The sequence below is a fragment of the Balaenoptera acutorostrata genome, chromosome 1 (genome assembly GCF_949987535.1).
Source record: "Balaenoptera acutorostrata chromosome 1, mBalAcu1.1, whole genome shotgun sequence".
In the NCBI taxonomy this organism is placed as follows: Eukaryota; Metazoa; Chordata; class Mammalia; order Artiodactyla; family Balaenopteridae; genus Balaenoptera; species Balaenoptera acutorostrata.
Genome location: NC_080064.1, coordinates 141,305,281 through 141,530,465, shown reverse-complemented (window position 1 = coordinate 141,530,465; position 225,185 = coordinate 141,305,281). Strand labels below are relative to the sequence as shown.

General features: G+C 36.5%; 1 protein-coding gene across 1 annotated transcript; it reads right to left on the bottom strand.

Moving 5' to 3' along the window:
- Positions 1 to 24,816: 24,816 nt before the first annotated feature.
- XPR1 (xenotropic and polytropic retrovirus receptor 1) lies at positions 24,817 to 224,589 on the bottom strand. The gene is made up of 15 exons (XM_028168027.2): positions 224,327 to 224,589; positions 197,069 to 197,120; positions 103,048 to 103,149; positions 90,542 to 90,765; positions 88,075 to 88,224; positions 87,722 to 87,805; positions 82,763 to 82,844; positions 73,551 to 73,741; positions 73,160 to 73,339; positions 67,085 to 67,256; positions 65,754 to 65,948; positions 37,688 to 37,854; positions 34,373 to 34,512; positions 28,084 to 28,305; positions 24,817 to 25,442 (listed from the first exon to the last, which is right to left on the bottom strand). The coding sequence occupies exons 1-15, from the start codon at positions 224,393 to 224,395 to the stop codon at positions 25,382 to 25,384; spliced, it is 2,091 nt and encodes a 696-aa protein (XP_028023828.2). The 5' UTR covers positions 224,396 to 224,589; the 3' UTR covers positions 24,817 to 25,381.
- Positions 224,590 to 225,185: the final 596 nt, after the last annotated feature.

Below are 225,185 nucleotides of genomic sequence, written 5' to 3'. Positions count from 1 at the left end.
AGTACTGATCACTTCATAATACAGTAACTGGTACCATTTATGGAGGGTGCCCTGTGCACCTGGCATTGGGTTAAGCGCCTTACATTCCTTGTCTCATACTGCAGCCTTAAGAGATGGGTACTGTTTACTGTCTCCTTTCTACAGATGAGGAAACTGAGTTAGGTGATCTGCTCAAGGTCACAGAGCTAATAAGTCCAAGACGCTCACATTAACCACACAGTACAGTGCTGTTGCCAGCATTCTGCGTGTTCAACATGGAAAGATTCCGTTTAAAGAAGTAAAAATAATTGTGAAGTGCTGTGATAGTCAAATTATGTTGCCATGATGGTCTGGCCCTTACATTTCTGGATCCTTTCTGCCTTCCTATTCTGCCAGCCCAGGTAAAATCCTGTAAACCTCAAAAGACTCCTTCTTCCCCTCCATGTGCCATGTCAACCCTACCAACAACGATACTATTACTATTATTGGGGACCCCCTGTGAGGGAAGGCATTCTACGTAGGACCTTTTAGATCTTTACAACAACCCTGCAAAGTAGGTATGGTGTATCCCCACTTTAGGAATATGGAAATCGGGGTACAGAGAGGTTAAGGGACTTGCCCAAGGCCACACAGTTAGTATAGCCAGAGTCAACCCAGTTCTGTCTGGGTCCAAGACCTTCTGCCTTGCTTCCTCCTTTCAGAGGCACAACTTTGGAGCTCAGCCCCTTAGAGGTTCCAGCTCCATGACTCCTGCTCCCACCCCTCCCCCAGACGTTAATGATCTGTAAGGCAAGTTTCTGGAAGTTCTAGCAAGGGCTTAATATTTAAAGGAGACCTGCCCTCAACCTTTTAAGATGCAAATAATCACCTTCAATTTACTCATTAAGTTTGTTATTTTGCACTTAACAGGGGGATGGGGTGTCATAGCTATACAGAGGCACCTGTCCTAAAAACACCAATAAGCAAATCCTTAGAATGCTCTTAAATTATCATGGCATTCACATGTCTGAGGGCACTTCTCATTCATCTGGATTCTATTTGGTTCACCAAATATCTCTTGAGCTCCTACTATGTGCCAGGCACTGGGGAGACAAAATGTAGTACCACAGACCCTGCCCTTGAGGAATTTCCGGTCAAGGTGGAGTGGGGGAGGGGCAGGTGCTTAAACTTGCCGTGTAAGTGGTCCCATCAAGGTTAGCATAGCGTAGAGGTGTGGGTCGTTCACAGGAATAGCAAGATTGAGATGCGTGTTGGGTGGGAGGGGTGTATCACGGAGAGCTGGGTCTTGCAGCATGAGCAGGAATTAGCCAGACGGAGGGGGAGGGGTGGGAGAGGCCCGTCAGAGGGGGGGATTAGCATAAACACAGGCACTGAGGTGTGAAACTCCCTGGTTTAAGCGTTAAGTGTAAAAGTTAATCTGGGAAAGCCTGGGGGCCGGGGTGAGGCTGCAGTGCAGGGCTTGCGCTGGCCCCTGGTTGAGGGCTTCTAGGCCCGGGGTGAGGAGTTTGGACCCCGTCCTTTGAGGTGGGAGGCCCTAGAGGGTGGTCTGCATCAGGCCTTAGCCTTGAGCATGGCGCGCTTCTGGGCTGGGGAACTGCCTTATTTCCTTGTGTATCAGACACTTTCATTACCAACCTTTGGAGAGAAATCTAGGAGGAACACGAATATATAGTAAATAGCCATCACGTAGTCCCCTTGCTGCATTGGAATCACCTAGGGAAACCCACCATGCCAGGAAGCCTCCTTCCCCTTAGCCTGGCTGAAAACACAAGCCTCACTCCTCCTCCCCACCCTCCCCCAGTGTGCTCTGAGCACTCAGCTTGAATAAGGAGCCTTGTGGGATATGGAAATAGGGTTTCACTTAGGATGGAGGAAAGGGTGAAATAGTCCTTCGAGGTCACTGCGTTAGAGCAGGTGGGGTGGGAATGGGTGGGAGGGATGCCTCTGCCATCCCTCCACTGTACTGCCTGAAGGAGCTCGTCCAGCTGGAAAGCAGAATTTCCTGGTCACTCCCGTCCTGGTCATGGGGCACGTGGTCGGAGGAGCACTCAGGCAACTGATCCTGGCAGCAACTCCTGGGGACGCTGTTCACCGCCCAGGGCCTCCCCTCGGGCCCTCATCATGTCCTTCCAGCAGAGGCTCAAGAGAGTGTCGGGACTGGTCTCCCATGTGCCTGCCTCTCCCCTGCTTGGAACCCTCCCACCATTTCCCAAGGTTTAATCTGACCGGTGCCTGTGTAGACTCTCCTGGGACTCTGCTCGAAAAGCTGTTGCTCAGGTCTGACCCTTGAAGATTCTGATTCCTCAGCTGGAGTTAGGCCAGCAATCTGTTTCCTAATAAGCTTCCCAGGTGATTTTGAGGCCCAGTTTCAAGAAGCCCAGGTTCTCAGGTTAAAAGTCAAACTCCTTCTTGTGGCACAGGGGTCCCTCCAGCCTCGCTCTCACTACCCCGACAGCCTGTCCTGCACACCCACCATATTGAATTGTTTCTAGTTCCCCAGACTGGCCACAATGGTTCACATCTCCTCGCCTTTGCCCATCTTTCCTTCAGCCGGAAACACACTGCTTCACTCCACACACATATACATCCCATCCCAACCTGGATGTCTCCTCCTAGACCTTCCACACTCAGCTCAAATGTCCTCTTCAGGGACACCTTCCCAACATCCTCTGCAGTCCTCTCAACCTGGGTTAGGGCATCCTGGGCTCGCTTCTGCCAAAGCACTTATCACACTGAGTTGTCAACATCTGACACGTCACAGAGTGCTTCCTGATCCACATGCGCGTTCCTGGCCCCAACACATGCCCGGCACATAAAAGCTATTGACTAGATGCCACATGGTGAAATGAAAGAAAAAGTCCCTATCAGGTAAGGATGCCTAAGAGGAGAAGAGGGGGCCACTGCTGCTAAGAGGATCAAGGTCATTTCAGAGGATTTGGTTCATTCCCTCAGTATGGCCCGTCCTGCCCCAGGGTCTGTGAGAAAATCGGTCACCGGCAGGGCAAGGACAGGCATCTGGGCTTCCTGATGACTGCCATTTACACCTGATGCTCAGGCCTCCTTGCACCTGCCCCTCCTCTCTTTCCCCAAAATGGCCATTGATCACAGACAGTGGTGTGGACCTTACACTTCAATTCTGAATGAGCCTGGAAACTTGGAGATAAAATAGCTCTCAGAAGAAGAAATAGATGGGGAAGGGGAGAGGAGAAAATAACAAGAGAGAAGCATGCAAAAATATGTTGAGAGAAGACACCAGGTACATAACAGGCGACATGACAACTGGGCACCTCCAGAGAGCAGCCGCTCTGCACACACCAACACACAAGTGTGAATACACGTATGCCATGCTGTCCTTTGCCACGCGTGCCTGAATTGACTAAGACCCAAGAAGGACAAAGGCGTGGTTCCTACCTGGTCAGGGTCAGCCTCCACTGCTCCCCCAAGCGGGCAGGCAGGGAGCTGCTGGGATGGGACAGGACCTTCCCTGGAGAGACGGACTCCAGACTTCACTGCCCTTGAGGGCCACTCACCCTGTACCCACCCTGACTCTGCTGGGCATCCGTTCCCGTGTGAGCCCGAACTGTAGCTTTTCATTTCATAATCCTAATCACAAGGAAATGACTGGGCTTAGGCAAATATTTTAACACTCTTTCTCCCACTCTCCCATGCCTGGCCTGTGGGAGGCCGTCATCAATATAAGGAGAGGACACCTAGCTCTCACCTGTCTGTCAGTAGCCACGGTCATCTTGACCAAGTCAATTTTCTCATTAACAAAATGAGAGCAGATGCAGGGAGAAAGGTGTCGGAGGTTGACTGAGAGCTGGAGTCATGTTTGTGACAGTTTTTGATCTTGAGAAAAGACAGAAAGTGCTCAGTACTATTGAATAACTGGATTAAGACATATGAGAGTCTATGAAAGCCTCGGGGAGCCCTTTCTAGCCCCAGGCTGTGCAGCACCTCGTCCTGCAGGGGTTCTTGCCTCGCCATTCCCTCCTGCCCCCACGAGCCTGGCAGGTTTTGCTCCAGACACAAACGAGCCAAAGAAGCAGCCTCTCTCTGAGCAAATTCCCTCCACTTCCGGGGACCATTGGAAAGTTTTTTTCCTGGGTTAAATATGTGGTGGGTGAGGTATAGAGGAAAAGACCCCAATTTGAAAAGTTCAGGATTAGACTCTGGCAACCTGGGTTCAGCTCTGGCAGGACCACATCTACATGTGGGTCCAAGGACTGGTCACTCCGAGGAGTTCAGTTTCTTCATCGGGAAGTGCTGGGCTGGACTAACAGGTCCCAAACTAAGCTTCTCAGAACCCCAGGGCCCTGTGGGGTATGAGTAGGTCTCCTGTGAAAAAGAGATTTCAAGTCCGATAAATTTGGGCGATAATACATGCCATCTCACCCTCCTGGCAGGTCATTAGGCCCAAAGGCGTTTCAAAGGCTCGGCCAAGTCCTGAAGTGAAAACAAAACAAAACTAAACCAGTTTACCTTTGCTTAACTTTGCCTTTCTCAAAAGTAATTGACCACGGAAACTGCTTCCCCCCAAATAGCAATTAACATCTTAAGGAACACACTTTGGGACAACCTGGACCAGACAATCTCTCAGGTTCCTTCTTGTCGGGGTGGTCTAGGTCTCTTGACCCAGAGGGGAGGAGCAGGCAGCTGCTGTGCAGCAAATTCTAGGATCCCACAGAGAGGGCCAGGCTGCAAGCAGAAAAGGCTCCCTTGGGGGCAAGTGGCAGCCCATCCCAGCTAAATTTTATTTTATTTTTTAAGGAAATCTAATGCTAAGAGGAGTTAGAGACCAAAAAAGGTAAGACTTTAAAAAAAAAAAACCCTCAATTTCCATTCTGATTCTTTGTCAATTTGACTAAGTCAATTCACCTTAATACTAACAGCCTCACTTTGCCCATCTGAGAAAAGGGAGAGCAAGGGAGGCTTGGTTGCACTCACTCAACATTAATCCTCAGAGCGGGGTTTCCCAACCTGGGGTCCCTAGACACCTGATGGGGAAGGGAGCGTAAGCTATATCCCATATTTAAAGAAGTCTAAAGGAAATTATACATTTACCATGAGAAGTGTCTTTGCTTTTGACGGGTATTGTATCAACTCAGTATGACAACGTGGGTTGTCATGGGGACAAGGATTATTATACAATAAATATGGTTGGCTTGTTGGACAAAATCTGTACAGACTTAAGGGCCATAGAAGTAATAAAAGGATCAGCTGGTAACAAAAAGGTAAGAAGAGGTTGGGTCCAAAACCAGTTTTAAGAGCTATGGTGGAGAGTGAAGGGGTGGATGGGGTCTGGAGGAGGTTAGGGTGTTCAAAGAGAAGATGCCGCCCCAAGGAGAATCTGGGGTTGCCTGCAGAGGTATGTTTAGTGTGTAGAGGGCTGTGACACGGTGGCCCTTTTCAGAGCTTGCTGGGGAAGGGTGTGAAGTGCTACCTTTACTGGGCTGAGGAGAGAAGAGTCCCCATATGGCCAGTGGGCTCAGGGGTCAGGCTAAAGTGGATTCTCTATAACTTCTTAGAAAGCCTTCTGGGAGTGCCAGTGTCTGAGGGTTTGCCATCCCTTGAAAGCTCTGATTTTGTACGTGCAAAGTCCTGCCCCACTGAGCCCCACATAACCCCTTCATAAGCAGCCACATTTGGAAAGGTTCTCTGGCATGGTCCATGGCTGTTTTCTTTTCCCCCCAAGATGCTGTTCACCCAGAATCACCTCTCTACTCTCCTCCTCCCCTTTCTCTCTCTTGGGCCTCTTCACCAACATCTCCCCAGCAACGTCCGGCTCCATTTCTGCAGCAGTCTTAGGAGCTGGGCCCTGGGGACTTGTTTCTGTCCCCAGGAGAGCAGCGGTGAAAATCATGGTTGGTACATCCCTCTAAGTCACCAAAAAGGTGCTTAGCTTTTAAAACTTCTTCAGTATGGAGCATCTAAGACAAAAACAATCTTTCTCTTGCTAATGTTGATACTGCTAATAATATCTCTTACTGAGTTTGGGCCATTTCTGTGAAGATTTAGAGGAAATAAGAGGAGAACTGAGGCGGATTCCATCTGCCCCAGGGCCTGAGCCAGGCTTCTGGCTTTAGCTAACTGGCGAAAGCTGAAAAGGATTTTTCTCTAGGGTGTTGAGAACAAACAATTTTGGGGTGTGTGTGTGTGTGTTTAATCATGTCAAATGACCTGACAAATAACTGCATAATTTGGGCTGGAGGAGTTAAAGTATAGGGGAAAATGCGAAAAACTTTGAAATGGTCCAAAAAACATTATTGGATGTACTGTCTACTGCATCCTTTCAGGTTATCTGAGTTATTTTACAATTCTATAAATTGTAGAAAAACTGACAGTAATGCAAATTATTTTCGTCCATACAAATGCCAATTATAGTTGGTGGAAATGACCCATGAATATTGACCAGTTTTGCTGATTTTGCATTTATTTGTAAATTTTTCTCACCATTCCAGACGCCTATATATTTGCCTGCGTTTCAGATTCTCTTCCGAACAGGTTGTAACACTGTATGGGTTCTCTTATTAATTAATGACAAATAAAATCTATAATTCTATAAAAAAAAAAAATTACCTTTCGATGTGTCCACAGAGAAGGGGCCATGTGAGGACAGCGAGAAGGCAGCCATCTGCAAGACCAAGCAGTTAGGCTTCCAGAGAAACCAAATCCGCTAACACCTTGATCTCTACTACCAGCCTTCAGGACAACGAGAAATATATTTCTGTTATTTAAGCTACCCAGTGTGTGGTATTTTGTTATGGTAGCCCTAGCAGGCCAAGACAATTTACCCAAGTTGTTTACCCATTCACCTGTTGATGGACATTTGGTTGTTTCCAGTTTTTTTGCATTGTGAATAAAGCTGCTATTAACATTCATATACACAAGTTATCTTTGGCCAAATTTATTCAACTCATGTTTTCAATTACGCTGATACTTCTTAGCGTAAACCAGGCATTATGGTTGGGCACTGAGGAGAGAAAATTAGATAGCACCCTTGCCCTCAAGAACAGTCTAGAATGGGGGGAAAATTTGGGGTGGTGGGTAGAGACTGACAAATGACCAGACTTGATAGAGATAAGGAGTGCTCTAAAGGGGGCACTGGTGGAATGTAAGAACAGGGGCATGTTAGTTTTCCGGAAGGAAAGTGATAGTGCTTGCTGGCTTTTCCTGGGCAGGTGAAGGGCAGGAGGGGAAATGCTCTGGAGAATCAGCCTCACGCATGGAGGCAGGGAGACAGGCCTTCCTGAAGCTTCCATTCCAAGGATGGGTAGAAATGAAGGGGGAATAGCAGATGGAGGTCGGATTCTTAAGAGCCTCGTGTCCTACAATATATAGGACAGACTGTAGGTAGCATTTAAAATTTCAGAAGAGTAAAATTTTTGGCTTCTCATATCTCCTGGCATGTCTAAGGGAACAAATACCGTAGTCTAAGTCATTGATGATTTTGAGTCACTGATGAAATGACATGGCTGGATGTGTGTTTACAAAAACAAAACAAAGTTCCGGATTGCAGAGGGAAGATAGATTAGAAGCAAGGGGACTAGTGCCCCAGAGTAGGCTCTCCAGTAGAAGGTGCTGAGAGGAACCATGGGGTATACCATATTTGTTAGAGAGCTACACCTGTAGAAATTAAAGGGAGAAGCAGGATGGGTGGAGGAAGAAGTTGAACCACATTGGGGGGCCGACAAACCCTTGGCCAATCCAGCATGAGACTCTGGGGTGAATATTGCCCCTCAGAGTTGTAATGTGCTGGGACAAGATGGCTGAGCATTTATATGCCCGGCATAAAGAACAGTCACTCCACGTGGATTCGTCTAGTCATTGGACGTTGATTGCCCCAGAAAGGGCATGGTTTGGAGCGAGGTAGCTGTCTGCCACTGAGGCAGACCCTGGAGGAGCTGTCAACCAGAGACACTGCTCACAGCAGCCCCCGTACCTGTGCCCCGACACCTGTAAAGCAAGTCCTTCCTTGGACAGAGATCTGGGCGGGGCTCTTCTGTGTCCACCTTAGTCCACCCTTTGTGTCATTCGGCTCACTTTTCCACACATGTCCAGATAGCAGTTCTTCCAGGATTGTGGTGAGCTTTTCTGCCCGAGGGAGGTTAGTAGGACAAGCCAGCCCCCCACTGATGCAGTGGGTCTCTGGGCCACAGTCGACGCTCCTTCACTCTAGATGCCTCTCCTCGTCAGTTATCAGCTCTCCCAGATTCAGAGGCTACTCTGATGATATGACCCAGACCTTACCCGCAACAGGCCTGGGCCCTGGTCACTGTGTCCTTGGGCTGAGGTTTCTGTATCTCTCCGTTTACAGGCACAATTGGGAGTATCAAGGGTGTCCAGGTCACCTGTGTTAAAAAATAATTTTCTTTCCAGAAAAAAGACAAAAGCATGACTCTTCAACAGATCCAAAGATGAATGAGATATGTGTATATATACAAAAGTTCAGGGAAGCCAAAAAGCACAGACATTTATGGCATAAATGAAAGTTGGGATGAATTGCAGGTAGAGACAAAGTTTTTCTCTACAGTGGAAGAAAGTCCATTCAAATCACTACCAGACAAGACAGAATTTACATTTCCTACAACTTAACAAAGAATTGCAAAACAGCTTGAGTTGAGAAATAAGACTAGAATCCGATAATCCTGAAGGGTAGGCTATAAACGATATACCGTGTTCTTTGAAACATCTGTTTTCTACACCTGGGTGCCAAAGATACTCCTCCCCGTCCCCACTGCTAATAATAGCAGCCCTTCCTCTTCCTGATGATCGGGATCAATTACTCTACCAAACCGTGACTCCTCTTTTGGCCTGCTGCTGCCTGGACAGAGGAAGCCCGAAGTGCCCTAGCTCATAATTCAGTGGGACCAGGACTTCCAGTCCTGCAGAGCTCAGAGTCAGGGGACACAAAGCAGAAAGTGGATTAATGAGCTTGATGCTAAGTGAAGCTATTCCTGCTTCCACACCTTGGTACTCAGACTCTGTGTCCTTCCCTTTGGGGGCCCAGTACCATGTACAGGGTTTTGAGTTAATGCATGTATGGAATCCTGGAGGGTGACACCCATGCTCACAGAGTACTACCTCTGCTATGGCACTTTAGCTATGCTTTCAGTATACCATTCCACAGCTCTTTCAGGCTGGCAGCTTCTAGGTGGTGAATTCCATGGTCATGAGCTGACTCTCACACCCCCCATGCTATAGTTAGCCCCCTGGTCTGAGGTGATATTATATGGAATCCCATACCAGTGGATAAAGTACTCTGAAAGGTTTCAGATGATCGTGCTAATTGAGACCCTCTGTGGTCAGGAAAAGGCAAACCCATAACCTGAATATGTATCTATTCCTCTGAGGGTAAAGAACAAACTTCTGGACCTTCCAGGATGGAAAGGGCCTAATGTAGTCAACTTGTTACCAACTGGCTGGTTTTGTCTCTTGAGGAAGAGCAACTAATACAGTGCCATAATGGGGACTCCGTTTTGGTCTCTGTTGCAGGCAGGATGACTTTGGTGGCAGCAGAAGCCAAATTATCTTTGGTGAGTAATAATCTACATTTGTGGCCATGAATAGCCTCCATCTTTGCCCCCACAGCCACTTTGTTCACGTTTCCATCATGCCAACATGGGAGCTGTTGATGACAGAGGCTGGCTGAGGTCAGTGGGCTGAGTCATCTGTCTGCTTGGTCGTTTAGTTCTTCATCAATGGTGGATGCTCTCTGAGGATGTTAACATGTGATTCAAAGATTTTCCCATTTCACCCCCATTTCCATAAGTCCATCCACATACCTCTACCCCAGACCCGTTATCCCTGATCCTCCTGTTTTTCCTAATCAGCTAGCCAGGCCACTTGCCACGATATAGTCTAACCTTGGGTCACTTCTCCTTTCTACACCAAGTGGATGACCAGTACACTGCTCAAAGCTCTGACAGTTGGGAGGATTTTCCTTCATTACTGTCTTTCAAGGCTACCCCTGTGTGAGGCTGCAGTGCACCTACTGTCCAGTTGCAGCTTGCACCCACATATGGAGCTGACCCATCCATGAAACGAGCTCAGGCTTTTTTCTCCTCTTTCAGTTGGTCTTACAGGGTGTCCCATACAGCCATAGGTGTGCCGTGAGGGAGGAGCTCTCAGGCAATCATGGTAGGTGACGGGGGTCTGGGTTACCTGTTCATGCAGCCTGCTTGTGCCCTCTGACCCTCCTTATGCTCAGTCCTGGAGGTACCACTTCCACCCAATCTGACTCATTGGCTCTGATAGGACCCAGCATTTGATGGGCAGTTCTAGCCACAAGGTTGGTTGGTGACCCATGGTTAGACATTCTTTCTCTATCAGGGCCCACTAGCAGGTTAGAACTTGTTTTTCAAAGGCATATAATTCCTCACTGCAGAAGGTATGGTCTTACTCCAGAGCCTGGGGCTCGCATTGGAGTTTGCCATTAACTCCACATGGTATCTTTCCTCACCACTGATATCTCCAACAACACCATAGGGTCTATCAGGTCATAAGGCCCAAGCAGCAGGATTGCTTGCATGGCATCCTGGGCTGGCTGCGGAGCGCTTTGCTGCTCCGGGACTCATTCAAAGTTCGCAGCCTTTCACATCACCTGGTACATGAGTCAGAGCAGTATCTCTGGGTGTAGAATATGCTGACTCAAGAACTTGAAGAGGTTTACCTGGAATGTTTCCTTCTTCATGGTAGGAGGTACAAGATGCAATAATTTGTCTTTTACTTTGGAGAATAGGTCCTGGTTACTGGACCTGATGACTGGACTCCTAAAAATGTTACAGATGTGGCAGGCTCCTGAACCTTCTCAGGGTTTGGCTCCAACCCTCTGGAACACACGTCTTACAAAGGTCTCCAGTGTGCTAGCCACCTCTTGCTCATCTGACCCAATCAATATAATGTAATCGATGCAGTGGATCAATGTGATGTACTGTGGTTGTCCAGCACATCTGGATCTCTTTGGACTTTATATGGCCTTGGAAAAAAACTGTTAATGTATACTGTCATTTTCTCAGAAATGTGAATTGTTTTGATCCTCTGTTTTTATTGGAAGAGAAAAGAATGCCTTCACCAAGTCACTAGCTATATACCATATACTTGAGGTGGTATTGAGTTGATCTAATGAAGATACCACATCTGGCACTGTGCCTGTGTCTGTCGTTATATTTGATTGAGCTGGTGATGGTCTACAATGACCCTTCCTAATTCATCCAGTTTCTTCAGGGACCAGCTTGGTCAAACAAACAAGGATGGAGAGGAAGAGCAGAGGGATAGAATGTGGCAATAATCTCCATTCCCCTGTCTCCCACAATATGACTTTACACTTATCTATTTATTTATGCCTGGGGAGAGGGTTAATTTGAGACTTCATTTGGCCTTTCCCCATATGATAGCTCTTATTCTGCAGACCAACCATGCAATGTGGGTGTTGGCCCAGCTGCTATATAGGTCACCCCAATTATATATTTGAGGACTGGGTAATGGACCACTGGGTGGGCCCAGGGATGCTGTGGATCTCTGTAAGCTGGACATCGGTCAGGACTACAGTTACTATCTGGCCCCCACCCATAGGACCCACGCTAACGTGGGGGCCATGATGAATCAGGTCTTTGCGCATCAGTGATAACTCAGGTCCTATGTCCAACAGTCTTCAGAATGTCTGGGTATTATTCCCTTTTCCCTAGTGCACAGTTACCCGAGTAAATAGCCATAGGTGCCTGTGGGGAAGACCTAGGGGAATCAGTGCTATGTGCCATGATATTGCAGTGTTTTTCCTCCTGTGGACCCAGCCACTTCTGTCAATAGTTCTGGGTTTGAAAACTGGCTCAGGTTCAGAAATTGGGCAAGCGATGTGTCTTTTTATCAGGCAACTGCCCTCAGCTTCCCGGTCGTCCATCTTTCATTTCTTCCACTAGTGAGCTGAGTAGTACAATTTGGGTAACTGCCCATCTATTTCTTCTCTAGGGACACTATTCTAGTAACCATTCTTATAACTTTCCGTGGTTCTGACCTTCTTGGCTGCCACTCTGTCTGATCTTGCCAGTCATTACAGTAATCATGACCGACTTTGGATGGTTTTTGTGCTGCCACCTGGCCTCTGTTGTTTCAGAGTCCTATCATCCCTATTGCTATCAGTTTACACAGCTCTGTAATGGTGTCTTCATAGCACAGAGTCACCTTGAACTTTTAGTGAGGCTGGTGTAGCTCTGACCAGTACATTCTTCATGACCTTTGTCCATGGTATGTCCTCTTGGCCTTCCAGCCATTGTGTATCCAGCATGCCCACTTCCCTGAGCCTTGTAGCCACTGCCTTCACTGTCCACTGTAGCAATTCTGGAATTTTAACTTTGCTCAACATGGACTATCACTTTTTCCATGTTTCTAGGAGCCATGCTAGTAGCAAGTTTGTACTGACTCCTGGAATTCTTGCTAGCGAATTAAATTCTGTATCCTGGGGAGCACTTCCAAGTCAAAAATTCTTCTCTATTCAATCTTATATTTGGTCCCTTTCTTCCAGCACCCTCAGGATCTCCTCCAGCTCCTATGGAATCATGGAATGGGGATGGGGAGGGTGAGTGAGGATTATGGGGAGGTATGTCTATAGGCTCAGACTGTTCTCAGGGGTTTGAGGAGTCAAAATAACCAGACGTTGCATCTGATGTGTCAGGTTTTCCCAATAGGGGCCCTGACCTAGCGTAACAGACCTGCCTTTGTTGGATGTTTAACTGTCTTTGAAGGTCTGCTACTCTATTAAGTCCTGGGCTTGGACCTTCCTCTTCCCTCTTACTGTAGGAGATGAGAGCTTCTTTGTATGCAAACAAAGAGGCCCTCTGGTTCCACATCTGGCTTTCAATTGCCTGGTACTTGTCCTCAGCTGTTCATGATCCTTCTGTAGACATCAATGGCACTTAGCAATAGCCATCCAATCTCATTGTGCTATAGCTACTCTCTCTACATCTCCAGTACCTCATACATTGCAAGTTCATGCCTTCTGCAGTGTACCATCCCAATTCACCATGGATAAAACTTTTAAAAATTGGAAGGAAGGGAAGGGAGGGAAGGGAGGGAAGGAAGGCGGCTGGCTCAAGGGAGAGGACTCCTGTGAAAAGCAGTCGATTAGGGAGCTCATTTGTTGTTACTATTTAGTTAAAAAACAGTCCCAAGAGTTGTCGTCCCTGGAGGGGCAGAGGACAAATTCTCAGCAACAACCAGGGGAACCCAGCTTGTTGAAGAACCTATAGTTGTGTGTGTGTGCTTTGTGGGAGGGAGGATAGTGTTCTCTGATCTTCTTTAAAATGGTTATGTTGTTGTCTGATCAGGCAGAGCTTTGCAAAGAAGCAGTAATTCACAAGCCACTTCCTAGTTCCTGCCAAGCAGGAAAGTTTTTTTTCTTCTTCTTTCTTTTCCTCTGAGAAACAGAGAGAATGTGGGTTATCGAGCCAGTCAGATCGGAGACCTAATCCCAGGTTCAGTAATTACTGCAGTGTCCACAGCCAGTCACTGAACACTTTCTCCTCTATAAATGGTGCTAACACTACTCGATGTACACTGATGTGAGATGGGCCTTTCCTGTGGTGGGCAATGAGGGTCAGCAGTGACTACTCTGCCCTTAAGGGACCTGCTCTGTTCTCTGTGGGGTGGAATAGAAAGTCCAGAGGATGAAGAAGCATCTGCTAATTATCAGTGAGAGAGCATCGGGATCAAGTTTTCACACAACTTCTCAGCACAGGATCAAAGTGAGAGAGCATCGGGATCAAGTTTTCACACAACTTCTCAGCACAGGATCAAAGTGAGAACACTGACCAGTTTGCCAGTAAGCAAGCATTCCTAAGAGGCACAGCCTCTGTAGCAATTGATTAAAAAAAAGCCAGTTACCTCCTAAACGTACTCACTAGCTTATCTACTAATAGGCTGTAGAAGTTACCTTTCAGTTTTTGGTGTTTTTTTTTTAATTTAATTTTTTTTTATACAGCAGATTCTTATTAGTCATCAATTTTATACACATCAGTGTATATATGTCAATCCCAATCGCCCAATTCATCACACCCCCCCACCCCCCCTGCCGCTTTCCCCCTTGGTGTCCATACGTTTGTTCTCTACATCTGTGTCTCTATTTCTGCCTTGCAAACCTGTTCATCTGTACCATTTTTCTAGATTCCACATATATGCGTTAATATACGATATTTGTTTTTCTCTTTCTGACTTACTTCACTCTGTATAACAGTCTCTAGATCCATCCGGGTCTCTACAAATGACCCAATTTCGGTCCCTTTTATGGCTGAGTAATATTCCATTGTATATATGTACCACATCTTCTTTATCCATTCATCTGTCGATGGGCATTTAGGGTGCTTCCATCACCTGGCTACTGTAAATAGTGCTGCAATGAACATTGGGGTGCATGTGCCTTTTTGAATTATGGTTTTCTCTGGGTATATGGCCAGTAGTGGGATTGCTGGGTCATATGGTAATTCTATTTTTAGTTTTTTAAGGAACCTCCATACTGTTCTCCATAGTGGCTGTATCAATTTACATTCCCACCAACAGTGCAAGAGGGTTCCCTTTTCTCCACACCCTCTCCAGCATTTGTTGTTTGTAGATTTTCTGATGATGCCCATTTTAACTGGTGTGAGGTGATACCTCATTGTAGTTTTGATTTGCATTTCTCTAATAATTAGTGATGTTGAGCAGCTTTTCATGTGCCTCTTGGCCATCTGTATGTCTTCTTTGGAGAAACGTCTATTTAGGTCTTCTGCCCATTTTTGGATTGGGTTGTTTGTTTTTTTAATATTGAGCTGCATGAGCTGTTTATATATTTTGGAGATAAATCCTTTGTACATTGATTTGTTTGCAAATATTTTCTCCCGTTCTGAGGGTTGTCTTTTCGTCTTGTTTATAATTTCCTTTGCTGTGCAAAAGCTTTGAAGTTTCATTAGGTCCCACTTGTTTATTTTTGTTTTTATTTCCATTACTCTAGGAGGTGGGTCAAAAAAGATTTTGCCATGATTTACGTCAAAGAGTATTCTTCCTATGTTTTCTTCTAAGAGTTTTATAGTGTCTGGTCTTGTATTTAGGTCTTTAATCCATTTTGAGTTTATTTTTGTGTATGGTGTTAGGGAGTGTTCTAATTTCATTCTTTTACATGTAGCTGCCCAGTTTTCCCAGCACCACTTATTGACGAGACTGTCTTTTCTCCATTGTATATCCTTGCCTCCTTTGTTATAGATTAGTTGACTATAGGTGTGTGGGTTTATCTCTGGGCTTTCTATCCTGTTCCATGGATAAATATTTGTTTTTGTGCCAGTACCACATTGTCTTGATCACTGTAGCTTTGTAGTATAGTCTGAAGTCAGGGAGCCTGATACCTCCAGCTCCGTTTTTTTCCCCTCAAGATTGCTTTGGCTATTCAGGGTCTTTTGTGTCTCCATACAAATTTTAAGATTTTTTGTTCTAGTTCTGTAAAAAATGCCATTGGTGATTTGATAGGGATTGCATTGAATCTGTAGATTGCTTTGGGTAGTATAGTCATTTTCACAATATTGATTCTTGCAATCCAAGAACATGGTATATCTCTCCATCTGTTTGTGTCATCTCTGATTTCTTTCATCACTGTCTTATAGTTTTCTGAATACAGGTCTTTTACCTCCTTAGGTAGGTTTATTCCTAGGTATTTTATTCTTCATTGCAATGGTGAATGGGATTGTTTCCTTAATTTCTCTTTCTGGTCTTTCATTGTTAGTGTATAGGAATGCAACAGATTTCTGTGCATTGTGTATCCTGCAACTTTACCAAATTCATTGATTAGCTCTAGTAGTTTTCTGGTGGCATCTTTAGGATTCTCTATGTATAGTATCATGTCATCTGCAAAGAGTGACAGTTTTGCTTCTTCTTTTCCAATTTGGATTCCTTTTATTTCTTTTTCTTCTCTGATTGCCATGGCTAGGACTTCCAAAAGTATGTTGAATAATAGTGGACACAGTGGACATCCTTGTCTTGTTCCTGATCTTAGAGGAAATGCTTTCAGTTTCTCACCATTGACAATGATGTTTGCTGTGGGTTTGTCATACATGGCCTTTATTATGTTGAGGTAGGTTCCCTCTATGTCCACCTTCTGGAGCGTTTTTATCATAAATGGGTGTTGAATTTTGTGCATCTATTTTCTGCATCTATTGAGATGATCATATGGTTTTTATCCTTCAATTTGTTAATATGGTGTATCACATTGATTGATTTGCGTATATTGAAGAATCCTTGCATCCCTGGGATAAATCCCACTTGATCATGGTGTATGATCCTTTTAATGTGTTGTTGGATTCTGTTTGCTAGTATTTTGTTGAGGATTTTTGCATATATATTCATCAGTGGTATTGGTCTGTAATTTTCTTTTTTTGTAGTATCTTTGTCTGGTTTTGGTGTCAGAGTGATGGTGGCCTCATAGAATGAGTTTGGGAGTGTTCCTTCCTCTGCTTCTTCTGAGAAGGTTGGCTGTTAGCTCTTCTCTAAATGTTTGATAGAATTCGCCTGTGAAGCCATCTGGTCCTGGACTTTTTGTTGGAAGATTTTTAATCACAGTTTCAATTTCATTACTTGTGATTGGTCTGTTCATGTTTTCCATTTCTTCCTGGTTCAGTCTTGGAAGGTTATACCTTTCTAAGAATTTGTCTATTTCTTCCAGGTTGTCCATTTTATTGGCATAGAGTTGCTTGTAGTAGTCTCTTATGATGCTTTGTATTTCTGCAGTGTCCGTTGTAACTAGAAGTTACCTTTCAGTTTAACAAATATTTGTTAAGCCTCTACTATCTACTAGGTACTTGACACATTTCAGTAAATATGATTTTGTGTGACTTCCTGGTGACAACAGAGCACATTTGGAAAAAGAATGTCTCCTCTTCCCTGAATTGTATTACTGCTAGAGCCCCAGACTAGTCAAGATTGGGGCATGGCCATAGAAGGAAATCAGCGTATGTCCTCATGGACACTGACAATAGCTGGAAGCAGGGCACATACCCTATCCAGCAAGTCTTTTGATGAAGGCTGCCAGGGAGGGGCTTAAAGTTTTCTAAGGAATCTATGAAACTGCAGAAAAAAATGTCTAAATTCAATAATTGACAGGAACAATCTTTGGCAAACTGAAGTTTCTAAGCTATCTTTGATACTTCCTTGTAGAAGTGCTACAGGAGCCCTGATTGACTAAAATTTTAAGTTTTATTGGCTCATCAGGTCAGAGGGTAGTCTTTGAGAAACCACAAATATAGCAATTTTGAAATTTAGTAAAGTGGCAATGTATTTGGGAGTTCACATTATTAATATGCTTTTCCTTGATTCTCTTGCCTGTTTCTCTTGAGTTGCTTGGTTTTCTCCTTACCCTAGAAACTTACCTTAAGAAGAGTAGCATAGTAAATCTACTGCCAAAAATCATTTGATTTTGGTTATTCTATTCACTTATGCAGAAAAGAAGCCACAGGGCTGCCCTAGTTGGAGCAAGGCAGAATGCTTTTATCATCCTCATTCTCATTCAGCTATGCAGTCTATAAAAAATATATTAATATTTGGGGAAAAACTTCATTTCATAAATGTAAACACCGGACTTTGATGTTAATGCGTTACTTAATGGCATCACTTAAATTTGTTTCCTGTGTGGGAAGCTGCTCCCAGTTGTTAAAAAAGAACTACATCCGTTCAGATAAGACATTCCTAAGTGAATTATAAGATGAATTATAAGGACAGTTTTTTGGCAATAGAAAGTTCTGAAGAAACAAATCTTGACAGTTCTAATACTTTTATTTTTAAAAGGATGAGTTAAAAAAAACCCCAAAATAATAGGATTTGATGTCTGCCTGGGAAGCGGTAAAAAAGAATCTCTAACTTGGTGATAGAAAATTCAGCTTATCCTGGGGTGCTGATACCTAGTAACATGACAGTCTGGCTTTTTTGGCAGTGGTTTCAGATAAGTAGTTTAGAAGTAATTTTATCATCTTTCCCTGCTTGTCTCCATAAAACTATAATAGTTATTAAACCAATTTTAACTAAAATTAAGTATCAAAGTAATGCCTAGTATATGATAGGAACTCAATAAACACATACTAAATTAATTTTTTAAGAATTCAAAAATTCCTTAATTTCCTTAGGGAAATGGTGGGAAAGTAGAAAAAGAAGTGAGTCAGAAACTGTAAAATTATAGAAATTCCTCCAGTTTTTGAAAAATAACTTCATGAATATTTAATAAAATGTACGTATTTAAGTAAAAGCAAAACAAAACAAAAAAGTATAAAATTAATCATCATTATTCTCATAAACTGAGAAAAAAATCTAACCAAAATTGTCCATATACAGCTATAGGTCACTAAACAAAGTCCAAGGATTCTGGACGTGTCTAGGATGGATAGAAGAGAGCGGCCTCCTCGAATCATCTGGGATTACAGACCCAGCTGCTCTAGGTCTTTGTCTCTTCGTTTACAAACACAGATGACTTGTTAACCCACATATCTGAGATGCTACCGAATACATGTTTGGAAAATGTAAAATACTATAGTGTATTTATATGCCTATAGGCATACAAATGTTGAGCATGTATTATTATCATCAGATTATAGAAAAGGGTGTTGAGTATCCAGTGATTCATATATATTCACAGCTTACCTTTTTAAAAAAAATTTAATTATTAAAAAAAAATTTTTTTTTGTCTGCATTGGGTCTTCGTTGCTGTGTGCTGGGTTTCTCTAGTTGCAGCAAGTGGGGCTACTCTTAGTTGCGGTGCGTGGGCTTCTCATTGCGGTGGCTTCTTTTGTTGCGGAGCAGGGCTCTAGGCACGTGGGCTTCAGTAGTTGCAGCATGTGGGCTCAGTAGTTGTGGCTCGTGGGCTCTAGAGCGCAGGATCAGTAGTTGTGGCGCATGGGCTTAGTTGCTCCGCGGCATGTGGGATCTTCCCGGACCAGGGATCGAACCCATGTCCCCTGCATTGGCAGGTGTATTCTTAACCACTGCACCACCAGGGAAGTCCCTCACAGCTTATCTTGACTTTAACCTGGTAACTGCACATTATCATATTAGCCTAGATATAAACATAGTAAGAATAGAACTTGTGATATTAAAATAAAATGAAAAGGCTTTTTGACTTAGTCAGTAAAATATTTTTCTCTTTCCATTTTGAGTATACTCATCCTAGGGTCGGTTAATTTCATAACTTTTCCTAGACAGATATAAGGAGTAATAACTGATCCAGGAATTCCACAGAAGATTCTATGTTCCCATACAGGGTCTGGGTATGCAGTGATAACAGGTGTCCGGATCGCCAAGATACAACTGAACAGGTCACTTCATCTGGTATTTGAGATTCTTTGTGTGAGTTTAAAAAAAAAGACCTGTTGCATCAATCCATTGCTTTAGAGTCACACTTCATATATTACGTAAAGAAAAAAGGCCATTTAAGATTATTTTTCCATTTAGTAAAAGAGTTAAAAAAAATGTTCACCCTTGAACTCTGTTTGCCCTAAATGCTTATACAAGTTAGTCCTAAGAGGAATCATGTTCAGGATCCAAGAAACCCAGAGAGAAAAACAGACAGTCACACAAACCATTCGCCAGTGACAAAGGAGTCAGCAAACTGTTGGAAAACAGAGAAAGCTTGTAATACTGAAAAAAGGACAGAGTTTTTTAAACCAATCACTTATTTTCTTTTAAAAACACATAACCACATTAACTTTTTGTTTTATACAACCATCTACAAACTATAAAACAGTACCACATTGTGCATTTAACCTACTTTCAAGAAGGGAACTCCACACTTCGTAAGAATTCTACCCATGTAAGAAAGAAGGAAAAAGGAGACAGGTAATAGCATAGTCACAGATACAACATGAGTCCAAGCAAGCATCAATTCTTTGACGTCACCTTTTCCATTTACCAGAGTGGAGAGAGTAAGAAAGAAAGCAAGGGAGAAAAAAGAGGGAAAGCAGCACCCACAGAGGACTATTCACATTCCATAGTTACTTTTGACAACTATAGTTCAGAGTTTCATAGAATACTATCATTTGACCAACACAACATGGTGGGGGGTGGGGTGAAGGAAACATGAGTAGAGGGAGAGGATTAAAAAAGACAGGTACCTTTTACACCCTATTGCCCTCCTAAATACTCTTCATGGATACAAGCTTCTGTGTTAATCTGGAAAACAGCAAGATATTAATCTTCACAATGTGATAAAGCTTAAGAGTTCTGCTCTTTTTGCAAACGTGAGTGGCTCACAATTTCACTTTACAGTTCAAAAGAATAACAACATCATGATCATTCAGGATTCCCCACAATCTTCCTCCCTATTCCCATCATGCTGGTGTTGCTACAGGACAATCAGGGAAGTGTGGGTAGGGACTTCAGAGATAATGATAAAGGGATAGTGAGATGGAATCCTTGTTCTTTTTTAGAAGTCCACATCTTTCTGGTAGTAAGTCTTCCCTCTGATGTGTGGTGGTACAGAGGAAAGGGCATAGGAAGAACTAAGGTAATATGGTAGAAGTAACTGGTTTGAAGGTATACAAGGTATACAAGATGAGACTGTGTAATTAGCAGACACACTGAATCCAAGGCAAACAGCTGGTTATTTGATTGTCCTCCTTAGGTTGATGGCACCATAAAAAAAACAAAAACAAAAACAAACAAACAAAACTGAAGGCGGCTTTGATTTAATAATAAAATAAACCAAAGGTCTGCTACAAGGAAACATGCTTTAGATGCTTTAGATGAAAAGCAGAATAATGATTTTCTTCTCTTCAGGGGAAACTCTCATCTTGTCCCTCTGACTTCCTCTTCCACAGTAAGTAAGCAAATTCATTCTGGAAGGTTGTTTTTAAGGGGCAACTCAATATCAGAGTTTTGCTAATTCATACCAGAAAGGCATTATGAGCCATTCCCATCAGCAGGCTCCTCTCCATTCCCAGGCAAACTTCTCGTATCATTTAAACTAAGCTCTTCCAAATCTAATGAAATGCTTTTACTTTTCCATATTTGGTGAGTAGTGTGGCTTAATGCTGGTTGAATTAATGGTTTGTAGCATTGGCCAGCACAAATTTCTTATGCTCTAATATAATCAACTCTATCCCACATTACCACTGTGCTCTGACATTGTATAGACTGAAAATACAATGCAGAGTTAGCTTTTAAGATTTACTATCAAGACTGATACCTGAAATGCAGAAATGAAGTGTGTTTAAGTAATTTACAAAATCTCTTTAATTTTCCTTGCTTCAGCTAATCATCCAAAGCAAGAAATAAAAGTTAGATGCGTCATAAAATGAATTAAGCTCATAAATTTGATTTACTCCTCTTTACATAACTTTTCCTGAAGTTCTACTAGAACTTTTACTGTCTTAACCTAGTGACATTGATCTTATTTATTGTTGGCTTTTAAAATTAGATTTGTTAAAAGTATGGTGATTTTGTAGTTGAGAAAGCCTTAGATTCAACATAACCTTTTTCAATCTGAGAAGCTATCTTAATTTTAAAAATTTCAGTGTTGTATAGCAAGAAGTACTTATTTTTTTGAGCGAGCTAGAAAATTTCATGCAAACTATTACAGAAAACAATAATCTGAAATTCGTTTACCAAATAAAGTGCAATCACTTCAGAGAAACCTAAGTTTTTGAATAAAATAATGTCATGGGTAGAGTTATCCTCTAAATTACTTTTCTTAGACTAAGAAATTTTTCTAGTCATTGCTTAGAAAATTGCACTTGGGCATAAAGAACTATCTCCTGAATAAAGCAAAGTAGTGGAGAAAGATGGTATGAAAACAAAGGCAGGTCTCTTACCAGCTGTATAACCACTGAAAGGAGAGACAGCAAGGCATTGTCACCTCAAGCTCATATAATTTCCTAACTGCCCTGCTGCCAAGGTCCAACATCCTTTTGCTCTTCTTTGCTATCTCCACAATTATTTTATTTCTCTTCAACTAAATGTCTGTTAATCTGATGCCTGTATGCTCAGTAATAGGCTACTTTTTTCTATTCTTAACTTGCCTTAGTTAAGAAATGATGAACTGCTTTCTCTAGTTATCATGAATGTACTTTGGTCAAATCATGGTAGAAGGATACCATATAGCAACAAGTTACTTCTAGTGAAATCTGTTAAAATCTTAGAACTCTTATGTTGAGAATATTGGGATGTCACAAATCCTAGGGCCTGGGCTCCATTTTCCTTCTTTAAGGGTTCATACATGTTACTGCTAAGGTGATTGGCATTCTCCTCTCACATCATTGCTTCTGAATCTGAAGTTAAGCAGGTTTCTTAAGGAGAAAAATGGCTGATGCTGGAAAAGAAAGTTGCACATAGATTTTCAACTTCTTTCCAATCTTAGAAATAACTATTATAACCTAATTAATGATGACTTAATGTTTGATCATTTTATTGTCTCTCTGTATTGGTATGAAATCCTCCTCAATTACTCCATTTTAATAGTATAGGCAGCCTTAATAATAGGTGCATATTTGTGCATAGAAAATAAGCCACTTTTGTCTTTTACTTTCTCTACACAAATCAATGCTTTCCATACTTTCTTTCATAAAATGAAAAAGGAATTTTATTCTTTTTTTATACTTCCTTTTCATTCATTTGGGGAGTATTTTAACTATCAAATTGAGTGATTCTCAAATAAAATAAAACTAGAATTTCTAAACCTAAAATCAGATGAAGTTTTACCTTTGGTTAGATTGCTGCTCCTTTAAAATGACTCTGTGATATTCATTTCCTAAGAGTTCTAATGAGAGTTTCAGTGTACAAGAAGCTCCAATAAAATTTTAGGTAGGATATAGCATTCACAACGGCTAGGGCATATAGAACTTAGGAGAGAAAAATGCACAATGTCTTTTTTGGAGGAAAAAAATTAAATATACATTCTGTCTCCCAAACCATTTTCTCCTGATGAGGAAAAGCCCTCTTTTCGCTTTACAGCTTTAGGAGGAACAGAAAGCTGTTGTGTTTAAATACATATTTGAGTAACTGTCATAGTAAGCTGAAAGTTACATAAGCCTTATCATTCTTGAATAGACTATGCTGATAGGATGAACATCAGAAAAAGAATACATTCTAACATTGTATTACCTATGAAAAAATAACTGATTAGGGCCTAGAATCATAATAGCTGAAGAAAGACCAAATTGGTCATAGGATACACTGAAGTAAAAACACTGGAGAATTCAAATACCAGAAGTCAACTGTAAGATTTTATGTGTGTCACTATATAGGTTTACTAATAAGAATGAAGTTGACAACTCAAGTTGCTCTGGATACACATTAGTACCACCAATTTTATTTGTACAGGAAATGACTGGTCCACTGGACTTATCTATGTAATTCAGGAATAATTACTGCTACTTTTTGACAGACCAGTGATATTTCCCCCATAGTTTTAAAGTACAAAACCAGAATAGTTAGAAAAAAATCCGAAGTATAAATAATGCAACCTTTAAACTATTAAGGGTCACTAAATTGTTACCACTGATTATTATAAGTGATTCAATTTATTTAAACTAAAAAAAAAAAAAAAAAAACCCAAAATTAAACTTCTCTTCTTCAGTTTTGGGCCAAGGAACATGCTTGGCAAAACAAAAAAAGCAATAAAGGCCACAAAGTTTTATGATTTTTTCAGAAAAAAAAAAAAATCTCGATTCAGGAAGGGAACAGATTTTGGGAACTTGTCAGAATAAAGATGAAAAAAAAACCTCCTTTAAAAAGAAACTATTTGTCAGTTAATTGGAAGAATTTTGGTAGTAACAGGAACTTTAATTAATCTACTGGAATTACGACAGGGATGAGTAAAGACTTGTGATACATGGGAGAGAAGCTGATGACAAAAGGGTATACTAAGGGGTAGTAACCATATGTTTTTAATACTAAATAAGTGATAATACTAAATTTAATGCCAACCACATTCAAGAAAGTAAAATCCCTTATGGCTTTTGGGCTTATCTGGATGACTTAGGAAAGAGGAAAGAAATTAGACAAAGAAGTGAAAATGAGCATTATGTACAGACCATGATAGTCTGAAATTTCTAAGAAATACTTTTTGTGTATAACCAAGTTTAAGCCCCCCAAATTTTAAAAGCAGTTTTTCTATCATAGGAGGGGCATGAAATCCAATGTTCATCCTTTAAAACTGCTGGGAGAAATGGCTGCCAAGGTCTGTTTTATCACTGTAATGTAAAAGAGGAAGGATAATTTGTTCTATGCTCTCAAAAGCATGGTTTCCCCAAGACAGACTTTTAATTTGATCAAATTCTGGCTAAAGTAAGAGGGCCCAGAAGAAAAACTATCCAATGAGGGTGCAGAGAGTCTCTGAAATAGCTCTGTCTTCTAATTCTGAGTTAGTAAAGGCTGTGCTTCAATTACCCTACATGCTGAAGCTTAATAAGGCATAACTTCAATTCTTATGGTTGGAATATGGGCAAATGTATTCCACATCTGTTCCTTTAAAGAAAAAAGTATCAGAGCTCTTAAAGAAATTTCAACTGGTTGTGTGGAAGTGTGTGGATGCTTTGTTAGGAGAGACATGCTCAGGATTCTAAAGCAGCAGCAACTTAAAAAATGAGTAATAAAACTTTGGCTTAAAATTAAAAAGAAAGGAAAGAAAAAGTCAAACTGGTGCAAGTTGTCTCATGAAAGAGGTATTGTGGACTAAACCCTCATAAATGCTGTCCAACATTAGTTTCCCCTGTCTTCTTTCACTGTTATCACCTTCATTGTACAGGAGTTGTATCATTCTTTTATGGTTAAGTTTCATAAATAATGAGAAATCCATATGTAACAAATACATCATATTTCCCACCCACCCAGCAACCCTCCCAAAATAAGAAAAGTTACATCAAATTAAAAAGTAGCTTCGTGAATGAAGGTACTGCTCGAAGTTGCACTTTCCCTGCAAGTGCGGCCAGTGCTTTTGCGCTGGGTATGAAGGAAAGGAAAAAATTCTCCACATAAACAGACAAAAAATTTAAAAACCAATGTCCGGTTTCAACCAGTCAAAACCGGGCCAAGCGGAAGCCGAGATATCTCGGTACCGTCCCATCAGAGGGTCCTTGCAATGCTTGTTCTTCATCCTGACAGGTATCTGTGTCCTTGTGATTGTAAACAATCCATAAGATACTATGTTTTTGTTCCTTAAAATGTCCTCCGATTGGCAAAATGAAGTAAATATTTGTTTTAAAAGTAGAAAATGAAAATTAAACCAGAAGAAAAGAAAAGAAACACAGTGAGCTTGTTTGGAGTCCATAGGATCCGATCTGGAAGAGCTCGGAAAATGTGTTATATGTCTTCTCCTGTTTTCGGCTGGAAAGGTACTAGAGGTTGCGTTGGTCGAGGAAAGAACTGTAGAGTAGGAAAACCAAGGATGTTAATCTAGACTTCAGAGGATTCAAGTGTTAGCTTCATCATCTGTGTCTTCTATCAATACCTTAGTGTCACGAGCCTTGGATCTAGTGGTAATAAGAGGAAAAAAAATACTTAGTCTGTGACTAAAATACAAACACATCCAAAGTATTAGGTACATTTCCAATCTTACTACCATTAAAAATACCAGGCACAGGCACCATACACTGTTGGATACCAGATGGACTGTTCCTGTAGTTTCGTATTCAATTGCAGGTATTACTGGAAAAACACTAAGAAACTAGATTGCAACCAGAGGAAGGAAACAAAAACAATGCCAGGTCATGTGCAATGGAGGGACTTTGATTTTATGACGTATCTCTTTAACCTCTTTGAGTGACAATTTTCATCTCTGTAAAGCAGGAATAATAATACCTATTTTACAAAATACCGCTTTCACCTCATGGCGATAGTATGAATATCAAGTGAGAAAATGGATATAAAAAACATCAGTAAAGCATTAAACAAATATAAGGAATTACGATGAGGATGATAGAAGAATCATTTGAGGTACACATGAAAAACCAGGAGAGTTGGCCAGCAGGTGATACGACCTAAGGAGAGACATGACAGTTGTCTTCAAACAGTTAACAAAGTATACATAGAAGAGGCAAAAAACTAAGTTATGTTAGAAAGCCCAATCACGATCAACTGGTTGAAATTATAGTGAAGCATATTTCAACATAAGCTATCTACCACAATAACTATCCAACAATAAAAGCAGGTGCCTCGTATAGTTGTAAACTTCACTATCACTGATGACTGTCAATCAGCATAAGATGACCAACTATTCAGGATGTTGTAAAAGACATTCCTGCATGGGATGGAAAATGGGATTAGATAATGTCAAAACATTCTGCAACTCACAAGCCCCATGCGGTGAAGTGGATATTATTATTATTACTCGACAGAGGTGGAAACAGACATTCAAAAGGTTACGGATGTGCTAAAGGTTGCATGAGTCACAAAGTCAGTACTCAATCTCAGATCTTCTTATTTTAGTTTCCCTGCTCTCTCCGTTACATATAACCTGCTCCATTGTTCTAAATGTCTTCCTCTGGTGGCAATCTAGTATCCCAGCATTCTTCCACTGAACACCTGAAATTGAACATAAAGATCTATTGCCAAAGAGCTTCCTTGTTTCTGAAGCAAAAAGAGTGTATGTTTAGCTTGCCCTCTGCTGGTAACTAACAAGGATTAGACTTTCCAATTTAGGAGCTCAATGAGACGACCACCCACAGCACTGCCTTCTAGCCCTTTATGGCCCTTATCTTGCTGACTCCACCAGCCGCCACATCCCCTCCTCTTGCTTCTTCAAACTCTGCTTCCTGCTATATATAATAATATCATGCTTTGTTTTGATGTTCTTCCTGCTGACCTCCCTGACCATTCCTTTCCTGCCCCTTTTGTTGGTTCTTTTTTCCCCTTGCCTGTGTTTGTTCCCTAAGACTCAGTTCCTTGCTCTGCTTTTCTTTTCTCTACCTTCTCCTCTTCAGAGAACTTCTAAATTCTATCTAAAGCTCAGGCAATTTCTACTCTGCGCCCCTGTGGGTTATTACCACCTCCTATTTTTTTTTTTTACTTCCTTTAAAATGTTTCCTTATTTTCTTTTTAGTCCTATTGTAAGCATCCTAATTCAAGTCTTTAATGTTCCATACTTAAGAATACCAATGGTCTTTTAGTTGAGCTGGCCTTGAGTTTTCCCTTTCCCAATATATGTTGCACAGTGCCATTAAAACTTAGGAAAATATTACTTTCATAATGTCATTCTATGAAAAAATTCTGTGACTCCTTCCTGCTTACAAGATCAAGCTTGTACTTTTCAGCATTTTACAATCATACTTCATTTATTCAGCTAAATTTTCTTACTATTTGTTACTAGTTTTAGTCACATGGCTTTTCTTTCTGCCCCTCATTTCCACCTTCATGTTGTTACTGTGCCTCTAGCCTATTCAAACACTCCCTTATCCTTTAGAAAACTGCTCATGCTCAACCTGTCTCCTCCTTCACTCCAATCCACTGTGCTATCCACTGTCTCTAAATTTCAAATGCAGCCACAATATACCCCACATTTATTGTTACTTTTAGGAATATACAAAGTAAATGACTGATAAAAATACTGTTGTAGGTATTTAGTAAAAAAGTAAAAATAATAATAGCTTACACTTATCGAGCTCTTTCTGTGAGGAAACTGGTCTAAATCCCATGTCATAACAAATTTAATCTAACCAGCCACCCTATGAGCAGGACCATATTAATCCCAATTTAGAGATGAGGGATAATACAGAGAAATTAAGTGATTTGGCCAAGATGACATAGATGGCAAGTGGCAGAACCAGGATTCCTAAAGTTTATAACTTGGAAATGACTTTTATACAAGATACACTGAAGAGTCAAGTAAATTATTTTCCAACAAATTTTCCCCAGTGTACTTTTAATGCCAAATTAGTAAGTATTAATTAATGTATTAATTAACATATTAATGACATTTTACACTATGTGTTCATTAAGACATTCTATATATAGGTTGGATCATATGGAACTGCTGTTATTGCTGGTTTTTGTGGTGAGAGATGGTTGAACGCCAGCGATTTCACCTGGTTCAACCTGATAGCTTCTTAACTTAAACGTTATCCAGTACTAAAACCTGAAGGGAATTCATCTCACAGAAGTGGAAGCTATACATACTGAGACGCGAGGCGAGGCCGGCGCAGGGATATGCTCTGGCTGTACTTCCATGGCCGATTCTTCTGGCGGTTTCGTACCCCGTCTTCCTGGTCCATCATCTGCTCTAGAAGCGTCTGATCATCTGCATTCAGAGGGGCCACAGAGATGTCCCTCACAGCACGGAATTCACCACAGTTATTCAGATGTTCATTCTCCAGGCGGAAGAAGTTCCACACAAATCGCCTTAGCAAAATGGGGCAGAATAGGCAAATTACCTATAAAATTTGAACATACTACTACTATCACCTGTAGACCTCCCAGTATAACAAGTTTCCACTCATGGAAACAAAAAAAGGAATTAAGGACTAGAATACTAAAATAAAATAGAAAGATGGTGTGGTGGTGGGGGGGGAAGGGGACAAGAAAGGAGTAGGCAAAGGAAAGGGACTCATGGAATGTGCAGTTTCAGAGTGCTCATTCTTTCCCTTTATTGAACAAATATTTATTGAATGCCTACAATATGACAGGAGAAGGCACTGAATGAGACAAAGCCTCTGCCTGTATAAGTGTAATTTCTAATGACAGAGACAGATAATAAACAAGTAAACAATTAGCTAACGGTAAGTGCTCTGAAGAAAATAAAGCAGGGCAAGGGTATAGAATGTGTTTCTTTGAAGAGATGGCATCTAGCAAGGACGCAAGTCAGGTAAAATCCTACAGAAAAGTATCCCAGGCAGAGGAAACAGCAAGTACAAAAGCTCCCAAGCTGGACAGGACTTTGGTGTGTTAAAACAACAGCAAGGTCAGTGGGGCTGGAGAGGAACAGGAAGGTTAAAATGGCAGATGAAGATGGAGAGGTAGAAAAGAAAGGGGCCTGATCCACAGGGGGCCTTATAAGCCATAGTAAAGAGTTTAGATTTTTAAGTGTGATAGAAAACAAGGAGAGTTCTGAGCTGGAGAATGATGTGATTTGTTTTAAAAAGATCATTCTATCTGTTGAACTGTGAACAGATCAAAGGAAGATGAGAACACCTGAAGGAAGACCAATTAGAAGCTGCTGCAGTAGTCCAGGAAAGAGATGATGGAGACTTAGATACAGCTGGGGATAACAGAGGTGACGAGAAGCAGACAGACTAGGGATTTATTTATGAAGATGAAGCCGACAGGACTTACTGACATGGGATGTGAGTGGTCTCAGGTTTTTGTTCTCATTGAATGGTGACACCATTTACTAGAGATCTGGGTTGTTCCTATTAGGCCAGAGCCATTAGATACCTAAGAGGAAAATTCAGTAGCTACATGGACATGAGTTTGCAGTTCAAGAGAGTCTAGGACTATAGACAGCAAAAGAACAGTATTTCAAGTCATGGGCTTAGGAATAATATAAGTGGAGGAGAGAAGATTAAAGAGGATTAAGCCCTGGAGCACTCCAATATTTACAATTTGGGAAGAGGAAGAAGAACCAGTAAAGGAACTGAGACGGAACAGATAGTGAGACAGAAGAGTGTAGTTTCTGAGAAATCAAGTGAAGAAAGTGCTTTGCTGAGAGGTAAAGTAAGATAAGTACAGAGAACTAACCACTGGATTTAGATAAAGAGGATAAAGAGGCAGTATGATCTAAGAGCACAGATTCTGGGAGACTGTCTAGATTCAAATCATGGATGCTGCCACTTACTAGGTGTAATAACCCTGGATGATTTACTTAACCTATGCTTCATTAGTAAAATGAGACAGTAACAGTACCTACCTCACAAGACTGTTGTGAGGATTCACTAAGTTAATACATGTAAAGGGCTTAGAACAGTGCCAGGTACATAGAAAGCAATACGTAAGTGTTTGCTATTATTATTATTGATTATTAACAAAAGCAATTTAGTTTGAGTATTGGGAAAAGAAGACTTGAGTTGAATTAAAGGGAGAATGAGGGAGGAGTCAGAGAGCAGAGACAGCAAGTACAGACATCTCTTGAAGAGTTTTGCTGTAAAGGAGAGCAGAAAAATGGGCAGTAGTTGGAGGAAGGAAGATTCAAAGGAGATTTTTTGCTTTTGCTTTAAATGGGTGATAGAACATCTGATTCTATTATTAAGCAGATAATTTTTTAAAGAGAAAAAAATCAAGAATAAAAAAGTAATTGAGCTCCCTCTTTTTACTAGAAAAAAAATTTTTTTTAATGTATAAAGCAGCAATACATGAAAGAGAAAGAAGTATTTGGGGGGAGGTGTTATTGGTGATGGAGAATTTCAGGTCCCAAACCTAGACATCTGAGAAAGTGAAGAGGGGAAGGAGGGTTGACAAATGGTTTGGAGAGAGCACTGACAGCAACAAGTATACTGTTTCCAGATTCAATCTTATTTTATCAGGCCATCCTGATATATGTGCCCATCCTGACTCGGAGGAAAGCTATACACCTGTCTAAAAATATCTTTATTTCATCTTCATTTGTGAAAGATATTTTTACTGGGTAAAGAGTTCTAGGTAGGCAGTTATTTTTGTTCAGCACACTTAAGATACCATTTTAATGACTTCTGACTTTCATTGTTACTGTTGAGAAGTCAGCTGTCAATCTAACAGCCATTTCTTTAAAGATAATCCTTTCTTTTGGGCTGCCTTTTTTTTTTTTTTTTAAATAAGCATTTTAACTAAAGCACAACATCAATATATAAAAGTGTGCAAATTTTAAGTGTGCAGGTTGGTTAATTATTATAAAGTGATCACAATGTGTAATTATCACTCAGAAACAAGAAATAAAAAATTACTGTATACTTAAAGCTGCCTTTATGGCCCCCCCATGTGATCTTCTAGAGAGTTTATTGATTTACCTTTCATATTTAGCTCTGCAATCCACCTGGAATTGATTTTGCATACATTATGCAGTGGAAGTTGAGATTTATTTTTTCGCCCATATGGATATCCAGTTGACTCAATATCATTTATTAAAGAACCTTTTTTTCTCCACTGTTATATAGCCACCTTTGTCATAAATCAGGTAGTGTCAATGAATGTGTGGATCTGTTTCTGGACTCCCTATTCTATTGCAGTGGCCTATTTGTCTCTTCTTTGTCTCGTCAGACACTGTCTTAATTATGGTCATTATATAATAGGTTTTGATATTTGAGAGTATAAGTCCTTTACTTCGTTTTTTTCAGGATAGTCTTGGATATTCTTGATCCTTACTGTTACCATATAAATTCTAGAACTGGCTTGTCAATTTTCACATACATACATCTTTCATTAAATTTATTCCTTTAGGTATCTGATACATTGCAGGGCTATTCAAAACAGTATGTTTTTTTAAAATTTCATTTTCTAGTTGTTCGTGAGTTTTTTAGAACATTAATTTATGTCAACCTTATACTCAGGGACAAAGCTACATTAATTCTAATAGCTTATTTGTAAATTCTTTTGAATTTTCTGCATATACAGTCATGTCACCAATGAATGATCATAGTTTTATTTCTTCCTTTCTAATCCTTATGCTTTTTCTCTCCTTATTGCACTAGCTATACCTGCAGTATGATGTTAAACAGAAGTGGTGACAGCACGCATACTTATCTCATTCCTGATCTCAAGGGAGAACTTACAGTGTTTTACCATTAAATATGATCTTGTTTATTTTTTTTGTAGTGTTTATTTTTTTCATACACAGGTATTGACTTTTCTCAATGGCATTTTCTATATTTGTTGAGGGTTGTTTTCCCCTTTATTCATTAATGTGGTGAGTTACACAGATTGATTTTTAAATGTTAAATGATTTTTGAATATTACATCTTACATTCTGGGAATGAACCTAACTTGGTTGTGATGTATTATCCTTTTTATATATTGTTGGATTCATTACTCAATATTTTGTTTAGGATTTTTGCATCCCTGGACATGAGAAATATCCTTGTAGGTTCAGACATCAAAGTCATACTGGCTGCACAAAATGAACTGGGAGGTGTTCCTTTCATTGTCTCATTTCCCTAAAAGAGTTTTGTGTAAAACTGATAATATTTCCTCCTCATATATGTGGAAGAATTCCCTGCAGTTTTCTTTGTAGGAAGAATTTTAATATGGATTTAATTTCTTTACTACATATAAACCTATCAGATTTTTTATTTCCTCTTTATTGGTTTTGGTAAATTGTGCTTTTTTGAGGAATTTGTTCACTTCACTTAAATTTCTAAATTTATTGGCACAAAGTTGCTCATAATATTGTCATGCTCTTTTAAAAAACATCTTTAGGATTTTTGATATTTGTAATTTGTGCCTTCTTTCCTTTTTTCCTCGATCAGTACTATTTAGACATTTTAACAATTTTATTAGTCTTTTAAAAGAACTAACTAGCTTTGTTAATTTTCTCTATGTCTGTTTTCTATTCCATTAATTTCTGTTCTTTGTATTTTCTTCCTTCTACTTTTTTTGAGGTTTGATTTGCTATTTAAATCTTTTTTCTAATATCTTGAGCTGTATACTTTTCTAATATGTACATTTAAGGCTATACACTTCCCTCTAAGCATGGCTTTAGCTATATTTCACCTTTTCTTTTGTTACATTTTCAATTTCATTCTATTCAAAATATTTTAAAATTTTCATTGCAATTTCAACTTCAATCATGGGTTATTTATACATGTGCTGCTTAATTTCTAAACATTTGTGAATTTTCAGGTATCTTTTTGTGATTTTACTCCTCTGAAGTTTGTTAAGACTTCCTTTACAGCCCAGAATATGGTTAATTTTGGTAAATGTTCCATGTGTAGCATTTGTATTTAGTACTTGTTGTATGCAGTCCTCTAAATATGTCAATTAGGTCAAGTTGGTTAATTGACTACTTGTTTATTACTGAGAAAAGTATGTTAAAATCTTTCTCTAAAATTGTAAATTTATCTACTTTTACTTTTTAGCAGTGTCAACTTTTGCTTTACATATTTTTAAGCTATGTTATTAGGTGCACACAAATTTGAATTGGCTATCACAAATGAATCTCAAAGTCTCTAGGTCTGGCAAATTTCTATAGTGCAAAATTGGCTTTAGTGTTCTGCTTATTCTGGGATATCTGCCTTCACTTAGCGTTTGGGCTATCTTGTCAGATCACTAATGTTTTTAGGAAGATTAAAAAAACATTTTATCTGGTATTTTTATTGTTTCCACTGAGAAGGTTGGGCTGAATAACCCAGACTGCTAAATTGCAAAAAAATGATTCTCAAAAGATTTTAATTCTAATTCCTGTTCTGACTTTTTACCTCCTTATTTCCACTCATGACCCTTCCAATGGAGCCCAATTCTTTCTTTCCTTTTTATTTTTGATTTAAAAACCTTTTATTAAGTATAACACACATTCAGAGAAGTGAACAAATCTGATGGGCACAGCATGATGAATTTTAACAAAGTGAACCCATCATGTAACCAGCACACAGATCAAAAAACAGAACATTACTCCACCCCCACCCAAGGAGGTTCTCCTGGTGCCACTTCCAGTCACTGTCCCACAAGGGCAAATACTATTTTGACTTCTAATACCATAGATGAGTTTAGCCTGCTTTTGAACTTTATAAATTTGGAATCATATAGGGACATACTCTTGTGTCTAACTTCTTTTGCTTAATATTTTGCTTTGTGAGATTCATTCATGTTGTTATTTAGTCTTTTGTTCTCATTACTGGATAGATTTGCATGTGTGCAAATACCACAATTTATCTATCCACTCTATATTGCTGGGCACTTGGGTAGTCTCCATTTTGGTCTGTTATAAATAGTATTATTGTGAACATTCTTGTATGTGGGTCTTGGTGGCCTTAGGTTAGCACTCCTGTTTACTATATACCCAGGTGTTCATGCACAGCTTTGGTAGATACTGACAAAGAGTTTTCCAAAGTGGCTGTTGTACTAGTTTCCTCCTACCTGCAGTGTATGAGAATTCCAATTGTTCCCATTGTTCTACATGCTCATCAATACTTGGTGTGTCTGTATTTTTCATTTTAGCCCTCATAGGTGAGTAGCTATATCCCAAATGCAGGTTTAATTTGTATTTCCCTGGTGACTAAGCATGTTAAGAACCTTTTCGTATGTTCATTAGCCATTTGGATGTTCAAATGGAGCCCAATTCTAAAAAAGCTTCTAAGTCATCATCAGCAGTTACTTTCACTTTGTAAGAATTAATCTCTTAGTCCTTCAACCAGGATTTTCCAACTCTGAGGCTGATGAGAAGTCTGAGAAAAGTTGGAAAATTTAAGCTTTTCAAGTGTAAGTTTTAATAAATTCTGATTTATAAGTATTGAGCAACTTCTTAGGTAAAAACAATCTTCGATAAACTTTTCAGTGGTTTGCTTACCGGAAGACCTCAAGGGGAGCAAAGACAGTAGCAATGATGTCCCCAGAATGAGGCAACAAAGTCATGGAGGTAATTGAGATTTGGATAGTCCAAGCAAAGCGCAGGATCACATCCTCTATGATGGCACAGTAATAATAGGCCTGAGGAATAATAAGCAAATTGAGTGCACTTACCATCATGTTTCTTACAAATACGCACACCTAGCACAGTAACAAGAGTCACATATCCTACTGACAAGCACAGGTTAAAGAGTTTGATATTTTAGAAAGATTTCACCAGTTCAGTTTTTTTTTCTTAAATGGTACAATATTTAAAATGAAGTTTTACTGAATTTCAGTAATCATTTAACAAATAAACTTCATTCCCATAATGTATACCAGGCTCTCTTCTAGACCCCAGAAATACAAACCAGATGAAATCCTTGATCTGATTGAAATTATACTCTAATATGTATGTGACACACTAATGACTCAATAGTTAATATTAGAAAATACTAGCAGATTTATTAACCCTGTTATTTGCACTTTTATTCTCAAATTGCTTTACCCTCCATCTGAAAAAATTTTGCCTTGCTTTTTGATGTCAGTAAATAAAATTAAGCTTGGATTTCACATACATAGTTAAATTTAAGGAATGTTCCATTTTCACATGAGGAAGACAGCACTCAGCTAATCTTTCCAGGTACTAGTACCCAGTATTTGAGAGTCCACGCTTACCTACACAAAAGTCTTAAGTAAACAAACTGCCAATAGACCAGAACTGTAATTCACGGATTTTCTCACTATTAATCTCTGGATATCTAGCTCTTTAAAAATATGTATTTAAAGGTTATGACATCTTATGGGAACTAGAACTGATATGTATTAAGCCATAGCACTTATTTTATTTAAAAAAATTTAACAAAGGAATACTAGTCATGTCAGAAGCCTATTAAACAAAAGAAATAGCAGTCCCCTTCTTGTCCCATTCTCTAGAGACAAACATTTTCAAAATTTGTAGCTATTTCTTCTATTATTTATCTTCCACATTTCTAAATAATGTGTGTATATTGCTATATCTTGATTAATCAATTTTAGACATTATCCACTGCTTACTATGATGAATTTTATGAAGATTTTTAACACATTAACATATCTCCCTGTTCCCTCCCCCATCAATCCAATAGAGCGATAATGTTTGGATAAATCCACATGCAGTGAACTCATTATTAGGCCTCTCAGTGAAGAGCTGCAATTTCATGTGTCTTTAAGAGCCAGTCAAGTGGATCCACATTTCACTGATGTGGGAGCTGATGTTACCAAAAATTGAAGGTCTTTTGGGAGGAATACACTTAACTTGAGGTCTAGAGACGCAGAAAAGTTAAGTTTTAATATGGAGATAACAAAAATGCTTCCTGGACCTGGGTATGGTGCTCAATAGTATGCATTGTTAATGCCGAGGAACTGATTTTAAGGTACATAGAGCTGTGTTAATTTTTAAATGAAGTACCACTGGACTCAGCAAATAGCTTCTTCCCTTTTTAAGAAGAATAAATTTTATTCCAATATTTGCCTTTTTAAAATTGAAAGGGGTATGGTGATCCCCTAGAACATTTTTCTTATACATTTGCAAAGCATAATGTATAAAAGCATATACTTTATTTTCTAGGGTCATGAAAATATATAATAACAAAAAAACTGATTCTATTAACTAGTTTTATTACATAGAAATCAAAAAGTTAGAACTATTTAAAACGGAGGAATGAATATTTATATAAAGATATAAACAGTTCATCAAAGCAACCATTGTAATAAGAAATAAATGTATTCTCTCTCTCAGTAAGGCAAGAACAGTTCAAAGAGCAATAAGGCACATACATTTGGTGAACACAAAAGGCCATCTTTACTTGAATGCATGTCTGCTGTCTGACTTGTGCTTACTATTACTTTTTTTGATTTTCTTTTCAAATGAGACTTATAAAGATATATCTAGTATCTTGGTCATACATTCTAAATTCACACATTGGGATTATCGCTACAGCTTATGTTAAAAAAAAAAAATCACTGTCAGTAAACATCTCCTTTTCTGCCTTCATTTGTTTATACAAAGTTACCCTAATATACTATGCTTCATATTCACTCTCCTATCATTTATTTTTAATCCTCACACTTGAAAACAGCCTTCCCTAATCACCAATTAAATATTACACATTCACGCATTTTCAAAGTGCAATTTTGAGGTACTGGTGACATTCTGACATAGTATAAAGTATTAGTGACCCAATTTATAATCTCCTCCACACATCACAGAATTTTAGGACTGGGAAAGGATCAAGAGATAATCTAGTATAACACCCTACCTTATAGAAAAGAATACACTGTAGTCTGGTTGCCTGAAGTTATACAGCTAGTTAGTGAGACAGCTGGGATTAGAATTCACTTATAAGGATTCCCAGTTCATTGTTTAATTTCTTTCAATATCTGAGTAAAGATACTCTTGGCCTTTTGACTTTTTAACTCAGCCTCTCTCATCCTTTTATTCATATATATATATATATATGATGCTAAAATAATTCCCACGTAATTATCCATATGTTTTTGGATTAAATTGGAACTTTAGGAAAACTGATTGAAATAAATGAAAGGAGAAGCCTTCTTGATGCACCCAAGCAAAGTCAGGCACTCCCCTTTCCTTCGTGCTTTCATAGCGCTGTCATTCAGTCAAGTATTTATTCATTTATTCCACAAACATGAAGTCCCTGTATGCCAGGGACTATGCTGGAGAGTGAGGGATATAGATACCTAAACAGGTAATTAAAATACAGTGTGACAATTGCCATAATGGAAGTCTGTACAGGGTAAAACGGGATTAGTACGAATGGCTAATTATGCTTGGAGAGATAAGAAAGGCTTCTTAGAGAAAGTAAAAAACTGACTTAAAAAGAAGGAACAAGAGTTTGCAAGGTAAACAAAGGGGAAAGAGGGCATTTGAGACGGAGGGAATTGCATGGTCAAAATAAATCATAAACGATAGTAAGTTATTTATTCCTCTATTCTAGTCTTTATCACATTGTATTGTAATCTGTTTACTTATCTGTTTAGAATATAGATTAAGGCCTCCTTGAGAACCAGAATTTTACTTGGTTTTTATTTCCTATAGCATCTAGCATATAGTAAACATCTGATACATTTTTGCTGACTGAATGGATCAGTATTTTTTGGTAAGTATTTTTTCTAATTATATTAGGTTGGGATTGGGTATATATTGTAATTGGTACACCTGAGTTGTTGTTTTGATTTTCTTTTTTAAATAAACCCAAGGACTCTTTGTACATACTTTTTGGGGGTATACAATCTCTTCCCGGAGGAAAGTGTTTTCTCCTGCATTCTTATCAAAAAGACCCCAGTCCATCTTCAGATCCCAGATGAGGGTGTAACAGGAACTGATGATACAAAAGACGATCCACAGGTAAAAGAACACTATGGTGTCTGAGTGACCTCGTTCTGAAGAAAGAAAAGGGAAAGAGAAAATTACTAGATTCAGGTAAAATTCTTCATTAAATAAAACTAATTTAACAACAGATTCTTTCTCCAGCTCCATAAAGGAAATAAGATTTTAAAAGAAATCTCCTTAGTAGGATCATTGTCTAACAAAAGTTAAATAATAAATCTGATTCTTCTGAAGTTCAAATAATTATCAAACATTCATAAATTATACAAAATCTGTACAAATGTGCATTTAGAGTTTAGAGGCTTTATGCTGAAAACATAAAATTTCAAATAACTGCAATGGAGGTTTTGAATATTACAAAAGTTGTCATTTTAGTTTTTGCCATCAGGTGGCAGCTTAGGGTCAAAGATGAAAAAAATTTATGAAACACCACTAACAAGGAATGTGCTGCATTTGATTTAAGAAATTCTTGGATTGTTTTTACTTTAGAACAACATTTCCTTCATATATGTAGATCTTAATACTTATTGCAAAAGCAATTGGATAATTTTAATTCTAGGTAAAATGCCAGAAAGCAACAGATTGATGAGGAATGTATCCTTAAGAACATATATGAAAGCAAATTTCTCTCAAATCACAAAGCAAAGAATGATATGTTTGCTTCTTTTGGATGTTATTTAATGATACAAAGGCTTAATGTGACTTTATGCTGGGAACACTATAATGTAACTTCGGGTTTTATGCTGAGAACACTATAAAGTGCACTAAATCAGAATAAAAATAATTTGCAAAGGTAGTTACATAACCTAGTCTTTTTCACTCTCAAGTGCTCTGTATATTCTCTATGAAGCTTTTCTTTGACAAGTTTGAAAGTCATCGTGATGTTCTTTGTATTCTCTGGGTGTAGGATATAAGTATATAACTACTACTAACATGGTCCTCAATCATCAGGAAAAAAAGGTGTCATCTAATTCAAAAAAAGTTTAAGGGCTTCCCTGGTGGCGCAGTGGTTGAGAATCTGCCTGCCAATGCAGGGGACACGGGTTCGAGCCCTGGTCTGGGAAGATCCCATATGCCGCGGAGCAACTGGGCCCGTGAGCCACAGCTACTGAGCCTGCGCGTCTGGAGCCTGTGCTCCGCAACAAGAGAGGCCACGATGGTGAGAGGCCCGCGCACCGCGATGAAGAGTGGCCCCCGCTCTCCGCAACTGGAGAAAGCCCTCGCACAGAAACGAAGATCCAACACAGCCAAATAAATAAATAAATAAATAAATAAATATTAAAAAAAAAAAAAGTTTAAATTGTGGTTAGCTTCCCAAAGGCTTAGAAAGTAAAGGCTGTATCATGCATTATCCATAATCCGTCCTATTAAAATAAACAAGTGCTGGGAATTTCCTGGTGGTCCAGTGGTTAGAACTCGGTGCTTTCACTGCTGGGGCTTGGGTTCAACCTCTGGTCGGGGAACTAAGATCCCGTAAGCCATGCGGTGCGGCCAAACAAACAAACAAAAAAACAAGTGCTTACTAATTATTTTTAGATAGTAAAATGTTAAGTACAGTATTATTCAAAGGCACCCTTTAGACATTTATAATCTAGTAAGTTGAAACAGCCATTTGTTATTGATGATAAATTTGAGCTCAAAATAAAATAAACAAAGGACTATGAGAACATCAAGGAGAATGGAACTGTTTCCAGTAGTAGGAAATTAGAGGAAGCAGCATTTGAGTTATTTCTAGAAGGATAAATAGTGTTGCAAAAGTCAGGCAGATGAGGCAAGGCTATTCAAGGCTAAAAGAAGATAATGAAAAGGCATGAGGGTGGGAAACTGCAAGGTATTTTTGAGAAGCTGCAAGTAATCTAAGTCTAGTGTGGGTGAAACACAGAGGATGTGAGGGAGTGGGTATGATTTGAAATGAAGCTGGAGAAGACATTTTGGGTCTGACTGTGGAATGCCTTCTTGGGCCTTAGGATTAGATCTGTATTTCAGAAAAATAATGGGTTGGCAGGTTGCTTTCATCAGAATTACTTAGTTGGTTAAAAAAATACAGCTATCTCTGAGCTCCAGTGTTGTGTTAGCATCAGTCTGTACCAGCTTTATGAACCGATTGTCAAATTTTCAAAAACTTTGCAAACTCGTTGTTAAACATAGTCATTATTAAAAATTAAATTACATAAACTTATAATTAGCTATGTTAAAAACAAAGGTAATGAAAACTCAAATTCATCACTTCCTAATTACTTTACTAAATTTTGATATTATTTATTCTTTTAGGTTATATATGTTTATTGTATCTATATAATGGAAATACTATACATCTTTTTCCAGCATTCCATGTTAATCATCTTAGTAGCTTGAAATTGGCTATGGTAGCAGTCCGTATTTATACCATGGAAATCATCAAACACTGCAAATCAGTGCTCCCATCCCCACTCCCACCCGAGAGCTAGTTTTTAAATATATACCAGTACACCACTGTTCACCTTCTTCTCCTGGAAAGTCGGTGGTAGGGAACAGAAACAAAAGTTTTAAAAATGGTCCACAATTGATTCTAATGAACAGTCAAGCTTGGATATAAACACATTTTCAGGTTTAAACTATTTTCACAAAAACTTCTTCATCAAGAGCAAATTGGGTTAATATTTATACTATAATATTGTGCCATATGAATTATCATTTAAAAGGTCTAACAAAATATTTACTTATTATCTAGGTTTAGTTGGATGTGTTCTAACATACCTGTTCACTTCATTCTATACACAGATATAGAATCTAGCCGAGTTGTACTGTTCAATAATTAGCATCATGGTTGCATTCAAAAAAATTCCGTAACTCATCTACTAAGGTTTGCAAAGAATAAAGCAAATTTAGCAAAGTAATAATATTCACTCTTGTCGTATTTTCAAAACAAGATCAACACAGAGATAAAGACCTACAAGGAATTGATAATGAAACTAAAAGTAATGTGTTAATTTTGTTATTTCTTCTAGATTTTAAATACAAGTTCTATCCTCAGAATATAATTCTTAAAATGGGACAATGGGCTAAACTGCCTTCCTCTAAGCCCATATTATTTCTATGAAATTGCTATGAAACATACACAAGGACTTACTGACTTAAAAAAAATATTTTAACAGAATATTTTATAATAAGTAATTTTTATCTTACGAACTTCTTCAAACAATGTGATTAACAAGCACCTGGTCTACATATGCTACATTTTGGTATTTTTAAAATTATTACCCTACTTGATCATTTCCATCTCCCAAATGAGGAGTGCTTCTCCCTGAAATCATCCGCCTTCATTGGCATTCAGAGGTTGTATCGGGAAGATATTATCACTTTAGGCAAGCAATTACATCTAATTCTCTGTTGGCTAACTCTGGTAGCCCACTTTAGTAATGTTCAGAGTAACAGAAAATCAAGTCATTGGTATTCTACACAAAGCTTTTATTACACACCGGCCATGTTAGAAGCGTAATTAATACCAGACAAATGTATGGTAATTGGTATCTAGTGAATCTAAAACAAATAAAATAAGCTTCCTAGAGTTTTGTACACATTAACCATCATAGGAAGGATAAAGCAAAAAAATATGTTGGGAAAAGTGCTGAGAGAGAAACCAGAAAAATTACATATGTACATCATTGCAAGTCATATTTCAGGAAGGATATTTTAAATATGAAAAAGTGGCACTGTGTAAAAACAAAGCGAACAGTTTTCTTTCAACCAAAATCTTTCTACTCTGGTAAGAGTTTACCAGGTTTTAATCTGAAATTAAATAAGGAAACAAATAAAATAGACTGGGGACACTGTTTTCAAAGCCCAAACCTATATAGATAAGCTGAGTTATGAGTGAGTTTGGCTATCAATTTATCCTAGGACAGGCAAGACAGACATTATATTCCCATTTTACAGTTAAGGAAGCTGAAGTTCAGCGAGACAGTGAGTAAGTGGAAAGATAACTGGATTTGAAGTCACAAGATCTGGGTTTGAATCCAGACTCTGCCTCTTTCCAACTCTGTGATTATAGAAAATTCATAATCTTAAAATGATTGAGACAAAAATGGAAATCATTAGGCCTAAGGATAAATGAGGAAACTAGTGATAGGAATCTTTAACCAAGGAACTTTTTTTGTACTAGACAGCACTGTTTCTCTAAGTCCATCTCAACTTGAAATAATAGTTCCATAAAACTACTAAGTAACATTAAAAATATTTCTAAGGTATGTGGAAAACAGAATTTAAAAAGTATACACATATTATTGTTTCAGACTGTATATAACTTTATGTTTATAGAAATACAGAGGTAGCTAACCCTGATGAGGAAAGTAAGATTATTAAAGGGATTCATTTTAACTTTATGTATTTATGTATTATTTGAATTTTGTTTTTACAGTGATATATACATATCCATGTTTTATTTGTATAATTAAACTAAAAGAAAAAGGAAGAAAGTGGGCTAAAGAAAACAGTTACCATCAGGGTGATGATATTTTATAAATGATTTAAACAAGAGTTTAATGTTTCTATATTGTTTTTATAATAAAAAAGTACACAGGAGTTCTTTTATTCATTCAACAAATGCTTACTGAGTGTCTACTACTATAAGCTGTGTTATTTATTATATAGCTATAATACTTAAGATCAGCTGCAAAGAAAAATCTGTTTACTTCTACATTCAACAAACATGTGCTGAATGTCTACCAGGTAACCAGGTATATTTTAGAGAACAGAAAGGTACTGAAGAACTATTAAGGACTAAGTGTGAAAGAGGAGAGATGTAAAATAAACAAAAGCACAATGTGAAAGTGCAACTGTGGAACTGTGCATAGAGGAGGAATCAATACGTTAGGCTTTCAGGATGGGAACACCCAGGAAAGGCTTCCTGGAGGGGGTGCTACTTGAGCTGAGTCTTGAAAGTTAACAGTCTTGAGTTAACCAGGTTTGTGAGGCAGAGAGAGCCATATCAAAGAACAGAAACCATTCATTCAGCAAATGAACACCTACTTACTATATACCAGATATTATTCTAGATACCAGGTACACAGTAGTGAATCTTATTCACCAATGGGCAAATTTCCTACCCTAATGAAGCTTACTACTTAGTTGGGGTAAACAATTATCAGATATACAAGTAAACAAGACAATTTCAGACAGTGAAAAGTGCCAAGAAGGAAACAGAACATGGGTACTTCCCTGGTGGTGCAGTGGTTAAGAATCCACCTGCCAATGCAGGGGACATGGGTTCGAGCCCTGGTCTGGGAAGATCCCACATGCCGTGGAGCAGCTAAGCCCGTGCACCACAACTACTGAGTCTGCGCTCTAGAGCCTGCAAGCCACAACTACTGAAGCCTGTGTGCCTGTAGCCTGTGCTCTGCAACAAGAGAAGACACCGCACACCGCAATGAAAAGTAGCCCCTGCTCGCCACAACTAGAGAAAGCATGCAAGCAGCAACAAAGACCCAGTGCAGCCAAAAATAAATAAATAAATAAATTTAAAAAAGAAAAGAAAACAGGACATGGTGACATGATTGAGACTGGCAGAATTCCTGTAGATAGTGTTCAGGCAGAGAAGGTCTCTAAGTTGATATCTGAGTAATGAGAAGGAGCCAGCTACATGAAAAGCTGGAGGAAGACTTACATATATAATATTACATTTTCTAGTAACCATAATTTAAAAGGTAAAAAGAAACAGGTAAAATTAATTTTAATAATATATTTTGTTAATCTAATATATCTAAAATGTTACTTTAATGTATAATTAATGTATATAATAAATTATTATATAAAGTCATTGTGGCTATCAGAATAGAGACAGTGAGGAAAGGCAGAGTACTGTTTTGAGATACAGGAATGAGAAAAGGAAAGAGATTAGACCAGGTGGCTTACTGAGATAAGGAAAGCCTTTATAGGGTGAGAGACTGCTGAGCGTATATATAGGTTGAAGGGAAGGGGCCAGTAGTGATGAAGAGATTGAAGATTTAGGAACGAAAAGGGGTGACTGCCAGAGCAAGATCATGAAAGAGACAAGAGGAAATGAGGTCAGAGCACTAAGGTGGGAAACCTTGTTCCCAAGTCTGGGAAAAATACGGTGAGAATGGATTTGGATTAAATAAGTATGTATGTAGGTAGAAGACAGCTGCAGGAAAATGACTCCTGATAGGTTCAAGTATTTCAGGGTATAGGAGACAAAGGTAGTCTGTAAAAGTAAAGAGGGAAAGACTGAGTTGGAGGTTTTGAGAAAAGCAATGAGAGTTATCATAAAAGCCCTTTTCAAGTTAGTACCCTTTTCTGAGATGACAAAAATTTAATAATAAAAGTTAGCAAAGGACAAATTAACACATGTAAGTTTAGAAAGAGGGTAATCTCTCGTTCCTATGATATTCTTTTTATAAAACATTTTGTTTGTGCTTATACTGTCTTTTATTATGATATAAACATACTTTTTCTCTCTTTCCTACAAGACTGTACCCTATCTAGCATTTTAAAAAGACTTTAACTTTACAGTGGAGTAAACTGTATATGTGTTTGTATTTTCCATTAAATTGTAATGTCTTTTAGGGAAAGATCTCATGCCAGCATTTTTCCAAGGCCTATGTACTCCACTCCACACAGCAGGAACTTAATTAATTTTTGCCAAATTGAATTGAGGGCAAGCGCTGTGTTTCACTCATTTTTAAACTTTCTGTACAATGCTTTACATTCCAACAAATACTTGGGGAAGGCAACATGGTTTCTGGTAGCCTACACATACAATGTGTCCCTAAAAACTTGTATATAGCTGAATATGAAAAAGACAAGTAACAGATGTACATGTTATATGAGGATTTTGTTTCCTGATAACTAAAAATAAGAAAATAAAACCCATTATTATATCTTCCTTGTCTTTTAGACATAATATTTAATGACATTATTCCCAACATCTTACAGACATTTTTCGTTTTTACTCTTTACAACAGAACACAGATAATCTCTTCAAATCGAATGAGTGTTGGCAATGACGTCTAAACGTTGCTGCTTTCAGTATGCCTGATGATTTCCATCTTTGCTTTAACGGTATTAAATTTGAGACATTTCTTTTCAATAATGAAGTGTACTATCACATATAATTCCCACTCATTTTAATAAAAACGTACAAAACAGAACAAAATATTCAAATAATCACACAAATACACTAGTATTTGTGACAAAGAAGGTGATGCTGCCAAAGCTGTTAGTTGGCAGCTAGTGCTACCATGTGAAAGCAGGAAACATTCTGAATCCAAAGGATAACTAAGGTGTGTGTGAGTACCTGCAAAGTCTTATAACATAATACCCAAAATGTCCAGCTTTCAACTGAAAATCACTAGTCATACCAAGAACCAGGAAGATCTCAAACTGAGTGAAAAAAGTCCATCAGTAGATGCCAAAAATGAGATGAGAGCTGCTGGAATTATTTGATGAAAATGCTTTTATGAACAATTATGAAATGCTTGAAACAATGTAAAAATAGGAAGTCTCAGCAAAGAAATAAAAGACATAAAGAAAAACCACATGGAAATATTAGAACTGAAAAATATAATAACGAAACTAAAAAACTCAGTGAATGGTGTTAATAGCAGAATAGAGAAGACAGAGGAAATAGTCCACAAACTGGAAAACAGGAGAATAGAAACTAGCAAAGCTGAACAGTGGAATGAAAATATATTTTAAAAAAGAAAAAGAAAAAGAAAGAAAAGAAAAGAGATTCAGGGACCTGTGGAACCATAAAAATGATCTAACATTTGTGTCATCGGAGCCCAGAAGGAAAGAATAGGGAGGGGCTGAAAAAGTACTTAAAGAAATAATGGCTGACAACTCCTCAAATTTGGTAAGATACATAAACCTACAGATTCAAGAAGTTGAGCAAACCTCAAATAAAATAAATCTAAAGCCAAAACACATTAAAATTAAACTTTTCAAAACTAAAGACAAAGATAAAAACCTTGAAAGCAGTCAAGAAAAACCCAATACCTTAACGGCCAGGGTTAAAACAATATGATTGACAGTGGATTTCTCATCAGAAATCTTCTGGAGGCCAGAAGAAAGTAGCACGAAATTTATCAAGAGCTGGAAAAAAAAGAACTGTAAACCCAGATTTTTATACTCAATGTATACAAATTCTTATACTCAATATCCTTCAGGAAATGAAGGGGAAATCAAGACATTCTCACATAAATGAAAACTAACAGAATATATTAGCAGATCTACCCTGAAAGAATTGTTGAATTCCCTAAAAAGGAAGAAAATAATAAAAGAAGGAACCTTAGAACTTCAAGAAGGAAGAAAGAACCAAGTAAGCAAAAATATGGGTAAATATGATAGGCTGTACTTTTCCTCTTGAGTTTTCCAAAGTATGCTTGATAGCTGAAGCAAAAATTATAACACTGTCTGATATGGTGCTAAATGTATGGAGGAAATATTTAAGACCATTACATTATAAATGGGGTAGGGTAAAGAGATGTAAAGGGAGGTAAGGTTTCTATAAGTCACTCAAACTGGTAAAATGATGACTCTAGGACACTGTGATAAGTTATGTATATACAATGTAATACTGAGAACTACTAAAAAACCTATACAAAGAGAGACACTCAAAAATGTTATAGATAAATCAAAATGGAACTTTAAAAATATTCAAGTAAATACAGAGAAATAAAAAGCAGAGAGAGCAGAAAACCAAAAAAGAAAATGGCATACTTAATTTAAGTTCTAACATATCAATAATTACATTAAATGTCAATGGTGTAAATACATCACTTAAAAGAGATTGGCAGAGGGGATTAAAAACTATGACCCAATTACATCCTGTCTACAAGGACTCACTTCAAATATAATAATATAACTACGTTGAAAGTAAAAGTATGGAAAGATATGCATCATGTAAACAATAATCAAAGGAAAGTAGGGTGGCTATTTTACTATCAAATAAAGTAGATTTCAGAGCAAAGAAAATTAGTGTAAACAGACAGGGCCATTATATAAGTATATTAGAGTCGATCCACCAAGAAGATGTATCAATCCTCACTGTGTCTACATCAAACAACCAGAGTAGCAAAATACGTGAAGCAAAAGCTGATAGAATTGAAAAGAAAAATAGACAAATCCACAATTATACAGATTTCAACTCTCCTTCTCAACAACTAATGGAAGAAGTAGACAGAAAATAAGCAACAATATAGAATTCAACAACATCATTAATTAATAGGATCTAATAATCACTCCACCCTACAATAGCAGAACATACATTCTTTTCAAGTGCCCAATGAACATACAGCAAGATAGGCCAAAAAAATTAATAACAGAAAAATCTTCAAACACTTGGCAACAACACAATACTAAATAATTCATGGATCAAAGACAAAGTCTCAAGGGAAATTTAAAGAATACACTGAATTAAATGAAAATGAAAACGTAACATATCAATATTTGTGGGACTTGGCTAAAGCAGTGCTGAGAGGAAAATGCATAGCATTATACATATAATTATACATACAACTGTGTACATTAGAAAAAGAGAAAAAATATCTAATAAATAGTCTAAGAACCCACCTCAAGAACCTAGAAAACGAAAAGCAAAATAAATCCAAAGCAAGCAGAAGGAAGGAAATAATCAAGATAAACACAGAAATCAATGAAATTGAAATGAAAAATAGAGGAAAAACAATCAATGAAACAAAAAGCCGATTCCTTGAAAAGATCAATAAAATGACAAACCTCTAGTACAGCTGAGAAAGAAAAGAGAAAAGAGAGAAAACACAAATTACCAGTAACAGGAATGAAACGGGATTATCACTACCAACTCTAGAGACATCAAAAGGATAATAAGGGAATACTATATTTAACTCTACACCCATAATTTTTCACAACTTAGATGACAAGGACCAAATTCCTCAAAAAACAAAGACTATTACAACTCACTGAACATGAAATATATAATTTGAATAGCCTTATAATTAATAAGGAAATTGAATTTGTATTTAAAAACTACCCCAAAATACATCTCCAGGCCCAGACTGTTTCACTGCAGAATTCTACCAAGCTGTTAAAGAAGAAAACTTCCACAAATTAGAAGAAACAAAACATCCCAATTTATTTTATGAAATAAGTTTTACACCTATGCCAAAACCAAAGATAGTACACAAAACGAGAAGTACAGACCAATATCCCTTATGAACACAGACACAAAAATACTTAACAAGATATCGGCAAATAGAATTCAGCAACATATAAGAAGAATTATACACCATGACCAAGTGGGGTTTATTCCAGATATGCTACGCTATTTCAATATTCAAAACTCAATAATGTAATTCACCATTTTAATGGGTTAAAACTTAGAGAAAAAATGACAGGATCATATCAAAAGATCTAGGTAAATCATCTGACAAAAATCCAACACTCAATCATGATTAAAAACAAAATCTCTCAGAAAAATAGGAATAGAGAGGAACTTCTTCAACTTGATAAAGCTTCCTCAGCAAAAACCCTACAGCATTAGGTGAGGAAGTTTTATTTATTATACTTAATGGTAAAAAACTGAATACTTCCCCCCTAAGATTACAAAGAAGGCAAGGATATCTGCTCTTACCATTCTTACTCAACATAATACTGGAAGCTCAAGCCAGTGCAGTAAGGTAAAGGAAAAAAAATAAAAAAATAAAAAGAAGCAAAAGGTACAGAGATTGGAAAGGAAGAAATAAAACCATCCCTTTTTGCAGATGACACTATTGCCTATGTGGATAATCACAAGGAATGTATGATGGGATTATCCAATGCTGTATACCTGAAACATTGTAAATCCACTATACTTCAATTAAAAAAAAAAAAGATATGTGGTGTTCATCTATGCATGCCTAGCATCTTGCACAGCCTGACACACTTCAGATGTTTTGTAAATGTTTGTTGAATAAAATAGATGTGACAGATGTAATGAACAAGGCAATTCAATTATTAAATTGTACTTATATTCAACTTATCATCTGTTTAGATCCTTATTTACTGGCTCTTCAATAACAAAATGATCTCTTCAGTGATTTTTATTAAAGATTGACTTCTGCCCTTCCTCACTCCTTTAGTAATATAACTAAATAATAATAATTCTGGAATGGATAAAATTATGTGTTTTTGCCTCCTCTCCTGCAAAAAGACACAGTGTCATTTCTTTAACTAAACGGAATGCTATTGACCATAATTATTTTACAAAGAAATACAAGGATCCTAAAAGTTTTTGACACCGTTTCAAGTGCTTACTTTATAAAGCTGTAAAAATGCTTCAGGCACTACATTCATAAGGGTAGAAACTTCTTTCTTAGTTAAACTGAAAAAAATTACGCCACAGACACAAGCTAAAATTATAGCCAATTAAAAATGGAAATAAGATTGTGTAAGACTTAACACAGCAAGATCCTTTTTGACCCACCTCCTAGAAAAATGGAAATAAAAACTAAAATAAACAAATGGGTCCTAATGAAACTTAAAAGCTTTTGCACAGCAAAGGAAACCATAAACAAGACCAAAAGACAACCCTCAGAATGGGAGAAAACATTTGCAAATGAAGCAACTGACAAAGGATAAATCTCCAAAATTTACAAGCAGCTCATGCAGCTCAATATCAAAAAAACAAACAACCCAATCCAAAAATGGGCAGAAGACCTAAACAGACATTTCTCCAAAGAAGATATACAGATTGCCAACAAACACATGAAAGGATGCTCAACATCACTAATCATTAGAGAAATGCAAATCAAAACTACAATGAGGTATCACCTCACTCCAGTCAGAATGGCCATCATCAAAAAATCTAGAAACAATAAATGCTGGAGAGGGTGTGGAGAAAAGGGAACCCTCTTGCCCTGTTGGTGGGAATGTAAATTGATACAGCCACTATGGAGAACAGTGTGGAGCTTCCTTAAAAAACTAAAAATACAACTACCATACGACCCAGCAATCCCACTACTGGGCATATACCCTGAGAAAACTGTAATTCAAAAAGAGTCATGTACCACAATGTTCATTGCAGCTCTATTTACAATAGCCAGGACATGGAAGCAACCTAAGTGTCCATCGACAGATGAATGGATAAAGAAGATGTGGCACATATATACAATGGAATATTACTCAGCCATAAAAAGAAACAAAATTGAGTTATTTGTAGTGAGGATGGACCTAGAGTCTGTCATACAGAGTGAAGTAAGTCAGAAAGAGAAAAACAAACACAGTATGCTAACACATATATATGGAATCTAAAAAAAAGGTTATAAAGAACCTAGGGGCAGGACACGAATAAAGACACAGACGTAGAGAATGGATTTGAGAGAACGGGGAGGGGGAAGGGTAAGCTGGGACGAAGTGAGAGAGTGGCATGGACTTATATATACTACCAAATGTAAAACAGATAGCTAGTGGGAAGCAGCCCATAGCAAGGGAGATCAGCTTAGTGCTTTGTGACCACCTAGAGGGGTGGGATAGGGAGGGTGGGAAGGAGACGCAAGAGTGAGGAGATATGGGGATATATGTATATGTATAGCTGATTCACCTTGTTATAAAGCAGAAACCAATACAACATCGTAAAGCAATTATACTCCAATAAAGATGTTAAAAAGAAAAAAAAAGAATGAACTGTGAAATAGTTCAAAATTTACTTAAAACAAAGTAGATAAGAACTTCTACATCCCCCATGCCTACAGCCTACCGCTTAAATCAAAGAAAGTAAAAAAAAAAAAAAAAAAAAAAAAAAAAAATCAATTGATCTGATTTTGTTCTTTAGATAACCATGTGTTTTTTTCTTTTTTCCCCCTTCCTGGCATCCTAAGCTCTTCTAAGTAAGTGTTGTCAAACACAGTGTTGCTATACATTTGTGCATTGTGATCAATTGTAATTTGTTACTAATGTTGAAGTATTTATTTTATTTACTTAAAAAACAAATGAGTCTATTAAAGAATATCAATATTAACAAAAACAAACAAAAAAGACTGTATAACATTTAAGTAGTCATAATAGCAGTATACAGCAATAAGAGTTGAATAAAAATATAGATTAAAAAAAAAGTTAGCAAAAAATGACAATATATATTCTACATTATGATTAATTAACAGATCTAAGAAGGAAGTGAGAGTATATATAATAGGAGGTATGCACAGAGAAATATGGAATGCCAAAATCTCTTCCACCATTTTTCACACAACCTGCCAATACTCTAAACTAGTATAACACATCAGATCTAAAAAAGCCATCTGAAACAATTCTTAATCTCAGAGTCCAAGACTGTGATGCCTTTTTATAGAAACCTTCATTTGACGCCTTTTCTTTCAAACTGGGTATCAGAAATAGAGTAAAAGTTAAATTATCCCAAACTTTACCAGGATTTCTGAAACATCTATTCAAATATTTAACCTAGGAACCATCTCATCAATCATGGTATCAATTCACTTTGAGATTTAATTAAAAATAACAAAACGAAAAGACAACCCTCAGAAGGGGAGAAAATATCTGCAAACAAAGCAACCGACAAGGGATTAATCTCCAAAATATACAAACAGCTCATGAAGCTCAGTATCAAAAAAACAAACAACCCAATCAAAAAATGGGTGTAAGATCTAAATAGACATTTCTCCAAAGAAGACATACAGATGGCAAAGCACATGAAAAGATGTTCAACATCACGAATTATTAGAGAAATGCAAATCAAAACTACCATGAGGTATCACCTCCACCATCCAGAATGGGCATCATCAAAAAATCTACAAACAATAAATGCTGGAGAGGGTGTGAAGAAAAGGGAACACTCCTACACTGTTGGTGGGAATGTAAACTGGTACAGCCACTATGGTGAACAGTATGGAGGTTCCTTAAAAAACCAAAAATAGACCTACCATATGATCCAGCAATCCCACTCCTGGGCATATATCCGGAGAAAACCATAATTCAAAAACATACATGCACTCCAATGTTCACTGCAGCACTATTTACAATAGCCAGGACATGGAAGCAACCTAAATGTCAATCGACAGAGGAATGGATAAAGAAGATGTGGTACATATATACAACGCAATATTACTCAGCCATAGAAAAGAATGAAATAATGTCATTTGCAGCAACATGGATGGACCTAGAGACTGTCATATTGAGTGAAGTAAGTCAGACAGAGAAAGACAAATATCGTATGATATCGTTATATGTGGAATCTAAAAAAAGGGTACAAATGAACTTATCTACAAAACAGAAATAGAGTTACAGATGTAGAAGAGTTACAGATGTAGAAAACAAACTTATGGTCCACTAATGTTTACTTAAGTGTGGCCAATGAGTCATCTTTAGTAGAAGCACCATGAGGTGCATGTTAAAAATGTATAAATTTCTGGATCATCACCCTAATCCTAGTGAATTAGACTGAAGGTGGGCCCAATATTATGCATTTTAAAGTAATAATCCATGGTGATTCACACATATACCAAAGTTTGAGGATCCCAGCATTACATCATGCTGCCTTGTTGGAAATAACTTTTTAAAGTAGAAAAGGGAATGGATTCAGAGACTGACAATTATGGTTTTGCTACTTACTGCCATGTGACCGAGGGCAGGCAATTTAACCTTCCTGATATATTAAAATGATAATAACATCTACTTTCTCTCAGGGTTAATATCAGGTTCAAAATGAAATAATGTGTGCCAAGATGCTACATATTGGCAAATAGCTCTATTAGAATAATAGAATATAAAGAGCTGAAGGAGCCTTAGAAAGATAGTCTAGGCCAACTCCCTTTTAATTTTTTTTAATGAAAATAACTATTTTCCTGTTTATAAAAGAACTGTACATTCACCATAAAAAGTTCATAAAAGGGCAAACAAAGTGAGAGCACTGGGCAATCATATTACCTATAAATGTTATTTTATTCATTTAAAATTTTAATATTCTTACTTTTCATTTTCTTATATAATAATTATAATCAGAAGAATGTTAAATAATAGTGATGATTGCAGATATCCTCATGTTAGTCCAGATTTTAATGAGAATGTCTCTAACATTTCCCCTCTAGTCATGATTCTAGTGGTTGGTCTGGGACGCTGATCGATAGATTGTGTGTGTGTGTGTATACATATATATGTATATATGTGTGTATATACTAATCCTATATGTATACACAGTACTTGCTATATTTAAGAAGTATCCTTATGTATATTTTTAATTAATGAATGTCTCTGGCATCTATCTAGATGATCAATCACATAGCTTTTCTCCTTCTGTCTAGTGATATGGTAAAATATTCCTAAATTATATTAGTCATGGTAACTCCAAAGCCCATGTTCTTTCTCTCAACATGAAATAGTGCCTTTCATTAAGATGGTGCTTTTAGAATTCTTATTGGCAGAGGATTTGATTAAATTGAGCAGAGAGATGGACCTGGCTTTCTAGGCAAAGATATTCCACTTTCTGCAACAGAAGGTTAAATGAAGGATTAATTTTATACATTGATTTCAAATATCAAATTTTTTTTAGTTGAGGGAGGAAACATAGTTGGTCATATATTCATAACTGAGAAGGAAGAGGAAGATGATACAATGGATCCTTGACTTTCAGTTCATCCTTCTTCAGTGATTCAGTCTTTTCTACACCAGCTATGAAACGTGGTGTAAGCTTCAATATTCCACTTTGGTGGATGTTCATTTCTTTTGAAAAGACTTCCTGGTAAAGTTAAAACAGCTGCAAGCAGTACAATTCTACTTTTAAAAGAAATATGCTCTAGGGTATTATTCAGAGGCAACCAAAAAGTATTTACAGAGCCCTGAGAATCCCACATGAGGAAACAAAAGAAATGCAACACATCAATGTGATATTTAAGCAGTAGGTAGATGCTTTATTTTCCCTCCTATTAAGTAGCAGCACTATTTTTTTTAATATGTGAAGAAAATACTTTTAATATAAGAAAAATTTCACTCTAAACATTTCAATTAAAATCACATCTTATACCTCATTCAAAATACTACCAATGAAACTAAGTATTAGCTTACTGGTCTTTGTTTCCGTATTTTACTCGCTACATTCTAGGAAGCATGCTAGAATGTTTATTAACAATATATATTAAGGAAATAGCCAGCCAGCTTTAACAAATACCTAATTACCTCTGGTATTTCTTAGGAAGTGAATGTCATGACCCTAACAAAGAATAAAACTCTAAGCAAATTATTCATGTCAATCCATTCTCCCATCACTTGCAACAACATCAATATGTTAGTGTTTGTTTCCCTTCAAGAAAGACTTTCAATTTTCTTCCAGAGAGAAATTATTTATATAGTTGAGCTGACTCCACATTGCTCTTACTAATAAAAGCGTGTGACTGTTAATGTGAGATAGCTAGTTCCTGGCAATGTCTTTGGTTTTCCACGAATGTGGCCATTAGGATAAAGGGATCACAAAGTGGGCTTAACCATATAAAGGTACAGTCTAATTATTCTCTCCTAAGGTACCTTTGTGCTTCCCCAAACACAAATTTATTTGGCACTTGGAGGGACAGCACACTACCCTATCTGATCTTCCTTTGCTTACTACGAGTTTATTAACATTTCACCTTTGGGAAGAGCTCAGGTCATTCTATAACATTAGAAGGCAGTATGGTAGAGAAAAATAATCACAAGACCTGGGTGTGAATTCTAGCATTGCCACCTACTTGCTACTTGACTTCGGAGCTATATTGTTTGTATTCAGATTCACAACCTACATTCTTCCACTTCGTAGCTGTACGACTTTGGCAAGGAACTTAACCTCTCTGTTTTCAATTTCCTCGCCTAAACAATGACGATCAAGTGATTACCTCCAACAAAGACTCTCCTTTTTCTTTTTGGACCGTACAGAACTTATTCTGGCAAAGAGAAGCAGCCACATCCTCATTCTAGAGGTACTCATAGTTGCAGTTCTAGAGATAACACTGGTGTCCAGCACTGGTAGTGTTGGGCATACAAGCTGTGATGTCTTCACTGCCTGTTGGGATTTCTGTAAGCTACTCAACATCCTTTAAATAAATCTTTCTTAACATAACCAGAGGGTTTCTGGTGGTTGTGATATGAATCTTGGGCATAGGGGGTTATTGGAAGGCAAAAACCCTGTAGTTTTAGAAACCATCTTGGAGACTGAGGACTCGGATTTCTCTCTCCTCTCCGAAAGTGCCATTTAGTACATGTGTATTTTCCACAGCAAGTGAATAATGGAGAATAATGAGCCCAGTTCTGTACTGAGATCACTTTTCCTCTATTGCAACAGTTCCTGAATAAAATTTGCTTTTGCCACTTTAACTACCATTCAGCTCTGATTCTAATACCTCATAATGTTGCTGCAAAGATTAAATGAGTTAATACACGTTAAATGCTTAAAAGAATGTTAGCTCATAGAAGTATTCAATAATTATTAGCTTTAAATAATATCATTATTCTTCATCTACTATTTGCAGGTACTTTGGGTCACTTTTGACCAGCCACTGTATAATATTCCATGTACCATAAACTCGTAATTAAATTAGTCTCCTACTGCTGGACATTCATAAGATTATTTTCGTTTTTTACTATATAGTGCTGTGAACATATATTCATTTATACCCACTTCTCTAATCACTTCCTTAGGAAAAAGTTACGGAAAGGGAGTTACTAAGTCAAAAGGTATGAATGATTTTAATACTCGATAGAATTACCAAATTGCTTACCAATTTATACTCAATCAACAGAATGAGTGTTCATCTCTCTACATCCTCGCCAGCAATTTGTATCATCACTTCCTTGATTAAATATGATTTTAATTTGCATTTCTTTTGCTACTAGTAAGGTAGAACATTTTTCACGTTTATTAGCCATGTTTATTCTACAAGATTATGTTTATATCCTTTTCCAATTAAAAAAAAATCAGAAAAAAAAATCAGTTAAAATTAAATTGTTTTGTGGTGATTAGATTACAGTTTAAAAATATCCACTCCTTTCTTCCGTGACTCTTACTCCATTCATGTTGGGTTTAATAATTTGCTTTGACTGTTCAGGGTGGGCAGACTTCCTTTAGGCTCGGCTATATTACTTCTTTTGGCCAGTGGGAGGTTAGCAGATGTGAGACAAGCAGACTTAAAAAGTGTTTGTGCAATAGTAATTGTTTCTGCTAGTACCACATAAAGAGTTTTTCCTTGGATAACTGCTGCCCCTTCGGCTGGGACCCCAAAACGAACAAACATGTAACAAACTCAAACCCAACTTTCAGGAAAGAGCCAAAAACCCAATGGGAACAGCGGCCTAAAGCCGTGCTATTCAGCTGACCCCAGCCTAGTTCCACCAATTCCCAGCTGACCCACAAACATAAAGGAGAATAAATATATACACATATATGAAGGAGAATAAATTACTGCTGTTTTAAGCTGCTGAGTTTTGGGGTGGTTTATTATGTAGCAATATCTGATTAGTACGCTTATTGTATTATATTATGAAACTGTGAAAGAAAGAGATTCATATATAATCTACTACTTATATTCCCTGGAGTAACATATACCTAGCAGGAACTTAAGGCCTCATAATTCATTCGCCTGCTCAGTTTTTCTCTTTTTTTCTTTTCTTTTTGCTGAAAACACCTAGACACTATACCTTTTCTGGATGTTTATACTTTTCACCAATAAGAGTCTCATGTAAAATTATATATAATATAAAATAATATATAAATTAAAATTAAAAATTTTATTTGCAAGTACTTGTCTTTAAATTCTTTTTCAATTAGACAAATTGCTCCATAAGTTGAATTCATAAATAATTTTGACCTTGTTCTTTTAAACATCACAGATTCTCCAGCAGTATCTAAACAATAGAGATTGTTTTTAAACTTTAAATTTTTGTGCATGAGTGTTTCAAAAGCAACACAATTTACATAGAAATGTTAACAAATTACATCTGTCAGTTATAAGAGCAATTAAGAAAACAAAGGTGATTAGAGAAAAGTCAACAAAAACAGCTTCAGGGTATAAGGACAAGTGTGTTTTTAAAAAGCTTTTTCTTTTATATGACAAAGATGATACAAAAATATAATTTATTCAAAGCTATAATTAATGTTTTAAAAGCAACTTAAGGTGAAATATAAATGGGATTGTTAGTGTAATATTTATAAAACCATTTAAAATCAGCACAATGCCAAGTAGATACAAGTTATTCAAGAAATACTATTAAAGTCAATTTAATAATCAGAAAGAAACAATACCTCACATTTGATTTTATAGCATCAGCAGGATTTAAGCCAATACTGACAAATGGTGAATTCTAAAATAATCTATCTCTTGTCTGCATTATTAGTTAGGCTAGAGAAATTACAGAAAAATGTATCAAATTTCAAAAGGGTTAAAGATTAGAGCTACTTTCAATACTAAGTCCAAAATGAAAGCATTTATTAGAATAAGTTGTTTTAAATAATTTTGTGTATGTCTTTAAAAAGTTAATGGAACAAAAGTTTCCCTAGAGATTAAAAAAAAAAAAAAAGCATTTCTACTATAGTATAACAAGACTAAAATTTGGAAATTCTGGCATAGAAGCTCATTATTCAGGGTAGAAACAGCATAACAAACTGGCCATACCCCGAGAGAGGAAGCACTTCAGGACTATGTGTGCTCACCCAAAACAATGAAATGCCTATTTGTACTGAAGGCACTGAACTACTGCTGAGGAATCCTCATTAGGGGACACAGCACCCCTTACAGAATGTTAAACAAGGAGGGATCTAGAAGATATACGAGATCTGGGCACTGGAAAACAACCAAGCAAAGAAATACAAATGAACTCAGCTTTTAAGTGAGTAGAGAGTATCTCTCTTTTTCCAAGTATTTAAAAATGCCTAATAGTAAATGCTAACAAATGCTAACAAAGGAGTCTAAAGTAAAACATAAAGTATTTTTTAAGAGAAGTTTTTTTTTCTTCTATGTATTCAGAGAACAGCAAAGAGCAAAATCCACTAAGAATTTATAAATATTTTAGAATGTTAGAAACTGTAAATGAAAAACAGAAAATCTAATGAAGTACTCTCCCCTACTCTCTCCCCATCAATGGATTAGAAATAATAACACAATGGCTTTTTTATTATTGTATCTCCCACAGGCTTTTCCTTGCCAAGGCCAAGAAACCTCAAGGACACACAAAAACCATTTAAAGTACTTTCCTGTCTCCTCCACTCACAATTCCAACAAAAAACTTGTAGGAATTGGCTTCTAATTTAGGCTTGTAACGCTTGTAGGAATTGGCTTCTAATTTAGGCTTGTAACGAAATGCAAATTCTTAAAATAAGATTGGCTGAGAGCTAAATCCTTTGTTTCTAAAATCAAAGATAGAAAATAAAATATACTGAAATGTTTAAAGTGTTTCCTTCTTACTACAAGTAAGGACTAGCTGCAATATTATCATACTTATTCTCCCAATAATGGGCCTAACCCCCCTCCCTCACCTTTTAAAAAGTGATTCTTAGTATAGAGTTAACCCTTGCACTTCCATTTTTACAAATCATGAGGCATAAGACATAACCTTTGAAACAATCTTGAAAATGCCCCAATAATGCTGTTACCATGGTAACTCCTGTAGGCTAGTTCTCTGAAGAGACTCAGATTCCTGAGTCTGAACAAAGTTACCTCACCATTTTCTACACTTCTCCCCAGAGAAAATTTATCCTTTGCAATAGCACATACACATTCAATAGAAAAAGATCAACCTCATTAACCATGCAGAATCTATTCTTTTAACTCAATGATCATTTCTAGTCTATGTTTTCTGATACCTTTCCTCTTGGAATATTGTCCAAGAAAACAATAGAAATCAAATTCTGCTTTTGATCACCATTCAATGTCAAATTTTCTGTCATGGGTTCCTTTGTCTTTTTTGGTAAAAAAAATTTAGTGATATAAATATTTAATATGTAGCAACTACAAAAAGTGGTTTTTTTTTTAAATTTTAGGGATATCGTTAAACTATACAACCAATGAATGGTCCCTCTAAAAAATGCTTGTGTTTTTAAAAATTTGACTGTGGGCACATGAATCAAGTTCAGTCAGTAAACAGCTGTGTTACTTGAATAAAAAACCAAACACATTCCTAATTGATACTTATCCAGTACAACACCCTCATCCACACACACACTCAAGGTGATCGTAAGTGTTCCTTGTGAAAAGACTTTCCATAAAGGAAGACACACATATACTAGCTCTAGACAGTAAAGAGAATTACATTTCACTTAAAGATAAATTCCACTTGTACAGCAAGTTAGAATTTCTTGATTTCATGTGCGCTGCCTTATTTGATGCTTACAACAAATCTGTGACATAAACAGAACAGATACTATGATCTCCGCTTTGAAGGTAGGGTTTTATCTGGGGTGGGGGTGGGGGAACGCCCTAGGGATAAAGATGAACAAAACTGGGAAAGAGTAACACTTGTAACACTTCTATCACTCATAAATTCCACGGACTTGTGTTTTGACACATAACAGTATAAGTGGAATCCTCCCTAACTTAATATAGACAATGAGATATAGCTTAACCATCACCTCTGGGAAGTCTTCTCTACGCTTCTCTTCCTGAGGCCTAGAGGCTGGGTGAGGAACTTAAGCTGTATGTAGGCTGTTCTGGTAACCCTGCTATCTCTTTACTCTCTATTTTAACTTCTCTCTTTTTTAAATTGTGCTAAAAAGCACAGCATAAAATTTACCACCTTAACCATTTCTCAGTGTACAGTTCAGAAGTTTTAATTATATTCACATTGTTGTGCAACCAATGAATGCCTTTTTACCTATTTCCCCGACTAGATTATAAATTCTTAAGGGCAAGAATTGTGTCTGGTTTGTTGCTCTTTTTTTTTTACTGCCTGGCACAGCCTGATACATAGAATATTCTCAATAATTCTTAATCTATCTATGCATCTACTTACCCACTCACCTCCCTACCTAATTCAGAATTAAAACTAAAAAGTAAGGTGTATACACAGGGGTATACATAAGTATACTAATTTCAGTCAAAACTTTGTTGTTGTCATGTATCGATTTATTGCGCTTTGCAGACACAGTTTTTTTTACAAATTGTGTTGAGCAAGTCTACGGGCGCTATTTTTCCTTTTGCTTACTTCGTATTTCTGTCAAATTTTGTTAATTCTTGCAATATTTCAAACTTTTTCATTATTATAATAATTGTTATGATGATCAGTGATCTTTGATGTTTCTAATGCAAAAGCATGAGAAGACTCACTGAAGTCTCAGATGATGGTTAGCATTTTTAACAGTAAGGTATTTTATTTTATTTTTTATTATTATTATTTTTTTATTTTTATTGGAGTACGGTTGCTTTACAATGTTGTGTTAGCCTCCACTGCACAACAAAATGAATCAGCCATACACATACAGATATCCCCTAACAGTAAAGTATTTTAAATTAAGGTATGTAAAGTCAGAACTTTTTCTGATTTGGCTGACTGGTTTTCTAATTAGGGTATATAGCAGATATTCTCTATAAATTGGATGAGTGTAATCTGCAGTTCCAAAATTTTTTTTCAAAAATACATTTAAAAAATGTGTTAAAGCATTTCATCAAAAACACTGCATTGAAAAATGTATTAAAATTAACAATATTTTAATTTTCCTAATTGTTTCTTGAGTATGTTGACCTAAACAAGGAGCCTTTAAAACTAAATATATGATTGGTCCTACTCAAGCTTTTTGGTATACTGTCCAGAAACAGAGAAAGTGAATGACTCTAGTGACTAGTTAACAAATCATTTTTCATTCAGTTTATGTTCAATTCTTTACTCAGTTTATTTTCAACTCTTTGCTTTCAACAAAGAAAACTTGATAGATCACTAAAAATAATTATTAATAATAGATTACTATGCAATTTTGGGGGGCATATAATTCAGGATTTGTCCAAAAAACTGAGGGACAATGCAACAACAAAACTTCCATGCTTACGTATATAGCAATGCTAACAAAGTTTCTCAGGATTTACTTACATAAAAACTGAAAAATGGAAGAGTAATAAGTAATATAAATTTATCTCATTAAGAAATATTGGGAATTCCCTGGTGGCACAGTGGTTAAGAATCCGCCTGCCAATGCAGGGGACACAGGTTCGAGCCCTGGTCCGGGAAGATCCCACATGCCGCGGAGCGACCTAAGCCCATGCACCACAGCTACTGAGCCTGTGCTCTAGAGCCTGTGCACCACAACTACGGAGCCTGCGCTGTAGAGCCTGCGAGCCACAACTACTGAAGCCCGTGCACCTAGAGCCTGTGCTCTGCAGTAAGAGAAGCCACTGCAATGAGAAGCCCGTGCACCGCAACAAAGAGTAGCCCCCACTCGCCTCAACTAGAGAAAGCCTGTGTGCAGCAATGAAGACCCAACACAGCCAAAAATAAGTATTTAAATAAATTTATTTTTTAAAAAAAGAAATATTTATGTGTAATAATTATTAAAATTTGTAATGTTATTTTGACAACTATAGATAAAATCATAGTAATGATAATTACAACACAGAAAGAAAAAAATTATTCTAACAAGTATTTTTCCTAATAATAGGAATTTATCTTCCTAGTAACTAATTTTCCTACTAATAGGAAATTAATAATTTAATTTCAATTTACATACTATGTATCAGACAAAAGTCATTAAAACAAATGTGTATTATACTAAAATAAAGTTAAATGGGACAGAGATGTAAAATTTCTGACTATTGTAGAATTGCTTCATTAAAAAAAATTAAATCATGGTACCATGCCTTTATATTTAGATTACCTGGGTACACTTAGTAGAAACACTTAACAGCTTTGTTTTAAAATGTGAATATTTAAAATTTAAGGGAAAAGACTTTTTTGTAATTATTTAAATTTAAGACAAAAAATTTCAGACATAAACTTAAAAATGTCTAAGTAATATAGTTTAAAATAATAAAATAAAGATAATAAAGTAATAATATATCAATAGTTTAAAAGGTTATTTTAATGGGTACATGAACAACAACAAAAAAATCTAAAGACAATACTATCCAAACCACTGCTTCTAGCTTTAGGTGTTCAGATTTGGAGTGTTTGCAGATTCGAGGAATTCAGATTTTCACCTTCTTACTGAATGGTATCAGTATAGTTAAAGATACGTTATATCCTAAAATATTCAACCAAAAAAAAAAAAAAGAAAAGAAAAACCAGTACTCAATTTTACCCAGGATGGGAGAAAAGTAAAGCGTTATTAAGTCACAGGGTAGCATGTATCAAATTAATTGCCTGATTTAGAAATTCTCTATTAACAACCTTCTGAATCATGATGCACGCCTGGACTGAAAAATAGCATTCTTCACCAAGAGTTAAAATTTGGGGAGCTTTCATGGATAGGAAGAATTAATATTGTTAAAATGACCATACTACCCAAGGCAATCTACAGATTCGATGCAATCCCTAACAAAATACCAATGGCATTTTCTGCAAAGCTAGAAAAAAAAAACCCCAAATTTGTATGGAAACACAAAAGAACCCCCCCAAATAGCCAAAACAATCTTGAGAAAGAGCAAAGCTGGAGGTAACACGCTCCCTGATTTCAAACTATACTATAAAGCTACAATAATCAAAACAATATGGTACTGGCACAAAAACAGACACATGATTAGTAGAACAGAGAGCCCAGAAATAAACCCATGTATTGGTTTGGCCAAAAAGTTCGTTCGGGTTTTCCATAACAGCTTATGAAAAACCTGAACGAACTTTTTGGCCAACCCAATACTTATGATCAATTAAACTATGACAAAGGAGGCAAGAATATACAATGGGGAAAAGAAAGCCTCTTCAATAAATGGTGCTGGGAAAACTGGACAGCTACAGGCAAAAGAATCAAACCATACTACCTTTTCACATCACATACAAAAATACACCCAAAATGAATTAAAGACTTAAATGTAAAACCCGAAACATTAAAACTCCTAAAAGAAAACATAGGCAGTATGCTCTTGACATCAGTCTTAGCAATATTTTTTTGGATATGTCTCCTTAGAAAGGGAGACAAATGCAATAATAAACAAATGAGACCTAATCAAACTAAAAAGCATTTGCACAGGGAAGGAAACTATCAACAAAACGAAAGGGCTGCCTATTGAATGGGACAAGATATTTGCAAAGGATATATGAGGTAAGGGGTTAATATCCAAAATCTACAAGTAACTCATACACCTCAACATGCAGAAAAACCCAACCTGATTAAAAAATGGGCAGAGGACCTGAACAGAAATTTTTCCAAAGAAGACATTCAGATGGATATCAGGCACATGAAAAGATGCTCAACATCACTAATCGTCATAGAAATGCAAATCAAAACCACAATGATATATCACCTCACACCTGTCAGAATGACTATTATCAAAAAGACAGGGGCTTCCCCGGTGGTGCAGTGGTTGAGAATCTGCCTGCCAATGCAGGGGACACGGGTTCGAGCCCTGGTCTGGGAAGATCCCACATGCCACGGAGAAACTGGGCCCGTGAGCCACAACTACTGAGCCTGCGCGTCTGGAGCTTGTGCTCCGCAGCAGGGGAGGCCGCGACAGTGAGAGGCCCGCGCACCGCGATGAAGAGTGGCCCCCACTCGCTGCAACTAGAGAAAGCCCTCGCACAGAAACAAAGACCCAACACAGTCAAAAATAAATAAATAAATTAATTAATTAAAAAAAAAAAAAAAAGACAACAAAAAACAAGTGTTGGAGAGGGTGTGGAGAAAAGGGAGCCCTTGTGCGCTGTAGGTGGGAATTTAAATTGGTGCAGCCACTATGGAAAACAGTATGGAGATTCCTCAAAAAATTAAAAATAGGACTACCACACAATCCAGCAATTCCACTTCTGGGAATTTTTCTGAAGAAAATAAAAGCACTAATTTGAAAAGACATATGCACCACTGTGTTTACTGCAGCATTATTTATAACAGCCAAGGTATGAAAGCAATCTAAGTGTCCATTGATAGATGAATGGATAAAGATTTGGGGGGTACACACACACACACACACACACACACAATGGCATATTACTCAGCCATAAAAAAGAATGAAATCTTGCTATTTGCCACAACATGAATGGACCTAGAGGGTATTATGCTAAGTGAAATAAGTCAGACAGAGAAAGACAGATAGTGTATGATTTCACTTATAAGTGGAATCTAAAAAACAAACCAAAAAAAGAACAAACATAACAAAACAGAAGCAGACATACATACAGAGAACAAACTGGTGGTTGCCAGAAGGGAGACAGGATAGGGGATGAGTGAAATAGGTGAGGGAGATTAAGAGGTATAAAATTCTAGTTATAAAATAAATAAGTCATGGGGATCTAATGTACAGCATAGTAATTATAGTCAATAATATTGTGATAACTTCTTATGGTGACAGACAGTAACTAGACTTATCATGATCACTTTGTATTATATAAAAATATTGAGTCACTATGTTGTACACCTGAAACTAATATAATATTAAGTCAATTATACTTCAAGGAAAAAAAAAAAAAAGAATAACTATTAGAAGGCACTGGAAAGCCACCAAAAGCAGGCAAAAAGCCTGAGCTTACTTTGAAAAGATGTTGGCATAAAGAGTAAGAATTGTGAGTTTGTGGCTTTTTGCCTGAGGGTGCTCCCAATACCCTCTTTCTACTCCAGTCACAGAAAAATCAGTCTTACTTGCTCCAGGACAGAGTCAGGGTTGATGGAACAGCTAGAAATTTAGAGGGGTAATCCTTGAAGGGAAAGACCTGCAGAAAGGGTAAAATGCAAAATCTGAGTACAAAATCTACCAGTATCCCGGGCTGACCAACGGGTAAGCATGTACAATGGAGAGTCTGAGGAGCTAGCCAAACAGTAGGTGCACATGAGAGAGCAGTTAAAAAAAAAAAAATTAAGGGAGCTTCAGGATGTATTTCTTTCACTGAGGTGCCTAGTTAAATTATATCATTTAACAAGAGTGCCTCCATAGTGGTAAAATTATTGACTGCATTATCAATATTACTGCAATCACAGAATCTACTGCAAAAAGTGCAAGTACATTATAAAGTGTTCTGCTGGACCAAATCACAAGCTTTACAAGAAACAACCACCCTAATCTTTCAAGACCATCAGACACACAGCAGCAGTTCTGGAGCACTAGCTAAGGCTCCTAAATACAGCATCTCAATTAAAAAAAAAAAATCACAGAAAAAGAACTTTTTATCAAAGTATCTAAAAATAATTGTAATAATTTCAATTGGTAACATTTCTTTACCACTCACAGATGAGAGTGCAGCCTCTAAGGTGTAGGCTGATACTGATTTAAATAGACAAAGAAGGAAGGCATTTTAGTAAAAGGAAGTGAGATCTTTGATTGACAGTTCTTAGGAGAAGGTTAAAAATTCAAACGGAGTGCCTGTATGTGGCTCAGAACCTAAAAGCCTTTTTCTCCTCCCAACAGAACAGTCTCAAGTAATAACTGGTTGCCATGGAGATAAGAAACTAGAGAGATCAGAGAACTCAATTTGCAGTTAAATAGGCTGGAAACAATCCTTACTAAGTGGTGAAGGAAAGCGATTAAAAATATACATGATTGCCAGAGGGAATCTTTTTCACCTAGCATTTCCTAACCTCATTAATGAACAAGAAGTCTAAAAAACCAAATGAAAATCCAAGGTGTCTTGGATTGAACCCATTAAACATAATTCAGGATTTCAAACGTTATCACAAATCCTTTCTCTTCCAGATGACTTTGATTCTTTTTAATGGTACTTGTTAGTAAATACTGGAATGAGACTAAAATTGTGTTCAGAAACAAAGTAGTATACCTGAGGGGACTGGAGCTTCAATGGAAAAAAAAGAAGCATGACAAATGGAAAGGTAACCAGAGTAAGAAATAGATTCAAGTGGTGAAAATCCAGATTTTGAAAAATCTTTTCACAATCAATGAATACCTACCTTTGTGAGTGCTGTAAAGGGCTGCAAACGTCACCGTGAAGAAAGTCGTGGAGTATTTCCCAGCATTAACTAAATGAGGAAAGGCCCTTTTTGTGTCTCGGTATCGGCGCAGGCACTGGATAAAGCGAAGCCAAGCAGGAATGCACTGAACAATAGCCCGCACACCATATGAGTATTTGTGGCAAATTTCTGGTTCTGTGAAGATTTCAAAGAAGAAAAGACTACAATTAAAAAAAAAAATAACTTGTTCACATCATTTAGAGTCATATATCATAACCACTAGGAAGTCCATAAAAGCAAGGACCCTGGGTTTCAGAATCACTTTTTTCTTTGCAACTATTATATTCTTAAACTTTTTAGTGGTTGATAAGCTGCGGAGAGAAGGTAAAATACACAGTGGGAACTTAGAAAAATCTGCCAGCTCAGATTTCTGACTATCTATTCTGGAATCACCTTCTTTGGAGTGTGGTAAAACTATAAGACAATTAGAAGATGAATACCTTAATCAAAGAGAAAAAAATTAGCTCTGAAACATCTGGAAAACCTATATATATCACTGGTGACTCCAGTCAATTTCATGAACTCCAAACCACTACAATATACCCACTATAGGTTGTTCACACTCTTGTTCTTTAAAAAAAATAAAACGAACAAAGAAAACAAACAGCAGAGTTTATACTTTTAAAATGAGAAGAATAGAGTTCGTAAATCAGTTTTCTTCAAATTCTGGAAATGTATCAGAGTGGTTCAACATACAACAGAATTGCGATCTGCTGGCAATCAATGAAAATGTGTTGGCACTGGCTTCATTAACTTTTATTAGTCAGATGTTACATAATCTGTCTAAAGTTGGTCTTTGTCATTAAGGCAAAATTCCTTAGTAACTTGAACACCTGGCATAAACAAAGAGTGATAAAAAGAGCCAAAAGATAAATAAGGTACCCAAGAAGAATTTAAAAACATCTATAATGACTTTCTCAAAGCACTTGATCTAATTTCTAAATTATCAGTATTTTTGATCATAGTAAAGCAATACTGTGATGGCAATTGTTGACACTAAAGCATCTGTGATTTAATTACCAATGTATTAGAAGTTTTTTAGTTTTAGAATTCTTTAAGTTGTAAATCTCCTGGCAAATGAATGGCTAAAATTATAATATATAATTTAAGAGCCAAATTATATCAGATAAAGAGATTGCTAAAGGAGTGCCAAGTACATTTAATTAAATTTGTAATATTGTTGGATGATCTTAAATTCCTCAGTTATCATTCCCAGTATTTCTTGGTTTACATTGGCAGTTCAGTAGTGTGGATGCACATTCATACCCTACCTTCTGAATCATTTGGCAACAGGCCCCCACTTTCATCCCATTTGAGCTCAAAACTGTAGAAGCAGATCATATATTCCAGGTCCATCAGTATCACTGACAGGCTGTTCAGCTGATCGGCCAGCCAGAAATCAGCAAAGCCTACCTTATGGAAGGGGGCTGTAAATACTCGAAACTGGGAGAAAGAAAAAAATCAGAAAACACAGAAACAAGAAAATTCATATTAAATTTCTCTAATTCATGTCTGACCCTGCAGCATGATTACTTTAGTTGATAAAAACGGAAACCAATGAACCAATCACAAACACAGGGACCTGGCAACAGTGGCTAGGTTGAGAATTAGTAATGAAGGGATTGAATGGATAACTAAGAAAGGAATTAAAAGGGTGGGGCAGGGGGAAGGCAGGAATAGCTACAGTCAGAAAACAGAAAGCAGAGAGGTGGGAAGAGCTGAAGTGGAAAGCAGAGAGAATGGCACAAATGCATCGAGAGGACATTTAGCGTTAGGGTCTAAATTAAATTTTGCTGGAGACCTATGTGCTATGATAATTTCTGGAATATTTTCCCATCTTAGCTAACTGAATACAAAGCTCTTGTTTGCCTACACAGGATAGGAAGGGGAGGATAGCACCTCGTCTGAAGTATGTATTATTCTCTAACCAAAGTCACTTTCATTTCACTAATGCCTTGGTGATAACTGCATTTGTCTTCAAATTATGCCACAAAAATCAGCCCACATCCCACTGTTACAAAAACAATGATAAATAAATTCAGGTTATATGCCTTGAGCATTAATCCACTCTGTGTATTTTTCTTATAATGCATTTCTTATAATCCATTAATTATAACAATTCTATGAGCTAGGTGTTATCCATATCCCCATTTTACAGAAGACCTATAACAATAACTCCTCCTAACGCTATTCTGTGGAAGCCTGTTTACCACTGCAAAGGAAAATCCTGGCATTGCAGAGAGAGAAAGAATTAGACACTAATCACCAGAAATAAGCTCAAATTGTACAGACTGCCTTGAAAGGCCTTGAGTGAAGTGAAGATGGGATGAAGGCAGCTTTCCTCCTCACCCTGTTAGACCCTTTCTATCTTACACAGGTGAAAATGGACTCCTAAAACAAGGAATTCTGACTAAGTAACAGTTTTTTTAAAAAAATAGTATGTTGCTTTAATTTGCATTTGATTGTTAGAAATGTTGACTATTCTTGGTTTATTGTCTATTGACAGGGCCTCTTTTTATTGATTTCAAAGAAATTTTTTTTAAATTTATTTATTTATTTTTGGCTGTGTTGGGCCTTCGTTTCTGTGAGAGGGCTTTCTCTAGTTGCGATGAGTGGGGGCCACTCTTCATCACGGTGCGCGGGCCTCTCACTATCGTGGCCTCTCTTGTTGCGGAGCACAGGCTCCAGACGCGCAGGCTCAGTAGTTGTGGCTCACGGGCTTAGTTGCTCCATGGCATGTGGGATCTTCCCGGACCAGGGCTCGAACCCGTGTCCCCTGCATTGGCAGGCAGATTCTCAACCACTGCGCCACCAGGGAAGCCCACAAGCAACCGTTTTGAGAAAATGAGTCTAAAGCTATAGCTCTCCTGCCATCTAGGTATATTCATTTAATGGACATATCCAGCCTGGGAGACTACGGCTCTCTTCTCTCAGACTTGGCTGGTTCTTTCTATTCTTTCTCTAAATAATTCCCTTGATTATTTCAGGGAAATAATAAATGACTATATTACAAATCAATCCTGGGTGTCAACTATCTATGACAGGTATTGTCTTGGAGCTTTGGAATTCAGACCAGGGGTCTGCAGGATACAATACAGGCTTTAAGACATTACTTTCTGGAGCTGATATATTTTGTGTCCACGGTTCAATCTCTGATCACTCGCTTACTCTTTCAGAAAGTTGTTCAGTAAGCCAGATGAGATATTATCATTTGCAACCATAAGCCCCAGATACAGTAAACTTTTTTTTTTTTTTGGCAGGGTAGGGTGGGGTAGGAGGTATTAGGGATTGAGATGTTAATCATTTATGCACAAAGAGGTTCTGGTACCAGTTTATAAAATATTTTAAGAAACTCTAGATACAGAATGGATTTAAAAGATTCAAAGAGACAGAAACAAGAGAATAATTTAGGATATAACAACAAAGGATCAGGAAGTCTTACTCAGTCTCTAGTCATGGACTTTTGTGAAACTGGCAGCCTAGGGCAAATTTCTCATTTCTCACTGACATTAGACAGACTACCATTACTGTCATAACCTGCCACATCCAACCTCAAAACCTGGCTATTACAGAAAACCTCTGTAAGAGCAGAAGGGGAAGACAGTGTATTAAATAAGAAAAAAAGAGATAGAGGGATGCACTAGAAAAGGAAAGGAGTGACATAAAATAAAAATTGGAAGGAAGGGAAAATTGACAGAAGAGAGAAGATGAAAAAAGAAAGAAGGGAGTGGTAAATATTGGTATAAGACAACTAATGAAGGAAAGAACATAATTATAGTCATTCATGCATTTAACAAAGATTTATTAAGTATTTACTATATGTCAGGCATTGTGGAGGTACTAAATAAATAAAACATGGCCTGTACCCTCAAAGACCCACAATCCCTTTGGGCAAATAATAAATACCTAAAGAAATAATGACAGCACCATGTGGTAACTGCTATTACAGATAGGCATACAAAATACCCTGGAAATACAAAGAAGGGAACAAGTAGTTTGGTCAGAGGTAGGGTGAGTGGAAATGAAAATAAACAGATCATACTTAACTCCCTGACATTAACACATAGTCAAATTCATCTTAGATTTCTCTGAATTCCCCTTTTGGAGTGAGAATTCTCCTTCCTTTCTTATTCTGGCGAAGGTCTTTCAACTTCTACTTTGCTGTGATTTAAATTAAAATGGTAACAATTCACTGAGTAACTGTATTAAGAAAGCTACAGACAACCTGGATGTTTTACCCACATACACAAAAAGGCCACTAACAAGTTATTACAAAGAATATATGTTATCATCTTCTAAGTTAAGATGATGAAGTTAAGGAGATAAACAGTTAAGGAGATGAAGTCTTAATTTCTACTTGTGGATAATCACATTCTTTCCAAATCTGATTTTAAGATTCCGTTAGTTGATCCACTACTCAAAGTTAAACATGTAGATAAAGTGACCACCAGGTCTAACTGTTAAATGGTAGTGTTTAAGAACACAGATTATGGAGCCAGAATGCCTGAGCTCATATCCCATCTCCATTACATCCTGGCTTTGTGACCTTATTTAATTCCCCTGAACCTAGGTTTCCTCATTTATAAACTGTGGATTAATAGTAGCTCCAACCTCATGGTTTATTAAAAGGATTAAATAAATTGACACACATAAAATGTCCAGAATAGTACATTATTAAATGAGAATATTTCTCTAATCTATTCTTATAATAGACACGTGTAAAAATTTTATTATACAACTAAAGAGAATATTGGAAAAACCAATTCCAAAATAATATAGCAAAAGACTCTAATTTAAAAACTTTATGCAGCCTTCTATAAGAATAACTTGATACTTTTGTTCAGAAAATCTGAGGCATTGTTTATGCTTCCTAACTGGATTTCCAAGTAGGACAAATACAGATCTGGAGAGAGGATATATGACCTAATGAATGTAAATAAACTGTATTAATTTGATATATAATACTAATATCAAAACAAATCAATTTCTTAAAAAAATTTTTTTAGCTTCTTTTGGGGAGAGGAGTAACATATCAATTCCATAGATTCAAATTTAAATATGAATATAAGTGGTGCCCAGTGCCTACCACTATGGTATGGCCAAGTGACACACGTTCTTTTTCCACTAAAAATTAAAGTAAAAAAGAAAAAGGGAAATGTAGTTTACTTTAGGATGAAGCTTTAAAAAAAGCTGTATCAGAGAAACATAAATAGGGTAGAAACATTCTTGTTAAATCACTAGATATAACTCTAAGGGTAAATTTTCTCAGTGAGATTTGAATTAAAATAAGTCAATAGGTCAATTAATATTAAAATAATCTATAAATAACATTTTTACTATTTACAATTATTACAAATATACCAAATCACAATGCTTCCTTCCGTACTTCACTGCTTCTGAGAGTATATTTTACTATTCTCTTATTTCTTATTACACCCCTGCCAACCCATACCATCAACAGTCCTCATTTATTAACACACAACAGATGCACAGATAAATGTCTACTCAATGGGGAATCGTTCTGCTAATAAGAATAACTGGTCATTCATGAATCATACCAGCTTCCCATTTAAACAAAGAAGGATGCACTGGGGAAATGTTCACTTAGCACATAATGTACACAACTGTATTACTTTATTATTGTAATGATGCAATCATATTAACACCTGAGTTTTCTAAGTCTTTCAAATCTCATTTGAAAATAACTTTATAGAGATTTCACAATAATTTAGGAAGGAAAAATAGGTGTTTATAATCTTGTAGTTATTTCCTTGTAACCAGAAGAATATTATATTTTTTATGCAAATAACACAGTTTAAAAACTCCACAAAATCTAGAAATAAAATGACAATCTCAAAATAAGAAAGGTAATCTAATATTGTTGTACTAACTGGAAATGATTTATTTTTAGTATAAATTTCGAGAGAAAAATGGCTCAAATTTTTCTTTTGTCTTATATTTTTAAAAAAATCTTCTAAAAAGCATGTTTTCTAGATGATGACAAAACACATTAAAGGTGATGGTATAACTTATGACTTATTAAAATATGCTTGAACATCTAAGTTCCACACTCAGAATTCAAACTCAAAATTAGGCCTAGTGGTGCTATACTTTAAGGGAATGATTTGCTTCCTTGCTTGCTTGCTTGCTTGCTTATTTATTTATTTATATTTAATGAAGTTGGTGGAAAAGAGGGAGATTCTCAGTTTGTGATAAAAATCCTAGTGGAAGAAAGAAGAAATACAAATAAATGAACAATTAACTTTGGGGGGAAAAAAAGTCAAGATTTGGGCCATTTTCTTTTTCAGATTGCTATAAATACCTGCCTATATTGGAACATAGGCTGCTTTTATTTGTTGACTGCTTACTATGTTTTTTTAATTGGAAGGTCATATTTTATTTCTTCAGATTTTAAAAATTTAGTGAATGCTAAAGAGAGCATATTGCTAAGAACAACAACAAAAATTCTCCTAAACCTAAGGGGCATACAAAAGGAAAAAGAAATAAAAACTATAGTTTTCAAGGCAATATACTTTATAAGGTGAAAAAAAAAGTGAGACGATAATTATGAGAATTCTGGAAGTCTGTGGAGATTGGTCAATTTAATTACTAACCTTCACTCTACTGTTAGTTGTAATTTGTAATCTAAGAAATAATTATATGAAAGCATTCCCAATCGATTTTCAAAATAGAGCTGGTTAAATCTGGGAGTAAGCAGAAGTTCCTTTCCAGAGCAGTCTACAATATCCCAAAAAATACAGCTACCATTTTTGCAGGAAATTCTATATCCTAATGCTGAGACTGCTTGATTTTGAGATCATTAAGAAATAGGTAAAGTGGAAGAAGAAATGGAATTTATAAAGTCAATTTCTCAAATTAAACTTGGTGATCTGACAAGATATTCCTACTGCTTTTAGAGAACCAATACTTCATAAAATAAAAATGTTTGATTGACTACTTATAGCAATTTAACAGGAAAGTAATAGTTGCACCACTTAAAAAAAAGGAAAATTCTACATGTTATTACAGTTGATTAAATAATCTGTAAAGTAATTAATTATGAATTATTATTAATTTTTAAAGTCATTTCAGTATCTTGACACTTCATATTCCATTTTGGAGGAAAAAATGCATGAGTGCTTTTCCCAGGGCCACTCTTACTGCACAACATCAGGTGTACCAGTCATACTGTGTTCTTTGCCCCTGGAGCTGAGGTACCACTCATTTAGACTACAATGTGAACATGCCTTCTGAAGTTGTGCAATACAGGAGTTTTGTTTTCATTCTGGAGGAAGCCAATGACCAATATACCACTCTAAAAATGATACACAAATTTCTGGACTTACCAGCAGTTTAAGCAGCCAAAACCGGGATTTATAATAGAAAGTTTTGGTGGGGTTGATGAGAAAGAAAACCATAAACCCATAAAGGACAAGTGGGTACACATATGTGGGGATGACACTAACTGGAGCAAAGAAGCATGCCAGAAGGCTCAGGCACCACAATATCCCGAGAAATCCAGCAATCTGATAAAGGATGGGAAAGACAAAAAGAAAGAAAATTATTTTTATTTCTACCATTACTTAAAAAATCTTTAATAAAACAGAGGTAAGAAAAATGTTTAATTACTACATCAACAATCCTCTTCAAATAGAAAATAGATTTTAGTACCCACTAAACCATCTATATAGCTAATGTAAACTATATTCATGGGATTTTATGTCTTGCTTTGATTACCTCAAAGAGATGCTGATGAGATAAATTGCTTCTTGGATTAAGTTCAAAGATGAGCACATGATTTACTCCAGCCTGTCTCCAACCATACGTGTTGATGCCCAGTAGAAAAAGGAATTCAATCAGAAGAAAGCCACCGCGATAGATTCTTATCAAGGGCCAAATACTTCTATCTGTTTCAAGTTTAAATACAGCTGAAAGAATATCAACTAATTGGTTAGTTAGAAAATTTATAATGTCTCCTTTGTCTTTTCTCTTAATTCTCAAGGATATAACCCTGGCATAAGAATTTTTAATAAATAAAACGTAAACCTAGGTTATCTCAAGAGCCTGATAAACTTGCTTCGAGGTTCTTTCTCTTCTTCATTTCACTCTGTAAAATTCCACCAGAAAAATTTTCCTAAAATTTGACTTTCAGCATATTAGTCCATGGTGAAATAGTTTAGAACGATCAGATCAGTTCTGTCAGCTGGGGATTTCTGTCATGACACAACTTCTTTGGCTGTTTTGTCCATCACTGAACTGGATATAGTGATGCCTAGCTCACAGCGTTACTATGAAAATTATAAGGAAGAGTATATATGAAAGCAATGTGAAAAGTGAAATGTCATATAAATGACAACAATTAGTATTTATAGAATGCTTACTATGTGCTAAGGATTGTATTTTTACATATAACAATTCATCTAATCTTCACAATGGCTCTGTGAATTAAAAACTATTATCTCCATTTGATTGATGAGAAAACTACAGCAGAGAAGTTAAGTAATTTGCTCAGGTTTACCAAGCTAGGATAAAGCAGAGCCAGGATTTTAACTCAGACAGTTTTGCTCCAAAGCCCATACTCTTAATTACTACATTCAATTGCTCATATGCCCATACAAACGTTCAGTATCACTACTATCCTATAGATCTCCAATAATTATAACATTCAAACGTTTCAGCCTCGCAATTCATGTTCTTCACAATCTGATCTCCAGTTAAGTTTCCCAAACTTATCTCATAGTGCCCCTAAATTCTTATCTCCTGATAAATTTTATTATCCTTTTAACAAGTTCACTTTTTTGCTTATGTTGTCCCCTGTACCTAAAATGGCCTTGCTCTTTCTTTTGACAAATTCTATTTGTACTTATTACTTAAGAGTCAGATTCTCATCTGTTCATAAATTTATTGAATCAATATGTTTCATTTTGAGCCTATTCTGTGCCAAACATTTCAATTTGGCTACCAATTTCTCAATTTTCCAAATAACTATAAAATTTACTGTTAGCACTACTCATTTGAAATTTAATTATATACATCTTATATACTTAAATAACCATTTATTATTTATCTTTGTATTCTCTATAGCACATAGCACATTTAATAATTTAAAAATAACGGTACAGAAAGCCTTTGCTTTGGAGCCAAATACTACAGACCAGATTTCAAATCCTAGCTTTACTAGGGCAAATTATTAAATTTTTCTAAGTCTCACTTTCCTTGTTGGTCAATGGGGAGAATATCTATTCTCATAAGTTTGTTAAGAAGATTAAATCCGAACAACATATATTAAATGCCTAAAACAGTACGTTTGGTCCATTTTTGAATATTCAGTATATATCAGTTTCTTTTTCCTTTTACTTTATGAAAATTCAGTTTTTCATTAATTTGACAAATATTTATTGGGTGCCCATTATGTGCGACACCATTCTAAAAGCTGGAGATTCAGTAATGAACAACAAACAAAATACCTGTCTTCAGGCAACTTCTATTCTGTATAATGTCAGATAGTGAGATAAGTATTTCTAAGGAAAAAAAATAGAGTAAAGAGATAAAGAATGTTAGGTGCTATTTTAGGTAGGGTGGTCAAGAAAACCTCTCAGAAGATGACATTTGCAGGAACCTTAAGGAAATAGAGACTTAATCATGTGACTATCTGGAGGAACAGGGCTCCAAGTAGAGGGAAAGTACAAAGGGCCTTAAGATAGGTATAAGCCTTGTGTAGTCCAGGAACAGGAAGAAGGCCAGGCCACTATGACTGGAATGAATGAGAGGTAAAGTGGCAAAAAGTTACCTAGAGGCAGATCAGGTAGGACTTTGTCAAGACTTAAGCTTTTACTCAGATGTATAAAGCCAATGAAAGGTTTTTCACATAATTGGTATGACCAGATTAATAATTTTAAAGGACTACTCTAGCTGTCATGTGAAGAACAGACTGCAAAGGAACAAGTACGGTAGCAAGAAGATTAGTTAGGAGGTTGAAAATAAAAATATATATACATGGTTTTACATCCTGATTCCCAACCAAAGACTACATATATATTACAACAGTCAGGAAACAAAAATAATAAGTATAAATCCCAAAGAATACACAATTAAACTACTAGAGCTTATAAAGTCAACAAAGTTGCAGAGTACAAGATCAACACACAGGGACTTCCCTGGTAGTGCAGTGGTTAAGAATCTGTCTGCCAATGCAGGGGACACGCGTTCGAGCCCTGGTCCAGGAAGATCCCACATGCCATGGAGCAACTAAGCCTGTGTGCCACAACTACTGAGCCTGTGCTCTAGAGCCTGTGAGCCACAACTACTGAGCCCATGTGCCACAACTATTGAAGCCCGCACGCCTAGAGCCTGTGCTCCGCAATAAGAGAAGCCACCACAATGAGAAGCCCGAGCATTGCAATGAAGAGTAGCCCCCACTCAAAGAGTAGCCCCCGCTCGCCGCAACTAGAGAAAGCCCGCACGTAGCAATGAAGACCCAACGCAGCCAAAAAAAAAAAAGATCAACACACAAGATTCAGCTGTCCTTATATAAACCACCAATGAACAATCTGAAATGAAATTAAGAAAACAATTCCAATTACAATAGCAAACAAAAGAATAGAACACCAAGGAATAAATCTAACCAAGGAGGTGAAAGACTTGTACATTGAAAACTACAAAACACTGCTGAAAGAAATCCCATGTTCATGGATTGGAAGACTTGTTCAAATGGCAATGTTACCCAAAGTATTCTACAGATTCAATACAATCCATATAAAAATTCTAATGGCCTTTTTTTGCAGAAATGTCAAATCGATACTCAAATTCATATGGAATTGTAAGAAGCCCCAGATAGCCAAAACAATATTGAAAAAAGAACAAAGTTGGAGAACTAACAATTCATGATTTCAAATTGTACTACAAAATAGTGTGGTACTGGCATAAAAAAAGACATACAGACAAATGGAATAGATTGAGAGCTCAGAAATAAATTTATACATCTATGGCTGACTGATTTTCAATAAGAGAACCAAGACTATTCAATGAAAAGGAATATTCTCTTCAACAAATGGTGCTGAGACATTTGGATACTCACATGCAAAAGAATGAAGCTGAATCCATACTTTACAGCATGTACAAAAAGTAGTTCAAAATGGATCAATGAGCTAAATATAAGAGCTAAAACCATAAAACTCTTAGAAGAAAATATAAGGGTAAACCTTCAGGACCTTGGATTTGGCAATGGAAGTCTTAGATATGACACCAAAAGCATGAATAACACAACAACAAAAACAGATAAACTGGATTTCATCAAGTTAAAAAATTTTGTGCATCAAAGGACATTATCAAGAAAGCAAAATGACAATCTATAGAATGGGAGAAAATATTTGCAAATTATATATCTGATAAGGGTCTAGTATCCAGAATATATAAAGAACTCTAGTAACTTAGCAATAAGAAGACAACTCAATTTAAAAATGGGCAGAGACTTGGATAGACATTTTTCCAAAGAAAATATACAAATAGCCAATAAGCATATGAAAAGATACTCAATGTCATTAGAAAAATGCAAATCAAAACCATAACAAGATACTACTTCAAACCCACTAGGATGGCTATAATTAAGAAAAAAAAAAGGGAAATCACAAGTGTTGATGAGAATGTGGAGAAAACGGAACCCTCATAAATTGCTGGTGGAAACAGAAAATGGTGGAGCCTCTGTGGAAAACAATTTTGTGGAACCTCAGAAGGTTAAAAAGCATTATCATATAATTAAGCAATTCCACTCCTAGGTATATATCTGAAAAAACTGAAAACGGGTACCCAAACAAATCCATGTATATGCATGTTCACAGCAGCAAAACTCACATTAGCCAAAAGGTAGAAACAACACAGCATAGTTACATTCAGTTTTGGTAGATACTACCAAACAGTTCTCCAAAGTACTATACCCATTTCCACTCATTCACTTTCATATCTTCATGGTATGCCATTGTATAGGGGTAATATCATTTATTTTCTTAAACAGTTCCTAACTGATAGACATTTGAGCCGTTCCTAGGATTTTGCTATTATAAACAAAATAGCGGTGAATACCCCCCTTTCATATATGTCTTTGCACCCATGTACAAGTATGTTTATACGATAAACTTCTAGAAATAAAATTGCTTAATCAAAGTGATTGTATTAAAAATTTTTTACATATGCTGCCAAATTATCCTCTAAAGAGACTGCAACAATTAATACTTTACCACTAGTGTATGAGTGCTTGTTATTTCACACTCTTATACGCACTTTTTAAAAAAATTTTTAATGGAGTATAGTTGATTTACAATGTTGTGTTACTTTCTGCTGTACAGCAAAGTGAATCAGTTATACATATACACATATCCACTCTTTTTTAGATTCTTTTCCCGTATAGGTCATTACAGAGTACTGAGTAGAGTTTCCTGTTCTATACAGTAGGTACTTATTAGCTATCTATTTTATATATAGTAGTGTGTACATGTCAATCCCCCCGGTAACCATAAGATTGTTTTCTACATCTGTAACTCTATTTCTGTTCTGTAAATAAGTTCATTTGTACCAATTTTTTAGATTTCACATATAAGCAATATCATACGATATTTGTCCTTCTCTGTCTGACTTACTTCACTCAGTATGACAATCTCTAGGTCCATCCATATTATTGCAAATGGCATTATTTCATTCTTTTTTATGGCTAAGTAATATTCCATTGTATATATATGTACCACATCTTCTTTCTCCATTCCTCTGTTGATGGACATTAGGTTGCTTCCATGTCCTGGCTATTGTAAACAGTGCTGCTGGGAACATTGGGGTGAATGTATCTTTTCTAATTATGGTTTTCTCTGTGTATATGCCCAGGAGTGGGATTGCTGGATCATATGGTAGCTCTATTTTCAGTTTTTAAGGAACCTCCATACTGTTCTCCATAGTGGCTGTACCAATGTACATTCCCACCAACAATGTAGAAGGGTTCCCTTATACACAGTTTAAATGGTCAAACTCTTGTCTTTGTCAAACCAGGAAGTGAAATATGATATATTATTATTATATCAATTAAGTACAGGTTACTAGGAAACTATAAGAACAAGTTTTAAAAAATCTGAACAGGTAGCTTTTCATCTTCGTAACACTAAATATCTGGAATACGTGAATTTCAGACAAATTATTAAATATCAGGTCATGTCCTCTTGAGAAACCATAGCAATTATGTACATTATTTTTTTTTATGTGAATGTTTGAAAAAAAGAATCATGCTTGTACATGCGTTACTACTGCTATGTTTCTCTCTCAATTTTCAACTCTTATCGTTAACGCAACCACTGGGAGATAAATAAGGATAGACAGCTGGCTTTAACTGTATTTACCCTGCCTCCCCCGTAGACACACAAAGATTAAACAAAGACGGGTTCTGAGGTGAGAGAACATAAATGCACAACACTAAATGTATAAAGCACCCACATCAGAAAATAAATCAGACCGTCTCACAAAAACGTAGGCTATACATACGAAAGAAAACAAAACCCCAACTTGCCCCTGAATTTAAGAAAACTTCAATTCATTCACATAAAAAGAATGAAGTTTATTTATCTATTCTTATGTCTTACTTAATGATGGTGATGATGATAACACCATGCTCATCTTGGAAAGAAAAGAAAAAAATTTCACACACAGATGAGTAAGGTCTTCCCTGATGCTCTCATTTGAAAGTAATCACTTGTTCTCTTGACCTGCTTAGAAAACACTTCTATTTTGTAGTGTATTATTATTGTTTTAATATGTCTTAATCTCTTTCGTGTAACAATAAGCTTCATAAGGAAAGGAATTCTCTTATCTATCTTAAGACTCAAGATTATCAAGCATAATCACAGATACATAAAATTTACTTGTTGAATGAATTCTAATACAACCCTGTTCTTTTAAGGTATTAAGCTCATTTAACAAATGAGGAAATTGTTTCAGAGAAGTTAAGTCATGTCTTTAAAGCCAAAACAATTAGATTGAGCTGGGACTGCAACCAGGCAAGGCCTTTTGGAGGTAAGTCAGTGTTCTTTCCATAACAGCTAGCTGGATAATCTAGGGCTAGGCTTTTTATTGTAGTATATCCATGCATTCTATATAAGTAAACTGCATTCATCCCTGAAGACACAGAGCTAGATTTAAATATGAACATAAATAATACCAATATTAAAACATGAACTTACAGTAGACAATAATAGAGTTAATTTTTAGTAAAATTGGTGGGAAGGAGAACTCTAAACATACAAATGAAAACACACTGTTAATAGGTAAAGTTCACACACTATCTAAAAGCCATTACAACTTGGGCTATAATTTCGTAATATGCAATTTGACAATCTTAATTAAGAAGAATGTTTATGAGGAATAATGAATTCAGTAAATTATTTCTTGAACATCTATGTGTCTGGCACTGCGTTAGGAACTTGAAATACAAAAATGAAAAACACACAGACCCTGGAATCGAGAATAGTTTAAGTGTGACAGTGATATAAACCTTCCTTGTTCAGGCAGCATTATAATTACTAAAAGTCCAAAACAGATTATAATGGATATTTATACAATAACATCTATTTCTAAGTCATTTTCTGTGCAGACTTCACTGAACAGAATTTAATCCTTTATTAATGACTCACAGTTATTATAAGCACAAGTACACAGACCCTTTTTTTTTAAAATGAATTTATTTATTTTTATTTTTATTTATTTTTGGCTGCATTGGGTCTTCATTGCTGCGTGCAGGCTTTCTCTAGTTGCGGCGAGCGGGGTCTACTCTTTGTTGAGGTGCAAGGGCTTCTCATTGCAGTGGCTTCTATTGTGGAGCACGTGCTGTAGGCATGCGGGCTTCAGTAGTTGTGGCACGCGGGCTCAGCAGTTGTGGCTCGCGGGCTCTAGAGCGCAGGCTCAGTAGTTGTGGCGCACGGGCTTAGATGCTCCGCGGCATGTGGGATCCTCCTGGACCAGGGCTCGAACCCGTGTCCCCTATATTGGCAGGCAAATTCTTAACCACTGCACCACCAGGGAAGCCCCAAGTACACAGACTCTTGAGGTATACCAGGATTATCTGCCCTTAAAATAAAAGTCCTCAAATTCAAGAATCTTTGAGATTTGTGTTTTTTTGCTGTTTGTGTGCTTTCTGTATATCATTTAATTTCATCTCTGTCCTTCTCTTCTATCCATTCAAACTTCAACCAACATTTTTTGAACCCTGCTATATCCCAGGCAATGTTTTAGGTGCTGGAGATACAATGGTGAATAGGAGAGACAAAAGCCAAGGCATTAAGGAATTTATATTCCAATGGGAAAGCAGATAATAAGAAACAAAATATGTCACAAGTGCTCCAAAGAAAACTAATGTAGGCTAAAGGGATAGAACAGGCTATTTTAGGGTAGGCTGATCAGGGAAGGCCTTACTAAGGAGGTGGCATTTGAGTAGAGACTACATGAAGTCAGGGAGTAAGCTATGTAGACATCTTGGGGAAGGGCCTTTTAGGCAACTGAAAGGGCTCATAGATGGAAATGAGCTTGGTGTGTTCAAGGAATAGTAACAAAACAAATGTGGATGGAAACAGTGAAACCAAGTGAAACTGAGTGTGGGGGGGATGACAGAATATGAAGTTAGAAAGGCCCAAAGGGACGAGATCTTGCACACCATGGTAGGGATTTTCCATTTTATTGTAAGAGAAGCCATTTAATGGATTTTGAAGAGGAGAGTGACATGATCTAATTTGCATCAAAAAGACACTGGTGACTGTAGAGAGGCAAGAGTGGTTGTATGGAGACAAATTCAGGAGGCTGCTGCAGTGTACTAAGCAAGAAATGGTTGCTTAGACAAGTATGGCACTGGTGGAGGTGGTCAGATTCAGAGCATATTTTGAAGACAGAGCAACAGAACTTGCTGATGGACTGGAGATGAGGTATGAGGGAAAAGAGAGGCTAAAGGTTTCTGGCGTGAGAAACTGATGAGAGGTGAAGCTATACAGAAGAGAAAGCATAGTTAGTGATAAAAAAAATTTGTCCACATAAGTTTAAGATGCCTATTAGACATATAAGTATCCAATTAGATATCATTCAGAGGAAACAGTATATAATTTGGGAGTTATCAGCATATAGATGATATTTATAGCCGTAGGCTTCAGTAAGACTGCCTAGCTAGGAAATGAATGTAGACAGAGAAAGATCTGAGGACTGAACCCAGTGGTACTCCCCAACATTTAGATGCCAAAAGAAAAGAATAGCTAGAAAGGAGTCTGGGAAAAAACTACCAGCCAAGTTTAATAAGAAAACCAGCAGAGTGTAGTTTTCCCAGCAAAATCAACTGAAGAGTTTCAAGAAGGAATGATCCACAATGTCAAAATGCTGCTGAGAGGTAAGTCAAATTCTGTTGGGAGGTTTAGTAAGATTATGCCTCCCTTGTTCTTACATCATTTCTTGATGTTGGGAATGCACTTGTTTCCAGCAATTCCTCCTACCTCTTTATAATTTTTAACTGCTATAGAATAGAATATTATATGACTAATTTTCTTTAAATTATATGCAAAGTAATTGTAAATAGGTTCTGGAAAGGATGTGAGAGAGTCTCCAAAAAGCAAAGTAAATGAGCTTAGTGCACAAATTTTGTAAAATCTTATTTACTCTCATCTCTGATCAAGGGAGCTGAGGTTATTGATAACTAAACGCTGAAAATGATAGAGAATAAGGAGTCACAGTCTAGCAATGTTTAAAGGGATAATTATATCCAAAGGGGAAAACAAACCAAAATAACCAACACCCACCCTCCCATCATTTATAAAAACAAAAAACTTAGCCCTGACAGATTTCTCTTTCAGTAGCTTTGGTAGTTTGGTAGTAACTTTGGGAGAGGGACAGAATATGACATAAGCAGATTAGTAATAATTTAATTCAAAATTTAAACTACTCACCGGCAAGCACAAGGGTAATATTCAGTACAATGAATATTCCACAAAATAGGCCAACTCTAAAAGTAGTCCATGCTGGTGCAGGCTGTGGACAGAAAAACAGCATTTTGAGTAAAGGGCAAAATATTGAATACATTTAGTATACAGTGTAATAAATTAGCACTATAAGCCTCAAAGTTCTACCATGAAAACAAACATATTTTATGATCTGAATTTTTATAAATCTGGACCAGAGAATCATCCTTCATTATCCAATAATACTAGAATTGAGTTGCCAGTTTATTCTAATTATTTTATAGAAATCTGAGTCACTAAATAAAGAGAATTACAATCTCAGGCATCAAATTACATATATACTGAGTTTTCTTATAGGAGAGATTTAAGTGCAATTTCACTTTTACAGTGTGTACATATTTAAATTTTGTAAGTCAGTATTACTCAATTAGAGTTCACATATTTGGTACTATATAATTAGAGACAACGATAAAAATAAGAATACTCATTTTTTGAGTACTTACAGTATTATATTGGAGTAACTTAAAGTGAATTTTTAAACATACACTCATGTCAGAATCTCCAGGATGGGGGCTTTCCTGGTGGCACAGTGTTAAGAATCCGCCTGCCAATGCAGGGGACACGGGTTTGAGCCCTGGTCTGGGGAGAATCCACGTGCCGTGGAGCAACTAAGCCCATGCGCCACAACTACTGAGCCTGTGCTCTAGAGCCCTCACACCACAACTACTGAAGCCCACACCCCCTAGGGCCTGCATGCCCCAACTACTGAGCCCACGTGCTGCAACTACTGAAGCCCACACGCTTAGAGCCCGTGTTCCGCAACAAGAGAAACCACTGTAATAAGAAGCCCACACACCGCAATGAAGAATAGCCCCTGATCGCCCCAACTGGAGAAAGCCCACGTGCAGCAACAAAGACCCAATGCAGCCAAAAAAAAAAAAAAAAACTCCAGGATGTGTACATGCAAAAATTATTTTTCTCTATTATAAATGTAATTTTAAATTTAGAAAATAATAAAAAGAAATCTACTGCTTTCTAAAATAAAGTGCCTGATACTTTAAACATAAATAGATAAGAAACATGGAGAGATGGTCTTATCGATTTAAATATTTGCTATGAATGTTATAAAAGAAATTGTTAGAGGTGATATTACATTTGAGATTCTTCAAATGTTTTCTAAAAACCTTTAAATGAAAAAAAACACTGAGACTTCTTCTGACTTACTTATTATTCATCAGTAATAGATAACTGTATGTTAGTTTAGGACTGAAAGCATTCAGAAGGAAGATGGTCATCCGTCTTTTTCAAAACAAATTTTTTTTTTTAATAAATTTATATATTTATTTTTGGCTGTGTTGGGTCTTCGTTTCTGTGAAAGGGCTTTCTCCAGGTGTGGCGAGCGGGGGCCACTCTTCATTGCGGTGCGCGGGCCTCTCGCTGTTGCGGCCTCTCGTTGCGGAGCACGGCTCCAGACGCGCAGGCTCAGTAGTTGTGGCTCACGGGCCCAGTTGCTCCGCGGCATGTGGGATCCTCCCAGACCAGGCCTCGAACCCGTGTCCCCTGCATCAGCAGGCAGACTCTCAACCACTGCGCCACCAGGGAAGTCCCAAAACAAAGTTTTAAATTGTGTAATTTATTATATTTACAAAAGGATGTGTGTGTGTACATACACACACACATATACATATAAATAATGTATTTGGACTATTAGAGACAATAATAAAAGGTACCTAAACCTATCACCCATCTTTAGGAGAGCACATTTCCATTACTTTGAAATCCTTATCCCTTCCAGATCCAAAATCCTTCCCTCCTCACCAGAGATAACCATTTCCATGTTTCTTTGGCTCTATCCCTTCTACATGCAGTCCTAAAGACTTAATTTTTCAAAATTAATTTCCTTATTTTTAACAGCTTTATTGAAATATAACTGACATACAATGAACTGCACATATTTAAAGTATACAATTTGTGTCTTTCCTCTCTGGATGCTTTTAAGATTTTTCTTTAATTTTCAAGCAGTGTGACTATAATATGCCTGTGTTTTTTTTTTAACTGTTTTTCTGACTAAATTGACATACAATAAACTGTACATATTTAAGGTGTACAAGATCTGATATTTTGACATATGTAAACGCCTATGAAACTATCACCATAACCAAGGCAATGAACATTGTCTATCATCCCCAAGAGTTTCCTCTTGCCCTTCTGTAATTCTTTTCCTCTTACCACATCCCATCCCACCTCCAGGCAACTGCAAACCTGCTTTCTGGGCTTCCCTGGTGGCGCAGTGGTTGAGAATCTGCCTGCCAATGCAGGGGACACGGGTTCAAGCCCTGGTCTGGGAAGATCCCACATGCCACGGAGCAACTGGGCCCGTGAGCCACAATTACTGAGCCTGCGCATCTGGAGCCTGTGCTCCGCAACAAGAGAGGCCGCGATAGTGAGAGGCCCGCGCACCGCGATGAAGAGTGGTCCCCACTTGCTGCAACTAGAGAAAGCCCTCGCACAGAAACGAAGACCCAACACAGTCATAAATAAATAAATAAATAAATAAAAGAAAGTGAATTTCTTAAAAAAACCTGCTTTCTGCTGCTGTATGTTAGTTGGCATTTTCCAGAGTTTTAGGTAAACAAAACCATAATGTATATATTCTTTTTTGGTCTGGCTTATTTTTTTAGAATAATTATTTCGAGATGCATCATGTTGTTCCATATATCAAGGTTTATTCTTTTTATTGCTGAGTAGTATTCCATTGTATGGATATACCACATTGTTTACCTATTTACCTACTGATAGACATTTGGGTTGTTACCAGTTCTAGGCTATTATGAATAAAGCTGCTATGAACGTTTGTCTTTATATGAACATATGCTTCATTTGTCTTGGGTAAATACCAAGGAGTGTAATGGCTAGATCTTATTGCAGGTGAAGGTTTAACTTTTTAAGAAACTGCCAAATTATTTTCCAATGTGGTTATATCATTTTATACTCCACCAGCAGCATGTACAATATCAGAGTTCTTGGTCCTTCAAGGTTTAGTACGTCTATCTTTTTAATTTCAGTCATCCTAATAGGTGTGTGTTATCCCATTGCGGTTTTAATTTGCATTTCCCTACTAATGATACTAAGCATCTATTCACATGCTTATCTACCACCCAGACATCTTTGATTAAGATCTTTTGTCCATTTTTAAGTTGGGTTGTTTGTTTTCTTATTATTGAGTACTAGAGTTCTTTATATGTTCTGGGTACAAGTCTTTTATCAGATATATTTTTAAAATATTTTCTCCTAGTCTGTTGCTTTTCATTCTCTTAACATTGTCTTTTGAAGAGCAGGAGTTTTTAATCTTGCTGAAGTGCTTTTGGTGTCATTTCTAAAAAATCTTTGCATAACCCAAAGTCACCAGGACTTTCTCCTATATTTTCTTCAAAAATTTGTAGTTTTAGGTTTTCATTTAGGTCAATGGTAAATGTAAAATTAATTTCTGTACATGGTATGAAGAATGTATGGAAGTTGTGGGTTTGTTTTTTTTTTTTGGCATATGAAAGCCAATTGCTCCAGCCCCATTTGTTGAAAAGACTATCCTTTCTCCAGTGAACTGCCTTTGCATATTTATTGCAAATTAATTGTTCACATATTTATTGGTCTATTTTTGGATTCTCTATTCTGTTCCATTAATCTATCTGCCTATCCTGACACTAATAACACACTGTCTTGATTACTGTAGTTTTAATAAGATTGATACCACACAGTGATAATCCTTCAACTTAGTTGTTCCAAAGTTGTTCTGGCTATTCTTGGTCCTTTGTACTTTCATATAAATTTAAAAATATGCTTAATAATTATTTTTTAAAAGCCCTGTTGAGATTTTGAGTTAGTTTGTGTTGTATCTATGAATCCATTTAGGAAGAAATGATATTTTAAAAATACTGGGTTTTCTAACTTCTCTCATGTATCTGTCTTCTTTAATTTCTCTCAATAATGTTTTATAGTTTTCAATGTAAAAGTATTGCACATCTTTTGTCAGATTTAACCCTAAATATCTATGTATTGATCTTGTATTCTGCAACCTTGCTAAAAAACTCACTAATTAGCTCTAGTAGCTATTCTATAGAGTCACTGGATTTTCTAAATAGGTCATCATGTCATCGGCAAAAAAAAAAAAAAAAAACAAACGAAACAAACCCCACCAGTTTTACTTCTTTGTTTCTAATCTAAATGCCTTTTATTTCTTTTTCTTACCTTACTACACTGGCCATAATCTCCAGTACAATGCTGAATAGAAGTGGTAAGAGTGAATACACTTTTTTGTCCCTAGTTAGGGAGAAAGCATTCAGTGTTTCATCATTAAGTATGATATTAGTTTTAGGTTTTTCATAAATACCTTTTATTGGGATGAGGAAGATCTTTCTGTTATTGATTTCCATTCCATTCTGGTCACAGAACATATTTTCTATGATTTAAATCCTTTTAAATTTACTGAGATTTAGTTTATGACACAGAAGATATCACTTAAATGTCTTTTGGTATAACTACTATGTAGATATCATTTAATAAATGCTTTTTTAGGCACAACTATTGCATTTTAGAGGAAAGTATGTACTAGCCCAGACTATCTGAAGCCCTCCCACTCCCATATCATCAGATAAATATCTCATCTTAATCATTTGGTCTGACCAAGTTAGCATGTCAGTAAGAATAAACAAGAGAAGTAGTACAAGATAAGAAGAGAAAAGTGGGAAGACATTACAATTTATTATGAAGTGAGATCTGCCTGGCAACTAATTTTTTAAAGTGAAAATAGCAATAGTAATAAATACTTATCAACTTTGGCTAAAACATTTTTTAAAGTAATGAAACTAGTATATTTTATCAGCTAACAGATCATGTTGATTATTAAACAGGTAAAACGAACCAACCAAACAACTGGAAACAAATACGAACCTGAGCAGCTCCCAAAGGGGGAACACGTAAACGCTTCATAGCTTTTTGTCTGTCACCATCTTCAAGTTCATTGGTCACTACAGCCTAAAAGACACATTGTTAACTTTTGACGCAGGTTATACTGAACTTGAGTATTGCATAAATAATTCTGAACCATTTATACATATGGTATTCTGATAACCCCCTGGTGAATATATACTGAATAAAACAAAAGAAAAAATCATGAGTAAGAATATATGTATTTAAAGCAAGCAACTAATAACAAAAGGAGAATAAAAATGAGGAATTATTTCATTAAAAATAAGACATTAACGTTATTGAAAATATGTGGTATATAAGTGAGATTCCCATACCTCAGTTTCAGAGATGAGCTGGTTGATTTTCTTGCATGTATAAAACGGGGCTACTTCTACATGAGCCACTCGCCAATCTGCTCCACGAGATGTTTCCAGGATCTTGTCATGCTTTTTAAGGATTTTTCGGAACCCTGTAAAATTCAGATTCTACAGAAAGAAATGAGAAACACTACTATAATTTCCACCACCATGAGAGAAGATGAAAAATAACAAGCACTTTGTGTTGACTGAGTTCACTGAAGATTGAGTACCAAGGGAAATGGCAATGCTTTCATAAAAGCATGTACTATAAAAAGATAAGACTCTTCTTTCTTATTTCATTTATTCATTTCAAGGTAGTATGCTATCAGTAATACAAAGAAACTCTGGATTATGAACCCTATTATTTCTATTTCATGTAAATTAATGGAAGTCCTAAACTCAAAACATTTTTATTTCCATTTTCCTATGTACAACTGTTTTCAAAATAGCTAATTTATGTTATTTTGCTTCTTTGATCAAAAGAATATATTCAGAAAATACTCTGGATTTATCATGAACTGAATACATTTATTAGTTCTTTGCTTTTTGCAGGCCTGGTATAGCTATGTATTTCCCCCTGCTATGCAAGCATGTACGAACAAGCACATAAAATGGATACTCATCTATTTTCCTTAACTTTTATTTTGTTTCCATCCATTCTGTTTGGGGATGGGTGTGCAAAGAGTCAGTGGAAAAGAAGAAGTGATCATACTTACAGGGTTTTGCTGATAACGGGTAGGAGCTTGTACTTTTCTTCCATTTCTACAATATCAAAATACTATACTTTTCTATATTCTCAAATCCTGTTGTTCTTTAATCAACAGACAAAAAAGCACGAAATTGTGGATTTGCAAGGTTCTTTAAATCAGAGGTCTCCCAAATTTGCTGATCATATATCCCCATCAGTAAAAAAAAAAAAATTGAGCAGTCACTCCAAATTAGGTTTTGCTTGCTTGCCTGTTTGTTAATATTTTTTTTCATACTTTAATGGATCATCTTAAACTCTCCTTGGGTGTATACACCATGATTTGGAGATTGCTTTCAATTCATTTTCCTTTCTCATCATTTGCAAAATAAATGTATTCTTACTGGATAGAAAGTCTCAAAGGATAAAGGACAGATCAGAACTTTTATAATTAACAATTATTTTCAAGAAGCTTTTTATAATGACCCAAAACAAAAACTTCTGGCAAAGTTAATAAAGTAAAATTTAACAAGGGTATTTCCCTGTAATGCATAAGCATAATTAATAAAATATGAAATGTTAATATTTTATAGCACTATAAGCAAGAAGAAACACATTTTTGTTTCTTTTTAAAGATAATTTATAAAGCTATGGATAAATTTCAAAGGAAAGGAATTTCCCATCATATATATCTTATATAATTACTTTCCTATTCTTCTAAAGTTATTTTCTGAGTTCTTCTTTGAATGTTAAAATATTAAATCACCAAAAAAGAAAGCAGAATTATGAAAGGGAAAAATGGAAATAAGTACATGCATTAAACTTAGATTACTACAGATATGACACTATAATTACTTTTTATTTTAAAATTCCAATATTTACCCGTGGTAATACTTGTATTGTATAACCTCTAGTTTTTATATAGTGTATGATCCTGTGATGATCTTAACCAGATTAGAAGTAATAATCAAAAGAATAAAATGGAAAAATAATAGCACATAAGGTCTCTTTAAAGATTAGGGAGATGCTTTTGCCTATTTAAATGTTTATTATTTAATGAATAATCTGTTTTTCAATATATTCTTTATAGATTTAACTATGTGAACAAATCTATAAAGAATTGCAAATGAATAAATGCCAAGCATTTCCATAATTTAGCATACATGGTAGTTCAACTTCTTAGGTTGGGTTTTAAAATTTCTTTTCTTTTGCAAGTTTTTTTTGTTTTTGTTTTAAATACAGTCATATTGCAGCCTGTGGATAATAAAACTGAAAGTAGAAAGTTGAAAAGTCAGTATCTTTTACACTATTAGTGTTAGTTGCAGGAAAGTTAACTATACAGCTGCTTTCACAGAAATTTTGCTGTAGGTGGAATATAAAAGTTCTTACACAGCCAGCAGTGGTTGGGTAGACATATATTATTTCTTATTTCTACTCATTGCTTAGAGATGCCTCTAAAAATAGGAAGCAAACTATTACTCTTTGAGTCAAGGGCTACTCCTGAATACTGTACAAAAAGGTTTTGGAAAACTGATCTTCAAAAACAGAAGTCTTGTTAACATTATTTTACCATCTCTGATAACCTGATTTTTAGCCAATAAGAACATTTGAAATCCCAATAAGAACAGAAACAATAATGACATGCTAAGAATTTCCCTTTTTGGATTGACCCATTAGTATTAAGCTCAAGGTAATTCCATTTATTATAATTTCTCAATCATTTAAAGGTTCTATCCTCCACGGTAAGAACTGAAGTACCTGATAGTTCTGCAGCAGGATAAGACTGAGGTAGAACTCGCTGAAGGCCAGTTTAAGGTCTTTAAGATTCCTATGTTGGACACGTTCCTCATGGGACAGGTGGAAGACTGGCTTTCTGCGTTGTCGCAGTGTAGTAACACCAGTGCTTTCTTTCTGCGCATCCAGTGATGACTGAAGTTCATTCTGAAGTGTAGCAAACCTGCGCTGAGCCTCTGCGAGCTTTTCTATAAGAAGTAAAACAGAACTGTCAAATCATCAAGATAAAAAAGCTGGTAAAAGTTCTCACTGAAGTCTGAATTTTTACTTATTAGTCTGTTTCCCTAAAATTTCTAGGGAAAAAAATGCTACATTTAATATTTAGAACTAGATAGGAAAAACATGTTTCAGTGTAATACCCTCCTTTCATTCTACCCCACACTTCCCCCCAGCAAAACCTTAAGCGTACCCTTTCTTTTTACAGATGAAGATTGAAGACACAGAATTTAAAAGCCGTGAAGAGTGAGAATACAAAATGGTACAGCCGCACTGTAATTTGGAAAACAGTCTGGCAGTTCTCAAAATGTTAAACATAGAGTTACCTTACGATCCAGCAATTCCACTCCTAGGTATATAAAACCAAGAAAACTGAAAATATACATGCACACAAAAACTTGTACACATACACAAACTGGGACTCATAAAAGTCAAAAAAGTGGAAACAAACCCAATGTCCATTAACTGATGAATGGATAAGCAAAATATGGTATATATGTACAATGGAATATTGTTCAGCCATAAAAAAAGAATGAAGTATTGATACATGCTACAACATGGATAAATATTGAAGATATAATGCTCTAAGTGAAAGACGCCAGACATAAAATGCCACAAAATTGTGTGATTCCATTTATACGAAATGTCTAGAACAGACAAGTCCACAGAGAAAGAAAGTAGATTAGTGGTTGGCAGGGCCTGGGGGGAGGGAGGAACGGGGAGTGACTGCTAATGGGTACAGGGTCTTTTTGGGGTGATGAATGTTCTGGAATTAGATAGTGGTGATGGTTGTACAACCTTGTGAGTATTTATGCTTTGAATCTCTCTCCTCATGAATAGCTCATTCCCTTTTAAGGGCTCACATGAATAAGTCAGGCTTACCTGGAATAATCTCACTTTCTTAAAGTCAACTGATTTGAGACCTTAATTATACCTGCAAAATCCTTTATAGCAGCACCTAGGTTAGTGTTTGATTGAATAACTGAGAGAAAGTATGTGTATAGCAGGGGGAAGGGATTTTGGAGGGCACCTTAGAATTATGCCTACCACATACTTTGAACTTATGCAAATTTCTGAAGACTCCAAATGCCATTTGGTCCAGCAGTCAAAATGGAGATTTACAGTTGTTCAAGTGATAGATGGAATATTAGCCCAGGTTTAACTCAGTGGACCCAGCTGGTTCACAGGCTCATACTATGATTATATTTCCAGTTCTGGAATGTATAACTGGCATAGAAATACTGGGCTACTGGTGGAATCTCAACATTGACTCTGACCCAAGGGAGGAAGGGCTAGTGGAAGTTCTGGAATTTCTCCCTATCAAGATAGTAAGCCAGAAGCACAAACATATCCCTAGGGGAACTTCAGAGGTTAGTGCCACCACCAGGGATGATGTTATCTATCACATCTCCATTTACTTCATCTGGTTAGTCTGTGCAGAAGTTGGACGAATCTTGAAGAATGAGTGTGGATTATTGTTAAACTTAATCAAGTGGTCACCCTGAAGGCAGCTGCTATTCTAGATGTGGTATTATCACTGGTGCAAATCAACACAGCCTCTAGCACCTGGTATGAAACTATGCATCGAATAATGCAGCTACTTACCTGGCAGCAGAGACTAGCAATGAGCCCCAGAAATGACACCATTCCTCATTGGAACTGACCAACCACCTAGTGGCAGGTTGCATGCACTAGATGCAGGGGGCAGAGATTTGTCCTCTTTGGAACAAGTGCTTTCTTGATATGGATATGCCTTCCCTGCTTATAATGCTTCTGCTAGCACCACTATCAACTGGAATGACTTATCCATTTTCATGGTGGTAAAGCAATGAGCATATCTATGGAATAAAATGGTTTTATCACATACCTAGAAATAGCTGGCCTAACATAAAGGCTTACTGAAATGAGTTGGGAGACAAAACTCTCACAGGCTGGGGTTCTGTCTTTCAGAATGCAGTACTGAGACCATTATCTGGTTCTATCCTAACCACAGTCAAAATTCACAGTCTAGGAAAGAAGGGGTGGAAGTAGGAGTGGCTCCTTTCACTATTATATCTAATAATCCACTCAACCTGCAACTTGAGCTCTGCCTATTGGTTAGTCCTCAAGGGGAAATGCTTCTCTCATAGGAATACAACAACGGTTCTGTTGAATTGGAAGATGAGACTGCCACCTGGCCTTTTTTGGACTCATCATACCATTGAACCAGTGGCAAAGAAGGTGTTTACTTGTTAAAGTGATTCTGATTACCAAGGGGAATAGATAACACAACAGTAGCAAGAAGGATTGTGTCTGCCATCCAGGAGACTCCCTGGAACACATCCTAGTACTTCCATGACCAATAACAGAAGTTAATGGAAAACTAAAACAATCAAAAAAAGACAGAATTACTAAGGATTCAGCCCCTTCAGGAATTAAAGTTTCGGTTATGCCATCCAGTAAAGAACCCTCACCAGCTAAGGTACTGGCTGAGGGCAAAGGAAATATGGAATGGGTAGTGGAAAAAGCAAATCATAGATATCAACTATCACTTCTTGACCTTCTTATTCTGTCTTTTACATACCTTATATTTTCCTCTCTATCTCTGTGCTGCATTCTGAGTAACTATTTCAACTCTACCAGTTTATAAATTCTCTCTTAAGGTCTAACTAATTTACAGTTTAATTGATTAAGATATTAATTTAAGTAATTATATTGTCATTTAAAAATTTCTAATTGGTTATTTTTAAAAGTCAATTTTGATAGTCTCTTATTCTTTGCTCATGGTTTTGATACTTTCTTTTATGTCTATAGCCATATTAAGTATATGTTTTATTTTGCACCTGAAAATTTACATATCCTATACAGCAGGAGTCCCCAACCCCCGGGGAACTGGGCCACACAGCAGGAGGTGAGCAGCGAGGGAGCCAGCGAAGCTTCATCTGTATTTACAGCTGCTCCCCATCGCTCGCATTACTGCCTGAGCTGCACCTCCTGTCAGACCAGCGGTGGCATTAGATTCTCATAGGAGTGCGAACCCTACTGTGAACTACACACGCGAGGGATCTAGGTTGCACGCTCCTTATGAGAATCTAATGCCTGACGATCTGAGGTGGAGCTGAGGCGGTGACGCTAGCGTTGCGGAGTGACTGCAAATACAGATTACCATTAGCAGAGAGGTTTGACTAAACAGAGACCATAATAAATCCACTGCTTGCAGACTCATATCAAAACCCTATCAGTGAGTGGCAAGTGAAAACAAGCTCAGGGCTCCCACTAATTCTGCATTATGGTGAGTTGTATAATTATTTCTATTATTATTATGTTGTAATATATAATGAAATAAAGTGCACAATAAATGTAATATGCTTGAAACATCCCCAAGCCATCCCCTGCACCCCCGCGCCACGGAAAAATTGTCTTCCGTGAAACCAGTCCCTGGTGCCAAAAAGGCTGGGGACCGCTGCTATACAGCTTTTAAGTGTTTTGTAGTCTTCCATATTGTAAGAAATGGAACTATTCACCTATATTCAAATTTCACATTTAAGTCAAAGGGAAAATGAATCTAGGGTTTTTTTAAAATACAAGGTAAGCATTTCTATTGCATATGTGTTCGTCTTATTATCCTCATGATCAAAAACAGTATAGAACTTCTTGGTTCACAGTGCACTTTACGTCTCAGCAATTTTTTCATGATGATCCTAGGCCAAAAAATAGACCAGACACTTTTATTAAGTAGTTAAGTTCAAACAACTTAAGTATTTATGTCCCAACCACTTAATAGCTATTTGAAAAAATATTATACACAAATACAAACACATATATAATGAAAGAATGTGAAGATTTATCCAAAGTCCACTAGAAATTACTATGCTAATTAAAAGCTTCAGGTAATTAGTAAGATCCAAAAGCCAGAGTATCCTAAGTAGCATGAATGATCAACTTTTGTTGTTAAAACATTAATACATGAGCTTGCTATTTGTTTAGCTTCCTTAGCCAGAGTTGTCAATACACAAATTTTGTAATTATTTACATCTTTCAGTACAAGGATATTAAAAATGTAAGAAGTCCCAAAAAACGGATAGAAAAAGAACCTGTATGCCAGCAATAAGTCAACAAACAGCTTCTCCATCTGGCAAACTCCTTACTCATTTTACACAGCTAATCATATATATCATTTTCTATGTAAAATTCTTCTTGTCTAACAACTCTCAGTCACAATTTGAAGCTCCCTCCTTAAGGCTCTCATGGGACTACATATATGCATACATAGAACACTGCATATAATTCTTTGTTTATATGTTTCCTTTATTTACTAACTGTGAGCTCTCTAAGGGCAATGGTTCTATAATCCTCATCTTTTATGATGAACAATTTTTTTTAATATCTTTTTTTAGGTATGTTTTACATACCATAAAATTCACCCACTGTAAGCATAAAGTTTGCTGATTTTTTAGTAAATTTGTAGAGTTGTACAGTCATCACCATAATCCAATTTTGGAACATTTCCATTACCTCGTACACTTCTGTCATGGCTGCTGGCTGTTGATCCTCACTCCCACCCCCAGGTCACCACTGATCTGCTTTCTGTGTCTACAGATTTGCCTTTTCTGGACACCTTATATAAAGGAATCACACAATATGTAGTCTTACGTGTCTCTCTGGCTTCTTTAACTTAGCATGATTTTGAGGTTCATACATTTTGTAGCATGTATCGGTAGTTTGTTCCTTTCACTGATGAACTGTATTTCACTGTATGGATACACCACATTTTGTTTAAATATTCATCAGTTCATGGACATTTGGATTGTTTTTAGTCTTTTTACTATATAAATTATGCTGCTATTTTTTTTTTTCCAAATGTGACCTCGTGGGAAGACTTTTTTTTTTTTAATACATGTATCCACTTATTTATTTATTTATTTATTTTATTTTATTTTGGCTGTGTTGGGTCTTCGTTTCTGTGCGAGGGCTTTCTCCAGTTGCGGCGAGCGGGGGCCACTCTTCATCGCGGTGCGCAGGCCTCTCACTATCGCGGCCTCTCTTGTTGCGGAGCACAGGCTCCAGACGCGCAGGCTCAGTAATTGTGGCTCACGGGCCTACTTGCTCCGCGGCATGTGGGATCTTCCCAGACCAGGGCTCGAACCCGTGTCCCCTGCATTGGCAGGCAGATTCTCAACCACTGTGCCACCAGGGAAGCCCAAATTATGCTGCTATTAACATTCACATATACTCTTTTTGTGTGGACTATCATTTTCATCTTTGCAATAGCAGGTTCAATCCATGTTTGTTGAATGAATGAATGAATGGATATGTAGGAAAAGAGTTCTCTCTAGTAATCCAAGTTCCTATGTAGAAATAAGGAAAAATAAAAATTTCAAGGGTATTTTGCTACTTTCTTTAAACTAGTGATTCTCTTCCTTAAGGGCACGACTGTCTAGAAGAGCATAATGAGAGAGAATCCCTACATGGGAGTGTTGAGGATAAAGCATATGTTACTTGAAAAAAAAATTCAATATTACTACAGTTATGATGTGAGATTTTTTAACTTAGGGGCATAGGTTTAAAAAGGATGAGAAACACTGCTTTTGACACCAAGTGTCCAAGTCTATTTTGCAATGATACCTCAGCTTTCTAAAGTTAGATCTCCAAAAAGCTCAAATACATGGAACAGCACAGAACCTAAAAAGAGGTATTAAATGTGTATATAAAACATATTTTGGTCTATGAATGAAAATCTACAAATACAGTTATAAAAAATAAAAATGAATATTCCTAAGCAATTTTATAAATACTGATGAAAACAGCCTATTTTGGCAATAAATTCCAATTTCTATTCATGCCAGTGAATCAAGTCACTCTAAATATGAACAGATTATTATCTTAATAATATTTGCTTAATGCCATAAGCTCTCATACATTGATAATAAAATATTTGATAAAAATTTCCAATAACCATTCAAAAACTTTCAAAGTACCTATGTGTCCCTCAAAGAGCTAAAAAAAGATTATCAAGATCTTTTTTAGTTTTAACGAGATTTGTATACATATTTTTACTTTTAGAAAAGTTATTTTAGAAATACAAGGTATCTTCAAAGTAGCAAAGCTATTATGTTTATGCAACTGAAGAATATTTCTTGATAAAGTTAATGTCTTAGAATACTTTTATTGTTTGTCTTTCAATGTTATCATCTTGCTGATTCAATTTATGGATTTCACTGTTACCTGAAATACAAAGTAAGTTTATAAGAATGCTGACCCATTATAGGTGATTCAGGATAGTTAATCTTGTTGCAGTACATCCAATTTTTGCACTGCTTTTATCTGGAGTTCTTACTACCTGAAATTCTGACAATCTCAAATACTTAAGTCTAAAACCTCCGTGTGTGAAAATAGCATCCTATTCTTCCATTCCACTTCTCTCTCTAATCAATAACACTCCTTATTCTCTTACAACTCCAGCCTCAGCTGACTATTTGTTATCCTCCTCACCCCCAAATATGTCATGGACATATGTATGTCCATGTCCATATGATGTGTATGTCATTACACATCTGGATAGGTTTCCCCTTGCCCTAGAACACCGTACTCCAGCTCTCCCCACTCCCCACACAGCCATTCCTGAACACACTCCTCCAAGAGGATCTGGCAAATTTAAAAGTTTCCATTTATGCTTCTTCATGTTTGCTTCCACAGTACGTTGTACAACTCTACAATAACAAATATCATAAATTTTTTTAAAAGATATAATTAGTAAAGAAATATATTAGATGTACTCTGATATTTTCCATTCTACTATATTTATTCATATCTTTAAAAAATGTGCTGACCCCTGTGGGTCATTTATTGGGTTGTAACCTACAATTGTTTAAAAGAACACTAACTTAGATGATAGTCTGCTTTTTTGTGAAGATGCCATCCTAAAAACCTGTTACCCCATGACTATGGGCATTGCCCATGCTTTCAGTCTTAGAAAGAAAGAAACGAAAAGAAAAGCTAGGAGGGAAGGAGGAGGAAAGAAAGAAGAAAAGACAAAGAAAAGGTTGGTTCCCCATAGCTTGTTTTTAATAGAAGCCTATCAATCACTTTTTTAAAGAAAATGAAGAAAGCAACACTTATTGTGCATAGAATGTAAATAATTGTAATTTTAATTTTCATCAGATGTGTTAGGAAGAAAGCAAGCCACTCTAGCTGCTTTAATTCACTTCCCCAACTTCCCCTAACCTCCCATCCTTTAAGAGCTTTTAAGTAACTTATTCTGGGGACTTCCCTGATGGTCCAGTGGCTGGGAATCCACCTTCCAATGCAGGGGACGTGGGTTCGATCCCTGGTTGGGGAACTAAGATCCTACATGCCGCCCGCATGCCACAACTAGAGTGCCTGCGCGCCACAACTACTGAGCCCGCACACTCTGGAGCCCACGCGCCACAACTAGAGAGGAGCCCAGGCACCACAGCAGAGGATCCCATATGCCGCAATGAAGATCCCACACGCCACAACTAAGACCCGATGCAGCCAAATAAACAAATAAATACTTTTTAAAAATAAAAAAAAAAGTAACTGATTCTGTTGTAATGATGTAGGAAGAAACGCTAAGACAACAGAATTTTAAACAATAGTACAAACCTATGGTCACCCTACTTAACTAGATATATTTAATCCACATTTTAACACATGAATAAGCAAAGAACAAAACTAGCCATTAAGTCACAGTTGTGGGTACTAGATACATATAATCACTTGTGAAATGAACATTTAGTATTTCAGCGAGAGAGTTTCTTATGTTTCATTACACATACTCAGTGGTTATACAGTGCCTCAAATTCAATAAGAATAAAGAAAAGTAAACATATAGCAAGATACTGTATAATAGGATTATAGGAATAACTGTATAATAGGAATAGTTTTGAGTAACTATTATCCGATTGGTCTTACATTTACATGGAGACTGAAAATATTTTACAGCCAAGAAATAAATCTGTTTCTATTACCATTATTTTCCTACTTACAAATAACACCACTGTGATTTCCTTCCTTTCCTCCCTCCTTTTTGGTAAAGAAAGGAAAAGCACATAACAGTGTTGTGAGTTCCTAACATAAAAACTGAAGTCAAAAATTAGGACAAGCCAGATAAAAACCCTGAAACTGTTTCCTTTAGAAACAAAGGAAAAAGCATTTAGATATTTAAAATACTCCAACCAATCAAAAGGGCTTGCCTGTTTTAATTGTGGAATATTAAAAGCAACAGATGTAGTCTAAGATTTTTTTAAAATGTAGGTGTCTAGAAATACTGCTTAGAAGCCAAGTATTTTGAACGGAGGGAGAAAGCAAACTGGTTCGAGAAAAGAGAAAGATGTGACATGAAGTAATTTATACTCCCAATGGAAAAGGACATTACTGGTCATCATAAAAAAAAGTTTCTAGCACTACAACCTTCAGTTTGTATTGACTGATACCATTTTCAGTGCGAGAAGACACCTGGGAGAACTCTAGGTCAGTGATCAGCAATGTTATCACCAAAAGGATACCTCTTTTAAAAAATTTCCCTCTCTTCCCATGGTCTTCAAATGTTTGAAGATTTTATCTATAAATCTAAATAAATACCCATATCTTATTAGCCAAAACATATGTAATAAAAAAAAGAATAAAATAACTTACATTAGGTTTTGTGAAATATTGAAAATAGCTTCTGACTCCTTACATGTGAAATCCCAGAGGGTTGGGAATCAATTTGCTCATTTTACAAGTACGTACATAGAGGCCAAGGAAGGTTACATGGTAAACGTCTTCAAAAAAAATAATAAGGTTCAAAAATCCAAAATGTAATTGATAGGTAATAGACTTTTATGAAAACAAATACATCCATATTTTAGTAGTATTCATTCTGTTTTGTTGGTTTAGCTTTTATAGCATTTGGGCAGGGGGTACTTCAAGGTTTCAGGCAATACTATATCTCACCTAAAAAATAACCATTTTAACTGACCATTAAATAATTTGTGAGATGTAACTGGGTTGAGGTAGGGTTTATAAGATGAACTCACCCCTATATTATTTATAGTTCTTCATGTGCCCTAGTATCTGAGGATTGTAGTATACAAGACAATCTGCCATGGAGAAGGTGGCTAAATAAGGAGAAAAATGACACTACCTAGGACAAGCACCAATTCTACTTCTGTCAATCATGTCTTCATATTACCCATCATTTCCTGACCTGGCAAAAAGTCAGTCTGAAGACTATCAATTTGTACCTACTCCTTGATGACATCAAGAGACATGCCCTAATGGCTCTGCCAATACACACAGAGAAAGGAAGTCATTAAATCATAGCCCCCAAATTTTTAATAGTAGAAAGCCTAAAATTATCTTTGAAAAGTAACCAAGTCTAAAATACCATTTTGCAAACTGAGGGTTGTAACCCAATATGAGATCATGAAAGCAATTTAGTGTATCATAAATCAGCATTTAAAAAATCAAATAGTGGGCTTCCCTGGTGGCGCAGTGGTTGAGAATCTGCCTGCCGGTGTAGGGGACACGGGTTCGAGCCCTGGTCTGGGGGGATCCCACGTGCCACGGAGCAACTAGGCCCGTGAGCCACAATTACTGAGCCTGCGCGTCTGGAGCCTGTACTCCGCAGCAGGAGGGGCCGCGATGGTGAGAGGCCCGCGCACCGCGATGAAGAGTGGCCCCCACTTGCCGCAATTAGAGAAAGCCCTCACGTAGAAATGAAGACCCAACACAGCCATAAATAAATAAATTAAATTAAATTAAAAAAAAAAGTTAAAAAAAAAATCTTATTCAACAATAAATGCCTCTGGTGCATTTATAAAAAAAAATCAAATAGAAACAATTAGAGAATATAGAATATATTATAAGTAGTAAGAATAAGTATTGTTTCATGAGAAAATATTTTTAATCAAATATATTGCACATACACACATATACAGATGCATGCAAACACATAAAACACACATCTGTCTGTGTAATGAGGTCATAACTTTACAGTATTTAAATAACAGTATTTTTTACTGTTAACTGAAAATATATAAAGTATGTATCTATTGTAAAGAGCAGATATTTATTTTTCTTTGTAAATCAAGAAGCTTTATCTACTTTTTGTAATCTAATTTATCCAATTAGAGCTGGGTTCAGAGATCCTTCCCAGAACAATCATAGTAAAAGAAAAATGCTAATAAACTTGACCTTTATATTTCTCATTTACAACCTTAGATCATACCCAATAGGCTTTTCTCAGTCAAAATACTCTTTCCACTGCAAATGCCTTCCTCTTTCAGTCTCCTCTTCCTCATTCTACATTATATGGCTGCCCTCTCCTCTGTCTACATTGCTGGTTCCTCTTTATCCTCTTACCTCCTAATTGTCGAAATTACTTTTGTCCTTGAACACTGTAATTCCTTCTCTACATTTTTCCCTTGCTGAAAATCTATGCATTTGCATGGTTTCAAATAATATTTCTGTTTTGTCTCTGCCTTCTAGGTGCTTGTAACATAGTGAAAAGGACGTGCATATATGCTATGCCCTTTCACAGCTCTGTGCCTTTGCATAAACTACTTCCTCTGCCTAGGAAGAAATCCAGCCATAAATGAAAGATGAGAAGGAGAACACACAGTTAAGATATTTGCTTCCCTTTTTTTCAAGATGAGGTGATCCTATTTATTTTTTTTTATTTTTTAAAAATTTATTTATTTATTTATTTTTGGCCGCGTTGGGTCTTTGGTGCTGCGCACGGGCTTTCTCTAGTTGTGGCGAGCAGGGGTTACTCTTCACTGCGGTGACTTCTCTTGTTGCAGAGCACAGGCTCTAGGTGCACAGGCTTCAGTAGTTGTGGCTTGCGGGCTCTAGAGTGCAGGCTCAGTAGTTGCGGCGCACGGGCTTAGTTGCTCCACGCCATGTGGGATCTTCCTGGACCAGGGCTCAAACCCATGTCCCCCGGCATTGGCAGGCGGATTCTTAACCACTGCACCACCAGGGAAGTCCCCTGCTTCCTTATTTATTTATTTATTTTCTGTTTAAAGGGAGTGACTTGCTAAGGAAACTAAACCAGTGAAAAGGGAAGTTAGAGGAAAGTTATTTTCTTAGAGGAAATAATTTCTGGAACAAGGTCTCCAGGAGCTGAAATTCAGTCAGTAGTTATAGAATTTGCCATAGACTGAAGAGGTATATCTTTTCTACAAATATTGGAGGAAAATAAATAAGGGTAAGAATATCTATAGGTATTTGGGGAGAGGGGAGTGGCACAGATCTGCATAAGTATTACACACCAACAGGAATTGAAGGCCTTTATATTTATTTGTAAAGTAGGAGGTATAATGAACATGATGGGGAAGATGCTTGGGTCAGAGAATTCAAGAGAATGGCATAGGGTTTAGAAAAGCACTTTGGAATATGAAAAAGGGCACTGATCAGGATCCACAGGCAGCTTTGAGAACATAGTTAAGAATGCAACAATGAATTTACAGTGGTTCAAATTTGTTCTGCTGTGATTTATTTTTCCCCCCGGCTGTCCTAAGCAGCCTGGGGGTAGGCATGAAGAAGGTAAAAGGCTGGATTGGTCCACGGTTGGAGTTTTGTCAGGCAGAGGCAATCAATACAAGGCAATGAGGATAAAGGGATTAAAAGCTCAAGGACTGATGGAAATGAAAGTAATTCTGGGAGAGGCCTGGTCAAATGGAACAGAATGAGGTAGTCAAAAAATTTGAGTTCTATGAAATGAAAAAACAGATGTTAAAGGAGTAGGGGAGTAAACATATATAAAAAACAACAATTTAAAGGGTCAGACATAAATAAATAGAAGTTCTAATATTTTCTTTTCTTCTCAAGAGCTTCTTGTAGATGCTACTCTGGAGACCATGCCCTAGAGAGACAGATATGAGTGTTCCACACAACGGAAAGGCATAAAAGTGACATAATTAATAAGCTGCAACTGTGTCATTCAGCTCTGAGAGAAATGATAAAACCAAGTTTCTGACTCTTTAATGCTTTGGACTGGGCCACAGTGAAGCTCAAGGTATTGAGTCATAATGAGGTCCTGAAATCCTTGCAACTGCAAGAGAACTAGGCAATGACCATATAAGGCTCAAACAGTGAAGTACCAGATGCATTCCTACCTCAGCTAAAGAAAATATCCTTTAATTGCAATATAGTAAGAAAAGCCCCAATTTTAAAATGATCAGAAGTTTCAACAATGACATGGTAGAGTTCCTACTTCCTTAGCAGCAGAAATTGTCTCTTATATATTGTACCAAACAACTACTTACCTGAATAAAATGTGTTGATTTTGGCAAGTTCTTTTTCACAGGTTTGGAAAAATTTTTCTTCAAACTTGGCAAAATATCTCTTTACTGTGTCCTCATCTGTAACTGAAAGCAAGGAAAACAATATTAAAATTTAGTGTCCAAAGGCCAACTAGGGAAATAAAAATTTAAATTACTACTTTCTTAGTCTTCGAATGACAACAATATATGTATTTCTTTGAAAAAAATGAACTGTGAACTATATTAAGAAAGGCTAATCAAAGGCCTCTTCACAGGAACACAATTATTTTTTAATTGAATGAAGTTTTCTAAATCTCTACTACAATAAACTTATAGTGGTGGACAAAATATGTGTTAATAAGACTTCAGAAGACACTACTGCAGAGGTGATCAAGGCAGACTAGGTGCTGGGAGGTGAAGTGAGTAGGATTCAGCAGAGAGTAAATTAAGTATCTCAGGATTAAGTACTGCATTCACAAAATGCAACAGATAATGAAGACATAAATATGTAATGTGTTTCTGGAAAAAATGAGTTGATTGTTCTAACTATATTAAATTGCTATCTACTCATTTTTACCTTAGCTGCACCAGACACAGAGAAAGAGATGTAGACTGATGGTTATAAATTAGATATTCCAAACCTTCAGTTGCTGGGTAGGAACATAAATGAGTTAAGTAAGTGGGTAATTGTACAAGTATGGTGATAAGCGGCAACTGACACATTCAGGATAAGTAGTGGTATGGATTCTGGTGAACTGGAGAGCACAAGTCCATCTAGCTAGTTGCTGCCCCAAGGTTGTCAGATCTTCCAATTTTTCAGTCAGAAGCCATAAATCTAGGTATTTTAAAAACACTGTGTGGGGCTTCCCTGGTGGTGCAGTGGTTGAGAATCTGCCTGCCAATGCAGGGGACACGGGTTCGAGCCCTGGTCTGGGAAGATCCCACATGCCGCGGAGCAACTGGGCCCGTGAGCCACAACTACTGAGCCTGCGCGTCTGGAGCCTGTGCTCCGCAACAACAGAGGCCGCGATAGTGAGAGGCCCGCGCACCGCAATGAAGAGTGGCCCCTGTTCGCTGCAACTAGAGAAAGCCCTCGCACAGAAACGAAGACCCAACACAGCTAAATAAATAAATAAATAAATAAATAAATAAATTTATTTAAAAAAAAAAAAAAAAAACACTGTGTGGGCCAATCAATATATGTCTTTGCAGGCAGGATCCACTTTGTGAGCTGTCATATAGCATATTGATTTACTGAATTTCGTAGTATAGATACATATAGCTTCAGGAACCCCAAGCCTAAAAAGGGTATGTTTCTTGCCCAAGTGAGCTCTGACTAGACTCCAGATGCTAATCATAATTTAGAACTACCCTATTTCTGGATCTCTGGGGCACTCTAAGCTTGAAACGTCTAGAAAAAGTACAGGTTCTTTTACAACCCTCAGATGCTCCTAATCTTAGTGCAATCCTGGAAACCCTTAAATAATTCACCTGTCCAGTAATAAGAGAAACAGTATTTCCCTAAGTAATATGTAACACACACACACACACACACACACACACACACACACAAACTCATCATACCAGAGATATTTTAAAGAAAACAAAAGCTTAAAACGAAGTTTAAAAAAGCATGTTGAATCTATTCATTTAATTTGAATATACAAATGTAAAAAAAAAATAGCACTACTACTTCTCTATTTCTTATGCTTTAGAACTGAACAGCTAATGCAGGATTCTACTGATTGTGAAGTAAAGAAGGGACAGCTACTTTTAAGTACCTCATGTAAGCTTAGCAATTTAGGTACAATAAAGGCTATAATTGCCCAAGGCCAGTGAGAATTATTTTTCCAAACCATAAAGCAGGTCAAAGCTTTTTTTAAAGCTGACCTTGAGTTAAAGATGCTCCATGGTAACATATGCTGCTCTTGTTTTTTAGTGGCAGGGTGGGGCTGGGGGACCACGCTGTGTGGCTTGCAGGATCTTCGTTCCCAGGCCAGGGATTGAACTCGTGCCCCCACAGAGAAAGCACTGAGTCCTAACAACTGGAGAGCCAGGGAATTCTCCAGATGCTGCTCTTATAATACATCTGGTTATAGCTGATATAGAATAAGAGTAAATCTTACTCTACTTTACCTACTCTTTTTTTTTAATTTTAATTTTATTCTCTATTGTGTTGTTAGAGAAGAAAACCCCAAAGCAAAAAGTGGGCTTGGTCATATTTACTTTGTTTCCCTATTAACAGACAACTTTGATTACCATAAAATGACGGAAATAAAGAAAGCTGTCCCTCAACGTGATTTAAATGTAGTTTCTGTTTAAAAAATAATTTTGCAGGCGAGGAATAAATTAGGAGTATGGGCTTAACAGATACACACTACTATATATAAAATAGATAAACAACAAAGATTTACTGTATAGCACAGGGAACTATATTCAATATCTTGTAATAACCTATAATGGAAAAGAATCTGAAAAAGAATATACGTATATATAAATAAATTACTTTGCTGTATCCCTGAAAGTAACACAGTATTGTAAATCAACTATATACTTCAATTAAAAAAATAATTTTAACATATATGAATGTTTTTATATAGGTTGCATATTCAGCAACATCAACTATTCAAAATATTACTAAGAACCTAGAAACAACAAAAAATCTAAGCCTCTGAGAAACTAAAATGCATGCAATAAACTTTATGTATTAAAGCATGAATATTCTACCCACGAATCAATGTCATATGAATTCTTTATTTCCTCGATCTAGAGACTATTTTATCTAAAATACCAGCAGTCCGTTATCTAGTTTTCTAGTTCGCATATAACTTAATAGCCACAAATCAGAAGAGGGTAGAGTAAGATTACAGCAACACTAAGAAGTAATAGCAAACAGAGAGAGAAGAGGAAAAAAACCATAGATAAATGTAGCAAGAATAGCTGTGTAAAATAAATTAAATGAAGGAAAATGTTCTTGTCATCTCAGATTTCAAAAGACACAGTAATCTACTGTAATTAGAAGTACACTATTGGTAAAGAAATTAGAAAAACACAACAAAAAGAAGAGAACAGAGAGTCCAGAAATAGATCTGCATAACACAGAAATTTAGATTGAGATAAAATGGTATCAAATCAGTAAAAATGGACTACATAGCAAGTAAGGTTGGGTGAATTGGCTACCCACTTAAACTCCAAATGGAGTTAAAGAAACATTATAAAATACTACAAAAAATTAAATAACTCTACATGAAGAAGGCCTTCCTACACAGTACACAAAACAGAGACGATAAACAGAATGACTGACATTCTCACAAAATCTCCATTCCAAAAGATACCACAAGCAAAGTTAAAAGATGAGCAACAGACAGGGAAAACATATCTGCAACATTTAAAATAAAGAATTCACATGCAAAATATATTTTACAAAACTCTTACAAATCAATATTAAAAAGATACTCCATAAGAAAAATGGGTAAACTAGAGCAATTTATAGAAAAATACACAGTGTACAAGTGAAAGGATGTTCAACATCCCAGATATCAGATAAATGCAACTTTAAAACAATGAAATATAATTTTTCAACCATTGGATTGGAAGCAATTTTAAAATAGTGGTATTATTTTGGCAGTGGTGAAAGTAAATGAACACTATCACTCCCTGTTGGTGGAATGTAAATCTGTAAAGCCTTTTAGGAAGACAGATAGTAACTATCAAAATTTTCAATGTGTTTAATCCCACATGTAGGAAGTATATTCTAAAGGAATCTCTGCACATTACTTTTAATAGTGATAAAGAAAACAAAGTGATATCCAACAAAAGGGGAATAGTTACATAAATTACAATAACATTATATAACACCATGCAGCCATTTTAAAAATGATATGCATATACCTTGGTATTTATGAAAATCCCAAGACACAATGCTGAGGAAAAAATTTAAATAACAGAATATATATAGCATGATCTCATTTATGAAAAAATATAAATTAATATTCATATGTATATTCATAGAAAGAAGATTAGAAGGATGCATACCAAGCTGTTAATTGTGGTTAACTCCTTTGAAAGAGGAGTAAGTATGAGAAGGATTCTCACATTTTGCTGTTTACACTTATTATGTTGTATTTATTGTATCCATTACAATGAAATGTATTTATGAAGGATAAACTTTATTGTATAAATAAAAGGTATTATTAACTGGAAGAAAAAAGAAACATGTCGCATCCAATTCTTTAAATTATACCTAACCAGCATAGCTAGTTTAAAAGAACATAGTAAAAACCTAACCAGCATAGCTTGTTGAAAAAATATCTATGTCAGAATTTAGAGGTACATAGAATGACTAAGACTTTCACTTCAGTAATGAGTTGGTAGAATGCTGATTTACAGAACATGAATTTCTATTATAAGATGCTTCCTAAAACCTATCTGCTGAATAATATGAGAAATCAGTAACTAAATTGAAGGAACAGAGAATTTCAGCATTCAGAAATCAACTAGTCCAAGTTTCTTGTTGTATAGGTGAGGAAATATAGGTGTAGAGAGCCTAGATAATGTAAGGTTTTTTTTTCACCCCCTCCAGCAACAATGTAAGTTTTACAGAGACTAACTGTACTTTCTTATTGTAAAATAAAGAATATCAAAGTGACTACAATGTGTTACATGGGTGTTATAAACTGAATTGTGCTCTCCACCCAAATTATCCCAATATGACTGGATATGGAGATAGGACACTGAGGAGGTAATTAAGGTTAAATGAGGTCATAAGGGTGGGACTTTATTCCAAAAGGACTCGTGTCCTTATAAGAAGAGGAAGAGACATCAGAGATGTCCCTCTCCCTCCCTCCCCACCTCTCTCCCCTGCACGTGCACACTGAGTAAAGGCCATGTGAGAAACAGCGAAAAGGCCCTCTGCAAGCCAGGAAGGGCCTTACCAGAAGAGCTGGAACCTTGATCTTGCATTTCAAGCCTCTAGAACTTTAAGAACATAAATTTCTGTTGTTTAAAGCCCCCAGTCTTTGGTATTCTGTTATGGTAGCCTGTGCAGACTAATACAATGAATCTAACATGTCCTAAGGTCAATTAGTCACAAAACTATTAACTCAATAATTAGTCACAAAAGACTAAACTCAGTTCAAAGAAAGCTGTTGTAAATAAGTGCAAATCTTAGCAAGATATATCAACAAATATAAGATTAGCATCAAGAGGGAAAAAAAGGAAGACAAAGGGGTGAAAAAAACCCCAGAATTGGCAAAGAATGACTCAGAGAGCACTGCTGTAAAGAACCCTTTGCTCTTAGTTAAATAAATATTAATTCATTCAGTTATACTAAAGAGAGAGAGAGAGGAGGGAGAGAGAGAATGAGTGAGAGATTTCTTTGTCATTTCTGTTATGGTCTTATCTTTACCTTGCATTTATGGATGACAGACAATTTCTTTCTCATCGACCACCCCCCAAATTACTAAGTTAATAGCAAATGACTCTAAGAGTACTAATCAAGGTAAAATATTCCTACTGCATAGCAACCACCATCAAGTGCTTTTTACAGCAATTTTCAGGAATATTTTTATTTTTTACCATGTCATCTTATTTTCACATGCAATCTCTCAAAAACCAATTCTTTAAAACCACTAGTAACTTCTTCAAATATCTTATATGTTCCATTCAAATTTTTATTACTATCAATACTTTCAAGTTTCTTAATTTCCAGATCTGTGAGAGACTGAAGGTAAGAATTATCTTTTTTATCTTTACAGATCCTATGCCCAACATAATGTCTGGTACACAGTATGTGCTCCATACATTACTTTTTTTAATTGTAAAAATGAAACATATTTGTTTCATAATAATTTTGAGAAAATTATGATTCTTTATTAAAGTTTAAAAAGACAAAACTCCAACAATTAAATATTTGTACACAAAAGAATGAGGTTGCACCCCTACCTCACATCATATACAAAAACTGTCTGAATGGATCAAAGATTTAAATATAAAATTGAAAAGTATTAAAACTCTCAAAGGAAAACAGGCATAAATCTTCATGTCCTTAGATGAGGCAATGGTTTCTTAGATAAAACACCTAAAGCATAAGTGATAAAAGAAAATATTGATTAAATTGGAGTTCATCAAAATTAAAAACTTTTGTGTATAAAAGGGCACTATCAAGAAAGTGAAAAGACAACCACAGAATGGGAGAAAATATGTACAAACCATATGTCAGATAAGAATCTAATACCCAGAATATATAAAGAACTCTTAGAACTCAACAATTAAAAGACAAAGAACCCAATTAAAAAATAGGCAAAGGGGCTTCCCTGGTGGCGCAGTGGTTGAGAATCTGCCTGCTAATGCAGGGGACACGGGTTCGAGCCCTGGTCTGGGAAGATCCCACATGCCACGGAGCAGCTGGGCCCGTGAGCCACAATTGCTGAGCCTGCGCGTCTGGAGCCTGTGCCCCGTAACGGGAGGGGCCGCGATAGAGAAAGGCCCGCGCACCGCGATGAAGAGCGGTCCCCGCACCGCGATGAAGAGTGGCCCCCGCTTGCCGCAACTGGAGAAAGCCCTCGCACGAACCGAAGACCCAATACAGACAAAAATAATAAAAATAATAAAAATAAATAAATAAATAAAATTAAAAAAAAAAAAAATAGGCAAAGGATCTGAATAGACATTTCTCAAAAAAAGGTATACAAATGACCAATAGCACATTTCAGCATCATCAGTCATTGGGGAAATGCAAATCAAAACCAAAATGCCACTTCATACCCAGTAGGATGGCTATAATAAAAGTCAATAATATGTGTTGGCAAGGGTGAAGAGAAATTGGAACCCTCATATACTGCTGGCAGGAATGTAAAATGGTGCAGGCACTTGGGAAAACAATCTGGGAGTTCCTCATAAAATTAAATATAGAGCTACCATATGATCCAGCAATTCTGCTTCTAGGTATATACCTAAGAGAAGTGAAAACAAAAACTTATACATGAATGCCCATGGCAGCATTATTCATAATAGCCAAAAAGTGGAAACAATCCAAGTGTCTAGCAACTGATGAACGGATAAACAAAACATGGCATATCCATATAATAAAATATTATTCAGCCGTAAGATAGAATGTAGCAGTATTACATGCTACAGCATGGATGAACCTTGAAAATATTATGTAAAGGAAAAGAAGCTAGACACTAAAGACCACATATTATAAAATTCCACTTATATGGTATGTCCAGAACAGGCAAATCCATAAAGACAGAAAGTAGACTAGTGGTTGGCAGGGGCTGGGGGAAGGGTGGATGGGGAGTGATGAAAATGCCTTGGAATTAGATAGTGGTGATGGTTGTGCAACCTTGTGAATATATTAGAATACATTAGAAACCACTAAATTATACACTTTCGAAGGGTGAAATTTTATGGTATCTGAATTATATCTCAATAAAAATAATTTAACTCCAAGTTTAACCCTATAAAAGAAACACACTGATAAATGAAAGCATATTTATTTATTTATTCAACAACTAATTATTGCGCCTGTTAGATGACAGGCTCTGTGCTAAATGCTGGAGGTATAATGATGAACAAGATAGATGTGGTTCCTGCCCTCACAGAGTTTGCATTCTAATGACTAAGGCAGAAAAAAATAGTCCACACAGATAAACAAATAATTACAAACTGTAAAGTATCGTGAAGGCAACAACCAGGGTATTGAGATAGAAGGTAGGTATTGGGATGGATGACTATCCTTTTTGGCAGGGTAAGAGATGGTCAGAAAAGACCTCTCCATAGGAGATGACATTTAATCCGAAACCTGAACCTGAAAGATAAGGAAGAGCAAGGGCAAAATGATTATCAACAAAAGGAACAGCACCTTAGGAAAGAAACTCCGGTGCCTGAGGACCTGAAAGCAGGTCACAATGGGACTGACAGCATGATGTGATAGGAAGTAAGGTTAGGGAAGTAGGCAAAGGCCTTTACATGCCGGAGGCCACGTTAAGGAGTTTGAATTTTTTTCAATGTGCTATGGAAAGTTTTGAAGAGTTTTAAGGGGGAGTCTAAGTAGAAGAAAAAGGTAGAATTAGTTTAGCTTTACTAAAAGATAATTTAAAATAGCATTTTCCAGGACATTAGGTATGTAGATGAAGGAAAAGAAGGAGAAGAATTTCAAGGAATTCAAATAAGTTTGGGAAATATGAGTCTAGAGTTAAACTGATCCCTTTAATGTAGTAGTTCTCAACTGGGGATGATTTTGTCTCCTGGGGGTCATCTGGCAATGTCTGGAGGCATTTTTGGTTGTCAAAACTGAGAGGGTGTTACTGGAGTCTAGTGGATAGAGGCCATGGATGCTGCTAAACACCCTATAATGCTCAGTATATCATCTTCTCTCTCCCCTTTTCCTCAACAAAGAATTATCCAACCCAAAATGTCACCGCCACCAAAGTTGAGAAACTTTGCTTTAAGGCAAAAGAAGCTTTACTATGCTAACAAACATTGTTATTATTCTTCAAGAAGGAGAAGTAATATACTGTGTTTCTAAAGTTATTTACAAGAACACAATCCTTCTTGGGGGTGGAGGGGGAATGGCTGGGGGAGGATGGGGAAGGGGGTGAAGAATATCTATTACAATTTCCAGAAATATGATTCTGTGGTTGAGAGGCACGAACTTTAATATTACCACCATCTCTTTGCATTTTTATTACACTCCATATGCAATAGTTTCTATGGCTTCTTAGTTTCTCAAAAACTACACATAAATGAAGACAGCTGATAAATAAAAATTAACATGTGACTAGGTTCCATCAAATATAGGAAGAACATTTAGCACTATTGGTTTCATGCTTTTAAGAAAAAAAAAAAAAGGTGTTCTGAGTTCTTTTTTTAAAGTGTGATTTACAAATTAGGAATAAATAACTTGAAATTCTATTTTTTCCCAAATGCTACTTCATCAACAGATGGGTAAGTTATATAAAGCATACGGCAAAGAAGATTTCAAACATTAAAATGTTACTCTAAAATCATTGGTGAAGTAGAAATAGAACTAATCGGGCATCATTCATTCAACAAGCATTAAGTTCCTCGCATGCACCAGGCAATGAGGCAGGTGCTAGGGATATAATGATAAGCAAAATACACATAAACTCTGCCCTCACTCTACCCAAGGAAACAGACTTTAATCAAATACTCACACAAATATACAAAGTGTAATATGGGTTTTGAAGAAAAAAGTAAAGATGAGAAAAAAACAGCAGTGGGACCAATCTAGTCTGCAAGGACTTGGGGAGGGGCAGTGTGGGAGTCTCTGAAAGTGTCACTTGAGATGAAATGTGACAGATAAGTAAGCATTCACTAGAGCAGTAGAAGCACTCCAAGCAGCAGGAACAGCATATAACATGATACTGTAAAAAGAAACGAGCATGGTATCTTTGAGAAACTGAAGAGACCTGTGTGACTGGAATCCAGGGAGCAAAGGGGACAGTGGTGGCAGTTAAGGCTAGACAGGCAAGCAGGGGCCTGATCAGTCAGGCCTTGCAGAACAAAGGACTAGTCTTCCTCCTATGACCAATGAGACATCTTTGAAGGATTTTAAGCAGAGGAATAACTGTGATCAGATATGTTTTGTAAATGAGGTGATGTGGGGAGACTAATCAGATCTAGTACAGTAGGTATCAAATGGGAGATCATGATTGCCTGAACAAGGGTGAGGGCACTGGAGCCTGAGAAGAAGTACAGAAGCTCAGTAGAGATACTGGAGATAAAATCTATAGGTTTTACTGACAGATTGGATATGGTTCTGTTGCGTACTCCCTGTATTAGCTTGAGTAAGTGACTCTCTGGCTCTGTGTTTTCTCTTTGACAAATGAGGGCATTTCAATAGGAAATCTCTAAGTCATCCTCAAGTTCCAAATTTCATATTCTGCAATTAAAGCTGTTAATTTCTGCAAAATTTAAAGATTTTGAACACATTTAAATAGTTATAAACAATGAAATTTCTGATGCATTATAATTATTTGCATTTTAAATTAATATGACATTGTTTTAAATATAGCTAATAGAATTTAAATGCCATAGCAATATGATAACTATCATCCATTCATTATCAAAAACATAAATAAGCTCTTCTTTAACATTTGGAAATTTTATACCATTTCGTTTTCTTCTTGAACTTGTATTTCCATTCTATTTAGATTACAAAATTTATTCTAATATATTTTTGGATTTGAAAGTCATTTATTGATTATCTTATTATAGTTCCTAGCCGTTAAATGTATATAAATGAAAATTTAAATACAAAAACTTTCTGAACCATAAAGCTCAAATATTAAAATTTCTTCTGGATTGGGCTATTATTACTATTATTAGAACATACTACATCAATACAACATAAACATGTAATAAGCTTGGTAAACATTAGATATAAAAAGTAAAATGTTACTGGCAATTTGAAAATAAATTTCATCTTTAATTGGATGAAGCTTTTCTCCCAATTAGTTTACATATCCATTGATAAATGTTACTTCATTGCTAGAAAGATAAATATTACATTATTTGCTAAAATGATGAATATTACATTATTTGCTAGAATATTAAGAATATTGTAGAGTGAGACAATTAAGACAATTAAGCATTGCTATCCTTATTCTTCATCTTACAGATATGAGTTCTGAGAAATCTTGTTCACATAAATAAGTAGACTGGAATAAAAGTATGTTGTAGCAATGTCAATTCTTGAACTCCTTCCAAGTGTTTTCCAAAAACTGCACAGGGATCTATTGTTAAAAATTAGTTTTAATAATATATAAGGTAACAAATAAGTCATTCTTCAAATTAAATGAAAACAATTTGAGTTCAAAAAGATTTGTTTCCCTGTTAATCACCCACTTTCTCAACATCTACACCATTTGAGTATTTCAGACTATTCCTTTGTTTGGGGGCCAGAGAGGCTATTCAGATTTAATAATAAACAAGCCTTTCTTTTATAAAATCAGAGAAAGACCATTTGAAAGGGAAATCCTGGACAATTGCCTGGCAATTACTAGGCAAATCAATTTCAGGAATTAGTATATATGGAAGATCTGGAAATGTATTCCCCTAAAAGACTATAAAAAATAACTTTTTTCCAGCACTGTTCCTTCATTTAACCAACATGACAAAATGCTAATTTGTATACAGATGATATTTTTAAGAGAATTATCTATTCTTTACTGAAGGACTTCCATTTGCTAATTCTGTTAGCCTAATTATTTCACATAACTAGAAAGTATATGCCATTATTTAAAGCCACTTTGTTAATCAAATCTATGGAGTTTAAATCTACCTTTAGCTGAATTATTACTAATCATAGTTTTTTCACTTCTGTAAAGCAACAGGTCATATATATTATTAAGACTGGGTTTACTATAAACAAACCAAATACAAGATATCTGATGATTGATGATTACCTGAGAAGTATTAGTTTAACTGAATTTTCAGTCTTCTTTTTTTTTTTTTTTCAAACATGAATACAAGAATGAACCATAAGAGTTATAACCACTCTGGTTACTTATTCCAAGAATAAAGCTTTCAAAGAATGACAGTTATGTAGCTATCTCATTTCTCTCTGAAGTGGCAGGCAGGTAGCTAAAGATAGAATGCATTTATAATGACATAACATCAATATTCCAGTCAGATATAAAAAGCTAGGCCACACAGCTTTCTAACAAAAAATTATTGAAAAATCAAGTATGTTGTACTCTTTGTTAATTTTTTAAGATCCATAAACTACATCTTTGTTGAAAAACTTCCCTAATATTCCCAAATTTTATTCTGATTTCATAGCAACATATCAACTAAAAAAAATTAAATTCTTAGCTCCAATTAACTCAAAGCCAGAATTTTATATGCTTCCCTCCTCCTCTATATTCTGAGACTGTTTAGTATTCTTCAAATTAGAACAGAAAAATAGCCACTGATAAAGACTCTTCCAATGACTGATAGAAAATTTTTAAAAAATGCACCCCAGAATCACACTGAGAAAGATGAGATAACAAAGGAAAAGTATATAAAGCAATTAAATTAAGGAAATAAACTGGCTACTAAAATCAATTTTTAAAAAAGCTTAGTGATTTTATATGTTTAAATAGAAGACTTGGTAATAGAAGGTGGTAAAGTTTCTATTTTCTTGAGGAGAAAAGAACATATTCAATTCAATTAAAGAAACGTCCCTTAACTAATTTGTGATCCAAAAATCACAGTTTGGGCTCTTAATTACATATAGACAAATTTACCACCTAAACAACTAAAGCATACTTTATAGCTGCATCTGTCTTAAAAGAAAACATGGATTGAGGGTTCTAGTCCAAGACGGCAACATAAGCAACTCTTGAATTCACCTCCTCCCACAGACACACTGAATCTATAGCTACTCACAGAGCAATTTCCTCTGAAAGAAATCCGGAAACTAGTTGAGTGACTCTTACATACCAAGTGAAGGAGAAAATGCCCACATCACCCACTTGAAATCGTTAGGAAAGGCTGAGACACACTCTTGCCATAAACCCCACCCCTGGTCAAGCAAAAGACAATGGGGAGGGAACTCCCAACTCCAATTCCCAGCTTCACCCAGAGGAGAGAAGGGGTTGGACCCCACATCTAAGGGAGAACTAGAAAGCAATACAATAACAGTAGGGTACTTCAATAACTCACTTCCAACAATGCACAGGTCATCCAGACAACATCAAGAAGGAAACACTGGATTTGAACAAGTCAAACCAGACTTACAGAACATCCCATCCAACAGCAGCAGAATACAGGCATACCTCATTTTAGCTTTACTGCACTTTGCAGATAGTTCATTTTTACAGATTGAAAGTTTGTGGCAACCTTGCATTGAGCAAGTCTATTGGCGCCATTTTTCCAACAGCATTTGCTCACTTCATGTTTCTGTGTCACATTTTGGTAATTCTCACAATATTTCAAACTTTTTCAGTATTATTATATTTGTTATGGTGATCTGTGATGTTTGATGTTACTGTTGTAATTGTTTTGGGGCACTATGAACCGCACCCATATAAGGCAGCAAATTTAAATGTTGTGTATCCGGTTTGCAGGGCAGAAACAGAGATACAGATGTAAAGAACAAACGTATGGACGCCAAGCGGGGAAAGTGGCGGGGGGTGGGGTGGTGGGATGAACTGGGAGATTGGGATTGACATGTATACACTAACATTTTATAAAGAAGAGAAGAGAATACAGCAGCAATTTGTCCCTGCCCCAGGATGCTTGGAACAAATTAGTCCAAGTAGACTGCAGTTGACTGAGCTTACTGAATGTTAGACAGTGAAAAGCACTGCTTTTTTCTGAACTTACTGAAATCTTTAGTCATAGAATTTTTATTCACACAGAGGGAAATAAAGTTCTTTTATTGGGCAATATTCTGAGAATCATTATGAACAATAACAGCTTAGAGCCTTAAGGACAGTGAGAAATGGCTCTAGTTACTAAAGGAAGGAATCTGAAATGTCTAATAGGCTGGAATATATTCAGTGAAATGAGAAGTCTTTAATTCTTGTAGCAAAGTTTATATGCGCTTCAGACTTACATTTAATATTTTCTGTTTAATTCTGTTAAAGGGTAATGTGCATAAATCCTGCAGAGGTAAATAATTGTGCAATATCCTCTTCATCTTTTGTCCTCAGAGTCACAAGGAATTGCACAAATATAATCTTGGTCATGTCTCCAATCTAAACTCAGGTGGCATTCCCCAAAAGAAGGTTGTAACAGAATTATAGGGCTTGAGGGTTTCATAAAGAACCATCAATTCTGACCATTTATTTTTGGCACATAGAATCCAGAAACAGACCTATGAATCTTCTATGAATGAAGCAGATCCTCCTAGAAAGCTATGAACAAAACATAATGTACAATCTCTAGTGTTTATGCAGTACTCAAATTAAATAAAACTTCATAGGTAAACCTGAGTCTTAGGCCAAACTTCTACACACTCAGTTTAGATGAAAAAAAATTTTTTTTAAGTTTCTTGTGATAAAAAATGCTTTTACATTCATCAACTCGTTAAGAACACTGAGAAACAGGTTACTGTAGCAGTTAAAAGTTTGGGCTCAAGACCTAGGCTCTAATCCTAGCTCTGCCCCTTGTTAGCCTTGTGCCCACGTACAAATTTCCTAACTTCTTTAGGCTTGTTTCCCCATTTTTAAACTGGGAATAAAAATATTACCTGCCCTGTGTTTGTAAATGTTAAGGGAGATAATATACACAATTTCCTTAGAACATAGAAACTATTAGAAACTATATAGAGCGTCATGACTTTTGGGCCACCATGTATAGGGGACAAATTTATTTGATAACAAATAAAACCTATACTAAACAGGGCTACAAATAAAACTTTTGTTAAAGTCTATCAGGAAATAAAAGTAGCCAATAAATTTGTAGATCATTGTTCATTCCTTCATTTTTTCACCCCAAAATAAGAAATAAAAGGCATAAGATATAAACATGTTAATTTGGGGATACAAAATGAAAACTTACTGGTAATTTTTACTTACATTTTTCCCCCTGAAATCACTTCCTCCCTCCAGAACAAATGTGTTCTTAGTTTTAAGCCACCAGCACTGTAAACCTATTTACCACAACTTATTTTCAGATAACAATTTCACTAAAGTTTTTTTTTTAACTGCTGGAAATACTTTAAAACAACTCACTTCTGAGTGTAATTTCTTTAAAAAAATTTTTTTAAAGTATATTTCATTTCCTTTAAGTTTACGTCCCAAACCTGGACCAGAAGCACAAAAGTTTATCTCCTACTTAGAATTATATTTGACAACTAAACATACCCAACTAGTGCATGTTTATTACACACCAGGTTCAGTGTTCTTTTCCTTAATGATATCATAATATACTGTGTGTATCAGAAAAGTAATGTGATTTACCAAAACTATCTCATTCTTGCTAATTTAAATTTCAATCCTTCCCATCAGCACCGACCTGTACAGAAAACACCCCACAATGACATATACTACTTCACATCTCTAGGATGGTGATAATCAAAAATTTGGAAAACAACAAGTGGCAAGGATATGAGAAATTGGAACCGTCATATGCTGCTGATGGGAATGTAGAATGTTACAGCTGCTTAAACACAGAGTTACCTTATGACCCAGAAATATTCCACATCTAGGCATATATGCAAGAGAACTGAAAACTTAAAGGCATACAAAAATTTGTATGCAAATGTTCATAGCAGCATTATTTATAATGGTCAAAAGGTGGAAGCAACCCAAATGTCCATCAACTGATAGAATATTATTTGGCAATTAAAAGGAATGAAGTATTGATACGTGCTACAACATGGATGAAGTAGGAAAATGTTTTGCTAAGTGAAAGAAGCTAGTCACAAAAGACCACATAGTGTATGACTGCATTTATATTAAATGTCCAGAACGGGCAAATCCAGAGACAGAAAGCAGATTAGTGTTACCTAGGATTGACAGAGATGAAGAGGAGGGAAGAGTGACTGCTAATGGTACAGGGATTTGGGGGGAGTGATGAAAATGTTCCAAAATTGACTATTGTGCTGGCTGTACAACTCTGTGAATATACTAAAAAAAACAAACAAATAGAAAAATGATTTATTTCCCTGAACCATCTGAGAATAAGTTTCAAAATGATGATATCATCCTCAAATAATTTAGAATGTATTTCTATTAACAATACCATTGCCTGCATAACCACAATGTAAACAACAAAATCAGAAAGTTAATACTGATACATACTACCATTTAGGGATCGAGATTAACCAAGATGGCGGAGTAGAAGGACGTGCTCTCACTCCCTCTTGCGAGAGCACCAGAATCACAACTGGCTGCTGGACAATCATTGACAGGAAGACCCTGGACTTCACCAAGGAGGATACCCCACGTCCAAGGACAGAGGAGAAGCCACAGTGAGACGGTAGGAGGGGCGCAATCAGAGTAAAATCAAATCCCATAACTGCTGGGTGGGTGACTCACAGACTGGCGAACACTTATACCACAGAAGTCCACCCACTGGAGTGAAGGTTGTGAGCCCCACGTCAGGCTTCCCCACCTGGGGGTCCGGCAACGGGAGGAGGAATTCCTAGAGAATCAGACTTTGAAGTCTAGTGGGAATTGATTGCAGGACTGTGACAGGACTGGGGGAAACAGAGACCCCACTCTTGGAGGGCACACACAAAGTAATGTGTGCATCGGGACCCAGGGGAAGGAGCAGTGACCCTGGAGGAGACTGAACCAGACGTACCTGCTGGTATTGGGGGGTCTCCTGCAGAGGCAAGTGGTGGCTCTGTTTCACCGTGGGGATAAGGACACTGGCAGCAGAGGTCCTGGGAAGTTCTCCTTGGCGTGAGCCCTCCCAGAGTCTGCCATTAACCCCACCAAAGAGCACGGGTAGGCTCCAGTGTTGGGTTGCCTCAGGCAAAACAACCAGCAGGGAGGGAACCCAGCCCCACCCATCAACAGTCAAGTGGATTAAGGTTTTACTGAGCTCTGACCAGCCACAGCAACAGGGAGGGAACCCAGCCCCACCCATCAACAGTCAAGTGGATTAAGGTTTTACTGAGCTCTGACCGCCACAGCAACAGTCAGCTCTACCCACCACCAGAGCCTCACATCAAGCCTCTTAAGATAGCCTCAACCACCAGAGGGCAGACAACAGAAGCAAGAAAAACTACAATCCTGCAGCCTGTGGACCAAAAACCACAGTTACAGAAAGACAGAGAAGATGAAAAGGCAGAGGGCTATGTACCAGATGAAGGAACAAGAAAAAACCCCAGAAAAACAACTAAATGAAGTGGAGATAGGCAACCTTCCAGAAAAAGAATTCAGAATAATGATAGTGAAGATGATCCAGGACCTCGGAATAAGAATGGAGGCAAAGATTGAGAAGATGCAAGAAATGATTAACAAAAACCTAGAAGAATTAAAGAACAAACAAACAGAGATGAACAATACAATAACTGAAATGAAAACTACACTAGAAGGAATCAATAGCAGAATAACTGAGGCAGAAGAACGGATAAGTGACCTGGAAGACAGAATGGTGGAATTCACTGCTGCAGAACAGACTAAAGAAAAAAGAATGAACAGAAATGAAGACAGCCTAAGAGACCTCTGGGACAACATTAAACGCAACAACATTTGCATTATAGGGGTCCCAGAAGGAGAAGAGAGAGAGAAAGGACCCGAGAAAATATTTGAAGAGATTAGAGTCGAAAGCTTCCCTAACATGGGAAAGGAAATAGCCACCCAAGTCCAGGAAGCGCAGAGAGTCCCATACAGGATAAACCCAAGGAGAAACACGCCAGGACACATAGTAATCAAACTGCCAAAAATTAAAGACAAAGAAAAATTATTGAAAGCAGCAAGGGAAAAATGACAAATAACATACAAGGAAACTCCCATAAGGTTAACAGCTGATTTCTCAGCAGAAACTCTACAAGCCAGAAGGGAGTGGCATGATATACTTAAAGTGATGAAAGGGAAGAACCTACAACCAAGATTACTCTACCCGGCAAGGATCTCATTTAGATTTGATGGAGAAATCAAAAGCTTTACAGACAAGCAAAAGCTAAGAGAATTCAGCACCACCAAACCAGCTCTACAACAAATGCTAAAGGAACTTCTCTAAGTGGGAAACACAAGAGAAGAAAAGGACCTACAAAAACAAACCCAAAACAATTAAGAAAATGGTCATAGGAACATACATATCGATAATTACCTTAAACGTGAATGGATTAAATGCCCCAACCAAAAGACATAGACTGGCTGAATGGATACAAAAACAAGACCCATATATATGCTGTCTACAAGAGACCCACTTCAGACCTAGGGACACACACAGACTGAAAGTGAGGGGATGGAAAAAGATATTCCATGCAAGTGGAAATCAAAAGAAAGCTGGAGTAGCTATACTCATATCAGATAAAATAGACTTGAAAATAAAGAATGTTACAAGAGACAAGGAAGGACACTACATAATGATCCAGGGATCAATCCAAGAAGAAGATATAACAATTATAAATATATATGCACCCAACAAAGGAGCACCTCAATACATAAGGCAACTGCTAACAGCTATAAAAGAGGAAATCGACAGTAACACAATAATAGTGGGGGACTTTAACACCTCACTTACACCAATGGACAGATCATCCAAAATGAAAATAAATAAGGAAACAGAAGCTTTAAATGACACAATAGACCAGATAGATTTAATTGATATATATAGGACATTCCATCCAAAAACAGCAGATTACACGTTCTTCTCAAGTGCGCACGGAACATTCTCCAGGATAGATCACATCTTGGGTCACAAATCAAGCCTCAGTAAATTTAAGAAAATTGAAATCATATCAAGCATCTTTTCTGACCACAACGCTATGAGATTAGAAATGAATTACAGGGGAAAAAACGTAAAAAAGACAAACACATGGAGGCTAAACAATACATTACTAAATAACCAAGAGATCACTGAAGAAATCAAACAGGAAATAAAAAAATACCTAGAGACAAATGACAATGAAAACACGACGACCCAAAACCTATGGGATGCAGCAAAAGCGGTTCTAAGAGGGAAGTTTATAGCTATACAAGCCTACCTAAAGAAACAAGAAAAATCTCAAGTAAACATACTACCATTTAATCCTCAGATCCTATTCAAGTTTCTCCAAAGATCCAGTCCAGAATTACATTTAGTTGCCATGTCTCTTAAGATTCCTTTGATCTGAAACAACTCTTCACTCTTTCCTGGACTTCAATGACCTTTACATTTTAGAAGATTGCAGGCAGTTATTTTATAAAATGTCTCTCAATTTGGGTTTATCTGGTAATTCCTCATGATTAGATTCAAGTTATGCATCTTCAGCAGGAACCTCACAGAACTGATGCTGTGTTCTTCTTATTGCATTTGATCAGATGGCACATGACTTAGGTTTGTCCAATTACGGGTAATGTTGATTACTTAAGGTGGTGCCTTAAGTGGTAGGCTTCTCCATTGTAAATGAATTCTTTTTCCCCTTTGTAATTAATAAGCATTTTGTGAAGCACGTACTTTGAGACCATATTAATATCCTATTCCTAATCAAAATTTAAATTTACTGATTTATTTTCATTTTCCCCCTTTGTAATCAATAAGTATTTTATAGAGTGGTAGTTTGAGACCGTGTAAATATCCTATTCTTCATCAGAATCAAATGTATTCAATCTAAAATTTATATCAGTATGCACTTATGGATCTCTATTTGTTACTATCATTATTCACTTTGACGCCTAAAATGTCCTAGATTTGGCCAGTGGAAACCTCTTGGACCAGGCTTCTCTGTCACTTTGACATGTCCCCATCATTCTTCAAGCACTTCCTTACTTTCTGGCACAACAAGGTATTCTAGGCTCATCTTGTACACTCTCTCTCCCAGCCTTGGAATCAACCACTTCTCCAAGGAATTCTGGTTTGTCTTAGTGAAGAAAGGTTCAGTCACTTCTGCAGGGTGATATACAAGTTCCCCCAAATCACTTCACTATGCAAAGTTGTTCAGTAACAACCACAAGGCTGATGGGTAAAGTGGGATTAGGAGCACAAAACTCAAAACCTTCATCAGGGCACATTTAAAAAACAGGAACCTAATAAAAGTAGTATCACAGTTTTATATATGTTAAATGGCTAAGAAATACATAAATGCCGCAGTAAACGTGGCATTTTACCTAGAAAAAAAGATCTCAAATTTGCTCGTGGAAGTGGTTGTCTGAAGGGCTATAGTTTTTGAATTATTGTGAACTGGTGAAGAGGGCTAGCTGTATGAAATCAGGGAAAGTTTATAACAGATGTGGACTGGTGTGGTGGATAACACAAGTGGTAAAATGAGATAGCTGGTAAATGTTTGAGGTGTGCAACATGCGTGCATCTTGTGTATCTCTACACAGCTTGGTTCAGCTGTGTGTAGTATTCTGAGTTCACCTAAGGCAAAATCATACATAAATAAACACAAAATTTACTTTGTTTTCTACCTGTTCCCTAATATATTAACTGCATTGGAACAAACGCGTAATTTCAAAACAAGTGTTAGAGTAGAACTAATTATACTTAGAAACTAACATCTGGATGCTCCGTGTGCTCATTGTTATTGGGGTGTTGACTTCCAGGCCCTCTCAGTAGACAGAACTAACGTATATATGTACACACATCCACACACCATGTCTATCTATATATGCTGAAAACCATGAGTTCATCATAATATCGCCAACGCCAACCCAAAACCATAAGGTTCATTCTAGTTTTATTCTTCTCCATATCTGAAATTTCCTTCCCTATAAGTTAGATACCTGGCTCCTATTACCTTCAACATATTATTTGATCAATCCCCTGTGTGTAACCAGTATTCTACGGCTACAGCAATCCACTCCTGTCCATGCAGGTGTCCTCCTCATCCCATTCAGGCTCCAATACCATGCACTGGACTTTTGGACTAAAATATTGGGGAGATGGGGAGTATGGGAGAGGAGGAGAAAACAAAAGACTTTTTAAAGAAAAAAGAGCCCTGAAAAATTTTGAGGGAGGAGAAGAGCCTACTCTTACAAAGTTATTTTAAAATATTAAGAAAGGAGAAGAGTAAAGGACAAACTTGGGTTCCATAACATTAAGTATTTTTCTGTAATATAAATATGCTTTATCCTTTATAACACTTTATATTGTAGAAAATTTCAAATGTATACAAAACAAGAGAGAACAGTATATAAAACAAGCCCTTATAGACCTATCAATTAACAGGAATACAACAAGTATATTGGACATAAAGAAACTAATAGTCAAAATAAATGATATTAACTTTTCCACAAGGGGTCACTGACATAGTGTAAGACATACTAGGGCCCTGCTCTTATGGAACTCATATTCTATACAAAGGATAAATAAGTAATTAAATTTAAAAAGATACTTTCAGAATACTATAATGGTTATGAGGAAAATGAAACTGAGTAATATGATAGTGTAACACATGCAAGGAGAATGACTTTACAATGGATGGTGAGAGAATACCTTTCTGAAAAGGTGGCATTTGAGTTGAGACCTGAATGACAAAAGGAGTTAACCTTGCAAAGATGTGAGAACAAAGGGAATAGAAAAGACAAAGGCTCTAAAGCAAAAGTGGCAGACAGATTTGAGGACAGACAGATTTCAGTGGTGGGAAATAGTACTGTAAGACAACTCAGGAACCACAATAAAAGTTGAGGAAATAACGTGCAATTTGAGGAAATAATAGTGCAATTTCAAATACATATTCACCCATTTGTTAACCACACATATGAACATACACTTAGGACTGTGCTAGCTAGAACTAAACTAAAAGAAGAAGACATTACTTTCTCTCAGCCAAAATACGGTTATGTTGATTTTATAGATGTATCAAAAATTGATAACAATACAAGATGATATAAAATTAAGTGATGAAATGAATACTACGTTACTACAAAATAAAGAAGAAAATTAGTTTTCCTCTGAGCTTATTTATTAGTAGTACAACTGAAGTGACAGTTCTAACATTTTCAATCCTGCCTCTTTAAAGTTGATTACCTTTACATGTTCTTTCTAATTGTTCTACTTTTTTTCAGGAGAGATTCAACTATAATTTTCCAGTGTCTACAATTTGCTAGGTCCTGTGCACACAGCAATCTTGAACTGTCAGAACTCCAATTACTATTTTGTACAGAGCAAAGTTAGGTTCAAAGAGATCTGCCAAAAGTCAACTAAGTAGCAGAGTTTGGATTCAAACTCAGATTCTGCTGCTAATCACAGTATTCTTTCTAAGTAAGCCACAGCTAAACTATCTCCTACTTTTGTTTTTTAAATCATTAAAAGTAACGTTTAGATACCTGCTACTTCTTTTCTATGTGGCACGCCTATCAACTTCTAAAACTTGGTGTTTCAATACCAAATTGGAGAACTAATTTTTAGTTCTTTGATTCACTGTGCCTATTTAAGATCATTATCAGTAACTTTATCTTTACATATTCGAGTACTCTTTAAAAGTACATTGATACTGTCTATGATGATCCAGTGACAAGCCAGAAGATCTGTGATTTGGAAATTGTTATATTTCTAAAAAATATAATTACTGAATGTTCAATTCTCCTACACAATCAGACATTTCAGAGGCAGTCTGTGGAAGAACATTCTTCCTCTGGGATCTGTTAAATCAAAATTGGTTAATCTTCAGTTAAAATTATAGTCAATCAAGCGTCTTCACCACAATCTAGTTGTTTAACCAAGGTGTATGGTCAAGCAATGGGGAAATTCCTAAAGTCTTCAAAGAAAAATGACAGTAATAGTTACTACAGAAGATGAAAATCAGGCAAGTTTCAAATGCCAAAAATCAAGCACATAAGACTTTGGTAAAAACTGTTATTTCTAAAACCCTCCAAAAAGATCAAGATAAGAATAGGGAAGTACCAATATCGTCTAATGTTTTATGGTAAAGTTTCAATATCCAAATAACTTTAGCATCTACAATAGAAGTATACCAAAGAGAACAACAAATTTAGCCATATAATTCCAAAGAGAAAAGAATAAATAATCCTTTAAAAAATTTTGTCATCTTCTAAGCTAACTACTACCCTTTATTTTGTCACATTTATTCTGTTCTTATTTATAACCAAAGTTCCTTTTCCAATCCATTGTATCTTCTGCCGTCCACGGTTAGCAATTGAATCTGCAAGTAAATATTAATTAATGTCATAAACATGCAACTTTCACTTGAAGCTTCAATCTTATTTTCACTCATACTATCTCCTTCCTCTTTTTCCATTACTAAGTGTCATAGATGATGCTATCATTACATTGCTTTCTGTATTTATAAGCGTCCAAGCTCATATCCCCAGACTTATGGGCGACACATTTATTCCCTTTAGACATTAACTCTTCCTTTCTTCTTCCTCTTGATGGAAACAATTTTCAACAGTCTATGTGAAAGATGAGCTCACCATCCCTTACACACTTAAAATTATAGACATGTTGGTGAGATTTATTTCAATGATTATTGCCATCTGCTCTTTCTATTCTACAGGAAAGAGGGTCTGCCACTACAAATTGAAGTACTGGTTCATTTAAATTATTCTACCTCTGAAAGTGACCTATATTTAATTTTCTAGGGAATGTATAAAACAGTAATGCATTCTGACAACTATAATACCATGGAGGAACACACAAAATTTTTAAATGCTATCAGCAGGTTTGGCTTCCCTTTTATTGCTATTTTATATAGAAAACTAATGTTAATGCTCACAAAGTAAATCTAGTATAAAATGTCTTAATTTTTTAAACAGTAGCAGGTAAAAGATATAGCTTAAAAGAGTCTCAGTTTTCTGTAAAAATTAGAAACTCTCATTTTCTAATAAATTCATTCCAAGTATTATTTATTAGGTACTGATATGAAAGGCATGTTTTGAATGATTGGTCTCATTAGAAAAGCTATACCAGAGTTCCTCTAGTTACTAACATCAAGAAAATTTGGTCATATGCTTTCAAATTAAGGAAGTTACTAGACAAAAGATACATAAATGAGTAAGAAATGCCTTGTAACTGTGGGTTAACAATTTAAAAATATAAAGCATATGGATCAGAAATGAAAAAACTTAAAACTGTTCTTATTCACAGACAACACAATGTGTATGTACCACATCCTAAGAAATCTACAAAAGCACTGCTAGAACTAATAACTGCACTGAACTAGGTTTCAGATTATAAGGACAATATACAAAATTTAACTATATCTCTATATACTAGCAACAAATGATTAGAAAATAAAATTTTAAAACATTACTCTGTATGATAGCATCAAAAACATGAAATACTTAGGGATAAATTTAGTGAAATACGTGCAAGACCTGTACATACAAATATGGAAAACTAAAACTACATGGAAAACTAAAAACAACGCAAAGACTAAGTAAAGAAGACCTAAGTAAGTGGAGAACTGTATCATGTTCATTGATTACAATATTCAACACTGTTAATATGTCAATTCTCACCAAAATGACTTACAGATTCAATGCAATCCCAAACAAAATCCCTGCAGGCTGTTTTGCAAAACTTGACAAGTAGGTTTTAAAATTTATTTGGGAGTGACAAAAAACCTAGAATAGCCAAACAATTTTGAAAATGAAGAAAAAAGCTGGAAGATTTATACTGTCCAATTTTTTTTTAATTTTTAAAATTTTTATTTCTTTATTCATTTATTTAGTTTTGGCTGTGTTGGGTCTTTGTTGCTGTGCGTGGGCTTTCTCTAGTTGTGGCGAGCAGGGGCTACTCTTTGTTGCGGTGTGCGGGCTTCTCATTGTGGTGGCTTCTCTTATTGCGGAGCACAGGCTTTAGGCACACGGGCTTCAGTAGTTGTGGCTCACAGGCTTTAGAGCGCAGGCTCAGTAGCTGTGGCTCTCGGGCTTAGTTGCTCCGTGGCATGTGGGATCTTCCCGGACCAGGGATCGAACCTGTGTCCCCTGCATTGGCAGGCAGATTCTTAACCACTGCACCACCAGGGAAGCCCTATACTGTCCACTTCTGAGGACTTACTATGAAGCTATAATCATGAAAACAAGTGTTACACTGGCATAAGGATAAACCCTATGGAATACAATAGAGAGCCCAGAAACAGACCCACATATGCATGGTTAATTGGTTTTCCATAAAGATACCAATATAATTCAACCCTTCCTGTATATATTTTCAAACATACGTGAGGAGGAAACACTATTACTCCATGTTATTCTTTTGGAAATAACAGGATTAAAAGGTATAAAAGCTTACTTTTCCCTGATTAGTAGCATATTAAATACACACAGAAAGGTATCTCAATGTTTTATCTTCTCTATGTTCAGCAATTAGTTCCTCTCCTTTGGGAGCTGGAACACAATCAGCTATGCACTACAGAAATACAGCTGCTTTTCTCTTATTTAAACTAGATGAAGTGACAGAAGTGAGAACACTGACTACATGACTCTTAGAATATATTCTGAATGCATACAAAAACAAAAACAAAAACAGAAACAGGAGCCTTAAAAAAATGTTTTATTCCAGATTAAAAATGGGAGAAAAGCCATCATAATGATGGAAAATGTAATGTTGTCAAAGAATCCATAATATATCTTTGGAGTGATTGAAAATGAGAATCAGTCTGTGCTGTACCCAATGCTGAAATGCTTTTTTTTTTTAAATTTATTATTTATTTATTTATTTATTTATTTATTTATTTATTTATTTATTTATTTATTTTTGGCTGTGCTGGGTCTTCGGTTCGTGCGAGGGCTTTCTCTAGTTGCGGCAAGTGGGGGCCACTCTTCATCGCGGTGCGGGGACCGCTCTTCATCGCGGTGCGCGGGCCTTTCACTATCGCGGCCCCTCCCGTTGCGGGGCACAGGCTCCAGACGCGCAGGCTCAGCAGCTGTGGCTCACGGGCCCAGCTGCTCCGTGGCATGTGGGATCTTCCCAGACCAGGGCTCGAACCCGTGTCTCCTGCATTAGCAGGCAGATTCTCAACCACTGCGCCACCAGGGAAGCCCTGAAATGCTTTTTATAAAATCATTTCCTTATTAATACTGGAAGGGGGACAAAGGATGAAAAAGAATGAAAAGTTTCAAAATTAAAACCAAAATTTAAATTATTCCCATTTCTTGGGAAAACATTTTCAAGCAAATGTTGATAAGTGCTGTAATTCATAGTTGTTTTTCAATATTCAGTAAATATTATATTCTTTAAGCTTCTAATGTCCCTCTTTGAAATAAAATGAAGTATTGGTATTTTTAGACCTGAAAGCTCCCAGGATATGGAATTCAAAAGAAAACTATACTCCCTCACCCCTCATTTTTCCTTCAAACTAAAGTATGTTTTTAATAATGGTGAAAGTGAAAATACCGGGGGATATACTAACCTTGAAGTTAAAGCCAGTGTTAAGATTTTCTTTCACCAACCCTGTTTACTCTAATTATGGCAGGTATTTTGTTTGAAAAGGCCAAAGGGGAGAAAAGGAAAGGGGAAAGTATTTAATGAATGTCTGCTCTGTGCCAGACACAGTGTTTCACTAATAAATGTCTAATAATCAGTTCTCAATGTGTGCGTGTATGTGTGTGAAATGTGTATGTGTTTACTATAAACTTAACCAATATAAAGGATGTATAGGACACAATTTACAATTATAATATCAATAAAATATACAATACTCTTTATTATAAATTCCATGGAGCCAAATGATTCTGACAAAATGCTCTTGTTGATTTTTGCAAATGTCATGAGAAGCCAACCTAGGGTTGCAACTTATGAATGAGTGTAGTTCCAACCTTAATGTTTCATATTTTCATTTATGTGAAAGAATAAGAGGAAAGTAAAACAACAAAGACATATGTCATAACCTCACACTTGTTCATCAATGAAATGAGCAACTTCTTTGCTGAATTAGATAGTAATTTAGAATATTTCCTTAATTTCTTTTTGTGCTACTCACAACAACAGGCAACAGACTGTTTAAGTTTAATCTGCTTTACTGGCATTTTCTCTGTCACTTTCTTAAATCCAGACAATCAACAAAACAATAAACCAAGCTCTGATTTATAGTATTTACCAATTTCCATGGTATAAATACTACCGTGACAGATTTCTGTCAAGCTACCAATGTGAAAGCACCAAACACAAAGCTGGGAAGAGATATGCAATAGCACATCATTATATATTTCACCATACCGATACAGCAGACATAAATAGCACAGTGTAGCAAAATAATTAGGAAGTGATGAGTTTTGAGCATTTATATGACATTGCTTTTAACATAAGTTATTTAATTATAAGTTTACATAATTTAATTTTTAATGATGACTGTATTTAACAATCAGCTCATAAGATTTTTAAAAACTTAATCAGCTCTTATGAGCTGGTACAAGCCAGCTCCAGTAGAGTACTGGCTGGACACCATATAAATGTTTCACAGACAAAGGAACTGAAATTCAGCAGTGGTTCATTCAAGATCCCACAGTTAGGGACTTCCCTGGTGGTCCAGTGGTTGGGAATCCGCCTTCCAATGCAGGGGATGCGGGTTCAATCCCTGGTCAGTGAACTAATATTTCACATGCTGTGGGGCAACTAAGCCCACGTGCCACAACTACTGAGCACGTGCGCCTCAACTAGAGAGCTCACATGCTGCAAACTACAGAGCCCACGCACTCTGGAGCCCATGCACCACAACTAGAGAGGAGCCCCTGTGCTGCAACAAAAGATCTCACATGCCGCAACTAAGACCTGATGCAGCCAAAAAGAAAATAAACAAATTTGAAAAAAATTAAATAAAAAAAAAAAAGATCCCACAGTTGGTAAATGGTAATACTGTGTTCCAAGCTGGAGTATGACTGACTCTAAACCTGTGCTCTATTATACTAGGTTATCAGAGATACACTTTATATCAAACTTTAATATTAAAATTCAAACAAGGATGTTTTTCTTTGCAAATTTTAAGTGGAAACCTGGTTTTGGTATGCTCTTCTGATTTGGAAGAACAGAGAGTCTCATAACTTTAAATAAGGGAAGGTTTGCTGCATGGACATAAGGATTTGGGTTGAAAAGCTAGGGACCCACCCATAAAAATCTTGATAGAGGTGTGCCTCATGGGAATTGGAAAGTCATGGCAACTGAGGGACTGGCCAGTTTTCTTATCTCTTATGGCTGTATGGTCTTTATTTTTCTGGGTACATCTGCTCATTGTTTCTGCCTTGTAGAGTTCAATTAAAATCAGAGTATTTCTGTATTGCATCATATTTAATTAGTAATAAAGCTTCCCCTATTACCTTTAAAAAAAAACCCCTTCACTACCCAAATTCTAGATAACTTATTCACTGAGTATTTACTGAGTGTGAAATAGTATGTATCAATACTAAAGAAACAGCAAATAATCCCTATATTTAAGAACATTAAAAATACAACAATTAAAGCAAAGTAAATTACAAACTAAACAGTGGATTCACCTGTGAACTTTTATGGGCTAAAAAGTACAAATAAGCAATTCATTAACAAATTAACGGATAAGAGCTTTGAACAATAAGAGCCTTAAAATCAGTTTCCTTTTTTTCCCTATACTCTTAACATCTCGTAAAAATCAGTGCATATCCTAATAGTCAGTGAAGACAAAAACTAAGATAAAAGCTTTTTATAGGCTACAACAATAACCCCATGAGAATAAATTGTTAAGATTACCAGTAATCTTAAAAATACACACACACACACACATGCACACACACACGCACGCACACAGGATGTAAGCATGATCCTGCATCTTATAATATTCAAAATGCCGAAGAAACCATCCAAAATTACCTTGCATATAAATAACCAGGAAAATCTCAATACTCATAAGAAAGACAACAGACATCAACTCCAAGATGACACAGATGTTGAAATTATGTTACAAAAACAAATATATGATGTTGTGATATAACTAAGAAAAATATATTTAGTCTTCCTTCCTCGTTCCTGGCACAGAGCTCCTAAAACTCTTGTAATTTCCTGAGTGATAGGGGTGAGAGGAGCATCTTTTGTAATTTATAACAAACCACTTTATTTTTTGATAGCCCCAACCTCTTCTCTTTGTCCACTTAAGCCTCTGGGGTAGGATACTTGGGGCGCGGGGGGAGGGGGGGGAATGGATAGCTACATCTTATTTTCTTTGCCACAGTGTTATTACTTTTGTTGTCTATCCCCTATGTAGTCACTTTCCTATTTTAGTAAGTAGTCTAGTGTTAATATTGTATGTGAAATTAAATGTTTTTTTGTGATATAGTCATGACCCACTTTTCCTATAGATTTGGTAATATATATCTTGCCTCAGTGCCTCCATTTTTGCTGCCCAAATAAGTCTTTTACCCCTATAAAATCCAATATTGACCTTGTCCCATCATTTCTCCTGATATCCAAGGTGAATTCTTTGTCTTTTCCACTTCAGACTATGAAGTCATATAGGTCTATATAAAACTTCAGAGCCACAATGTATTCCCTGTGTGAACCTAGGTAATTTATTAATCTATAGATATAAGTTTCTTCAGATACAATTCAGAGATAATAATATTGACCTCACAGGGTTGTTTAGAGGATTAAAAGGAATACAATATGAACATCTAGCATAGAGAATTTCCCTGGGTGTGCATTTAACAATGTCAGCTTATTTTCTCATTCAATGGTAAAACTGTGTAGATAAACTAATAAAGTTGGATAACAAAACTAAAATATATAATCAAGAGAAAATATCTTCAGAAATCATTATAAAATAACACCACAGACATATTAAAATAATATCAAGAGTCCAAATGAATTGAGTTTTTCTTGACAATAAGGATTGTAAGTTTTCCTTTATGTTGTGGTTAATGAAAGAAGCATCAGTAAGGAGAGTCCCATGGCTAGAGAGGGGTGATATTGAAACTGAGCAGAACCCTGTGGGGCCTTCCTGGGAACACACCCCCAGCTCCCCACCATGTCCCCCATCTCTCTTTTAATTTATTTTTTTTTAATTGGGGTATAGTTGTTTTACAATGTTGTGTTAGTTTCTACTGTACAGCGAAGTGAAGTAGAGGTCCCTGTGCTATACAGCAGGTTCTTATTAGCTATCTATTTTATACATATTAGTGTATATATATAACAAACCACTTTAAATGACTGGTGGCTGGAAGACCCCAGATAGCTTAAGGATTAGGGCTGGTTGCCAAAGGAACCAACCATGTGATTAGAGGGTTATAACTTTCAGTCACACTCCACCCCACCCCCAACCTCCAAGATGGGAAGAGACTGGGTACTCATCACCAACAGCCAATGATTTAATTAAACATGTCATCATAATGGAACCTCCTTAAAAAAACCCAAATGAAGGGGTTCAGCAAGCTTCAGATTGGTGAGTGCATCCACATGCCAAGAGAGCGGTGCACCCCTATCCCATGGGAATTCCTGTGCTCAGGATGCTTCCAGACCTTGCTTATATATACCACTTCATCTGGCTGTTCCTCTGTACCCTTTATAATAAACTGGTGGTAGTAAGTAGTGTTTCCCTGAGTTTTGTAAGCTGTTATAGCAAATAATTGAACTTGAGGAGGGGATTGTGGAGACCCCTGATTTGTAGTCAAATCAGACAGAAGTGTGGGTAACCTGGGGACCCACTACTTGCTATTGATATCTAAAGTGGGACAGTCTTGTGGGACTAAGGCCTTAACCAATGTATGGGTTTTGTGCTAACTCCACGAAGGTAGTGTTAGAACTTAATTCAACTGTAGGAAACCAGTTGGTGTTCACAAAGAATTAGAAAATTGCTTGATGTGGAAAACCCAAACATTTGGTGTCAGAAGAGTTATGAGTAGAAAAAGTTTTCCTTTAACCCCAAATGGGATAAATCCAAACAAATTCATGCCCAGACAGACCATAATCAAACTGCAGAAAACTAAAGATTAAAATAAACTCCTGAAAGTAGCAAGAGAAAAAACAACTTATTACTTAGAGTGTAACAATAATTTTAATGACTGCAGATTTCTTATCAGAAATCAGAGAGACCAGCCATGGAGAGGGAGTAATATTTTCAAATACACCAAGAAGAGATCTGTCAACTCAGAAAATATATCTAGCAAATATATCCTTTAGGAATGAAGGTGGAATAAAAGTAATATCAACAGGAGAAAACCTAAGAGAATTTGTCAGCAGCAGACTACTCTTAAAAAAAATTGCTAAAGAGAGTTCTTTGGATAGAAGATAAATAATACCATCAGGAAAATGGGAAACTCAGGAATGAAGAAAAAGGGACAGACGTGATAAGTATCTGGATACACGTAATGAACTATTCTTCTCTTGAGTTCCTTAAAATGTTTGATAGTTGAAAGAAAAAATTATAACCTTGTCGGAAGGAGTTTTCAATGCATGTTGATGTAATAAATAAAACAACTACAGCATAAAGGGGAAAAGGGAAAGAGACCTATTTGGTGTTGAGGTTTCTACATTCCAAATAAAATTGTAAAATACTGATTCTAAGTAGACTGTGAAAAGTGAAGTTTATATATTGTAATTCATAGAGCAATCATTTTTTAAAAACCAAAACTGTAGAAATATATAGTACAAAATACAATAGATAAATTAAAATAAAATACTAAAAATATTCAAATAACCTGCCCCTTACCCACCACCCCCCCAAAAAAAAACAGCAAAGGGAAAATGAATGAAAAGCATAGGGAAAAACCAAAAATCAAACAATAAAATGGGAGATCAAAATCCAAACATAACAATGATCCCATTAAGTGTAAATGACCTATCTAAAACACATCAGTTAAAAGACAGATTGTCAAAATGGGTTTTGAAAAGTGATCCAACTATATGCTGTCTACAAGAAACTCACCTTAAATATAATGATATAGTTTTAAAGTAAAAGGATAGAAAAAGATACACCATGCAAACACTAATCAAAAGAAAGATTAAGTTTCTATATCAAAGTAAAATTCAGAACAAAGAAAATTACCAGGGACAAAAAGAGACACCATATAAAGAAAAATGAGTCAATTCATCAATTCCTAAATGTGTACACACCTAACAAGAGAGCTTCAAAATACATGAAGCAAACACTTACAGAACTGAAAGGAGAAATAGACAAATCCACAATTATAATTGGAGGCTTCAACAGATCTCTTTCAGTAATCAATAAAATGAGCAGATAGAAAATCAGCAAGAATATGGAAGAACTGGGCTTCCCTGGTGGCACAGTGGTTGAGAATCCACCTGCCAATGCAGGGGACATGGGTTCGAGCCCTGGCCTGGGAAGATCCCACATGCCACAGAGCAACTAAGCCTGTGTGCCACAACTACTGAGCCCACGTGCCGCAACTACTGAAGCCTGCGCGCCTAGAGCCTGTGCTCCGCAATAACAGAAGCCACTGCAATGAAAAGCCTGCACGCTGCAACGAAGAGTAGCCCCCGCTCGCTGCAACCAGAGAAAGCCCACACACAGCAACGAAGACCCAATGCAGCCAAAAATAAAAATACATAAAATAAATAAATTTATAAAAAAAAAAAAAAGAATATGGAAGAACTGAACAATAGCATCAACCAACTGGGTCTTTGAAATTTAAAGAACACTCTACCCAACAACATCAAAACATACATTTTTATTCTTTTCAAAATGCACATGGAACATTCACCAAGATAGATCATATCCTGGGTTATAAAATAAGCCTTAGCAAACTTAAAAGAAATGAAATTATATGACATATGTTCCTCTAAACTGTAAAAGAATTAGAAATCAATAATAAAAAGATAACAGTAAAATCTCCAAACACTTAGAAATTAAACATATTTCTAGATAACTCACAGGTCTAAAAGGAGTATCAAGGGAAATTAGAAAATATTTTGAAGTGAATGAAAATGAAAATACAACATATCAAAGTTTCTGGGATACAGCAAAGTAGTGCTTAGAGGGAAATTTATGGTATAAAATGTTTATATGAGAAAAGAAGAAAGGTCTCAAATCAATAATCTAAACTTCCACATTAAGTAACTTTAAAAATGAACAAAATAAACCCAAAGCAATCAGAAAAAAGAAAAGCAGAAGTCACTGAAACTGAAAACAAAAAACTCAACAGAAATACTGAGTAAAATCAAAAGCTAGCTCTTTGTAAAGAGTAATAAAACTGATTAAAAAACAAAAACACCTCAAGCAAGACTAACAGAAAAAAGAAGATAAATTACCAAGATTTAAAATAAAATGGAGGATATAACTAAAGACCCCAAACATTAAAAAGCTAACAGAGGAATAATACAAAAAACTACATGCACGTAAATTCAACAACTTATATGAAATGGACCAATTCCTGAAAAATCACAAACTACCAAAATTCACCCTAAAGGAATTAGATAACCTAAAGACTCTTCTAACGTCTAAAGAAATTGAATCATCACTAAAAACCTTCCAAAAAAGAAATCTCTAGACCCAAATAGTTTCAATGGTGGATTCTACAAAACATTTAGCAAAGAAAACTACAGATCAATCTCTCTCTTGGATAGAGATATAAAAAACCCTCAACAAAATATTAGATAATTGAATCTAGCAATATACAGAAAGACCATGACCAAGTAGGGTAGATACCAAGAATGCAAAACTAGCTCAACATCTGAAAATCAAGCAATGTAGTCCACCATATTAACAATATAAAAAATAAAAACCACACAATCATATAATTTTATTCAGAAAAAGCAACTGACAAAATTTCATGTCCTTCAACAATAAAATTCCTAGCAAACTAGAAATGGAAGGGAACTTCCACAACCTAATAAAAGGCATCTGGGGGGCAGAGGGGTGTGGAGCAGAGGTGAACTGCAGCTAACATTATACCAGTATACTTAATGGTGAAGACTAAGATGGGAACAAGGAAAAAGGATGGTCACTCTCACACTTATTCGACATCATATTAGAAGTCCTGATCAATGTAATAATGTAAAAAAAAAAAAAAAAAAAAGAAGAGGCATACAAATTGGAAAGGAAGACATAAAACTACCCCTATTCTCAGATAACATAACTGCTTATATAGACAATGCCAAAGAATCTACCAAAACCCCTAGAGAATGAGTTTTCAAGGACACAAGATACAAGGTCAACACTTTTTAAAAATCAAGCATATCTTTATACACCAGCAATGAACTGTAAAATTAAATTTAAAAAACCAATACCATTTACAATAGCTTTAACAAAAGGAAATAATTAGGCATAAACATAACAAAGTATGTATAGGATCTGTATCCTGACAACTATAAACCACTGATAAAATATGTAAAAGAAGACCTAAATGGAGAGACTTACCATTGATCATGGATTGAAAGACTAAACAGTAAAGATGTCAACTCTCCCTAAACTGACCCACAGATTTAACACACTTCCAATCAATATGCCAGGAGACTTTCTTGGTAGATAGATAAATACAGATAAATTGAGTCTAAAATTTATATGGAAAGGTCAAAGGATTGAAACAAGCATTAAATTTTTGAAAAAGAATAACAAAGTCAGAGAAATCACATTATCTAATTTTAAGACATAATCAATACAATGTTGACAGTGTGGTATTGGCAAAAGGATACACACACAGAACAAGGAAACAGAATAGAGTCCAGAAATAGACCCAAACAAATATGGCCAATTGATTTCTTGACAAAGGTACAAAGGCAATTCGAAAGAGAAAAGAGAGTCTTTCCAACAAATCATATTAGAACAATTGGACATCCATACATAAGAAAATGAACTGGCCTAAACCTCACACTTTCTACAAAAATAAACTCAAAAGGATAACAGAACTAAATATAAAAGTATAAATCTTTCAGAAGAAAACAAAGGAGGAAATATTTGTGACCAGAGTTTTGGCAAAAAGATATTAGGCACGATACCAAAAATGAAAAAACTGATAAAATGAACTTCAACAAAATTAAAAACTTTTACCGTGCGAAGGATACTGTTAAGAGAATTTAAAAAAGAGACAAGCTATAGACTGGGAGAGAATATTTGCAAGTCACATAATCAACAAAGGACTTGTATCCAGAATACACGTATAAGGAACTCTCAAAACTCAATAGTAAGAATATAAACAATACAAATAAAAAATGGGCAAAAGACTAGGAAAAGATGGCAAACAACACATAAAAAGATGTTCAACACCATTAGCCATTAGAGAAATGCAAAATAAAACCACAGTGATGAAAATGTTCTAAACTTAAGACTATGGTAATGGTTGCACAACTCTATGAATATACTAAAAACCACTAAATTATACACTTTACATGAGTAAATTTTATGTTATATAAATTATAATAAAGACACTAAAAAATAAAACCACGAGATACCATTTACATACATATTTAAATGTAAAAATAAAAAATACTAACAATGTCAAGCGTTGGTGAGGATGCAGAACAATTCGACCTCATGTGCTGCTGGCAGGAATGTAGAATGGTGCAGCCACTCTGGAAAACAGCTTCACAGTTTCTTATAAAATTAAATGCAGACTTACCAAGTGACCCAGCAAACCCACTCCTGAGTATCTAGAGAAATAAAAACTTACATTCACACAAAAACCTGTACACAAATGTTTAAAGCAGCTTTTTTCCATAGTCACCAAAAACTGGAAACAACCCTAACTTCCTTCAGGAGGTGAATGGAAACAAGCTGTAGTCTATCCATTACAGTAGAATACTATTCAGCAATAAAAAGGAATGAATTACTGATACAAGTGACAACTTGCATGAATCTCAAAGGAATTACGCTGTATGAAACGAGCCAGTATCAAAAATTATATACTGTATTATTCTATGTATATGACATCCTCAAAAAGACAAAAATATAGTGATGGAAACAGATCAGTGGTTGATGAGGGTAATGTGTAGGAGGAGAGTGTGACTACAAAGGTAAAGCTCAAGGAGTTTTTTGGGGGTGATGGAGCTGTTCTGTACCCTGATTGTGGTGGTAGTTACATGGATTTATACATGTGTTAAAATTCATAGAACTGTACACCCCAAAAACATACATACACCCTTATGTATGTTAACTTAAAAAATAAATTTAAAATGTTAAGCAATCAGGGCTTCCCTGGTGGCGCAGTGGTTAAGAATCCGCCTGCCAATGCAGGGGACACGGGATCGATCCCGGGTCCAGGAAGATCCCACATGCTGCTGAGCAACTAAGCCCGTGCGCCACAACTACTGAGCCTGCGCTCTAGAGCCTGCAAGCCACAACTACTAAAGCCCGCGCGCCTAGAGCCTGTGCTCTGCAACAAGAGAAGCCACCACAACAAGAAGCCCGTGCACAGCAGCAAAGACCCGACACGGTCCAAAATAAATAAATAAATAAATAAATATTTTTTAAAAAATGTTAAGCAATCAAATAACAATATCAATTTATATTATCACTACTGCAAGAGGGAAATGAAACAAAGACAAAGAAAATAGCTTAAATCAAATCGTTTGTTTTAGAAAATGCTATGTTAGGTAATATATAGCCTAAATTTTCTCCAGCCTTACCAGCTTGAAGTGTATTAGTGTTAACTCCACTATTTACTGCTTGTTGCCCTCACTTGCATAATGTCTCATTATCTCCTTTTGGCCTCCACTCCCCACCCCATCCCCAAACCCAGTTATTTATGGGAGGCCACAGATGTCTCACAGGTGTTCTTAGGTTCTCCACATCCTGTCCCTATTTTGTTGAGGTCTGACTCTTACAAATTCATTTAACAGAAGCACTTCACCATTGCTCATGCTGACCTTCCAAAGCTGCAAATCCTTAAAGAATTCCTTTAGTCCTCAATACATAAGAGGTATGCTAGGTTCTTGCAGAGATGAGGAGAATGCCCTCTCGTAATTATTTCAGGTTCCTTGACTGTGCCATGTTCTCAACTCAAGATCTTGGTGCATGCTGTTTCCTCAACTTGAAAAACTTCCCCACCTTTTTCCTAGCTAATTCATCCTACAAGTGTCAGCTAAAACATTAATAACTTAAGGCAACATCCTCTGACCCTCCCAGATTATGTTAATTTCTTCTAGCACTCTGTATTTCTTCTTTGCAGCGCTTACGTACTTCTAATGACTTATTTGAAATCACTGCTAGGTTACAGACTCCATGAAGACAGGGCAAGTGTCTATTTTGTTCACTGCCATATCATATCTCTGGCGTCTAGTATATGGTAGACACACATGACTGGTTGCTGTATGCCTCTCAGAGGTAATAATCTCCCTATCCCTGGAGGTGTAGAAAGAAGGTTATAGGACCCTCTCAGTAATAATGTAAAAGAGATTCACACAAAGGATGGGAGTTGAAACTAGAGGACCTTCAAAATCCTCTGAAATATTTGTGAATTACAAAATTTCAAATAATTAGAATACAAATGAACTATTCTGAGCATAATCTATTCTATACTATTCAAGTTCTGGTGTGACACAGTATTGATCACTAAATGTCCTTAAAAGATGCTTGAAATAAAAATTCTGAACAATACTTAACTTAAAAATTAAAGGACCAAACTCAATCTTGTCCTCCCAACTGAATTAACAGATGTTGCCTGTTTTTGTTTGGAATACATGTCATTTCATGGAATTAATTATTTAGCTAATATTTTCTTTCTTATGAAATCTGGTGTTAATTGGAAATCAATTTTTCTTAAGTTTCAACAAGTTAATGTCTAGAGAGAGCCATAATGCAATACCCAAATCTGTTTAAAACCATTTAAAAAGACACTATTTGATTAGTTTTCAAACAGACTTGGACTATTAAATACAGAACAGACACATTCTGTCTGACAACATGTACTTCCAAATTTAAGTGTGTTTCTGCACTTCAACAGGCATTATTCAATGAAGCCACAATAAAAACACATTAAAGATCAACTCTCCCTTATGAGTAGTCAAGGGAACTAAGCTGCATCTCTGTCATTCCTCACTGGCTCACTATAGACAAGATTCTCGAGATCCTTAACTAATTACATCTGCAAAGACCCTATTTTCAAATAAGGTCACACTCTGAAGTTAATCTTTTTGTGCTCCAACTTCCCCTCTAATATGAAAGAGGTAGTGCTGATTAAATAAAATGTTAACTTTTTCCACAGACGCCAATGATATCCTTGTTGCTGCTAAGGCAATAGACTTTTCAGTCCTTATCTTATGAGACCCCCTCCACTGCATTTCACAATACTGACCACTCATAGTTCTTGACACCCTATCCCTCCATCTTGGTTTCCAAGATACTCATCTTCATGGTTGGTTCTTCCTACTAAAAGTCCACCACCTATGTGATTAAGACACCAAAATCTTCATCTCTGGCCCATATTGTCACCCAGCAGGACCCTGTTGGGCCTTCCTGCAACAGACCCCTGTCTCGCATATCCTCTGCCTGCCTCTTGTTTGTAGAAAAGCTGTAGTCTCTCAGGCCTTCCCTGAGTCACATAAGCCTGGCTCAAGAATTGATTGAAAGGATATGAACATGTAGTGACAAAAAATAGCAGTTGGGCCAGGAGAACTGTTGTTTCACAGATGCTAAAACCTCCACCAAATGGAAGAAGTTAACTACTTGATGACCATGAGCACACAGCAGACCTACTGGAGTCTGAGAATTAATAATGTTAACCCCTGTGACGCTGCCCTGTTACCTCACCATCAACCAATCAGAGAACTGTGCACAAGCTGATCACACACCCTGCAACTCTCCTCCTTCACCTTCCCCTTAAAAACTCTTCCCTGAGACCCTTTGGGGAGTTCAGGTCTTTTGAGCACGAGCTGCCCTGTTCTCCTTGCATGGCCCTTGCAATAAACCTTTCTCCGCTCCCAATTCCATGTTTTGGTTTGTTTGGCCTCACTGTGGGTTGGGCACACGAACTTGGGTTCGACAACAATTTCACTACTTATTGAGCTCCGAACTTATACACCATACTGAATATCTGCCATTGGCCCTCCCACAAACACCTTGAACTCAACATGTCCAAAACTGAATTTAGCAACTTGGAAGTATAATGGTTAGGAGCCAAATGTTCTGGAATGAAGACTACCTGCGTTGAAATCCTGGCCCTGCCTCCTTCTTATTAAATGTCTGACCCTGGAAAAGATATTCCAATCTTTCTTTGACTGTTTCTCTCATCTGTAAAATAGAAATAATAATTAAAACTATCCCACACCGACAGGTTATAGTTTATGACAGTGAATAAAATCAAGGTCTGAAACGGTCAATCCTTGTTTCACCATGGAGGTTCATGTTATGTTGAGATGTGAGTTTCATGACAATGTGTTTGTGAAACCAAAAAACTACAGTGCTTCTTAGAATCAAAGATGTATTTTCCATACCACCACATTTTAACCACATTTCTGTTACCAATGATGTGTACATCTTAAAATATTTTTTTTGAAAAACTGACATTAAATTGATAACTAAGGAAATATTAAAGCAGATATTGCCCTCAACATAACGATTATTTCTTTGACTAATTAATGGCATCTTTATTTGGGGTTTAGCACATACCAAGTGGTGTTTATTCTAGCTAAGTACTGTTTATTTCTCTAGTCATCACTGCACTTCAACTAGTAGCAGCATGTGTAAGAGATACCATATTTATTAAAGTTCCTTAAAGTGAATCTGTGGCTAATTCAACTTCTTACTCAGGATTTTGCTAATCTCAGCCTCTAGCACCCACAAACCCTTACTTACCCTTCAAGGCAGGCCGCATTTTAATTTTTCCAAATCCCACCCAGGCACTTCTGCCTTGGTAAGCCACTACCCCTATTTAAAAAAATATTGAAAATTATATTTTACAATTGCATTAGTATAAAGAGGAATATAATCCAGGCTGGATTTATTATTACATATTCATTATTCTTTTTTTTTTCCTTTTTTTAGTTTATTTTTGTCTGCATTGGGTCTTCGTTGCTGCGAACGGGCTTTCTCTAGTTGCAGTGAGTGGGGGCTACTCTGTTGCAGTGTGCGGGCTTCTCATTGCGGTGGCTTCTCTAGTTGTGGAGCATGGGCTCTATGCACGTGGCCTTCAGTAGTTGCAGCATGTGGGCTCAGTAGTCACGGCGTGTGGGCTCAGTAGTTGCAGCGTGCGGGCTCTAGGGCGTGCAGGCTTCAGCAGTTGTGGCTCGTGGGCTCTAGAGCGCAGGCTCAGTAGTTGTGGCGCACAGGCTTAGCTGCTCCACGGCATGTGGGATCTTCCCGGACCAGGGCTCGAACCTGTGTCCCCTGCATTGGCAGGTGGATTCTTAACCCCTGAGCCACCAGGGAAGTTCCTCATTATTCTTATACTGCTTTTTCTTCTGATTTTGAAGTAAATTAAAATGGAAACACTTTTTTGTGGGCTCCTAAGAGAACTGTGGGCCCTAGGCACTGTACTTACAGTGCTTAATGGATAAATCAGCCTTGTTTCAAGGCCCTGCTCCAACGTCACCTCTTCTAGATATTCTTTGATCTCCTCCCAAACTTGGCTCATGGCAGAATGTCACCTTCTTACTCTCACAGCACTTGGTTCTCTTTTCTCTTATAATATTTATCTTATTAAATTAGACACTTAAGAATCTTCTCACCTACCATGGCTTACTCACTTTTTTTCACCACCACTCCACACCACCAAATTTAGCAGACAATTCTGGTTTTTTATTAAACTAAGTGTTAACATACTCAGGAAAGAATCCACTCTTCTTTCCACTTTTGTTTGTAGAAAGAAGGGTAAAATAGGAACTGTAAGAACAGAAAAGACTGTTAAACACTATGGTCACATACAATATCCAGATAGAAAGAGGTTTTTAACCATGTGATGCAAATCATGAAATAGCCAAATGTCTCATGAGGCATGCTAAATACCTCTAGTCAAAGTATCTGGATGATCCTACAATGAGTTGTTAATTCAGTATAATGAAGAATGCAGAAAATTGCATTTAAACATGGTTTTAAATGACCAGGGCTTAAAGGATAGAGAACAAAGAGATTCCAGAAAGGAGCTGAAGACAGGTAAGGGGAAGAAAAGAGGAGGAGACTATTTTACTATCAGTAGTTTTCTGAACGGGACTATATTATACCATCCAGTCCCTAAGCAGATAGGAGTGGGTTCTCAAGAGGCAGGGACTCTCAAAAAGGAATAAAATGAAAGTAGTCCTGGCCTACTACAAGGAGGAAGTGAAAGCAGTTCCTTATGTGCACTCTTACTAGAGAAGACAGCTATCATATACACATTGACTGAAAGAATTTTCTTTGGTGCTTTTGTGGCAAAATGGCCCTAGTACAATAATTGGAATATTGACTCTACGGTTACTCAATTGATATAACGATGGTTTTAGAGATGAAAAATATGTCCACATGCTAAACTTCAGTTTTTTAAGTTGTAACATTTTTGTTATGTAGTATTGCCAACAGATACTTTATTATAATTTTGGAATTACATGATATGAAAAGCTTCAATAATTTATTAATGCTTTAGGTTCCTACAGCGTCTGACTCCCTAAAAAACTCCTGTCAAATAGCAGAAACTGGAAAAGGGGGAAAGATGTTTATAATTTATATGCTCTTTAAGAAAATACAAAGCAGCCTTTAAAATTTTTCAATGACAAAGCTTTATGGTTTACCAGAAACTTTATCATTCCAAAACTGAAAAATCCCTAATATATAGAGGACAACTGCTGTGTTAAAATATAAAATTAAGAGAATGTTCTCCCCACCCAACATAATTATTTTGTTCTTAAAAATACAAAGAGTGATGATAAAATGAAAGGTATTCACATTAAAGGCCTTGGGGGATACTTGATAATTCCACTGATGTGTGTAAGCACACCACCTGTCCAAAACACACTAGTCTATAAATAATCATAGCTCTTCCCATCCCCAAAATGGAAACATCATTTCAGGAGGAAAGCAAAGCAAGAGAGACAACTGTGTCAAGTTGAAAAACAGTCTGAACTCTATTTTGGGACCAGTGTTCTGATGGTCAAACTTTTTGCTTTCTCAGGCAGGATTTTTCAAAGAACAGTTAAATCCCAGATTAATAAGCATAAATGAATTTATCAGTTAGAAACAATAAAATTACATTTTTGTTCAATTAAGTTACATTATACATCAGATCATTTTCACGATTGGCCAAATTTCCCAACTAATTTCTACAATTTTTTTTAGTCCTTTCTTAAAATGAGAGTTCTAAAATAATTTGAAACATATAACTGAATGTATAAATTTAATTTAAATGTTTCTAGTTTAAGGCTTAACTCTCTTCTCTAAACGTTTCTATTCAAATGCTCATTGTATATTAAAAAAAAAAAAAACCAAAAAAACAAAAAAAAAACCTAAGCCCTAATAATGTGTCTTAGAAAGACATAATTTATTAAGACAATGACTTTCAAACTATGACATACATAACCAATAGCAAAATGACTGTTCCAATCCCTGCTCAAACTCAAGACAGGCACAACTTCTTTCCTAACCTCTCAAAGACCCACTTTGATACTGTCCTAAGTAACATTCCAGACCAATTACTAACAACTACCTAAGTCTACCCTCAGTCTGGCAAACTCAACACTCTCATACTTGTTGGCTAAATGTCAACAAATGGTACCAAAAAGAAAAAACACAGAAAACAAAGAAATCTTACAACCTAGATTTCTCCAGTGTCAGCACTGAAATGGAGTAATTTCCTTCTAAATTCTAATGACATCCAACTACCACATGCTCTGGTTTTACTCTCTGATCAATTCCACCTTTCAAATATTCTGAAATGGATAGTATAACTGATTAATAAGGCACTCTAGAAGGGTACAACTCTTGAACAGAATAACATGTATACAATTTTGCTCACTGGCTAGTACAAAAAAGGACAATAACATTCTAAGTGTGTGGTTTTTAAACTTTAGCATGCGTCAGAATCCCATGAAGAGCTTATTAAAACACAGATGGCCAGGCCCCACCTCCTGATTCAATAGGTCTGAGGTGAGGTCCAAGAATATACATTTCTAACAAGTGCCTAGGTGATACTGATGTTATTAGCCCAGGGACCACACTTGAAAATCACTGATCTAATAATGTTAAATTATAATATGCATTTTCATATCCTACACACAAAATCATACCTCAGATTGCTCTAATTCATTAATTTTTAAAAGTTACTTTATGTGAACAGTTTTCAAATTTCTTTTATTAGATAAATAATCACCATGGTGGCCTATTTCCTCAAGTCTTTTTTATGTTTTACATCTATCAAAAAAGAAAAGCTTCCAAGAAGGCTAAAGGGCTATCGTATTACCTACTGCTTTAATACAATGGAACTTGAAAGGCTTCAGAAATTCTGTCCTATGTCACTGCATAATTACATTTGCCATTCGTCATTAATCAGGTTTATTCTCTAAGACACTATGCTTTGGTTTGCTTTAGATAACTAAATTTGTTTTCCTTTTAATATTTCTTGAAAGATAATCTAATAAACTTTATTACTATATAAAAAAGCAGCTTCTCTCCTATCTCCTAGCACTCTCTCCTGTCAGAACCACTTATCATTTCATAAACCATACATTGGCTCTATTGACTTCTAAGAAATAAAACTGTTAGAAAGATGCTAAAACACATCAATATTTATTAAATATCAAAATCAAACATTGTGATCCACTAGACAAGACCCTAACATACCTCTCCAACTCAGATTCTCTTACACAATCCCTGTTCTTGCAAGTCTATCTGCTAACTTTCCACCAGATTTCATCCTTCTCAACTGTAAAGCTCTATGTTCTCCTCTTTCAATTCATATCACCTTTAAAACCAGTGTGAATCAGGTATTAATTCATTTTTCCCTGACTGCATTCAATTCATTCTAATCATTTTTGATCGGCAAACACACATTATGTTTGAACTATATTGTTTTGTACCTTTCAAAAAACTGCTTTTTCTAATCATTCAGTGTGTATTTTCTTGTTCCCAAAAAACTGTGAAGTTGATTTCTTTTGATTCCTTCATTTAAAGAAAACTATATTCCATATAAGATGGCATGCAATAAATGCTTACTAAATACCACAACTTTGACAAATAAACAAGTTTACTAAATATCAGTGTGGAAGAGAATGTTAGTGCTTCCCAATAAGCTGTATCTTCTCTTCTGCCTGGCACACAAATAAACAATATTTTTGAGTTCCTCTGCAATTACGTAGGGCCACATAACAGAGTTCTGGTCAGCAGAATGCAGGTGAGAGTGATATATTCTACCTCTAGGCCTGGGCAATTAAAATCTCCCACACAATATCCTACACTCTCTGTTTCTGTGGTGACATCTGAAATCATAGACTGAAAATGGTAGAAATATGTATGAAGAAGCCTGGATCCTTAAATCACTTTTTGGAAAAAACTTATCTAGGAGAATGTCCTGATCAGGCATACCCATATTAGATTTTGTGTGAATGAGAATTAACCTTCATTATGTTATACTGAAATTTGGACTGATTTGATACAAAACTAGCACTACTGATATTAACATGGACAATAATGTTTAGGAAATTAAAGAAATCCTTTTTTACAATTTCCCAGCAATTTAACTAAACTGTACATTGTCCTAAGTACAACATGAAAGTATTAATAGCCTTTATTCATTCATCAATGTTCCTTCACTATATTCAATATTACAGTAGATATGTACAGTATAACGAAGTAGATGATATGTTGTGACATTTAAAATTTATTTGAAAATCATTTCTTACACAATATTTATTACTAGAGAGAGCACTTATAATATTTCATTCATCTTAGAAACAGAACTACACTATATCTGAACCCCTCATGAGGGCTTTACTTTTAAGATCTATGCAGACAAAGTAAATTTTTCAAGTATAAAAGTGACAAAAACAACTAATACTGTGACCAGAATAGGTTGATTCCATTTAGCAGAGAACAAGTCTTAACTTTTAAGCCACATTTATCTGTGTCACCATGTTCCATCATACTATCCTTATCCAAAATTAAGTAATAGTCAAAACACTTTAATAGTCATCTGAGTACCACTGTTGAAAATTATATTACACTAACACACACACAAACACACATACATACCATTTGTTACAGATAACAGAAAAACTGAACTAAGAACAATTCCAATTGAATTCTAATTCAAACCATCAAAATTATTTAATCTCTTGGTTTAAAAAAAAACTTCCCCCAAAGGCAAAATACTTTCAAATATACAAACTACCTGGAGTAAAAAAATTAAAACACTATTTAAGATGTATAAGTATCAGCAAGGAAACCAGGAAGATATCCTAACACAGCATCTTATGTAAAGTCCAAATTTTTCCCTGTGTTACTTTCTGCTCAGTGAGTGCATCTATTTTTTAATTTAAAAGAAAATTTTTTTTTCCTAGTTTTGTGTCTTTCCTTTTTTGTTACAGCCCTCAGTTTTATTAGCTGCCTGGCCTTATAAATGTTATCACCAAGATAAAATGTTCCTAACAAAATGTGCCTTTCTGAAGGTAAAGAAATTAAAAATTAACAGGTCACTTCCTACTGCAAAGAAAACTATAAAGCTCTATTAAATAAGTAGAGCATGTCTCAAAATGGGCTTCATCTCCCCAAAACTTTTACCCCCATAATCTATTACATAACAGTTAGTTAATACTAATAGTGAAAATAATGGTTAAAGACTTTAATGAAAACCATTACATTAGTGTTGGTGAAGAAATCCAGAATGTATTCAGGAAACTTGTTAAGTCCTACCATCTACTGGCTAACTAAAACCTAAGAAATAGCCTTAGGGCAAAATTTGTGATACTGTACTTCAGTTAATTTTGGATGACTGATTTAAGGGTGTACATGGCAGATAAGTCATCTAAGGGCTAAGAGAAAACTATTTTTAAAATAAATTTTGGAGAAAGAAATATGTATATGCACTAATATGTATAAAATGGATAACTAATAAGAACCTGCTATATAAAAAAATAAATAAAATTCTAAAATTCAAAAAAAATATGTATATGGGAAGGGGATAAAAAACAATAACTTTAACAAATTTTTATAGACCTGTCAGTCTTTTATAAACCTCCTATTTTATCTCATCAGAGAAGAATATTTATAATAACTCAAAGTGATGGAATGACTAAATATATAAGCTAGGATTACTACTATTATTATCTTATCATTTTCTTTAAATTATGGCTAATTTATACGGGCCATTATAAGATGTTATGCCCACGTGTGTATTTGCCAGTGCACTGCTAGCAGACAGCTAATCAGTCTTAATAAGGGTCCTCATTATAATTATTACGGATTGAGGGTTTCAAGGCTTACGTCTAGAACTACACATTCACAACCCTCACAACTCTTCTGGTGGAACAGTCAAAACATAAGATTTTGGGCTTCCCTGGCGGCGCAGCGGTTGAGAATCTGCCTGCTGGTGCAGGGCACACGGGTTCGAGCCCTGGTCTGGGAGGATCCCACATGCCGCGGAGCAGCTAGGCCCGTGAGCCACAACTACTGAGCCTGCGCGTCTGGAGCCTGTGCTCCGCAACAAGAGAGGCCACGATAGTGAGAGGCCCACGCACCATGATGAAGAGTGGCCCCCGCTTGCCACAACTAGAGAAAGCCCTCGCGCAGAAGCGAAGACCCAACACAGCCATAGATAAATAAATAAATAAATAAAAATTTTCAAAAAAAAAAAAAAAACATAAGATTTTGAATCTAGAATGGACTTTATTAAGCATCGAATCCATTTCTCTTATTTTACAGATAAAGCAACTGAGGCCCACGGATAATCATATAGCTAGTTCAAGGCAAAGCTGAGATTAAACTAAGGATTCTTTTTGACCATAATGTAATTCTTGATTTATTGTCTTCAAACTAGCTAAACCTAACTAAACCACTTTAGTTACAAAACCCCTTACAAAATAAAAGAAGAATGACAACATCTTCAACATGAAAAGCTAGTAAGAGTAATAGCTGATACATACTTAAGTTTTTACGACATTTAGGAGGTGAGAGTAAAACTCCCGTCACCTATTAAGACCAGAGAATGAACATGGGAATGCATCAAGTTACAAAACAGAGCTAATACACTTATTTCTGATACAAGTTTAACCTGTTCCCTGTAGTCCATATATGAACATTGTCTGTAACTCATGGAACAAAAAGTGATAATTAAACCACATTAGTAAAGAATTAAAGAAACCAAAGAAACAATTTCTGGTATGTTACTGAATGCATTACACATCATAAAGAAAGTGTTGTAGTCACTGAGCTGAAAAAAAACCATGTCTGTCCTATTTGATTCTTTGGTAATAAAAGTTGAAATGAGTTTTACAGAGCAAAGTACTTGATACAGGTAAGAAAGAGTAAAACTGTGAGAAGTATGTCATTTTTTCCCTTCAGTTTCCCTGATCTATAAAAGAGGGATGATAATGATAATAATAAGCAAGCATTTTAAAACAAAGGGTAATATTTCTTCCTTGTTTGCATTATTTCATATCAATGCATTATACTTTTTAAAGTGTCTGATATGCTAAGGAAAATATGATAATCATAAAATACTTATTTGTTTGCCATAATTTCTTTAGCCTCATTATGCCAAAAAAGGATAAGCCAGATTAAAACTATTAATAATTTCTGGAACATGTTTGTAAAAAAAATACACAACTCTTGATGAATTCATGATGTGCTGGTTTTATTTTTTCTGTTGCACGTTAAAGTCACATATAACGTGACTTATAAGTCTCAAAGCTGAGACAGATAATGTTAAACTCGTGATTTAAGAGGTTAAGGACAAGAAAATAAAGGCAATGCCTGGCTTAATATAAGAGAGCTGGATGCTCCTATCTGCTTCTGCATGCAGTCTGTTGCAATATGTTATGATTAAAGAAAATTAAGTCTCTCACATATGTAGTTGGAAAAGTATCTTAATATCCTTTTCAGATAATTGTGTATATTCTTTTTTGACACCACACCAAAAGTCAGCAAGTAGTAACTTGTCTTAAAGGTTAGTTGCAATGTGTAAGTATCTTTTTTCATACTGTTAACATTAAAATCCATTTATCTACCCTATACTTTGAATAGATCTTATATCCAATCATAATTGTATAATAACATGCACTGGTCATTTGGAAAATATTAGTTCACTGAGTTATACAGATCTTCCAAAAGTTGACACATTTCATTTTAAAATGACATCAGTTAATATTACGTCTGGTCTCAAAAGAAAAGTGTTAAGTAGTGGGAAGCTGTCAAGCTTACACTGGCAGATAAAAGTTTTTCCAAATTCTAATTTACACTTAAAAGCTCAAAATTTTTTATTGGTAACTAATATTGTCAGTTGCTTTTCTTGAAGTGATACTCTGTTCATTTTTGAGAAAATGTCTATTAAAGTATGGTGGATACTTTAAAGTATGTTTAATGTTAAAGACATTAAACATTTAACAGACAGGACATAGTCTGCCTGTCAGTTCCTGTGAGTAAAAACATACACATAACTACATATATGTAGGCCTGTCACTGAGAAAATATGGTAACTATCAATATATCGGTACTTTAAGTAAGATGGAAGAACATCAAAAAAGTATTTGTAAGTTGGACAATCCAAGGCCATACCTTTTGGAAAGCATAAAATACTTTTCAAGAAAGATACTTTCAACTTTCCAAACTTGTATTATGGTCACTGTTAAGTCATTTTCTCCTTGGTAGGTGGGGAGTGGGGAAGCTGAATGGATAGTGATGATTTCAGCAATCAAGACTTTAGCCAATTTGATTCTGGGAACAGGGATAACCTGAATGCAGGCTTCCTTCTGCTCCCTACTAACTCCAAGTAATTTGACCTTCCTGAAACATATGACTGTTGTCACCCATGGGCAATTGAGTGTAACTGAGGACTTGATAACTGTTGAGATCCTTGCAGAGATAACTGGTGTGGTCTTCTCCCTCATGGGCTGGATATGCAATTGTTGAAGAGCACTGGAGTTTAGGAAGAGGAAGAAAAATTAGGCCGCTCTGGGAGGCCCTCAGCATTTAGAACACTGTGGAAACCTAAGAGAAGATCAACATCAGCCTAGTATTAGTGGTCCACACCTCCTTAACCTCATAAAAATAAATGAGTGGATTGAGTATCCCTACAGAGAATACAGAGAGAACAGCAAATAGAAGTATTCCTCTAGTTGCATCAGAAGAAAACTGACAATAACTTGCCTGTCTATACCTCTATAGATCCATGGGGGTAGGAACTCATTTGCTTTCAACCACCCACAGGATTCCCACCAATTCATACTGTCTAACCACTAGACCCAAATTCAAAAGGTCCAACAAAGACAAAGGGATCCAGTAGAGCAAATAACAAGTAGAATAATCAGCATATAGAATAATAAGAAGACTCAGTGAAATAAAATGCTGGAGGAGAAAGATAAAACAATGAATAACATAATTAGACAACTAAATTCTGTATAAGGAATAATAAATTCTTTCAATCTGTAAAAAAAAAAAAAACCCATGATTTCCTAATTAATGATTCATTTGATGTTCACCACTCAAACCCAAACTTGTATCCTGGAAGAGACAGTGGAAAAAATATCTCTAAGCCCAGAACAAAAAGTTTGAAGCAGAAAACATTAGTAAAAACATGACACTTTAAGGACATATCCAGGAAACCTAAAATGCAAATGGCAGGTGTCTAAAGGGAGAGACAATTTAAACAGATCTAAACACATATATATGTGTATATATATATACACACACACACACATATATAAACAAATTATATAAAGACCTAGATGTCCAGACTGAAAGGACTCACTATTAACGAGAAAAAAACCCCACACATGAACATATCCTGTAAAATTCCTGCTCTCTACATCAGGAGCTAACAGAGCAAAAGACAAACAAATAAAAGAAATAGACAAAAAAAAAAGGCTTAAAAGCAATAAAAAACATACTTGAAAGCAAAGTGATTTTTTAAAAAGTCCTAACTACTTAGAAATTAAGAAACATACTCTTCGGACTTCCCTGATGGCACAGTGGTTAAGCATCCACCTGTCAATGCAGGGGACATGGGTTCAATCCCTGGTCTGGGAAGACCCCACATGCCACAGAGCAACTAAGCCCGTGAGCCACAACTACTGAGCCTGCGCTCTAGAGCCCGCGTGCCACAACTACTGAGCCCTGGCACCACAACTACTGAAGCCCGCACGTCTAGAGCCCATGCTTCACAACAAGAGAAGCCACCGCAGTGAGAAGCTGGCGCACCACAACAAAGAGTAGCCCCCGCTCGCCGCAACCAGAGAAAGCCCTTGCGCAGCAACAAAGACCCAACAAAGCCAAAAATAAATAAAATTAAATCTTTAAAAAAAAAAAGAAACATACTCTTGGGTAACCCTTGGTTAAAAGAAGGTATCAAAAGGAAATTCCAAAGAATGTAGAAAGCAATAAAAAGCAAAAGAGACTAATTTGGACCAAAACCTATTAAGCCTAAACAATAAAGATAAAAGGTAAAATTAATCCAATAAAAAAACAAAAAAAAGGTGTAGGGTGTGTTAAATAAATCCAAAAGACTTATTAGGAAAACAGGGATAGCAAAACAGACGAAGGAGAAAGGACACATAAGCACAGATAGAGGAGAGTTTAAAAGACATAAAACATATACCCCAAGTGACTGTATGGCATTATTTGTCAACTTAAAACAATATGAATAATTTTCCAACAAAATATGAATCACCAAAATGATTCAATAATAAGTAGTAAATTTGAATAGTCATATTACTATAGAAATGATTGAAAAGATGACTGGAAGGCTACCATTCAAGATCAGATGGCTTCACCATCTCATTCACCCCCCACTTAGGGAAAAAAATGATAGTTATGATAGCTGAAACTTATCTGAGCATGTTATCGGCATGGCACTGTTCTAAGGACTTTCATGTGTTACCTCAATTAATCTTCATACAAAACTAGAAATAGTAACTACTATAATCTATATTTTATAGGTGAAGAAACTGAGGCACAGAGAGCCTAAGTAACTTGTGTGCTGCTTACATATATAGGTAGAAAAACCCACATAAAATAAAACTAGAGACGTTCAAAAGAGTAATTAATATACTATTACCAGGCATGGTTTATTCTAGAAATGTAAGGGGGGGCAAGTAAAACATCAATAAATCTATCAATAATCAATTATACTAACAAATTAAAATAGAAAACCCATATGATATTAATAGATACTGAAAAGGCATCTGATCAAATTAATCGATCATTTATATTATATTATATTATTGTGTTATAGATAAAAGAAGCAAAATATATCCAAAATTATCTTACACAGAGATATCTTATAGAATTATCTTACATGATCAAACCTAATTATAATACAATGTTGTGGTAAAGGTAAACATGGCAATTAGAAGATAAATTCTGGGGTGCTCACAGAGGGGAAGAATCAAGTTATGAAACGAGGAATATTTCAAATTTTTCTGCACAATGAAAGAATGTAGCAGAATAAAAAGGAAAAATTAGAGTTCAAGAAAATAAGTCACTGTATTCAATCTGACTTAATACTACTATTTGTATATCCATGTTGATAGGTCATTCGGGGCAGAGAACTACAAAAACATGGAGTGCCCAAGTAATCATCTAATTACACAGCCTTATCTCTCTGAAGAAATAAACAGATCCTTGAAGGGAGAACTAACATCCAAATGTCTGGCACTCAACAAATATTTTTGATTAATATTTAAACAGTACCATCTATCTGTTAATGATGCATAAGGCTTCTACTGTACATCAGTTAATCTTATGTCTATCATTTGTATATTTCTCTTGTCTCTTCTGGGCATATTAGTTGACTATCTATAAAATATCAATTCATTATACAATTCTTAAGCAGTCATAAAAATCACATAGAGCATCAACGCTATTAAGCTTACACGTAGCCAACATCAACTAAAAAAACAAAGGAACCCACGACCTCCCAACAGGATACAATTCGAGGTGATTTACAAGGGTGGCAGAAAAAAAGTTGGTATAAAAGTCAACAGAATTTGTACTAGAATGCCTACTGAACAGGTTAATCTTGATTTCTAAAGGTTTATTTAATTATTTCTGCAGAAAAGTTTATAGCTGCTTCCTTTGCTGAGCCAAATAAAACAAAACCAAAAAAAACTAAATTTAACAATCTAAACTTTTCCTAATATGGGAAAGTTTCTACAAGGTAGAGCTAGAACCAAAATAAATTTCCAAAACTCCAGTGGAATCTATGTTTATTTTGATGACTAATTAACTGATGGCTGCCAATATTAAGGCCTACCTGTGTAGATCCTAATAAATTTTAACTTTTGCAATAGATGGTATCAAATTTATAATATGCATTATGTATTTGATAAATGAGTAAATTGCTAAAGTCAAATTTTTACATTGTTTTTCCAGTTACTAAGAAATTTGTTAAAAAGAGGTGTATGTCCCACAAGATTGCCTGCTGCAATGAAAATCATGTGACATACTCTACTTAAGAAATGTACACATTTTTGTAGTATGCAAGAATAATGTAAATCAATTATTTGATTAAATTCCATAGCAGAGACTTTTGTGAGAGATATCTAGACTGCATTTTTTTTTTTTTTTTATACAGCAGGTTCTTATTAGTTTAGACTGCATTTTTAGGTATTCTCACATTTGGGATATATCTTTGAACCCAGTCCTACAATGTATAAAAACTCCTTAATTATACCCCTTGCCAGTTAATTCCTCTACATCCCTCAATTCAAAGGCCACTTCCTCAAAGAAACCCTCTCAAATTATCCACCCCCCAATTCATCAAATTTCCCACCATACACTCACAAAGAACCCTGTACTTTCTCAGATTCCTTATTACAAACAAAGTTGAGTACCAGTCTGATGCTTCTCTATTAGACTATAAACTCCACAATTACAGGGACGGTATCTGTCTTGCTTACAATTTTATCTCCTCGCATAGGACAAGTACTCAATAATTACTGCTAAAGGAATGAAAGACTAATAAAATGATTTAACTACTAAGAAAGAACTAGTGTAAGAAAATATAATTTTTTGACCTTTCAGCCAGACCAATTATATATACTGTTTCTCCCTACCATCTTCTTATCAATAAACTTACCTGTTGCATGTCCTTTATTCAAATGGCACTTAAAATATACTCAGTCCTAAACTCAAATCTCCCAATTAGAATAAAGCATCTGGAGGAGAGAAACTATGCCTTACTGGAACTTTTGATTCTTTAGACTATTCTGACTTCAAAAATCTTCAAAAATGCTTACTTTACAGTGACCACAATCTTCAATTCCCTCTTACTTGTCTTTTCTCATCATATCTGTCCAACAGCTCCTTTGCAAAATTTATGTTACATCTGCTGCTACCTTTCCCTACTGAAGTCACCTCTGCCATCATTAATATATTCTGTATCTTGAGGAACAAAAATGACTGATTTTACTAGAGTAAAGGTCAAAAAATGTATGTGAGGACAGATAAATGATTCATCTAAATCATATTATATGTGAGAAATAAGCTTATATTTTAAAAAATGACTCACTATAGCATCCTTTTAATTCAAAAAAATAATTACAAACTCCTACTTTCAATAAGAATGTAGTAGGTCAAAACAAACACTTACAATGCAACAACTAGAAAAGGCTGGATAAGTTTTAAAATCTTATTTGTAGAAGTAACAGAGAGCTGTGGGAGCCATAAAGACTTATAGACCAAGGAGAACTGTTCAGAGTAGAGCTGATGATTACCAGTTGCTTTTTGTTTCCAAACTCACTAATTTCTGACTTAGGCATGGGCTATGGATTGGGTTTGACCCAGACAGGGAATCTGTGATGGGGGAAAAAGAAACTCACAAAGCTTCTAGTAGTTATATGGGATCATAAAACTTGAGGGTATAGTAGTTTAGGACACAAAAGCCTGACAGAGGGAGGGGTCTTGCCTCAAGTACATAACTCATCAGTACACTTGCTCCTCAAGACAACTGCCAGGTTTTATTATAATTATTTATTTATTTATTTTTGGCTGTGTTGGGTCTTTGTTTCTGTGCGAGGGCTTTCTATAGTTGCGGCAAGCGGGGGCCACTCTTCATCGCGGTGCGCGGGCCTCTCACTATCGTGGCCTCTCTTGTTGCGGAGCACAGGCTCCAGACACGCAGGCTCAGTAATTGTGGCTCACGGGCCCAGCTGCTCTGCGGCATGTGGGATCTTCCCAGGCCAGGGCTCGAACCCGTGTGCCCTGCATTGGCAGGCAGATTCTCAACCACTGCGCCACCAGGGAAGCCCTGCCAGGTTTTAAAGGTACATGGGTGGCAGGAGGGCTGAGAACCTCTGAAAAGCAGAGCTGACTTCCTACAGCATTTCAGGGCCGAGGGGACAGAGATAAGCCACGTTCTCAATCAAAATCACCAGGGCTTAGGAAAAAGACCAACTATAGTTTTAGTGAAACTATGAAAAGTGCACCGAAGCCCAAACCTGGCTCAATCCCGACTGGATTGAGGTACTCAGCCACTCACCTATCTGCCTAACAGAGAAAAGGGAGAATCCTCTCTAGTCAAGGATGATATCATCTTAATTCTCTAAGCTTCTTTTATATGTATCAAAACAATGTTCTGCATATAATGAAATAGGCAAGAAAACATGATAACCAAGAGAAAAAAAACAAACCATAAAGCAGACTCACTGATCATTCAGATATTGGATTTATAAGTCAAGGACTTTATAATCTATTTTAAAGATCCTTTCATTTTTGAATTGAAAATGAAACAGTAAGTATTCAGAAGGATTATTTTGACTTTTAAATACCCTTTTAAGAATATCAAGGTGGGGGCTTCCCTGGTGGCGCAGTGGCTGAGAGTCTGCCTGCCAATGCAGGGGACACGGGTTCGAGCCCTGGTCTGGGAAGATCCCACATGCCACGGAGCAACTGGGCCCGTGAGCCACAACTACTGAGCCTGCGCGTCTGGAGCCTGTGCCCCGCAACGGGAGGGGCCGCGATAGTGAAAAGGCCCGCGCGCCGCGATGAAGAGCGGCCCCCGCACCGCGATGAAGAGTGGCCCCCACTTGCCGCAACTAGAGAAAGCCCTCGCACGAAAACTAAGAGACCCAACACAGTCATAAATAAATAAATAAAATAAATAAATAAAGTATTAAAAACTATTAAAAAAAAAAAAAAAAAAAGAATATCAAGGTGGGATTGCCCTGGTGGCATAGTGGTTAAGAATCCGCCTGCCAATGCAGAGGACACAGGTTCGAGCCCTGGTCCGGGATGATCCCACATGCCGTGGAGCAAGTAAGCCCGTGCGCCACAACTACTGAGTCTGCGCTCTAGACCCCCCAAGCCACAACTACTGAGGCCCGTGTGCCTAGAGCCCATGCTCCGCAACAAGAGAAGCCACCACAATGAGAAGCTCACGCACCACAACCAAGAGTAGCTCCCACTCACCGTAACTAGAGAAAGCCTGTGCACAGCAAAGAAGACCCAATGCAGCCAAAAATAATAAATAAATAAATAAATAAATTTATAAAATATGTGTAGAACCAAAATGTGCAACAACCATATAAAAAGTGGAGGGTGAAAGATAAAGGTCCTAAGGTTCTACTGGGGAATAAAAGTAATACTTTGTAATAGAGTTAATAATTCAAGAATGCATTTTATAATTGCCAGTGTTAAAAGAATTTAATATGCATCAGTTTCTAGAAAAATGCAAACATTATAGATCTGCCATCATAAAACCATAAATTATATAACTGGAAGGCATCTCAGAGTTAATTATAATACATAAAGCATAATCTCAAAGCCAAACAAATGATTGTTGATGTGAACTTGCAAAAATTAACAAAATTTGATGGAGTAAAAGTCCAGTAGAAACCTTTTATCCTGAGAGAAAGATTTCAGATATAGAACTAAAGAACTGCTATAAATACAACATAGATGTACTCAGGCTGACAGCCATAAAAAGATAGAACATAAGTTGGCAGGGTCACCTGAACAAAGACAGTCTAACACTATAATCAAGAGGAAAGGATGGTGGTAAGACATATTTATTCCACAGTCACACAGGCACTGTGACATCCCTAAATTTGGTCTCTGATTACAGCTGATCCAAGGAGACCTACAGCTGATGGTTAGTATACCAGGACAATTACTGGAGAAAAGTGGCTGTAAGTCTTTGGGCATAGAGGGTAGTAAATTGCACACAGAACCAAAAAAAGAGATGTACTCTAAGAACTAAGAGTGATTAGAGTCACAGAATTACCAAAGTTCTACTCTAAGTCAATAGGAAAATTTTAAGATGACACATTTTGGGAACTGTGAAATAATAGAAAAAATATATATACATACATACATACACACACACACACACACACAGATCTCTTTCCCTGGTTCTTAGCACAGAGCTCCTAAAACCCTTGAAATCTCTTAAGTGATAAGAGCATTAGGAGCATCTTCTGTTCTAATGTTTGGTCTTTGATCCTGGTTCCTGACACAGAGCTCCTAAATCCCTTGGAATTTCCTGGGTGATCGGAACATCTTTTCTGCCGATGATGAAATGTTTTGTGGGCTCCTGGATGGCAACTGATCACCAGAAAGACCAAGCTGTGATTAGAAGCTTGGAATTTTCAGCCCCATTCCCTCCCCTTCAGGAAAGGGAGAAGTGCTGGAAATTGAGTCAGTGATGGATCATGCCTACATGATATGAAGTCTGTATAAAAATCCCAAAGGTACAAGGTTCAGAAAGCTTCCAGGTTGCTAGGAGACTGGTGTGCTTGGAGAGGGCATGGAAGCTCTGCACTCCTTCTCACATACCTTGCCCTATGTATCTCTTCCATCTAGATGTTCATCTGTATCCTTTATCATATCCTTTTATAATAAACAGTAAACATTAAGTAAGTGTTTCCCTGAGTTCTGTGAGATACTCTAGCAAATTATAGCACCCAAGGAGGGGGTTGTGGGAACCCTGATTTATAGCCATTCAGTCAGAAGTACAGATGACAACCTGGGATTGGCGTCTGAAGTGGGAGGAATGTTGGGCCAGTCTCATGGGACTGAGTCCTTAACTTGTGGGATCTGACACTAACTCCAAATAGGTAGTGTCAGAATTGAATGGAATTATAGGACAATTAGCTGTTATCACAGAGAACTGCTGGGGGGTGGGGGGCATACATTTGGTGACCAGAAGCGTCAGAAATGAAGTGTTCTGGGCAAGTAGTAAAGGAGAGACACACAGGAGAAGTGAGTTTTTCCTACTCAGGAACTATATTCAGGAATTACACTCACCTCTAACTTGAAGTGTGTTCCATACAAGGAATCTGTGCTTTTATCAAGTCCCCCATTATAACCATGGGTCACATAATATACCTTGGTTTGTATCCACTTTGGAAACAGTTTCAGAATCTACTTGAATCACACCACAATCTGTCCCAGTAATTTTATCATGGTGACCTCAGACCCAGGAAAACACCTAATACTTTCCATTTACTAAATAGTTAGGTCAAAATAAGTTAATAAGCATTTGTGTCGTGTTGGGCACTACCTACTTTCTCAAACACTGATATCACATTGGACACCACCATCTTCATTCCCTGATTTCAGTAGTTTTCATACAGTACTTGCATTTTATCTCAGAAGCCACTGAAAATTCATCTTCACACATATATAACATCAAAAGGAAGGTAGTGAGATTAATAATGAAATTGTGAACTACTTAGTGCTAGTAGTTTGAGCAGTTTCCAAAAGATGTCAAGTAATGCTGTATTTCCCTCAGAAATGTAAAATATCTCTGTGCACAGTTTGGGCACCTCAGGTACATAAAATATTAACAATGACTACTCTATAAAAGAATGAGTAAAAAGTTATTAATAGAGAGTGAACAAGTAACAGATAATGAGCAATGGAGAGAAAGAGAGTGAGGTACAGACAGGAGGTTTGGGAGAGCAAGCATGAGCAACAAGGAGAGCTTAGAACAGAACACAGCAGAGAGAACAATAAAAAGAAAACCACAAAGACAGGAAGAGACAGAGACAGATGGTGAGAAGAAGACAGATGCACAAAGAGAGAAAGACAAATAAGGAGAGACAAAATGATGAACAAGAGACAAACTGTCAAATGAAGAGAAAGACCAAAAGGCAGACAAACAGAGAAACAGACTGATGAACAGTCAAGGACAGGGAGATACTGATGGGGGGAGAGAGAAACAGACAGAAATAGATGGGCAGATGGGGGTAAACACAGAAGAGAGGATCAGAAAGGGTACGACAGCATTAGAAAGAAAGGGAGAGAGAAAGGGGGAAAGAGTGAGTCAGAGAGACAAGGAGAAACTGTCAGGAAGAAAGAGAAAGACAGGCAAGGATAGACCCAGATATCAGGACAGAGAAGGGGCAGGTAAAAGGGTAAAAGACTAAGAAAGAGAGATACAGAGAGGCAGTGGGCACAGAAGTAGAGGAAAAAGGAAACCAAGAAAGGAACTCAGAGAGGGTGGAAGGGGAAGGAAAAAGAGGCTTCCCCTCACACCACCCCCACCCAGGGGAACAGGGATTTTATTCATCAGTTCATTCATTACTTTAAGCATGATCCCTACAGTCTACTAGTGCATAAAAAAGAAGCAGGAATTAGCACAACCATTCTTAACGCTGAGCTCTGCACTCCAGAGGTTTTTCTGGCCATAGGGGAAACATTCTCTCTCTGCATATTATTAGCTAATATAATCTACACTCTCTTACTTCAGATATTAATATTCTCATTGACAGAATTTCATGGAGCTTTGTGAGCTTCCAAGGGTCTCTGCTCCAATCAACCAATCTAATGTACCAATAATTCGTTTTTCCTAGAAAGACTGTAACAGCATAAAATTACATAGGAAGCAATTTTAAAAGAGGAAACTACTGAATTCTAATGTGTTATGTTTTCAGGACAAACCAGCTATGCATACCCTTTCAATGTATTATAAGACTAGCATTAGTCTGGGTTTTTAAAAACTATTTATTGAAATTTCAAAATTAATAAAGCAGAAAGTAGAGAATAATATAAGCCCCAACATGCCCAAAGCCCAGCTTCAACAATGATTAACATCTTGCTAATATTGTCTTCACATTTAAAAATGTGAAATAGGAAATAAAACTCTAGATATATTCAACTTTTTTCTTTATTGTTCCATAATTTTTAAATGCATTTTGACTTAAACATGTTGGACTTTAAATCAATTATTTTGATACTAATCATTATGAAATTATCATACAAATGTTTCACTAGTGTTTCCAGAATTAGACCCTCTGTTCTTAGATTCAATAAGTCTATGTCTACACATTTCCCGGATACCTATATATCCCAGGTCTTCTAAGTATTTTATAAATGTAGATTATTCACAATCTATTCCAGGAAAACAAAGTGTTACCATCCAATGGTCAAAATTATGTTGGAAAATTAAGTTGGAAAATATATTACAGTTTGCCTAATACAGGGATTCTCACACTTGGCTTCACATCATAATGACCTGAAGAGCTTTAAAATATACAGATGCCCAAGTCCCAAGATTCTGATTTAGTCAATTTGGGATACAGCCTGTATACTGAGGGTCTTTTTGTTCTGTTTTTAATGTTCCCCAGGTGATTCTAATATGCAACAATGGTTAAAAATTACTGATCTAGTCCAGCTTCCTACCAAATGCAAAAATTCCCTCCAATAACTGTGTGTAGTAACCACCTGACAACCAATTCCCAACTCACTATATCTCAATCAGTTTAACTTTAGGGTAATTTTAATTATTTGAAAGTTCTAACAAGCAAAATATGCCACTCCATACCCACCAATCCAAGTTCTAACTTATCTAGGTCATATAAAATAATTCTTATTCTTGTTCATCATCAGAGCTACTCTAAGTACTCTATGCTCAACTTTTCTTCATTCATTTACCCCTACAACAGTTTTCAAACTCATTTCCATATACTAGTGGTTCATTTCTAGAAAAGTTCAATATCCTTTTAAAAACATAGCACCTATAATCATTCCTCATACTCCAGGAAAAGGATGGTCTGATTAGGGCTTTGCATAGTAGTATTATCACTTTTTTTTGTTCTACACAACTTAATACAGAGTATTAACGTTTTTTGAAAGTTATATCTTACTCCTGGCTCAAATCAAAGAAACAGGTAAATCCCTAGGGTTTTTTTTTTATATTAACTGTAATTATGCTCCCATTCTTCCATCCTACAGGTTTTTTAAACTTCACATCTAACCCATTCTATTACATTTAACTAGTAGTGTGTTGGTAAATGTTCTCCAATTTGATGGGACTATTTGTAGCATTTGCCAATTTCTATAAGGTAAATACTCCCATCATGGCCAATTTCAAGCTACCAACACTGAACACAGGATTGGGAAGAGATGCAGATAATCGTCACAAGCCTATGTGAACAGCTTCAGCATACCACTAAATATAACTCATAATTCTTAACTGGAAGTTTCCATCACAATCTTTATTATTTTTTTGAGATAGCCTCATCCACCAGAGGGCAGACAGCAGAAGCAAGAATAACTACAATCCTGCAGCATGTGGAACAAAAACCACATTCACAGAAAGATAGACAAAATGAAAAGGCAGAGGACTATACACCAGATGAAGGAACAAGATAAAACCCCAGAAAAACAACTAAATGAAGTGAAGACAGGCAACCTTCCAGAAGAAGAATTCAGAATAATGATAGTGAAGATGATCCAGGACCTTGGAAAAAGAATAGGATGAAAGATCAAGAAGATGCAAGAAATGTCTGACAAAGACCTAGAAGAATTAAAGAACAAACACCTAGAAGAATAAAAAAACAATCAGAGATGAACAATACAATAACTGAAATGAAAAATACACAAGAAGGAATCAATAGCAGAATAACTGAGGCAGAAGAATGGATAAGTGACCTGGAAGACAGAATGGTGGATTTCACTGCCGTGGAACAAAATAAAGAAAAAAGAATGAAAATAAATGAAGACAGCCTAAGAGACCTCTGGGACAACACTAAACGCAACAACATTCACATTATAGGGGTCCCAAAACGAGAAGAGAGAGAGAAAGGACCCAAGAAAATGTTTGAAGAGATTATAACAGTCAAAAACTTCCCTAACATGGGAAAGGAAATAGCCACCCAAGTCCAGGAAGCACAGAGAGTCCCAGGCAGGATAAACCCAAGGAGAAACATGCCAAGACACATAGTAATCAAATTGACAAAAATTAAAGCCAAAGAAAAATTATTAAAAGCAACAATGGAAAAACAATATTATTTTTTTGTTCATTTTTAAATATTTATTTATGGCTGCATCGGGTCTTAGTTGTGGACCACAGGATCTCTTGTTGTGGCACGCAGTCTTCTCTCTAGCTGTGGCACTCAGGTCCAGAGTGCATGGGCTCTGCAGTTGTGGCACACGGGCTTAGTTGCCCCACAGCATGTGGGATCTTAGTTCCCAGACCAGGGATTGAACCCGCATCCCCTGCATTGGAAGGAGGATTCTTAACCACTGGACCACCAGGGAAGTCCCTCCATCACAATCTTTAGAATCCTGTTTTGAAAAACTTTTTCCCAACCCAGTCCATCCTTAACATTTTGATGCAGTATGTATACAGACTGGAATCCAGGTATTTCTATATTTTAAACCAGCAGTCCCCAACCTTTTTGGCACCAGGGACCAGTTTTGTCAGTTTCTTGGAAGACACTTTTTCCACGGGGGGTGGGGGTGGGGTGGATGGTGCAGGCGGTAATGCGAGCCATGGGGAAAGGCAGATGAAGCTTCACTCACTCACCAGCCACTCACCTCCTGCTGTGCGGACTGGTACCGGTCCGCGGCCCAGGGGTTGGGGACCCCTGTTTTAAACAATCTTCAGGTAGTTCTGAAGTACACAGTCAGGTAAAAACAATCAAGATCTTTTTAACTCATCAAGATCTTTTTTTAGGTGTCTTCCATCAAGAGAAACAGACTTTTTAAATTTCTTCACAAAACAAAAATTTTAAACCATGCCTTGTTTTCATTAAAATAATTACTAAAAATATTAAACTAAAACTTTCCCTTACAACTGGCACAAATCTGCCAATACTCTTTATTATAAGTATTTCAATCAGCTACAAATCCCCTTAAATATATTATCATTCATCTTATATTTTTCCATCCTGTCCACAGGCATAGCATAAAAGGTTTAAAAAACTGTCTTCCTGAGATTGTATGCCTATGGCATTCTGCTATTCAATTATGAGAACTAACTTCAAAAGAAAATTAGGTGAGCTTGGAATAACTTGCTTTTGTGAACCAATATGCACTCCTAGAAGATGACCAAATTACTGAACACTCAAACATAATCCACTTAAGGAAGGTCCACTTCTGGGCTGGAAGAGTAGCTGGAGGCCAACTAGCACCCTCACATTAAACTGGTAAACTGAATAATATACATAAGTAATCACTATCAAGGGAGCAAACAGCTGTTGAAAAAGCAAAACTAAAGGAAAAGAACCTAATTCCAGAGAGGGAAGAACCTTAGAGAGGTGAGTTTACCTTCTGTAGCCGCTGAGCCTTGTACATTTGTTATTTGATGTTCCATGCATGAAGCCAAGAACCTGGACTTCACACATGCAGAGGACTGCTTCTGGGAGCCAAATAAAGCAACAAAGTTTTTAGCAGACAAAAGCTTACACTTCAAGAAACTAAGAAAAGAAGAATACATTAAACCCAAACAGGGAAGAAGGAAGAAAATAAAGAGCAGAAATCAACAAAATACAATCAGGCAAACAATAAAGACAATCAATGAAACCAAAATGTGGTACTTTGGGGGCTTCCCTGGTGGCGCAGTGGTTAGGAATCCGCCTGCCAATGCAGGGGACACGGGTTCGTGCCCCGGGCCGGGAAGATTCCACATGCCGCGCAGCAGCTAGGCCCGTGAGCCACAACTACTGAGCCTGCGCGTCTGGAGCCTGTGCTCCGCAAAGGGAGAGGCCGCAACAGTGAGAGGCCCGCGCACCGCGATGAAGAGTGGCCCCCGCTTGCCACAACTGGAGAAAGCCCTCGCACAGAAACAAAGACCCAACACAGCCAAAAATAAATAAATAAATAAATAAATTTATTTTAAAAAAAAATGTGGTACTTTGAAGACATCAATAAAATTGATAAACCTTTATTCATACTGATCAGGAAAAAAGATAATATACAAATTTCCAATATCAAAATTAAAGAGGAGTTGTAACTACAGATCCTGGAAACATTAAAATGTTACTAAGGGGAATACTGTGAACACCTTTTGTAAATAAATCTGACCACTTAGAGGCAATGATCTAATTCCTTGAAAGACAAAAACTACCAAAGCTCACTCAAGAAGAAATATATCTATAATACCTATGCAAAAAATTGAACTTATAGTAAAAAAAGAAAAAATTTTCTCATACAGAACACTATAGGGCTAGATAGTTTCATTGGTAAATTTTACCAAACATTTAAGGAAAAAACAAAAAAAAACAATTCTATACAAACTCTTCTACAACATAAAAGAGGAGGAAACAAGTCTCAATTCATTCTATGAGGCCAACATTATCTGATCCCCAAACCAAAGATATTACAAAAAAAGAAAACTATAGACCAACATACCTTATGAACACAGACACAAAAATCTTTCACTAAATATTAGCAAATCTAATTCAGCAATATATTAAAAAATAATGCCATGACAAAGTAGGATTATCCCAGGAATGCAAGGTTGGGTTTAACATTTAAAAATAAATCAATGTAGTTCACCATATTAACAAAAGAAAAAAGAAAAAAAGTACAATTATCTCAATTGATGCAGAAAAAAAATTTGACAAACTCCAACACTCATTGCTGATAAAAATCACTCAGTAAATTAGGAATGGAAGGCTACTTTCTCAGTACACTAGAATATCAACAAACATCTACAGCAACCCATTCCACCACTGTCTCCATACTTACTTCTAAAACTTATTGAAAAGAAAAGAAAACTTATTGAAAGCTGGGGGTGGGGGGTGTCAGTGGGATGAATTGGGAGGTTGGGATTGACATATATACACTAATATGTATAAAACAGATAATTAATAAGAACCTGCTGTATAGCACAGGGAACTCCACTTCACTGTACAGTAGAAACTAACACAACATTGTAAAACAACTATACCCCAATAATAAAAAAATAAAATAAATTATAAAAAACATACAGCACACAAAGTATTACACATTTCATGAGGACACACACAAAATAATTCAAGATTTTCTGGAAAAAAAAAAAGAAAAGAATTACTTCTTCAGAGTGATATTCAGGAAGTTTACAACAGATCTAAAAATGGGTGTAACAGCAACAGTAGTAACTATAACAATAAATTAGAATTATACTGTTTTACTTTGCAAACTGTATCATTACCTTATTTGTGGAGCAAGCTCATTATAAGGGCTTGATAACAGGTAAGCCTCCTCATAAATTTCTTCTTTTCCTTCTTACTGGCTCACACCTCTTTTTAAAAACGTTCTGAGATTCTGAAACTAAACTGAATCTGATTCCACTCTTAACAAGACGTTTGGGAGGCCAAGCGTACTTACTAGCCTCTGAGTGAAAGGTCTTCTAAATCTATCAGGTGTTTTGCTGATCAACAAAATTAATCAGTTGGCATTCACTAAATCCTCAAAGCAAAGCAAAGGAGACATAATGAAGTTTAAGTTGCAATGCTGCCAGTCTCAATAAGCTAATAATCTATTTAGAGAGACAAATATAAACATTTACATAAACATGAGGTTTTAAACTTTAAACTATTTTAAACTTTAACAACAAATAAAGAACTATCAAAAGTTCATCTTAATCAGTTACATACATGTTACACAAAGCCAAATTTATTATTTGACTTATTTCAAACCTGGCTCACTCTCTTTATTCCTATTTCTTAGACAAAATTGCTTATACCACACTGCCTATATCACTCGATGCCTCCTACTAACTCTCTTATCTACCAGTCTACAAATTTTCTCCATAATATTATTTTACCCTTTTTCGTAATGTTGATTATGTTTATAAATTCTGTATTCTCACATATGCTCAAATCTCCCTACATCTTCCTCTATAATGTTTGTCTACCCATGACTGACCACTCATATCTCCCTCTACGTGTTTAAGGACATACATGTGAGTATATCCCTCAGGATTTTTCTGAGATAATCCAATACAAAAATTCAGGCAATGGTTTCAAACTCTCTGGCCTTTGTCACTTTATTTAAGGATTAATCTAATTGGTTCAGTGAGATGTGGCCAAGCCAGTTGCCCAACAGTACCCCACAATTTTATTAAAACATTTTCTATAATGGTCTATCTACTATGTATCGGAAACCATAATATGAAGCTGAATAAAATAAAGCCCTACCTTTGAGGAATTCTTGAATTATTAGAAGTACAAAAATAATTATAATGATATTATCAGTACTATAAGAAAATTATGCATAAAAGTTTCATGAGAAGACAAATGAAGAAAGATCAGAAAAAGACATGACATTTAGCTGGGAGTAGGAGTTTTTTGGTTACATTTCAAGACAAAAGGCATTCCAAAACCATAGAACTAGGATGCACAAAATCAAAAAGGCAAAGTAACTGGTTGTCCAGATATCCGCATCCCTATTCCTCTCTCTGAAAATAAAGTTTCTGACACAGAAATATGTCTCAGGTAAAAACATACATGCTACAAATAGAAATACTAGTGAATTTGTTGGGTCAGAATGAAGCTATTTCAGATAAATGCTTTTAACTGCAAATAAGACTTAAAGAAGAAATGGCTTAAACAAGAAAGAAATTCATTATCTCACATAACAAGAAGTCTGGAAGTAGGGCAATTCCAGGATTAATTTCAGGTCAACATCATCACATCATCAAGGATTCAGATTCTTTCCATCTTTTTGCTCAGCCACCCTCAGCATGTCAGCTGTTCCCCTCATAATCAGAAGATGGCTGCAGCAGTTTCAGGCATAATATCACCACACAACAAATATCTAGGTGGAAAAGAATTTACTACTTCTCTTCTATCTCTTTTTATAAAAGCAAGGAAACCTACACAAAATCCATATTGTAGAAATCCTCACCTCAGGTTTTATTTGGCAAAATGGTCACAAGCTCATTCCTAAATCAAACAGTGGCCTAGACCAATAATTTAAAAACTGTTTTAGTCTCACAATCTCTTACACACTCTTAAAAATTATTAAAGACCCACAAAAAGCTCAGTTTATATGATTAACATCTGTAACTATTGACCATAACAGAAATAAAATTTGAGAAATATTCACGATAAGTACTTTATCAATTCACCTAAAATAATCTGGAATCCTACTCTATAATCTTTAAAGTGTCGACTACATTCACAATCTATACGACAGCAGAATAGAAGCCAAGCATTGGAGTAACTATGCTAAAAGCACAATTTTTTTTTTAGGTTGTTCTATACATTTTTTTAAAATTGGACTATAATCGCTTTACAATGTTGTGTTAGTTTCTGCTGTACACGAAGTGAATCAGCTATATGCATACATATATTCCCTCGCTCTTGGACCTCCCTCCGACACCACCCCCCCCCCGTCCCATCCTGCTCATCTAGGTCATCACAGAGCACTGAGCTGAGCTCCCTGTGCAATTATTATTAAATAAACACAAACATACTTTAACAAGGCATAAAAAAGCACAACTCACAGAACTGAATTTGTAAGGTAACAAAACAAGTTAACAAGTTCTGCAAAAAGTTACAAATTCACTTCATTACATTTATCAATAGACAGCTTTTATTTATACCTATGGAACAAAGTATTTTATTCTTTAATAGTTTTTTAAAAATGTTTTTTAATACATGACATTTTTTTAATTTTTTAAAATTTATTTATTTATTTATTTATTTTTGGCTGTGTTGGGTCTTCGTTTCTGTGCGAGGGCTTTCTCTAGTTGTGGCAAGCGGAGGCCACTCTTCATCGCGGTGCGCGGGCCTCTCACTACCGCGGCCTCTCTTGTTGCGGAGCACAGGCTCCAGACGCGCAGGCTCAGTAGTTGTGGCTCACGGGCCTAGTTGCTCCACGGCATGTGGGATCTTCCCAGACCAGGGCTCGAACCCGTGTCCCCTGCATTAGCAGGCAGATTCTCAACCACTGCGCCACCAGGGAAGCCCCTCTTTAATAGTTTTTAACCCATTAATGGCACTAACAATTGTGCCTCTGAACTGAAATTAATCTCAACTCGTTTTCTTCCAAACACTGGCTCACTATTCCCCAATATCCTATGAATTTGTCACCATCCACTAAATTAACTAACTCATGTTTACTGTAACTTAAATTCTCATAAAAACCGACAAGTTGGACAGTGTCTACAGGCCAAAGATACCAAGAAACAAGTATTGACAAGCAACATCCAGTGCACCCCGAATTTTAATTACTTGTCAAAGACTTCATTAAATTAAAAAGTAACCACAATAAGCATTTGAGCCTACTCAGTGTTCCACAGTTATAAAGTTGGAACTGTACCTTGAGGAGGTATATAGATACTTATATTTCACCATAAAAAAACTAAACAAGTATAATTTATAATACCCAGAAAATAAAAATTATTCACATTAAAAATATTTTTACATACATCAGCATTACTATTTTAGTAAAACAAAGTACATTTTATTTCATTTTTCTCATTGTAAATGGCAAGGAGAAAAGACAGCCTCCCAAGTTAACTAATTTTAAATGTCAATAAGATCCACCCTTCACTCAGACTTACACTCCTCAAAGCAACTCATGCTCCCAAATTACTTCATATACCTACTTACCTTAGCAACCAATGAAAACTTCCATATTTAGCCCCTACATTAAATGTTAGAATGAAAGTAACCTTAGAGTCACACTTTGCACAGTTAGAAGTTACAGAAAATTAAAATTATTCATATACATTTGAAGATTTCTACAATTCTGAGGATACTTTTTAAAAATTGCACAATGGAGGTTGCTTTTGAAAAACAATATATTTAGGTTTCAACCAACAAAAAGGAAAGCTTAATTCTAAGAGAAAAAGAATGATTTGCAAAGCCATATAAAACCACAATTTCAAATGTCTTGACCATGTAAGGGAATGAGAGAGGACTGACAAGAGAGCAAAAAAGTAAGGAAGAAGGAAAAAGAATGGGTAAGAGGTAGGGGAAAAAATAACAATGAGAAATATATCAAATATAAAAAGATGGTACATTACCTTTTAGTTGCAAGAGTCCTAAAATTGATCAGAAGAACTGTAATTTCTTAATCACTAACTAGTGACCCTGGAAATTTGAAATTTGGTTCATCTCTCTAGGTCCTAGTAACCTCATCTTCTAAATTAAGGGGAACAGACAAGGTCAACTTTTCCCAAAGTGCCTCACAGAACTTTAGTCCCTAAAAAGAAAAAAGGGTTTCATGGTCAAATAAATTTGTGAAACATTAAATACTATATCTCTTCCTCTTTGATGGTCACAATGTAAACTAAATAGTAAGTAAGAAAAGCCCTAAAGTGCCCTAGAATTAAAAATAATAATAATATTAATAAAGAATAGTAGAAAATTCTATTTTTGTTTTATTAAATGTTTTACAACCTTATTTGGCCACAAAACACTTTCTGCTCATAAGTCGTAAAATAATTCAACAGATCAGAGAACACTCTTTATGAAACATCTAAAATGTCATTACTTACATCTATGAGTTGGTTTATATTTATCATATATGCCGCTAAATGTCACCATTAGAAAGTACTGATTTTAGCACTCAAATACATATAAAGAGCAATGAAATTGAGACTCCAACTTGGGAAACAGGGCTAGGGTAGAAGCACAAATGCTCTGGAAGAAAGGAAGTCATCTTCTGAACAAAGCAGAGAGAAAAACCTGTTTCTTCTTATAAAGTAGAAGTAACGAAACTTCCCAAAGATCATGCCTGACATCCAAAAAAAAGGAAAAGAAAATGGCCCTAATATGGACAGGAAGAGATAAGCCTGCCTTAGAACTGAAAAAAGTGCCTGTCTTTCACAAGTCACCCGTAGGAATTCCAAGCTGGTGGCAGCACTACTTTAGTATTGGGGGAAATGGCAGCAGTATGAGAATGCTCGTAAGAGTGACTATGGCAGCTACCAAAAGAAGAAATGGACTCAAAGAATTCTGCAGCTGATATGGCCTATAGTTTACCTGACACATGAATCCATCTACAATATTTCACACTAGGGATGCCCAGTCCAGTCTCCCACTGACTACCTACAGGAACCGGGAACCACACAGATAGCTCAATCTTTTTTGTTAAGATTAAAACAATTTTATTACAACATTTTATTGTTGATCATTGACCTTCCCTCATTTCAAAACCTCCCACACACCTCTTCTGACCATATTTTGATGACAAGATGGGTCAGTGGAAAGAATGCTGAAATGACCTCTGGAAACTGAAAATCCAACACTTGCCACTGATTATGTGTGTGACATTGAGTTAACCAAAAGACAGCTCCTAGCTTTGATTTCTTAAACTGAAAAATAAAGCAGTCTCCAAGATCCATAAACACTCTTAACATCTTATGATTCCAAGACTCATTATGGCATGGTTTGTCCACTTACAAATCTGCTTACTCTGGCCAAGAGTTCTAATGTGTCTAAATCCTTTAGTGTGGTGCTCAGAATTAAATACGAGATTCTAGAAATGGTCAATTCAGTAAAGAAGAGTGGGTTTATTACCTTCTTTTTTCTAAACACTATATTTACATTAATAAAGACTTTGATCAAATTAGATTTTCTGTGGCCACATTACATTCAGATAACTATACCTGGTTATCCAGCACTGTGGATCCTACTCACTATGCTTAACCAATACTGCACTAAAGTTGATCTCCCTTATCCCATACTTTCCAAATTGATTTTTTGGCACTGAATATAAGATTTGAGATTTTTCTTAATTAGCCTACATCTTGATTTGTTTAGGCCACCATCTTAGCCTAAGATGGGTTCAAATTGGTACTTCAGAATATTAGCTATTCTTTCCAACTCAAGAAGTGGTTGAAATACTATTATTAGCATTATCAACAAAGACACTGATTAAAATGCTGATTAGAAGGGCTGATCAACAGAAAAGGGTAACACTGGAAATAAAGCTTCCACCTTAAAAAACTAGTAAAAGAAGAGCAAATTAAACTCAAAGTAAACAGAAAAAAAGGAAATAATAAAGATCAATGAGGAAAGCAATGAAATAGAAAACCAAAAAAAAAAAAACAAAACAAAACAGAGCGAGAAAAATCAATGAAACCGAAGGCTGGTTCTTTGAGGAGAACAATAAAATTGATAAACCTCTAGCCAGACTGTTAAGTTAATAAAAAAGAGGACACAAATTGCCAATAACAGGAATGAACAAGGTAACACAGCTACAGATTCTACAGATAGTAAAATAATAATATGGGAATATTATGAGCAACTTCATACCTATAAGTTCAACAATTTAAATATGCTAATTCCTTAAAAGACATCAACTACCAAAGTTCACTCAAGAAGAATGGATAATCTAAATATCCTTATTTAAACCTTTGCACAGAGAAAACTGCAGGCCCAAATGACTTCATTGCTGAATTTTATCGAACATTTAAGGAAGAATAATCCCAATTCAATACAAACCCTTCCAGAAAATTAAAGAGGAAAGAATTTTTCCCAACTCATTCTATGATGCCAACATTACCCTGATGCCAAAACATGACAAAGACATTACCAGAAAAGATATCTATAGACAAATATCCTATATGAATATAGATGTAAAAATTTTACTTTTATTTATTTATTTATTTTTGGCTGAGTCAGGTCTTAGTTGCAGCACGTGGGATCTTCGTTGAGGCATGCGAGATGTTTTTCTTCGTTGCGGCACACGGGGCTCTCCGCTGTGATGTGTGGGTTTTCTCTCCCTAGTTGCAGCGTGTGGGTTCCAGGATGCATGGGCTCTGTAGTTTGCAGCATGCGGGCTCTCTGTTCAGGCACACAAGCTCAGTAGTTGTGGCACGTGGGCTTAGCTGCCTCGTGGCATGTGGGATCTTAGTTCCCAGACCAGGGATCAAAACTGCGTTCCCCGGATTGGAAGGCAGATTCTTTACTACTGGACCACCAGGGAAGTCCCAGATGTAACAATTCTAATGAAACTTTAGTGAATCTAATTCAGCAATATATAAAAAAGGTATGTGGTGACAAAGTGGGGTGCTATAGACTGAATATTTGTGTCCCCCCCCAAATTCATATGATTCCTAATGCCCAATGTGATGATATTAGGAGGTGGGGTCTTTGGGGAGTGCTTAGGTCCTAACGGTTGAGCCCTCATGAATGGGATCAGTGCTCTTATAAAAGAGATCCCACAGAGATCCCTCATCCCTTCCACCACATGAGGTTACGGTAAGAAAATGACTGTCAAAGAGGAAGTGGGTCTTCAACAGACACCAAATCTGTCAGCTCACTGATTTTGGACTTCCCAGGCCCCAGAACTGTGAAAAATTGTTGTTTAGAAGCCACTCAGTTTATAATATTTTGGTACAGCAGCATAAACAGACTAAGACATGGGGTTTATCCTGGGAATGAGTGGTTGATTTAACATTTGAAAATCAAGCAATTTAATTCACCATATTAACAAACTAAAAAAACAAAAGTTATATGATCATCTCAACAGATGTGGAAAAAGCACTTGATGAAGTCTAACACTACTTACTCTCTTTTAAAAAGTTTTATTGAAGTATAGTTGATTTACAATGTTGTGTTAATTTCTGCTGTACAGAAAAGTGTTCTGGTTATACATATACATATTCTTTTTTATATTCTTTTTCCGTTATGGTTTATCACTGGATATTGAATATGTTCCCTGTGCTATATAGTAGGACCTTGTTGTTTATCCATTCTATATATAATAGTTTGCATCTGCTAATCCCAAACTCCCAGTCCATCTCTCCCCCACTTCCCCTCCCGCTTGGCAACCACAAGTCTGTTCTCTATGTCTGTGAATCTGTTTCCATTTCATAGATAAGTTCATTTGTGTCATATTTTAGATTCCACATATAAGTGATATCATGGCATTTGTCTTTCTGTCTGACTTTCTCCACCTAGTATGATAATCTCTAGTTCCATCCATGTTGCTGCAAAAGACATTGTTTCATTCTTTTTTTTTTTTTTACTTGTTTTTATTTTTGGCCGTGTTGGGTCTTTGTTGCTGTGCGCATGCTTTCTCTAGCTGTGGCGAGCGGGGATTACTCTTCGTTGCAGTGCGCAGGCTTCTCATTGTAGTGGCTTCTCTTGTTGCGGAGCATGGGCTCCAGGCACACGGGCTTCAGTAGTTGTGGCATGTGGGCTCAGTAGTTGTGGCTCACGGGCTCTAGAGTGCAGGCTCAGTAGTTGTGGCGCACGGGCTTAGTTGCTCCGTGGCGTGTGGGATCTTCCCAGACTAGGGCTTGAACCTGTGTTCCCTGCATTGGCAGGCGGATTCTTAACCACTGCGCCACCAGGAAAGCCCCTCATTCTTTTTTATGGCTGAGTAGTATTCCATTGTATATATGTACCACAACTTCTTTATCCATTCATCTGTCGATGGACCTTTAGGTTGTTTCCATGACTTGGCTATTGTGAATAGTGCTATGAACATACGGGTGCATGTATCTTTTTGAATTATAGTTCTGTCTGGATATATGCCCAGGGGTGGGATTGTTGGATCATATGGCAACTCTATTTTTATTTTTTTTGAGGAATTTCCATACTGTTTTCCATAGTGGCTGCACCAACTTACATTCCCACCAATAGTAACATTACTTACTCTTGATAAAAACTCTCAGCAAATGAGCAGTAGAAGAGATGCCCAATCTCACTACTTCTATCCAACATTATATTAGTGATTCTACCCGGTGTAATCAGTCAAGAAAAAGAAACAAAAGATATCCAGATTGGCAAGGTAGAGGTAAAACTGTTTTTACTAGCAGATGGCATGATGGTCTGTATAGAAAATCTGATGGAATCTACAAAAAAGCTACCAGAACTAAGAAGTGGGTTTAGCCAAGTTGCAGGATACAAGATCAATATATACAAATCAACTGTACTTCTGTATACTAAAAGCAAATTAGAAACTGAAATGGAAAGACAAAACCATTACAGTAGCATCAAAAAATGTTAAATACTTAGGGATAAATCTGACTGAAGATGTAAAAAACCTGTGCACTGAAAACTACAAAACACTGCTGAAAGAAATTAAAGAACACCTAAATGAAGAGATATACTTTATTCATCATATGGAAGATTAAACAGAATTGACAGCATATAGTTAAGATGTCAATTTTCCTCAAATTTAAAGATTTAACATATTCCCAAATCCCAGCAGGCTTTTTTTTTTTTAATAGAAATGTACACCCAGGGCTTCCCTGGTGGCACAGTGGTTGGGGGTCTGCCTGCCAGTGCAGGGGACACGGGTTCGGGCCCTGGTCTGGGAGGATCCCACATGCTGCGGAGCGGCTGGGCCCGTGGGCCACAGCTGCTGAGCCTGAGCGTCTGGAGCCTCTGCTCCGCAACAAGAGAGGCCGCGATGGTGACAGGCCCGCGCACCGCGATGAAGAGTGGCCCCCACTCGCCGCAACTGGAGAAAGCCCTCACAGGGAAATGGGGGCCCAACACAGCCAAGGATAAACATAATAAATAAATAATAAATAAAAATTAAAAAAAAAAAAAAAAGAAATGTACACCTTGTTATAAAATTCACATGGAATTGCAAAAGACCTAGAATAACCAAAACAACTTTGGAAAAGAACAAACTGGAGGACTAACACCATCTGATTTCAAGACTTATTAAAGCTTTGGTAATCAAGAAATGGACCCACACATTTTTGACAAACATGCAAAAGAAAAGGATAGCTTTTTCAACAAATGGTATTGGAATAATTGACAGCAGTATGCAAAAGTTAATTTTTTTCCCATAAATCATATCATATACAAAAAATTAATTCAAAATGGACCACAGACCTAAATGCAAAGCCTAAAATTATAACGCTTTTAGTTATGAAAAGATAGAAGAAAATATTTGTGACCTTGTGTCTCAGTTTGGACTACTGTAACAAAGTGCCATAGAATGGGTGGTGGCTTAAACAGCCGAAATTTATTTCTTACAGTTGTGGAAGCTGGGAAGTCTGAGATCTTGGTGCCAGCATGCTCAGATTCTGCTGAGACTATTTCTGGCTTGCAGTAGGGTGCCTTCTTGTTGCATCTTCACAAAGCAGAGAGTAGAGAAAGGAAGCAAGCTCTCTCATGTCTCTTCTTATACAGGCAATAATCTAACTCATGAGGGCTCTTCTCTCAGGACCTATTTATTACCTCCCAAAGGCCTCACCCCAAATGTCATCACACTAAGGATTAGGCTTAAACATAAGAATTGGGAGGAATACAAACATTCGGTCCACAGTACCTTGAATTAAACAAAGAATTCTTAGAGTTGACCAAAAGCCTGATCCATATAAGAAAAAGCTGATGAATTAGACTACATCAAAATTTTAAAACTTCACTCTGGAGAAGACACTTTTAAGAGAATGAAAAGACAAGCTACAGACTGGGAGATAACCTCTGCAAAGGTTACATCTGATAAAGATCTGGTATCCAGAATATAAAAAGAATTATCAAAACTAACGAATAAGAAAACGAACAACCTAATTTTAAAAATGGGCAAAAGATTTGAACAGACACTTCATCAAAGAAGATATACAAATGGCAAATAAGCACAAGGAAAATGTTCAATATTGTTAGTCATTAGAGAAATGCAAATTAAACTGCAATGAAATACCGCTATGTTCCTATTAAAATAGTTAACATTAGACTGACTATACCAAGTACTGGTGAGGACACAGGAAAAACAGAATGTTTATACACTGTAAGAGGGAATGTAAGATGGAACAATCACTGTAGATCTCAAAATAATTAGGCTGAATGAAAAAAGCCAAACAAGGGCACATGCTATATAAATAAATACAATTACATTAAACTTTAGAAAATGCAACTGATTGATAGTGAAAAAAAGCAGATCACTGATTGAGGAGGGGTAGGATGGGGTGGAGTGGGAAAGAGGGATTATAAAAAGGTATGAGGAAACTTTTGGGAGTAATAGTTCACTATCTTGATTAAGTGGTGGTTTCATCAGTGTATACAAATATCATTACATCAACTCTACACTTTAAATATGTACAGTTTCTTGAATATCAATTATACCACAATAAAGCTTTTAAAAACATATATTAACCAGGGAGAAAAAAAGAGAAAAACTGCTTTTCTTGTCACTTTACATGCTGGTAAGACTACAGGTATTTGAAGATTTCTTGTAAATGCAAATTAGACTTCATTTCATTTGGGGGGAAACTTTTTGTATAAAAACAAAATGTTTAATTTTACGCTTAGAAAATTAAATGTTATCTTTATGAAATAGTTTGTAATTTTTAATGGCATGATATTTTAAATAATACATTCATTTAAAAAAATTTTTTATACTTATCAATAATCTTTTTTTCTTTATTGGAGTATAATTGCTTTACAATGTTGTATTAGTTTCTGCTGTAGAACAAAGTGAATCAGCTGTATGTATACATATATCCCCTCCCTCTTGAGCCTCCTTCCCAGCCCCCATCCCACCCCTCTAGATCATCACAGAGCACGGAGCTGAGCTCCCTGTGCTATACAGAAGCTACCCACTAGCTATCTGTTTTACACATGGTAGTGTATATATGTCAATGCTACTCTTTCAATTCACCCCACCCTCCCCTTCCCACCCTGTGTCCACAAGTCCGTTCTCTACTTCTGTGTCTCTTTTCCTGCCCTGCAAATAAGTTCATCAGTACCATTTTTCTAGATTCCATATATACGTGTTAATGTACAGTATTTGTTGTTCTCTTTCTGACTTACTTCACTCTGTATGACAGACTCTAGGTTCATCCACATCACTACAAATGACCCAATTTCGTTCCTTTTTATGGCTAATATTCCACTGTATATATGTACCACATCTTCTTTATCCATTCATCTGTCAAACATTTAGGTTGCTTCCATGTCCTGGCTATTGTAAATAGTGCTGCAATGAACACTGGGGTACATGTATCTTTTTGAACTATGTTTTTCTCAGGGTATATGCCCTGTAGTGGGACTGCTGGGTCATATGGTAGTTCTATTTTTTGTTTTTTAAGGAACCTCCATATTATTCTCCATAGTGGCTGTATCAATTTACATTCCCACCAACAGGGCAAAAGGGTTCCCTTTTCTCCATGCCCTCTCCAGCATTTATTGTTTGTAGATTTTTTGATGATGGCCATTCTGACTGGTGTGAGGTGATACCTCATTGTGGTTTTGATTTCCTTTTCTCTAATAATTAGTGATGCTGAGCATCTTTTCATGTGTGTGTTGGCAACCTGTGTGTCTTCCCTGGAGAAATGTCTATTTAGGTCTTCCACCCATTTTTTGATTGGGTTGTTTGTTTTCTTTGATATTGAGCTGCATGAGCTGCTTGTATATTTGGGGGATTAATCCTTTATCAGTTGCTTCCTTTGCAAATATTTTCTCCCATTCTGAGGGTTGTCTTTTTGTCTTGTTTATGGTTTCCTTTGCTGTGCAAAAGCTTTTAAGTTTCATTAGGTCCCATTTATTTATTTTTATTTTCATTACTCTAGGAGGTGGGTCAAAAAGGATCTTGCTGTGATTTATGTCACAGTGTTCTGCCTATGTTTTCTTCTAAGAGTTTTATAGTGTCTGGCCTTACATTTAGGTCTTTAATCCATTTTGAGTTTGTTTTTGTGTATGGTGTTAGGAAGTGTTCTAATTTCATTCTTTTACGTGTAGCTGTCCAGTTTTCCCAGCACCACTTATTGAAGAGGCTGTCTTTTCTCCATTGTATATTCTTGCCTCCTCTGTCAAAGATAAGGTGACTGTAGGTGTGTGGGTTTATCTCTAGGCTTTCTATCCTGTTCCATTGATCTATATTTCTGTTTTTGTGCCAGTACCATTCTGCCTTGATTACTGTAGCTTTGTAAAATAGTCTGAAGTCTGGGAGCCTGATTCCTCCAGCTCCATTTTTCTTTCTCAAGATTGTTTTGGCTCTTTGGGGTCTTTTGTGTTTCCATACAAATTGTAAAACTTTTTGTTCTAGTGCTGTGAAAAATGTCACTGGTAGTTTGATAGGGATTGCATTGAATCTGTAGATTGCTTTGGGTAGTATCATCATTTTCACAATGTTGATTCTTCCAATCCAAGAACATGGTATATCTCTCCATCTGTTTGTGTCATCTTTGATTTCTTTCATCAGTGTCTTTTGCCTCCTTAGGTAGGTTTATTCCTAGGTATTTTTTTGTTGTTGTTGCAGTGGTAAATGGGATTGTTTCCTTAATTTCTCTTTCTGATTTTTCATTGTTAGTGTATAGGAATGCAAGAGATTTCTGTGTTTTAATTTTGTATACTGTGACTTTACTAAATTCATTGATTAGCTGTAGTAGTTTTCTGGTGGCATCTTTAGGGTTTTCTATGTATAGTATCATGTCATCTGCAAACAGTGACAGTTTTACTTCTTCTTTCCAATTTGGATTCCTTTTATTTCTTTTTCTTCTCTGATTGCCATGGCTAGGACTTTCAAAACTAAGAAAAGTCATAACGAGGTTATATTTTCCTGTTCTTCTTCTAAATACTTATGGCTAAAAGTAGGAATCAGTTACACCAGGAGTATAGGATTAAAAATAATCTTGTAACAAAATCTTCACTAAAAAATTTCATAACTACAAAGAAATCATTCCAGAAATATATATTTACTGATGAGATTTTTCTTTCTTTTCTTTATATGGTAACATAAATTTTACCATTCTAACCAATTTTAAGTGTACAATTCAGTGGTATTAAGTATATTTACAATGTTGTGCAACCATCACCAATATCTATTTCCAATCCTTTGCACTACCTCAAATGAACACAGTACATAATCACTAAGTGTTTGTTAAGTGAAACAAAAGCAGGAAATTAAAGATACTTCTTTAGACTCAGTCTTTTAAATCATAAAAGATGTGCAACTGAGATGCTACTGTTTATAGGAACAGCAGGCAAAAACTATTAGCTAATTATTAAACCCATCTGATAACTGAAAATTCATATTTGTAATACATGTTCAATTAAGCTGCATAGTATCATATTGACTGAATATAGTGCCTTAAATAGTCTTCTTAGCTTTTCTAAATTAATTTGACCTAATTGTTTCTCACTAGGGGTTCTAAAAGAACTAACTAAGAAACACTAATTAGAAATATCACTGCCATCCTCCTCATGTTACTGCTTTAGCACCAACACTACCACCTCCACAGAAGGAACAAGTGACCATGAGAAAAAATTAGTATACAGATTAAAGACATTCATGAGCAAAATCAGAACCCTGAAAGATCTCTTCTAAGAAATAAAAGTTAAAATCTAAAATATTTTGCATAAATGCCCAGAATTTATGTTTGCAACAATCAACACTCTGCTTCTACTAGGATGTTCCAAATTAACATTGTATAGAGTTTTTGGAGAGTTAGGGTAAGAACAAGAAAAAGAAAACTAAAATGAGGAAGCACAACCTTCACCTTTCTAGGTCCATAACACACAATGTATAAGTAAGAACAGAGAAGAATGAGGTCCTATATCCCCAAGCCCTATTCAGATGGTGTTGTGTAGGCACTTTAAAAACTAGAATTTACCAACTCTAAATGCCTCTCTGCATAGTTCTAATTTGAAAAAAACAATTCTAAGTTAAACTACTTCGTTCTATTCAAAAGTGAACAAAAATTCTATTCAGGTTTTCTGACCTTCTTTATTTTCCAACTACTATCAAAACAAGAAAAATTCTATCCTTACAGTTAATTCTTTGATTCTCCCAAATTATAATCTTAAATATGAATGCAAGGGAGAATTTAAAAAGAAATATATTTCTACAAGTAATATAGACTGACTGAAGAACTAGCAAGCAAAAACATATGCCAAAAATTACTTTGTAGTAAACCTCGTTTTCAGTATAAGTAAATTCCATTTAAAAATGCTCTGTGTCTTCATAAAGGTGATGGTTGAACAACACTGTGAACGTATTACATGCCACTGGATGACAGTACACTTTAAAATGGTTAATTTTATCTTATGTCAATTTATCTCAGGAAAAAAAGAATGCTTCTGTGCATATTCTGGGTCATGTAGCTAATTAAAAATTATGAATCTGCTATAGAAAACAAACCTGTGGTTACCAAAGGGGAGAGGGAAGGGGGAGGGACAAATTAGGGTATGGGATTAACAGATACAAACTACTATATACAAAATAGACAAGCAACAAGGATATACTATACAGCATGCAGAATTATACCCATTACCTTGTAATAATGTATAACAGAATATAATCTGCAAAAATACTGAATCACTATGCTGTACACCTGAAACTAACAATATTGTAAACCACTATATTTCAATAATAATTTTTTTTAAATTATGAATCTGCTTTTTCCAATATCTTGAAGGGAGCATGTGACCCTAATTGTTTTTTGTTTTTGTTTTTATAAATTTATTTATTTTATTTTATTACTTATTTTTGGCCGCCTTGGGTCTTCACTGCTGCATGTGGGCTTTCTCTAGTTGTGGTGAGGGGGGGCTACTCTTCATTGCGGTGCACAGGCTTCTCATTGCCGTGGCTTCTCTTGTTGCAGAGCACGGGCTCTAGGCATGTGGGCTTCAGTAGTTGTGGCACGTGGGCTCAGTAGTTGTGGTGCATGCGCTTAGTTGCTCCGCGGCATGTGGGATCTTCCTGGACTAGGGCTCGAACCTGTGTCCCCTGCATTGGCAGGCGGATTCCTAACCACTGAGCCACCAGGGAAGCCTGACCCTAATTGTTGACGGCAGACAGCTGGAAGACTCCCAACATGGAAGAGAACACAATTACAGGAATCATAAAATTATTTAGCAGAGCTGAAGACTGGATGGTACCATACCTAAAGCCTGCATTCCTCTGGACTTCTAACTATCTATTTTTGGATACTGCTAAACTAGAACAAAGCATTCACAATGATCTCTAAATTTTCATCTGCATTAGACTAACAGCCCCAAATGTTAAGGTATACTGGTCTCCCAAATAAAGTCCAACTTTTTAAAAAATTTAAGCCCCTTGGAAATTTGGCCTCATCCTTAGAGTTCACTATTCTCCTATAATAACCCTCAGCTTCATTTAAAGTGTTCTATTGAATCCCCCCGAATGTCTTATATACTTGCACCCCTTCGGTTTTGTCCTGTTGCTTCTCTGTGCCTTGAAAGCCCTCTCCTACAGCTATAACTATGCTTCAAGACCCAAATCAAATCTCAACTCCTCCATTAATCATTCTCTTACTACTTCATTTATGAAGATTATTTTGTGTACATTGTAGATAAACTGTTCCTGAGGATATCTACCTAATATGCTGTGCTATTCTTGTATTGTTTAAAGTTCCTCTCTGCTATAAATACCCCAACTTATTTACCACATCATGAGTGAGTGGGATCATATTTTTCCTTAAGTAGAAAGACTAGTCGTAGTCTTCTAAAAGGATAACAACCTCGTTCTACTAAGATGACGGAGATGTCATATAGAAAAAATAAGAGTATAAAAATAATAAATCTTACAATATAAATTACGTTATTCTGTTCCATCCTTTATAAAAGAAATGCACAAATTCAGCTATTTCACTTTCCCGTTATAATGACCAAAAGATTCCTTTTTGAATAGCCTAATAAGAACATACTTTAGAATCGCACACCAATTGTGGAACAACAGAAACTCTTAAATATATTTAATCACACTAGATTTGCAATGCCCTGATTCAAAGTATAGATATTTCAACCTCAAGATTCATGTGCCTCGGGAGTATATGCAAAGTTAATTGCATGTGATAACACACCAATATAAATTCAATTTCCTTTTCCAATCTCACTGATTGCACCTTTTGTAACAAGAACATAGCTGATCAATTTCTCATCAGGAACCACAAATTGGCACTCAGTCTCGTAGTGATAAACTATGTTTTCCCTCTCAAACTTCAATAAAGAAAATGAAAATTTAATCTGTATAGGCAGATTCCCTACCCCCAACACTCTAATCCCAAAGAAGTGTACTTGTGGTTACCATGCCTAAAGAGTATTACTCAATCGTAAAATTCATCACAGTTCACCTTTTCAGCTGTAGCAGACACTTTCAAGTCTAAAGTATACTAAGAATCTAAGCTTTAATGAATGAGGTATTTTACCTTAAAATATAAATATATACATACATGTATGTATTTATGCATATGTGGGTATGTATGTATATATTTCTCCCCGCTGAAAAACAAAGTCTAAAACAATGAATAACTCAGTAGCAATGATACTTTGAAAGAAGTGCTAGTATGTGGCTTCTAAAGGAATTAAGACTCCTTGGTTATCACGAAAAGAATCAAGACCCCTTGGCAAAATGGCTGATTCCAGCTCCCAGGCTGGAAATATGTTAGATGAGTCTGGAAAGTTTTGTCATATCAGACAGAAAGGAAGCTATCAAAGACTATGAGGGTCATATCAAAAGGAAGGAGGAAACCACTTGAAAAGGCTCCTACTGGGTCAAAGTTACAAATCAGATCATTAATATGGATAAAAACTACAATGGACCAAAACATACTAAACAGGTTTAAACATATTCATTAAAACACTTAAAAACATTTCACTGGTCATCTTTGGAAAATGTTAGAGCAGCAATATTATTTTGCAAACTATAAAATAAAAGAATTAGGCAATCATCCTACCTTTCCTATGCAAAGAATTAACAAAGGTAAGTTTCTCTTTATAGAAGGCTGGCTAATAAACACAAGAGCATTAAAATATCACCACTGGGCTTCCCTGGTGGCCAGCGGTTAAGAATCCGCCTGCCAATGCAGGGGACATGGGTTTGAGCCCTGGTCCGGGAAGATCCCACATGCCGCGGAGCAACTAAGCCCGTGCGCCACAACTACTGAGCCTGCGCTCCAGAGCCCGCGAGCCACAACTCCTGGAGCCCGTGCTCTGCAACAAGAGAAGCCACCGTAATGAGAAGCCCGTGCACCGCAACGAAGAGTAGTCCCCGCTCACAGCAACTAGAGAAAGCCTGCGCACAGCAACAAAGACCCAATGCAGACAAAAATACATAAATAAAATAAATAATAATAAAATTTAAAAATATATATATCACCATTTTGTAAACCTTAACAAATTCATGGATCTAGGGCTAGGCAATGATCATCAACAGCTAGTAACATTACAAAGAGAAACAATCTGGTATTATATATCCCTCCTAAAAGAGGTACACACCAGCACCTATAAAGTGTTCTTGGGAAAAAGTATATATACATAATATTTAACCTGATTTAGATCAAGTCTCTAGATTTAACTACAAATTTACAGGAAATACAGAGAACAGACACCATGTTAAGGTATACCACAGAACAATCAGTAAAATCCAGACTCTGGGAGACCAAAAAAACCAAGCAAGCCAGTTTGTTCCATCAAGTAACAATGACAATAAACATTTTTTAAAGAAAATAGAAAACACAAGAAAAATAAAAGAGTTGGCGGGGAAACCTATAGATCAGCTGTAACCAATAAAACATTCTTCAATGAGGGAATTGCTCTATGCTGTCCAGTATGGTAGCCCCTAACCTCATGTGGCTCCTGAGCACTTGATATGTAGGCAGTGTGACTGAAGATCAGACTATTTCATTTTAATTGTAATTAATTTAAATTTAAATAGCTACTTGTGACTAGTGGCTACCATATTGGTTGGTACCACTATTGACCAATGGAGAATTAAGAGACTTATTAATCAATCACAGAATATCATATGATTGATCTTATTTGTGTCTCTAGTCAAAGTAATAAATCTTTTAAAATATATATTAATAGAAATTTCTTAATAGCATTAAATATCTGCCTGATATTCTTAATAATATTAAGAAATTACTATTAATATTTTTTATGTGATAACTGTATTTTGGTAATAAGGGCAGAAACTATCCTTTAGAAATATTTACACCAGAGAAAACCATAATTCGAAAAGATACACGCACTCCAATGTTCAGAGCAGCACTATTTACAATAGCCAAGACATGGAGGCAACCTAAATGTTCATCAACAGATGAATAGATAAAGCGGTGCTGTGTATATGTGTGTGTGTGTATATATATATATTCACACACACACATACATATGTACACACACACACACACATATATATGCACAATGGAATATTACTCAGCCATAAAAAAGAATGAAACAAGGCCATTTGCAGCAACATGGATGGACCTAGAGATTAATATACTGAGTGAAATAAGTCAGATATCACTTATATGTGGAATCTAAAAAAAAAAATGATACAAATGAACTTATATACAAAACAAAGATAGACCCACAGACATAGAAAACAAACTGATGATTACCAACAGGGAAGCGGGGGGATAAATTAGGAGTTTGGGATTAACATATACACACAACTATGTATAAAATAGATAACTAAGAAGGACCTACTGTAGAGCACAGGGAACTATACTCAATATTTTGTAATAACCTATAAGGGAAAAGAATCTGAAAAAGAATATATATATATGTACATACATATATGTATATCTGAATCACTTTGCTGTACACCTGAAACACAACATTGTAAATCAACTATACTTCAATTTTTTAAAATGTACCTTAAAAAAAGAAAGAAATATTTACAGAGAAATGATACAATTTCTGGAATTTGCTTCAAAATAATCAAGGGGGATAAAACAAGACTAGGCATTGAATTGATAAGGACTGAAGCTGGGTGATGGATAAATGGGATTCTGTATACATTCTCTCTGCTTTTGTATATCTTTGAAATTTTCCATAATAAAAATTTTGGGGGGAGCAGAGGACACTTAACCTGCATGCTAGGAAGTGGTTTGCCTTTTTGTTTCCCCCAGGAAGGATACCAGAAATATAAAAGAAATTCTTAAGAAAGATAGATTGGTTAAGGCAGATAAACTGTCCTAGACTATATTTTATACACTCAAGCCTGACTATCTATTGGACAGCTTTTCACTTTTTGGGTATCATACTTGAATTCTTCTTTGACATCATTTGACTGCTCCTTTCAACATGGGTAAATCAGAATGTGAATGCAAATGCCTCAGTTGTAGCTCTAGCTCTAGCACAAAATTTGAAGGAAGAACATTAATTACAATGTATTTTTTTTTTAATTTGGATTAGGGATATGGTAGGCCAAAACTGACCACAACCACCCCCACCGGAGGCAAAAGCTATCCTTGTCAAACCTCTGGAACCTGTGATGTTGTCTTATTTGGAAAAAGGGTCTTTGCAATGTAATTAAGGATCCTGAGATGAAATCATCCTGAATTACCTAGATGGCCTTAAATCCAATGAGAAATGTCCTTAGATACACAGAGAATAGATGGAGGAGAAAACAAAGTGACGAGGCAGAGATTGGACTGAAGTGGCCACAAGCCAAGGAAGCCAGCAACCACCAGAGGCTGGAAAAGGTAGATTATCCCCCCAAAATTCCAGAAGTGCAGCCCTGCCAATACCTTGATTCACAGTGTGGCCTCCAGAACTGTGAGAACAAATTTCTCTTACTTTAAGCCACCAAGTTTGTGATAAATTGTTACAGCAGACACAGAAAACTAACAAAGGGGATTATCTACTCTTTCAACCATTGAATACCTTATTCCTTCTTCATATTGCCTCAATAATTAAACATTATTGAGAATCTAAATGATTTTTAGAGCATCTTTTCCATTTTGAGGTCAGGAATTTTTGTTTCTTTTATTCAATGATGTAACCTAGTGCTGGAAAACTACTCTCTGATCATAACTTTTTATGCTTCTTTCTACCTTTCTCATTGGTGTTCTTTCACTAAACACCTAAGGTGGTCCTACCTAAAGAAAAAAGAGCATAAAGAAAAACTTCCCTTAACTTTACATTCTGCCAACTTTAAGCCTTAACAATTGTTCCAGTTTTCTAACACTAGTTTAGAAAATTCTATCTGAAATCATCATATTCAATACTCCTGTGTTATAGTACCCTTTCATATACAATGTAGAGTATACACCAATAATTCCCAGAACATTTCTGTTTCATGACTTAATGTTTTATATTTATTCCTTCTCTACTTTATGACCTTCCCTCAAACTTACCAATAAAAAAAGAAATAGCACTATGTGACAAATGACACAGTGCCCTTATGTGTTATTGACTTTCATACGCAAAGGAAAATTTTAAACACTGAAAATATTTTAAATACTCTGCAGTGTCGCAAAGAAAGGATTAAAAGCCTGTTCAAAGCACTTCTTCATTTCTTCTAGCTTCCTACCTATATGCTACTCAAAGTTGATACATATTTTTAATCACATAATTTACTACCTATTTATATCGTCATCTTATGTCCTAACAATGAGCATTAAATTATGTTTAATTCTCTGTGAAAGAGAAGTAGATATTTTGTCAACTCGAATAGTAATGCTATTTATTATCCAGAAGCACATCTTTCCTATGCATGAGCTAGTTTGAGGTTAGGGACATCTTTAAAGAATACACAAGTATATTTTTGAAGGTGATAATATTTTTTACCTAGAAGTTGTCATTTCCACAGTACAAATGAATATGCAATCCTTTTCCAATGTAAACATGAAATAAGCACATCCTTCAGAAGCAAAAACTCCATTATATGTCTCTGAATATCAATCAGGTCTTTTGATCCTTCCTAAAAGAAGTTAATGGGGAATAGAAAATACATCATTCTTAAAGAGATGACAATTATTTTTTTGGCTTGGCTCCTGTCTCAACTTCCACTCCTTAGCCATCTGTATTTCTTTATTTCAAAACAAGGTTGCAGTGGCTACAAATGAATCCAGCATTTCATTCTGGAGGTTAAACTCTCTACTCATCTATAGTCTTCTCATGCAATATAAACCTACTACTAGCAGAAGGACTTCTGAAAGTTGACAATAAATGACTAAACAAAACAACACTAATAGAAAAGTGGAACTTAGAAAAGATACTCTCCTGCCACTGCCCAGCTGAAAATGTAACAAATTAGATATAGTTCTCCCTATTACAAATATCAAAAGGTTTTATTTCTAGGTCAGAAAAAAAATTTTTAAAGAGACAGTGATACAGGATAGCAAAAAGGAAAACTGGGGGGAGGGGAGACACAAGATTAAAAACAACATAAGAAAAGTAATGTATTATGAATGCATAGATTTAACAGTAATCCTATACATGCGAAACCTACTTCATGTATTTTAGAAATGCAATTTGGTCTTCCATCCTCTTGAAGCTCACATCTGTTAAAACAACAAAGACCTGTGGAGAGAGGTGAGGTGGAAGAAGATGCCTGAAGTGGACTCGGTCCATTCAAGCGTATAATCAGAATGAATAATTTACAAGCATACTTTCATCTTCAGTGCCACTAAGAGCTGAATTCTAAGGAGCTTAGGGAGACTGTACCACATCTGCTAACCAAGTTGAATATGCAGAGGAGACCTAAGCAAAAATGATCCAACAAACCTGTTAATAAGATTGGGGAAGGGGACGGGGGACTAAAAAGAACTGGCAGAAAACCAGAGACTAATGCAGCAGTGGTCAGTGACTTATATCCTTAACTATATCTTATTCATTCCATTTTAGAAAGTCAGATAGCTGTATTAAGCTAACTGAATCAGAGAGCTATATTAGGCTAACATTAGCTATATACTCCCCATCAAAAGGAATACTTTATAAAATAACAAAAGAGGCAAAATGTGAAAGGAAAACAACCAAAGCACCTCTAGGTCTTTCCATTTTAATTCAAATAATCTAAAACATATATTCCACTAAGTAGACATATATGGAAAAAATTCTCCAACAATTCATATATGTATTTTTCATATCTATGCCTATTTCATGTACCTTTGAAAGGAAACATACCAAAACAAAAAGAAGTGGTTTAGTGTCTTACAAAAAATATACAGTCACCCAGTAGCTTATAAAATATGATTTCTCAGCAATCAAAGGAAACTCTACGCTTGGCATCAAGACAACTCAATGCCAAAAAATCTTTATAAACTAAGATCTCATATCATTTGCTTCTCGCCCGGTTTTAGAGAAATGCTATGTGCATCACCTCAGACTATATCTTATGAAATTACAGTCAGCATTATAAGACAACAACAAACAGTATGCTTAGCCATCTAACCAGCAGGTAAAATTCTGCATCTAAAAATCAAGAGAAGTTAAAAATTAAAAAACAAAAATAAAAACAAAGGAGCAAACTAGGTGAATTTTAAAATAAATGGTACTTTGGCTTTAAGGAAGATTGAGAGAAAGGATTCATTTTTATTCCTACTCATTGATGTGCTCAGTAAATATGTAAGGTATGTGCCTATTTTAGATACTAAGTATAAAATGGTTAAAAAAAAGACAAAATCTCTGGTCTCAAGGGACTTATATCGTCTCAAAATTAATAAATCAATGAAAAACACAAGATATCAAAAAACCGTATGCAAAAATAAATAAATAAAACAGGGTGATGTAATACAAAGTGACTGCATTGCTACACAAGATTGGGTATTCAGAAGGCCTCTTGAAGGACACAACTATAGAACGATCTCACGAAACAAAAGGCAAGAGCTTAGGCCCTATTGTAACAGCAAGCTTGGGCTGATTTAGGGAGGGTGGGAGGGAGGGAGACGCAAGAGGGAAGAGATATGGGAACATATGTATATGTATAACTGATTCACTTTGTTATAAAGCAGAAACTAACACACCATTGTAAAGCAATTATACTCCAATAAAGACGTTAAAAAAAAAAAAAAAGGCAATGTGACTGGAGCCTAGTAAAGAAGGGGGAAAATAGCAGAAGGTGAGGTCACAGACATAGGACCAGATTATTTAGGGCCTTGTAGGTCAGAGTAATACATTTTTACATTATACCCTTGGACTGTAAGAAGCAGCCTCATGAAACTTACTGTCATGCTTTTTGTAAAATAGCTGTTGGGGATACTATCCACCACACCAAACAAAATACTCTTCACAAAGGTGCAAAGGAAGAATTTCTCTCAAATCTCATGTTCAGTAAGAGCTGATCTTTTTCTGAGTAACTGGTATAAATTTACCTTATGTGAATTCTGAAATTAATCATGCTCTCCTCTATCCTCTGAACTCCAGCAAAGTCAGGGTTGAATTTACAATTAGCTTCTGGCAACTGTATAAATCTTATGGCATCTATTTTTTTAATAAACATTTTATTTTAGAATAGTTTTATATTTACAGAAAAGTTACAAAAGTAGTACAGAGGATTCCCATATACTCCCCCGACCCCCCGGTTTCCTCTGTCATTAACATCTTACATGATGAGTATGGTATATTTTTCACAATTAATGAGCCAATAATGATACATTATTATTAACTAAAGTCCATATTTTACTCAGATTTCCTTAATTTTTACCTGATGTGCTTTTTCTTCCAGGATCTTTATGGTATCTATTCTATATATTAAATTTACTGGAGCTTTATATCACTATTTTATCTTTATTTTCCCCTTATTCTAACCTCTATAACTACTGTTATCTAATTATTTTATCTAATTCTATAAACCTTTCCCAAAACTTCTAGGAATTATGTGGAGTAATAAAAAAATTAGTAGAAAGAGATTTCTTGAAAGACACAATTAGCTTTTGCCCAACAAATCAAATAGTTCAGAATTATTCAAAGTAGGTAATGCTTTATAAATCTTTTAAAAATACAGAGACTCAAGGAAATGTCCAATTAAAAATGTTACTCAAAGATATCGTTTGGATAAAAATATAAAGTCAATATAAAAAAAGTATTTTTATGTTTCAGTATTAGTCTAATCTCTCGAATTCTCTCTCCTTTTGTTGTCACATATAGCATTAGTAATCCTGATTGTTCTTACTGATCCATGCAACCTTAACATGGTCTCTGACTGTACAAGGGTGAAGCAAAATGATCTTTTAATGTCCCTTTCAATTAGACGTGTCGATTTCTTAATTCTGTGACCTAGGCTGACTGTCAGATTCTCATATTTTTCTATCACAAGAGTGGAAAACATTAATGCTTCTAAACAAAAGATACTACATTTTAAAAAGAAGATGGCAAAATAAAGTTTTATGTTTTACTTGAAAATAATTCAGAGTACAAACTAAAATAAATTTAGTATATAAATTATATGAAGTGTATAAGTTTATATATATATATATATATATATATATATATATATATATATGAAAATCATATGTATCAAAAGTATCCTGAGGAAGGAGGAAGTTTCCCCAAAAACAGGTGTGAATATTTACCCAAGTAAATTTGACAGAATTTGACTACGTCAAATGGGTACCACAGTTAGGAGTTCTGTTGTCATATCTATAATAAATTGTCTTGCCTCAAAACAATTCTGATTGTCAAGATGTGACTGATTCACTGATGCTGGGACTTTCAGTTTGCAGCTTAATTTAATCTGCCCCAAATACCCAAATACCAAATACCACATTGACAGTAGGAATTGTAAAAACACAATATAGTTTAAAGGTTTTTAGCATCTATTTCCAAAAATTCCTCAAAACATTATCCCATTAAAGACTGACTCTAAGGGTCCTAAGTGTGTCTGCTCCTCCACATAAAAAAATATATATCCACAATTTTAGTCACTTTAATACCCTTATTCTACTGCCACATATGCTCTATAATTCTTTCTGCAGAAAAAGATAAAATAAACAGTAAAATTCTTAATTATCTATGCCATTATTTAAAAATCAATGCATTATGTTAGTTTTAACATAGAATTTTAAGTCACCTTCTCAGTCATATTTCTAAATGTAAATGCCTACCAAAAATAACAAAGATTACACAGAAGAGTAGGTAATGATATATATCAAAGGAGATTAGATATAAACTGATAAGGAATGTGTGTTAGCATTTTAAATATATCACTTCAGAATATGAGCATTTCCTAGTTATAACCATAAGACATTTATTTTAAATAAAAGTAGAGACCCTTTATTTTTCATGAATCAATGTATGAATGATTCATGAAATTCACTCTCAAAGGATGAATGAAGCAAAATAACCAAGCAAAACAACCAAGAATCTGAATGTTTATTTATTTGAATAATAAAAGCAACTTTAAGTAAATGCTCCTTGATATCTTAATACACTGAAATTATTTTGTTTGGTTGGCTTACTTTTAAATGGGAAAAAAAGCCACCTTATATATGAAGAATAAAGGCACTATCTTGAAATTAGAAGAAAATAATCCACTAGTGTAAAAAATAGTAGTCAACTTCTTATCAATAAAAACTTTCATATACTGTGCTTTTTCATCTAATATACTTTTATCAAATAAACCACTTCACTCTTTAAGAATCCATTTCAAGTTACCTTTCTTTCACTATAATCAGAAATCCATTCCATCTTAAATAAAAGTACTGTGAAAATACGAAGCTACTTATTTTACTATAACTAATCTTAAGTAATAATTCAACAAAAATGTTTTTTAATTCTAATAACAATGTTAAGTTATAACCATTTAATATATGTAAATAATCAGTACAGCTATTACTTATATTCAATTCAATGCAATAAACATTTAAAAAAAAACATCCTATAAATGCTAATAGAATAATCAGACTATAGATGAACTTAAGAAGCCTATAAACCTACTAGCTAGTTATTGCCTAAAAACCTTAGCATTAACAATACTGGTCTAAAATTCTTTAAGATTATTTATGGCTGGGGACTTCCCTAGTGGCGCAGTGGTTAAGAATCCGCCTGCCAACGCAGGGGACACAGGTCCGAGCCCTGGTCCGGGAAAATGCCACATGCCACGGAGCAACTAAGCCCGTGTGCGACAACTACTGAGCCTGCACTCTAGAGCCCGCAAGCCACAACTACTGAGCCCGTGTGCCACAACTACTGAAGCCTGTGCACCTAGAGCCGTGCTCTGCAACAAGAGAAGCCACCGCAATGAGAAGTCTGTGCACCGCTACGAAGAGTGGCCCCTGCTCGCCGCAACTAGAGAAAGCCCGCATGCAGCAACAAAAGACCCAACGCAGCCATAAATAAATAAATAAATAAAATTTAAAAAAGATTATTTATGGCAAGGGTTCTCAACTTTGGCTATTTATTAGAATCACCTAGAGAGACTATAAAACTATCAATGCCTGGGCTCCACTCCCCATATCCTATTTTAATTGGCCTGAGAAGGGTACTAAGTATCAGTATTTGTGAAACAAACATACAAACAAAACACAAGTAAATTGAGTTAATTGTGCAACAGATTTGAAAATCACCAATTTATGGTATACTCTAGTTTTAAGATTAAAAAACAAAAACTTGCTTACTGGCACCAAAAGTCTTAAGTCTACTAAAACTTAAGGTATAGAAAAAGAGGAGAATGAAGAAAAGAGAGAAAGACAATATTCAAAAAAATAATCAAGGCCAATCAAACATTTTTTTCCTTTAAAAATGTTAAAAGTTGGGGGCTTCCCTGGTGGCGCAGTGGTTGAGAATCTGCCTGCCAATGCAGGGGACGCGGGTTCGAGCTCTGGTCTGGGAAGATCCCACATGCCACGGAGCAACTCGGCCCGTGAGCCACAATTACTGAGCCTGCGAGTCTGGAGCCTGTGCTCGGCAACGAGAGGCCATGATAGTGAGAGGCCCGCGCACCATGATGAAGAGTGGCCCCCACACCGCTATGAAGAGTGGCCCCCGCTTGCCACAACTGGAGAAAGCCCTCGCACAGAAACGAAGACCCAACACAGCCATACATACATACATACATACATACATAAAAAAAAGAATGTAAGCAGACAAGAATAGCATTTAAAAAAAATAATAATTAAAAAAAAAAAAAAAGTTAAAAGTTGGGACTTCCCTGGTGGTGCAGTGGTTGTGAGTCTGCCTGCCAATGCAGGGGACACGGGTTCGAGCCCTGGTCTGGGAAGATCCCACATGCCACAGAGCAGCTGGGCCCGTGCGTCACAACTACTGAGCCCACGTGCCACAACTACGGAAGCCCACGCGCCTAGAGCCCTGCTCCACGGCAGGAGAAGCCACCGCAATGAGAGGCCCACGCACCGCAACGAGGAGTGGCCCCCGCTCGCCGCAACTAGGGAAAGCCCGTGCGCAGCAACAAACACCCAACGCAGCAATAAATTAAAAAATAGGGCTTCCCTGGTGGCGCAGTGGTTGAGAATCTGCCTGCTAATGCAGGGGACACGGGTTCGAGCCCTGGTCTGGGAAGATCCCACATGCCACGGAGCAGCTGGGCCCGTGAGCCACAATTGCTGAGCCTGCGCGTCTGGAGCCTGTGCCCCGCGACGGGAGGGGCCGCGATAGAGAGAGGCCCGCGCACCGCGATGAAGGGCGGTCCCCGCACCGCGATGAAGAGTGGCCCCCGCTTGCCGCAACTGGAGAAAGCCCTCGCACGAACCGAAGACCCAACACAGCCAAAAATAAATAAATAAATAAATAAATAAGAAAATCCTTTAAAAAAAAATAAATAAATAAATAAATAAATAAATTTATATTTTTTTAAAAAATTGTTAAAAGTTGAAAGTCCTATCTTGGACTTTGTGATAAATCTGCTGACGTTGCATTATTTTATAGATAACTGCTAAATAAAAATCTAGAAATACAAACCCAATAGCAAGAATAAAGGAATGACAGAAATGATTATCATATAAATTTAAAACCATATAAAAGAGAGTAAGTTAATATCACAGTGCAAATGAGACACAAAATTATAGTCCCTTTAAATAACTTTTTCTAACCTCAATACTACACAGAATAATGTTTCCTTAATCTACTTTCCAATACCTTCAATTCCCCAGTGTCTCTAAAGAGAAAAATTCATTTTAAGAAGACAAAAACTAGGTGGGTTTAGTTTGTTTATCTGAGAATGGAAAGAATGAACAAGTACAGAATACTTCCCTTATGAAAGCAGCACATATATCTGCATGATCAGCCTAGAGTACTCCCTTTATAACAGGGTCCAAAGAAGTTAATGTCTCTGGGCAGTGAGATAAAGAAAAAGTTATTAACTATAAATATTTGTCATTTTAGCATACTTTGACAGAATTCAGTTTTTCTCCCATAACAGCTAAAAGTATATGAGAATTACTAGCAACATGATCCAGCATGGAGGGAAGAATAAAGATCATAACTTTCAACATATCTCAGAATATCTTTGTTACAAACCAGATGGTAAAACTTTAAAAAAAAATTAAGGATAAGTAGTCCAACTTTGAGAATAAAATTAAAAGAACCAATATTAAAGCAAGTTACACAGGGTGAGGAAATCAGCTTAACTTCCATGTAATTTCATTTTTCTTACATTCTTAAAATATTTTGAGGAGGTACTCTTTAAGACACATAAAATAAGAGATAATAACCTAATAAAGAACTAAACATTTGTCTTAAGTTAAATATTAGAGAATTATATTAACTATATTAAATATAATATATTAAATATAATCCAAAATTTAGTGACATATTATAAAACTAATACCCAGGTGCCAATACCCTAGCAAAGATTTTGAGATGCTGAAGGAAACACATTTTGAACTCAGAACAGTTAGAGGTGAAAGATATACACTTCTGTGTCATTAAAGACAATGAGATTTTTAATTACAGATCTGTAGTTTTAATAAACAACTTCATATTCATCTCTCCTGAAAATATGTGATGCAAAATTTTAAAAGACTATCCAGCCTCAGAAGGAACACTCCCTCAAGAAATAGTTGTTGAATTAGCTAATTATTTACTGACACAAGAACTACAACTTTAACTTACAACTCTCCAAACCTATCAAAGGTTAAACCCATAAAGAATGAGCTGGTGAGTAGAAGCTGAGGTAACAGAAAAGAAAGGATCAATGAAGATAATTGGAAAGATAACCACTACCCTTAGGTCAGTCATTTTATGACTGCCAAACTGTGCACAGGCACACATATACATGCTTATAAACACACACACACACACACACACACACACACAAATATGTTTCGTTGTTTTACTAGTCCCAGTCTAAAGACATGACATAAATAGAAAGAAAAAGCTGTGTTGCCCAGACTAATTATGAACTAAGGATTCACTGAATGATTGATGGATGGATGGATGAATAGACAATAGAGACAAATATAAAAATACATTGTTTGGGGGAGGGAGCATGACACAGATAAGAACTTTAACTCTAAACCAATATCTGTGATTCACAGTGCTAAGGTGATTTGAGGACATTATAAGAGATCCATCATAAAGTAAATGTGAGCTAAACAACAAAAAAAGTTTCATTGAAACATAAAGTAATCATAATATATATTACAAAAAACAAAAAAGATTTAGTAGGGCAGGTTATATTAGTTTTATACTGTTCAGTTTAAAATATCTTTTCTTAAAAAGTTTTATGTGGCTAAATGTAGAGATTAATGCATCTTACCTTCCACAGAAGGTGCCTGGTCCTGAGCTGAGTACAGCATATCCTTAAAAGCCTATTAGAAAGAAAGAAAAGACATACATGGAATCATGAGTAATCTTTACATTAAAAGCATTTTGAGCTAAACAATTACTTCTTTTTCAATATCCAGACAATGACTACATATGGTTCCCTAAATTGAGAATTTAGTGAAATACTTTAATAAGCTAAAACCCAAATACTATACTTTCCTATCAACCCAGTATTGTCCCATCTTTAAGATGAGGGCTAATGTGTATACTTTAAAAATTAAGGGGCATTTGGAAAAGAATGAAAAATCACCTGAGAGATCATAAAATCCCTTGACTAAAAAAAAAAAAAAAATAGTGATAGAAACTGAGAACAGTCCTAGAGGAATACAATGGAACACTGCATAAGAAGATATAAAACGCTGGATACAAATTTTTTAAAATTGTGGTATCATATACCTGAACATAAAATTCACTATCTTAATCAGTTTTAAGTGTACAGTTCATAGTGTTAAGTAAAGTTACACTGTTGTGTAGACAATCTCCAGAATTCTTTTCACCTTGGATACAAATACTTTTCAGTGGAGGTCTGGAAAGTCCTCCGTTAAAAGAGTTCAGCACTATAAAGATAGTAGAGGTTTTATTGTTTTTTCCAAACCAGTAAGTTAACTAACAATCATATTTAGGTAATTTAGATGGTTGCAGTTTGGTCTCTTGATAAGTGGTTTTGGGACAGGAATGAAAAGTATTTCTTCATACCTACCAAAATGGTAGAATCAATTAAGTGGATAAGCTCCAGAGCAGAAGAGCTGGTCATAAGCTTAGGTGACTTTACCTATCCCATAGCTTCAAATACCATCTAACCAACCATCGGTGATTCCCAAATTGGCCTCCAGCATTCCTCAGCCTCGGTACAACTGACATTTGGGGCCAGATAATTCTTTGTTGTGGGGGGCTGTTCTGTGCATATTCGGATTTTTGGCACTATCCCTGGTATCTAGAGATTCACTAGATACCAGCAGCAACCAACCAAAAATGTCTCCAGACACTACCAAATGCCCCTATAGAACAAAAATCACCCCTCCCCAGAACCACCGGCCTAGAGTCATTCAAGCATATAAAAACCAAAAAAGAAGAAATAAACCTACAAGGTAACCCACTGTGTATTCAAGTCTAGTAAATTATATTCTTCCCAAATGAATTTACCATTTACTTTAAATTAGTGACCAACCTGTCAGTTCCATGACTAACCCTAACCAGTCTGATAATATACAAAAGCCCTAAGTGAATAAGACAAAGATCTAGAACTTCTTTTAAGAAAATATATATATACGCTCACTATTTTCTTTACAATTTCAGATGTCTCAGGAACCACTAACGTCCAGTCTAAAAAAAGAAATTAGCTCAGATCTTATCAAACATCAGAAAGTCTTTATTTCAGTTCACAGACTGGAATTTTATATTAAAGTCCTATACAAGTACAGAGTAGGGGGCTTCCCTGGTGGCACAGTGGTTAAGAATCCGCCTGCCAATGCAGGGGACACAGGTTCAATCCCTGGTCCAGAAAGATCCCACATGCCACGGAGCAACTGGGCCCGTGTGCCACAACTACTGAGCCTGCGCTCTGAGAAGCCCGCGCACCGCAACGAAGAGTAGCCCCCGCTCTCCGGAACTAGAGAAAGCCCATGGGCAGCAATGAAGACCCAGCGCAGCCAATACATACATACATACATACATACATACATACCTAAATTAAAAAAAAAACAAGTGCCGAGTAGTAGTTATGTTACGGTTCTTCCACAGAATATTTTAAGAGGGTAAATGGATAGATTGCTTAGAGCAGAGTAAATCTCTAGAAATAGAAAAATATAAGAAGAAAGGAACAAAAAAATCCAGCCAGAGAATACTTAAGGAAATAAAGCTATCATGGAAGCAGGTAATATCAGAGACTCAAACATCTGAATGAAGTTTTTCTACTTCTGAAGTATGATAGGCATGTGTACCAAAATCAAATGAAGTTATCAGTAACCAAATAAACCACCAATGACTAGCAGAGTAGCTTGTATGCAGTAGGAGCTCAATAAATAGTTCTTGAATTCAAAAGGGTTTCTCAGCACACTGAAAAAAGCACACTAAGTAGAATCTCTGGCACATAATAAAAATGAATTAAATTTGCAAAAGGAAAGCTTATCAAATTAAGGTTTAAAAAGTGATATAAATTTTATAAAGAGAAAAATTATGATAGTCTTCATTTTGATTATAAAACTAAATCATAATTTCATTTAAGTCAAGATAACTCTCGGTAAAATCAGGGACAACTCTTTTTTTGCTTCTTACTACTTCAGTTTTCCTCTGAATAAGAGCCCCTCTTTGTTTTTGATAGTAATAGACTCTAGAGAGCTCTATAAGAACTCTATAGGATACCTACCATTCCCTGTCTGTGACTAGAGAATAGCCCCCAACTGGGAACCAGTGAGGGAAGATCCTACAAAGTATTGTCTATATTAATACCTATGGATTGTTTGTCTGTAATATGAGTCACCTGGGTTGGGAGCAGTACCTCCAAATGCACAAAACAACAAATTCAAAGTTTCCTCAATTCATGCTGTTTTACTTCAAGAAAATCCAATACTCTACATAAAACTCTGAATTTGTATAATAAATAAAATCAGTATGTATTCATGTGCATTACAAAAGATTTCTTTGATCACTGCCAAGGGCCCAGGGTTCAATCCCCGGTCAGGGAACTAAGATCCCACAAGCCACATGGCACAGCCAAAAAAAGCAAAAAACAAAAAACAAACAAACAAACAAAGATTCAAAGCAATTCTTACACCAGCATCTCTACTGTAATCTCTGAGTTACAAAAATTAAGTTTTTTTGTTATAATGTTATTGAAATATATATAAACTAGGACAAAACTCTTAGTGTTTATAACAATGCATATGACAGTAAAATCTTACAAATTAAATCCAAATACAACCATAAAACCAGTATTATTCAATCAACATTAACATGACAGAAAACAAGATGTTTGCTGAAACAAAATCTCAATTGGTAACACGAATACAATGCCAATTTACCTGTTCTGAGTTTGGAATGCCCAGATAACTCTGCCTCAGATGGGATCTACTGTAAGGCAGTACAGTCAGTGGCTAGAAGCTATGGAGTCAGACAACGTGTATGAAAACCAACTCTACCACTTATTAGCTGTGTAACCTTAGGAAAATTAACTTCTCTATACTTCAGTACCTTCATCTGTAAAACAGGAATAGTAATTACACATACCTCACAGGTCTACTGTATGAATTAAAAACTTAAAACACAAATCCTTATATTAATTGATTCATTATTATACATGAAGAGTACTTTGAACAGTGCCTAGAACATAGAAGATGCTCAAAGAATGTTAGCTAATAGAATGTGAACTACCAAAAAACTTAAGTCATGCAGTGGGCTGTAGCATCACTTGGCGGTCTACTAGACATGGATACATCATTTATGCATTAGGTATGCCTCAGTTCTTAACTAACTCTTCACAAAGTAGTACAATACTACCTGGAGCCAACATGACCGAACAAACATAAATAGAGGCACTGCAATCTCCTGGTATTACCAGTTTAAAAGATGGTCAACTAGATGATTTAGAATATGCTATTATATTTTCTGATGATAGCTGACATGAGCACACACAGTTTTTAATTCTTGTAAGAAACCTATAGATTCCCAAGAAAATATAGGCAGTCCCAATCTGCGTACGCATTAAATAACAAAGACTCCTAATTTTATTACTTAAACTTTCTACAACATATCTATTGTATAAAATAGGGTATAGTTCAAACTTAACATGTATGTTCAATAATACCGCGAGTAAAAATTTCTTATGCTGTTAATTTTTAATAACCCACAGTAGATCATCTCTAATCTCCTTTCCAAACACATGGGTTTCACAGACCATTTCACAGAACAAGGATCAGAAGCTAGAAAGATTCCTACTTCCTATCAACTCACTATTAGCCGCACATATAACATACTATAAATATTACCATCTCCATCAACAAAATATCTAATCTATGTTGTTCTCATCTGCTTCAATACTCATTCAAAGTCAGCATATTCCAATCTAATTATTGGATTAATGAACAATAATATAAACACAGGCATTTGAAGAGGAAGGACAAGGAATATTTATTATAAACCTTTAAAGGAATCATAATCCCTGTTAACAGTGTTTAATAATTCGATAAGATTTACATCAGACTTTTTTTTATTCTGAAGGCTTTTCCAAATGGTACTATTATAATTTTGATATATACTTAAAAATATGTACACTATGCCTGATCTACATACCCCAGAAACAGGGACAAGTGTTTGGGACAATTCTCCAATTATCTCTTTTCTTCTTCTTTTTGTATTCCCTTTTTAATTTTTTCATCAGAAATATTGAGTAGTCTGTGAATAATGTGCAAGTGAGTTATATCTGACCTGGTTTCTTTGTCTCGTCATCTAGAAATCAGTCATGTTTTCCTGATACTAAAGTGCTAAGAACAGTTCTGTAAATCAAATTATAAACCTCAAAAGAGGGCACTGAGCATTCTCATGTGTCCTGTACAAAGAATGACCATCTAATTAATCTTCATTTCTATCCCCAAATAAACTAACCTAGCTCTGTTTTTGATGATAGAAATGATCTGTAAAGAGAAACTCTTATACAAATTTTTAAAATCTAATATGTTAAAATTTAAAATTAATGTATTCTCGTACATACTTAACAATCCAAAGGCTGTAGTATATTAGAAGCATTATGCATGACTCAAAATCTTCATGGAATTTAAATGTACCCCATCAGCAAAGGCAATTCAATATACAGAAGTTGTTACAACATTAAATTATTATTGAATTTGTTAAATGTATAAAATGTATATAATTTATAATAGGAAGAACTAATTTGGAATACGTCCCGTTATATTCACATTTATAAATCTCCTCACTAACATACTCTGATATCCACTGACGTGGCTTTTACTATTTCTATGTGGATTGTCTCCCAAATCTGTATCCTCAGCCACACTTCTGCTAACACATACTCAAAATGTCCAAAATTCATTTTCTTCCCAAAGCCTACTCTTCTCATGTCTTTATTTCTGTTAATGTCACTGCCAGTATCCACATCACACAGATTCACAATCTCACCTATTGTCTCACTCATTCAACAAATATTTGCATATCTGCTATGTGCCAGGGCTGTTCTAGGCACCTGGGATACATCACAAGGAAAATAAAAATCCCTGTCCTAGCTGAATTAACATTCTTATATTCTGCTCCTTTCCACTCCTAAGTTTAGTGATCTGACTCGTCAATGCCACCACCACAACCTCTTTTACATTCATTCTCTCCTATCCATTCACCTGAACTATTTCAACTGCCTCCTCACTAATTTACCAACCTTTAGGTTTTCATCTCTCTAACACATCTCACAAACTGCCATATCAATCTTTCCAAAGCACCAGTCTGACTCTCCTCTTACAAACTTACAAGGATTTCCCAATGGCCACAAAATAAAGCCCATATTCCTCTGCTGGCCTATAAGGCACCCAGAATGATCCAATCTATGTTTCTAGGCTTATCTTCCAAACTGAAGAAAGCCAATTTCATTTTCACAACCTGACCCTCAAGTCAAAATGAATTACCTATTTCAATATTTCCTCCATCTTTGCCTTTTGTTTACAACTATTACCTCTACCTGGAATCCCCTATCCCTACTCCCATCTTTTCAATCTAATTTCCAAATCTTAACCATCCTTCAAGGTCCAGATCAAATTTAACTTCTTTTATGTTTTATCCTGATTCCTCCAGCTGGAAGTCTTTACTCATTCCTCTGAAATTCTGTAGTACTCTATTCGAAACCATTTATAGCACTTAATATTTCCACCTTATGTTTTAATTATTTATCTGTGCCACTTGTTCCCCATTTGACTGTAAAGTCAGGGTTTTAGCCACCTTGCTTGTACTTGTATAAGAAAGGCTCATCATAAATATTTCTAGATTACTTAATATCATCGTTAAAGAAGTTACTAAGTTTTAGTCATTAAATGAACATTACTGGATGTCTACTCTGTGCACTATGCCAGGCTCTAAAGAAATAATGGTGGATCAAGCAAGGAAAAGACAGTCATATAAATAGATACATTTTAATATAATATGTTAAATACTTTAAAAAATGATCAAAGCATATTGAAGGCCTAACATAGTAGCAATTAAAAAAAAGGAGGTGATATATGGGAAACAGGGGGGATACCAAGAAGCAAAATAGGAAGATTAGACAAACAACTAAACATGAACTAAGGGAATTAAAGATCTCTAAGATTTTGAGCCTAGGTAAAGAGAAGGATGCTTAGTGATACTATTAACCGAGCTGTAAAAACACCAAAGAAAAAACTTGGGCAAAGAAAAGACAGGAGTTTGGGTTAACAAACCACTTCAGGTATCCACAGGACAACTGAGATGGTCAACAGACAGATGAAAACAGAGATCTACAATTTGGAAGACAGGTCAGAGCTAGTGGTTAAGAGTTGGAAATTATCTGTATAAGGTAATTTGAAACTGCCTATGCCCTAAGTAAATGAAATTTTTCAGAAAGTAAGTGGACCAAGGACAGAATCTTTTGGAATACAAAGCAACAGAGAAGACAATAAGGAAAACACCAGATGTATAGAGTGCCACAGGAATTAAAGGGGCATTTCAAGAAGGAAGATATATTAAAAATTATCAAAAGCTGCTTAGAGAAGACATATCTGCACCTCCATGTTTTCTGCAGAATTATTCACAATAGCCAAGACATGGAAACAACCTAAGTGTCTGTCAACAGATGAAGGGGTAAAGAAGATGTGAGATACACACACACACACAAACACACAATGGAATATTATCCAGCCATGAGAAAGAAGGAAATCCAGCCATTTGCAATAACTTGCATAAACCTTGAGGGCATTATGCTAAGTGAAGTCAGAGAAAGACAAATACTATATGATATCACTGAAATGTGGAATTAAAAAATGCCCAACTCAAAGAAACAAAGAGTAGAATGATGGTTACCCAGGGCTGGGGGGGTGGGGGAAATGGGAAGATACTGGTAAAGGGGTACAAACTTCCAGTTATAAGATTAACAAGTTCGGAGCATCTAATGTACAGCATGGTGATTATAGCTAATAATACTGAATTATATACTTGAAAATTGCAAAGACAATGGATCTTAAATGTTTTCACCAAAAAAATGAAATGGTAATTATGTGATGGAATGGAGGCGTTAGCTAGTGCTATAGTGGTAATCATCTGCAATCTATAAATGTATCATATCAACACACTGCACACCTTAAATTTACACCATATGTCAATTATATCTCAGTAAAACTGGAAGAAAAATTTTAAAGAAAACTGAGAACATCTGAGTTAAATAAAACAGCTATCAAGGAAGGGTTCAGTATACTAACAATTATTCTGTTTCTTCAGCTGGAAGGTGAATACAGATGCCTATTTACCTACCTATCCATCTGTCTGTCTGTCTGTCTGTCTATCTATCTATCTAATTGGAACGCTGCAACTGAATTATAAAGAAAGAAAAATAGCTAACATTAGAATGCCTAGACTCTGACTTTAGAGCCTATAAGTTAAACTATTCATATGTAAGATTAATAAAATATATCCTTAAGTTAAAGGAAAGAAAAATTAAAAGCTGCTTAGAGATCAAGAAGGAAGAGACTAAGAAGAGATATAATTAGGTCTGAGGATCAGGAGCTCTCTGGTGACCTTCAAAAAATGGTTTCAGTAGAGTAATGGGGCAGAAACTAGATTAGATTGCTTTGAGTACACGAGAGCTGAGGATGATGACCACAAATACTGATCGATAATAAAAGTAATTATAGTTACCTTTACTGAATGCCTACTATCAGATATCGTTTTGAGTATTTTAAACACACTACTTTAACAGAGGCCCACAACTCTTTAATGTAAATATGATTTTCATTTTACCACTGAAGATCTGAAATTCAGAAAGGTTATTAAAGTATTATCTTGCCCAAGTATTGCTCATTCTGTAATCCACGCTTCTTTGAGAAAAAGACACATAGCCCACTATTTGGAGTGAAATCTTATTTTCTAAGATTTACCTCTAATTTTGGCCTCTCAATTTTCTGATACTCTTCCTTTCATTTCCAAAACTTTTCTAAACCATTAGATTTTTAAATCAGGTGTGGTAACTAGCCTCTGAAATAACCCTCAATGATTCTTAACTCCTGGTAGTAATGCTCTTGTGCAATCCCCTCCCATACTAAATAGGACTGACCTCTATAACCAACAGAATATTGCATAAATGACAGAGTACTACTTCCAAGGCTACGTCATAAAAGGCACTGTGGTTTTCATCTTATTCTCTCTTGGATTCCCCACTCTGGGGAAAGCCAGCCATGAAAAAACTGAAGCAGCCCTATGGAGAGGTCCAAGTGGTAAGGAACTGAGGCCTCCTGAAAAAAGCCAGCACAAATTTGTCAACCACTCGAGTGTGCCATTCTAGAATCGGATCCAGCCCCAGGCAAGCCTTGAGATGACTGCAGCCTTGACTGGCATCTTGACGACAACCTCACAAAATATCCTTAGCCAGAATCACCCAGTTAAGCTGCTTCCAAACTCTTTACACACAGCAAGATTGTAAGACAACAAATGTTTCTTATTGTTTCAGTAGTTTTAGGTAGTTTGTTATAGAGCAATAGAGAATTAATATATGAAGCTAGATTTGAAACACATTTTTATATCACAGAATGTAACGTTATTAGATCATAACCAACATCTTCGGCTTGTCTTGATCAAAGTACCTAAAATTTTTATTCCTATAAAGATACAAAAAATATGGAAAGGAAAACTATGACAATTTCAAGTAAGTGATTTATTTAGCAATAATAAGCAAAACTGCATTCCCATAAGTCACAGCCACCAATACTGTAATTTAACTTATACCCTTGAATGCCCTTGAGAAGTCACATAGCTGCACTTCTGAGCTGGGACGGAATAAATCTGACAGATTAAATCAGCATCCTCCTTGTCTAAGGATCCTATTCTGACAATAAAATAGAGCTGATAACAAATGCTCTTTTATAACTAATTAAATCTGTATGGCTCATTCTTACATTTACTGTGGTAATAACTAAATTCTCTGAGGACAGAGAGCAGTCTCACTTCAGTTCTTACGGGCCACAGCATCTAGCACAGTACAAGTTCAAAATACATTTGTCAATTGCACAGACTTTATAACACAAAGCCTAAATATCCAAAATCAGCACATCAGTTAATTTTTAAGTGTTAACTATATTATTTTTATTGAATTATTTTATAGCATTTCCAGTTTCATGAAATATCAAAATGCAAAGTCATTTCTTATTTTTTCTAATTTTCATTATCTTTTATTTCTACACAAGATTCAAACCTCTTTCATTTACTAGCCACAAGAAAAGTTCTTAGTGTGTTTGGCTTCCAGCCCTCTTTAATATATAAGGTTTATACAGGTTGGTAAAACATGTCGAATTTTGACCAAATATAATAGTATGGCAACATAAAATTCTCACTCTGTTCTTAGTTTGTCCGTTTATCTGAAAGAAAACAAAAAAAGGAACCCAAAGGTTCTGCAATACACCTATACACTTATAAAAATGGTTTCTAATCCATCAGTCTCAGACCACTTCATAGCTCCAATTTCAATACTGTAAAACCTTATGAACTAGGTATTCTCTGTAGGCTAAATAATGTTTCCCACAAATATATTACTACTTGTCAAAATATATGAAGGTATTTGTACTTAATAAAATACTACCATATTTCATCGAGTCTAAGATACCATCCATTGTTAAGACACACCATTAATTTATGTATCACTGCACCATTATTTTACATACCATTAAGAAAGAAAAACATTACCAATTAACTATGTGACATCTGTAAAACGAATCTCAATTTCAAAGGTGTAGGAATGTGGAACAAGGAATGTGCATCTTAGAATCTATAAAATGCAGTAGTTCATTTGGTCAAAATGTAGTTTCTCAAGCAATGGATTCTAGAAGTCCAGCTACCATCATTTGGTTTCCAAGAAATTTCATGACATTGAAAGAGTCTTGTTATACTAAAAGATTGAGTACCAACACCCTAAAATAAATGTCTGCTGAATAAATGAATAAAAGTTACTCCGGGGGCTTCCCTGGTGGCGCAGTGGTTGAGAATCTGCCTGCTAATGCAGGGGACACGGGTTCGAGCCCTGGTCTGGGAAGATCCCACATGCCACGGAGCAGCTGGGCCCGTGAGCCACAATTGCTGAGCCTGCGCGTCTGGAGCCTGTGCCCCGCGACGGGAGGGGCCGCGATAGAGAAAGGCCCGCGCACCGCGATGAAGAGCGGTCCCCGCACCGCGATGAAGAGTGGCCCCCGCTTGCCGCAACTGGAGAAAGCCCTCGCACGAACCGAAGACCCAACACAGCCAAAAATAAAATAAATAAATAAATAAAATCAAGTAAAACTTTAAAAAAAAAAAAAAAAGTTACTCCTATGGCTTATTTTTAATGAAGACAAAAATTAACAGCTATACTTTATTGAAAAGTATCTTCTATAGGTCAGGCCCTTGCTGGCACTTTCATATATTATTATAGCTAATTCTCATAATAATCTTGAAAGGTAAATATTATCCCCATTTTGCATGCAAGAAAACTGAGGTTCAGAGAAATAAAATAACTGTTTATAAGTCCACAGCCAATAAATGAGGGAAATGCAATTAACGCAAAAAATTTAGATAAAATTAAAGCTACTTCCTCTACTGCCTTCAAGATGAATGGATCCCATATATCCTTCAAAGAATCTTACTTTATCCTACTCATTCCTAAAGGTTCTATCCTATTTTCCTCACTCTGTTAACAGACAAATTTCTCAAATGAAAAGTACACATATGTTGTCTCAATGACTTTAACCTCTTAAAACCTGGAATAAAGTTAGCAGAAGACAATTTATGTTCAGAATTCACTAATGAGCAACTTTTGTGAAATCCAAAGGCCTATACTTAATCCTCATTCTCATGAACCTGTCTACAAAGTATGTATGTCACTGCTGATACTCCATTTACCCTTAAGACCCTTAACTCCTATAACAACGTTTTTTCCAGGATTTCCTCTATGTCTCTATTTTTCTGCATTACATACTTTCCCTTAGTGAATTAATTCTTTAATTACTATCTCAATTATAATAAATCTTATCTTTGATACAATTTTTCAAATTCCAGCTAGTACTTATCTCTACATATAGACATTTTGTGTATGAAATCAGCATACTTAAGATCTAATTTCATGAATTTACCATCCCCATAAGTAGCTATCCTCTACCAGTTTCCCTAGGTTTAAACCATTATATCAATATTAAATTCTTCCCTCCTTCAACCCCTATATCTGGCTATTCATCCAACTTCTGTTATTTAAAGTATAAATATCAAAGCACCTACATAAATCACTGTGCTAAGCAATAAAAAGTGATACGTTAAAACATGTTTAATAGGGAATTCCCTGGTGGTCCAGCGGTTAAGACTCCGTACTCCCAATGCAGGGGGCACAGGTTTGATCCCTGGTCAGGGAACTAAGATCCCACATGCCGCACAGCGCAGCCAACAACAACAAAAAAAGTTTAATGGTATTACTTTACCTTTACCAATAATATCTTTATTTAATTTCAAATACTAATGAGAAAAAAAAAGATCTAACTACTAAAATATTGTGTATGCTTGCAATTACACAACTTGGAAGGGAGGTGTTACTTTTTTTTGAATTTTTGAATTTTATTTTATTGATTTTTTTTATACAGCAGGTTCTTATTAGTTATCCATTTTATACATATTAGTGTATATAGGTCAATTCCAAGAAGAGAGATGTTACTTTAATAGGATACTTTGTGTTTAACAGGGCAGGTTCACAAAATATGCATTAAATTATTATTATTAATTATTGATATCATTGTTAAAATTTTTTAAACATAAAGTTGGTTAAACAATGGTTTAGGGCTTCCCTGGTGGCACAGTGGTTAAGAATCCACCTGGCAATGCAGGGGACACGGGTTCGAGCCCTGGTCCGGGAAGATCCCACATGCCGCGGAGCAACTAAGCCCATGCGCCACAACTACTGAGCCTGCACTCTAGAGCCCGCGAGCCACAACTACTGAGCCCGCGTGCCACAACTACTGAAGCCTGCACGCCTAGAGCCCGTGCTCCACAACAAGAGAAGCCACCGCAATGAGAAGCCCGCACACCACAACGAAGAGTAGCCCCCACTCGCCACAACTAGAGAAAGCCCGCGCGCAGCAACAGAGACCCAGTGCAGCCAAAAATAAATAAATAAAATAATATATTTATTAAAAAAAAACAAAAAACAATGGTTTAATAAATTTTCCTTACATAAAACCTATCACATTAAATAACATTGTCTCTAAAATGGAAGTAAGAAAGGTCAAGGAGGAATTTCAAATTTCTGCATTTGATAGTAATTTCTTTCCCTAAAACATTTTCTTCTCTAATACATTATGCTTACAAATCAATTCAGAAATTCTAATAAGGCTCTACAACAAAAGTGCAAAAGAAAAAGGAAAAAGTTACCAGTTTTCTTCCCAGTTTTTCATCTCTACCAAAACCAAAGAAACTTTCAAAAATGTATACATTAACTTTTTTTTCTTTCATCAATAACCATTAACAAGTAGTAACATAAACTTTCTGTTCTATGAAATACTAGCCTTTTTTTAATTTTTATAGATTTATTTATTTATTTTTGGCTGTGTTGGGTCTTCGTTTCTGTGCGAGGGCTTTCTCTAGTTGTGGCGAGCGGGGGCCACTCTTCATCGCGGTGCGCGGGCCTCTCACTATCGCCGCCTCTCTTGTTGCGGAACACAGGCTCCAGACGCGCAGGCTCAGTAGTTGTGGCTCACAGGCCCAGCCGCTCCGCGGCATGTGGGATCTTCCCGGACCAGGGCACGAACCCGTGTGCCCTGCATTGGCAGGCGGATTCCCAACCACTGCGCCACCAGGGAATCCCCTAGCCTTTTTTAAAAAGGTAAAATTCTTTCAACTTCCATTTGTCCAGTAATTGAATAAACAGTCTAAGTTGTCTTTTCCTAGTTACAGTTTCACTGACCCCTTCCCCCCACCTGTGTCAAGAGTAAATAAATCAAGTAAGATGCTGCTCAACTGTTAGTTTCAAACCCCTAGGGACAGCTATGTAATAATGGCTAATACTTATATAATACTTACTATGTGTAGTAACTATTACACCTCCTGTCCTGTTTTCCAATGATGGACTCATTTCATTTCACATGATCCTCCAAAGTAAAAATTATCATTATCCCCAGTTTAAGGATAAGAGAATTGTGGCACGAAAGGCTAAATGACTTGCCCAAGCTCACGGGATTATTACAATTTCAATTTCAGTGGTCTCTGAATCAATCCATTTTCTAATTTCTGAATCTATCAGGAACTGAATTTTTGAAAGTCCATGATACTAAGCAAACAAATCTTAGAAAAAAGATTTTGCAATCCTTTTTAGCAAATAACTAATGGCAGCATAATTTGAAATTACTCATATTTCAAACAAGCTTATTCTACTCAAAAAGAAAGGCTTAATCAAAAAATGTTTGAACTCTGTGATGAGAGATGGTGACTCACCTGCTTATCAACAGTTTTGTTACCTGCTATTATACAAATACTGGAAAGACAGGAGAAAGAGTATCATCTCAATTTTGTCATCAATGATCACATTTGAGCGTATTACATAAAACTAAGTAAAAGGCCTAACTCTGCATTCACTGAATAAACAAAACTAAAAGAATAAGACCAACTTCTCTAAATTGATACCAAAGTAATTCATTTCCAGAGCTTTAGCCACACTCTGAAGGGATAAACATGAACTTTTCTTTTTTTCTCCATTCACTGCCGTCAATCATGCTCCTCTGAATCTCTCTTTTTTATCCCTTAATGACATCTCAGGCAGATCCCATAGCCTTTCAGTTACATTTCGTTTTGTTCTTGCTTTTAAAGTTTCTAAATATGCCAGACACTGCCAGATGCTGGAAACTAACAGGTTATCTATGACTCTGCCTGACACACAGTAGGCTTTCAATAAATCTAAGATGATCAATCAATCAAATCTAAGATGCCACTAACAGTAATATACACCATTATTTTATGTGCTTCTAAGAATGAAAAAAAGTCCGCCAATTAATCTATGACAATTAATTATGAGACCTATCCTGATTTCAGACATTAAAGTGTGGGAAAATTGATTAAATAAGGTATTAATTCAAGCTCTCACTATTTTTGTCTATACTATTTGGTTTTCCTGTCTTTGGTCTTGGTCTCTCCAACGCATCCTCTAGGATCTAAACTACACTCTCACTTTGCACTGATCCTTCTCCCCAGTCTCTTCTTTAAAATCCTTAATGGTTCACAACAAGAAACATTTAAACACCTCAGCATGGTATTTGAGGCCCTTCACCCCTTGATCCCTCCCAGTCCACCTTTCCAAATCACACTATCACCTCTCCAACATACCCACTAAACCAGATTTCACTAATATGCTTGGATACTTCCACCCATCTATGCCTTTGTTCAATATTACCCTATCTGCCTAGAATGACGCCAGTGCCCTGTCCCCTCTTCACCATGTCATCAAACCCTACTCAATCTCTAAGTACAAACACTACCTCTGTGAAAGTTTTTAAGATAAATACCTTTGATCTCCAGAGCAAAATCAATTGGCCATTCCCCTGCAACATAATCACAATATACTACGATTAGGAGACCACCCAAGTTATGAGCTCCTCTAGGACAGGGGCTTACCTATTTTTACCTCACCAGCCCCTTGCGTGATCCTGACCATGTAACACCATGTTAAGAATCCAGGTTCTGGGGCTTCCCTGGTGGCGCAGTGGTTGAGAATCTGCCTGCTAATGCAGGGGACACGGGTTCGAGCCCTGGTCTGGGAAGATCCCACATGCCGCGGAGCAACTAGGCCCGTGAGCCACAACTACTGAGCCTGCGCTTCTGGAGCCTGTGCTCCCCAACAAGAGAGGCCGCGATAGTGAGAGGCCCGCGCACCGCGATGAAGAGTGGCCCCCGCTCGCCACAACTAGAGAAAGCCCTCGCACAGAAACGAAGACCCAACACAGCCAAAAATAAATAAATAAATGAATAAAAAATAAAAATAAAGGAATTCCTTTAAAAAAAAAAAAGTAAAATAAATATCCTTCTTTAAAAAAAAAAAAAAGAATCTGCCTGCCAATGCAGGGGACAAAGGCGCGAGCCACAACTACGGAAGCCCACACACCTAGAGCCCGTGCTCCACAACAAGAGAAGCCGCCGCAATGAGAACCCCGCGCACCTCATCGAAGAGTAGCCCCTGCTCACTGAAACTAGAGAAAGCCCGCACGCAGCAACGAAGACCCAACGCAGCCAAAAATAAATAAATAAACTTACTAAAAAAAAAAAAAAGAATCCAGGTTCTGAAATAAGACAAACCTGTGTCTGAATTCTGGTTTTAACCATTCACTAGCTATGTGACCTTGAGCAATCTACTCAATCTAAAACTCAGCGACTTCTTAAAACAGGGATAACAAAACCTACCTTAGAGGATAAGGATTAAATGTAAAATGCCTGGCACAATGGAAACACTCAATAAACATTAGCTGTTATTATCATCATCATTGTTTTATTATTTTTTTTAAAAAAAGGAAGGAGACACTCGTGAATACTTAACGAATTGGTTTAATACATATTCTAATCTCCTCTAGTCAGATGTGCCCTGACTTTGGCTTGGCAGCATGTTATAAGAGATGGGGAGATGGCGGGCGGGGGGCAGGGGAGGTGCTCTTCATGTACATGTAACCTGTGTTAACATTCAAACAGATATGTTACAGAGAAATGCCCAAATGATTTTTCAACTTTCCTGAGTCTTGCTCTCATCCTTACCTAACTCCTCAAGCCTTACCATAATTCCTCAGTCCTGTCTCCTCACCTACAATAGGTTTCTACCTAGATGGGGCAATGGCTAATTTTCTGTAGTTGAGTAAACAACATTTTTAAGGTTTGAGTCTCTTAACTTACGTAGTCTTTTAATTGACACACACATGAACTATTTGAGGTCGTTAATGTGAACTAATAGATTAGGTTCAGATAAATGTTATTAACACTGAGTATTTAAGTAATCATTAACAAGAACATTTAAATTCATATGGGCTCTTACAAAGAAAATTTATTCTTAAAATTAAAAGTAAAGAAATGTTTATATGGCAGTGATAAGCCTCAGCAAGGTATAGCAGTGAGCAGGAGGTCAATACTTTTATTCCAGGCTCTCCTATCAGCTAGTTGTGAGACTGACCACATATCTTGGCCTTTCTGTCCTCGATTTATTCATCTGTGAAACAGAGGGCTTGAGAAGGTCTTTTTCAACTCTAAAACTAATTCTAGTATTAAAAATTAAAATTCCATTACAGAATTGGAAAGAACTAAAACTAGATTGTCTCTGAAAACTCAAAGGATTCACTTAAGCTATTCAGACATACTTAGGAATGCACATGTGAATTTCACCCCAATTTTTAAAAAAAGAAAAGAATATGAAGGCACAGTCTATAACTGAAATGAATGCAAGTTACAAGTAAACAAGGAGAACTAATTTATTTCAAAACCATATAATTGTTCCCACCTGAATTTCTTACTGTATATAAAAAAGGACAATTTATTAATAAAAATATCACAGATAACAGGAGTAATACCTAAAATCAACAAAGCCATTTTCCAAGAAAATCTGAACTGGACAAGCCCAGAGGGACAAAATTTGAGGCTCGGTTTCCCTCACAAAGATACTGTTAACCTAGCATTAACTAAATAATTTTAATAGCAAATATAGGCATTGTCTAAGCACTTTTCATATTTTAACTCATATAATCCTCACAAAAGTCCTGTAACTAGAGTGAAGTAAGTCAGAAAGAGAAAAACAAATACCGTATGCTAACACATATATATGGAATCTAAAAAAAATGGTTCTGAAGAACGTAGGGGCAGGACAGGAATAAAGACGCAGATGCAGAGAATGGACTTGAGGACACGGGGAGGGGGAAGGGGAAGCTGGGACAAAGTGAGAGAGCGGCATGGACATATATACACTACCAAATGTAAAACCGATAGCTAGTGGGAAGCAGCCGCATAGCACAGGGAGATCAGCTCCGTGCTTTGTGACCACCTAGAGGGGTGGGATAGGGAGGGTGGGAGGGAGACGCAAGAGGGAGGGGATATGGGGATATATGTATATGTATAGCTGATTCACTTTGTTATACAGCAGAAACTAACACAACATTGTAAAGCAATTATACTCCAATAAAGATGTTTAAAAAAAAGTCCTGTAACTACTATTACTGTCCCGATTATACAAATGAGGAAACTGAAGCACAGAGAGGTAGAATGACTTGCCTGAGGTCACTCAGCTAGTAAACTGTCCAGATGAAATATGAACCTAGGCAGTCTGGCTTCAGAGTTTGTTCTCTGTGTGCGTTGACGTATAAGCATATGATGCAAAATAGTTAAACAATAAAATGAATCAGGGTGATTGTGTTCACTCAGCCACTAACCAAGCCATGTGTCCTTGAATCACAACCTCTCTGGACCTCATTTCCCACTCAAGTGAAAAAGGGAATTGGACTTAATTAATATCTGAAATTCCTTACAGGTCTAACGTTCCATGATCTATGGAATGATCTAAAAGCCAAAAGCCACGACTGTGGCATAGCAACAGCTATATCCACTGTTCTTTATCTTCCTCTTCTTAAACTTATCATTATATCTCATTATTTTTTTCTTATGGCTCATCTTTATAAGGTCCTCTATTTAACAGCTGCCTACCTCATAACAGTTACACTGATAATCTTGAGGAAAAAATAAATTAACCCAGGTGAACTCTGACCTCCAGACCATACTCTACTACCTCCAAACCATGCATACTGAGACCTGGGACTAAAAATAGACCAGCCATTACTTCAGCAGGTGCTGGAGAACAGGTCAGACTACGCCTAAATGTACTTATATATAAATGGATGGATTTATTTATTTTTCATAAAGCAGTATGATGTAGGAATTAAAAGCAGGGGCTCTTTCAGTCTCATCTCTGCTAACCACAATTAGCAGTTTCAACATAATCAGTTACTTAATGGCTCTAAGACTCAGGTTCCCCATCTACAAACAGAACTAACATAACAACCTACCTAAACAGCTTGCTATAAAGAGAAAATATTTTTAAAGTAATGTCACAGTGACTGACAAAGTAAGCACTTAAAAAATAACAGCTGTTGTTCCTGCTACTGCTACTGTTACTGGCACTGTTACTGCCACCACTGTTATTTACAATTCGCATATAAAAGCAAGAGTTCCAAAGTGTGACAAATTTGATTTAAAATTCTGGCTCTAATACTTACTAGATGTGTGGCATGAACAAACTGACTAGTCTCTCTAAGCCTGGGTTTCCTCATCAGTAAAATGGAGATAATAAATCATCTATATCACAAAACTGTTGTGAAGATTAAATGAAGTAACATTCTGATGACACCTGGTTCCTAACTGGTCAATAAATGTTAATTCCTTTCTCTTTAATGACAAATGACCACATTTCCACTAATTCAATTCAACGAAGAGAGAATGGAAGTGGGAATCCCAGGAAAGACAACTTTCTTTTCTCTATCATCCTGTGCAGGGGGGATATACCAAAGAATCCTCACTCATGGGATTTCCTTTATCCTCTTATGTGCTTCCTAAGACTAGAGAGTTTTTTCTCAGGCCATCTCCAAACGTTCTGAAAGGAGTCCTGTGCTCTAAGGCAGCAACTCTCAGAAACCCTTTCAGGGAACCCAAAAGGTCAAAACTATTTTCATAATAATACTACAACTTCATGTGCTTTTTTCACTCTCATTCTTTCATGAGTACACAGTGGAGTTTTCCAGAGGCTAGATGAAATGTGATGTCATGTCTCTGATGGCTAGTAGAGGTGTGCTTGTATACTCTTGTGTTTCAGACATTTCTTAGTTTTAATTTCTAATATAGCATATTATCAATAGACACTGAAATCCTCAATAATTTTTAAGAGTTTCAAATGGTCCCAAGACCAAAAAGTTAAAGGACTTCTCTTAGGTATAGAAAAAGCTCACAAAGCACTTGGATTACTGTGAATTACAACTTTACCAATTTAGCTTAAATAAGTAATTCACACAATAATCTAAAAGCTTCTCATTTTCCTGTATGATTACATTTCACCCTTCAATCTTCAAAAAAATCATTGTTCACTAAATTTATGACTATTCAGTGAAAGAACTGGGTCTAGGGACTTACATCTCCTTATTCATGGTCTACAGTCTTTCCAAATACTGCAGGTCATCTTCAATAAGGAATGACTATGTTTTCTTAATCAACATACTGTCCCTCTTGTTACAGAGAATATGAAAATTGTAAGTTATGCTTACAGCAGGTTAATTAAACTTTCCTCTGACCTATAATAAATAAACAACTTTTTAAGGATTTTCTGATCAGTCCCCATAGATACCACACCTGCCTAGTGATGGGAAGAAACAGGTAACCAAATTTCTTCCTATAAACAAATTAAATTTAAAGGCGTATAACATAAAAAGTTTGAAAAGCCAGGGAGAATTCATCCATATTATTTACACAAGTGATACAAATTTATAACCATGTTCCAAGTCCTCAATCTACAATTTTCCCTTTCTACAACATTTTTAATTTTGAAAGCACTATGCTGACTAAAATATAAAACCAAACACACACACGCACACACACACACACACACACAGGAATACTGTTTTTTGGGACTTCCCTGGTGGCGCAGTGGATAAGAATCTGCCTGCCAATGCAAGGGACACGAGTTCGATCCCTGGTCCAGGAAGATCCCACATGCCACGGAACAAGTAAGCCCGTGCACCACAACTACTGAGTCTGCACTCTAGAGCCCGCAAGCCACAACTACTGAGCCCGTGTGCCACAACTACTGAAGCCCGCACACCTAGAGCCCACGCTCCACAACAAGAGAAGCCACCGCAATGAGAAGCCCGCACACCGCAACGAAGAGTAGCCCCCGCTCACCGCAACTAGAGAAATCGCGTGCAGCAATGAAGACCCAATGCAGCCAAAAATAAATAAATTTATAAAAAATAAAATACTGCTTTTTGGTTTTTTCTATTTTTAAGATAACAAAAGAGCTAGAATTTAATGACAAATCTATCAGCCTATAGGACATAATAGAGCCCCTATAAATATTTGTTGAATGAATGAATAATTTTTTAAGGCATTTGTTCATGAGCATTGTCTACCTGGCTTCTTTTAAAGATTTTTTTTTTAATGTGGACCATTTTTTTAAAAGTCTTTATTGAATTTGTTACAATATTGCTTCTGTTTTATGTTTTGGTTTTTTGGCCGCGAGGCATGTGGGACCTTAGCTCCCTGACCAGGGATGGAACCCACACCCCCTGCACTGGAAGGTGAAGTCTCAACCACTGGACCGCAAGGGAAGGCCTTATTACTTGGCTTCTTTTAGCATTTACTAGGTAAGGGGAAGACCTGAAAAAGGAAAATACAACTGGGCAAGAATCCTAGTGAATTCTGACAATCTCTCAATCCCAAAGGCCAATTAAATACCAAGCAACCCACAAACCACCTGCAGTTAAGCTACACAACTTGAGCAAAATCTTCCAAACTTTTTTTATGTCATATCACTATTTAAAAAAAAAAGTTTACTATGCACCTCCAATATATGTACATGTACCTTTGTTTATAAATTATCTCCTTCTACAACTGTGTACATTATAAAACACAGAATTTTTTTAAGTGGAAGTTTTAAAAGATGAGACAATAATAAAATAAATAATTTAAACTTTCATTTGTGAATAATGTGAAAATATTTTTAATCTCTCTTAAGAAATTATCAATAGCAATACTTCTAAAGAACAACCTAACAGAAAAAGTTCATTACTTTTAAAAATCTTAGTTTTTAGTATTTCAAAGGCCTAGTTCAAACTTCAGGATTCAGTTAATTTTGAAACTTGATTATGATGGCTATATGCTGGAAAACAGACCTCACAAAGGCAGAATACTCTAATACATAACATATATTTAGGGTGTTCACTGTGGATGACAACGGATGTAAAATCTTATTTCAAAGCATTACCTTAATTATTTTGAAACTTTTTGGTAAACGTCTTGTCAGGTCTATTAGAGTACCATTGTTTTTTCTGCAATTTGGCTGACAAAAAGCTAGTACTAGAAGTAGAATTGTCAGCTCTGCCATTTCCTTGTTGTTCACATGTGTTTGCATTATGCTGTTAAGGCTGGTACTGCTGTTGAGGCTTCTTTACAAGAGTCTTTTTAAGTCACATCCATTTTATAAGGGTTAGTTTAGTCAAAACTAGATAATATCCATAAACTCATCTTAACTATGCACCCATAAACTGGATTAATTGCTATTTGCTGAAAGTGAACAAACAAGTGAGAAAACTATTAGCAATTCTTGTCTCTCTTTCCGTCAGACTACCTCCTAAACAAGGTCATTGCATCAATCCATTTATTCAATATTAGTAAAATTTCATTCTTCCTGTCTTATGCATAAAAATGAATATAATTAAGACTTCTAAAACTACCTTCTCTTACTCCATGGGAGTGTTGGGTACTCTCCTTGGGGGCTATGATGCAAATATACTTGCAACACCTAGCCGGCACAACTCAATCAGTCTCAAATGCTTTTCAGATTAGGACTGGATTTGAAGCCAGGACTGATTTTCTATGGTCACCTCGGGTCAAATAAGAGTCTTATGTTCTTATGATCTGGGCCTTCACTCAAAAACTGATCCAAAAGCAACCTTCAGGGATGGATGGACAAGTATAATCTTTCCAGGACAAGTTAACCTAACACACTTTATTATACAAAGATAATAAAGAACAGTAATAACTTCCTGTTTTATACAACATTCATTCACTCACTTAAGAAACATTTGTAAATGCCAGGCATCTTACTGCCATACTCATTTACAAATGTTATTTTAAATATGCTATACTGTACTTTTCATTTGCCGAAGTGCCTAAAAGAAAAAGTGTGGTTTGTGCCCCATCGGGTGGCCAAACTGGAAATTTCAAACAAGTTCCAGCAAGGCGAGTTAACCGTAACTAATCAACATAATACCTTTGGGAAATTGAAGCCTGCAACACAAGTGTTCTCATGGGAGAGTTCTATAAATGAAAATCACAATAATGTTATGGCAATGTTTCCTTACACTTGAAAATAAGGGATATGCAGTTTATGGAAAATCCCTTCCCAAATCTTGCAACAAAAAATTAAACTATGAGGGCTTCCCTGGTGGCGCAGTGGTTGAGAATCTGCCTGCCAATGCAGGGGACACGGGTTCGAGCCCTGGTCTGGGAGGATCCCACATGCCGCGGAGCAACTAGGCCCGTGAGCCACAATTGCTGAGCCTGCGCATCTGGAGCCTGTGCTCCGCAACAAGACAGGCCACGATAGTGAGAGGCCCGCGCACCGCGATGAAGAGTGGCCCCCACTTGCCGCAACTAGAGAAAAAAGCCCTCGCACAGAAACGAAGACCCAACACAGCCATAAATCAAAATAAATTTAAAAAAAAAAAAAAAAAAAAAAATTAAACTATGACCATCACTTTTTACTTAAGTTAAATAAAAGCTTCACTGGGTCAGTTTTCCAGTCACAGATTAAAATATCACTAAAATTATTTGAAAGGAGACTATTAATTTAAAAGGATGCTATTAATAGTAATGCTTTAAGTTCTGTCCTCTTCATATGTAAAACATAATGAAACCATAAAAATGTACAGAAATTTGGAGCTATATGGGTCCTTAGAAAACAGAGGGCTGTGAGCTTAGAAACCATCAAGTCCAGTTCTCTCACTTTACAGATGAAGAACCTAAAGCCCAGAAAGAGGAAGTGATTTCGTCAGGGTCACACAGTCTGGGTGACCTGACTCCCAATGCTTACACATCTGTGCTCAAGAGACTAGCTATCTATATATGATCCTGGACAAATAAATAACTTAACCTTTCTGGACCTTAGTTCCCTTGCCTGAAAAAAAACAAGGAGACAGATAATCTCTCAATTCCCTTTTAACTCTAAAGTCCTGAAATTTAGATACCTCATTATTTTAGTACCTTACAAAACTACAGCGTACACTGAAAAAACCATTCCTGGTTCCTGAGAAACCAAAGCAGCACAGGACCCTAGGGAAGAAAACACAAGTCAGCAGCCTAAGGCACCAAATATATTTGCTTCTTTTGCTAATATTCTGTAAAATATTAACATGGTCATACTAGCCTATTTGGTTGAAACTGGTCTAAATTAATTTTGATTAATCAATTACAGAACTCTAAAATATACAATCACTGATACTAAATTTTAAAAAGTACTCTTATAAAGCTTTATTGATGTTTTATATTATATGCCAAGATTTACACTCAAATAGATTACTGGAAACAGGGATAGTCTCTTCCCATTTGTGTTTGTTGTTTGTAAAAACCATTCACAAATGGATCAAACTGATTTTCTTTATATGGTTTCTCCATGTTGCTCTATTCTTTTATGCTCTATTATTCTGCTTCTGAAGACCAAGTCTGTGAACGCCACAATTCATTTTTAAATTAGAAACTGATAATTTTCAGGATATTGATGGATCACTAACAATAATTTTAACAATCCAAAAAATGAAATCCACTACAAGTTAAATCAAAAACCTATGAACTGGTACTTCCCTGGTGGTGCAGTGGTTAAGAATCTGCCTGCCAATGCACGGGACACAGGTTCGAGCCCTGGTCTGGGAAGATCCCACATGCCGCGGAACAACTGAGGCCGTGCACCGCAACTGCGGAGTCTGCTCTCTGGACCCCGCAAGCCACAACTACTGAGGCCACGTGCCTGGAGCCCGTGCTCCGCAACAAGAGAAGCCACCACAATGAAAGGCTCATGCACCGCAACGAAGAGTGGCCCCTGCACCTCGCAACTAGAAAAAGCCCGCACACAGAGGTGAAGACCCAACGCAACCAATTAATTAATTAATTAATTTTTAAAAATACAAAAAACCTATGAACTACAACAGAACTTGAAAAGCTCTGGCTCTATATTCTTATTTTATGAAAGAGGAAAGAACCCTGGAAAGGCAAAAAGACTGTCCCCATGGCCTCATGATGAACATATACAAGAACTAGCACTTATTGTATGACCGTGTGTACACAATAATACATATAATCAGAGATGTAAAACATTTGCAGCTTCAATCTAATTCTCTGCTTATTTCAAGTAAAATTTAATATAGCAAAATGACATAAAACCAAAGAAGCTGAACAGTTCATAGTCGTTCACAGCACTAGAAAGCAGCCTACACAAGAAATCAGGAGTAATACACCCAAATTTCATCACCAGTACTTGAAAAATAAATTCAAGTGTCTGTTCTACTAAGTGTTTCAAGAGCATCATCTTCATATATGAGAAACTACATGTTACTGCATTATGAGAAGGTTCTTTTCTCTAGCAAATGCTAACATCTTTTATGATGTCCTTTTTTCCCCAAAGTTTTTTTTTTTTTTTTTTTTTTAATTTATTTTTTTTTGGCTGTGCTGGGTCTTCGTTTCTGTGCGAGGGCTTTCTCTAGTTGCGGCAATCGGGGGTCACTCTTCATCGCGGTGCGCGGGCCTCTCACTATCGCGGCTTCTCTTGTTGCGGAGCACAGGCTCCAGACGCGCAGGCTCAGTAGTTGTGGCTCACGGGCCCAGTTGCTCCGCGGCATGTGGGATCCTCCCAGACCAGGGCTCGAACCCGTGTCCCCTGCACTGGCAGGCAGATTCTCAACCACTGCACCACAAGGGAACCCCCAAAAGTTTTAAGCTGCCAAAATTCCTAGACTCTAAAGACTCTTATTTATGCCCCTTTAACTATTTTTAAAGGAACAGCACCAGCTCTTGAGAAATAGTATACAACACATGGATCCCAACCCTATAAAAAATGTCTTTAATGGCTCCAATTCACAAAGAAAAGTGCTCCTTATTAATTTTGCCTACCAAACAATGAGCTTTTCCACGACAGGAGACACATAGTAGGGACCCTCTGCAGAATAAAATTTCAACAATTAATGAATTTTTCAAAAAATAATTTCTAATTGGCCTAGGAAAGATAATGCAGTCACACATATGAAATGTGTTCCTCTCCTCTCTGACCAACCTAAAGTAACCATTTAGGACTAATGTCCAAATGGAGTATGTGAATGAAGAGTCCCAGAATGACTCCAGCCACAAAGCTGACATTATAAATCAAGAGGTAATTTCATCTTCAAACTAAATCTTATGCTTCTCCTTCCAGCCCCAGAAACTGTATTTCAGATTAATACAATTCTATGAAACAGTTAAGTGCTGTAATACTTAAAATGAATCATAGCATACAATCAGCCACTATTACCTCTCCCCAAATGAAGCATTCCATACTATATAACAAGTATAAGATGTTGCCTCAGCATGCTGTGTTCTATGAAGAACTAGCAGTGGTGCTGAAAATTACTACTAGAAAGATGAAAGACCAATACCTTCCTTTCAATAAAAACCATCATCTGGACTCTAGCCAAGGTTTTAAAACTGACCAAATGTTATTAGAAACAATAAATCAAAAACTCTACAGGCTGAAAAGCTAATCCCTTATTTCATTCTTACAAAATGTAGCCACAAAACACTACAAGAAAATTAAGTGAAAAGAAAGCATTCATAATTTTAGGCCTTTCATTTCTGGCAATACTCAAATACTGTATGTTACAAGGTGAATTTATTTTACAATCTTCAAGGTTGTTTAACCTACTTACATCCCTTTCCTTTTCTTCAATTATTACAACTGTTATACGAATAAATAAACCCGCGCTGTTGCCTAAACATCCTATCAATGAACTTAGAACAGAAATTAAATAGAAAATCGAAATATCTCAATTTATAAAATCTAGCTAGAATATTTGTGTTCATATTGATTTTATACTCTTTGTTCCTGCACATAACATAGATGTGAATTCCTGGAGGTTAACAGATTAAGTCTTTCTCTATCCAGGAGCTGAACTGCCAGCCACTGAGAATAACCTATTGCAATGCTTAAAGCCCTTCAGGTATCTTGGCTTCTGAAAATATAAATGAGCTCGTTATCTTCACTTTTCTTTTTATTAATGTAAGGTTCCTTATCACTATCTATTAAATACCCTTCAGGAGCTGTTATCACAGAAATTAAGGGTCAGGAGGGCCATGATTTCTGTAATAACACAGGTATGTTTTCAAAGTACATTGCTTACAAGATAGTACTTTTCTCCCTAGCTAACAAAATTTTAGGAAAGAAAACCTGAAAATTTTAATAATTCCCTTCTCTTTCTTCCTTCCTCTTCCCCTTCACTCCATTCCAAAACAACAGAAGAGCCAAAACCAAAGATATGATTACTTTATATACTTCATTAAATTAGTGAAAAAACGAGTCACCGTCTTTTTATCAAAACAAGATAGTTGATTACGATACGTTTGCATACTGTAACCACCGCATGTGTGATACACATTTAAATCAAGTTTCAACCCTGTTACAAAGCCTTTGTCAACAGTGTGCAAGTGGGGGAAAGCTGAAGGGCTCTGTGGAATGAAGGAAATCACTGGAGAGGCTTATCTGGGAAGAAAAGGATTCCTTGGTGAGAGGTGAGCAGACAGAAACAAGACCTAACCTTGGCGAGGGGGCGCTCGCCCAGGGTGGGGACCAGAGGTCAGGGTGAGCGGGAGGAGGGGATTACCGCGGAACCGCCGCGACCCCGGGCTACCCTCACACCCCGACTCCCCCACCTGCGGCTCGCCCTCCCACCACCATTCCCCAGCCCCGACCGGCTGTGCAGTCCCTCCCGGTCCGCCGCCCGCATATCCGTTACCCCGGCGGCAGCGGGGCTGCGGGGGAGGGGAAGGTCAGCGGGGCCCGGAGGGGGCCGGCCGCGGCGGGGATGCCGCAGTGGCTCCCCGCCGCACCGGGTCAAAGTCCGCCCGGCCGCGGGGAAGCAGCAGGAGCGGAAGGCGGCGGTGGAGGTCGGGACTGGCGAGATGGTGGCCCCTCCGAGTCCTCCCACTACCCGGCCGCTGCCGGTACCTCATACTGGATGTATTGCTTCCTCCACTCGGGAGTGATGTGCGCGGAGAGGTGCTCGGCGAACTTCATCCTGCCGTCTCCCCCTCACTCCCACTCGGATCCAGCAGTTACAGGCGGCGGCGGCGGCGGCGGCGGCAACAGCGACTCCGACTCCTCCCCACATGGGCCCCGGCGCGGCGCGGCGATGCGCTTCTCTCCTCCTCCGCCGCCGCCGAGGTCTCCTCAGAGCCGCCCTCCCGCCATCTTCCTCCTCCTCTCCATAGCCCCGCCCCGCCCCGCCCTCTATACGTCATCGCCATGGTAACCGCCTACGCGCACCGACGAAAGGGGCGGAGTAAGGGGCGGGATTTGCGTACATTCCTTAAGGCTCCGCCCCTTCTGGGCCGGACGTGCTGAGGGCACCTCCCATGACTTCTTACGTCTGGCTCCTGTGGGCCTTACAGCTGCTCTTTACCGCCAGCCTGGGAAGCAACAGTGTTGTTATTACAATTAATATTAATACTGTAGCAACAATAATCCACACAAGACGTTTATATTTTCAAAGATTTGTGCAGGGCTTCCGTGGTGGCGCAGTGGTTAAGAATCTGCCTGCCAATGCAGGAGACACAGGTTCGAGCCCTGGTCCAGGAAGATTCCCCAAGCCTCAGAGCAACTAAGCCCGTGGGCGGCAACTACTGAGCCTGCGCTCTAGAGCCCGCGAGCCACAACTACTGAGCCCACGTTCCACAACTACTGAAGCCTACGCACCTACAGCCTGTGCTCTGCAACAAGAGAAGCCACCACAATGAGAAGCCCACACACCACAACGAAGAGTAGCACCCGCTCGCCACAAATAGAGAAAGCCCACGCGCAGCAACAA

What these genes read in the sequence shown, in the direction of transcription:
- XPR1 (XM_028168027.2), bottom strand. Translation starts at nt 224,395, where the DNA reads ATGAAGTTCGCCGAGCACCTCTCCGCGCACATCACTCCCGAGTGGAGG. An exon ending in CTCATCAGCATCTCTTTGAG is followed by an intron (nt 73,340 to 73,550) that starts GTAATCAAAGCA and finishes ATCCTTTATCAG; the next exon opens with ATTGCTGGATTTCTCGGGAT. An exon ending in GTTGCCAAATGATTCAGAAG is followed by an intron (nt 65,949 to 67,084) that starts GTAGGGTATGAA and finishes AAATCTTCACAG; the next exon opens with AACCAGAAATTTGCCACAAA.